Here is a 245,903-nt window from a genome sequence, read left to right as displayed (position 1 = left end):
CGAGTGCAACTGGACTTGGTATATATGCGTGAAGACGTTTCGCCTCTCAACAACACTAGCCAAGCAGATATACTTACCTGGAGACAAAAGACAGAACATCCCACACAAAACAGAACACAGAACAGATGGATCAAGACTCTGTCAGACAAGGTACTTACCCCATCAGAGAAGGAGGTCTTAGCCAAAGGACTGAACTTCGCCATGACACCCAAACAACTACCTATAGTTGACCTCATCACATCCACTGAATCAGCTATAAGGAAAAACAATCTAATGGAAACCGAGGCGGAAGAGCTTACGTTAAAGGTTTCAGCAGCTCTGTCCAATGCAAAACCCCCTCCTTCCAACCTAACCATGGAGGAAAGGAAAGCCGTGACAGCCCTGAGCAAGGATGAAAACATCACTATCCTTCCAGCAGATAAGGGGAGATGCATGGTTATCCTCAACACAACAGACTACCACGCCAAGATCACGTCATTACTCAGCGACATCGACACCTATGAACCTCTGAGACGCGATCCAACTAGTGGTTACGAGAGGAGAATAATAGAGTACCTACAGAAACTACAGAAAGGAGGAACCATTGATCGGATACAATACCACCGTCTCTACCCACAAGATAACATTCCATGCATATATGGACTCCCTAAGATCCATAAAGATGGAACCCCCCTCAAGGCCATCGTCAGCAGCATAAACTCGGTCACGTGCAACATTGCCAAACCTATAGCCAACATCTTGACCCCTTTAGTGGGCGAAACACCTCAACATATCCAAAACTCCATTGACTTTGTGAACAAGGTCCAAGGCGTAAAACTGGAACCGAATGAAACCATGGTATCCTATGACGTGACCTCGTTATTCACCTGCATCCAAACCATGGAGGCTTTGGAAACTGTGAGGCAACGTTTGCTACGGGACGACACCCTCCACGATAGGACCAACCTCAGCCCAGACTAGATTTGCCAACTACTGGACCTTTGCCTGAACACTACATATTTCCAATTCAGGGGCCAGTTTTACAGACAGAAACACGGCTGTGCAATGGGCTCACCAGTATCACCCATTGTGGCCAACTTACACTACCGTTCAAAAGTTTGGGATCACCCAAACAATTTTGTGTTTTCCATGAAAAGTCACACTTATCCACCACCATATGTTGTGAAATGAATAGAAAATAGAGTCAAGACATTGACAAGGTTAGAAATAATGATTTGTATTTGAAATAAGATTTTTTTTACATCAAACTTTGCTTTCGTCAAAGAATCCTCCATTTGCAGCAATTACAGCATTGCAGACCTTTGGCATTCTAGCTGTTAATTTGTTGAGGTAATCTGGAGAAATTGCACCCCACGCTTCCAGAAGCAGCTCCCACAAGTTGGATTGGTTGGATGGGCACTTCTTGCGTACCATACGGTCAAGCTGCTCCCACAACAGCTCAATGGGGTTCAGATCTGGTGACTGCGCTGGCCACTCCATTACCGATAGAATACCAGCTGCCTGCTTCTGCTCTAAATAGTTCTTGCACAATTTGGATGTGTGTTTAGGGTCATTGTCCTGTTGTAGGATGAAATTGGCTCCAATCAAGCGCTGTCCACTGGGTATGGCATGGCGTTGCAAAATGGAGTGATAGCCTTCCTTATTCAGAATCCCTTTTACCCTGTACAAATCTCCCACCTTACCAGCACCAAAGCAACCCCAGACCATCACATTACCTCCACCATGCTTAACAGATGGCGTCAGGCATTCTTCCAGCATCTTTTCATTTGTTCTGCGTCTCACAAACGTTCTTCTTTGTGATCCAAACACCTCAAACTTGGATTCATCCGTCCACAACACTTTTTTCCAGTCTTCCTCTGTCCAATGTCTGTGTTCTTTTGCCCATCTTAATCTTTTTCTTTTATTGGTCAGTCTCAGATATGGCTTTTTCTTTGCCACTCTGCCCTGAAGCCCAGAATCCCGCAGCCGCCTCTTCACTGTAGATGTTGACACTGGTGTTTTGCGGGTACTGTTTAATGAAGATGCCAGTTGGGGACCTGTGAGGCGTCTGTTTCTCAAACTAGGGACTCTAATGTACTTATCTTCTTGCTCAGTTGTGCAACACGGCCTTCCACTTCTTTTTCTACTCTGGTTAGAGCCTGTTTGTGCTGTCCTCTGAAGGGAGTAGTACACACCGGTGTAGGAAATCTTCAATTTCTTAGCAATTTCTCGCATGGAATAGCCTTCATTTCTAAGAACAAGAATAGACTGTCGAGTTTCAGATGAAAGTTCTCTTTTTCTGGCCATTTTGAGCATTTAATTGACCCCACAAATGTGATGCTCCAGAAACTCAATCTGCTCAAAGGAAGGTCAGTTTTGTAGCTTCTGTAACGAGCTAAACTGTTTTCAGATGTGTGAACATGATTGCACAAGGGTTTTCTAATCATCAATTAGCCTTCTGAGCCAATGAGCAAACACATTGTACCATTAGAACACTGGAGTGATAGTTGCTTGAAATGGGCCTCTATACACCTATGTAGATATTGCACCAAAAACCAGACATTTGCAGCTAGAATAGTCATTTACCACATTAGCAATGTATAGAGTGTATTTCTTTAAAGTTAAGACTAGTTTAAAGTTATCTTCATTGAAAAGTACAGTGCTTTTCCTTCAAAAATATGGACATTTCAATGTGATCCCAAACTTTTGAACGGTAGTGTATATATGGAAGAGGTAGAACACAGGGCCCTGAACTCCTTCAGAGGAACACCTCCGAGCCACTGGTTCAGATATGTGGACGACACATGGGTCAAAATCCAAACATAAGAGGTGCAAGCGTTTACCAAACACATCAACTCAGTGGACAAGGACATTAAATTCACAAGGGAAGACATAAAGAACAACAGTTTGCCCTTCTTGGACTGTGACGTCCACTAGGGGAAGACAGGAGCCTCTACATTGAGGTTTACAGGAAACCTACACACACAGACCAACATCTACTTTTCGACGCACACCACCCTCTGGAACACAAACTGGGTGTCATCAGAACTCTGCAACACAGAGCTGACAATGTGCCCAGCAGCACTCAGGCCCAACGAGAAGAACACAAACACCTGAGGGGAGCTTTAAAAACCTGCGGCTACCCCAGTTGGACCTTTGTGAAAACTGCATCACGTTTCAAAAAGACCAATCAGGTGAGCGACGAGGAGAAAAGGAACAGAAGGAATAGCACAGTCATCCCGTATGTTTCTGGGGTCTCCAAGAAACTCAGGAGAATTTTCAACAAACACCGCATCCCAGTATACTTCAAACCCAGCAACACACTCCGACAAAGACTGGTTCATCCCAAAGACCGTGTACCAAACACCCAAAAAAGCAATCTGGTGTATGCTGTACAATGCAATGAGGATTGCACTGACCTATACATAGGAGAAACCAAACAACCACTACACAAACGGATGGCCCAACACAGAAGGCCAAACTCCTCAGGACAAGACTCGGCAGTCTATCTACACCTAAAGCAGAAGACACACTCCTTCGAGGACAGCAACGTACACATCTTGGACAGGGAAGATAGATGGTTTGAAAGACGGGTGAAGGAAGCCATCTATGCGAAACTGGAAAAACCATCCCTCAACAGAGGAGGAGGTCTGCGACACCACCTATCTCCCACTTACAATGCCTTCCTTTCATCTCTACCCAGGAGACTCAAGAAGCTTAGCCTCCAAGAACAACAGTCGGTCACTAATGGCTCCAACGACTCATGACCACTGAATGGAGCACTAACGAAGTCGAAACTAACACCCCCAACGACCGTTGCTGCTTAACATCAGAACACAAAAGAGCCACGCATATCAATACCTCTGATAACGACGGGCATTGCTAAACATCGGAACACAAAGAGCCATGGACATCAATAGCTCTGATAACGACTCCTAGAGGATAAATTCTGAGTCTCATCACCAGCCAGTCAGACTAGCTTGGTCTAGTCAAAAAGGCACGAACTGATGAAGCCTCTTGGATGAGAGGCGAAACGTCTTCACGGATATGTACCAAGTCCAGTTGCACTTGATTCAATTCCTTCAATTGTTTGCAAGTTTTTGTATAGCTATTCATTTACTGAAGTTACGTGTCATTTTTTCTTTACATATCTATTTATCATCAACGTCCAGAGAAGGACATCACTGTCACAACTGCTTTTTACTTTTCTTTTAGAATGGGAGTGGGATGGGGTCGGGGTTGGTGTGGGGTACTGATTTTTGATATTGTTTGAAATGTGATAGCACTTTTTGAAGAAAAAAAACATGTCACGTGTTTTATAATTGTTTATTTGTTGTGTGTTGTGTTGGACAGATGTTGAACCAGGCCCGATTCTAAACTGCTTTGCTTGGGGGGGGGGGGCAGTAAGAGATGTTGGTTGGTCACCAACTGCTAGTGTTAATATGAGTGTTCTTTAGGACCCTAAGCTATAACGTACACTATTTTATCACTGTTTTATGGTTTTATGTTTTTATCTAAAGCTAAAGCCATAGTAATCAATACATAAACCTATAATTTCTTTAATTTTAAATCCACCTCGCCCCTGCTATAGTAGGACAACTTTATTTATGCTTAATTATATCCAATAATTATCTATTCTTACTTGAACTGGTATATTAAAGATTAGCTACCTGCCTTCACCCAGCACAAGTTTTCCAGTCTACTAACAGTGCTATTTTCCATTTACATGTGAAGCTATACTGTAATTGGTTCATCATTTTCTTATCAATTTTTTTTCTTTGTTTTGGACCCCCCCCCCTTTTTTTCTCCCCAGTTGTATTTGGCCAATTACCCCACTCTTCCAAGTTGTCCCGGTCACCGCTCCACCCCCTCTGCTGATCCGGGGAGGGTTGCAGACTACCACGTCTCCTCCGATACATGTGGAGTCACCAGTCGCTTCTTTCACCTGACAGTGAGGAGTTTCACCAGGGGGACATAGCGCATGGAAGGATCACGCTATTCCCCCCAGTTCCCTTTCCCCCCTGAACAGGCGCCCCGACCGACCAGAGGAGGCACTAGTGCAGCGACCAGGACACATACCCACATCTGGCTTCCCACCCGCAGACACGGCCAATTGTGTCTGTAGGGACGCCCGACCAAGCCGGAGAGATCACGGGGATTTGAACCAGCGATCCCCGTGTTGGTAGGCAGCGGAATAGACCACCACGCCATCCGGACGCCTTTTCTTATCAATTTTAAACCCACTTTCACCCCCCTCTTATAGGAGGACAACTTTATCAATGCCCAGTTATATGTAATTATTATCTAATCTTACACTGAATCTTACGTAGTGTTTTGCTCATGTTACAAGTTTATTTTCCTTCTGATACCTTTATCTGCCACCACCCCCTTTCTTAGGGTCTATCACAGTATTTACACTAATTATCTTACAAGTTTTCTTTAAGAGGTTTTCTGTGGGGGGGGTTTTTGTGTCTTTTTGTCTTTTTTTTTTGGTTCTGTGACTCAAAATCTTCTCATATTATACACATTTCATGGCTAAGTCTATCTAAAGCATCAGTAGCCTATTACAGCATTATTCTTCTGTTTCTGTGTGTAAAAACTCTAACAAATTCATCCATACCTAGCCCAGTTGTTATGGTGTTCTTATGAGCCAGAATGACCATGTTTCTCTTTTTTTCTCATGTAACATGGTGCGACGGAAGGGGGTTAGGACATGGGACAAAGTGGAGAAAGAGGTCTTGCATGCTGCAGATGATACTCCAATCACAAGTGCAGTTACATAGAGAAGATGGAGCTCAGGAAACACTTCCGTAAACTCTTGTAGGTGTTTACAAATGGTGGAAAGGCCTGTAACAGCAGGGTGAACTTCTTTTCCAACATGACTTTTGCCTACATTACATTAAAACATTAAAAAGGCTGTCACTGCAGGCAGTACCTGCCAGGTTCTGCAGGGGGCTCAACAAGGCAAAATCTAGAAAAGAGGGACTTTGAGGATGAAGGCAATTTACGGCCTTCGTGAGCTCAAGATTGCCTCTGGAGAACATGGTCTTCATTTTCACAATGGCTCTGTCCAGAATATTGAGAAGAGCTCTCTTCAGAGACTGGCTAGGAGTCTTGGAGGTTTTAGGGTGGCCTACAGTGGATACGACGATGCTAACTGTGATCTGTGAGCTCATTGTCCTCTTTCTTTTAGCTTTTGGAGCAGGGTTGTCTATCTCAAAATTAGTCAGAGTCATCATCTCTCATCTCCCTCAGAACCTGCAGAGCTCCACTGACTACTTACTTCCCTACCATGGCACAGGTCAACAGAATGAGCCCATAGAATGGCGTTTTGCTTCAAAGCACCAAGCACTTTGAGGAGGAATCTCCCCATTTCAAAGAAATTATGCTTCCTCAGTATCACCAACAGCCCTGATGCCTCTGAGCACATATCCACTGCTGCTGCGCTGTCCTCCGAAACCTCTGAAAGGATACTGAGGATAGCATCCTGATTTTCCACAAGATAGTGACCTGTCCACCGTATCTCCGGCAGGTGTTTAAGGAAGGGAACATCATAGTTTTGTGACACATAATGATGAAAAGACATGCATGTTAGGGTTAATACTAATTACATTTTACATTTACATTACAGTCATTTAGCCGACGCTTTTATGCAAAGCGATTTACAATAAGTGCATTTAACATAGGAAATCAGGAGAACTACTTGTCATCAGAGGTCATAAGTGCATCTAAACAAGCATCTAAGAGTAAAACCAGTGCTAAAGTAAAAGTGCAAGAAAGAGATTTTTTTCTTTAATGAGTGAATACAATGAGTACTAAGAACAAATAACAGGGTAGTAGTTCTTGAAGAGGTGAGTTTTCAACCTGCGCCGAAAGATGGGCAGCGACTCCACTGTTCTGACATCAGTGGGGAGTTCATTCCACCACTGTGAGGCCAGGACAGAAAAGAGCCGTGATCAGGTCGATCGGCAGCAAGGGCCTCTGAGCGATGGGGCAACCAGGCGTCCCGAGGCAGCAGAGCGAAGTGGTCGGGCGGGGGTGTAGGGCTTGACCATGGCCGGGAGATAGGAAGGGGCTGGTCCTTTCACTGCCCTGTAGGCTAGCACCAGAGTCTTAAACTGGATGCGAGCAGCTACTGGGAGCCAGTGTAGGGACATGAGAAGGGGAGTTGTGTGGGAAAACTTAGGGTGGTTGAACACCAGATGAGCTGCAGCTTTCTGAACAAGCTCCAGAGGTCTGATGGCCGAAGCCGGGGCGCCAAGCAAGGAGGGAGTTGCCGTAGTCCAGCCGGGAGATGACCAGAGCCTGGATGAGCACCTGTGTCATCTCGTCGGTGAGGAATGGGCGAATCCTCCTGATGTTATAGAGGAGAAATCTGCAGGAGTAAGCAACTGATACAACGCTTTCAGCAAATGACAGTTGGTCGTCCAGGATCACACCCAGATTCCTCACAGTCCAAATTTGGCGTCACGACAGTGTTGTCAATGGTGATGGCAAGGGCTCAGTATGGGCAACCTTTCCCCGGGAGGAACATCAGCTCTGTCTTGTCTAGATTGAGCTTCAGGTGGTGTGTCGCCATCCACTCCGAGATGTCAGTCAAGCACGCAGCAATGCGTGTCTCTACTTGTGTGTCAGAGGGAGGAAAAGACAAGATCAGCTGGGTGTCATCGGCATAACAATGGTAAGAGAAGTCATGCAAGCGAATAACAGAACCCAGGGATGTTGTGTACAGGGAGAAAAGGAGAGGACCCAGAACCGAACCCTGTGAAACACCTGTAGTCAGTCTGCGAGGCTCCGACAAAGATCCCCTCCATGTCACCTGGTAGGAGCGACCCGTCAGGTAAGTTGCAAACATTGAGAGTGAAGAGACTGTGACAACCAGCCCCTCGAGGGTAGAGAGGAGGATCTGGTGGTTCACTGTGTCGAACGCAGCTGACAGGTCCAGGAGTATCAGGACAGAGGAGAGAGAGCTTGCTCTCGCAGAGTGCAGTGATTCTGTCACTGCAAGGAGGGCCGTCTCTGTCGAGTGACCCACCCTGAACCCAGACTGGTTGGGGTCCAGGAGGTTGTTCTGGTAGAGGTACAAAGAAAGTTGGTTTGGATAAAAAGGTTAGAAGGGAAACTGGTCTGTAGTTTTTGACATCAGAAGGGTTAAGTGATGGTTTCTTGAGAAGGGGGGTGACTCTAGCAGTCTTGAAGGCAGATGGAAAGCATCCTGCCTGGAGGGAGGTGTTGATGAGGTGGGTTTGATAGGGAAGGAGTTCAGGTACTATAGACTGAAGAAGTGGGGAGGGGGCCGGGTCAAGGGAGCATGTGGTGGGGCGACTGGATGTGATGAGGTTTAGAACCTCGTCGGGGGAGAGGGGAGCAAGGTTTGATAGGGTGGGACATGGAGAGGTGAAGGAGGGTGCAGAGGGTGGGATAGTGCAAGCAGCACTAACCGGGTGGTGAGAAAAGGAGGATCTGATGTCATTTACCTTCTTGTCAAAGAAGTTAGCGAAGTCATCAGGGAGAAGGGAGGAAGTAGGAGGAGGAGGTTGAAGAAGTGCAGAGAAGGTTTCAAAGAGTTTCTTAAGATTAGAGGCAGAGGATAGGATTTTAGAGCAATAGAAGGCAGCCTTAGCAGCAGAAAGGGAGGAGGAGAAAGTGGAAAGAAGAGACTGGAAGTTGAGAAGGTCCTCTGGGAGTCTGCCTTTTCTCCATTTGCGCTCTGCCACTCTCAGGCGCCGTTTGTCAGTACGTACTGAGTCGGTCAGCCAAGGGGCAGGTGGAGTTGGGCGTGCAGGCCTGGAGGTGAGGGGACAGAGATTGTTCAGAGAAGAGGAGAGGGTAGAGAGAAGAAGATCAGTAGCAGTGTCAGGGGGTAGGAGAGAGAAAGATTCAGGTGTAGGGAGGATAGAGGTAACAGAGGAAGAAAGATCAGTGGTGGAGAGAGAGCGGAGGTGTCTACAGGTGGAAACCATGTGGGTAGGGGAAGGGGCTGATGGTGGTGACGAGAGGGAGAGAGGGTAGGACATGAAATAGTGGTCAGAGAACTGGAGGGGAGTAACAGAGAGATTGGAAATAGGACAGTGTCTAGTAAAGATAAGGTCCAGCTGGTTGCTGGTCTTGTGGGTAGGAGGAGAGGGTGAGAGGTGAAGGTCAAAGGAGGAGAGGAAAGCGAGAAGAGGATCTAGCTTGTTAGTGTTGATGTTGAAGTCACGAGAAGGATAAGTGCAGAGTCATCAACAGGGAAGTGCGAGACAAGTGTGTCAAGCTCCTCCAGAAACTCACCAAGGGGGCCTGGTGGGCGGTACACAACCACGATGGTGAGTTTGACTGGATAAGAGACAGTAACAGCATGAAATTCAAAAGAGGGCGAAGAAAATTGTGGAATGGAAACAAGAGAGTATTTCCATTTCAGGGAGATCAGCAGGCCAGTGCCACCACCCTGCCTCCCAGCTCTGGGAGTGTAAGAAAAAGAGTACACATCAGACAGAGCTGCGGGTGTGGTAGTGTTTTCTGGCATGATCCAGGTCTCAGTTAGAGCAAGAACGTTGAGGGAGAGCAAGGATGTGTAGCCTGAGATAAACTCAGCTTTCGGCACCACAGACTGGCAATTCCAGAGCCCTCCCATCACCACTTGCTCAACGTGAGTGGAGAGAGTGGGATAGATTAGATTGGTAGGGTCACAGCACTTAGGAGTGACCCAACGTCTATGCCAGCCCCGGGAAGAGGAAAGGACAGGAATGTGAAGGAAACACATAGTCTATACTAGGTACACAAAATACAGATGACTGACCGGATCTAAAAAGAGCAGTCCGTGCTTGACAAAGTCTTGGCTTGAAAAAGTCGAGCTTGCGTTTGTTTACTCTAGCCTTCGTTCAATCTAGGCTTGTTTGCCTGAATTAGCAGCAGCGATTTAAAGAACACTGATTGCTAATTGTCTGCCACGAGTGCGGGCCACACCCTGGCCACTTAACACCCAATTGGCCAAAGAGGTACACTGAAAAGAGGCTTCCCAGAAACTGGTCACTTATGTAAAACTCTATCAAACCTCACACAATACTATTAAAACTGCAAACAGCAAGTTACCAAGGAATTTATTTATAAGCTAAAAGGATAACTAAGTCAAAACAGCTAGGCAACAAGAAATATTTTAGGGCGCACTAGGTGAAAAACAGCTACAGCTAGAATAAGTAAATAAGACAAGTAAGTAAATAGAATAAGACAGCTACAGCTAGAATAAGATCCCACTAGGAACCAGCAGCAGATGTATAGACAAAAGGAATAATACTCAAGCAGCTGGAATAAGACTAGTAGCAAATTGTTAAGTAAGAAAGATGATACTTACTCTATTCTAGATGAACCAGCAATTCAGAATCACTCCAGAAGTTAAAATGCACACTACTCCTGTCTGTTCCCTTGATAGAGGCATGGCAAGACAAACTGGAGTTGGTCCCCGGGTGCTGCACGGCGACTGTTCACTGCTCCTAGCTACACAGCCAAGATGGGTTAAATACAGAATGTAATTCCCCTACGGAGATCATTAAAGTATATCAAAATCAAAAAAATCAAAATGAAAAAAGATGAAAAAAGGAGTGCAGAGATCCTGGTAGATCAAAAACTGTTTTCACACATGGCTCTGCCTTGCATGCATCAGTGCAGCTGGTGTTTGTAGCCATGGATATATGGGCTATCCTTCTTTATCTTCTTTTGCAACACGACTTGGACCCCACCCCTGATCTCATTCATAACTGAAGCTCCACTGATGATTTGGTCTGCACTGTAGCCTAAGTCAAAAAGATGTAAGAAGATAGAATTTAACTTGGATGGTCATAAATTCTGCATTCAACTGACTAAAAAGCCCTTCACATATAGTTCCCGGTAGATTACTGGGATAACCTTTCAGACACCGCTAGTGATTTTCACTATTCACACATGCAGCTACATTCGGGAAAAGTTCTGTCTTGTGCCTTGTCTTTTTCACCTATGTCATGGCAATGCCAGCATAGATGGGGCAAGGGTGTCCAGCAGAAAGCGGTAATGCAACACTTATGGATGCCAACTGCCATTAAACCCAACAGAAGAAGAAGAGAATGGGAGAAGGCTGGCGTAACTAACAGATGTGGTGGAAGACGTCTCTTATTATTTTCAGCAACATGGCGGGCGAGGAGCCGCTGCCTATTAAGCTCATCCCCTGCGCGCAACGAGAGGAGCTCCCTAACTTCTGAATCTGTCCATTTTCCAGTCATTCTTGGAAAAAAAATAACTTGTATTGCAGTTATTAAATCACCCGCGAGGTAAGGCAACCGTTATGGATTCAAATACGCTATCAGCGGAGCCTTGCGATTGGTTCGCTCGCTCCACGTGAAAGCGTCTTTCATCAGATGGACATTGTAACAAATAGGATTGTTATTCCTAGTTTGTGGTTCCGGGGAGCAATTAGAGTGCGACACAGACCGCGAGTGACGGTGGCTAGAGAGGAACGTAACTGAACTGTATGATTTAAGGATTTCTGTTAATAAAATGATAAGTAAGCAAGTAAAGCTTTAACCGTCCATTCTGTAGCGTTAAGTAAAGAACGGAACAGAATGAAACATGTTGGCAGCGGTGTCAACCGTTTTAGTTGCCGTTTGATGTGGACGAGTGTAGCAGTGCAGCTAGCTAGCTAATTAGCTTTGAGGAGTCGACTGGCTAACCACCCGACGCAACACCGGAACGAAAAAAAGCAGGGGGGGGGCAGCTGACGTCGCGATGGAAGGACTGGAACCTCCAGCAATGCTTGCTTTGGACTCCAACAACTTGCAAAGGCATGGAAAAGTTGGAAGGAGGAGTCTACATTGTACACGGACCTTACCATGCCCGATGCAGAGGAAAGTACAAGAGTCAAGCTATTCTACTATCTCATAGGAGAGAGCGGGAGAGAGCTGTTGAACACTCAGGCAGGTGACAGGACGTCAGCGAGGAGAACAGTGAGCTCAATGTTGGCACTGTTTGACGGACACTGTAATCCAAAGGTAAACGAGACTGTTGAGAGATACAGGGTTTTTTTTAATGAGAAATCAAGGATTAACAGAAAGCGTTGACAAATACGCCACGGACTTGAGAATGCTAGCCAGTAGTTGTAATTTTGGAGACATTAAAGACTCGCTAATAAGAGACCGGATTGTGTGTGGCACAAATAACTCTGCAATGAGGGAGAGATTACTCAGGGAAGAGAATCTGACACTTGAAAAATGTCTGCAAATATGTAGAGCTACAGAGCTGTCAAAAGAGAACAGCAAAACACTACAAGGACATATAGTAGAGGAAGTGCATGCCCTGGAACAGACAGCCATGAAAAGCAAAGAAAACGAGATCTGCTGTAAGTTTTGAGGTAAAACACGTGAGAGAAGCAAAAACAAATGCCCAGCTTTTGGAAAAACGTGTAAGAAGTATGGGAAAGAAAATCACTTTGCTTTACAATGCAAATCAAGAGCAGAGAACATGAGGAAATATAAGCCAGTGCATGTTGTCTCAGAGCAGGACAGTGACACATATGAGGACATTATGACCATAACAGAGGAGACTTTAAACCAAGTAGAACGAAGTCACAGCAAAGGCCAACAACTCTATGCAGGAATGATGATAGGCAAGAAACTAGTTAACTTCCAGATAGACTGTGGTGCTACCTGCAATGTGATTCCAGTTCATCTCCTAAACACGGACAAACAGCTGGAGCACACAGAGAAAGTGCTTGTGATGTATAATAAAACCAGGCTTAGTCCATTGCGTAAATGTAAGATCAAGGTCAGAAACCCTAGAAACAATAAAATGTACAAACTGGAGTTTCAAGTGGTGGACCAGAAAGGCAGAATTCCTTTACTGGGCAGGAAGTCCAGCGAAGCCATGAAGTTAATAAAGAAAGGTACAGTACGAAAATATTCTCGCCATTGACAGCATAGTGAAAAAAGAACTGAGTCATGTAACATGTGAGGAGAGATGTGGCAGACACATGACGATGGAGAAAATCAAAACAGAATTCGAAGATGTGTTCACTGGGGATGGCTCTTTGGAGGGGGAATATCGCATTGAAATAGACAACAGTGTACCACCAGTGAAACTGCCAAAATGCAGAGTGCCAGTTGCTATGATGGCACCTCTTAAAGAGGAACTCAAGGATCTGGAGAAAAGAGGGATCATCACACCAGTAGAGCGCAGCACAGACTGGATAAGTAGTATGGCTGAGAATGCCGATGGGTATAAGTCTAGCACCAGAAGTCTTCCAAAGGAAGCTCATGCAGGTGCTTGAGTGCTTACCTGGAGTATACATCATAGCGGATGATGTGTTGATCACAGATGAAGGGGCGGCACAGGAGGTTGCAAACCAGGGCCACAACGAGAAACTCAGACGCTTTCCGACCCAGGAAAAGTACGAGCAGTTAGGGAGATGCCGAGGCCGACAGATGTAAAGGGGGTACAGAGACTGGTGGATATGGTAAACTACCTGTCAAAGTTCTATGATCACCTGTCAAATGACTGTGAGATTTTGAGACAACTCTCACACAAAGAGAACATGTGGGAATGGACAGATGTACAGAAAGAAAGATTTCAGAGGCTAAAAGACAAAATAGCCAGTGCACCAGTTCTGAAATACTACAACCAGGACGTCGAGTTGACACTACAGTGTGATGCACCAGAAACAGGACTGGGAGCAGCCCTGACACAGAGGGGTAAACCAGTAGCATACGGTAGTAGGGCACTCACACCTCCTGAGAGGGGATATGCCAAAATCGAGAAAGAATGCTTGGCAATAGTGTTTGGGATGGAAAACTTTCACCAATATACCTATGGCAGACAGGTGACTGTACAGAGCGACCATAAGCCGCTGGAGAATATTCACAGTAAGCCACTTCTCAGTGCACCAAAGAGACTGCAGCGGATGCTACTGAGGCTGCAAAAGTATGACAACAGAGTGATCTACGTACCAGGCCAAGATATGTTGCTGGCAGATATGCTGAGTGGGGAATACTTACCAGAGAGCACTAAGGGAAAAATTGAGACAGCGTTAGAGACTGTGAACATGGTTAACTACCTTCCAATCTCTACAGAGAGACTGAGCTCAATTAGATCTGCTACGAAAGAGGACACAAAGTTACAGAGGGTGACAAACATGATTCTGACAGGGTGGCCACAGAACAAAAATGACATCCCAGCAGACATCCAGCACTACCACTCATTCCAGGATGAACTGAGTTTTCAGGATGGCATAGTATTCAGGGGAGAGAGAGCAGTGATACCTGATGCACTCAGGGACGATATTACTCATCGTATCCACTCCTCCCATCTTGGAGTAGAAGGATGTCTCAGGAGAGCGAGGGAAAGTGTATACTGGCAAGGAATGAATGAGCACATAAAGACTTTCATCTCTAAATGTGACATATGCAGGTCAGTAGACCCTAAGCAACAAAGAGAGACACTACACCCAAATGATATGGCATATAGACCTTGGGCCAAGGTAGGGACAGACCTGTTTTCCTTTAATAACAAAGACTACTTGATAACTGTAGACTACTACTCCAGCTTTTGGGAGATAGATTATCTACCAGACACTAAGAGTAGCACAGTGATCAGAAAGCTAAAGGCCCACTTTGCACGACAGGGGATACCAGATGTTGTCATTTCGGACAACGGACCGCAATATGTGTCTCAGGAGTTTCAGCAATTCAGTCAAATGTGAGAGTTTGAACACAGGACATCCTCACCTGGATACGCCCAGAGCAATGGTAAAGCTGAGTCAGCTGTAAAAACAGCCAAGCGTCTCATGCTGAAAGCTATGGCTGCAAGGCAGGATCCATACTTGGCTATACTGGACCATCGCAACACACTGAGCCAAGGTCTTAACATGAGCCCAGTGCAGAGACTACTGAATAGGAGGACGAGGACCCTTCTTCCCACCACAGATACTCTGTTGGAGCCGGTGATAATGGACAACATACAAGGACTGATGCACAACAGACAGAGACAGGAGAAGTACTACAACTGCACAGCAAAAGACTTGGACCCTCTTAAAAAAGGCGACAGTGTGAGAGTTCAACCTTTTGAACCACATAAGGTCTGGAGAGTAGCAAAGGTGATAAAAGCAGTGGGTCACAGATGGTATGAGGTGGAGCTGGAGTCAGGAGGTGTTCTGAGAAGGAATCATCGTCATCTCTGACGCAACCACTGCACATCTCCCATGTCTACACAGATAGGGACTGAGAGGCACACACCAAGAGTGGAAGAGGTAGATCGAAGTCAAGCAGGGGACCAACACACTATCCCTACATGGTTGGGTCGTCAGATTATCAGTCCTCGTTACCTGAAAGACTTTACTCAGTGATAAGAATATGGATTTGTGACTCTTGCAAAGACTGTAAGGTTTGGATGGAAAAAAAAAGGAAAAGAAAAGAAAAGAAAAGAAGGAAAGAAGTGGAATGTTTATACCGTTTAAAATGTTTGGTTATGGATATTTGAATAGATACGTTGTTAATAATTATAAGAATACAGAGTATAATGTTAGAGTATAAATTTAGTTATTTACAAGTGATATGTTGATTGATTTATTCACTGATGTGTTGATAACATAATTCTTTTGTTTATTGATAATATGGACCACTTAGAGTAAACGATGTGTTGACTAAGGGACTTTACTTCAAAGAAAAAAAAGAAAAGATGTAACAAATAGGATTGTTATTCCTAGTTTGTGGTTCCGGGGAGCAATTAGAGTGTGACACAGACTGCGAGTGACGCTGGCTAGAGATGAAAGTAACTGAACTGTATGACTTAAGGATTTCTGTTAATAAAATGATAAGCAAGCAAGTAAAGCTTTAACCGTCCATTCTGTAAGGTTAAGTAAAGAACGGAACAGAATGAAACAGACATAACCCTTTACATGCGCTTCCCTGCAATGTTGCTGCTTTCATTCACAACACAGCTCTACTGTGATTTTCCTTGAAATGTTACAAGGTCATGAGGTGGGAAATTGGTGGTACATATTTCCTTGAATATCAATCCTTGCTCCCATTCACACCAGCCCAGGCATTTAGGAAGCGTTCCTGGACATTTCAGGGAAAGACTGCATGTGTGAAAACACTTTAATAAGATCAAGCAGACCGATCAGGTGTTCCTCTGGAATACCATTGCACCCAAACCTAATCATAACTGAGTGATTTTCCATATTGTTTCTGTCTCTACTAGTTCAATCTTTTTTTGCAATTGTACTTGGCTAATTACCCCACTCTTATGAGCCGTCCCGGTCGCTGCTCCATCCTCTCTGCCGATCCGGGGAGGGCTGCAGACAGCCACATGCCTCCTCCAATACATATGGAGTCGCTAGCCGCTTCTTTTCACCTGACAGTGAGGAGTTTGGCCAGGGGGACGTAGCGCATAGGAGGATCACGCTATTCCCCCCCAGTTCCCCCTCCCCCCTGAACAGGCGTCCCAACTGACCAGAGGAGGCGCTAGTGCAGCGACCAGGACATATACCCACATCCGGCTTCCCGCCCGTAGTCACGGCCAATTGTGTCTGTAGGGACGATCGACCAAGCCGGAGGTAACACGGGCATTCGAATCCCTGTGTTGGTAGGTAGCTGAATAGACCACTACGCAACCCGGACGCCCTAGTTCAATCATTTTTAATCATGTCTATGGTGCCTCTGTTAGGACGAAAACCGCACTGAGATTGTGGCAGAATTTCCTCGGATATTGGAAGGAGTCGTTTGGCCAACACCCTAGCCAGGGCTTTCCCTGTGGTGGAAAGCAGGGAAATGCCATGGTAGTTTCGCACTCAGCTTTGCCCCTTTCTTAAAGATAGAAACAATGAGAGCATCCCTAATTTGTGCAGGGATTTCCTCTTTCTACCATATTTTAAGTAGCAGGACATGGATATGTCTTAGGAATGTAGGTCCACCTGCCCTCAGTACTTCCGCTGGTATGTCTCCAGCACCAGCAACCTTGTTGATTTTCATCTTTCTGATGGCACACGCGCACGCGCGCACACACACACACACACACACACACGCGCACACCACATTGTGCAGATAGCTAACCAATGCCAGCAGGCAATTGCAAGTGATTCGAAATCATAATAAACCTAACAACCACTACCGGATGTAACTTGCAAGTAGCCTAATAAATCAAGCTGGCACCAGTATTTAAAAAGCAAATCTGGCCAACTGACTAAGACTTCCACCACTCGAAATTGTTATCCTTTAATGTCCACAAAAAGATTCTTTAAATGTTTTACTATACTTTTATTGAAAGTGGTTTGGCCTTCTGCTGTACAGAATAAGAGAGTAGTAAAAAACCTGGGTGTCATCATTGACTCTGAGTTGGATTTTAATTCACATATCAACAATGTTACAAAGGGTGCCTTTTTTCACCTAAAAAATATTGCTAGAGTTGGATCCTACCTCTCCCTGGAAGACGCCAAAAAGGTGACGCATGCTTTTATCTCTTCGCGTCTAGACTATACAACACAATGCCAGCACTGTCTGTTACTCTTGACCCATGCACTCCACTGCTCAGTGGTAAGCTGGCTGAAATTAGTGCACTGCTTCAGGTAGTGCTGGTCATTGGCGTAGTATGGGCATGACAAGACGACTTTACTTTGTGGACTGGCCCTGGTGAATGAGGACTCTGGAATGGCAGGGCCATCTGAAGTCTGTTCAGCCCCATGGAGGACTGTGGTTGGCCTGAGTCCTTCCATCTCGCCTTCGCCTCTGTGCTCTCTTCGCCCCCTCTGTGCTGAGCCTCGTAACCGTATTCTTGACACTTCATCTCAAACTCCAGCCAGTCAGCAAAGTCGAGCAGAGTAGGGATACGGACGCGGAGGAGTACAAGCCCGCATGTCTTGTGGGAGCTTGGACATCGGCCTAGTGATGTGGGAACCACACTGAAGCTCAATACGGCCTTTCTCTCCCAGCTGGTTGAGCGTGACCACCAAGGCTTACTCTGAGGGCAAATCTTTTAAAGGCAGCTGTGTTGTGGTAACAGATGTTAGATGCTTCCATTAGGTCTGTGATGTGCCTTAACGCCAGCTGGTGGGGTTGCCCATAATGCTCTGTTAAAGAGGCCATGGTGTCTGTATAGGGCTGGGTGGAGTTTGTATACGAGTCTGCAATGAGCAGTGCGTCTGCAAATTTCAGTTGGTCTACCAGGATCTGATATTTAAACCTTGTGGAGTTAGAAAACAACGAGACAGGAGACGTGAGAGTAGACGTAGTCGAGGTAGTTTACTAGCTCCAACTTTGCATGTCATACGTTCGACAACGACACTGAACTGTGTACCGGAAGCGGAAGTGCATTATCTGACCCCTCGCCTCTTCCCTTAAAGGTACACTGTCCTCTTAGGTGAATGTCTCTAGTTATATAGATGTGGGTCACCACACAGGCCCCCCCAGAATTCACCTACACAAAACAATGCAAAACAGCAAAAGCGCAAGTCATGAACATAAAAATAGACTCTACAACAGAACAGTCAATGACATAGTGCAAAGTCACGGGGAAAACAAGTGACGAGTCGGGGGGTGGACCCTGCGGCCATAACGGCTGCGCTTCACAGGAGGGGAAACAGATGGGGCCGAAACCCGGGCCATAGGCGGGGCCGAAGCAGGAACAGAGGCAGGTGCCGGGGCCGACCTAGGAGGGCGTCCCCGCCGCGGGGGTAGGGCCAATTGCATTGGCTCCCCAATGTCCAAGTGAGTGGGCTTGAGACGGTCTATAGCGACCCGCTCCGGCCTGCCCCCCATGTCCACCACAAAGTTCTTATCCCCCGCCTCCAGGACGCGGAAGGGCCCGTCGTATGGCGGTTGCAGCGGGGACCGATGGCTGTCGTGCTTAATGAAGACGTACCTCGCCGATGGCAGATCCTTGGGGACATAGGACCAGGGGAGGCAGTGTTGAGACATCGGAACGGGAGCGAAGGCACCGGCAGCGCTCCGTGACGCACTGAGGTGAGAGGCGGCCGACCAGGGAGCCGTAGCATCCGGAAGAAACTCCCCCGGAACTCGCAGGGGCTGGCCATACACCAGCTCAGCGGAGGAGGTCTGGAGGTCTTCCCTCGGGGCCGAACACAGGCCGAGCATGACCCATGGGAGCCGGTCCATCCAGTCGCAGCCAGTGAGGCTTGCCCGCAGAGCGGCTTTCATGTCCCGATGGAACCGCTCACAAAGTCCGTTGCTCTGCGGGTTGTACGCCGTAGTGCGGTGGATCTTCATCCCCAGGTGCTCAGCGACCGCCGTCCAGAGCTCCGAGGTAAACTGGGAGCCCCGTTCGCTCGTGATGTCACCCGGCGTGCCGAAACGGGCCACCCAGCAGCCGATGAACGCCCGTGCTACCTCTGCTGCCGTCGTGGAGGACAAGGGAATAGCCTCTGGCCACCTGGTGGCCCTGTCCACAATAGTGAGGAGGAACGTATAACCACGGGAGGGGGGCAGGGGACCCACCAGGTCAACATTGACGTGGTCAAACCGCCTCTCTGGAACCACAAACGGCGCCAAAGGGGCCTTGGTATGGCGGTGCACCTTGGCGCGTTGGCACGCCACACACGAGCCGGCCCAGGCTCTAACATCCTTACGGAGCCCAGGCCAAACAAACTTGACGCTCACCAGCTTGGTCGAGGCCTTCGCTCCTGGGTGGGAAAGGCCGTGGACGGTGTCGAAAACTCGGCGCCGCCAGGAAGTAGGCACCAGGGGGCGCGGTTGACCGGTGGAGATGTCACAGAGGAGGGTGGTGTTGGCCGCGTCGAACGTCACGTCCTCCAGCCGTAGCGTCGTAGGGGTCGACCAGTAGTCTTGAACGGTCGCGTCCTTGGCTTGGTCCGCTGCCATAGCGGCATAGTCGAGTCCCAAGTGAACGGCGTTAACAACCGCCCGTGAAAGGCAGTCGGCGACGAAGTTATCCTTGCCCGACACGTGTTGCATGTCCGTGGTAAACTCGGAAACCGCCGCGAGATGGCGCTGCTGATGCCCAGACCACGGTTCTGAGGTTTTGGCCATACAGAACGTCAGCGGTTTGTGGTCCACGAAAGCGGTGAACTGTCGGCCCTCCAATAGGAACCTAAAGTGTCTGGTTGCGAGGAAGAGACCCAGTAGTTCCCTATCAAAGGTGCTGTATTTGCGCTCGCTCTCACGGAGTTGTTTACTGAAGAACGCCAACGGCTGCCAGCCCCCCCCCCCACCCACTGCTCACACACGGCCCCCACGGCGTAGTCGGAGGCATCCGTTGTAAGGGCTATGGGGGCGGCAGGCGACGGGTGAGCTAGCAGCGCAGCGTTGGCCAGCGCGGTCTTGGCGGCCACAAAAGCCTCGTCCATCCCCGAAGACCAGTCCAGCTCGTCCTTAGACTTCTTACCCCGTAGGGCCTCATACAGGGGACGCATGATGTGGGCGGCACGGGACAGGAAACGGTTATAAAAGTTCACCATGCCCAGGAATTCCTGCAGCGACCGTACAGTGCGGGGGCGGGGGAACATGGTGACAGCCTCAACCCTGGCAGGGAGGGGAACGGCCCCCTGTGGAGTGATGTGGTGCCCGAGGAAGGTGATGGACGACTCCCCGAACTGACACTTAGCTGGGTTGATGATGAGGCCGTGTTCGCTGAGCCTGTCAAACAGCTGTCTGAGGTGCGTCATGTGTTCCTCCGCCGACGCGCTGGCCACAAGGATGTCGTCTAAGTACACAAACAAAAATGGCATGTCGCGGAGCACCGAATCCATAAGGCGCTGAAACGTCTGCGCCGCCCCTTTAAGGCCGAAAGGCATACGTAAAAACTCAAAGAGCCCAAAGGGTGTGATGACAGCCGTTTTTGGGACATCCAGTGGGTGGACCGGCACTTGGTGATACCCCCGCATTAAGTCGATTTTGGAATAGATGGCAGCGCCCGCCAGGTGGGTAGAGAAATCTTGTATGTGCGGTATGGGGTACCGGTCGGGGGTCGTGGCATTGTTTAGGCGACGGTAGTCCCCGCACGGGCGCCAACCCCCGTTGGCCTTAGTAACCATGTGAAGAGGGGAAGCCCACGGGCTGTCAGAACGGCGGACAATGCCGAGGCGCTCCATAGTCGAAAACTCCTCCCTGGCTATTGCGAGCTTGGCCGAGTCGAGGCGTCGGGCCCGGGCGTAAACTGGGGGGCCCACTGTGGTGATATGATGTTCCACGCCGTGCTTGGCCACCGCCGAGGAGAAGGTGGGTGTGGTGAGCTCGGGGAAATTTGCGAGCAGGCGTTGGTATGGATCCCCGGTGGAGAGTGTGTTAGCGAGGCACAGCGCTCCAGCGCCCCCAAGCGTGCAGGGGTATGACGCAAAAGAGACGGCATCAATCACGCGAGTTTTTAACATCCACCAGCAGGTTGAAAGCACAGAGGAAATCCGCACCTAGGAGCGGCGTGGATACAGCAGCCATCACAAAGTCCCAGCCGAAACGTCGGCCGCCAAAACACACGTCCACATGTCTGATACCGTACGTCCGAATGGACGTGCCGTTGGCGGCGTCCATCTGGGGGCCGTGACTGTCGGTCATCGTGTCCACAGCTTGTGCTGGTAGTATGCTGCGTTGAGCGCCAGAGTCAACCAGCAGCCGCCGGCCCGACAAGGAGTCTCTGATGAACAACAGCTTGCAGTCACGGCCCATAGCCGTTAACGAGCGCCGGCCGTGGCGTTTCCCTGAACCCTGTAACTGCAGGGTTTCCGACACCGTTTTGCTTTTGCCCCAAACCTGGCATGGTAATAACAGAGCCCGTCGTCAGGTTGGCGGCGGGCTGTCACCGCAGCCGGGGTGTCCATATAGTCGTACACAGGTGGTGGTGGGGCGGTCTGGTGGGGTAGCAGGGCATGCACAAACTGTTGCCGGTTGGCCAGGAAAACCCTGTCTGCTTCAGCAGCCAGAGAACGGTAGTCCTTGGAGGCGGCGAGAGGAGAACTGGCCAGTGCTGTGCGTACAGGTGCGGGGAGCTGCCTCAGAAAAATGTGTGTGAAAAGAAAGGCCGGATCAGCCGATCCCAGCACAGACAGCATTTTTTCCATTAACTCAGACGGTTTGCCGTCGCCGAGGCCATTCGGGGACAGTAAACGGTCTGCCTTCTCCAGCTCCGACAGTTCAAATAGTTTCAGGAGGAATGTCTTTATAGCATCGTACTTGCCAGCAGCTGGTGGAGCTTCCAACAGTGTCATTGCTCGCGCCGTTGTCGATGCATTTAACGCCGCCACTACGTGGAAGTACTGCGTTGCATCCTGCGTTATCCCTCTCAGCTGGAACTGGGCTTCCACATGTTGAAACCACGGCCGTGGATTATGCTGCCAAAAGTCGGGTAGCTTCACAGTAGCGGTGTAAATGCTAGCGTTAGCAATAGCCATATTGTTAGCACCGGCGTCGTCGTTGTCAGACATACTCGTATTAGTAGTTCGATCACGTCGGGGTCACCAATGTGGAGTTAGAAAACAACGAGACAGGAGACGTGAGAGTAGACGTAGTCGAGGTAGTTTACTAGCTCCAACTTTGCATGTCATACGTTCGACAACGACACTGAACTGTGTACCGGAAGCGGAAGTGCATTATCTGACCCCTCGCCTCTTCCCTTAAAGGTACACTGTCCTCTTAGGTGAATGTCTCTAGTTATATAGATGTGGGTCACCACAACCTCTCCATTGTGTCCCTAGAGAGAAGGTTCTACAGGGAGATCTTTAGCCTGGCAAACTCACGCGGGTCCCCCCTACTGAAGTCTGGGATGGTGGGTTGAGGGCCCCGATATACACTCTCTGTCTGTTGGCTGGAGTGGAAGTCCTCATGTCTGTGGTCATCAAGGGGGCCTACCAGTGGGGTTAATGGAGAAGGTGATTTATGTGAGCAGACTGGTGGCTCTGTCAGATGGTGTGACCTCTCCACAAGACCTGATACAACTGACTCAGCATAAGGCTTGCAGCATTCAGACATTGCTTGGCTGAGCAGCTGTTCTGGAGTCATCCCCATCCTCCTGAGGCATGCAGTCAGCTCCGCCACTAGATCTGTGGGCAGTGTGATAGTGGAGGGCTGAGGTTTCATGTCCTCCTCTGCCACTTGGGGGTGTGGGGTGGTCAGTCTCCATTCTCCTCTTCTTCTTTGCTGACAGCATGCACAGGCACTGATGAAGAGTGGGTGATGGGCTGTGGCGCTGGGCCTGGAGGACTGAGAGCAGCGGTGTGCACTGCTGGCTGAGCAAATGGGCTGTGCACCATGGAGGGGGGTGGAGGAAGAAGTGCTAGATCTGGCCCTCGACTCGCATTAAGCTGCCTTTGCATCTCAATCACGGTGAGTTGGAACCTCTGGTTGTCCTCCCTGATCTGTCGCAGCGCTTCCAGTATTGCAGGTGAAGCCTCTGGCACCTGTCGGGGAGACTGGGTCTGGGGTGCTTTTGTGCTGAGGTCCCGAGTACACCGACTCCTTGGGATACTTCGGACGGGTACCACCCACTGGACTCCACTGATCAAAGGGCAGGGGGGTGAGAGGTAGCATCTTGGCGGTCCTCTCTGTACTGGTAGGACTCCTGCCTCTGTTGGGGGCGCTGGACTGAGAGCGCTGCAGCAGCAACAAGGGGAGGTCTCTTGACGGCAGGTGGGAGATGTCATAGTCAGCGACCCAGGCTGGTGGCCGGCTGCGTTGCTTCACTTCTGTTATATGGAAACATCTTCACTCTCCACAGCGGTCACTCTATCCGGCTCGAAGGACCAAATGTAATGAAGGTTTGCTAACTCAGACTGTAATTGTATCTGGTTGGGAATACGTGACCACCATGGTGCATTGTCAAGAATGCAAGGATGTTATCTTCAAAGTTGTTTATTGATAACAACTGGTGGGTGTGTATGGTTGATTTGCTGCATGCACACATACTTTAGAATGGGAAGAGCTCCATAACCAGCTTGAAAGAATATTTGTAAATTCTTTCTCGAATTCTCCAACTCCTCGCGGCAACCTGATAGCCCGTGGTATCGCACCCCCACAAGTTTCCTTTGTCATCGATCCAACAACAAGGGCGCTGATGGGCTGATCCCCACCACCCCATCAAGTGACCAAACTACAATACACAATGAACAAGTCCTTCATCACAGAATATATTGGTAAAACATTATATTTCACTGTGGCATTTTTATGATTGGCTGAATCGACGAGGACAAAATAAAATACTTTTTGTTTTTGCAGTTTGAGATGAGGGGGGGGGCACTCGGCGGCATTTGGTGGGGCGCCCCCCCCCCATACCCATGCCTAGACTCGGCCCCGTGTTGAAAAACTATTTGAAACGACATTTTTGTGATAAAGCTGGAAAACACATCACTTTTTCAAATAAATAAGGCACAATGACCCGAAACAGCTTTGCTTTCTAAACTTTTGTATTATTTCGGGAAGATGAACCCCATCATAAATCACTTCAAACCTGAGCTGAATCATTAGCCTATATTTGAATGCCATCCGTGATTTACACTACTCAGAAGGAGTAAAAACGGTTAAATACTGCGACTCACTGAATGTTTTGCTTTGGTTAAGTCTATAAAATATCCCCTTGTATTATATAATTTTCATTCTTTTTTCCCCCCTCCTGTGCCATATAGCCTACTGTGTCGTACAACGAATGCAAACTGTGTATTGTTGTGTCATATTACTAATGAAGTTCTTATTGTGACATATTGGATTAAAGATCTTATAAAAAGACAAAAAAGAAAAAAGAAAAAGAGGATGGATGACCTCACCATCCTGGTGGTGGAGCTCAACACGGATACGTCAGCGCTGCCGACGTGGAAAGCACACAGCAAAAGCAGGAAGTGGAGCGCAATCTGAAAACACAGGAACAAGCGGTCAACAACCGACTGTCAAGAGTCGACCGTCTCCCGCCATTCTCCGAGACCGTCCGGGGGTGAAGACGCGCACTTCCATATTTCATCGATCTCGTGTCTTGACACATCTCACGGTAACGCATTTACTCATTTGCAGATGACGTGTGTGACGAGACGTCAGCGGTTAAGAGTCAGGTGCAGGGGGATGCCAGTGGTGTTACCACAGGAGCTGGTCAACGGCAGCGTCGTCGTTGTCTTGTCGGTGGACGGATCAAATTATTCACTCCCTTCAGTCGTCAGATGACTTATCGCTGTATCTGTCCGGAAGACACACACAACCCCCCCCCAAACTAAACAATAAATCGTTGTTTAAATCGGCATAAGATGGTGCAGTCGAGCCGCTGTACCTGGATCAGCGTCTTATGTCGACGTTCATATTACCGTCATGGTCACTACATGCAAACGAGACAGGCCAAGACACCAGGTTAGGTTAGCTTAGGTCAGGTTGGGTTAGGTTAGGTCAGGTCAGATGGTTGACTGTGTGAATATCGTATTCGTGTTGTTGGTGTTATTCTAGAGCAGTGCACATTGTTGGTGTTATTATAGAGCAGTGCACATTCAGTTGACTCGCAGACTCCTTTGCTTCCTCCATTGGAGCCTAAGTGTAAATAATCAGTCCGACTCGTGGAGAACAATTTCTGCTTAATCATGTTGCTGGAGCTGGATTACACCCAACACAGCTGTTTTATAAGCTGTCATTACTCTATGATAGAAAAAAGGATAACATATTGGTTTGTGTCAAGTTTTAGTAAGGTAGAAATGCTGTTAAGTAGGTAGCAATATTTAACTCATTCAGATACATCAAGTCAAGTCAAGTAGGTTTTATTTGTCACCAGAGGGGCAATTGTTGTGTAGCAGCAGCATTTAAACCCACAGACACTCCACAGAACACATAAGGCAAATAAATACAACATGTAATGAGGAGAACAAAGCCAACAAAAAGCAATGCAGCAGTAAACAGTGCTAACAGTGTTTATCCAGGTGGAGCTGGTATTACCTCTTACTATTGGAGGTTAGCAGTGAAATGGCTGAGGGAATGAAGGAGTGTTTGTATCTGTTGGTTTTGAATACTGGGTATTTGAAGCGGGAACCAGAAGGCAAGGTGTGAAACTCTAGGTGCAGGGGGTGGTGCTGTCAGACAGGATGGATTCTGCTTTCCTTAACATCCGCTTGTTTATAAATCAGACAGGCTTTTCTGGTGGGTACCTGTGATACTACTGCACACCTTAATCACCTTTATTAGTGCATTTTTCTGTTTAAGATTGAGAGAGGCGTACCAACTGATAAAAGAAAAAGTAATAACCACCTCGATAAAAGATCATGTTTGTTATATTCGAAATATGAAACAAATATATTTACTAAATTCACTTACCGTATTTCTTTCTTACTAAAATACAGCTTTGACTAAACGATTAAGAAATTGTCCAGATTGATAACTGCATTTTTATCGGTTAAGTGTTAATGTGTAATGTGGCCAGGTTGGCAGGTCTGAGTTCATAAGAGGTCATGGGGGGGGGGGCAACAACGATTCGTCATCATTCTGTGAGATCGTCTGGAGTGAATATTCAGTTTCCTGAGAGGGGGGAAAAAAGGTTGAACAGAATGAATCATTCATTCAAAGTCATTTTAACACCAAAAAGCGCAACAAAAGCAAAGGCCGCCCTTTGTCTTCTTGGCTGAACTTTTTGTTATGAAATATAGACAGTTTTTCCGTTCTTTTCTAGACTTGAAAAGAGCAGTAACTACAATCTGTGAGTTAATGGCATTTGAAATGCCTTATGTCAACTGTGCAAGTGTGCAGCTGTTAAAATAGGTGTGATGTAAGACGATGATGCATCTCAATAAAGATGATAATACAGAGGAGCCTGGCATTTTCAGCTGGGACAGATGAGAAAGAATTGAATGCCCTAAGTATAAAGCACAAGCAGCTCATGTATGTTGATATTAATGTTTTATAATGCTCCTATTTAGTGTCCTTAAATCTGAGTTTTTAGTAAATACCATTGTCTTCTCTTGAGTTGCTCACAAGCATAATACTCCCAAAAGGGCTATGTATTATTATCAAGTACAATCAGGTTTGTTGTAAAGATGTGTGCTAATTTTTCAGGCGGGAGTATCACCACTCTGTCATTCTGTCATTTCAGCCAATTCAGACAGATAAACTCTGGGTTATGCTGGTAAAATTTAACTAAGGCAGGCCACGCATTTCTTTTCTACTCATCTCAAGCTGCCAGTTTGACATGCGGCTGCACTTCCATGTAAACAGTAGTTGTTTAAATCACAAGTTTCATCACTATACGATATCAAAGCGATTCTTTGGACAACGATACGATATTTGCTGATATCATAAAGTCTGCCACAATATGATTTCGACTCGATTCAGTTCAGGGGCCTGCGATCAGTATGAGATGATATCATATGTCCATTTAACCCAATCAGTTACATTAATATCAACATATATAAAGCAACTAAAATATGATTTTACAGTTTTATTACTGAGCTCTTCCAGACATTTAAATGAAAAACAATCTATTCTTTTGAATAAAAAGAATATAAAGAGACCTGTTATTCACTTAAGTGCCACATTTGTGATGTTTAAGTGCAAATGCGTCATATCAGTTAGCTTAAAGAGATCTGAGTGGCTGTTGCAGCTAGAAAAGCGCTATATAAAATGCAACTTGATTGATTGATTGATGACCTTTCAACTCTGATCAGAAACCATGCACATCTACACTCACTGGCCACTTTATTAGGTACACCTTGCTAGTACCGGGCTGGACCCCCTTTTGCCTTCAGAACTGCCTTAATCCTTCGTGGCATAGATTCAACAAGATACTGGAAACATTCCTCAGAGAGTTTGGTCCATATTGACATGATAGCATCACGCAGTTGCTGCAGATTTGTCGGCTGCACATCCATGATACGAATCTCCCGGTCCACCACATCCCAAAGGTGCTCTATTGGATTGAGATCTGGTGACTGTGGAGGCCATTTGAGTACAGTGAACTCATTGTCATGTTCAAGAAACCAGTCTGAGATGATTCGAGCTTTATGACACGGCGCGTTATCCTGCTGGAAGTAGCCATCAGAAGATGGGAACGCTGTGGTCATAAAGGGATGGACATGGTCAGCAACAATACTCCGGTAGGCTGTGGCGTTGACACGATGCTCAATTGGTACTAAGGGGCGCAAAGTGTGCCAAGAAAATATCCCCCACACCATTACACCACCACCACCAGCCTGAACCGTTGATACAAGGCAGGATGGATCCATGCTTTCATGTTGTTGACGCCAAATTCTGACCCTACCATCCGAATGTCGCAGCAGAAATCGAGACTCATCAGACCAGGCAACGTTTTTCCAATCTTCTATTGTCCAATTTTGGTGAGCCTGTGCGAACTGTAGCCTCAGTTTCCTGTTCTTAGCTGACAGGATTGGCACCCGGTGTGGTCTTCTGCTGCTGTAGCCCATCTGCCTCAAGGTTCGACGTGTTGTGCGTTCAGAGATGCTCTTCTGCATATCTCGGTTGTAATGAGTGGTTATTTGAGTTACTGTTGCCTTTCTATCAGCTCGAACCAGTCTGGCCATTCTCCTCTGACCTCTGGCATCAACAAGGCATTTTCGCCCACAGAACTGCCGCTCACTGGATATTTTCTCTTTTTCGGACCATTCTCTGTAAACCCTAGAGATGGTTGTGCGTGAAAATCCCAGTAGATCAGCAGTTTCTGAAATACTCAGACCAGCCCGTCTGGCACCAACAACCATGCCACGTTCAAAGTCACTTAAATCACCTTTCTTCCCCATTCTGATGCTCGGTTTGAACTGCAGCAGATCGTCTTGACCATGTCTACATGCCTAAATGCATTGAGTTGCTGCCATGTGATTGGCTGATTAAAAATTTGCGTTAACGAGCAGTTGGACGGGTGTGCCTAATAAAGTGGCCAGTGAGTGTATGCTTCATCACCTTGGCTTTACAAGGCTCTATCTAGATATTGAGCGGCGCGGTGGTTAGCGCTGTCACCTCACAGCAAGAAGGTCCTGGGTTTGAACCCCGGAGTTGTCCAACCTTGGGCGTCATCCCAGGTTGTCCTCTGTATGGAGTTTGCATGTTCTCCCTGTGTCTGCGTTGGGTTTTCTGCAGGTTCTCCAGTTTCCCCCACCATCAAAAAGACATGCATGTTAGGGTTAATACTCCTGTCTGTGCCCCTGACTGAGGCATGGCAAGATGAACTTGAGTTGGTCCCCGCGTGCTGTATAGCAGCTTCCCACTGCTCCTAGCTACACAGCTAGGATGAGTTAAATGCAGGGTAGAATTTCCCTATGGGGATCAATAAAGTATCTCAAAATCAAAAAATATAGAGCTTTAACATGTTCACATCCTAGGTGTATCTTAAAGATGTTGATATGGATCGATGTTTTCACTTTGCATCAATGATATTGGATCGTTGATCAATCAATACATCGATCCAGATCAATGGATGGTTACACCCCAAGTAAATGGCTGTCAGCCTGCTTGTTAATGTGCAAACCTGGGAATTTAGATTTTCTAGGATTTTGTTAAAGTCTACATTGATTGTGTTTTTGCATGTGTGTGCATGGTCATTAATAAAAGTATCCTCTACTATTGTGTTCAGATATGTTCGGAAAGATGCTTGCTCCATCCAATGCAACCTTATGTCTGCACATATGTTAGCCATGACTAAGAAGTTATGGCTCCATTTAAGCAAGACCTTTTACTGTGTCCCCCCCCCCATCACTCCCCCATACAGAAACACACTCACAAATCAACATCAATCCCCCACTTACACACACACACACACACACACACACACACACACACACACACACACACACACACACACACACACACACACACACACACACACACACACACATCAGTATCGATCTCTCATCCTCACAAGCCCACACACAGATGATGGTGGACTCTACACTGGAGGAAATGGGCAGGCATCTCAGCGAGGCCATTCGGACCCTTGGAGATGGACAGAGGTGAGCTCATCAGTCTATATATTTGTTACGATGACATTGCATGAAAATGGTGGAAATGGCTTAAAGGTAAAAGTAGACTCAATGTCTGCCTTTTTTCTCTGTCATCACAGACAGATAGACCAATCAAACCTCTCACCTGTTTTTTTTGCCCTTTAGATGCATACACCTTTGTCTTTTCCTTCTCGCTTCTCTTCAAACACTAATTCGCTCATATAACGTACTGAGCTTGAGTATCATTTGGTTTCTCTTTATTTTGTGCTGTGTCTAGGGAGCTGAAAGGGACGGAGACATGGCACAACAGCAGATCCAGCATCCCCAGACCCCTGCAGGGAGAGTAAGACCCATATACACTTGAACTTATTCTGTAAAGCTTGCTGTTTGGATGTGGCTATAAAATGAGAATCACTCATACGCAATCAAACTTTGTTGTTCTCTACCCACATTTGGCTTTTCTACGATACTGATCTACCATAAATAAACAGTATATTTATTTATATACTAATCTCTCTCTCTCTCTCTCTCTCTCTCTCTCTCTCTCTCTCTCTCTCTATATATATATATATACTAATTTATATATTATATAAATAATCAGTAGATAAATCTACTGATCATTGTAATGATCAGTAGGTTTGCATTTTTATTTTTAGTCTCCACAGTAATCTCTGGTATAGGTGTATGTGTCTTATATTTCTAAATTCATAAATACGAGCAAGGCATAGTGCAGGAGAATTCAAGTAAAATTTGATAAGGTCTTTTCACACAAATGTCTTAGATAGCAGAGGTCCAAATTATTGTATAAACTTAAACATATAGTAGGTAGAGTAAAAATATAAACTTTAAATCATTCACACTGTATTAGTATTATCGAGTTGTTATCTGACTATTAGCATTTGATACAACAAAAAGTACTCATTGTTTCTCCTTTTAACAAAAATATAAGTGGACATTTTTGACAGTAATTGCCCCTTTAAAAAGCAAAAATGGTTCTCAAATTTGAGTCTAGCATTGCTTGATAAAAACATGATAGCAAGTAATAAAAACTAAAGAGAAAATGTTCTTGAGAACAACTGAGTGTTCAATAATGATGAAAACAGGAGTGAACACATGTTTTCTAAAAACTGTAAAAGTTACTCTGACCTCCAACTCCTGATGTTGGCACACCAGTCCAAAAATGGAGTGATTCCAAATTCAGCCGGAATTTGTAGCCCAAGTGGTGAACATCTGAATTGCAGGTGTGTGAGCCAATACACTCATGCACAGCCGCATTAACAATGACGATGGAGGTCCCAGTCCCTCTGATGCCAGGCTGTGAGGATGAATAGCTGTTCAGTCATGATTCTTTCCGATTAATTCTGCCAATCTAGAGTTGTGGCATGGTCGTCTGTATTTTCTGTATCTGAAGGTGGTCACAAATATCCTTTATGACCTGGGACTTGTGGGGTCTTGAGAATGCTCATCAAGAGTGTGGAGGTCCATTTTTGTCAAATCAATTAATTGAATTGATATTAAAAAAAAAGCACAAATAGACAGGAGCACAAATAAATCAGTAAGTGAATCAATTGATTAAAAACGTAAATGTGAATGAAATGGGGGGGCATTAAATAAATTAGTTACCAAGGAAAAAAAATACCGTGCAGATGACTTTTTGTATTCCTTTGTTGAGTCATTCATTCATTCATTCATTCATTCATTCATTCATTTAGCCCATCCATCCATCCATCCATCCACCTTAGTTTACATTTCTTTCAGAATATACTGTGAAGGTTTGTCCCAGGGCTTGCAGTATTTTTGGGTTGGTTTTAGATGGCTGACCTTATTTTGCACAGCACATTTACGTGGCATGTAACCTTGAATTTTGGCAACCAGTGTTGAAGTCTGGTGAACCAATGTTTGGATAAGGGTCAAGTATGTCTGTCTTACTGTATCTCTGTGTGTGTGGTTTTTTTTCTTAATCGTTATTTCATCGAACACTTTAAACTTTAGCAGCTTAATAAACATAGGAAAACTCAGGTTCTTGACCATAATGTTGTGTACCACTGCAGTTAAGCCTTTGAAGTTTATTATATAATTCATTCTGAACAGAAGAGTAAGTTATCATATATCCCGAGGGAGGCTGGGGACATGAAGTCTGAGTGGGCCATGTTCAAAGACTCTATTTCAGACGCGGCAGGCAGGAGCTGTGGTCATAAGGTCATCAGTGCCCGTCGAGGCGGCAACCTAAGAACTCGCTGGTGGACACCAGCGTTGAGGGAAGCCGTCAGGCTGAAGAAGGAGGCCTTTTGGGCTTGGTTGGCCCAGGGGTCTCCTGAAGGAGCAGACGGGTAGCGGGAGGCCAGAAGGGCTGCAGCTCCGTCGGTCGTGGAAGCAAAAACTTGGATGTGGGAGGAATTCAGCGAGGCTATGGATGAGGACTTTCGGTTGTGCTCAAGGAAGTTCGGGCAAACCATCCAGTGACTCAGGAAGAGGAAGCAAGGCTTGACTCAGGCTGTGTTCAGCCAGGGAGAGAAACTGCTGACCCGGACTGGGGATGTTGTCGAGCGGTGGACAGAACACTTTGAGGAGCTCCTGAACCCGGCTAACATGTCCTCAGTGGAGGAAGTAGAGTCTGAAGACTCAGGGGAGGCCCCACCCATATCCCTGGCAGAGGTCTCTGAGGTAGTTAAAAAGCTGCTCGGTGGCAAGGCACCAGGTGTGGATGAGATTCGCCCTGAGATGCTGAAGGCTCTGGACATTGTTGGGCTGTCTTGGTTGACATGCCTCTTCAGTGTCGTATGGAGGTCATGGACAGTACCTGTGGAGTGGCAGACTGGGGTGGTGGTTCTCATATTTAAAAAGGGGGACCGAAGGGTGTGCTCCAATTATCGGGGCATCACATTGCTCAGCCTCCCAGGGAAAGTCTACTCTAGGGTGCTGGAAAGGAGGCTCCGACTGAGTGTTGAACCTCGGATCCAGGAGGAATAACGCGGATTCCGTCCTGGCCGTGGAACAACAGACCAACTCTTTACCCTTGTGGAAGTGCTGAGGGGGACATGGGAGTTTGACCAGCCAGTCTACATGTGTTTTGTGGACTTGGAGAAGGCTTACGACCGTGTGCTCCGGGACACTCTGTGGGGGGTACTGTGGGAGTATGGTGTACCGGGGCAGTTGGTTCAAGCCATCCGGTCCTTGTATAACCAAAGTGAGAGCTGTGTTCACATTCTCAGCACAGTCAAACACGTTTTCGATGGGTGTCGGACTCTGTCAAGGTTGTCCCTTGTCTCCGATTCTGTTTGTGATATTCGAGGACAGGATCTCAAGGCGCAGCCAAGGTGAGGAGTGTGTCCGTTTTGGGAACCTCAGAATTGCATTTCTGCTCTTCACAGATGATGTGGTTTTGTCGACTTCATCAGAATGTGACCATCAGCACGCACTGGGGCAGTTTGCAGCTGAGTATGAAATGGCTGGGATGAGAGTCAGCACCTCCAAGTCTGAGGCCATGGTTCTCTACCGAAAAATGGTGGATTTTTCTCTCCGGGTTGGGGATGAGTTGTTGCCTCAAGTGAAGGAGTTCAAGTATCTCGGGGTCTTGTTCACGAGTGAAGGTAGGATGGAGCAGGAGATTGACAGGCGGATTGGTGCATCATCAGCAGTAGTCCGGACGTTGTACCGGACCATTGTGGTGAAGAGGGAGCTGAGCCGGAAGGCAAAGCTCTCAATTTACCAGTCAATTTTCATTCCAACCCTTACCTATGGTCATGAGCTTTGGGTAGTGACCGAAAGGGTGAGATCGCGGATAAAGCGGCTGAAAGGAGTTTCCTTTGTAGGGTGTCTGGGCTGAGCCGTAAAGATAGGGTGAGGAGCTCGCATGTCCGGAGGGAGCTCGGAGTAGAGCCACTGCTCCTTCGTGTTGAAAGAAGCCAGTTGAGGTGGTTCAGGCATCTGATCAAGATGCCTCCTGGGCCACCTTCCTTTGAAGGTTTTCCGGGCACGGCCAACTGGGAGGAGACCCCAGGGTAGACCTAGAACTCGCTGGAGGGACTACATGTCCAATCTGCCTGGGAATGCCTTGGGATCCCCCAGGAGAAGCTGGAGGGTGTTGCTAGGCAGAGGGACGTCTGGAGTGCCCTACTTAGCTTGCTGTCACTGCGGCCCTACCCTGGAGAAGTGGCTGAAGATGAATTAATGAATGAACTTTAAACTTCAACAGCTTAATAAACATAGGAAAACTCATGTTATTGACCATAATGTTGTGTACCACTGCAGTTAAGCCTCTGAAGTTTTTTATATAATTCATATGAGCAAAAGGGTACACATTGAATGCAGTACTTACTTCCAGAGGTCTTGATAGTACAAGATGTGAAGAATTTTGCAAGAATAAAGTAATTTTCTGTAGTTAAAAAAACAGTACTTACAATTTGGAACCTATATTTCAAAGGATTGAAATATTGATTTTAAACGAATGCAAAATATTTTTTGAAAAGGACTTGACTTTCTTATTGTCTGTTTCCTACCTTTACAGTGGCCAAGATGTTGCCAGTATATTACAACTGGTCCAGAATCTCATGTATTTGGAGGAGGGGGAAGGGGAGGACAAGCCAATCCACAGGTAAGACTGAAATATTTTTTGCATGGATAATATCGATAACACACTTTTATTAAGAATTCCTAACAATCATTTACCTTTATAATGAATCACACACTTATGCTTAAGCCATCAACTTCCTGCTCCCTCTTTATTATTTGAAATGGTTAAAAAAAAGACATGTAATGGTAATGAAATGGCTATGCAGGTGTAAATGGACAGTTTTCACAAGTGTGTTTGTTGGTATGTTTTTGTGTCTTCAGTATGATACAGAATCTAGACAAGCAGGGTCATATGGCATTGCTGGGTCATAGCCTAGCAGCATACATCTCAGTCTTGGACAGTGAAAGGCTTCGAAAGCTGACCAGACGAATCCTGTCGGACACCACACTTTGGCTCTGCAGACTATTCAGGTAGCCGTGCGTGCTGTGTTAGTGCATTTTATCGGCAACTCTACAGCAGACCTGTGCAGCAGTGAGTGTGTCACTGTAATGAATTATAGCTGAGTTCAATAAATTATGGCTGAGTTTAGTGATCTCATTAATTAATAAACACATGAATTTGAAAAATCTTCCGAGCCGTCCCGGTCACTGTTCCACCCCCTCTGCTGATCCAGGGAGGGCTGCAGACTACCACATGCCTCCTCTGATACATGTGGAGTCGCCAGCTGCTTCTTTTCACCTGACAGTGAGGAGTTCCAACAGGGGGACGTAGCGCGTGGGAGGATCACACTATTTCCCCCAGTTCCCTCTCCCCCCCGAACAGGTGCCCCGACTGACCAGAGGAGGCACTAGTGCAGCGCCCAGGACACATACCCATATCTGGCTTCCCACCCACAGAAACGGCCAATTGTGTCTTTACCGCCCGACCAAGCCGGCGGTAACACGGGGATTCGAACCAGAGATCCCCGTGTTGGTAGGCAACAGAATAGACCGCTAAGCTACCTGGACGCCTGAATTTGAAAAAATTTCATGTGATTATTTATTGAAATGTGTATTGAAATCTGTAAATGTTAAACGATTCTTGCAATAGTGAAATGAGTCAGTATTTCTGTTTCATCTTTTATTGATTACTAAAATACCGAATTTATAAAAAAATTTTTAAAAAACAGCTTCTCAGGTGAATTTGTGTTTTTGCAGTTGACTTGACATGGCTAGTTTGTGTTACAAAAAGCACATACAAATACAGCTCTGCTCATGTTAAGTGACGGTTTTTTTTTTAACATATGTCTGTATAGTTTCCAAATGAACAATACAAGTATATTTTGTTTATGACATGCACTGCTCAGTTTAACCAAAGACCTTCATTGCTCTACACCATTTAAATGTATTTGATGGCATTTGTCCTTTTTGGTGCTTGTGTGCCTTGGTGTTATTCTCCACCTAATATGCCATTCCTTGCTCACACCTTATGGACATTCACCCCCAAGTTATCTTTCAGGTACGAGAGTGGTTCAGCCTACTTCCATGAAGATGATAGGGAGGGCCTGGTGAAAGTGTGTCGGTTGGTGATCAATGCCCGCTATGAGGAGTATGTCTCAGAGGGGTATGTTGTCCTTAGCTCCGCACAGCCCGTCATTTACCTGAGCGCATCCTGCAGGCCTGGTCTGGGACAACACCTCTGCAGCCAGGTAAGAGTTTTGGAACATGTGGACTTAGCCTTACAAACATACGCAAGCTACGTGGATATTACACAAGGACATTGTACATTGTACAATATAGGTTTATGTATGCGTGCAGGTATTTGTTTTATCATGTACAGTCAAACATTATCATTTTATTTGTATTTTGTATTGTATTCTTTTATATCACTAACATTGTATTAGTTATAGAACAGTCTTTTTGTCTCTCTAGCTTGGTTTGCCTCTTTCCAGTCTGTGTACAGTCCCATGTAACACGGTTTTTGGATCCCAGCACCAAATGGTAGGCTATTCCATAACAGTGGTTTTGTCTTCATATTAGTTCATATTCATATTTCAGTGGATTTATTTTTAAAAATTCTTTTTTTTGACTGGTTTTGCTTCTTTTCTTTTCTTTTTTTGCATCTACAGGATGTTGCCCTATTAGACAAACTTATCAAAGAAGACAAGGAGGCTGGGAAAGTTCCTTTGCTGTTGATAGCAAACGCAGGTCACTAAGAAATATAGGGAAATTCATAGTTTGAAAACTAAAATTTTACTGTATGATCCCATAACAAAATACTAGTAAGGCAGTTATAACACTGTTTTATTCTGTTGGAAGGAGTTAAGACACAAGTGAAAGTGCCTTTTTGTGACTGCATGCATTTGATCCTGCAGGTACTCCAGATGCAGGTCATACAGACAAGCTTGGTCGTCTGAAGGAGCTGTGTGATCAATACACCATGTGGCTCCATGTGGAAGGGTGGGTCATTTGTAGTACAATCCCGCTCCTTGTCTAAATTGGTCATGGTGATATTTAATACAGTTTAGTTTTTGGCATGAACCCATTGTAACTAACATGTCTCTGTTCTTATCAGTAATATAATAAGGCCTTTTATTGAGCTCAAATGTTTTTTTCTTTCAGGGTCAACCTGGCAACCCTGGTACTAGATCAAGTCTCCTCCACTGTAATGGTAGGTGAACATAAGGTTGTCTTGCATGAAAGGTTTCCTTTTTATTTTTTAAAATTATTCATTTTAAATTGGCAACACCAAAAGTGCATGACAGGATACAGGAATGAAAACAGAAAGCATGTGTATTACAACTGATGATTATACAAGACTACAGAAACACTAACAAACACAAAAAAGTGAAGGGAGTGCATGGGCAAAGAGTGGTGGTGGAGGAATAAGGGGGTGGAGTTGCAGTCAGATTGAAACATCAATGATGAGTAGCACAAGCAGCCCACATATCCATGCCCTTCACTCCAACAGTGCAGAGGGGTATGAGAAGCAGCAGGCATTCGTCCGGTGCCACAACCCACAGACTGATCCCTGGACAAAACAGACTCTATACAAATATATGTATTTTTGTCACCAATTTTTCTCCCTCCCCTCTTTCTCACAGACATTAAGGGCATGAGGATGTATTTTTCTTCCCAGTCTTCTGTTTCTGCTCACTGTGCCTGCTCACAGTGGCAAGAGAGTCAAATAATCATGACTGCTGCCTGCCTTAGGATATCCCCAGAATAGCAGGAGGGGTCATGTCTCACTTGGGGAGCAGCCTTTCCTTACGTGACCTTTTTTGTTTATTCTTAGGAGAAGGGTTAGATAAGACACTTTCAAGGTTGGCACTTTTTTTTTAAGGGGGGGTAGTTCTGGCCTGGGGGTGCCTAGAGGAGCTCAGCCAAGCACACATACCTCCACTCTGTCCCGAATAGCCAAAGACATAGCGCTAATCCCGTCATTGCTGCTCTCAAAAGATAGCTCCTCAACCAAAATTAACACCACATTATTATTGCAAAACACAAAGACACGTTTAAGACAAATGTTAAAGCAACTAAAGAAACTGACGGTACAGCTTTAGAAAATCAAAACACAAATCCTTGGTGGCACGGTGGCCCAGTGGTTAGCGCTGTCGCCTCACAGCAAGAAGGTCCTGGGTTAAAAACCTTGGGTTGTCTGACCTTGGGGGTCATGCCAGGTTGTCCTCTGTGTGGAGTTTGCATGTTCTCCCCATGTCTGTGGTGGGTTTTCTCCGGGTGCTCCAGTTTCCGTCACCATCAAAAATACATGCATGTTAGGGTTAATACTCCAGTCTGTGCCCCTGACTGAGGCATGGCAAGACAAACTGGAGTTGGTCCCCGGGTGCTGCATTGAGGCTCCCTTCTGCTCCTAGCTACACAGCTAGGATGAGTTAAATGCAGAGAAGGATTTCCCAAAGGGGAAAAAAATATAAATATTTTGATATAAAGTACATCAAAATTTAAAAAATTAACAAATTGAAGAAAACGATTGAAAATAATGATAGATTTAAAAAAATGCACGTGAAAAAAGGAAAAGGAAAAAAAATGAATGGGGGATTGTTGCTGTGGGGGCTTGGGTTTGTTTCTATAAGTTTGTATGTTCTTATGTAGTTCAAAAGTTTTTGTATTTATGTGGGTGCAAGCATGTGTTATGGCATTTGCTCACCAGCAGTGGAATAAGTTGTATAAATGTTGAATCTATTTTATCCACGTGGTCCAGTTAGTTTTCTCAGGCTGGGTTTTTTTTTTTGTTTTTTTTTTTCCCCCATTGGAATCTGTTGTATTAAGGGGCGGCACGGTGGCGCAGTGGTTAGCGCAGTCGCCCCACTGTAAGAAGGTCCTGGGTTCGAGCCCCGGGGTAGTCCAACCTTGGGGGTCGTCCTGTGCGGAGTTTGCATGTTCTCCTCGTGTCTGCGTGGGTTTCCTCCGGGGGCTCCGGTTTCTTCCCACAGTCCAAATGAATTGGCTGTGCTAAATTGTCCCTAGGTATGTGTGTGTGTGTATGTGTGTGTGTGTGTTGGTCCTGCGTGATGGCCTGGCGGCCTGTCCAGGGTGTCTCCCTGCCTGCTGTCCAATGACTGCTGGGATAGGCTCCAGCATCCCCGCGACCCTGAGAGCAGGATAAGCGGTTTGGAAAATGGATGGATCTGTTGTATTAAAAGGTCTAGCCATTGTGAGATGCTGAGTTGTTTTCTATTTTTCCAATTTAGCAGTATTGTTTTCTTGCCAATAGTAAGGGCTAGGGCAACCAGCAAAGGTTAAGTAATTTATGTTGAACATGTGTGTGGCAGCACGGTGGCGCAGTGGTTAGCACGGTCGCCTCACCGCAAGAAGGTCCTGGGTTCGGCCCTGGGGTAGTCCAACATTGGGGGTCATCCTCTGTGTGGAGTTTGCATGTTCTCCCTGTGTCTGTGTGGGTTTCCTCTAGGTGCTCCGGTTTCTTCCCACAGTCCAAAGACATGTAGGTTAGGTGAATCAGCCATACTAAATTGTCGCTGGGTGTGGATGTGTTGGCCCTCTGATGGACTGGCGGCCTCTCCAGGGTGTGTCCCTGCCTGCTCCTCAATGACTGCTGGGATAGGCTCCAGCTTCCCATGATCCTGTGTAGGATAAGCGGTTTGGCTAATGGAATGTATGTAAGCATGTATCCAGGTCACTACTACACGTGCAGCTAGGAAATGGTGATAGTTTGGTAGTTACTTCTTCCCAAAATGTTGAACTGATGGGCAAAGCCAAAGTGCATGGAAGAAGTGATCAGTCATATTGAGTGGACAATGAGTGCGTGTCCAATCCACTGAATCCCATTATGTGCATCTTGTGTTGTGTGATACACTGGACAATCTTGTATTGGGTTAGTCTAATGTTAGTATTTTTTGACATGCTGAAGATGTTGCAGATTTTACTTCTGAAGTCGTTATCATTGTGGACTTGGAGGTATTTTTCCCATTTATTTTCTGGAATATAAACTGCCTTAGTGGAGTCAATGGAACATATGAGTTAATAATCGAAAATTGTTTTTTCGATTTTACAGTTTTATTAATATTATCCAGTAGTGGTAGCTGTTTTTCAGTAGCATTTTTTTCAGTTAGTTATTCAAAAATAGCCGAGTATTATTTTCAAAGATTTAATGTAGATGAGTATTCCCTTTTCTTTCCATGTAGTGCCTCCTCAAGGTGCCAGATGAGTGTTTGTGCATTTTATGACACTATGAAATATTTTACTTTGTTGACTTTCCACCAAAATGTTCTATGTTAAGCCATGGAATCTTATGTTGGGTTGTATTAATCTACTACTACTACTACTACTACTACTTTCGGCTGCTCCCGTTAGGGGTCGCCACAGTGGATCATCCGTTTCCGTTTCTTCCTGTCTTCTGCGTCTTCCTCTGTCACACCAGCCACCTGCATGTCTTCCCTCACGACATCCATAAACCTCCTCTTTGGCCTTCCTCTTCTCCTCTTCCCTGGCAGCTCCATATTCAGCATCCTTCTCCCAATATACTCACCATCTCTCCTCCACACATGTCCAAGCCATCTCAATCTTGCCTCTCTTGCTTTGTCTCCAAACCGTCCAACCTGAGCGGTCCCTCTAATATAATCGTTCCTAATCCTGTCCTCCTTTGTTACTCCCAGTGAAAATCTTAGCATCTTCAACTCTGCCAGCTCCGCCTCCTGTCTTTTCGTCAGTGCCACTGTCTCCAAACCATATAACATAGCTGGTCTCACAACCATCTTGTAAACTTTCCCTTTAACTCTTGCTGGTACCCTTCTGTCGCAAATCACTCCTGACACACTTCTCCACCCACTCCACCCTGCCTGCACTCTCTTTTTCACCTCTCTACTGCACTCCCCGTTACTTTGGACAGTTGACCCCAAGTATTTAAACTCAAATGCCTTTGTCACCTCCACTCCTTGCATCCTGACCATTCCACTGTCCTCTCTCTCATTCACGCATAGGTATTCCGTCTTGCTTCTACCTGTCCATCACCATTGCAAACAAGAAAGGGCTCCGAGCCGATCCTTGATGTAATCTGACCTCCACCTTGAACCCATCTGTCATTCCAACCGCACACCTCACCATTGTCACACTTCCCTCATACGTATCCTGCACCACTCCTACATATTTCTCTGCAACTCCTGACTTCCTCATACAATACCACACCTCCTCTCTCGGCACTCTTTCATAAGCTTTCTCTAAATCTACAAAGACACAATGCAACTCTTTCTGGCCTTCTCTATACTTCTCAATCAACATTCTCAAAGCAAACATCGCATCTGTGGTGCTCTTTCGTGGCATGAAACCATACTGCTGCTCGCTAATCATCACCTCTCCTCTTAACCTAGCTTCTATCACTCTTTCCCAAATCTTCATGCTGTGGCTGATCAACTTTATACCTCTGTAGTTGTTACAGTTCTGCACATCGCCCTTGTTCTTGAAAATCGGTACCAGTATGCTTCTTCTCCACTCCTCAGGCATCCTCTCACTTTCCAGGATTGTGTTAAACAATCTAGTTAAAAACTCCACTGCCATCTCTCCTAAACATCTCCATGCCTCCACAGGTATGTCATCAGGACCAACTGCCTTTCCACTCTTCATCCTCTTCATAGCTGCCCTCACTTCCTCCTTGTTAATCCACTGAACTTCCTGATTCACTATCCCTACATCATCCAACCTTCTCTCTCTCTCATTTTCTTCATTCATCAGCCCCTCAAAGTATTACTTCCACCTTCTTAGCACACTCTCCTCGCTTGTCAGCACATTTCCATCTCTATCCTTGATCGCCCTAACTTGCTGCACATCCTTTGCAGCTTGGTCCCTCTGTCTAGCCAATCGGTACAAGTCCTTTTCTGCTTCCTTAGTGTCTAACCTGTCATACAACTCACCATACGCCTTTTCCTTTGCCTTTGCCACCTCTCTCTTTGCTTTACGCTGCATCTCCTTGTACTCCTGTCTACTTTCTTCATCTCTCTTACTATCCCACTTCTTCTTTGCCAACCTTTTCCTCGGTATAATTTGCTGTACTTCCTCATTCCACCACCAAGTCTCCTTGTCTTCCTTCCTCTGTCCTGATGACACACCAAGTACCTTCCTAGCTGTCTCCCTCACTATTTCTGCAGTGGTTGTCCAGCCATCTGGCAACTCTTCACTACCACCCAGTGCCTGTCTTAACTCCTGCCTGAACTCCACACAACATTCTTCCTTCTTCAACTTCCACCATTTGATCTTCGGCTGTGTCTTCACTCGCTTTCTCTTCTTGGTCTCCAAAGTCATCCTACAGACCACCATCTGATGCTGCCTAGCTACGTTCTCCCCTGTCACCACCTTGCAGTCTCCAATCCCTTTTAGATGGCGCCTTCTACATAAGATATAGTCCACCTGTGTGCACTTTCCTCCACTCTTGTACGTCACCCTGTGTTCCTCCCTCTTCTTGAAATATGTATTCACCACAGCCATTTCCATCCTTTTCGCAAAATCGACCACCATCTGTCCTTCCACATTTCTCTTCTTGACTCCATACCTTCCCATCACCTCCTCACCTTCCCATCACCTCCTCATCACCTCTGTTCCCTTCACCAACATGTCCATTGAAGTCCGCTCCAATCACCACTCTTCTCCTTGGGTACCCTCTCCACTATGTCGTCCAACTCACTCCAGAATTCTTCTTTTTCATCCATCTCACACCCAACTTGCGGGGCATATGCGCTGATAACATTCAGCAATAAACCTTCAATTTCCAGCTTCATACTCATCACTCTGTCTGACACTCTCTTCACCTCCAGCACGCTCTTGACATATTCTTCCTTCAGAATTACCCCTACCCCATTTCTCCTCCCATTCACACCATGGTAGAAGAGTTTGAACCCACCTCCGATACTCCTGGCCTTACTCCCCTTTCACCTGGTCTCTTGCACACACAGTATGCCTACCTTTCTTCTTTCCATCATGTCAGCCAGCTCTCTCCCTTTACCAGTCATAGTGCCAACATTCAAAGTTCCAACTCTCACCTCCACATGCCTACCCTTCCTCCTCTCTAGCTGCCTCTGGACATGCTTTCCCCCTCTCCTTCTCCTTCGCCCAACAGTAGCATAGTTTCCACCGACACCCTGCTGGTTAACAGTACCGGCGGCGGTCGTTGGTAACCCGGGCCTCGACCGATCCAGTATGTAAGTCTTATTTATGATCCGCATATTTGATTTGGCAAAGATTTTACACCGGATGCCCTTCCTGACGCAACCCTCCCCATTTGTCCGGGCTTGGGACCGGCACTAAAGATGCACTGGCTTGTGCATCCTCAGTGGCTGGGTTGATGGGTTGTATTAATCCATTTGGTAAAATATTGCAAATGGTTGGCTAAGTAGTGATGTTGAAAGTTGGATGCTTCTAAACCTTCTTGATCTTTTGCTCTTTGTAGTGTGGATTGTTTTATTCAGGTGCGTTTTATGAAATCTAGAGGTTGGGCTGTAATACATTAACTGCATGTCGTCTCTATAAACCATAAAGTAAATGCAAATATGGCTTAAAGCATTTTCAGCTCCATATAAGTAATTTATCTCAGTGTTTTTGTGGACTCCATAGTCCACATAGTTAATATGAGGACTATATGTTATGTGGAATATGTGGACTCATAAATTGATAGTGAATCAGGAAGTGCGGTGGATTAGCAAGGAGGAAGTGAGGGCAGCTATGAAGAGGATGAAGAGTGGAAAGGCAGTTGGTCCTGATGACATACCTGTGGAGGCATGGAGATGTTTAGGAGAGATGGCAGTGGAGTTTTTAACTAGATTGTTTAACACAATCTTGGAAAGTGAGAGGATGCCTGAGGAGTGAAGAAGAAGCCTACTGGTACCAATTTTCGAGAACAAGGGCGATGTGTAGAATTGTTGCAACTACAGAGGTATAAAGTTGATCAGCCCCAGCATGAAGATATGGGAAACAGTAATAGAAGCTAGGTTAAGAGGAGAGGTGAGGATAAGCAAGCAGCAGTATGGTTTCATGCCACGAAAGAGCACTGCAGATGCGATGTTTGCTTTGAGAATGTTGATGGAGAAGTATAGAGAAGGCCAGAAGGAGTTACATTGTGTCTTTGTGGATTTAGAGAAAACACATGACAGGATGCTGAGAGAGGAGGTGTGGTATCATATTAGTAAGTTGGGAGTTGCAGAGAAGTATGTAGGAGTGGTGCAGGATATGTATGAGGGAATTGTGACAATGGTGAGGTGTGTGGTTGGAATGACAGATGGGTTCAAGTTGGAGGTGGAATTACATCAAGGATCGGCTCTGAGCCCTTTCTTGTTTGCAATGGTGATGGACAGGTTGACGGACGAGATCAGGCAGGAGTCTCCATGGACTATGATGTTTGCGGATGACATTGTGATCTGTAGCGAGAGTAGGGTGCAGTTTGAGGAGAGCCCGGAGAGGTGGAGGTATGCACTGGAGAGAAGAGGAATGAAAGTCAGTAGGAACAAGATGTAATACATATGCTTGAATGAGAGGGAGGACAGTGGAATGGTGAGGATGCAAGGAGTGGAGGTGACAAAGGCAAATGAGTTTAAATACTTGGGGTCAACGTTCCAAAGTAATGGGGAGTGCAGAAGAGAGGTGAAAAAGAGAGTGCAGGCAGTGTGGAGTGGGTGGAGAAGAGTGTCAGGAGTGATTTGCGACAGAAGGGTACCAACAAGCGTAAAGAGAAGGTTTATAAGAGGGTTGTGAGACCAGCTATGTTATATGGTTTGGAGACAATGGCACTGATGAAAAGACAGGAGACGGAGCTGGAGGTGGCAGAATTGAAGATGCTAAGATTTTCATTGGGAGTGATGAAGAAGGGGACAGGATTAGAAATGAGTATATTAAAGGGACAGCTTAGGTTGGATGGTTTGGAGACAAAGCAAGAGAGGCAAGATTGAGATGGCTTTGACATGTGTGGAGGAGAGATGCTGGGTATATTGGGAGAAGGATGCTGAATATGGAGCTGCCAGGGAAGAGGAAAAGAGGAAGGCTAAAGAGGAGGTTTATGGATGTGGTGAGAGAGGACATGCAGGTGGCTGGTGTGACAGGAAGATGCAGAGGACAGGAAGAAATGGAAATGGATGGTCTGCTGTGGCGACCCCTAACGGGAGCAGCTGAAAGTAGTAGTAGTTTTTGTGGACTCCAATTGTTAATTGTGTGTACGTGCACCCTTTATTTGTTTACTCAGGCAGCCACCACAAGTGACAGTATGACACTGACACCGGGTCTGTGGCTTGGACTGCCTGCTGTGCCTGCTGTCACACTCTACAGACATGAAGACCCAGCACTGGTAGGATCACACACGTCATCTTCCTTCCTCCTTTACCCTGTTCACCTTGTCACTCTTGTCTGTCTTAATTAGTGAATCACATTTAAATAAATTCTTTCTTCAGTCACATCTGCTTTCTTTCTGTTCTATTAAAGGGAAACAATCATGATTTTCATCATTATCGCTCGTTTGCCAATTGTGTTGCTAGCTGACACTTTACTGCACAATTTCAGCTTTTCAGCAACGTATGCAGAATACAACTATTAATTGAGTGTTAGCCCAACAGCAAATATAGGGATAATGTTGAAAATCACGAGTTTGACTTGAAGGTTAGATGTATTACATTTGTTCTTCACGGTCATTCTGTTTTTTCTTAACTGATCATATCTTTTTCCCTTCAATTATTTCATGCAATTGCTTTTACTCCTTTTTTCTCCCAGTCTCTTGCAGCAGGTCTGACCTCCAGTCAGCCACTGGAGAAGCTTCGTGCCCTCCCACTCTGGTTCTCTCTCCAGTATCTTGGACATAATGGCATTGTCCACAAGATTGAACATGCCACCACTCTAGTGAGTTGTTTCAAATATTGATATACTTCAATACCAATGTTTGCTGAGAAATTATCCAACATGGATATAGTATGAAAGGGCATCAAATTCCTTGAAAAAATAAATTTACACACTGTAAATTGTGTATATTCTTAGTTTTAGGCTTTGATTTAAAATATAATTAGAAGTTGGAGTTAATGTCTTGTAAGATACCTGGATTGATCTTTTCAATATGCCAAAATGTTTTCGTAGAGTCAACAGCTGTTGCAGAAGCTAGAAAGTCTGGCCTCAATCAAAACACTGGTAGGTGATCTCCTAACAATTTACCTCAGATATGAGTTTTCAACATTACATGTTGGACAGGCTGGTTGGGCAAGCTTTAGAACTCAACTCTCGACTTGACTTGAAGTGGACTTGAGTCACACATTTGATGACATTGAGCTTGCTTGATTTGAATTTTAAAGGCTTTGCTTTGTGTTGATTATACATGACTAGAGACATCTCTTGGCTTTGACATATCTTGGCTAAAACTTGAATAAGTGTTTTGAGAATTATATGCAGGCTTTTCCTGTATTTTTGTGTTAAATTTTGGCAGGAACAAAATAAAACCCCAAAACCAATACAAAACACCCACTGGTCACAACTAAAATCGAATAAAATAAAGGAGTCTGCCGAAGGCTATTTTGGTAACCTCTGTAACTTATTTTTTTAATTAACCTAATGATTGTGCAAACTATGGCATGCTATACAGACATATTTTCCTAATTCAATGAGTCAGATTCTTAACAGATTAATTGATTGCCTTCTGCTCTGCTGCAGTTTCTTACATAAGATAAATGGCTGTATGTGCACTATGGCAAGAAATACATACTCACTGTTAGCCTTGAATTAGTCAGATGCTTTCATCAAATAATTATGAACGCTAGTTTTACTATCAAACTGCCATAATGTGTTTGCTAGCTTGCTCAGTCACTCTGACTTTGTAGTGAACTTTGTGTGCTTGTCTCACTCTCCCCACATACCTTTTTCTGGCTAGCACTTTTTATTGGATACCAGATCAATGACTATTAATTTTTTCAACTGAACTTTTGTTCTCTGCTCTGAAATGCCCCAGAGAGATTTTTAAACTGATTGTAAGATGCATCATGGCAATTTAGGTGATTTCTCTGTTATTGGACAAAACTGATCATGGCAGAACCTAAAGCCAATATGCTCATTAGACTGGTAATCTCGAAATTTTCTCTATAAATGAATATCTGTTTCGCTACTATCTACCACTGACTGTGGTACAACAGTAATGATTCAGCTCACTCTCAATTCATGATAGTCTTTGCTTCTAAAAGCCTTTGCATTTTAAAAAATGGTGTCAGTCAGACCCTTTCTATGAAAAAAATCTATGAACCGTGATGGGAACTGACATGTTTTACCTCAGCAGTGTTTGGTCCACCAGAGAGGATAGGTGGAACTTTCTCTCAAAAATCATATAATAACACAAGATAGTAATGGAAATTTATTTAGCTAGCTAGCAGTGATTGGTCCACCAGAGAGGATAAAGCAGAAATTCTTCTCTATTGGACCAACCAGAGAGAAGCATCAAATATAGTCAACTAGTGAAAGATACTAATCTAATGGACAGTGGACATCTTTAAGTTTGCCTCATTCAGTACAATAAACCTAACATTATATTTCCGAAGCACTTATGAGGAGTCTCAGCAGCCTTCAATACCATACAGCCTCACCTGCTAGTGCAGAAGCTTTTGGAACGTTATGGGTTGAACACCAACATTGTTGGGTGGATTTTGGACTTCCTCACCAACAGATCTCAGAGAGTGAATGGGCACTTTTTTGGCTTGACTTCCACCTCAACCGGCTCCCTTCAGGGCTGTGTCCTCTATCCTCCCCTATACATACTGTACACTAATGACTGCTGCAGTGAGTTAAAAAATCATCACATTGTGAAATTTGCAGATGACACGGTGATAGTGAGCCTGCCGAGGGAGAATGAAATGTCCCATGATCCTGTCATAGACTATTTCTCCAAATGGTGTCAGGAAGCTTTTTTGGAATTAAATGTGACTAAAACCAAAGACGTGTATTGCTTTTCGACATAATCCCTCCAACCCAGTCAACACTAAGATTAATGTTATGAGGTGGAAATTGTTGAGTCATACAAGTACTTGGGCACTATAATTGATAATAAGCTGATTATGATACCAATTTGAAATGCAAAACAAGCCAGCAGTGCCTTTTTTGTATGAGGAAGCTGGCTAAGATCGGTGCTGACAGGTCCCTGTTGACTTTGTTCTACAGATCTCTTATTGAATGAGTTATTACTTTTTCTTTTTTTGGTTGGTATGCATCCCTCATTCTTAAACAGAAAAATGCACTAACAAAGATGATCAAGGTGTGCAGTAGTATTACAGGTACCCAGCAGAAAAGTCTGTCTGATTTATAAAACAAGCAGATGTTAAGGAAAGCAGAATCCATCCTGTCTGACAGCACCACCCCCTGCACCTAGAGTTTCACACCTTGCCTTCTGGTTCCCGCTTCAAATACCCAGTAATCAAAACCAATAGATACAAACACTCCTTCATTCCCTCAGCCATTTCACTGCTAAACTCCAATAGTAAGAGGTAATATGCCCATTTCACGCCGTGGCCATCTTGGATTTTTAAAAAATGCCCCCGTCTTACTCAATCGGAAATCAATGCAGCCGGGGCCAGCAGCAAACATGGTTTGGACTACCAACCTGGAGCACCTACTGTCATTTACCACAATATGAAAACTAAGCTGGATCTTTTCTTTTTTGAGTACTTTCTGCCTCTCCTGTGCCAGTGAGGAGAGACACACACACAGGGCTGTATTCAAAGAAGCTGTTTAATCACAATAAAATAAAAAATAAGATACATTTCATTTTTATACTGTACATTCAATATTTATACATTAGATTGTCCCATCCACAATATTTTAATTATTTGTCCTTTAACTTTAACAAAACTGTTGGTTCATTTTAAACTAAAATATGTTCAGTCAACTGTCATTCTGTTGTAGCAATAAACTGGAACTCGCTACCAACTCAAATCATCAATTGTTTACTAAACTAAGATAGTGATTGCTCATCTCAAGGTGTAGGCTACAAAATGGGACTGTACTGAAATGGAAGTTAAATATGTTTCAATCTATCTAAGGTTTGTGTGCACTATTTTCTTGTCAGCTGAATTTAACAAAGGTTTAAAACAGTGGTCCCTGAAAATTTGTTAGGAGAGCACACACAGTCCACAGTTGGTTGACTGTTCCACTTAGTGAAAGGGGTATGACTCCATCAAAAATGTGGTACTCCTTTATGCGTCTTATTGACCGTTTGACGTGTATTCTCAAGCCAGCAATACTCTGTGTGTCTGTGAGCTCATCACAGCTAAACTGTCCACTTGGGCCTAAAAATGCAGGGATGACAAGTTTTACATCTATTTCATCGAGCAGGTCTTTGATAAGGAAGCCCTTATCGGCCATGACCTCATCACCTGACTCTTAAGAGGTCCAGAACACCTGACCTCTTAGTTATCTCCTTATCAGAAATACGTCCTGCGTATAGATTACTTACCAGGCTAACTGACCCTGAGGGAGTCATCCCAATTAGGGATTTTAGTGCAGTGTTACTTTTATAATGGGAGTATGTCATGGTGTTCAAAACCTTCGAACTAGCTGTCTCGATGCGGATCTCTGTGCAGTCTAGTATCACTCTTGTGTTTGGGTAGAATTCCCTGAATACTGGTGGCATTAGCTCGTCTACTGCTGCTCTACTAGGCCATATTGGGAGGGTTCCTAACATAAAGAGCAAATAGTTGGCCCATGTCGTACAGTTCCTGCTGACTGTGGCCGGCAACACATTGAATCGTACAGATAAATCCAAAGCAAAAAAGCCCTGCCTCACACGGCACAAGAACAGGAAAAACTGATCAATCAGCGATAAATGCTCTGCATGGAAGCCAGACACAGAAATGTGTTCTAGGTTATGGCTGTTCCTTTGCATTTGAGTCCATCGCCCCATGGACTCTGCAGTAGGCTGTAAAGCTAGGAAGAGTGCTTTGAGGGTGTGATAATCCTTAAAACCAGTGTAAAACCTGATCAGATTGGGTGCACACTTGAAGCGTTCTAGACCAAAACACTCACTTTTCAGCCTTTTATTTTCGTCCTCCAGGAAAGCGATGCGTTTCTTTACTGCGTCAAGCTGGTCTTCCACAGAAAGGGGCTTCACTTCGTAGTCATGATCAGATAGAGTCGCCCAAACCTCACTGGACACATGAGGATATGTCATACATGTGGGAAGCAATATAAATCCACACATTTTCCTGTTAATCAAGATGATGTGTCAGAACAGAGCTATCCACTATTGAAAGATTAGTGAATATATATATATATATATATATATATATATATATATATATACATATATATATACAGATTTATCTCTTTCCCTTCTTTGATAGGAGTTGCAGGATGGTACACAGCAGTATGACATGTTGCTTCCAGCAGTGCTTTCAATTAAGTAAGAAGGGGGCGTGGCTAAGTTCCCACCGCTTGGTTTTTTAAAAATCCAAGATGGCCGTGGTGTGAAATGGGCGTATACCAGCTCCACCTTGATAAACACTGTTTACGGTTGCATTGCTTTTTGTTGGCTTTGTTCTCCTCACTAGATTTGTATTTATTTGCCTTATGTGTTCTGTGGAGTGTTTGTGTGATTAAATGTTGCTGCTGCTACACAACAGTTGCCCCTCTGGGGACAAATAAAACCTACTTGATTTGACTTGATGTTCAGCAGTCATTTATCTATGCCAATCAAATCCCTCAAATCAACCAAGCGTGTGTGGTGAAGAGGCCAGGTTTTGGGTTTGGAATTTGATTGCTTCACTTGATTGCATTAAGATATAAGAATTTAGGGCCACCACTCCTGCTCCGTATGTCATTCAGTCAGACCTACCATCAATAACTTCTGAGTGCAAAAGATCTCTTATCTGTATTTGTATGTGTCCAACAGGTGGCAGATGACCTCAGCTCTCCGGTGGTGGTGTTCAGATTTGCTGAGGAAGTTAATACTAGTGAGAGTTGCCGTTCTTGCACCAATACACTATTGATCTGTCTAGCTAGCAGTGATTTAAATTTTTTTTGGATTCTATACTTGATTTGGCTTCCTGAGATGGGTGTTTGAAAAATGCAACTTGAGCACAAATGTCATAATAAAACACATGTTCAGCTTGTTTAGTTTATTCTTTTGGAAACTGAAGTCTGCGAGATTATGCTAGAAGCACGTCTTATGGAAGGGAACAGAGAAAGTTACGATTAATTTAGTGGTCATGCTAAGTTAAAATGTAGTCATTGTTTATTAAACAAATGCATTTCCATTGGTATTTATCAAGTGATTTGTTTGTTTTTGACAAAACAAAAAAAAACAACTTTTCCGCCGTTGCAAACAGAATGATTTGCAGTATTGTTGTTCTCATTCAGCCATTCCAATTGCATCCTTTGTAACTGGAGTAAAAACGATTAGATGGAAACCTGAAGTAGCAAGAAACGTTGCTGTCACATGGTGAAAACTGTCATGGTTTCCTTTGCGAGATATACATATTTTTTCATATCACAAACACCTGACTCATTACCACTAATTATGATTAACTAGAGATTTGATGCTTTGAAGTTGAGCTTAGATTAGCCAGCTGTTCTATGTATTTACAAAAACATGCTTAAAGATGCTGAAACTTTGCTCGTCTTATTTGCATTTCCCTCCCTGCTACTCATCAGTATCCACTGGGGAAAGAGAACTACTGGACACCTTCAACAGATGGGTGAGTTTATTCTACTTATCTAATATCTCACCGTATTTGTGACCCTGCTAGTTAAGAGCCACCAGTGTTATAGTCTCATACTGTTATTAGGTGGATTGTTGAAAGGTCTTATGCAGTATTTTATCTGTACATTCAGATATTTCAATCTCTCCATGTAACCATTGATCAAGAGTGGACCAACAAAAAATATTTGTAGTTGCCCTCTGGGCAACTAACGACCCAAATCTGTTTGCCCAGGTGCACATTTTGGTTGCCCCGAACCTATTTTTTTGGTCTTGCAGAACAGCAGAATGTATCAAGACATAAGAACCCCAACAACCCAACTCTGAGGTTCACAGTTTTAGCCTTGGTTATGCCTCAAGCTCGGCTGCCTGTGGCAGGAAGCATAATTCATAGTGCTCCTAGATGGGGAGTCAGCGGAGTTAATTTGTTCAATTATCGCAATTAGTGATTCCTACATGGGATGAGACACCTGTATTGCTGTAGGTAGATGTAAGGGAAATAGGGCGTGCTTTTGCATGCATTACGTTCCTCCGGAAAAACCTTCAGCTGGCAGAGGGAAAAAAAGCAGTTGGCTGGCTGCATGTGTATCACATGGAAGTCTGCACCCCCCTCAACCACTGAAGGAGTCATAGAAGAAGAGGGAATTTGATGTGGCAAATTGGAATGAAAGGGGGAGAACCCCCCCCCCCAACACACACACTAAAAAAGACAAGGTGCTAACAGTAGTCATATTCATGATTTGGTCAACTAATAATGAATATATTCTGGTTGTTACAAGTTGTACAGTGTTTTCATGAACCAGTTCTTGAATAGATTACTGAAACATCCTCAGTAATTCCTCAGTATTAATGGAAGTACAAGCATGCCAATTAAGTATCTCTGTTTGACAAGGACTTGTCAACATTTATCAGGTTTTTGACAGATGAAGGCCACCAAAAGCACCAGTCCTAATTGTTTCTGTGTACAAAGTAAACCTGGATAAATATTCAATGGGGTAAAACTGACTGATATTCCTGTGTATAGCTGGGTAAACAACTAGCCCAGCTGGTGCCTGCCAGTGGAGTAGACGTGGTGGAAATGGAGAACGAGGGAACTTGTGTGCGCTTTAACCCTCTAATGGCTGCAGGAGGTACAACACACTCGCACAGCGTCCCTCCTTACACTGAATACCAAAGCAACAACAATGATTTAAGATTTGTCATCGGGAGGGCATTCTTATTTCTTACTGTAAACCCCCAATGCCCCCTCACCCACCCATGACTCGGCCTAATTGTTCCCTCAGTCCAGGAGACCCAGTATGGGGATGTGGAGGCACTGATGGAGAGGCTATCTGAACTGGTTCCTGTCTTGAGCTCCACATTGCGCCTCAGACAGGACTTCAAGGTGGAGGCCAATCGACACTTCCCGTTCCTCAGCTACATAGAAGACCTCAGCTGGCCCGGCCTGGGTGCTTTTCGGTAAGGCTGGGTAGTTTTAAATAAGAGTAACTGAAAGGGAGGGCGTCCGGCTGGCGTAGCGTCTATTCCGTTAAATACCAACACAGGGATTGCCGGTTAAAATCTCTTGTGTTACCTCCGGCTTGGTTGGGCGTCCCTACAGACACAATTGGCTGTGTCTGCGGGTGGGAAGCCGTATGTGGGTATGTGTCCTGGTCACTGCACTAGCGCCTCCTCTGGTTGGTCGAGGAGCCTGTTCGGGAGAGAGGGGGAACTGGGGGGAATAGCGTGATCCACGCGCTATGTCCCCCTGGTGAAACTCCTGACTGTCAGGTGAAAAGAAGCGGCTGGCGACTCCACATGTATCGGAGGAGGCATGTGGTAGTCTGCAGCCCTCCCCGGATTGGCAGAGGGGGGGAGCAGAGATTGGGACAGCTCGGAAGAGTGGGGTAATTGGCCGGATACAATTGGGGAGAAAAAGGGGGGGGATCCCAAAAAAAGGAACTGAAAGGGGCTTCCGGGTAGGGTAGCGGTCTGTTCTGTTGCCTATCAAGACGGTTCGAATCCCCGTGTTACCTCCGGCTTGGTCGGGTGTCCCTACAGACACAATTGGCCATGTCTGCGGGTGGGAAGCCGGATGTGGGTATGTGTCCTGGTTGCTGCACTAGTGCCTCCTCTGGTCGGTCAGGGCGCCTGTTCAGGGGGGAGGGGGAACTGAGGGGAATAGTGTCCCCCCTGGTAAAACTCCTCACTGTCAGGTGAAAAGAAGCAGCTGGCGACTCCACATGTATCAGAGGAGGCATGTGGTAGTCTGCAGCCCTCCCTGGATTGGCAGAGGGGGTGGAGCAGCGACCGGGACGGCTTGGAAGAGTGGGGTAATTGGCCGCATAAAATTGGGGAGAAGGGGGGGGTATGAATACTGACAATTAAAGTTTTTTTTTTTTTACGTAAAAGAACTTAAAGATATTACATTTCACACAGAGCTGTGTACGTTTGAGTAACATCAAGTTTGCTTCCAGATTTTGCAATTGTACAAAAATCTCAGGCAATTGTAAATGGTTGGCATCTTTCAACCTCTGACAAAATCTTAGATCTTACTTGACTCCAGGCATGGGCTCTGGTTTTCTCATCCCGGGCAAGATTCTTGGGGAGGTCTTGAGAACTGCTGTTGTCTGGCCCCTCACCCAAGACCAATTAAATGGGTGGGAGCCAGCAAAGAGAACAAGGCTCTCAACAACGCAGCTGTTGTGCACTCACCTCCCTGCGATGATAAGGAAGCAATTCAAGGGTGTGTGTGTGTGTGTGTGTGTGTGGGTGGGTGGGTGGGTGGGTGTGTGTGTGTGTGTGTGTGTGTGTGTGGCAGAACAAGTTTGTGTGTGAAGAAAACTCAAGATATACATGCACAATTTCGACAACACTTGATAGATTATTTCAGTTTGTGCCTCAGGCTATTTGTGGACAACAGGCTATTGAACAAACCCGAGAAGACAATGTGTGGTCGCTGTCTCTTAATTATACACAGCTGCCCAGGAAACAACACGGTCTGGTTAACAGCAAATAACTTGACACTAAAATTGTTGCATAACATGTAGTATATTAACAGTAGCATTGATTACCAACCTTAGCGGTCACAATGTTAGGAGGACAGAGCCAAATACAACCGTTACATTATTATTGTGATGAAGTTTATTATACAGATTTATTACACAGACACAGATAAGAGAATTATTAGTTGAAATGCTACCGTGGGAGTTTTGACCTTTCTAGAAATGAGCGAGGAGATGGAAGCTAGTGAGACGAGGTGATTGTGAGGCATGTTCCTGAACTTAACCATGTAAAAATGGTTAAATTAATTGTTGTAATGGTAAATGCATTGAGCTCTGAAACGACTTTTAATCAGGTTCAGACTGTTCGTCAATTTTTGTGTTGAATTAAAATAATTCCTCATGCATGTATTAAAGCAGTTCTTTTGAAGTTTTTATTTGCTGCAGACATGGCGTGTTTACCTGTTACTAAACCGATGGCACTGTGTGCTGCAGCGGTGCTTGCTGAAGGTGCTGTACGTTCATTCAGCAGGGCTGGTTTATCAGGTTTCCTCATGAATAACCCCTTTGTTTGCTCCAGTTTTCCTTGCGAATAACTACATCAGTCTTTCTTTTCTCTAGTTTTACAAGACTTTTTGTAAATGTACATATTGTCTGTTATGAGTATGAAGTGAATGAAATCAGTTGCACAAGAGAAATCTGAAAAAAGTTGTTTGCTCACAACTTGTTAGCGGTGTCATTAACGGTTCGCACCTGATTGCTGGCATTGGTAACTCATGCTAACTGAAAATTTTGATGAATTGGTTTAGTTAATTTTTTAATCTGTGTATACATTATTCAAAGCTAAAGTTTTTCATATTGTTCAGTCTCAGTTCAATGTTGTTGCCTCTATATGATCGACATAAGCAAAATGAGACCATTGGCAACAAGATTAGATGTCATTCTATAAATGCTTCTCTCCGGGTCACATTGTCCACAAGATCTGATGAAATGATTTATGACACACAGACGAGACTCGCACAGTGGTTAGCGCGGTCGCCTCACAGCAAGAAAGTCTGGGGTTCGAACCGCGGGGTTGTCCAACCTTGGGGGTCATCCTCTGTGTGGAGTTTGCATGTTCTCCCCATGTCTGCATGGGTTTCCTCTGGGTGCTCCGGTTTCCTCCCACAGTCCAAAGGCATGTAGGTCAGGTGAATGGGCCGTACTAAATTGTCCCTAGGTGTGAATGTGTTGGCCCTGTGATGGACTGGCGACCTGTCCAGGGGGTCTCCCCCCTGCCGCCCAATGACTGCTGGGATAGACTCCCGCATCCCCGTGACCCGAATTCAGATAAGCGGTTTGGATAATGGATGAATGTATATCTTGCAAACAGCTGTTTTTCCAAAACGCCACTACATCTCTCACACTCCCCTTCCAAAAAAAAAAGAAAAGAAATGGATGAGCTACCAGAGGGTGAATGTCGATCTTTGCGACAAGAGGCAATGCTAATTTGAAATGAAGTCGTTCTTCTGTAAAACCCTACCGCTTTTGTCCACAGAGGTGCACAAAGTTAACAACAATCCAAAACTCCTGATAGCAGCTTTAACTGCTTTCATGTGTAGGGTTTTGTGTCCTTTTTTCAGACCACTATTACAGGCATCTTGCTAATTGTCTTCTTTAATCCAATGCAATGTTAACAATTCGACAGTTTTCTCATTAAGATAATTTTGTTAAAATCAAGACTTGTAAGAATTAAATAGGATATTTTTTTCTTTTTTTTTTAAAGCGAACCATCTAAATGTGTTACATGTATTTATCTTCAGGTATGAGCTGCAGTCTGAAATAATGATCGAGAGCCAGAGAGAGCAGGAGCTGGAGAAGATTAATTGTGAGCTTCTCAAAAAACTGCAAGATCTGGACACTGACCTTAGCTTCTCCCTCGGTTAGTGTCTGCCCAGTCCAGCTTCTTACAGGAAACATATTTCAGCCTCACACCTGCAATCAACTGGTTTGACCTTTAAAAGATTTCAAAAGCTCCGTTTGGGCTTCTTTCTCATTTATTTTTCTCTATTGCTGTCTCCCAATCCCTCGACCCACCCCACCCCTTTGCCTCAGGTCCAGAGTTTACGACAGTGAAGGACTGTGTATTTGTGGGAATGGCAACAGATGACCTTAATGTCTTGGAGTTAGTGGACACAGTGGCTACCCTGGCAAGGGAGATTGAGGACAGTGGAAGGGTAACAGCATTATTCATTTTGTTATTTTATATCCAAATTTTGAAAATACTTTGCATCTACTCTTAGTATGACCCCCGGTAGGGGTCACCACAGCGGCTCACCCATTTCCATTTCTTCCTGGCCTCTGCATCTTCCTCTGTCACACCAGCCACCTGCATGTCCTCCCTCACCACATCCATAAACCTCCTCTTTGGCCTTCCTCCTTTCCGCTTCCCTGGCAGCTCCATATTCAGCATCCTTCTCCCAATATACCCAGCATCTCTGCTCCACACATGTCCAAGCCGTCTCAATCTTGCCTCTCTTGCTTTGTCTCCAAACCGTCCAACCTGAGCTGTCCCTCTAATATAGTCATTCCTAATCCTGTCCTTCTTTGTCACTCCCAATGCAAATCTTAGCATCTTCAACTCTGCCATCTCCAGCTCCACCTCCTGTCTTTTCGTCAGTGCCACTGTCTCCAAACCATATAACATAGCTGGTCTCACAACCATCTTGTAAACCTTCCCTTTAACTCTTGTTGGTACCCTTCTGTCGCAACTCACTCCTGATACTCTTCTCCACCCACTCCACCCTGCCTGCACTCTCTTCTTCACCTCTCTTCTGCACTCCCCGTTACTTTGGACAGTTGACCCCAAGTATTTAAACTCATATGCCTTTGTCACCTCCACTCCTTGCATCCTCACCAGTCCACTGTCCTCCCTCCCATTCACGCATGTGTATTCCGTCTTGCTCCTACTGACTTTCATTCCTCTTTTCTCCAGTGCATACCTCCACTTCTCCAGGCTCTCCTCAATCTGCACCCTACTCTCGCTACAGATCACAATGTCATCTGCAAACATCATAGTCCACGGAAACTCCTGCCTGATCTCGTCCGTCAACGTGTCCATCACCAGACAAGAAAGGGCTCAGAGCCTATCCTTGATGTAATCGCACCTCCACCTTGAACCCATCTGTCATTCTAACTGCACACCTCACTAATGTCACACTTCCCTCATACATAACCTGCACCACTCTGCATATTTCTCTGCAACTCCTGACTTCCTCATACAATACCACACCTCCTCTCTTGGCACCCTGTCATATGCTTTCTCTAAATCCACAAAGACACAATGTAACTCCTTCTGGCCTTCTCTATACTTCTCAATCAACATTCTTAAAGCAAACATTACATCGGTGGTGCTCTTTCGTGGCATGAAACCATACTGCTGCTCGCTAATCATCACCTCTCCTCTTAACCTAGCTTTTATACTCTTTCCCATATCTTCATGCTGGGGCTGACCAACTTTATATCTCTGTAGTTGCTGCAGTTCTGTACATCGCCCTTGTTCTCGAAAATCGGTACCAGTATGCTTCTTCTCTACTCCTCAGGCATCCTCTCACTTTCCAAGATTGTGTTAAACAATCTAGTTAAAAACTCCACTGCCATCTCTCCTAAACATCTCCATGCCTCCACAGGTATGTCATCAGGACCAACTGCCTTTCCACTCTTCATCCTCTTCATAGCTGCCCTCATGTCAGCCTTGCTGATCCACTGCACTTCCTGATTCACTATCCCTACATCATCCAACCTTCTCTCTTTCTCATTTTCTTCGTTCATCAGCCCCTCAAAGTACTCCTTCCACCTTCTCGGCACACTCTCCTCGCTTGTCAGCACATTTCCATCTCTATCCCTGATCGCCCTAACTTGCTGCACATCCTTCCCAGCTTGGTCCCTCTGTTTAGCCAATCGGTACAAGTCCTTTTCTGCTTCCTTAGTGTCTAACCTGTCATACAACTCACCATACGCCTTTTCCTTTGCCACCTCTCTCTTCACTTTACGCTGCATCTCCAAGTACTTGTGTCTACTTTCTTCATCTCTGGCTATCCCACTTCTTCTTTGCCAACCTTTTCCTCTGTATAATTTGCTGTACTTCCTCATTCCACCACCAAGTCTCCTTGTCTTCCTTCCTCTGTCCTGATGACACACCAAGTACCTTCCTAGCTGTCTCCCTCACTATTTCCGCAGTGCTTGCCCAGCCATCCGGCAACTCTTCACTACTACCCAGTGCCTGTCTTAACTCCTGCCTGAACTCCACACAACATTCTTCCTTCTTCAACTTCCACCGTTTGATCTTCGGCTTTGCCTTCACTCGCTTCCTCTTGGTCTCCAAAGTCATCCTACAGGCCACCATCTGATGCTGCCTAGCTACGTTCTCCCCTGTCACCACCTTGCAGTCTCCAATCCCTTTCAGATCGCACCTTCTATATCTACGTACCTGTTTCCTTGCTCTCCACAAAGTACAAAGAACGGTGTCTTTTCCGACGTGTCCACCATGGGCCATCTCCGTGGTGGCCTACCTCAGAGCAATCGACGATAAGGGAAATATTCATGTTAGATTCTGCATGGTGAAATCCAAATTAGCACCATGTCACTCCCATACTGTGCCCCATCTGGAGCTTTGTGAAGCCGTGCTGGCAGTTGAGCTAGCCGACATATTAGTGGATGAGCTAGATATCAAAATCCACTCTGAAGTTTTACACTGACAGTAGAGTTGTTTTGGGCTATATCTACAACACCAGCCAGAGGTTCTATGTGTACGTCACCAACAGAGTCACATGCATCCGGAATTCAACACATCCTGAACAGTGGCACTTTATCAGCACGGAACCCAATCCGGCAGACCATGGTACACGGCCTGTCCCAGCTACACTTTTGGGAGATACAATTTGGTTTTCAGGACCCTTCTTTCTGAAAAAGGATGATGGGCTACACCTCCTCAGCTAAAATCCTTTGAGCTCGTTGAACCAGACATGAATGCAGACATGCGCCTGCTGATTGCAACCTTTGCCACAAACGTTTCTGAAACCCTGCTTGGTTCACACAGATTCAAATGCTTTTCCAGCTGCAAGCTACTTACCCATGGAATGGCCAGACTCATTCAGAAAGTCAGATTCCGTTCTAGAGCCAAGAAGGAAATGGCAAGCAGACCAATCCAACCTGCAAATTGGAGGTGCTGTGCTCTTGAAGGACAGCCAGGTCAAAAAGAATGACTCACGGGACTTGTGGTAAATACCTTTCCTGGTCAAGACAACAGGGTCCGTAAAGTGGAAGTAAGGGTGGTTAAAGGGGGCTCCCCCAGGGTGTATCTCAGACCTGCCTCAGAAGTTGTGTTACTTCTCAAAGGGACGTAGTGGTATAATGCAGTCAGGGAGTGTGCTGCTCCTGTAAGACGGTTGCCTGAATGTTGACTGTGCAGCGCTGTTTGTCCATGTAGACTTGCCGTAGTTTCCTTTGCACTGAAAAAGCCTTGAAGAAAAGCTGTTGTTTTTTTCTCTCTTCTCGTTCACTTTTTTCTCAGCTGAACTCTAAAGAACCTATGTCTATGAGTAATACTTACCTTTATGTGAAACTCACCTGTAATGGTTATTTTAAACAGTTGTTATTTTGTGTGGAAAACGTAAAAACTGTAGCGATGCTAACCGCGTTAGTTTATCTATGGCATTTCCAATGTTAGGTTAGCATCAATGCTAATCGTATGTTAGCTGTGCATTCACTAATGATACATTTCACCGTTTTTTTATTTTATTTTTTGCTGTCAGTCATATGTAAATTCATTCAATTCGGATGATTTGACAAGGATGTGGTATCACATGTTAAATAATATCCTACTGATCCCTGATTCATAACTGATGCCAGAACCTCTTGTCTTACAGAAATGCTGACACATCAAAAAAAAAAAACCCTTGAATAAATGTCTCCACATCATTTTCTAAGATTTTGCTGCAAGCTTGGCTCTTATCAGCAAACTTTGCCCTTGGACTAAGTTTCCATACATCACCCAGATTATTCTGCACCAGTGTAGATTCTTAAGATAGTCTGTAAAAACCTCATGCAAAGTTTCAATGCTTTCTGACATGCATGTATTCCTTTACACATTGTATGTTGCTTTACATTTGTGATAACCGTGATAACCTTCTGCGTAGTTGCTGGAGAACATGACGGAGGTGGTGCGGAAAGGTATCCTGGAAGCAGAACAACAGCTGCAGAAAGCCAGTGAGGAGAAAATAATGGAGGAGGTAGGTGTGTGTGTGTGTGTGTGTGTGTGTGTGTGTGTGTGTGTGTGTGTGTGTGTGTGTGTGTGTGTGTGTGTGTGTGTGTGTGTTGCTGGTAGCTTGTATGTGCATGTGAAAATCAATAAAATATCCCACAATATTGGGGCGCCGTGGAGCAAGCTATGGAGTAGGACGTGTATCGTTTAGCTCTGCAAACCAAACAAACAAATAACGAATTCAAAGGCACGTTATTCACATTTTACCAGGTGACACAGGATTATTAAGGTGTCAGATTAACATCCACGCTGTATCATGGCGCACAGGACCGCTAAAGGACATAAGACCGCCACGTGCACTCCGAGGCCTATTTCGCCCGCGTCATCCTCAATCTCAAGTGAGAAAGGAGGCCGCGATGCTGAAGACCCCGCCAGGGCTCACGCGGAAGACTTCAGACATAAGCTACTTTCCTCCTTGCGTGCGGACTTTGTTGCCATGATGAAAACGGAGGTAAGAGCGGTCTTAGAGTGTGAAATGGCAATAATTAGAGCAGATGTTCATGCGCTTAGAAAGGGCTTCGAGGACTTTAAAACAGCCATGAACACGGAATGAACCACACTGTGCAACACCATGGGAGATGCAGAATGGAGCCCGACTGCCTGCTCTGGCGACGTTGAGGCTCTGAAACTTGAGGTAAAGCGACAGGGAACCCTGACTGAGTCCCTACAAAATAAATGTGAAGATCTAGAGTCTAGATCCAGGAGGAACAATATTAGGATTGTGCGGGTACCAGAGGGCCCTAATAGTTGTTCCACAAGTTTGGTTGCAGACCTGCTGCAGAAAGCATTCAACCTTGGTGACGCCCCATGGATAGACATGTCTCACAGGTCACTACAACCGGTCCCAAAGCAAGGACAGCGACCCAGGACCATTGTAGCTTGCCTGCATTACTACAGTGACTGCTGATATATTGCGTCTTGCCAGGGAGAAGTAGAGGATTAAGGTGAGGGACATGACAATATCAGTCTTCCCTGACTACACCACACAGGTGGCCACGGCCCGCGCAGCCTTCGGTTGCATCAGGCAGCAGCTCGGAGGTCTAGAGGGAGTCCGGTTTGGTATCTCTCATCCAGCCCGACTTCGTATCACATATAATGGCATGGAGAAGATTTTCCTGGACCCAGAAGAGGCCCAATCTTATGTAACGCAAGCCATTATTCCTCATGCTGCTTGAGTGGACAGAGACACCATCCAAGCTACTTCATGAGGTCCAGACCAAAGTGAAGGAGCATAAACTTACAATGATACCTTGATTCCACATCTTTTGACACTTGGAAATATAACTGTGCTCTCTGATGCTAACAGTGGGCACAACAGTTAAATTAGTATTTACTCTGGACTGTTTTGTTTCGATATTTCAGAGGTTTGGTGCTCTTTTTAAGGGCTATATTTTGATATGAATGTTTCCACCTCAGGTTTGGGCTGTTTTTGCCTGATTTCATAATTAATATTTTTACTGTTGCTGTTATGTATGTTACTGATGATATTGTTTTTGTTTGCTGTTATATGGTTTTTACTATTCTATTATTACCTTTTGTGCCTTAAAAGTCTGAGAAGGCATGTTCTGCAGGCCCTAGTTAGCTTAGTGTTTTTTTCAGACAACAAGCACTTTTCATGTGCTTTTACTTCCTTAGTTTAAAGGAGGTTGGTGCGATCTTCCATTTGGGGGGAGATCTGCATAGGGATTTAGGAATTTTTTCCCCCATTTCTTTCTAATTTGTTTTCTTTTTTTCTATTTTTATACATTTTTTTTTCATTTGTTAAAGACTAAACATTGGGACTATAAGCTATTCTGACCTGTACCACTTGATCCCATTGCACAGTTTGTAATAAATTATGGCATCACCTAGTTCCAGTACTTCAGGCTCTATTCGACTCACCAGCTGGAATATTAAAGGAATCCACCATCCAATTAAACGGAGCCGTGTGTTTGCACACCTAAAATTCCTGGGCTCAGAAATGATTTTTCTTCAAGAGACTCACCTTCGCACTAATGAATGCACCAAACTTGAGAGAGGCTGGATTGGGCAGGTATCTTGTTCCAAATACGAGGATAGGTCCAGAGGCACAGCCATACTGATCAAAAAGGGAATCCTTTTTGTTCCAACTTCAGTAATTGCTGACAAGAATGGCAGATACATAATTGTTGCTGGTAAACATTTTGGTTCACAGATTGTTTTAGCTAATGTCTACGGTCCGAACTGGGACAACCCACAGTTTTTCTCCCGCTTTATAGCTAAAATACCAGATCTCCACACACACCATCTAGTTTTGGGAGGTGACTACAACTGCGTGCTGCACCCAGGCCTGTACAAGTCCAGACCTAGACCTGATAGTGCGATTTCCAAATCCGGTAAGGTTCTGCTGTCATTTATGGACTCATACAAACTTACAGACCCGTGGAGAAACACAAACCCTACAGCTAAACAATACTAATTTTTCTCGCCAGTTCACCACTCATATTCACAAATTGATTTTTTCTTGCTCGATAGCAGTTCTCTCCCATTAGTCACAAATTGCCAGTACCACAGCATTGTTATCTCTGACCACAGTTCAGTTATATATGCATTTCCCCAATAGTGTAGCACCGCAGCGTACTTGGCGACTAGATCCATTGTGGCTGTCTAGTGATAAATTCATCAAGTTTATAAATGCGCAAATTGATATCTATCTAGACATTAACTCGACCCCAGGTATGTCATACACTATAATTTGGGAATCCCTTAAAGCCTACCTTAGAGGTCATATTATCTCTTATTCAGCTTTTGAGAAGCAAAAACGCACAAAACGTTTTTCAGAACTGTCTACTCAAATAACAAATATGACATGAGATTTTCTACTGACCCCAAATCTGAATTATACAAGGAACGGCTGCTGCTACGGACTGAATTTGACATCTTGTCAATCAGACATACTGAACAGCTTTTATTTAAATCAAGACAAACATTTTATTAACATGGCGACAAAACAGGTAGACTGCTATCCCATCAACATAAACAAGCGGTGGCTAACAGAGCTATTCCAGACATACTACGTGTGGCACCTGGCGTGACTTCCATACATCCCAAAACTATTAATGACAGTTCCAAAGAATTTTATTGTAATCTCTATGCAACAGAGGTCCAGAGGTTAATGCTTTCCTTGACAAAATAAACATTCCAATGGTTGACCCAGAAGCCCAAAGCAGCTTCGAAGCTACTATAACATATCAAGAAATCACTCAAGCTATTAATTCGATGCAAAGCAGCAAAGCAGCAGGGCCAGATGGGTTCCCCATAGAATTTTATAAAACTTTTTCTTCAAAAGTATCTCCCGTCTTATGCACTGTATACCAAGAAACACTACTGGAACAAAAGCTACCTGAAACGATGACACAGGCAATCACTTCGGTTCTACCAAAAAAAAGGCAGAGATCCATTAGATTATGGTGCCTATCGGCCAATAAGCATTTTGTGTCCTTACTATAAATTCTCACCAAGATCCTCTCTCAACCCGTTGAAACTGGGATTTCTACCATCATTGCACCAGACCAAACAGGTTTTATATCGGGTAGGCAATGCTTCTACAACATGCGTAGACTGTTTAATGTGCTCTATTCTTCTCATTCAACCCAGCAAGCAGAAGTTGTACTCACCCTGTATGCCAAGAAAGCGTTCGATTGGATCGAATGGAAGTATCTTCTGGCTGTTCTGGCAAGATTTGGATTGGCCCAGTATTCATTACATGGATCAGACTACTTTATGCAACCCCAAAGGCGTCAGTGCAAACCAATTCCATATGCTCAGACTATTTTATCCTCCATCGCAGCGTTAGACAGGGTTGAAGCCTATCTCCATATTTATTTAATATTGCTACTGAGCCCACGACTATAGCCCTCAGAGCAGAAGAAAAGATAGCTGGCATCATGAGAGGGGGCTCTACCCATAAAGTTTCACTTTATGCGGACAACCTCCTTCTCTACATATCTGATCCAGTAGAATCCCTACCTCGGCTTATAGATATGTTTCACCACTTTGGAAGACTCTTGAGCTATAAATTAAACTTCTCCAAAAGTCTGTTTTTTCCTATTAACCAAATAGCGTTAGAGCTTAAGTACAATAACTTTCCATTTAAGCTGGAACACCATTAATTTACCTATCTAGGAATCACTGTTACGTGATCTTATAACGATCTATATGGCCATAACTTTAAAGACCGTACAAAACTAGATCTTGTGAAATGGGCCTCACTACCAGTTTCCTTGGCAGGCAGGGTTAATACAATTAAAATGACAGCACTGCCTCATTTCCTGTATCTGTTCCAAATGATTCATTTCTTCTTACCTAAATTGATGTTTCGTGACCTTGACAGTCACATCTCTTCATTTATTTGGAATAGATCCAGGCCAGGGATCAAAAATATCCATTTTGGAGATGCCTAGGTTAATGGGAGGTCTGGGACTGCCTAATTTTATGTTTTATTACTGGTCAGCCAACATAGTTAAATTAACGTACTGGATTGCAGTATTTGAAAATAAAAGTGGCCCCATCTGGGCCCTTATGGAGACCCGTTCTAATCCCAAAGTCTCTCCAATATCCATTCGGAGTTCTCCACTACCCGGGGGAACTATTAAACATGTCAATAATCCTGTGATAAAAAGCTCTCTTAGAATTTGGCGTCAATTCAGAAAACACTTTAATTTCAATAGTACATGCGGCCATATGCCCTTGATACATAACCATGTTTTTCCTCCTTCCCAGACTGATGCAGCATTTCAAATGTGGCATAACAACGGTTTGATCTTTTTTAGCGACCTATTTGTAGATGGCATTTTTGCTTCATTTGAAATTCTCCAAAAGGACCATAATATACCGAAGACACACTTTTTTAGATATCTCCAGGCCTGCAGCTTTGCCAAAGAACATACAATATGCTGAGCATATTAGACATCATATTGGACTGGGACCCGCATACCAAGGGAAACGTTTCAAAAATATATAAGATTATCCAAGCTATTGGATCACCTTGGACAAAACAAAATCAGCCTGGGGACAGGATTTAAACATCGAGCTCACTGAAGAGATCTGGAAACATTCCTTACAGCGCATTCACACCACCTCTCTCTGCCTTAGGCATCGCCTTATTCAATTCAAAGTGTTACATTACATGAGAGAGAAACTGTCCAAATTCTATCCCAATATCGATCCTACTTGCATTAGGTGCCACCTGAACCCAGCCACAGTTGGGCACATGTTTTGGGAATGCCCATCTTTGACTACATTTTGGGGTCATATCTTCGAAGCTTTCTCATTTATTTGTTGTAAAACAATTGAACCCAGCCCAATCACAGCCATTTTTGGAGTTCCCAGTGAGGGCGTAGACATCACTACACCCCAAGCTAACTCAATAGCATTTGGCTCACTTCAAGCCCGGAGACCAATTCTTCTCAATTGGAAGTCTGATAAGACCCCATCATTCACAAGTTGGATCAAAGAAGTGCTATCTTTAATTCCATTAGAAAAACTCAGCTACAACAGATGTAAGTCCCGTCAGACATTTATGGATGTCTGGTCTCCCTTTATAGAATTTACTCTTGTGCTGTCTTTTTCTGAAACACCAGAATAGATCTCTTTCTCCCCAGTTGCAGCAACTATACCCTGTAGAGACTTAAGCCCACACTTAAAGCCCCTGAATGGTTGCTAGACAGGCACCTAATTGACGCACTTGTAGCCACTTTGTGTTACGTGTGTCTATCAAATAATGTTCAGACTTGTTTAAGTTGAAACGCTATATTTATTACTCACCACGATGAATCCATAAAACGTCATACATCATAAACAGTCCAATATTCCAAATTTACACTTGTATTGCTTGCCAGCCTAGCGTGGCCTGCAGCAGCGAAGCGGTCAAAAAAACAATGTGTGCTCCCCTCCGTCAAGCAACACCTATCAGCTGATTGAATGTTCCCGCCTATATTGCTGTGAGCCCATAGCAATTAGAGGGACACCTGTGGACCAATTAAGTGCTTACGAGATGAGACCAAATTGCTCCTACACACCGGCCCCTAATTGTAATGGCTAACAGACATAACAGTTTTAATACATAAAACAATTAGGGAGCCATAAAAAATGACACAATAGTAAGCACAGCTTACCACACATATACACATACCCCACATATTAAAAAACTGACATGGTTCTTTAGATGATGACCTTTAATAACCTGCTAACCTGTAGGTTCATGCAGTAAGCAAAGTTTAGTCACAGGCCTTTCGATGACACCTGTCTTTGTCTGCAGATGCACTGCGCGCACAAGTCCTTTCTTATCATGGAATGCCTCCAAGACTCTTCCGAGTGGCCAGGAGCCACGTGGGGTGGTAGGATCCATAATGATTACAATATCTCTAGGCTTGAGATTGTTAGGCCTTTGGTTCCATTTCTGCCTCTCCTGCAGTAAAGTTAGGTATTCACGTATCCATCGTTTCCAAAAGAGATCGGAGATGTACTGGACTTGCCTTCACCTCTTCCTGATGTACAAGTTGTGTTGCTCAAACATTCCTGGTGGAAAAGATTGTTTTCCTTTCATAAGCAGGATGTGATTAGGAGTAAGGGGTTCGAGGTCATTCGGCTCATCAGACAGTTTGTTGATAGGCCAGTCATTTAAAATGGCCTCAGCCTCAAACATGACTGTATGGAACCCATCATCATCCAGTCTCTGCTGCTGAAGAACTGCATTGAGAATCCTCCTCACCATGCGGATTACACGCTCCCAGACACCACCGTAATGCGACCCTGCTGGAGGATTGAAGCTCCACTTGATTCCCTTTTGCTGTAACACTCCTTCAATCTGTGCCTGACTCAGATGAGAGCGCCTCCCTGGATTCTCTCTCTGCTCCTATGAAATTAGTCCCATTGTCTGACTGAATATGAGCGACTTGGCCTCTTCTACAGTTGAACCGACGTAACGCATTCATGCATGCGTCTGTATCCAATAAGTTGGCTATTTCTAAGTGGACTGCTCTACTGGACAAACACGTGAATATCACGCCAAAGCGCTTGACAGTGCCTCGTCCCCTTTTCACCTCTATCGGTCCGAAGTAGTCGATGCCCACGTTGGTAAATGGTGGATGGTCAGGAAGGATCCTTTCCTTTGGCAAGTCTGCCATCTTCTGCACCATCATTCTACCATTATGTCTTCTACAGAAACAGCATTCAGTTATGATTCTCCTCACAGCTGAATTAGCACCTGTAATCCAATATTTCCTCCTCAGTGTGGACAGCGTGTGATTATGACCACTATGGCCAAGATGCTGGTGAATATCCTTTAGAATAAGCGTGGCTACATGTTGATCCTTGGATAGAATCAATAGATGTTTGGTTTCCTCTGGCAAAGAGTCATTGGTCAGTCACCCTCCAACTCTCAGGAACCCATCATCCAAACACGGATCCAACTTGTAGAGAACGCTCTATCTGCTCACAGCACCTTTCCCAGATGACAAGGTAGCAATCTCTTCGCCAAACTTTTGCTGCTGACAGTACTGAATTATAGCAAGTTCAGCATCACACAGATCCTCTGTCGACAAAGTTCGACTTCCTGGCACCGTTACACTTTGCTTGCCAACATTAGAAGCCTCGGACTCCCTCCTCCTGCGAGTCATGTTCAGAAGCTTCCTTTTCAACTTAACGAACTCGGCTACTGTTACCTCCAGTCTCCTCCAGTCTGAGAAGTAGATGATAAGACAATTGGTAACATCAGGGGAGTCTTTCACATTGACTGCATTCACTACAGCTTCCTTCTTGACTTCCAGGTCATTTGATTCAATCACAGTGTCCACCGTATTGGCTGGCCAGTCCTCTTCTGGCTTACGCAGGAACCTTGGACCCACTATCCACCTGTTATCAAGAAAATCTCCGACCCTCACACCTCTGGATGCATCAAACGCTGGGTTTTCCTTGGAGCTGACGTATCGCCACTGTGAAGTTGTGGTCGCTCCTCTTATGGTTGAGACCCTATTCACCACAAAGGTATGGAATTGCTTGTCCTCGTTCTTTATATACTGCAGCACAAATGTGCTATCCGTCCAGAAGACTGTTTCTTGCAACGGAATCCGCAGCTCTGCCTTCAGCATCAGGTCGACGCGAACAGCAAGAACAGCAGCGGTCAGCTCAAAGCGAGGAATGGTAACAGTCTTTAGAGGTGTAACTCTGGCTTTGCCCATCATGGATGTCTTTTCTGTTGTTTTACATCCTGAGGTAAGTGACTGCCCCATATCCTGACTCGCTAGCGTCTGAAAAGTGATGAAGTTGATCATGTTTGATGTTTCCAAACTCTTTAGGTTTAATGCACCTTTCAATCTTGAACTCAGATAGCATATTCAGCTCGTCTAACCACTTTGTCCAATGATGCAAGATGTTCGGGGGTACAGTCTCATCCCATCCAAAGTTTCTTATGCAAAGCTCTTGCCGCATGATCTTGGCAGGCATCAGAACTGGTGCAAGAAAGCCGAGCGGCTCATACACTGAACTAAACACCGATAACATTCCACGTCTTGTGCAAGATTTTTGATGGACTCCCATCTTGAATTTGAATAAATCGGTCTCAACACATCATTGTAAGCCAAGAGCTCTCTCAACAGGAAGTTGGTCCCTATCCAAGTTGAGCTCCTTCAGATCTTTAGCTCTATGCTCCTCAGGCAGAGTTTGCAATACGGTGCGATTGTTGCTAATCCATTTTGTCAGTGTAAACCCTCCTCTCTGACAGAGAACAGTCAGATGCTTGACCATTAGGACAGCTTCCACCTCAGACGCCATACTCTTCAGATAGTCGTCCACATAAAAGTTTTCCTTGACTATTTGGACCACCTCTGCCGGAAAGTCAGCCTGATTGTCATCAGCCATTTTCCTCAGAGCAAAGATGGCACAGCTCGGAGACGACACAGCACCGAACAGATGGACAGTCATTCGGAACTCAGTCACACCCTTGGTCAGATCTCCCCCTGGCCACCACAGAAACTGCAGGAAGTCTCTGTCCTCTTCTGGGACCTTGACCTGATGGAACATTGCTTGTACATCGCCCATGACTGCCACAGGTTCCTGCCTAAACCTCAGGAGGCCTCCAAACAACGTACTGTTATGGACCTTGCAAGAGCCTTTGGTTCAGTGATATTCCCTTGAATACCACAGCACAGTCAAACACCACTCGCAGAGTTTTCTTCTTTGGATGATATACACCGTGGTGAGGGATATACCACACCTTGCCGCTGCCACCACTCAGTTTCTGGGTAGGTACTTCCTCTGCGTAGCCCTTCCTAATCATTTCATTGATGTATGTACTGTACTCTTCGAAGAAGTGTTCATTTTTCAGGAACTTCCTTTTCAGGCCAAGTATCCTGTGTTTCGCCACAGAAAAGTTATTAGGCAGAGACAAGTCATTCTTAAAGGGCAATTTCAGGCTGTAGTGATTGTCTTCAAGTGTTGCAGACCTTTCCACAATTTTCATAAACTTGATGTCTTCTCTTGATAACCCTTTCTCTTCTGTAGCGCTCTCATTGAAGTCATGGTTATACTGATTACTCAGTATTTCCTCCAACCTGCACACATAAATCCTATTAACCATGGCTGACATGCACTCAGCGCCAAAGCTGCTGTCATTTCCTTGCAACGGCCCATTAATGACCCACTCTAGTGCTGTTCTTATAGCATATGGGCCATCCCCACGACTATTGATGACCTCCCAAGGCTCCAACATCTTGGGTGCGTTACTTCCGATCAACAGATCTACGGTAGCCTTTATAATGGGAATTTTTACCTTTGCCAGGTATGGCCACCTTGTCAAATCTCCTTCCGTTACAATGTTGTCAGCATTTACAGGCATTTTCTTCTGTGTGAGGGTTTCTAGAAGCTTATAGAAGAGATTGTCATCAATACCAGACACTTCCAAGCCTGAGAATGAGTATGCTTACACCACCTTTTCCTTCCCCATGGTGTGTAAGAGGAACTGAGTTTGTCTCTCAGTAAGGGTGAGCCTTCGCATAAGCTGCTCTGAGCAAAATGTGGCTGAGCTGCCAGGATCTAAGAATGCGTATGTCTGTATTACTGGTCTCCTTTAATGGACTTGACTTGGACTGGCAGGGTAGAAAATAGACAGTAATTCCTTCCGGCCCCTGTATGAGCACACGTTTTAGGAGATGTTGTAAGAACATGTGCCCCTGATTCCTCAGCAGGTTCTGTGCATGTGTTGGCTGTGTCTCTCTTATCAACATGAAGTACGGTGGGGTGTCTTTGACCACAAGTCCTACAGGTCAGACGCTTCTCGCAGTTCCAACTCCTGTGCCCAACACATAAGCACCCAAAGCAAAGCTCTTTCTCTGTTAGAACGTTCATCTTGTCTCTGTGTTTTCTTCCATTTAAACTGCTGGCACTGTTCTAATGAGTGACTTTGAGCACAACAAACACAAGCTGGCATCACTACGGAGTCATGCATTGACGAAACAGTCCTCAAGTCTCCGGCATTTTCAATTGATTCCATGAGTGCAACGGTTGTGGCGAAGCTGTTTCCTTTCATTCTGTTTCCTGTATGTGACTTTGGCTTATTAACAACCTATGGTCAGTTGTTCCAGATGGTAAGTTCCTAATGTCGCCATACAAAGGATCTGATAAGATTCTGACATGTTTTTCAATCATTTTCACCAGATCTTTGAATGTAGTTGGGTTCTGTTGTTTCCAGTATATCATATGCAATGGTTCTCCGTCGTTCTCTGAGCTTGAATGGCAGTTGAGACACAATTGCTCTCATGTTGCTTGGCATGTCCAACTCTTGCATATACTGCAGCTCCTCCAAGACATTACAGCATCCACGCAGAAAGAGAGAGTAAGCTTGCAAGGTGTTGACATCTTCAGTTTTCATTGTAGGCCAGGACAAAGCCTTTTCTATGTATGCCACAACAATCTTGCACTCTGCCAAAGTGTTCCTGCAACAGCTGCTTTGCTTTAGCATAGCCAAACTCAGGCGTCATGTGTAGGCAACTACGCACAAGTTCCCTTGGCTGTCCCCTAGTGAACTGTTCCAGATAGTACAGGCGATCACCCCTGCTGACCTTTTCCTCCACTCCTTGTTCGGATGCTCTCATGAAGGAGATATACTGTAGAGGATCTCTCCATCAAACAAGGGGATATCTCTTGCTGGCAGTGATGAGCGTTGTTGTTTAACAAGGGCTGATGTTATTTCGTTTTGCCTTTGCATCACAGTGAAGATGTCTCCAGATTGCCTTTGATCCACTGGTTGAGGATTGGGCCTGAGAGGTTCCAGAGTTTGCACTGGTGTTTCCATTTCCAGTGTACAATGATAACTCTGCCTATTAGAATCAATCCACTCCTTTGGTCTAGCTGTGAGCTGTTGACTAGCCCCTTGCTGTACACCAGTTGGTAATGGGTTATTGGCTGACAGTGACCACTCCTGGGTTTGCTGTGGTTTGCTCTGAGATGTAGGATTATAAACTCCTTTGCCATTGGGTGTAATTTGTTTGCAGGTGCTAATTTTCTAATTTATCTTTCCAAGTAGGAATTCATTGCATTAGATGCTTTTGAACAACTTTCTTTGTCAAAGGCCCATAACACTGCAAGTTTCACTGCAGATTCAGCTAACAGTTTCCAGCTCCTGTTGTTCCTTTTTTCTCTTTATCTGCTGCTCTTGTTCCTCCAATGCATGCTTTTCCTTTAAAGCTGCTATACGAGCAAGCAAGCAGCTTTGTCTGCCTCTGCTTTAATTCTTGCAGAGGAAGTAGTGCTTGATCACCCACTGCATGCACTCTTTCTACTTGAATGTCTGCCTGCTACATTTGAAATACTGTCCTCTGGATTAATATCATCAACAGTGTTTTCAGCATCATTAGTTACAGTTTGTTCAGCATGTGATACCCACAATTGCACCTAAGAAATAAATTCATTATTACCCAGCATTTTGGCTTTGAACCACACATCATGCGTTTCTTGTTCGACACCAAGCAACATACCCATCACCAAATCGTGAATACCTTTTGCTTCGTTACATACTTTAACAAGATCATCAAAAGCACGTTGAACCTGTGACTTATCTCTCCCTTGCATAAGCTCTTGCATCTTTTTTCTTAAACTACTTGCTTTATTTAGCTTAGCTTTCTTATCATTCTGCAACCATTCAAGTTTTTAAGCAAATGCTTTAGCAGTTAATTTTACAACACATTTTTCTTTGTCCTTTTCTGTATCAGTGCCATTTGCAACACTGTTCAAATCAGCTGATGGCTCAGCAGATCTGTCCACAATTTCCCAAGCCTCCACAGCTCAGAATGTTCGCAACAAGTTCGTAACAAAGTAACGACGTTAATTACCTACCCCTCTTGACACCAAATGCATTGGATTTCACCACTGCGATGTGTGCACACAAACCTGAATGGCCATTCATAATTTTAGTAGCGCTACACATACCTCGCATTGGGCGCCATGACTCCAGTGAATAATTCCTATGTCACAATGAGAAGAGTAGCAGCATTGTCCTCAGTTGTGCTGGTAGATGGCCTTTTAATCCAAAGGAATAGTGAGGTAGCATTAACTCCCAAAGAATAACAGGCACCATCTTTCCGCCATCCTCGGCCTAGTTGTAGCCTAGTCAGGCTCAACAAACAAAGCCGACGTTTAGATGTTCCGATCAGCTCCCATTCAAACGCGGTCGGCTATAATCCATTGCTGCATGTGATTAAAGTCCTTCAGCATCGGTAGCGTGGAGTGATAGTTTTTTGACTTGAATGTAGGTAGAGACTAAGCCCACACTTAAAGCCTCTGAGGGGTTGCTAGACAGGCACCTAATTGATGCGCTTGTAGCCACTTTGCGTTACGTGTGTCTATGAAATAATGTTCAGACTTTTTTAAGTTGAAACACTATATTTATTACTCACCATGATGAATCCATAAAACGTCATACATCATAAACAGTCCAATATTTCAAATTTACACTTGTATCGCTTTGCCAGCCTAGCTTGGCCTGCAGCAGCAAAGCGGTCAAAAAACTATATGTGTGCTCCCCTCCGTCAAGCAACACCTATCACCTGATTGAATGCCCATCCATCCATCCATCCATCCATCCATTATCTTAACCACTTATCCTGCCCTCAGGGTCGCAGGGATGCTGGAGCCTATTCCAGCAGTCATTGGGCGGCAGGCGGGGAGACACCCTGGGCAGGCCGCCAGGCCATCACGAGGCCGACACATACATTAAAACCTAGGGACAATTTTTTTTTTAGTACAGCCAATTCACCTGACTCACATGTCTTTGGACTGTGGGAAGAAACCGGAGCCCCTGGAGGAAACCCACGCAGAAACAGGGAGAACATGCAACCTCCACACAGAGGATGACGTGGGATGACCCACCAAGGTTGGACTACCCCGGGGCTCGAACCCAGGACCTTCTTGCTGTGAGGCGACCGCGCTAACCACTGCGCCTTCATGCCACCCTGATTGAATGTTCCCACCTATATTGCTGCGAGCCCATAGCAATTAGAGTGACACCTGTGGACCAATTAAGTGCTTACGAGATGAGACCAAATGGCTCCTACATACCCTTTTATTCCAAGTATTGGGACTAAGAATGGGTGATGCTTTAATAATTAGGGATAATTTAGCTGGAATACATGCCTTATCCATGCGTTATTGTCGATGAGCCTGTCCGCCTATACTTAAATACTATGTGTAATGAGATGTGTGAGAATGTACATCTCTTTATTTGTGTATAAGTAAGTGCATATACTGTATACATGTACTGTATATCACTGTGTCTGTATAAGTGTGCATGTTTGTGTGCATATATGTACTTAACACTAGGTGTCTGACTATTGAGTGGTTCCAATTGTAACAAACAAAGCCCCTTTGTTTTCATACATGTTTAGTTGATGATTTGGTTTTTCTTTTTCTTTTCTTTTTCTCTGACTTGCTTGTTTTTCTTGTGTCAGGGGAATTGTGTGTTTTGATTTTTGTGTGTGTATTTTTGGGAAAAATATAAAACCTATAAATAAAGTTAAAAAAAAATCCCACAATATCAATCAAATACATGTAAATGTTTCATTTCCTCTTCCTCTGTTTCTCAATGTTTGTTTGTTTGTTGTATCTTGCAGGGACTGTTGAGACAGCTTCCACTGGTCAGCTCGGTGGTAAACTGGTTTTCTCCTTTTCAGAGCTCTGTGAAGGGTAGGACCTTCAACCTGGCTGCAGGTACTATTGTGTGTTGTGTAGACAAACAGTTCAGACCATGCAACCCACAAATTCTCTGTCAATTAGTGGTACTTTCCCTTGTGATATATACAATTTCAATTAAATATCGACTGATCTTTCAGTCTGGACAGATACATTTTACATGAGCAGAACTCTTACAAATCAATCAGTCAAATCAATCAGTCGATTTATTGAAGATATTAAAAAAATAAGCAATAAGCAACAAACAAAATCATCAGCAACATGTAAGCGACATATAAGCAACTCAAATGATACCGACCATGTTCGAAAGGGCTAAGAAGAAGTTGAGAACTTTTCTAGTCCTACCCCCTTATGCTATTCATGCATTGATAATAGAAAATGAAACCTAACCCCCTAACCAATTGATGTGGTAAAGATGAAAATGAATCAATTTGCTGTTTGTGTGTGTGTTTTAATGTGTCTTAATAGGATCCCTGGACTCCACAGAGCCCACTTACCTTTCTAAATCCCAGACACACGGACCCGCCTCACCTGACACCCCCACTTCTTCAATGAAGGCACTGACAGGTAACACTGGAACACTTCTCAGCAAGGGATTGACAGTGTAGGAGCAGTTTTGTGCTTCTACAATTTAGATTACAATAATATGGAAAGCCAGTGGGACATTTTCAGTGATTATAAATCCACAAGGTGGACATGCTTCATAAATCCGACCCAAATCCAGCAGAGGGAGGATACCATTGTGCATTTCTTGTCATAGGTCCAAGGTTATTCCGGCATTCCACAGCAGGATCCGACTGCTGCGGAGAGACAGACTCCATCGCACCAGCTAAGGAAACAACAGACAAGAGTTGTGCCAGTCCTGAGAACACAACCTCCTTACCCACCTCTCTCCCTTTGCTTGAGAAGGAGTTGCCTGATGCCCCCCAGGTAGCAAAAAATAAAATTTTGCAGTCATCCGAGTCTGAAGAAATGCAGGGGGAGATCAACATTGGTCCTGAAAAGAGGAGGCCTGAAAGCCAAAAAGCTGATGACACCGGCAGATAGGACAGCCCCTACTGCAGAGGTTTCTCTAGCCAACTTCATTACAGGCACCAACCCAACAGATGTTGAACAGAATGGGTTTATAACAGTTTAAATTTCAACCGTTTCAGAGATAGACCATTTCAACAGGTCCATCTCTCTCCATACAACTGCCCCTAAAATATGCTTTTCCTCAAAATTTGAATGGAAAACTGACTGAAATGAGTTGAGAAATATTGCACTTGGCTAAGTTAGAACTATTTCTTTCCCATTCCTGTTTTTTAAAACTGCAATATATTGGCACTGAAGTGTGATTAAAACGCTAAATCACATTTTTTTTGAGCTGTTGACATGTCCAGATGTCTTCTGCCTGATGAAATCTTTCAAAACCAGACATAATTTTCACATTGGCCAAGAAACCTTTTCCAAACTTTCAGTTTGCGTGCTGCCCTATATCAGTTGAAATTTTCACCCCTGCTGCATTGCTGGCCACAACCTGATTGGTGTGGTGGATTGAAATTTCAAGGTAGTTTAATGTCAGTGGGCAGAAATGTAAAAAAAAGCTTTCCAACTGTCAGTCAGAGGTGAGTGTCCACACCCCTAATTTTAGAGATACACCCCCTCTCCCACTTCTCTCAAGACAACCTGAAATCATGAAATAGCCTTTAGAGGAAGAATGAAGGAATAGAGATTTTAAAATGGTATCCATTCCAGTTTTGTGGGATTATTTACACTGACAATCAGGCTCTCACTCAGGCTGCTAAATAATCAGATAAGCACGGGAGAAACCCTGTAAGACTGAAAACCAGAGATTTAGTAAACTGCACACTGTACTTTTGAGGTTTAAGGAGCAATATGAATGGTTCAGGATCAGATTGGGCTTTTCCAAACATCACTTTCTCCACTCACTGTAATGCTAGAGAGGCAATGAAGTAGTGAAGTGACCTAATATTCAGTAATATGACTGTTAAATCAAATGTGAATCTAGACTGTATAAATCAAATGTAAATCTAGAATGTCTATACTGTAATTAGTATATACGTGTCTCTTTTTCCACTCTATGTGTGTCATATTTGATAAACGTGAAATAATGTGGAAAAAGGGGAAGTAGCTCTATCTTTATGCTGGCCTGTGCTGGTGGCCAGAGGGGGAAAAAAGTTTTTGAGTTTGATATGGAAAAAGGTTTTGTCAGCAATGTAAAAACAAAGCAAGATGCTTACCAAAAAGTGACTTTTTGTCACATGGAACCATTTTCTTAAAGAGCGCTGAGCATTTGTTTGTTAATCTAACCTGCTCTGGACTTGATTTCAAGGGGTTTCCTTTGAACATATTTGCAGTAGATTAGAAGGCACAACAACTTGTGGAGCATGCTCTATGGGTTCAACAAATAACTACTTTGGTCATCATTAAAGAAGACCGTTATTACAATGATTAATTGAATAACCGGCCTTACATAGGTTTTTGGATTTACAGTTGAGAAGAAAAGTGAGCTGTCTCTTCTAAACCAAAGGCTAAAGGCTAAACCTTCATGTTTTATCAGTAACCCGTATTTATTATTTTGACAAACAAACGGTTTTCTATATGTAAGCAATGAGGTCCATGTAGGATTCCTCAACATCTACTCGGGAAATTTGTTTTAAAGCTGAAATCCGTGACTGTTCTTTCTCCCTTAATGAATCGTTGTTTCGTCCATCTGGACTATGAAGCCAGGTTACATAATGCTAACTGGCGTCTTACCATGGCTGCAGACGCTCTCCAGTCTCTGTATACTGCTGCTGAAGTTTTCTAGTCAGGTTGCACCAACTGGTGCAGTGGCAAACACGTGTGCGTGTTGGAAACGACTCAAGCAAGTAAACAGATTGAGACCTGATAGTGATATGGCAATACTTCTGTTGGACAAACAATGAATATTATAATAGAAGAGTGATACAATATACTTTGATTTAGTTTATAATAAATTAGATTGCCTGTATCAGCTTTGGTCCAAGGATGCCACTTTTCCAAGACTGCAGGCTGTTTACTGGTTAACTGACGGCACACGGATGCCAAAGGCTGCTATGCCATGTTTGTAGTCTGAGAGAATCCGTTTCAACAGGTCTATCTCTCTTGGCCTCCTACATTGAACTATGTTGGAGCATTGTTCTTCTGTAATGTTGATTGTCTGTCCAGTAGACTCGCTGCATCGACATCATGTTTAAAATGGATAGAGTAGTGAGAATAGTTGTGGATTGCTGCTTTAACGCACCAAGTCTAATACACTAAACATGAATTGAAAGATAGAAAGTTTAGAAAAAATACTAACCACACCACTGTTGAGGCATGTAGTCTGGAATTTATTCCGTTATGGTATTCTTGTCATTTACTGTACTTTGGCCTTTGTTTTTTGTTTATGTTTTTGAAGGCCCAGTAGCAGATTTGTCATCACACATATCAGCCATTTTTGTGAAAAATAAGGAAAAAAAAGTAGTCATGCCAAAAGCAAGTATTAACATCAATTGTTAATGTTGTGCTATAATTTTTCAAATTGTTAGCATTGTTGATAATATTAATAGATTCACCCCTAATTCAGTTGATTCTGTTGCTGCCAAGAATATTCGCTCTGAATGTGTTATGTGAACTTAAGGATAGCTTGGTATGCTGTGGTATTCAGTCGAGAACACAGGAGAAATGGAAGTGTGATGGCTACAAGCTTTCAAATGTATTAATGCTGGGTTGTTTCAAACAAACAAAACCTTATCAGCATTCAGCTGCAATGTTATTGCCTTGGCTCTGTAAGAGCAATAAAGCCTGTGCTGAAGCACTCGCTGTACAAATAATTAATCAACTACTTTTTCATTAAAGTGTAATATGGTATAAGACTTATTTAAAAACAAATGATTAATTTATTTAATTTCTATTGTGTGATCACAGTTTCAAAAAAAGGTTTCCTTACATGCACTACTTTATGACATAATTATAACTTGTTACTTGATATGATGAAACTTTTATACCGTCCTGGTTCCCTTTTTGTTTTGTAGCTAATTGGCAGGGGCTTTTATTGATTTGTGTTGATACACACACAGTGCCTCATCAGTATCATTTGTCTTCAAAAAGAATGTTTCCTATAGTCAATGTAGATTCTTTTCTACTGTGCCTCAGCATAGAAGCATTTTAGTTCAATTTGACTTTGTAGTTATTTAACCTTACACACATACACAGTGAAACAAAACTCTTTGTGTCAAAAGCAAAAATTGGTGCAGCACAAACAAGAGCAACACATTACTAAACGGTAGAAAACAATGTAATTAATTATTAGTGCCAGAGGTATAACAGTGCGGATACATAAAATGCAACTGTTGAAGGATGTAGGCATAAAATGACTGATGCATGGAACAAGTGCAAAAGGGGATGATCTTCATTTGCAATCTTTGAATGTATTTGAGATTCACGTTTAGCATTCTTGGGGTGATATTTAAGGAGTATGGGTCTTCATTTTTTTAAAGATATTTTGGACAGTTTTTTGCCTTTATTTGACAGAACTGTAGCAATGGATAGGAAACACGGGGTTAAAAGGAGAGGGGAAAAGTTCCTGCGGCCAGATTTGATGCGGGGATGCTGTGATCAGGTCTGAGTCTCCATGGTACATGCATGACTGAGCTACCAGGTTTCCTTTCTAGGATTTTATAACGTCTATACACCGGTCATAGTGGGAGTCAAATACGGTCTTTTATTGAGGGTCTTTTATGGTTTGATTACTCCTTAGTCCTAGTGTACCTGTTAGTCTGAATAGAGTACTTCCTTAACAGAGGTATTCCATTTGTCTATTAATCCCATGAATATCTGTTGAACAATGCTACTGAATTTGTTAATAAATTTAATAATAAATAACTATCGAAACAGCAGTTTTTGAGACATTATTTCATTGTGCTTGAATAATATAGGAATAAATAACAAGAATTCAAATAAACAATAAAAAAATACTAGACAATTAACAAAGGCAAAGTATAGATGCACAGCACGACTATATTATTAAGTGCAACCAAGGAAACGGTGAATTGTATTATGTGGACTTGAGGACCTGTAAAAAAAGACCTCCTGTATTGCTGCCTGTTTTAGAGCAGAAATTAATCACTAGTGTAGATAAGAGAAAAGTCATGTACGTTATGAATAAAAAAGCAGGAGGAATATTTCGTTTGTCGTGAAACATTTTTATTAGCCCTGTGATGGACTGGCGGCCTGTCGAGGGTGTCTCCCCGCCTGCCGCCCAATGACTGCTGGGATAGGCTCCAGCATCCCGCAACCCCGATTGGGATTAAGCGGTTTGGAGAATGGAATGGATGAAACATTGTATTGTTTTATTAGTTATTATTATTATCATTTTATTGATAAATTAGTGGTTGGCAAGGTGCTTCCTTGAAACCTGTGAACAGCCAGTCATTAGCAGTCTACGATGCATCATTCCCCTTGCAAGCCTGTATTCTGCCATTCGTTTCTATGGCAAAAATATACAAATTTATTGATTTAGTGGTCTCAGATTGTTGGATACATCCGCAAACCGGATAAAGTAGCCTAACGTTGGAATGGAGTTGATATGTGAAAACATGTAGAACTAATTCGATTCTAAATGTTCAGAGAATAAATAAAGAGAAGTGCAACATGTACGCAGGTATAGGTACTCCCCACACATTGTTATAATTATAACAATAGAAGTCGCCTCACGGCGTAAAATAGTGTGACGCCCCCTTGCTGTTGGGAGAACTGATTGGCGGACTCAGTCTCTCATCACCCGGCTCTCTGCCAATCATGGGAATGCATATTATTTCGGTCAGTGTGCGTGCCAGTGGTTGGTGGAGTGGGGGGGGGGGTGGCTCACTAGTTACTTATTGCTGTTCGTTGTTTTGCATGGTAGGTTGAGTTAATGGCCATCAGTATGGCATTGGCCATCTCGAGAATAAAGACGTCGTTCGGTTGTAAATTCTGCAAGTGTGATCTTTACATTGGTGAACACTACAATATTTTGAAGTCTAGTCACTTTTCAGGCAATTTTTCAAGCGCAAATCATTAAAAGCTACATCTCTGAATGAATTGAATTATTATAACGTGAAAGAAATAGTTTTACTGCAACTTGAGTCGAATCTGCGGGCGCATAAGATGTAAGTAAGTACTGACGTAAATTGTCGTCATTTACGTAAAGCGTGAAGTAGTGGTTCTTTTTTTCTGAACAGGCCGTCTAAGCGAACGTACTCGGCTCCTAGGAACAACATCACATCCCAGGGCTCACTGCGGCGTGCTGCCGTTAATCGATGAGACTCAGACTCTCACGCGGACTGAGTATAGCGCTGAGTCTGTAGCCTCTCTCACGTCCGACTACAGGAAGAAACCGGCTGTTCTGTGACCGAATCGGACTACCAAAGCTACGGTCGACTGGAAAGTTTTACTCATTTTAAGGAGTGACATCAACGATTGCTTTCAGGTGGACACAGACGTTATCAAACGAGTGCGCGGTGCAAATCTCACACAAGTGAAAACCTTTACACCCGTGATGGACCCGAGAGACACTGCACCTGATTCATGGGAACAAGAGGACGATGCGGAGGCCACGATCGACGGGCAACTTGAATCGGCGTTAACGGCGCTGAATGTGAACGCCAAACCTTTTGTCCCCAATATAAACGCCGCTGAATTTGTCCCGGCCTTCCTGATGAAAATGCCTTCGGCAAACGTGGATTCCGGCGGTTAGTTTGCTGTCACGTCGACGAGCTATGCTAGCTAAATACCAGTTAGCGGTAGTTTACAGACTAGTGTTGCTAAGCTTGCTAGCTCAGTGGCCACACGAGAGGACTTGTCCCTGTAACCGCCCAAGACCAAACAGGCGTCAGTTTGCTTCATTTAGTTATGTTAGGTGGTATGCTGTTTTGTGTGCCGTCGATTTTGGTAGTGCTTCTGTCCATGGTTTTGGAAGTTATGTACTAAGTTGATATAATCAGGCTCGCTAAAGTGTTAGCTGCCCAGATAGCCAGCAGGACAGATATACCGTCACGAGTTAATAATCTCACACAAATCAACGTTAGCTATGTCGTGTCGCCTCTCAGGTAAACAGTAAAATTGTGTGTCTTAATTAAATGGCACAGCAATTTGAATCGCAGTTTTTGGTAATCAGTTGCCAAACTCAAATGGAGAATTGGGCGAAGCTAGTTGACTGACTGAGAGAGGGATGTCTTTTTGACGGCTTTAAACTCTGAAGATATCGCTTGAGATCGTGGCTGCTAATGCACTGTTGAGATCAGCCCGGGGATGTAGTGACGTGGATGTTGTGACGTACTCCCTGTGGCTGAGTGGGGCGAAGGCTGTCAGTAAAAAGCCTGGCTAGAGTAAAGAAATGTCTTCGTTAAATGATCTGTCATGGTAAAATTGCATTCCAAGTTGCGAAACAGGTTTATTTACCCCCAGTCAGAAGCTCTAAGGGCATTAACGTGTACAAAACTTCAGTGTGTTTCCTATTTGCTAACTAGCCACAAGAGAGGACGTCAGTTGTATTCTGTGCATCCAATTCCTGGTTTGATTTTCCCGTGGCTTTTAAAAAAAAATTCCGTTGGTCAATGGAAGAGGTCTGGCTACTTTGCAAACTACTTGTATACAAAGCCTCGCAGTATATTCACATATCCTTAAAGGCTGGGGTGGTTACATTCGTGGAAGCAAGTTGTTTTATTTGCTAGTCTTGACTTAGAGCCCAGCCCCAATAGGCATATATGATCTAACAAATAGAGATGTAACGTGAGAAAAAAAACAGCCGTCATTGAAGCGTGACTGTTGACAAAGACCACGTAGGATTTCTCTTTCACGTTTGGTGTACAGTTGCAGCTTGCACTTTTGAAAAGTTTTTTTCCCCCCTCAAGTATGTATATACTGTTGAAAATAACCTTCCTAGTCCTGGAAAATTATAAGTGATGTAATTAAGAGGTGTCTCATGGGGAAAGATAGGAAATTGTTTATAGGGAAAGCAAGGTTTTGAGTTAAAACTGAAAAATATATTAAGATACAAAATCTGTCTCCCTCTCACAGTTCCCGTTGAAACAGTTGCCACCATGGAGTTGTCAGAAACTGTTGGTATGTATAGAATGTTTAAGTGAATTTCTCACTGCTATGACTTTGCTATGACAAACTGGTAGCTGAAGACTTTGAAGTTGACAAAGCCCCTTGAAACTTTCTCTTATTATATTTTGAACTGGTGACTCCCAAGTAATATGGTCAAATAATTTTTATTCTTTTTCTGATATATGGTTAGGTTTAAATTTGGATCCAACTTTCATTTTTTGATGCTAACTGTTAAGCACTTTGGTTGTTGTTTTAAATGGTATAAGGCTGCCGTTTTGAAGCTATCAATAGGTTCAGTTAATTGCTTTGCATATTTATCAAGGGGTGAATTTTTTTTTATAGAAGACTAGGACAAACACTACCCTCATGATGCTTCCATGTTCAAAGATAGTAATGTTGTATTGTCATATAAAATGCAGAACAAAGTGTGCTTTCAAAAATACAAGGCCAGTTCTAGGGATGGGATGATATGATAATTTCATGTCAGGATTGTCCTGGCCAAAATAATTGTGATTCACAATATTTCCAGGTAATCATCAAAATGTGCTTAAAACTCTTAAATTGGCAGAAAAACATACTGGAATTTGTTTTATTCTTTCATTTAGTCACATTTCCATATCTTGGGGGAGACCCTGAGAGAGCGGGGCCCCTGGCGGGTGCCGTAGCTAGGAAGATCTGTGAGGAGGGCCTGGTGCCAGATACACTTCCATTTTATTAAATGTATCAATCCACACTTACTCCGTGAGACACTGAGACCCCCCCACGTTTTTTTAATGCTTCGAATCTATTTTTGTCACGTTTAATGAAGCGTAATCTGCAGACAGCTGTTTAAATCACATAAATATCCTGCTGTATATGTGTTTTGGACTTATTAACCATATCTACACTGATTGAATTGATCAAGGCTCCCAGTTTGTCTGAGCTTGCCCGTTTCACTGCAGGCAGACTTTAATTTACTATAGTACAAAAAATTTCCGCGACGCAATGGTGGTAGTGGTCATTAGGAATACAAACAAACGTGTATATTAACAATATGTCGAATCAAAATTTTAACAGTTATAAGGGCTGCATAATATATCATTTCAGCAATGTCACTGCGATGTGCATATGCGCAATAGTCACGTCGCAGGTCGTGCGATGTGAAGTAAGGCAAATTAACTCAAAACACCTCCCTTACCTCTGGCTTTGTTCCCTCATCTCTCAAAACAGCTGCAATAACTCCAATACTCAAGAAACCTGGTGCAGACCCCAACATTTTCAATAATTTTCGCCCAATCTCAAATTTACCATTTCTTTTTAAAACACTTGAAAGAACAGTTGCATCTCAGGTACACGCTCACTTGATGCACAACAGTCTGTTTGAACAATTCCAGTCTGGTTTTCGCTCCATGCCCAGTATGGAGACAGCCTTGGTGAAAATCACTAACGATCTGTTGATGGCAGCTGACTCTGGGCTCTTAACCATACTTGTTCGTCTCAACCTGAGTGCAGCTTTTGATACCATCTCACATAACATCCTCCTAGAGAGATTAGCTTCCATTGGAATAACTGGCACCCCCCTTGACTGGTTTAGATCATATCTCTTTGGCTGCACTCAGTTTGTCCAACTTAAACTTTTGAGATCACAGTCCTTTCCTGTTACTACCAGTTTTCTCCAGGGTTCTGTATTGCGATCCCTCCTATTTTTTATTTACTTATTTATTTTTTATTTACTTATTATCTCTTGGCCACATTTTCAGGAAATTTGGCATTCAATTTCACTGCTATGCTGATGACACCCAGCTTTATCTATCCACCAAGCCTACCTCCACTCTTCCACCCACTTCCCTTTGACTGTTTACTAGAAATTAAATCCTGGTTTTCATACCACTTCCTCAAACTTAATAGTGATAAAACCGAGGTCCTGCTAGTAGGTACTAAATCTACTTTGGCTAAACCTGATAGTTTTTCTCTAACTATTGACAATTCTATAGTTCCTCCATCGTCTCAGGTTAAGAGTCTGGGTGTCATCTTGGGCAGCACATTATCTTTTGAAGTTCACTTCAACAATGTTACTCGGTCTGCATACTTCGACCTACGCAATATTAATTGTCTTCTTCCGTCGCTTACGTCTAACAGCACTGCCATGCTCATTCACATCCTGGTTACATCCCGTATTGCCTACTGCAGTTCTATCCTCTTTGGTCTTCCCCTCAAGTGTCTTCATAAACTTTAGTTGGTCCAGAATTTAGCTTCCTGTATCATTACCAGAACTCCTTCCATAAATCATATCACTCCTGTTCTTCAGCAACTCCATTGACTCCGTTAAATACCATATTGACTTCAAGATCCTGCTTCTCACCTTTTAAGGCCCTTAATAACCTATCTCCTTCAAATCTTTCTGAACTCCTTCATATCCACACGCCCTCCCGCACTCTCAGATCCTCTTCTGCTCTCCAAATCACTACACCATTGGCCCATTTGACTACCATGGGGTCTAGAGCCTTCAGTCATTCTGCCCCCACCTATGGAACTCTCTCCCACGAGACATTCGCAACATGGACTCTCTTTCAACCTTCAAATCCCATCTCAAAACATACCTTTTCAAACTGGCATATTCAGTCTGGTCCACGCTTCATTGAGTTTTGTGTTGCTGCTGCTGATTTTATACTTATCTGTTGTATTAACTTTTTGTCTACCATGCTCTGTTTTGATCTTATGCTGTCTGATACAGTGCTGCTTGTTTTTTTTTTAACCACAGTTAAAAAAAAACACTCAAGGACACCGTGCTCTGAAAGGCGCCCACAAATAAAATGTATTATTATTCTTAAAAAAAACTTGCTGCTAGATACAAAAGGAAAACTCACAAAGTTCTAATTTTCCATGGCTAATCTTCAAGTGAAGTCTCTTTGATATGACATACAGAACTTTGTCATTTCTCACTCCGTTTGGACAAATGACACAACATGTTTGTTCCCTCATTTCATTTATAATATGTGCCTGCACATTGTTTTTAATGACAATAAAATTGAATTGAATTGTCTGCTTCTCGGCTAGTGATGCACGGATCATAGTTATATCCGCGGGCACTGCGGTTAATCCACGGATCTGGCGGGCCAAGTCATAAAAATTAACATTCTGATTAATAGCGAATGGGTTGTGGGTGGGTGAAATAATACATAATGAATGAGGAAAATATTAATTATTCTCTAAAATGTGAGGCTTCATTTTTCATCATGCACAAATTAGCAGACTAGGCTCATTGCGCCAATTGTGTTGTCCATTTGCCTTAAGCAGCAATGGAGGCAAAAAAGATCTGAGAGAAAATAAAAAAAGAGAATTAAAAGCAAAAAAAAAAGGAAGGGCAGAAAAGTTCTGTGTGGGAGCGATCTAGTGAAATACTTAACCATGACGAGTCAAGTGCAGGGTGTGTCATATGCAAACAGCTGCAAAGTGCTGTATGTATATGATAGCCACAAAACTGGTTCCGTAAACATGGTGTAATATGTCACCATATCATCATGGTTACATATAGCCCACTGAGAAATAATGGTAATGTGATCGGGTGTGGGTCTCTAAATTGGAGAAAATAATTCGTTTTTGTGGGTGGCGGATAGATGATGCATACATGCAGATTCGGATGATGTCGGCGCCGAGCCACACAGCACTTTTCTCGGCTGTCTGTCCGGCTCCATCTCCTTCTCTTCCCTTATGAATGGCAAAAAAAGGCACTGCTCACTTTTCACAATTTCCCCAACAATTCCCCAATAAAATTACCCCAATCATTTTAGAATGATTAATTCATTCCAAATAGAGCTATTCAAATCATCTGGTGAAAATTCCTGTTTTCATATTGTAATATATATTGCAGAGGAAAAAAAAAATCGCACAATGTGAGTTTTCCCCCCCAATATTGTGCAGCCCTAAATGTTATATACTAAGAATAAACAAAACTTTGCCCATTTTCTGCGACGCATCAATACTAGTGGTTTGCACTTCCCAGAACAGTCGTCAACATCTGGCTGGGTTGGCATTTACAGAATACAGAGTCAGTGTGGATTAGATGACAGAACACTTACATGCCGCTTAGTCTCGCTTCCAGTGGGGATTCCCGGTTAGAGCCGATTCCTGAAGTTATGGATGTGACTTGCTGATAGCTTTTTCAAGTCACTCGTGAGAATAGTCACAATTATTCCGATAATGTAAATTCACCACGATCGATTTTTCGTGAGTATTTATCGTGACCCGCGATAAAATCCTATATCATCCCATCCCTAGTCAGTTCTTGTCCTAACTCCCTTAGTCACCAGATGTAAATATCAGTGAAACTTCATGGAAAGTTCTGAGAGCAAAGTAGTTTTTTGCCTCCTTTAACCCTAACAAGAATTGGATGTTTTTCTTGGAGATAGTCAGATGTCCTACAAGAGAGTGTAGGACAAATAATATGAATAGATGTAACGTAATTTCTGGGGGAAATGAAACTGTTCTCAAAACAAAGGACAGATATTCCTTTATTTTGTCCACCCTTTGTGCTTCTCAACCTGTTTGTATGCATGTGTGTGACTTTATTTCATCTAACTTCAGTCTTATCTCGAACCCACATTTGTTCAAACACACACCTGTTCATTACCAGGAATAGTGTCTCATGGGTTATTGTGAGTACTTAATGTTGTCATAACAGCTACTTTTGACCAGCACAGAAATTTATATACCATTCAGTGGAAACGTCAAAAACAAAAGGCACAAATGCAGACATATGGATCAAAGGTTGGGAATGCACAGCGTACTCAATCAAGCATTGTAAAGCTCCCCTTTTTAATACTGTGCAGCTCTGATGGAGAATGGTGATGCAGAAATGACCACAGAGGAGACGTGGGATGAGAAAGGGACAGAGCCAAATGAGGCAGAGCCAGGAGGCAAACCTAGCAATGACAGGGCACCTGCAATGGAGACCAGCCCAGAAATTATGGAGGAGGAGGAAGTGCCAATGCCAAAGGTGACACCTGCACAGCCAGACGCACCCAAGAAGGAACATGTCAACGTTGTGTTCATCGGCCATGTAGGTAAGTGGTCAAACACTGTCATGCCTCATTGGCACACATTTCTGTGAAGAGAAAGGAAGTTGTTCATTTATTTGACATTTCTATCTATTACATATAGAAGGATGTGTGTAAGATGCATGTTGATAGTTGAAAATTGATGTAGTTAGGCATTACAGTTACATACATTCGGAATTGGAGGGGGTGTTGCTTGAGTATAAAAAGAGAATGACTTGTTTATTGTAACGGTATGCTTGATGTCCCATTCAATAACAATTACTAATTTTACATTTGTTCTTGTACTGATGATTTCAAGACTTTTTTTTTCTTCTTTTCTTGCCTTATGTCAAGATTGACGTTATCACAAAGAGTGAAAACAAGCTTTATTAATCCTTATTTGCAAAGGTCACCCAGAAAACGGAACATTTTTCTCATAGTGGTGACAGCCGTATAAATGGGTTGTCATTCGGCTGCAGGGGCTAATTCCTAACTGATATCCACAAAGCAGATATTCTGTGCTTGCATATCATGTATTAGTCATGATTTGGTTATGGGTAAAATATTGTAAGTACATATACATGGAAACCAGTGTCCAATTGTAGAGGATAACCCTTAAAAGTCATATTTCAGTACATGGGTTTACATGTTTTGAGATAATATTGGTTTCTCTAAAACCCAGATATACATTGATTCTTTAAATAATTCGTCTTAAGGTACATGGGCCCTCCCAGTACACTCTTGTCTCTGTCTGGTAGTGGCAATGCCCAGGATTGTTTGCCTGACAGTAGTCCTCAAGCCAGCATGTCAGATAATTTCTCTGCCTGTCTTTATTTTTTGTTTTTTTCTTCATTGTTCTTTGCGTTATTGCAGGACACCATAACACTACTTGCCATCACAGAAAGTTGAATCAGTTCATCTGGACACAGTGTTTATTGAGAGAAATGTTTCATCACTCATCTAAGTGACCTCTTCAGTCTCAACTGACTGCAGGTATCCCCACCCTCATAAATGATACAGTGGCATAACAATTGGTTTCATATACAAATTGCTGTGACCATTAACTAGAGTTACAATGGCCATGTGTATTATTCACAGAGGATTGGGGAATAGATGCATTCACAGCATCGTAAGATGGTGACAGATGTAGTCTTAGGCTCCCCCCTCAGTATTGCCACTGTATTAAGGCTGGGGATACCTGCATTCAGTTGAGACTGAACAGGTCACTTAGATGAGTGATGAAACGTTTCTCAATAAACGTGTCCAGATGAACTGATTCAACTTTTTGTGATTTTCTTACCTGGATTACACTACTTACACTACTATAAAAACACTACTTGCCATCCTGTCTTAGAACTAGTTATTTGTCAGCTAACTCTGTCCATGTATATAGAGGCAGACAGCATACTATTGCAAACTGAGCAGTCAGTTGCATAAAAACTATCTAGAGAAGTCAATGCCCTTCTTGTCATGTTTTTCTTTGTTTTTATATTCTTTATTAGTGATACAAGTTGAAAGTATTTCACTTAGTCTCACTTGCTGAATACTGTCGAAGCATTCAGTGAAATTTATTGATCACATTGCTGAATATGCTCTTTGTCACTATACCATCTACCACACATACATAGACTTAACTGGTTAATAGCTGTTTCGTTATTTAAGTCTGTAAATTATAGCATTTTGTTATGTTTGTATTCTTCAGACATCATCCAGTTGATTGTGTCTGATAACCTTTATCATGCAGTTTCAAAAAGCTGAAAGAACTTAGACTAAGTTGTTTATATGCTAATGAATCGAAATGGCAAAAATCTTGCCTCAATCCTGATATTACCGATTTTGATCTTAATATATAATAAAGATAATCAGATTAGGGTGTATACATGACTGCTTTAATGCCAGAGGAGTGCCTCTACGTTACATGTTTATAATTGCTGGTGTTAGCCTTACTAGTCCTGTGTAAATCTCCATGTAAGTACTTTCAATGTCACTATGACAGTGTAGCCAGTCAGCCCACTAGGCCACTCATCCACTGACATACTCACATAGGATAAAGTATAACATATGTATGGATGTAACATCCCTCTGTTAATTCAACTCCTCTGTGTTTGTCTTTGCTTTAGATGCTGGGAAGTCGACAATTGGTGGGCAGATCATGTGAGTAAAGGCTCTGTTTCTCCTGTTTGACTACTTTTTTGCTGTTGTTTTCTCCCCCTCTAAATTGTATACATTATATTTGGTTTTTTAACATCTAAAGCGTTTCTCTCAACATGCTTACAACTCCTTACATTTACCCTTCACTGAGCTGTGTTCTCAATCTCCCACTCTTGCTTGTGCCTTCCTCCTCTGGCAGGTATCTAACGGGCATGGTAGACAAAAGAACTCTGGAGAAGTATGAGAGAGAAGCCAAAGAAAAGAACAGGGAAACCTGGTGAGTGGGTAGTCTCCTAAAAAGGAAATTAAGTCTAAATTTGAAATTTACAAAACTTTCTCCTTTGGGTTTCAGCCAGTGTCTGTACCATTCCAGTTAGTACTGAATGTAGGAGTGAGACAGAGTAGGACACAGAGTAGAGTCCAAAATCCTTTTTACAGTGGAACTTGTTTTATGTGTCTTATGTGTGCAGACACTATGGTTGATTTTTGTTTCCTGCTGTGAGCTTTTGCGATGACATGTTGGGTTTTGGTGTTATGCAAAATGAAATCGGCGATCTCCCAAACAATGTTGGGCCATCACATTTGCTGTTCCATTATTTGCCGCCAGGGGACGCTATGGTCTGTTAGATGCCATGTAGCCATCTGGTGGTTAAGTTTTGGCGGAAGTGCCAATGATTAATAAAGTTCAGTTCAGACGCATTATAGTGAATGTTGAGGTGGATTGCATAAACTGTCCACAGCCTACGACAGCATTCTTAAAAAAAAAACAGATTTAGAGTAAAGTACGTTTAACCAAAAATAGAATTTACTATTTAAAATAACCATGTCATATCAAAATACTATACATGTGGTAAATAAGAAAAATGTTTGATAGATATTAACATTAGCTATTATGTGCTATAATGGTCCATTATTTTTCAGGTAATGTAGACTCAGCGTTCCACAACAATGTGAAGCAGATATTATACAGTATGCCTTTTTTCACTATACAGCAAATCTGAATGGCATCTTTACAATACAAAGTTCAAAGCAAAGACAATTTATTGCGTGGACATTGTTACATAATGAAATGCCATTTAGTGATAACATCTGCAAGGGCAAATGCTGAGAGAAAAGAAGCACTTGGCAACTCTGCATTGATTGGAGGAAACGTATGTTAGTCTACACCCTCCCCGTTACCATAAAATCGCACCTGTGCCAGCTGAACAAGGAGTTGAACTTGCTGAATTGGGGGAAAATGGGGGGTAGATTAAACAAAAAAAGATTTTGCTCTCAATTCACAATTCTTAAAAAAAACATTTAGACTTAAACTTGTTTCCCTTTAAATCCAGTCAAAGCATTATGTCCTCATTCAAGGGTTCTCTCCTAATGAGGGTTTGAATGTTATTGGATTAAGACTGAAGCATAGCCTCTTATGTACATCCAATGCCTTACTTTTTAATAAAATGTGAACAAAAAGTGACTTAGCCTGACATCACCAGACCAATCTGTAAATGTGAAACATATCTGCCAGAGCAAATAAAACATGAGCTGACAGATTTGTCTGGTTACCAGGTTAAATGATCATTGTAGGGCTTAAAACTGTCTACATGCTTGTATGCTTGGGGATCTGTTTGAATGCCTCAGGTGGTGAATTAAGTTTGAGAACCACAGGTCTAATAATCAGATGAGCTGTTTTTCAGTTTTTGTGTTGGTCATCATTTTTCAGTGATATCGGTGGATGCGCACCATGTCATGTAACAGATAACCTATACACTTTACTATGTAAAGCCAGTTCCCCAGGGAAATGAGGTTAGATCATCCACGTGCTTGTTTTCAACATTGTTCTGTTTTAGATTTAAACTGTTACACTCTGATTATACTTTGATTCATTAGAAATGTCAGCAATTCAAATCATACGTGTGATTTTAAAAAATGTAATTTTTCTCACTCCAAGGTATCTCTCTTGGGCTCTGGACACAAACCAAGAAGAGCGGGACAAGGGAAAGACAGTGGAAGTGGGCCGAGCATATTTCGAGACAGATAAAAAGCACTTTACCATCTTGGATGCCCCAGGTCACAAAAGCTTTGTGCCCAACATGATTGGAGGGGCATCGCAAGCTGACCTAGCTGTACTGGTAAGTAAAGAAATCTGACAAAAGGGCCGGTCATGGTATATTGATGGAATGTCATTCAAAATTTGTGTGTCTATTAATATTGCCACTACTACTTATCAGTTATCCCTTGTCTGTTAAAGAACATGGTACTGTAGTTGTTCCAACAAACATGGTACTAGGGTTGGGTATCGAGCAGAAGTGGAGATGTATTTGCTTCACAACTGTACTAAACCAGCAGATTTCATTAACTAGTTTTCCCTACTGTCTTAAGAGTGGTATTGATTAGTATCAGCTGGTTTAGTACATGGTGCGTTTGGGGGGGGGGGTTGTTGGTGGTATGTGTGGACTGGGGGGAGGGCGTGATGTATGATTGAAGAAAATAATAATTATGTGGTTTTAAGTTTATTGTTATTTAACAAAAAAGGGAACTTAAGTAAACATCGTGACCAACTACAGTAAACAAATTAGTATGGTGTGAGCACCCATGCCCTCCTCACTATGCCTGGATCAGTTGAAAGCCTCCTGCTACTGAGGGTCAAAGCCACTGACTGTTATTAGAAGTTCTTAGGAAAACAATAAAAAAGGGATGTTAAGTCACCTTTTACAATTAATCTCTCAATATACTTGTTAGAATGTGTCAAGAGAGCCATAAATGATATATAACACCCGTCCCATATTTAGCTAAATAAAATCTGCAGTCTGTTACTAATATGGGCGGGTCCTGGGTTATGATCTAAATAAATGGCGCTCTTACCTTATCAACTGGTTACCAAAATGTCCTAATACTGTAAATAAACTGTAAATATTGGCGGTGCCTCCATGACTAAAAGGAAGTAACATGAATTAAGACTTTCTGTTTACCTTATGAATTATATGAATTATCTACTTTTTAAACATGTGACACAACACCTTTAACTTAAAATGTACCAAAATATAGATATTTATTTAACAAGCAATATGAAATGAAATGAGGAATTGTCTATTATAGACAATGATAATATAGATATGAAATCAAAATAGTAGGATTTGTATGTAAACACAATGTATGGCTTTAAGCCATGTAGGTTCAAAACCTAGAAAAATAATAAAGCGGAGTCTCCAATTAGACTCTGTTAGCAACTTTCAACAACACAAAATAATAAAGTGGGCCCACACACTCGCACACACACTCACACGATGCAACGACACAGTCCAACTTTTACCCAGACTGTTACGGGTACATTGCAGGCCTGAAATGTAGCTTGGGAGCGGTGGGGCCTACAAACTGTTATGGCCACTTCGCTTGGTCACTGCCAAGCATAAACAAAATGCACGTGCAGGAATGGAGGTTTGTACTTACGAGTCCCCGCGCCGGGGGAGAGGGGCAACGATGGTGGGAATCAGGGTAACCGCTCGCGCAGCGAGCACCAGAGGATGAGAGAGAACGAAGGCCACGTCGAGGAAACGGCAGGGCAGTCCAAGGTAGCACGGCAATCGGGAGCACGTTCCAATGTTGTCCACGGAGGTCTTCCCTGCTCACTGTTCACCTTGTCCGACTCCTTTTGAATAAAATAGATAGCTTAGCTACCAAGTCCCGATACTATCCCGGTTTGAGCTAGTAACAACTGGTCTCAGGCAGCCAACATACAAAAGCAACACACACAGCTAACGTTGCTATGCTAGGCTAGCTAAAACATACATTTCTTAACTATAACGAGTAGTCATAGCAAATAATACAGGATATAAACTGCATAGTTGTTGAGTAGTACCGTTAACATGAAAAGAGCAGACGGACAACGCAAGGTGTCGTTTCAACTTCCTTTACTCGGAACTCTTCCTCAGGGAAATGCACATCTCAACACGTACAGTCTGTCGTGCTAGGCGCTACTGCCACCTACTGGAATGATAAGGCATGTAAGACAATACCACATATCCCTCTCTTTAAGAATAACATTCCTGCAATAAACCATGTTTTGAATGAACACTTTAAGTAAACGACTCTGACTTGTCAACCATTTGTAACTGAAAGTAGCTTATATAGCATATCAAATATGTCAAAAATATTGCATATCAATTTTAAACTGAAAGTGCAGTCATCACTGTAACTAAAACATCTTATCAGAATGTCAGTGCATTTGCCATAGATTACTTCGTGATAACACATGAACAGTGTATTTACCAACCAACAAACGGACAAGACAGGTGTCCTTTCTTTTTTTTTTCAAATTCACCTTATACGAAACAGTATATTTGCTTACTTTCCCTTTTCAATACCAATTACTTTTTCTTCTTTTGTTGCTGATATTATAAACATATGAAAGTGCAACAGTCCTTTTTTAAGGTGAAAACATATTAAGTGTAACAGTCCATAACACAGTCCATTACACACCCAACCTGCCCCTCTGAAAAGCTTAGGGTACATAGTCCTCCAACCAAGCAGTAGGGTGAACTTGCCTGCGGCCTCGCTGGGGAACAGGAGATGCTCGAGGAGGCGGGGCAGCAGGAGGGGGCATGTAAACATCCTCTGGCTGGACAGTGGGCTGTGAGTGTGCAGCAGAGGCTGGGACAGAGGCAGGTGACAGGTGCATGGCATTCCACACCCTACCGTCAGACAATTCATAGGTTGCAGGGCCTCTCTGAGCCACCACCTGGAAGGGCTGTGTGAACATGAAGTGTCCTTTCTTTGTGATGCCAGGCTTCCTAACCCGCACATACGATCCACACTGGAATGTAGGAGACCGTGCACCCCGACGCTCATCAGTGTATTTCTTCACTTTGGCTTGCTTCAGCGCCACAGTGTGTCTCAAGGTGTCACGCCGAGTAGAGGCAGGAGGGGGTGGGAGACCTTTGATGTTCAGGATGGTGCGGAAAGGACGACCGCGCAGCAGCTCGGCAGGAGAGATTTGAGTCACTGCATGGGGAGTGGCACGGTACGTCAGAAGAAAATCAGTGACAAAGGGCTTCCAGGGCTTGCCCTCGATGTCAGCCGTCTGGAGACAGTCTTTGAATACTCTGTTCCACCTCTCCATTACTCTGAGGGGAGTAGATGGAGCTGCGGCAGTGTGTAATGCCTTGGGCTGCCAAGTAAGACTCAAACTCAGCAGACACAAAGGAGGAGCCATTGTCAGTGACTAGTTCGAGGGGGTTGCCCTCACGGCTGAAGATGGTGGACATGAAGGTTATGACAGTGGCAGACGTCACATCTGATGTGAAGGCCACTTCTGGCCATTTGCTGTAATAGTCCACTAATGTGATAGCAAACCGGCAGTCGGGAAGCAGAATGAAACGGACCCACTATATTCATAGCGAGCTTTTCCCAGGCAGCATTGGGAAAGGCAACAGGTTGCAGGGGAGCAGCTCGTGTTTTGGCTGTTTTGTCATGCTGGGAGCAGGTAGCACACGACTTGATGGCAGTTTCAACATCAGAGTCCATTCCAGGCCACCAGTAGAGTTCTCTCAGTCTCTGTTTGGTCCTGACGATGCCTTGGTGAGTATTGTGAGCCAGCTGTATGAGTTGTGACTGAAGAGCCGGGGGAATCGCCACACGGTGAGTGCCACGTATCAGGTAGCCATCCAGCTCAGCCAACTCAGTGCGTACACGATAATAGGGCAACAGGGCTGGGTCCAGGCCCTTAGAAGTGCGTGGCCACCGCTGGCGAACGTGCTTGGTGACCTGCTGCAAAACAGGGCAGTCTGTGAAGGCAGTGCGTAACTGGTCAGCTGTAAGAGAGGTAAGATCAACAGTCACTAGCACTATAGTGTCCTCCTCCAACTCCATTTGGTCAAGGGCAGGCAGGGGCAGGCGCGACAGGCAGTCCGCTACAACATTGTCACGGCCAGGTTTGTATTCCACACTGTAGTTGAACCACATGAGGGGGGCAGACCACCTCGCTATCCTCATCCCTGCTCTCCCGAAACCTTTTGTAGATAGGAGAGTTGTAAGCGGGCTGTGATCCGTGCGCAGGGTAAAGTGTCTCCCCCACAGGTATGTGCGCCACCGCTCAGCCGCCCACACACAGGCGAGAGCCTCTTTTTCGATGATGGAGTAGTTTCGTTCACTGGAAGAAAGAGCTCTGGACGCAAAGGCAACAGTCAATTCAGTGTCCCCGTGCATTTGGGTGAGCACAGCGCCTATGCCGTAGTCAAAGGCATCTGTAGTGACTATTGTTGGGAGAGTGGGGTCGAATAACGTGAGCGCTGGGCTTGTAGCAATCAGTTCCTTGAGTCGGGTGAAAGCTCGATGTGCAGCATCAGTCCACTGAAACTGTGCGTCCCCTCTCAGGAGAGCACGGAGGGGCTCCACCACAGAAGCGTAACCGGGGATGAACTTAGAATACCACCCTGTGAGGCCCAGGAAGGATTGGAGGGCAGTAGCATCCTCAGGAGCAGGGGCCTTCTTGATAGCAACAACATGCTCTGGGTTGGGGCGGATACCCGATGCAGAAACGACGTGCCCCAAGTAGAACAGTTTGGTTTGTCTGAAAAGGCACTTCTCCATATTTAGCTTCAGGCCACTGCTGTTCAGGCGGTGCAGCACGGCCTTTAGCCTTCTCTCGTGTAGCTCTGGGGTGTCTGCATACACCACAGTGTCATCTAAGTAACACTGTACGCCATCCAGGCCTGACAGGATCTGTGACATCATGCGCTGAAACGCACTTGGAGCTGAGGCGAGACCGAATGGAACCTTTGTGAAGCGGAAAAGTCCATCATGTGTAATAAAGCTGGTAAGGTCTCTGCTCTCAGGGTGGAGTGGAACCTGATGATACGCATTTTGTAGGTCGATGGATGAAAACATGTGTGCTCCTCGCAGCTCATGGAACACCTCCTCAATGTGTGGTAAGGGGTGGCTATCGATGACCTCCGCCTTGTTAGGCTCACGGAGATCTGCACATATCCTGAGCCAGCCTGACTTCCGTTTCACCACCACAATGGGTGAAACCCACGGTGAGGAGTCGATGCGCTCAATCACTCCATCCTTCTCCAATCTCTGCAGCTCTTCTGAAACTTGGTCACGCAAGGCGAAGGGCAGACAGCGTAGCTTCATCTGCACAGGCTGCATGTCAGATCTCACCTTCACTTTGTGGATGAAGCCTCTAACTGTCCCAGTACTCTCTGCATTGAGAGTTGGCTCCATGTTGACAGTAGTGTAGTGTACGGGAACAGTAGGGTTTGTAACAGGTAGGGTTTTACTAGCAGTCACTTTACCATCTGAAATTTGTAGCCGTAGCGCATTGAAAAGGTCCATGCCCAATATGGGCGTTCCCGCTGGCACCACATGAATGTGTGTAGATGCACTGTTTGTCTCGTAAGTCACTTTCAGCTCCATGCAACCAAGCACCTGTATGGGTTTCTGTGTGTAAGTGGGAAGTCTTTTTTCGGGCTTTGAAAGGGTCACATGACTGAAGTGATTTCTGTATATGTGCTCAGGAAGGATGGAAACGCCAGACCCAGTATCTACTATCAAATCAGTAGTAATTTTGGGGCCGCTGGAAGCCTCCAGGGAGACACAGCACATCAGCTTATTGCACCGTGTCACGTCATTCTCATCAATGTGTAGCACTGTCACAGTGTCAACACTCTCAGTGGAAGCAGTGGACACTTACCCCACATTTTGTGACGCAGACTTGCTTTTACAGACGTTGGCATAATGTCCATTCTTGTTACATTGTCTACAAATGGCTGATTTAGCTGGGCACTTGGGGTCATTTGCTAAGTGGTTTGTGGAGCCACACCGGTAGCAACTCTTACCAGCAGCAGCCGCGTTGGAAAGAGGGCGGGAAACGGAGGGTGAAGGCTTCTGTGGACGTCTGTGTTTCCCGCCTCGGAACCTAGACCCCCCACGCACCATGCCGACTTCTGCTGACGCTCCATGGTGTGTAGTGGTCATCGCTTTAGCCCCAGCTACTGCATGTTCTATCTGGCATGAAAGTGTAATGGCTTTCTCCAGAGTCAGATTTCCCTCAAGCAGCAGACGTTCTCTAATCCTAGCATTGTTCGTCTTTTCAACAATCTGATTTCTCATCATATCGTCAGCAAGCCCGCCAAGCCAAACTCACATGTAGCAACGAGTTCACGCAGGGCAGCAGCAAACTCTGCAGTAGACTCACCAGTCCTCTGAGATCTCTGTCGAAACTTATTTCCCTCTGCCACGACATTCAACTTCGGGACAAAATAAGTTTTCAATGCTTTCAAAGCATCTGCATAAGAGTCACTATCGACTGGCAGTGTATAAAAAATGCGTTGTGCCTCCGCACCGATTGTATGAATTAGCAGGGCGCGCTTCCTCTTGTCTTCCATCTTGTCAGCAAGAGCCATCACGTAGTTATCAAACATACGAATCCACGTATCAAAGTGGACAGTGGGCACACCCGGGCTGTGTAAAAATGCCGGAGGTGGCGAAATACCTAGCAGGGCCATAATTATCCCGTCGTCGCCAATATGTTGAGTAGTACCCTTAGCATGAAAAGAGCAGACGGACAACGCAAGGTGTAGTTTCAACTTCCTTTGCTCGGAACTCTTCTTCAGGGACATGCACATCTCAACACGTACAGTCTGTCGTGCTAGGCGCTACTGCCACCTACTGGAATGATAAGGCATGTAAGACAATACCACAGTAGTGACCTTTAGTAGAAACAATATACACAAACACACGATGAAATTAACTGGTCGTCAATCCCCAGACGGTCTGCATACAAAGTTCACAATCAATGTCAAAAATGACAGGTTCACTCTATCGTGTCCAGCTGCTGTCTCCCACTTTCACCCACGAAACCAAGTATTGGGGCCACAAGCCCCACCCCTTTTCCTCTGAATACACTATCAGATTGGTTAATAATTTAGGATACACGAATTACATTAAAGGAAAAGAATGAATGACATTTGGATTAAATCAGGTTAGGTTGTTAAACTTAACATGTGCTGTACCATGTGAAATTCAAATAAACTATGCTCAACTATGAACTTATGATGTATGAGCATAAACCTTGTAAATAGTAAAACACACATTACTATTCAATATTATGAAACTCTATGAAATGACTTTTTAAAACGATTTATATGATCTTAACCTTCTCTCTTAAATGAATTTATTTTCCCAATAATACGACATTATTTATTCTCTGCATTTTTAAAGCCTGATATATTTAACCAGGGCTACACCTATCCTCACCAAAACTCCTCCAGCAGCAGTACCCTCTTCTACTTCTCCTTCAGTTTTAGACCTGATATCCACAGCATATTTTTAGTAACATGAATTACGCATTTTAACTAATGGTAGGTTTAGTGATAATCGGATTACATGATGTCGCACTCATTTCACCTCCTGTCCTCCCATCATCCTTGCAAACTTTTTTTTAATTGAATAGTTGAAAATGTTTGACTGATGGGATGTAATTTAGAAAACTTGTGTTTAAAATTTTAGACATACTTGGGTGCAGAAGAATACAAGATGTTTGCTCACAGCCACTGGATTTCACTGTGATGTGTGGTCCGTGACACACATGAGCTCATTCTTTGGCAGCGCATTTCAGAATGCATTGTGCTGATTATGATATGGTGCTACACTGCAGTGATGTCACCATAGCAATCACAAATGACGTTACTCCACTGAGCACAACAGCAATTTTTATATAGAGTCTGTGAGCATAAAATCATGTTGTGCCATGCCAACACAGTGAGGCGGCAAACAGTCTGAGAAAGGTGGGCCACTTCTGAATTCTCTATGCAGGAAAAACCCTGGTGTTAATGTTTATACACACTCATTAGATGCTGGCAGTGCAGTTCTGAATTAGGCTCCTGCCATTGACTCTGGTGGAAGAGTGCGTTGTAGTTTCTTGCCTTGAGGAGATAAATGTATGGACCAGCTTCTCTGAATTAAACAGAGTTCAAGTAGGGCTGAGTTTGGAGAAATTCTTAAGAAAGTAGAATGAGGCTTTGCACAGTTCTTTCAAGGAATAGAAAATGTAATTTAAATACATTAAATTAATTAAGATACATTAAATAGGCGGCACGGTGGCACAGTGCTTAGCGCGGTCACCTCACAGCAAGAAGGTCCTGGGTTCGAGCCCCAGGATAGTCCAACCTTGGTGGTTGTTCTCTGTGTGGAGTTTGCATGTTCTTCCCGTGTCTGCACGGGTCTCCTCCGGGTGCTCTGGTTTCCTCCTACAGTCCAAAGACATGTACACTACCGTTCAAAAGTTTGGGGTCACCCAAACAATTTTGTGTTTTCCATGAAAAGTCACACTTATTCACCACCATATGTTGTGAAATGAATAGAAAATAGAGTCAAGACATTGACAAGGTTAGAAATAATGATTTGTATTTGAAATAAGATTTTTTTTACATCAAACTTTGCTTTCGTCAAAGAATCCTCCATTTGCAGCAATTACAGCATTGCAGACCTTTGGCATTCTAGCTGTTAATTTGTTGAGGTAATCTGGAGAAATTGCACCCCACGCTTCCAGAAGCAGCTCCCACAAGTTGGATTGGTTGGATGGGCACTTCTTGCGTACCATACGGTCAAGCTGCTCCCACAACAGCTCAATGGGGTTCAGATCTGGTGACTGCGCTGGCCACTCCATTACCGATAGAATACCAGCTGCCTGCTTCTGCTCTAAATAGTTCTTGCACAATTTGGATGTGTGTTTAGGGTCATTGTCCTGTTGTAGGATGAAATTGGCTCCAATCAAGCGCTGTCCACTGGGTATGGCATGGCGTTGCAAAATGGAGTGATAGCCTTCCTTATTCAGAATCCCTTTTACCCTGTACAAATCTCCCACCTTACCAGCACCAAAGCAACCCCAGACCATCACATTACCTCCACCATGCTTAACAGATGGCGTCAGGCATTCTTCCAGCATCTTTTCATTTGTTCTGCGTCTCACAAACGTTCTTCTTTGTGATCCAAACACCTCAAACTTGGATTCATCCGTCCACAACACTTTTTTCCAGTCTTCCTCTGTCCAATGTCTGTGTTCTTTTGCCCATCTTAATCTTTTTCTTTTATTGGTCAGTCTCAGATATGGCTTTTTCTTTGCCACTCTGCCCTGAAGCCCAGAATCCCGCAGCCGCCTCTTCACTGTAGATGTTGACACTGGTGTTTTGCGGGTACTATTTAATGAAGATGCCAGTTGGGGACCTGTGAGGCGTCTGTTTCTCAAACTAGAGACTCTAATGTACTTATCTTCTTGCTCAGTTGTGCAACGCGGCCTCCCACTTCTTTTTCTACTCTGGTTAGAGCCTGTTTGTGCTGTCCTCTGAAGGGAGTAGTACACACCGGTGTAGGAAATCTTCAATTTCTTAGCAATTTCTCGCATGGAATAGCCTTCATTTCTAAGAACTAGAATAGACTGTCGAGTTTCAGATGAAAGTTCTCTTTTTCTGGCCATTTTGAGCGTTTAATTGACCCCACAAATGTGATGCTCCAGAAACTCAATCTGCTCAAAGGAAGGTCAGTTTTGTAGCTTCTGTAACGAGCTAAACTGTTTTCAGATGTGTGAACATGATTGCACAAGGGTTTTCTAATCATCAATTAGCCTTCTGAGCCAATGAGCAAACACATTGTACCATTAGAACACTGGAGTGACAGTTGCTTGAAATGGGCCTCTATACACCTATGTAGATATTGCACCAAAAACCAGACATTTGCAGCTAGAATAGTCATTTACCACATTAGCAATGTATAGAGTGTATTTCTTTAAAGTTAAGACTAGTTTAAAGTTATCTTCATTGAAAAGTACAGTGCTTTTCCTTCAAAAATATGGACATTTCAATGTGACCCCAAACTTTTGAACGGTAGTGTAGGTCAGGTGAATCGGCCGTACTAAATTGTCCCTAGGGGGCGGGTGCGTGTGTGTGTGTGTGTGTGTGTGTGTGTGTGTGAGAGAGTGAGTGAGTGAGTGATGGCCTGGCGGCCTGTCCAGGGTGTGTCCCTGCCTGCCACCCAATGACTATGACTGCTGGGATAGGCTCCAGCATCCCTGTGACCCTGACAGCAAGATAAGCGGTTTGGATAATGGATGGCTGTAAATACATGCATGGATTGACACCTTCTAATATTGAGGGCTTATAAGAAAAGTTTGAGACATGTCAGACCAATTATGAGAAACTTGAGCATTTTTGTTTCACTGATCTGTCACGAGAAGAGGCGCCATGCTGTTTGATGGGAAACGATGTTGAGAAACTCCACTAGTGTCGCTCTTCAGTACAGAAGGGGCAAAGCATGTAAGCTAAAATCAACTTTTGCAGACAAAATACCAGAAATTAACTTCGAAAGCAGTGAGTTCAAATTACACTAACAATGTCCTTTAGAGCAGGAAAGTCATGTAAAAAAAGAGGGGGGAATGATAGCATTGGTTACAATCCCAATTGCAACCTATTATATCAGTTATACTCTACATGACGTCAAAACATTTATGCACACAAGCCAGGGTATTTAAAATTTGGATAAACTAGTTTGTGTCAGCACTCATGAAAATGTATTGTGAGGTAGTTCTGCCAAAAAAAGAAAAAGAAAAGAAAAACCCTCCGGAGATGGATATCTTGGTTGCTTGAGCTCTTTATTGTCATTTGTTCACCGGAATCATTAGATTTCTTTACATCATAAACTATTTTCTTAATTGTATTTTTGCCATGTGTTTCCTCATCCTTTTAATGTGACTTTCCAAGTTTGGGTGAAACTCATCTAATGCCAACATTGGAGACTGTAGTGAAGAGAAAATCAGTGGTTGGGCTCCTTTCCTTTCAAAAGTACAAATACACAAATTCAAATACTACATAAATTAAGTCAATAGATTAAGAACTGCAGTAAATAAATGTACATGAAAAATGTAGTTAAGTGTAAGACGTGGACAGCCACTGAACCACCACAAAAAAAACCCCCAAAAAAACAACCTATTAGTTTAAAGCTAGTTGATAAAATGAATTCTCTGTTGAGTCTCATGGGAGGACAGTTCACAAACAACAAATATGTACACCTCTAGGTCATCTCGGCCAGAAAAGGAGAGTTTGAAACTGGCTTTGAGAAGGGTGGACAAACACGAGAACATGCCATGCTGGCTAAAACAGCGGGGGTAAAGCACCTGATAGTCCTGGTAAACAAAATGGATGACCCCACAGTCAACTGGAGCCTGGAGAGGTGAGTAAAAAAATGACAGCAACATGACTGCTACCAAGATATCTTGCTTCAGCCAGTTATTATTGATACTGGCATATCCTCACATCGCCATAACACATACACACTTGTTTCACTTGATTTTTTTCCCCCCGTGTTATCAAAGTATGAGCTAACTAATGCAACGTTCACAAGCTTCTTAGACTTCTTTAGAACTTGCATAAATTAAAATGGCTCATCTTTTCCTTCTCAACCCCCCAGGTATGAAGAATGTAAGGAGAAACTTGTGCCATTTTTAAAGAAGGTGGGCTTCAACCCTAAAAAAGACATTCACTTCATGCCCTGCTCTGGCTTGACGGGAGCCAACCTCAAGGAACCTGCCGAATTATGCACCTGGTACACGTAAGTCCTGTCAGCCTCCCATGAAGGCAACCCGACCTTTTGTGTTTAATTTATCTGTTGGATCAGTTTTTTTCAGTTGAATTGGGAGTCTTAGTATATCATCCTAGGGCCAGAAAGGCCCTAAGGTGAGTCAACTCTTTAATATCTGTCTTTCTTGTTAAACATGGTTCTAGGTATCCTAATGTTGGGGAAAACCTCTGAAATCCTATTCATCTTGGTATTAGGGCCAATATTTGATAACATTATTTATGCATCTCTTTTAATCGTGTCAAATTAATGTAATTGCAGTGGGTTACCATTCATTCCACACCTGGACAGTTTGCCAAATTTCAACAGATCGAGTGATGGCCCTGTCAGATTACCGATTGTCGACAAATACAAGGTGAGAGGGTAGCTATTTGAATTGCTCTTAGTAAACTGAAATTTAGGAATAGCTTTTATCAGATTATTCTGTCATTAGTTGATTAGGAAGAATTTCACCTAGGTGTATCTAGCAAATGCACTGTGGTGAACATAGTGTGTATACGGTTGTCTTTGAGATGCTGGTATCCTAGCGTGTACAAGACAGTTTTTCGAAGTGTTTGCATGAACTGCTGCCAGCAAAATGTATTATTGATGAATAACAGGTGTCATGATGAATACCAGCTTGTTACCATGAAAATGTAGCAAACGTTATGGTGCTCAAGAACCAAGTCAGCCAGATCACACTAACAGCTGCCAATGTATACATGAACTTAGACTAGTTGGCAAACTCTGCATATCCCCCCTTCACCAGAGAAGTCAAACTTGCCACTCAGTTACTTTTGCTATAAGGCCTCTACATCATTATTAGTCTGGTTTAACAAGCTTCTTTTGGGGGGGGGGTAGTTAAAACTGATGGATTTTTCCAGCACTGCAACTGTCTAGTTCTGTACTGCGTACAATCTCATCAACTGAATAACTTCAGCCCTGTCAATTTATGTGAAATTTTCATTATCAAGTAGATTTGAACTAGACCTACACCATGCCATAGTCAAATGAAATGTACATATTTACGTTTAAACAAATCAAAATGCAAGCTGGACTTAAAATAGGAAAAAACTGAATTGAAAAAAATGTATTTGAACTAACAATATATTTACTTGAATTAACAATATACCCATAGTTTTTAGCATGATATAGAATTACATTTTTATACCAAGTTTTTAAAGATTTAACACCTCTGCTCTCTACATCAGGACATGGGCACCGTAGTTCTAGGCAAGCTGGAGTCGGGCTCTATCAGCAAAGCACAACAGCTGGTCATGATGCCAAACAGGGTAAGAAATTTCATTGAACGTTGTTATTGAGCTAGCGTGCAAGCGAGACATTTCTCATGACTTGATTAGCTTTTGTCACGCTGAATAATGGACCTGGCCTCCTCCTCTGATAGAATCAGAGGAATAAGGCTGTTATTACCAATGATATGCACTGTCTCATAACGATGGGGACTTCATAACTCTGTAGAGATTTTAGATTGTTTTCAAAAGCTTGAAATTTTAAGGAACAGACACCATTACATCTATATGGGCTTGCATCCCGGTTTCATCTGGAAATGTGGAAGCAAAACAAACCTGAGCATCATCATTGGAAACACGAGACTTGACGGCAAGGCAAAAATGTGGAGTGGATTTTACTGCATTACAGACTCTGCAGAGACAGCCCCACACCATTCTATTCTCCATTGCCACTGAATTTTTTGAATACAGTGTATTTGGTTATCATGTCCCTGTCAAAACTGGGATGTTGTCTTTCTCATGCTTAGTCCCATGCTTTAATCGTGAACTACAAAAAAATCTCCCAAATGTGTGCTAAAGGGTCGCCACAGAAAATCTTGTCTCACCATTCATAAACTGGCTTTCCATGAACAACAGAGGCCTTGCCCTGGTCCTTTTTAAAGAAGTATAGTCACATACCGTTTCTCTAGTCCCATAAACTGCAATCCTGGTAACTCCCAAGTGGCTGTTTTTTTTTTTTTTTTTTCCCCACCACCAACCATTTCCTAAAACATCAATGTCCATCATAAGTTGAAACTTCGGAGGAGCAGTGTAACTAGTACATTGACTTTTTCAGAACAAAAGTCAACATCTGCTCCTTGATCTCCTGCTACTCTTCTCCATCTCCTCCTACTGTTGGCCCATCCCCTGTAAGTCTACAGCCTCTTCTCAGCTTTGCTAATGTCACACAGTGAGATGTTTAAGAAACCATCAGTAAAACAAAAACCTCCATAAGTTCAAAAGACCTCATTACCACTGCTTTGCTCAAGGGATGGGACACGCTGCAAAGCAATTCATATTGTTGTAGACAAGGAAAAGACATGGCATTAACAAACTAGAGGAGTGCGCTCAGTAGAGTGCAGATCTGCTAGTGTATGTATCGCCCCTTCTCCATACACGCACACACAGACAGAAAAAAACAAGTGTTTTTCCTGCCATTATAAGATTTTTGTGCAGCGCCCAAGTCAATTGAATGGGAAATATGGGGAAAAAAAATACAAGTTTTTAATATGCAGTGCTCAAGCTGAAAAATCCGCCTAATAAAAATGTTTTGCCTGTCAGTCTGTGGATGCACAGCCTCTTTGGCGGACCCTTGCACAAAAGCGACCAAGTCTAATATGAAATGACAGAGATCAGGCTATCATAATTTCAAAGCCCTTATTAAAAGACGTCAAATTTGTTTAACCATCGTGTTTTCATGATATAAAATTAATGGAGAATGGCTGCTCTGCAGGTCGACATTCATTCATTCTAAAGCAATAAAACGACGGTAAGAAAATACTTCAAATGTGTTTAACCATCGCGGTTTTTCATGATATAAAATGAATCAAGGCCAACGGTTGCTCTGCTGATTGACTTGCATAAAACAACAATAAGAAAACCTAGCTCAGACATGGGAAATGTTTTATTGTAGCAACTGAGATGATTTCCAGCTGTGACTGATTAATCCTACTCTTGAAATTGTATTGTGACATTGAACCTGCCTGCTGTGTTCTTAGCTTAAAGCCACCATTTATACTTTGCCCCATGGATAATTGCTATCAGACACAAAACAAGGACAAATTGCACTCAGCTACAAAACTTAATGGGTGGGTTTGTGCTGTAATATCATTCACTCAATGTCTTTATGCATGCTCAGTAATCCAGGTAAGAAAGTCACAGAAAGTTGAATCAGTTCCTCTGGACACAACATTTATTGAGAGAAACATTTCATCACTCATCTAGGTGACCTCTTCAGTCTCAACTGACTGCAGGTATACCCACCTTTATAAACAATACAGTGGCATAATGACTGAAAACAACAATCGGTTTCATATGCAAATTGCCGTGACAATTAACTAGAGTTACAATGGCCATGTGTACTATTCATAGAGGATTGCGAAATAGTTGCAATCACAGAATTGTAAGATGGCGACAGGTGTACTCTGTTCACAGATGATGGTTCCCTCTTCACATAGATGGTTTCTTTGACTCTGTTTAAACCAGTGTTTCTCCCCATCAAGGATGTGTACATCTTCATCCTTGAAAGAATGGCCACTGGCCTGTAGATGGGTGTAGACTGAGTCATGGCCTGACAGTGTAGCTCCTCTGTGTTGTGCCATCCTTTTTGCCAGCGTGTTTGGGATTTGGGTTGCCTGATGTATAAGCGTACACTGTATTGCTTTATTTGTGCCGGGGGACCTGACCTTTGAGGTGGGTCAATTTCTGGCACAACATGTTTTGGGGTTTGAAAGCAACTGAAATGCGGTGTTTGGAAAATCCACGTCGCAACTGTTCCGACACTCCTGCCACATACAGTCACCACTGGTTTACGCTTAGGCAGCTGTTGTCCTTCTCCTCTCTTAGATCAGCTGGTGCACTGTTTGGATGTCTTCCTGGCTTTGACAAATGACCAGTTATGATAATCACACTTAATCAAGGCCTATTTAATGTGGGATTTCACCCCTTCCCCAGCCACTGTGTCAGTGGGGATGTTGTCAGCTTGGTGGTACAGCGTCGTCGTTTTCGGTCGTTATGCCACTGTATTGTTTATAAGGGTGGGGATACCTGCATTCAGTTGAGACTGAAGAGGTCACTTAGATGAGTGATGAAACATTGCTCTCAATAAACATTGTGTCCAGATGAACTGATTCAACTTTCTGTGATTCGCTCAATATCTTATATGACTCAGACCTTGAGAGGGGGCAAGCAAGCACGTTTATTTATATAGCACATTTCGTACACAGGGCAATTCAGTGTGCTTTACACAAATAAAGATAGAAAAGGAACAACCATATAAAATATAATTGAAAGAGAGTAAATCGAAACAAATAGGAACAATCGTATATAAAATGTAATCAAGTGTACAAAGTACATTTTAAAATGTACTTTGAAATAGTAATTAAAAAGAGTAATATGATTAAAAAACAGGTGCTATAAAAAAAGAATACAAAGTACAAAAAAAAAATAGAATAAATACATAGTCACTTCCCTGCCGGGAGTGACTAGTGATCTACTTCCAGAAAGTGCAATAGGAATAAGGTGCAAGTTTTAATGCTCAATCGTAGGCAAAAAAAAACAACAAAAAAAACAAACAAAAAAAACCTAGATTTAAAAATTGCTATATTTGGGGCACATTGAAGATCTTCTGGTAGTTTGTTTTGGACTCTGGGCTGAACTAACTGACCTGAGTCCATGGATCCTGGAGCCCCACCCAGTTTATACTCTTCAAGCATGTCAGTGATTTATTCTGGGCCTACACCATTTAGTGATTTGTAGACAAGTAGCAGCACTTTAAGATCTATTCTGTAACTAACTGGAAGCCAGGGTAAAGATTTCAGGGCTGGAGTAATGTGCTCTGTTCTCTTGGTCCTGGTTAAAACTCTAGCAGCAGCATTCTGAATAGGCTGCAGCTGTTTAATGGTCTTTTTGGGAAGACCAGTTGAGACCGTTACAGTAATCAGTTCTACTGTAAATAAAAGCATGGATGAGCTTCTCTTGGTTATTTTGGGATACCAAACCCTTGATTCCGGCTATATTTTTAAGATGATAGAAGGCTGTTTTAGTGATTACTTTGATATGGCTGGTGAATATGAGATCTGAGTCTATTAAAACGCCAAGATTTCAGACTTGGTCTTAGGTTTTTAGAGCTCTAGACTTGAGTTGTTCATTTATAATAGTTCTCTTTGTTGCCAAACACAATAATCTGTTTTTTCCTTATTTGATTGAAGAAAGTTTTGGCTCATCCAATTATTTATCTGCTCCAAACAGTGACACAGTGAGTCTATTGGGCTGAGATCATCAGGTGAGAGAGCCAGTATATTTGATTATCATCTGCATAACAATGGTAATCCATGCTCTGAAGAATTTGGCCTAAAGGCAATATGTACAGATTAAACAGGGGAGGTCCGAGAACTGATCCCTGGGGGATTCCACATGTCATAGCTGCTGTATCATATTCATAACTGTCAATGGTGACAAAATAACTCCGGTCTGCTAAATAAGACCTGAACCAATTAAGGACTACTCCGGAAAGTCCTACCCAATGTTCCAGCCTGTCCAATGGTGTTCTGTGATCTACAGTGTCAAATGCCACACTGAGATCAATTAAAACCAGAACTGATATTTTCCCTGAGTCAATATTCAGCCGTATCTAATTTAACACTTTTATAAGAGCTGTTTCAGTACTGTGGTTAGGTCGGTAACCTGATTGATATGAGTTGATTAGAAACAACTTTCTCAATGACCTTAACTATAAAGGGATATAAAAGGGGCAGATAGTGGTTACAAGTGATGTGCAACTTGTGGTGCTATCAGCGGCCCCAATTCATTCTTTGAATTCGCCTGTCAACACAGAGTGAGACAGGCAGAACAAGAGACAGCCGCAGACAGAAACCGATGAAAGAGGAGGGGGCGTTAACAGATCATTAGAATAGGTATTATTACAGTTAAATTAAGTTATTTCAAATCAAACATCCCAAGATATGAGTGGAAAGTATTGTTCTCGAATGTAGCTTAACCATGTCATTTGCTATGCTACTTAAATACATTTTAACAACAAATATTACTGGGACCCCTAAAGAAAATTGCAGATGGAACATTTAATATCCAGGCATCCACATTATAGACACTATCCCTGTAATAAATATTTTTTTTCAGATTTTCAACACATATAACAACATAACATAGCATAATATAAAACACATATACAGTTTTTAAAAGAAAGCAAAAAAAAAAACTTTCAAGGCAAAACAAGGGAATTTGGTGACAGTAAACATACTATACATACTGTGTGCTTTTCATATGAGGAAAACAGGACTCAGCCAGGAAGTGCAAGATATTGGTACAGTGCAGGGGGGGTACCTAGTCAATGGGGACCGAATCCAGTTGGAGGGACCTGACATGTCCCAGGAAGGATTGCCAGATTTTATAAAATTGTCCATTAGAGCCATGAAGGGAGTGTTTAATTTTCTCCAACTTCACAAAGGATAGGGCATCTTGGTTTTTACCTAGTCTTGGTTTTAGTTAGAGCCGCTCTTCTTGCCCTCGTCCTACAAACCGATTCGCCCAACTTTATTCTACAGTTCATCTGTTTTGATAGCTCTGCGATCCTTGTGACATGCCTTCTCCCAGTTGGTGTATTTTTTTCCTTTTCCCGCTTGTACTCAGTTTTCTTTGGCTGTTAATGATCTCTTTTCTGACTTGTGCCCTTGAATGACAAGAGTCATTTAGATTTGCAACATAAATATCAAACATGTTGGATTTTTTTCAACGTAAATCTTGACCAATAAGGAGGCTAAAGATGAATCTTTAACCTTCTCACACCATAAGGTAATCATGTGTGACTGTGAACCCTGACCACTCTAGAGCAGCAGACTCAGCCTGATCTTGAAATTGTTGTGATGACCAAATTGCTGCTAAATCCATCTTGAATGTTTTTTAGTGTGTGAATCATCACAGACAACCAATCCCCCAAAGCTGGTAATGTGCCACCTGCTCTCAAAACAGTTGTTCTCTGTCCCTTTCTCAAGAAGGCTAAATCCAGACACCTTTGCCAGCTTTAGGCCCATCTCCAATCTCATAATTCTGTCCAAGGTGTTGGAAAAAGTAGTAACTGCCCACCTCAATGACAAGCTCAAATTAAGCTGCCTTTTTGAGAAGTTTCATTCAAGATTTTGTCCAACCCACAGTTATAAAACTACTCTGGTTAACTTCACAAAGAACTTGCTAATGGGACCTGACGCGGGGTCCCTTTCTCTCCTAGTTCTCCTTGTTCTAGTGCTTTGACACATTGACCATAAGAGCCTCCATGATCATCTCTAGGCTTGGGCATTGGACAAATATATCAGCGATTGGCTGAGTCCAGTCGGCGGTTGTTTATTTTTGTTGTGTTTTTTGTATGGCGTTTTTGTCCTTTTATTTTGCTGATTTGATGGTCTGCGTCCTCAAGAATTCAACTCGGTAAATGATCAACCTGTAAAGCGCAATTCAAAGTGTGCGCAAATAGGAACTGGCAGTTGGAGTTGGGCCATATGCATGTTCTTGTTGCACTAATTTCCGACGAGACTTTCACAAACCAGGGCAGTAACTAAATAATAATAAACTTTATTTATATAGCACTTTTCTTAACAATGTTACATGACAATTAAGCCATCTTTAGTGGCTGCTGTCTGATTGATTGGTGCTGAAAAACGTTAGTTCATAAATCACATTTGACAACTAGACCAAAAACTGTATGTGCAGTTGTGTACCCTGATCATCATAGTTCTGATGCCATTGGACTTTTCTCAAAGTGATTTGTTTTGTTTAATTGAAGAAGAGTAGCCTATAGGCTGTAATGTTTTAGTAAAATTAGAGTTTCACATTAATGCTCATGCAAATTGATAGTGTTAGAATCTATTTTCAGCACTACTCGTTTGCGAGGACAGCAAATTACTTCATTTAGGTCCTTCAGCTTGCTACTGGTTCCATCCAGTTTAAAACCAAAATAATCCCAAATAAGGGATTTTGTATTCTTTTTCGCAATGAGCTCTTCCATGATTGCATTCACTGATAATGGCCGACATGCACCGGGGGTGTATTGGCAATTGCTGATTGTTGGGCTGACAATGGCTGGTAGGAAAATTTTTACATATCGCCCAACCCTGTCATCTCCACAGCAACATTGGATTCTCTGGCACTGCCCTGAATTGGTTTCACTCCTACCTCTCAGATTGGACTAAATTTGTCTCTATGAGGAGTCACTAGTAATAGACACATCTCATTATAGTGTCCACCAAGGATCAGTCTGGGGCCTCATCCCATTCACCCTCTTCATGCTCCATTACCTAGTCATCAATCGGCATGAGAGATCATTTCACTGTTATGATAACACTCCACTCCACATAAAAACAGCCTCAAACTCGACTGCAGCTGCATCTTGTCTCAACATTTACCTTGAGAAGATAAAAGCATGAATGATGCAAAACTTCCTCCAGCTGAACAGCACCAAGACCGATATTCTCCTTGTTGGCACCTCTAACCAGGTCCGGTTCTCTCCTCTCTCTCATATTTCATGTCCCTGTCAGAAAAATCTCTGCCAGTCTCCAACCCTTGCATTAGGTTTGACCCTCCTCTCACCTTTGATCATCACCTTAAAGACCTATGCAAAGTGTCCCTCTATCAGCCTAACGCTCTTTCAGTGTTTGCTGTTTTTGACAAATGTCTCTTAGCCCCGCTTTAACTTATTTGTAAATCACTTTGGATTGAGTGTCTTCTATATATATTAAAAAAAGTAAAAAAAAGTAAATGGGAATTGGCTGGCTTTGTTCTTGTTTATCCCTACCTTTCTGCCTCACTCCCTCTGCCTTTTCATGCAGCACGTTGTGGAGGTGTTGAGCCTGTTGTCAGATGATGTGGAAACGGATGATGCTGGTCCAGGGGAGAATCTCAAGCTGCGGCTGAAGGGTATTGAAGAAGAGGAAATCCTGCCCGGTTTTATTCTGTGTAATGCTGAGAACCTTTGCCACTCGGGCCGCACCTTTGATGCCCAGGTCAGTATACATACCTATTCCTAGATGTTCCTAGGTCTCATACGTAACAAGTGCTCACAAGCATAATTTTCAGTTTCCACCCATCCACCCATCCATCCATCTATCCATTATCCGAACCGCTTATCCTGCTCTGAGGGTCGCGGGGATGCTGGAGCCTATCCCAGCAGTCATTGGGCGGCAGGTGGGGAGACACCCTGGACAGGCCACCAGGCTAATTTAAGCATGTTGTATATGGCCTCAAAATGCATAGATACATTGACTTGCTAGAGCCACAAGGTAAAATGCAACAGCCACAGAGATTTCAATCAAAGTTTTGGATTTCATTTCAAAATGACATGCAGTAAGTAATATCGCCATGTTTGTATTTAAATGTGTGTAAAAGTTTTGGATTTAATTTCAAAATGACGTGCAGTAAGTAATATCGCCATGTTTGTATTTAAATGTGTGTGAAATTTTGCAAGTAAAACAATTGCATCTGGCTCATTGTTGGGAGTTCCGGTAGGGCAGCGTGCTAGACAGACGTGTTTCTCTCTCCTCCGCAAAACCTTTGGTAAATCCTATTTCAAACCAAACTAATCACTATTGGAAAGTGAGCAATAACACTGCTAAACAAACTCTGATGTCATCTACATTAGGAAGATCGAGCAGAAGTCGTGGAAAAACTTCACAATCAAAACTAGAATTCAGCTCGACCAAGCAAAGTAGGGAAGATGAAGCTAATGTTAGCATAATGGCGGATGTGAATGTTGAAAACGCCAAAGATGAAGGAACAAAAAATGTGCCAATGGACCTATCGCTAAGCCCCGCCCCCTTAGTTACTGTTGCTAACTTGGACAAGCTACCCAGGCTGATTAGAGAGTTACAATGGCAGCTATCGATGTCAAAACTATATCCCAAGAGGCTATACATAACTTTTGGAGACAGAAGGACCTGATTTCATCTAGAAGCCATCAAAAAGGACTTCACTATGCTATGGAGGGATATGTACAAAATTTAAAACTTGATATGGTGGGTGACAAGCTTAAATTGGAGGCGAGAGTTTATAGATCACAATGCAACAGGGAAAAGCTTCATCTCACGTTCATCACAATTGCAGATAACATCATCCAGGACCAGCATTGTTTGTGCACTGCAGGGTAATTTATCTTCTATCTTTAATTTATCTTCAATTAACTAACGTTAATCCTGGAGAGGCACTGAGATGTACGTGTATTAGTATATTAAAATAGTTTATTATTTAAAGCAGACTTTTAATGATTTCATCATTAAAAGTTTGCTTCAAAGTGAAAAGTATATTACACACAATCTTGCCTTACCTTAGAACAAATGTAGACATCCTCGTTTATATTTGTTACGCTGAGTTGACTGTGTGGTCTGCCACATAGCTTAATCCACCAGAGACATTTGGCTTTGTCTTGTTTTGGTTTGGGAAATGAGATAAAATATACCCCATTCTATCCTCTCAGGATACCTCTTATCAGTGTTGCACATCGTTTGGCCATATTTGTTTAACTTGTATCCATAAAACATCACAAAAACCACGACTTCTGATGCAACTCTGATGCTACTTAATGGAGTCGTTAGCTCTAGATGTCCGAGTGAGCTCCCGGGTGCATTTGGTACACTGCCATTGGCTCGTCTGCGTTTGAGGGGCGGGACTGAGCGATAGGTCAGTTCTCAAAGCTAAGCCCTGAAGGCCGACTTCTCCAACAGATTTGACGGAATACTGGCTGCAATAGAAGGAGTGAGGAAGGAGGTTGGGGATTGTATGGAACATGTTAAAAGTGCAGAGATCTGCATTTCTGCGTTTTATCCAGCCAATTACCCCACTCTTCCGAGCCATCCCAGTCGCTGCTCTACCCCCTCTGCTGATCCGGGGAGGGCTGCAGACTACCACATGCCTCCTCTGATACATGTGGAGTCGCCAGCCGCTTATTTTCACCTGACAGTCAGGAGTATCACCAGGGGGACGTAGTGCATGGGAGGATCACACTATTCCCCCCAGTTCCCCCTCCCCCCCGAACAGGTGCCGCAACCGCCAGAGGCGGTGCTAGTGCAGCAACCAGGACACATACCCACATCTGGCTTACCACCTGCAGACATGGCCAATTGTGTCTGTAGGGATGCCCGACCAAGCCATAGGCAACACGGGGATCGAACCAGCAATCGCCGTGTTGGTAGGCAACGGAATAGACTGCTATGCTACCCGTACGCGAGAGCCACATTTATAGCACTGAGGATGATGTTGCTACCCTTGAAGCCAAGGTCCAGGGCCTTGAAAGTAAAAACGGAGAACTGGAGGACAAAGTTATTGACTTGGAGGCGAGGTCCAGTTCAAGGCTCGTGAACCTGCTGGAGAAGGTGGAGGGTGATGACCCCTGCTCCTTCCTTGAAGCTTGGATACCCGAGGCACTAGGAATCACTTCATTAAACTCGAAACTTATCTTAGAGAGAGCCCTCAGAGTTGGCCAGAGAAGAGACCCAAATGCCCCTCTGAGAACAATGGTTATGAAGTTCCTGAATGACAGAGACAAGATGACAGTAATGAAAGCGGTCAGAGCCAAAAAGCAAATTCTCTACAAGGACCAGCCGGTGCGATTCTACCCAGACCTGGTAGGAGGAATACATAAGAAACGGAAGGAATTCGACTCCGTTAGACAGCAGCTCTGCAGCATGATAAGATACGGCATGCGTTTCCGTGCCAAATTGATTTATTTTACAACCACAAACGACTGGTGGGGAAGGGCAGATGCGAATTGATCATGTATACATGTAGCTATAATTGTAGAACAGCCAATAGGAAAGCCCGCTCTCTGAAATAACCTGTGATTGGCTAAAATCTTCCATCCGGGCTAGATTTTCTAAAGCCCAAATACAGAGCCAAGAGGAGGTGCACAAGTCTAGTTTTTTCTCATACCACTTGAATTACAAAATGCTGAAAGGTTATTATGGAATTTTTGCCCAATGACATTAAAAAAACTGCATACCCCACCTTTAACGAATATAAATGTAATCGGCCTTTACATAAATACTGCATAGTCATATTTGGATTAGTTTAGGATTTCATGTATTTTGAAATCACCTACATTAAAATTTTTCACATTGCTGTATCCTCACTGTTTGGTATAATTTATTAATTGTACAATTTTTACTCCATATGCAAATTTGCCCTGCAGTTGCACAAATAAAGAAACACATTTTTTCAATTTTAATTTTTAGTGCTAAAATGTTAACACTAGAACGACCAGGATTTCACTCCTACCTAAAACGACCATGGGCAGTCAAAATGGCCGCTGGTTTTTAAACTATAATCTGTCAAGATACATACCCATATGCATTGCATATGTTAGTATGTCTGTTAGGAAACGACTGACAGCAAAATAACACTTTAACAACTAACTAACTAACTAATAATACTATTTTTAAACAATTTAAACTTCAAAGAGACATGGTCGAACTTGAATAGCAAAATTGAAAAAGTGAAAATATTACCTGAAAAACAAAATGGAAAACACATATTGCTAATCTAACAAACGTAATAAGACCTATAAAACATGAAATGTAAAAAAAGAACTGAAAATAAATGTTGAAACAGTCCCAAAACAACGACCGGAACTTAAAAACTACTAGAACGACTATATTCTGTCAAGATAAATACCCAATTTAGATATTAATGCATTACATATGTTAGTATGTCTGTTATGAAACGACTGACACCAAAATTAACATTTTAATAACAATAATACTATTTTTCAAACAATTTAAAATGGCCACTGGCCAACGCCTGTACATACTGCAATGCGTCAGTGGTAGTTATGGTGCGTCTGAAATGGCGTCTGTACCCAGACATATTGGAAATAATAATAAATAAAATTTAGACTATTACTTTGCACTGGAGAATAATAGTTTTTTTCTAGGATAGAGCAATGAACTTCGCGAAGGAACTGATGCGACCAAAACACGTCATAAATAGTGACATGACGTGCACCGTCATGCGCAAATTACGAGCAGTCATTTTGACCGGTGATGGTCGTTTCCGGTAGATCTTATTGTAACTTTTTTTTTGTGTGCAATTGGTCTAAAACTCGTTTTAATGCAAATATATGCAATTTTAGGAGAATTCAGGGAGCGGCAAGTCTGTATCCCCCCCCCCCCCACACACACACACACTCACACACAGTTATTAAACTGAAAATGAATGTCTTGGTCGTTCTAGTGTTAAAGGAAGAAGCAGAATGCTTGTTTTCTATGGTTTTCTCAATAATGTATGGCTTTGTTTTTTTCCTCTCACAGATCGTCATCATCGAACACAGGTCCATCATCTGCCCAGGTTACAATGCAGTACTTCACATCCACACCTGCATTGAAGAAGTGCAAATTACAGTAAGACCACCCCTAATACACATCTTGTAAATGCATTAACAATATATGGTTTACTTCAAAGCTACACAAACGGTTGATATTTGATTAAGAAATGCAGGATTTGCATGGGTTGAACTTTTAATTCTTTTTGCAATTTATTTAAAATGGGAATATACAGCTTTGTGGGTAATACGCTGCCTGTTGTTTGAAGACACAAATGTGCATACACATTTAGGTAGCTCGTTTAGAAGGGTTTAGAAGAGTTATGTAAGGATGGATACTCAGTACAGAATAATTGCGCAAATTCGTCCCTTTAGTAGCCAATCTCAACATCAGAGAGGAAACCCTGATGGCTACACTTAGTCAGAATTTGGCAAAGACTCTGATAGTGTCTGGGGTTCACAGATCCAGCCGTGAAATCTCAATCAACTCACCAACTGATTCAGACCAATTGCATATTTTTAAACGCATCTGCTTGTGTCCTAAGCAAGCCCTATAGTGTTTTGAGAATTAGTAATTCATTCTCAAAGGGGAGTCTGAGAGTCTTGGCTGATTGTATTTAAAAAAAAAATGTAAAAAAATCACATAGCAATGATTTATACTCAGTGTTCACTTGAAGTTCCAATAATATGCAGTTAATTTGTTTAATTTGTAAGTGCAAAGGTTTATAGGGCGAGTGTGCCATATGGCCTCTCTAAGTAACTGCTTTTCCCCCTCAGCTGGACAAAAGTTAACAGGCACTTCTGTCCTTGTAAATCCAGTGAAAACTCATCCCCTTGCTACCTAACCCTCAGCTTGGGTACTTAATAACCTTGGGAACACCCCAAATGGAAACCTCCCAATATCATGAAAATGTAGACTGTGAAATCCCTGATAAGGTTTCCCTTTTAACCTTTTATTTTATATCACAATATTATCTTTTCACAAGAAATAATCACACAAATGACTTATATTTAATCTAGATTAAGCCTGTGTTGTATGGGATCAAGTGGCACATGTAAACTAATGTTGTGTCAATATAGTGCAGCCCTAACTCTTTCCTTGTCTTGGTGATCATCTTAAATAAACTAATTAGGCACTATAAAACACGGTTGTAGACTTCAAATAGTAAAATTTTAATACATAGTTTATTTTCCATTGTGTTGTAAATATATATTTACTGAGGATCTAACAATCACACATTTCTCTTGAAGGCCTTAATTTGTCTGGTAGACAAAAAGACGGGGGAGAAGAGTAAGACACGACCACGCTTTGTTAAACAGGACCAGGTGTGCATTGCCCGCCTTCGCACCGCTGGAACCATCTGCCTTGAAACCTTTAAAGAATTCCCCCAAATGGGTCGGTTCACCTTACGGGACGAAGGTAAGGGACCACAGTCACCCTTGATGTGCAGAGAAAGAGGTTTGCTATATTGTATAGAAGACCAAAGTGTAGAGAAAACAGGGTTTTGCTCAGCTTGGGTAGTGGCATTTTGGGCACACTATTTTGTTTTTATGGTTGTCAGTGTCTTGACATGTTGAAGTAGGGTTAAAATTTTCATCACAGTATTTGGGAAAAAAATCTTAGACGATATCAAAGGTTATAACCCATAATCTTTCACATATTGTGACGTTGGAAATTCCCATGCCGGACTTTGGTTGAATTGATAGTTTTTTGGGTGTGCAAAAGTAATAAATTCATGAAAACACATTTGCACATCAGTCAGAGATTCTAAAACAAATTAATATATTATTCCAGCAACTCTATAATAAGGGGTGAAGTGTCTAGATGCCAGAAGTATATAAGGAACCTTTCCATCATTGGCCTGTGCCAGTGTCCCTCACTGATAAACTGCGAGCACTGGTTCACAAAGTGTTTCCATTATTAGTAATGCAGAATCCAGGCATTTGAATTTAGCAATACCTCAGGATTTACAACCAAATGCATGTTCTTGGTCCCATGAGGTGGAGCTACTTGTAGTGAACGTTACATTGGTTGAAGACAAGACTCAAGAGAAGCATCACAAATAAGTCATTATCTTTAAATAACTTGGATTATTCTACTTGAATCTACTCATCTATTAAACATTAATACTTGCAGATTCAGTAGAGACTGACAACAGCACGCTTTTAAATTGACATCTGAACAAGCAATTGAAGCAGTGACCTTATTGTGGAAGACTGACAAGAAAGTACTTGTCTTTATTTGGGTGGAAGAAGAAATTCTGTGGGGTTGAATCCACAGTGTGCAGTGGGAAGGTCAATGAAACTTGCTTAGTGTTTTAGGGGAGCAGGGTATGCAGCAAACACTGAAACAATGTTACAATAACGAGGCAAATTAAGCTGGACAACAAGCTTTGATGTCCGTAACAATTTTAGCAACGCTTTTAGAAGCGCAAGCAAGTGGTTCAATGCTCTGGACACTGTTCTTGGCCAGCAAACTGCAGCATAGCCAACCATCTTAGCTCAGCCACAGCTTTGTTTTAGGCCGTATTTGAGGACAAGGAATATTTTCTGGGACACAGAAGATTCTTGTAGCAAATTTGATTTCATACAATTGGGTTGAGTTTGTTTTACAGTTGCTTCTACAAGTTGTGGTATGCTACATAACTTGTTCCATACCTGCTAATGTTTGAGTTTAATTTACTCTGACCGTTATGTAACGGCTCAGTTTAGACCTTACCTATGCTCAGATGTATTTATTCATTTAATTATTTATACAATAAATTATTTCACCCTATGGTAATATTCTGCTTTTGAAAAAACTTTCAAATTTTTTGTATTTAATTTGGCTCCAGTTTTTACATCTAAAATAAATAATTTTAATTACCTACTTTTTGTTTAAAAGTGAACAACAAGAGGCATCAGTGACAAATGGAGCTAAATCTAAATAATAACACGACTATTCAAGTGCATCAAATCTTATCACATTTTTGTATCTCAAATGGACAAAATGACACTTTAATTCTTAATTTTTGCAGTGTTTATACACACACACACATACACACATATATATACGTATATACTATATATATCCAAACCATCTCAACCTTGCCTCTCTTGCTTTGTCTCCAAACCGTCCAACCTGAGCTGTCCCTCTAATATAATCATTCCTAATGCTGTCCTTTGTCACTGCCAATGAATATCTTAGCATCTTCAACTCTGCCACTTCCAGTGCCGCCTCCTGTCTTTTAACTCCTTCCCTTTAACTCTTGCTGATAACCCTCTGTTGCAAATCACTTCCTGACATTCTTCTCCACCCACTCCACCCTGCCTGCACTCTCCTTCACCTCTCTTCTGCACTACCCATTACTTTGGACAGTTGACCCCAAGGATTTAAATTCATACACCTTCTTCACCTCTACTCCTTGCATCCTCACCATTCCACTGTCCTAATTCACGAATAGGTATTCCATCTTGCTGCTACTGACTTTCATTCCTCTTCTCTCCGGTGCATACCTTCACGTCTCCAGGCTCTCCTCAACCTGCGCCGTACTCTCGCTACAGTTTATCCTTAATATATGAAGTAATAAAATAGCAAAAAGAACCACATTGAAATTATATGTACCAAGGTTTAACAAGCAAATAGAGGAAAACTTTACATAAAACTCCTTAATATGTAATTGTCTTCATTCTAATTTTATTTTTTAATTGTCCCTCTTTTTCATCCCAATATTGCATGTCCAATTCCCTGTTATCCCTACCATTGCATAACCTCTTCAGTGGTTGGCAAGGTTGTAGACCAGATGTGTTCCCTTATGCCTGTGCCATCGCTAATGGTTTCTTTCCACCTGCCAGCTACAGATTTCTCTGGGGAAACTTGCCTCAGCATTGGGACGCTAGCACATTTGTCTGCTGCACCACCCAAGTCCCCTACTGTATGGGTTCAATGCATGGTGTGAGGCATTTTAACATTCACAAGCTGTAAAAGCTCAGGTGTCCTTTTATTGACCTCTAGAGATGGTTATGAGTAGAGATGATTTACGATACAATTTTCTTTTCTTTGTTTTTAACAAAAGATTGAAGACAAATTATTACTGAAAATTTTCATTCCTTTATTTCGGACATATCTACAAAAGATATTCTTTCATCTTGTCTATCAAATTAAAGAATCTTTATTTCTGAAGTAGGGTATAAATTATGCAAAACAATTCACATTTAATTTTCTTTGTAAAAGTGAAACTGAAGGGGTGTAGCGTAGTGGTCTATTCCATTGCCTAACAACATGGGGATCACCGGTTACCTCTGGCTTTGTTGGGTGTCCCTACAGACACAATTGGCTGTGTCTGCGGGTGGGAAGCCAGATGTGGGTATGTGCCCTGGCCGCTGCACTAGTGCCTCCTCTGGTCATTCGGGGTGTCTGTTCTGGGGGGAGGGGGAACTGGGGGGAATAGCGTGATCCTCTCATGCGCTATGTCCCCCTGGCGAAACTCCTCACTGTCAGGTAAAAAAAAGCAGCTGGTGACTCCACATGTATCAGAGGAGACGTGGTAGTCTGCAGTCCTCCCCGGATCGGCACAGGAGGTGGAGCAGTGACTGGGACTGCTCGGAAGAGTGGGGTTATTGGCTGAGTACAATTGGGGAGAAAAAAGGGGGGAAATCCTCGTTTAAAAAAAAAGAGAGAGAAAAAAAGTGAAACTAAAAATAACTTTAAATAAAAAGTAAATTTGAACTTTAAAACAAATCCCATCCATCCATTATCCAAACCGCTTATCCTGCTCTCAGGGTCGCAGGATGCTGGAGCCTCTCCCAGCAGTCATTGGGTGGCAGGCCAATTTTATTTTAAAATTTTAATTTTGAAACAAATCTCAAATAAACTTAAGGCTTGGCCTGTGTTCATATCAGCATTCTACATTTTCAGGCAGGAGCTGAGATCTCTGGAAATTCACGTCCCACCTGCGGCCATAGACATAGTATATACAAACCCCAATTCCAATGAAGTTGGGACATTGTGTGAAACGTGAATAAAAACGGAATACAATGATTTGCAAATCCTTTTCGACCTATATTCCATAAATTTATTTCTGATTTTTCCCTTTTTAGTGGCCAATTGATCCCTATTTTAATTCAAACACCCACCCTCGTACTGCATGTGTTCGCCAACTGCATCTCTCCGGCCGGCAGTCTCGAAGGACACGCCTCCCCACTTTCGTGACAAGGCGACTCCAGGCCTCCCCACTGCTTTTTCCGACACACACAGAGACGCATTCATGTGACGAACACAAGCCGACTCCGCCCCCTTCCCGAAGACAGCGTTGCCAATTGTCGCTGCTTCACTGAGTCCGGCCATAGTCGGATCTGACGAGACCGAGGCGCGAGCCCCGGTCCCCAGTGGGCAACAGCATCGACACAAAGCCGATGCTTAGACCGCTACACCACCGCGAACGTTTTCGACCTATATTCAATTGAATACACTACAAAGACAAGATATGTTCAAACTGATAAACTTTATTGTTTTTTGCAAATATTCACTAATTTTGATTTTGATGCCTGCAACACGTTCCAAAGAAGCTGGGGCAGGGGCAACAAAAGACTGGGAAAGTTGAGGAATACTCAAGAACCACCTGTTTGGAACATTCCACAGGTGAACAGGTTAATTGGAAACCGGTGAGTGTCATGATTGGATATAAAAGGAGCATCCCCGAAAGGCTCAGTCGCTCACAAGCAAGGATGGGGCGAGGTTCACCACTTTGTGAACAATTGCGTGAGCAAATAGTCCAACAGTTTAAGAACAACATTTCTCAACGTACAATTGCAAGGAATTTAGGGATTTCATCACCTACAGTCCATAATATCATCAAAAGATTCAAAGAATCCGGAGAAATCTCTGCATGGAAGCGGCAAGGCCGAAAACCAACATTGAATGCCTGTGACCTTTGATCCCTCAGGCGACACTGCATTAAAAACCGACACCATTCTGTAAAGGATATTACCATGTGGGCTCAGGAACATTTCGGAAAACCATCGTCAGTTAACACAGTTCGTCGCTACATCTACAAGTGCAAGTTAAAACTCTACCATGCAAGAGCGAAAGCCATATATCAACAACACCCAGAAACGCCGCCGGCTTCTCTGGGCCCGAGCTCATCTGAGATGGACTGACGCAATGTGGAAAACTGTGCTGTGGTCTGACGAGTCCACATTTCAAATTGTTTTTGGAAATCATGGACGTCGTGTCCTACGGGCTAAAGAGGAAAAGGACCATCCAGATTGTTATCAGCACAAAGTTCAAAAGCCAGCGTCTGTGATGGTATGGGGGTGTGTTAGTGCCCATGGCATGGGTAACTTGCACATCTGTGAAGGCACCATTAATGCTGAAAGGTACATACAGGTTTTGGAGCAACATATGCTGCCATCCAAGCGACGTCTTTTTCAGGGACGTCCCTGCTTATTTCAGCAAGACAATGCCAAGCCACATTCTGCACGTGTTACAACAGCGTGGCTTCGTAGTAAAAGACTGCGGGTACTAGACTGGCCTGCCTGCAGTCCAGACCTGTCTCCCATTGAAAATGTGTGGTGCATTATGAAGCGCAAAATACGACAACGGAGACCCCGGACTGTTGAGCAACTGAAGTCGTACATCAAGCAAGAATGGGAAAGAATTCCACCTACAAAGCTTCAACAATTAGTGTCCTCAGTTCTCAAATGCTTACTGAGTGTTGTTAAAAGGAAAGCTGATGTAACACAGTGGTGAACATGCCCCTGGCCCAGCTTTTTTGGAACGTGTTGCAGGCATCAAATTCAAAATGAGTGAATATTTGCAAAAAAACAATAAAGTTTATCAGTTTGAACATTAGATAGCTTGTCTTTGTAGTGTATTCAATTGAATATAGGTCGAAAAGGATTTGCAAATCATTGTATTCTGTTTTTATTTATGTTTTACACCACATCCCAACTTCATTGGAATTGGGGTTTGTACATAAACGCCGCATTGGCCACTGGATCGTATATCAAAACAGTCTCATTGAAATCAGTTGAGAAATGTAAACATTATCGTGCTTTTTAATTTGAAAACTGCAGCTCCCTTGTTTACTCGTATTTGTGTACAGCCCAGTCTTGCCCAGTCCAATATGGTGAAAACGTTGACATATGCAGCAACTTGTCGAAGTGGCATCAGTTTGTGGCCGCCATGTCTTTGCACCTTGATACAGCTACTGATGCATGTGATGATGTAGAATGTCGAACAAGCGACCTCAAAAGTAGATAGCGCCCGCTGCTGTTAAGAGTATCGCAATTCATTTTTCATCTCATTGATTTGAATTGTCACATATTTATATGGGAAATTTAGTCTTGTGAAGTACTGTTACATTCCTGGTGATGGGTAATTGCAGGTCTTTTGGGTAATTTTTGTGCATGATTCCATTACTTTCCCATTTCTCTAGTGCATTGTATTTTAATTGATATTCTGCATATCTGACTTGCCTGCAAGCAGTCGTTCTTCTAAATCTTACCATAAAGTTTACTGCTGTGCTGCTGAGGAAAGAGCAGAAAGTTGCAAAGTTTAATTGATAAATGTACATTTTCAAGAAAGATCTAAAGGTATTTTCTGTTTGCCTTCTTGGAAATGGACTTAGAAATGATTACTCAGAAAATAGTACTCAAGTAGACGTGCAGGCAGGGAAGTCCTGTGGATTGATCTTAGCTTTGCAAATTTGTAGAGGAACTTTTTTTTTTTTTTTTTTTTGGGAGGGGGGTTGTTGAAAAGTTTACAGAAGTTTAACACAATGTAAATGTTTGCTGTTCACTGACTTTGTATCCATCTCGCCTAGGTAAGACCATTGCCATTGGCAAAGTGTTAAAGCTTGTCGCTGAACGGGACTGAAGATGAAACAGTTGCATGGGAGTCCTGGTGAGGAGGCAAGGGCAGAGCTTCGTCGTAACCTGCCAAACACGGCTGTCAGCCGCGACGACTTCTCCCTCTAACAAACCCGTCTCCTCTCACCCTTCTGCCTGCTGCAGATCAGCTTCAGAAACGTTCTGTGAAAAAGAAACCTGTTAAGTCCACATGAGTCGGCTTTCTCATATTGAGAGCTCAGCTATGCCATTTTGGGTTAGCCCTCCCTCACCCTCCTTTTCCCCCCATTTACCTACCTGGTCTACTCATAATTATACAGATTATTTTTCTTTTATCGTTTTTCTGCATTCATGAATATAATGGCAGTAGTGATATCTGTAAAACAGATGTGGACCAGGATATGCTTGGGATACAAAAAACAATTTTCAAAACATTTGCTACAGAAAATGTTTGAAAACATATAACCAGTTGAGACCAAAATTACTTGGTTCTTCATGTCTCCCTTTGCCCTTTTTTTTTCTCTCCCCCCCCCCCCATTTTGGTTTCTCATATGGCGTTCTGGCAGCGTGCTTGAGCGTATTCCCATGTTACTAAAACAAACAAATATGAAAATAAAATGTTAAATTGGAGAAAAACAGCATGTTGGCTTGCTTGAATGTTTTTAATGTTGATTTATTGCTCTGATTTCCCTTGTTTAATTTGTGTGCGAAATACATAGCCACAGACATGTCAGAATGAAGCAGTTTTCCATTCAGTCTGTTTTTTGTTTTTTTTTAAATTTACAGTTTGAAATACCTACCACTTAAGAGAAGAGACATTTTTTTCATACTGTATGATAACCGTATCACCTGGATTTATTACTGGCTTCCAATTTGGGTGTTTGAAAAGCCTTGGCACAAATAACTTTTTGGTGTTCAAAATGAATGATAAAGCAGTGAGGCAGGAAGATTTACACTATGCAATCTAATACAAGTGTTTCATAAGTGAGTGTGCTCAATGGGGCATGTTTAATTTCTAGAAAATTAAAAACATCAGTGTCTACCTCGTTTTTTTTTTAATTGTAGATCAAACTTGTCTTTCGGTTGAAATACCTGTTATACCAACTTCTGGTCAGAAATCACATCAAAGCGGCACGGTGGCGCAGTGGCTAGCGCTGTCGCCTCACAGCGAGAAGGTCACAGGTACGAACCCCGGGGTTGTCCAACCTTGGGGGGTCATCCCAGGTCCTTTTTGTGTGGAGTTCGCATGTTCTCCCCATGTCTGCGTGGGTTTTCTCCGGGTGTTCCGGTTTCCCCCACCATCAAAAAGACATACGTGTTAGGGTTAATACTCCTCTGTGCCCCTGACTGGCGTTGGTCCCCGGGCACTGCACGGTGGCTGCCAACTGCTCCTAGCTACACAGCTAAGATGGGTTAAATGCAGAGGAGGAATTTCCCCAGGGGATAAATAAAGTAATAAAATTAAATAAATAAATCAAAAATACATTGAGAGTACAAAATATCAGGGGCACCTTCATAGTTAGCATCTTACAAATAGCCTCAGTTCACTGGAGCATGGACTTAAAGAGAATTTTACAGGGGTGACGGCTTATGTCGACTTTACGGGTATCCTAATCCTTTATTAGCCAAATATCCCATGGCTTTAAATACGCTAACTACATGACGAGCTCTATGGTCTACCTTTTGAAAAGGGTCGAACTCTTTTTCAACCTAATAAGTCTGGTTCTAGCACCAGTCCTCTTCTCAGTCTATATCAACAATATAAGTCAGTTCACCGGAAACTCCATGATACACCTCTACGCTGATGATACAGTCCTGTACACCTCTGGTCCCTCCCCTGATGCTGTCCTGAAAACTCTCCAGGAGAGTTTTCTAAAAATCCAAGCTGGCTTCTCTGCCCTTGGCCTGGTCTTAAACACCAGCAAGACCAAAATGATGTGGTTCGGCCGCAAAGGTGCCTCCCAATCTGACACCATCGTAGCCGCAGATGGCAAAAAGCTGGAAGTGGTCACCTCCTATAAATACCTAGGAGTGTGGATCGACAGCACCCTGTCATTCTCGGAACATCTGTCCAAACTGCAGGCCAAGGTCAAAGCAAGGCTTGGCTCTCTACAGAAACCACTCCTCTTTCACTACCTCAGCGAAACGTACCCTGGTCCAGATGACTGTCCTGCCGCTACTCGACTTCGGCGATGTAATCTACTGTTCAGCCTGCAAGGGATCTCTCGAGCATTTAGATGTTTTATATCACTCCGCCATACGTTTTGCCACCAATGCTCCCTATTGGACCCATCACTGCGAGCTGTACTCCCTCATAAACTGGCCCTCCCTCGAAACCAGACGCAACATCCACTGGTTGACGTTTATCTACAAAACACTTCTAGGCCACACTCCCTCATACCTCACACACCACCTCCACCTACGCCCACCCCCGAAGCACTCCACCCTTTCAGCTACGCACATCCTGGTAAGTATTCGCAGTACCAAATCCTCATTAGGCCGCTCCTCGTTTCAGTATGCAGCAGCTGACAGCTGGAACAGGCTACAAAAAAACTCTGAATATGGAGAAATTCATCTCCGTCCGTTCCTTTAGGGAAACCATAACAAATACGCTAGTGCACTCTTGCAGCTGTTTTACCTGAGCCAACTCCTTGCCACCATTACTGTTTGTCTGTCCTCCTGCTCCCATGATTGTTTTATACTCTGCCTGTATGTCATAGCCCAACCTGCTGCCCCCCCCCCGCCCCGTCTGTTTTTAAACCTTGCTAAACGTGTGGTGTCATAACCTGTTGCTACACCCCTGCTGTCTGCTTTATCGCCGCTAAATGTACTGTATATTCTAACTGCCTGAGTTGTATGTCTGCTTGCCTCCTAACTGCCTGCTATACTGTCCCGTTAATTGTGCTGTCTGCTGTAATTAACTGTCCACTGTCTAACCCTGCTGATACTGTATGCTGCCAATACCATTAATGCTTATGTGTGTGTTGTATGTTGCCACCACTGCTTACGTGTATTAACCTACTCCTGGGTTATTCCATATTTGCTGCTACTGCTCGACTGTGTGTGAACGTATGTGCTGTGTCTTACCTGTTGCTATATGTCAGCCTTGTTCCTCTGCACACGTGAGTATGACCACTATGAATGTTTTGTTGTACTGATTGTGATATCTATATCTGTGTACTTGGCCTGTCATGTCACTGCTGTTCCTTGTTTTTACCTCTTTTTTATTTTACTCCCCATCCCCTTACCCCCAACATAGGCCGTTATTGTAAATAAGAGTTTGCTCTTAATTAACTTGCCTATTAAAATAAAGGTTGATGATGATGATGATGATGATGATGATGATGGTTGTGCTTCTCCACAGTTAATGCATTAATCAATTAAAACGCAGTGTCATGGGCATCCGGGTGGCGTGGTGGTCTATTCCGTTGCCTACCAACACGTGGATCGCGGTTCGAATCCCCGTGTTACCTCCGGCTTGGTCGAGCGTCTCTACAGACACAATTGGCCGTGTCTGTGGGTTAAACCACGTTGTGTTCAATTAAACCAAGGAGCATTTAGGCCAAACTACAAACAAAATGACCTCGTAATCAAACTATATCGCCGGATGTGGGTATGTGTCCTGGTCGCTGCACTAGCGCCTCCTCTGGTCGGTCGGGGCGCCTGTTCGGGGGGAGGGAGAACTGGGGGGAATAGCGTGATCCTCCCACGCGCTACGTCCCCCTGGCAAAACTCCTCACTGTCAGGTGAGAAGAGGCGGCTGGCGACTCCACATGTATCGGAGGAGGCGTGTGGTAGTCTGCAGCCCTCCCTGGATCGACGGAGGGGGTGGAGCAGCAGCGACCGGGATGGCTCAGAGAGTGGGGTAATTGGCAAAGCGAAATTTGGGGGGGGGGGCAAAAAAAACCCCATCATATGGTATTGAATACGAATTGGTATTGATATGATTACTATCAAATCCGCTGTTGCGACCCCTGGGAAACGGCAAACAAGCCGAAAGAAGACGATGGCGAGCTTATTTTGTTCGTAGATTGGCCTAATGCTCCTTGGTTTAATTGAACACACTGGTTTAATTTTTTGGAATACTTCCTATCACTCCCTCCTGGAAATATACGACACCGTGGTTCTTCTGTTACTGATGGATTTATTCATCTTCCTTGTACTTCAATATCACCGTCATCAAATCCACCGTCGAACTCGCTGGCTGCACAGAACCAAGAGTGAGTGAGTCCACCCAAACAAAAACAAAACATTCAAACGGCAATGCAATACCACTTTTGTCACTCAAACTTTTAGGCGGAGTATAAAAACTTTTCCCGCTTCACGTTTCTTCTTGGAGGAAATAGCAACAACTAAATGTGACCCTGTCCAGCATAGAACGTAAACATACTTCCTGCATAGTTTCAATACAAAAAAAATCAACATTCATGAAAATAAACTATATAAACAATATATGCAAACAAAACATATCAAATAATGACATAAAAATATTTGTGGCAGTTAAACTCCCACCAAATCAAAACTATTGTGATTTCACGTCACAATTTCACTTTCAATTTCACACAATGAACTTAATATTTATGAAAAGAACAACCATAACACTTATTCTGCCTCAAGCAGTAGAATTGTCTTTTTTTATATAAATTTATTTCTGATTTTTCCCTTTTTCTCCCAATTTAGTGGCCAGTCGATCCCTATTTCAATTCGAACACCCACCCTCGTACTGCGTGCGTTCGCCAACTGTATCTCTCCGGCCGGCAGTCTCAAAGGAGACGCCTTCCCACTTTCGTGACAAGGCGACTCCAGGCCGAACCACTGTTTTTTCCGACACACACAGAGACGCATTCATGTGACAAACACAAGCCGACTTCGCCTCCCTCTCGAAGACAGCGTTGCCAATGATTGCCACTTCATTGAGTCCGGCCATAGTCGGATCTGACGAGACCGGGGCGCGAACCCCAGTCCCCAGTGGGCAACTGCATCAACCCAAAGCCGACGCTTAGACCGCTACACCACCGCGGACTACTGTAGAATGGTCTTTTGTACAGGTCTATCAAGATAGACTGGCTTAGTGGTGCATTTGCCCTAGTTGTCTCATGTCGAGTCACTAATTAACAGTTTTACCTTTCTGACTCTTCCGTCAGTGCTGGGATACACTTCTGTTACTCTTGCCAATCTCCACTGTCAACATAAAAATGATTTTGGATGAATTTAACAGTATTTTGGTTAAACTGATCCTGACCTTCAGTGGCTAGATGTTTAAGACCAAAAATTGGCACACCTGGGTGAGGAGGCTGCCCCAAACAGATGGACTTTCATCCGAAAAATGTATGGCGGAGACACTAGATCACCATTCTCCCACCCTAAGAACCTCAGGTAGTCTTGGTCTTCAGGCCTTACATGGAACTGATGGAACATTCGTTCCACATCCCACATAATAGCAATCGGCCCTTGCGAAACCTACAAAGAACTCCCCCCAAGGTGTTTGTGAGCTCTGGCCCAGTAAGAAGGGGGTCATTCAATGATGTGTCTTAGAACCTTGCTGAGCAATTGAAGACAACACGTATCTTCCCGGGCTTTTGAGCATAGTATACTACGTGGTGGGGAATATACCAGACTGGTTGATTGTTCAGTTCTTCTTCTGGGACCCTCTCTGCATCGCCACAAGTGATAATGTCTTTCATAAAGTTCACGTGGTCTGAGTAGTATTTCTGGTCTCTCTTGAGCTTCCGTTCCAAGCACATAAGACGCTGACGCACATGACTTATTATTGGGTAGCTCTGGTCTGTCTTGTTTGAAAGGTAAGGGCATTTCATAATTACCATCTTGTTTGTGTTTGACTCCATCTTTCAGCTTAGTCAAGAAGTGGAGAGCTTCCTGAGAGACAGTTACCTCCTCTCCAACTCTTTCACTGAAATCGGATTATAGCACCTTAATTATATCACCTGGAGTGATCATTTCTTTGATCAGTCTTGCAAACATAGTGGACTTCACTTTTGAGCTTGACTGTTGGTTTGGGTTCAGGTGTCACTTGCCTTACAATGACGCGATGACTTATTCCAACTGCATCACCATAGTGCTCGCATGGATCACCATAACTCACTATGCTCCAAGCTAGATCAGTTTTCTGCACAAAGGGTTGGTTCTCCTCCGCACAATTTCTTAGAGCTTGTGGGCAATTGTACCTGATCAGCAGACCAATTTCACATTCCTTTTGCAGAGCAATGTGTTCTGCAAGATGCTCCAAAATGAGGCCATGCCTTGGCGGTCTCCAGAATCGGGATGTGTGTCCGATTAGCAGGGATGAATTCACGAGTGTAAGCTGTTGGCACTGTGATCTTAAAGGAAAATAGCCCTCTTATTTGTAGGCCTTTGAGTCTTTTACAGGTTACAATTGTCGTTTTTGATGACATTGTAGATAGTGTCAGCTTCACTTGTTCTGTGTTCGTATCAAGAACATCTGCCACTTCCTCAAGAATGAAGTGTCACTTTGTGTAACTAGCAGAGCGTAGACGAGAACTTCCTTGCTTGAATCACTTGGTGTTAATACATAGACAGGTATTATTGCTGAAGTCTGGGTACGATTGCCATCTTGCACAACTCTGTTGGATGTGGTTTCCTTGGTGACATCTTGTAGTTGTGTTGACTGTAGCTTTCTTTCCTTACTGTTACTTATTTCCTTAGATTGTTCTCTCTTTGGTTCTTGTTTTTGTTTGGAGTGATTTTTGTGTAGGAATGTGGGGTGACGGTTTGAGCAGGTGTCGCAGACCATCCGGTTACTGCAGCTCTTGGATTGATGGCCAGGACTCAAATAGCCAAAGCACAGTCTCTCACTCTGAATAAATTTGACTCGGTCAGCGACCAGCATTTCAACGAATTTGCAACACTTATGTAAGCCGTGTCCTATTTTCTTACAAACCACACATGTGACTGTTCCTTTCACTGGTGTTGGTTGTGAAGATCTTGGCACATACAGTTTGGTTCTTGGAGGCCACTGTGTTTTGGTTCTTGATCTTTGCTTTATCAGGTTCACTTTGTTGTACTGCATGGTAAGATGTTACTGGGTTGCAAGCGATGGCTTCCATTGTTAGGAAGGTTACAAAATAATTGAAGCTTGGGAACTTTCTGTGTTCCAGTTGGTGTTGTGTGGCCTTTCGGTTCCATCTGGTACTTAACCGGTTGGGTAGTTTGGCAGTAAGTTTTTGATTTTCAATTCCATCATTAAGAACATTTTATACTCTCATTGTGAGCAATGGCAGATTCACAACTGTGTAAAAAGTCCATGAATTTTCTTAACTCCACACTCTCCATTGAGGCTATTTTTGGCCAGGCATGTGATTTATCTTGGAAGGCTTTGGCAATTACAAAAGGCTCGCCATATTGTTCACTGAGCAGGTCCAATGCTGCGTAATATGAATCTTCTGAATCAATCAGAAAACAACCTTCTAAGGCCTCTTTAACTGCTCCTCCAACATATTTCTGAAGGAAGAAGATTTTCTCTGTAGTTGGAATATTTTTCCTCTCAATTAGTGTCTGAAAGGATGATTTCCAGTGATTAAACTTGAGTGGACCTCCACTAAAAATTGTAGGCTCTAGAATGGGTAGCCTATTTGCTGATAGAGCCTCAGCCAAAACTTTCACAAGCTCTCCTGTGTTATCTTGAAGCACACTTCTTGGAGCCACATCTCTTGGTGGTTGTGTGTGCTGATACACAGGGTTCACCTGATTAATTGCTTGCACTACCGTAGGCAGTTCAGAGTTCTGTGGTGCAAGTCTTTGGTCCTGATAGAACTCATTTTCGTCATAGACTTGAAGCCTCACTCTGGCTGCATTTAGCCTTTTCAGCTCTCCCGAATACTCAAGCTCTCTTTTCAAGTCTTCTACACTTTTTTTTTCTTGCAGCATTCACTTCTTGCTGTTTCTTTAAGAGAGCAGCCTCTTGTCTCTCCTTTTCTATCCTACGTTCAGTCTCTTCCTTTTCTCCTTGAAGACGGCGAGTTAATGCAGTTGCTTCTTGGTCTGCAATTATCAGCTTATCTTCAGTTTTGAGTCTTTGCAGTTTATCTTGGTGGCACTCTTGCTCAGCCATAATCTTCAATACAGCTCATGTAGCTGCATACTTAGCAGCAGCCTCTTGTCTTTTGATCGAGGATACATTAGAGCGAATGGAATTAGCCTTAGAGCAATTAGAGGCCAGAGGTGAAACACTGGAAACTGAAGATGCAAATACAGAGCTAACATCAGGCCAAATCAGCTCCTCCTTTATTCCTTGAATTTGAGACTGAGCATTCTGTACAAAAATCCTAGTGACTGATATACAGTTGTCCAGCTTGCGGCGCACGTCGTGAGCTGGGCTGTTAATCCTTCGGTATTCATCATAAACAATATTCAGTTCAGATAATTCCTTTTGAATAGTGGTGATGTGTTCATGTAGGATGTTAGTGGGATCCCGATTTATTGCAGATTTTTTAGCCACCTTAGTTATAGCTTTCCAGCGTTCATAAATACTGTCAAAGCGAAGTAGTACCCCTATCATTTTTTTTCCTTTCTGAAATTCCTTTCCCTTTTCTGTTAATGTGCGGGCTCTTTCACCTCTACGAGGCTCTTCAGACTGTATTGCTTGTTGTACAACGCCATACTCATCTGTCTGCTCTGGCTCTACTGCTTTTCTATAGCAGCTACTACACACTGAGTCTCAACTTATTTGTGACATTTTAAATTAGTTGGAAATTACCTGTACACATTTAACTTGTGGCAGCACGGTGGTGAAGTGGTTAGCGCGATCGTCTCACAGCGAGAAGGTTCGGGGTTCGAGCCCTGGGGTATTCCGACCTCGGTGGGTCGTCCCGGGTGAATTAAATTAGGTCACTGTCTTTCAAAATCAATCTTTTAAAGTAAAGTAAGCATTGTAAAGGCTAGAAAATATTACGAAGTCAGTCACAGTTGACAAAGGTCCTTAAGACAATACTTCAATGAACTTGCATAGAAATATTGAACCACGAATAGAAAACTTCCTTCCAAATGTCAGCTTACTTAAATGTACACAAAATATTTCCTTCTTTTCCAAAATAAATCAATACATCAATGCTCTTTCATATCTTGTGAAACACTGTTATTGTTATTAGGCTACACCCAGTCCCTTTTAGTTCTTCAACCCTTGTGTCACCTTTCAGAACACAATCTTTAGTGTCTGGCTTATGGACATCTTTATGAAAAAACTGATGTGTGACACTCACAATTGTGTTGTCACAATTTAAGTTATTGTATTTGATATATTGTTATTAGGAGCCAGATTTATTTCATTGTTATGTAGACTAAGTATTTCTAATGTATTGCAGCTGCAATATGTCTCCACGCCACAAGGGGGCGCGCTGGTCTGGCAGAGTATTGTGTTTCTATAAGTGTGTTGCAGTGGACTCGTGCCTTCAGACGTCACCAGCCTGCTCAACAAGTCAACCACGTCTCCTGTTTTATGCTTTCTTTCTGTTTAAAACAGGTATGTACTGTCACTTAGCATGATTGGATGATATAGGAACCAAATGTATACATGTTTGACTTACAAACTACGAGGTTCTGGGTCTTTATGTCCAGTAAAAAGTTTATTTTGTCGAACTAGAAAAGTTCGCTAGCTACTTAGTTAGCCAGTTAGCTAACTTGCCTCGTCATGCCCGTAGCTGCGTGCTGGTTTGTGTTGAGGAATAGGATGGTGATTCTTGCCATTATTGAGTGTTGTTTTGTTTAGTTTTTGGCTCCTGGGCTCATTTGGTTTTTTGGGGGTTTAACTGAATGTAGAAACATGTACAAACGTTATGATATTGTCTTTAATGAACGGTTTTATGAGCTACGGTGAAAACAAGAGTAGCCAAGGTTACCATGGTAACATGTGTATTGTATTTAGAAATCACGTCAGGACACAGCGCTGTCGCTCGACACAACCTCTCCGTGGCATTCTTTATTTAGACTGACACAGCATCAAAGGCAGACCCGATCAAACAACCCAGAGCCCGCAGGCATCACCAATCGATCCCAGCACAATAGAACAGCACCAAATCAAATGCAGCACTGTCGATGTGTGCATACATAACATTCCCCCCCCCCCCCCCGGCAGGATTTCAAACATGAAAGGTTGACACAAAGTCCTCTAGGTGGCCAGGGCGTAAACGTGTGCGAACAGGTCGCGGGGCGGCCTGAGGCTGGTCAGGCCGAGGTGGGGAGGGAGATGGCAGGGGAAGCTGAGGCCCAGAAATGTCTGGGGCCCGTGTAGGAGCTGCATGAAGCCCCGGGGCGTCTCGCCATGCTGAGGGAATGGCTATGGTTGTGTCACCAGCTGTGTGTGGCGGAGCAAAGGCATCCTGGTGTAGCGAAACACTCCTGCATGTGTCACAAAGGCTGTGAGGTTTCGGCTGCTGGGGTGGAGGGGCACCTGTAAGTACCCCTGTCTGAGGTCGAGCTTGGAGAACACCTCAGAGCCATAGAACTGAGCAGTGAGTTCTTCTGAGGTGGGCAGTGGATACTTATCAGGGACCACTGCCTTATTTACTGCACGTAGATCGACGCAGACACGCAGGCCCCCCGACTTCTTCTTAGCCACCACGAGGTTTGAGACCCAAGGTGACGCGTCCACCGGTTCAATGATGCCAGCTTCCAGCAGTTGTTGCAGCTCGGCGGAGACCCCATCACGGAGAGCCAACGGGATGCGGCGCAGTGGTTGGATGACAGATTTCACAGCAGGGTTGAGGAGAGGTTGATGGGTGAAGGCGGAGAGGCAGCCCAGCCCCATAAACAGCGATGGCCACTTCTGCTGCCAAGGTGTGGCGACAGTCAGGATTGCTGCCCCCCTTGTGTCTAAGAGGGAAAACCCCAGAGCGGAGAACAGGTCCAGGCCCATCAGGTTGGCCCCACGGCGTGCCACATGAAAAACTGCATTGGGCACCAGCTTGGTTCCATAGCGGACAGTCAGTTGGAGAGAGCCAACCAGATCGATTTTGGAGTCACCATACCCACAGAGGACAGCTGAGGGTGCGGACAGTGGCAGTGAACCGAAAAATTGACTGTAGGTATCAACATTCAGGAGAGACACACTTGCACCGGTGTCCAACAGCAGGGGGATGCACACATCATTAATGTTGACTGTGCATGATTTGAATGACACTGGCCCAGAGCTCACCTTGTGAATGACGGAGGTTGAAGACTGGGGGGTGTGGCCCTCTGACCCAGCCGGGGAAGATCGACAGACGTTGGCAAAGTGATTGTGCTTACCGCAGCTACGGCATGTCTGGCCACGGGCAGGGCAGTTCTGAGCCCTTGAAACATGAGACCGAGACCCACAGTTACCACAGGACTGTTGAGGGCGGGGCCGAGAACGCCGTCGTTGCAGTTGCAAGACGTCCCCAGTGGAGTCGGCGCCCGCCTCGCTCTGGCTGGGTTGCGTCCCGAGGGGCAGCCGTGAGTAGAGGGAGGAGTCGTTGGCAGCTTGACTGGAGGTGGCCACTTGCTGTGTATTTAGCATAGCAGCATACTCAGCTGCTCCCTCAACCTGTAGTGCGATGGTAATTGCTCTGGACAGCAGCAGATCATCTTTTTCCAGCAGGAGAGTCTCACGCACCTTTGCGTTGTTGGTGTGTTCGATTAGCTGGTCGCGAACCATCTCGTCCTGAAGCGCGCCAAACTTGCATGAGCTAGCTAGCCCTCGCAAATTAGCTACGTACTGCCGCACAGACTCACCAGGCAGTTGGTGTCGCTGACGGAATATAAATCGCCGAAGGAGGGCACTCTGTGGAGCAGCGAAATGGGTGCTCATAAGTCCCACAGCTTCGGCAAAGCTTGTGACGTTCCCCAGAGTCCCGAGCACACGATGACCCTCTGCTCCCAAGCAGTGAAGCAACAGAGCCGTCTTCCTAGCCTGGCTCACGTCGTCGAGCCCTGAGGCGATGATGTAATTTTCAAAACTATGTAGCCAGCGAGTCCATGGTACCGGAGGCTCGCCAGGTAATGCCAGGAAGGGGGCAGGTGGTGGGGGAGAGATATCAGCCATCCTCGTCGCCAATATTGTATTTAGAAATCACGTCAGGACACAGCGCTGTCGCTCGACACAACCTCTCCGTGGCATTCTTTATTTAGACTGACACAGCATCAAAGGCAGACCCGATCAAACAACCCAGAGCCCGCAGGCATCACCAATCGATCCCAGCACAATAGAACAGCACCAAATCAAATGCAGCACTGTCGATGTGTGCATACATAACAATGTGGTCAGTTCATGAGCCAGTTACGGTGGCTTCTGTGTAACGTTAGTTGTACACAGATTATTCTAAGTCTTATTTGTGTTTTTTGTATAAAGATTTAATTTGTTTGTTGACATATAGGCTGATCTATCTTTTTGGAATATATGTAGAATACAGATAATATGTAAAGCAGCAATGAAACTATTGAACTATATCAGAAACAATATTATTGTAACATCTAGTGTTATTAGGGGACCTATAGCATACTGTAGCTATTGTAACTTCTGTTGGTCAATTCAGTTAGTTGATTTATTGCATTAGTGCAAGTGGAATGTTTGTGTCACAATGTGTGCATGTCAGATAATTGAGATATTGATGTAAGAGATTATTGTTGATATGAAAAAAAGAAAAGATTAGTTTATGATTTTATGAGTAAATAAAGACGTCACCAGCCTGCTCAACAAATCAACCACGTCTCCTTTTTTATGCTTTCTTTCTGTTTAAAACAGACCCACTTTCCTGTTACTGGCCCCGCCCCTTACCTGGGACCTGTAACAGATGCTTGTGTGTCCTTAACGCTTAACAGTGGGTTATCTGCGTTTCCCGTCTTGATGAGCTGTCGGGCACGAGCAGGTTCTGGAAAATTCATGCAGGTCCGAGTTCGACTACCACTCCCTCGAGGACACCGTGGTTCTTCTGTTACTGATGGATTTATTCATCTTACATGTACTTCAACATCACCGTCCTCAAATCCAGCATCGAACTCGCTGGCTGCACACAGCCAGGAGGGAATGAATCCACCCGAACAAAAACAAAACATTCACATGCCAATGCAATATCACTTTTGTAACTCGAACTTTCAGGCGGAGTATAAAAACTCCCGCTTCACGTTTCTTCTTGGGAGGAAATTGCAACAACTAAACGTGTCCCTGTCCAACATAGAAGGTATGCGAGTGACGTCACAGATGCGGAACTCACAGCGGTAACGCGGCACTGATGGCCCTTTTCGACCAAAGTAGCTCTGGTTCAGGCACCGGTTCCGTTTAAGACTCTGAGAACCTTGGTGTTGCATGGCGAACGGGCCCGCGTTTCGACCAGTTTTTAGTGGAACCGTTGTACGTCATCAACGGGGGACTTTGTGCGTTGCACACCGGATGTAAACATTAGCTACATCCCACTGAAATCCACTAGCTAGCAATAATATGGCATCATATTATTACGTCGTCCAGCTCCACTTTTGGACAACTCTTTTTTATCGTCTCGGTAGTCCTTACTTCTTTTTTTTAACTTGTTGATAATTTGTTCTTGCGTTCGAGTTAACCCATTCTTGGCCATCTCTTCTACTACTTCGCCATACAGCTTACTCTTGCTCGTGCTACTCTAGTTTTTCCTGAAACTTGGGAGATGCCCAGATAACAACTGTTATATCTTGGTTGATGAACCGAGCACGCATTTATCAATGTTTACATTCTTTAAATGAACGTCTTGCAGCATGGAACATTATTACATGTGCGTCACTGTCTGGCTAGTCTGAACTGGTCTAGCGCTCTGCAATTATATTGTATCATCTAGCTAATGCTAAGGTATGAGCGCCCTCTAGCGGCCTAGTCGTATAACACGTATATCTAGATCAAGATACCCCCCCCCTTTTAAGCTGAAACTAGTAATGCAATTCTATTCAGCTAACTAAACATACTGTTCTCTCTAACACAGTTGTTTCAACATCACATTGCAATATCACAGGTTAAACATCACATTGCAATATCACAATGAACTGGAACTCTTTTTTTCTTCTAACTAGGAAGGTACGTCCTTCCAGTGAGATCAGAGCGCATTGTTGCTCTATTCCTGGGAAAGATCTCACTACTTTCTAACAAAGTCTTTGAGGTGTGAGGGTGAATGTCTCTCTCTTCCTGAATGCCTCACCTCAGTCCCCACATGTAAGTCCGGTCTCTTCTGCACTTCAGAAGCAGGCGGAGGCTCCGGTAACTCACTTGTAGGTGGTTCTTCACTCATCCGATGCTGTAGGACCTACGGGCCTTCCACCTACACTGTAGGTGAAAGGCCCGTAGAACCTCCCTCAGTGCTCACCACTGGCACCGGGTCTCGTCCAGTCACCTCACTAGGCGCGGTGTGTGTCAGTCGGGTTCGAACTTGATCCACATGCATCTTCATGGCTTGACCACTTCCAACAGTGACAGTATAGGACACTGGACCTGATGAGCTCTCGATGACGGCGGGGATCCATTTGGGACCGTAGGAGTAGTTCCGAATGAATACTTCATTTCCAGGTGCAAAACTCCTCAGTTTGGTGTGTCCGTCGTGGGCTTGTTTCTGTTTCATTTGCTTTTGCTGCACTTTTGTTTTCACGTCTGGTGTGAGCAGGTCGAGAGTGGATCTGAGTCGGCGTGACATCATCAGCTCTGCAGGTGACAAGCCTGTAGTCCCATGAGGTGTGACGCGATAACCGAACAGGAATCTTGACAGTCGGGTCTGCAGTGCATATCCTTTCATCTTCTTCATCCCCCCCTTGAAAGTTTGCACTGCCCTCTCTGCTAGCCCATTCGAGGAAGGGTGGAATGGTGCTGACTTCACATGATGTATTCCATTCAGTTTCATGAAAGACTCAAACTCTGCGCTCGTGAAATAGGTTCCATTATCTGAAACTAGCATTTTTGGTAGTCCAAAGACACTGAAGCTCTGACGTAGTTTCTCGATTGTCGCTTGTGATGTGGCTGATATCTCGGGGTAGATGTCCATCCACTTTGAATCTGCGTCCACGATCAGTAGGAACATTTCTCCCATGAAAGGTCCTGCATAGTCCACATGAATCCTGGACCAAGGCTCCTCCGGCCACTCCCAGGGGTGTAACGGTGCGGCGGGTGGTGCCTTCTGGTGTGTTTGACACTCCTCACATGACTGAACCTTCTCCACATCCTGATCCATACCAGGCCACCACACATACGATCTGGCGAGCCCCTTCAGTCTCGTCATCCCTGCGTGTGTCTGGTGTAGTATCTTCAGTATGGTGTCTCTGCCTTTGGTCGGTATGATTACTCTAGCTCCCCAGAGCACACAACCATCTCTCACACTCAACTCCCTTCTCCTCTGATGATACGGCTTGAGGTGAGTCTCTGTCTCGGCAGGCCATCCTTTCAGGACGTACTCGTGAACTCGGGATAGTGTGACATCCTTAGCTGTCCAGCGCTTGATCTGGTTAGTGTCCAGGAGTGTGTCATCCAGTAGATCCATCATTAAGACTTGTTCCGTGGTGTCACCCTCCTGTCCTGTCTCTGGCACTGGCAGTCTGCTGAACGCGTCCGCATTGGCGTGTTGTTTTCCTGGCTTGTAGAGCATTTTGTATTCATACGCACTCAGGTACACAGCCCATCTTTGTACTCTCAGTGAACCCATTTGTGGAATAGGTTTCTTCTCGTTGAACAGGTAGATCGCTAAAGCTCTTCCATGCAAGTACTTACGGAACTTCTGGATGCCGAAGATGACAGCTAAGCCTTCTTTGTCGAGTTGCGAGTATCCTTTTTCCGCTGGGGAAAGTGTGCGAGACATGAATCCCACGGGTCGCTCACTTCCATCCTCCATCCGCTGGGATAGCACAGCGCTCACGCCGTAAGGCGAGGCATCACAGGACAGGATCACGTCTCGGTCTGCACTGTAATGCACCAGCACTGCTGCTGAGTTGAGCAAGTCCTTTAATTTTTGAAAAGCTTCCTCTTGCTGCTTTTTCCACGTCCAGCGCACATCTTGTCTCAAAAGTTCGTGGAGAGGGGTGAGCAGGGTTGCCAGGTTTGGAAGGAATTTGTTGTAGTAATTTAGTAAACCTAAATAAGACTTGAGTTCTGTGACGTTTGTGGGGGTCGGAGCTTCCATGATGGCTTTTACTTTTTTCTTGACCGGGTGGAGCCCCTGCGCGTCCACTCTGTGCCCCAGATACTCAACCTCCTCTTGCATGAAGGTGCATTTGCTTCTCTACAAACGCAACCCAGCCTCTCTCAACCTAGTCAGCGCAGCGTCCAGATTTCTCAGGTGATCAGCTTCGTCGACGCCACTGACTAAGATGTCATCTAGATATACTGCTACGAGAGGGATCCCACGTAACAAACTCTCCATTGTCCTTTGGAAAATGGCGGGTGCGGACGCCACCCCAAAAGGAAGTCTATTGTACGTGAACAACCCTCGGTGAGTATTCACTGTCAAGTATTTCTTGGATTCCTTGTCCATGAGTATTTGTTGATATGCATGACTCATATCTAATTTAGAGAACTGTTTACCCCCGGATAGTGCTGTGAAGAGATCTTCCACTCTAGGAATTGGATACTGTTCGAGTGAAGAGACAGTGTTTACGGTAAGCTTGTAGTCTCCACACAGTCTGACGGTTCCCCCTGGTTTGAGAATAGGGACCACTGGCGCAGCTCTGCTACATAGTCCACCACTGCTTCATCAGACTTGCGGTTGCGCGAGTCAAACTTGTACCTCTGCACTATTTCGTTTGGCTTTGGATCAAAGTGATTCTTCATCAGAATTACAAGTTGCTGGTAGGTCTTGTCTTTCGGCTTCACTGGGCTCAGGAGGCTACGCATCAGACTGTATGTCGATGCCCCGACGACACTTATGAGTATAGCTCTCTGTCTATCTCCATCGTCAATTGCATTGGCCGCAAAAAAACTGATCTAGTATTTCACAATACTCTTCCCACGTCTGATTTTGCGCATCAAACGCCCCCAGCGTGCCAGTCGTCGCGGTAGCCATGCTTTCTCTTTAGCTAGCTACTTTCCCCCTCTTCTAGCCGACAAACCTCTGTTCACGTTAGCTGCTAGCCGTCTCCTCCTTCGTTTCACTTCTGGCCACAAAACCATCTGCAAACGTCTTCATATGTTCCCAAATTGACCTCGTCGCCAGTAAATATTATATCTTGGTTGATGAACCGAGCACGCATTTATCAATGTTTACTTTCTTTTAATGAACGTCTTGCAGCATAGAACATTATTACATGTGCATTACTGTCTGGCTAGTCTGAACTGGTCTAGCACTCTGCAGTTATACTGTATCATCTAACTAATGGTAAGGTAGGAGCGCCCTCTAGCGGCCTGGTGGTATAACATGTATGTCTAGTTCAAGATACCACAACAACCAAACACTGAGTTTCCTCAGCTGATCACTGTGCACCCTTGTTATCTGCCGATTTCGCCATTATCCACCGTTAGGCTGTCTCCTTTCTTCTTCCTCTGGAATGTCACGCGCCCATTGATGTCGTCACGGTTCGCGCTGAAAAACCTGCTATTTTTTGGTGCCGGTTCGGAACTAACTTTTAGGGTTCTCAACCAATTAATTTTTGGTCGAAATGTTCTGAACCGTTCAAAAAAGGGTTTGCGATCGGCACCGAACCCGTTCCCTATTGGTGGAAAAGGGCTTTGAGTGGCAAAAAGAGTGGCAGCGTTAAAGCCCAGCTTGAATACAGCGAAAACACATCTAAAATGGGAAAGAGCTGTTGTGCGATAGACCGCACTAATAGATTTCACAAGAAATGGGAGTTATCTTTTTACAGACTACCGGAAGATAAGGTAAGGAGAAACAAATGGATCGCTGCAATTCGCAGAAACAACTGGAATTCAGGCACCGAATTGTTGATCTGCTGCTCCCATTTTGTGTCAGGTAGGCTAACATTAGGCTATGTTGGATTTTTGGGTAACGTTAAATGGTAAAATCATAAAGTTGTAGAGGAGCTCAATCAGGAGTCGTGACAACTTTCTCTTTCGGGCTACACAACGTGCACCATTTATTCCTTCCACCATTACAACAACAAAAACCCGCGCAGCGGAAGTGTATCACTGCAAACCCGAACTGAGAAAACAGCAGCTGTAAACCAACGTTCCTACTAGCTCAATAAGGGGAATTATGTATCCCCATAACCACTACAAAGTCATATACTGTATTGACTACTCATCAGTTATTTAGCATCTTTCATAAGTTTTTGTCAGCATATTTAAAAAAAAACGTCCTTGTGTTGTGTTCTACAAACAAAGGGCAGAATGGTTGGCTTAACGTTAGTTTTCAGTTGTAACTTAATAAAATAAAATAAAATAAATATTTGTACAAACCTGTCCACATACAACCAGAATGTCCATCGGTGTCCTCGTCACTTTAATTTCGCCAACAAATCCCGCCTTGAAGTAGGACCAAGCGTCAAGACTTTTATATACCTTCAGGCTTTGCTTTGTGCATTTCTCTGGCGTAGAAATCAAGTACATATAAATATCAGGATCAGGAAACTCGATTTGTGGCTAATTGTTAATGTACATGGCCCACTGGTTATTTGGTAAATTGTACGGGTCACTGTCAAGTCCAACTTCCTTTAATTTAAGCAGATAATCTTGCGTTATAATCCCGGTTTCACTGTTTCCCCTACTAGAAGCGGCCATGTTGTGGGATGTTTTGCCACTCACTGCGACTGAGGGGGCGTGTCCCAGTGGGAAAATGACGTCAATGCATACCCTCTATAGAACGTAAACGTACTTCTTGCGTAGTTTTAATACAAAACAAATCAATATTCATTAAAATAAACTAAATAAACAATATAGGCAAACAAAACATAATGACATAACAATATTTGTGGCATTTAAACTTCGTATTTTGAGAAAGCCCCCTTCCCCCGGCGTTGCACGTAGGAAGTTAATGTTGCCCCCCACGGGTGTGCTAGCTTCTATCTTTTCTCTCTTGCATACGCGTGCGAACACACGCACCATCATAGGCGGTCACTCGGGTTCAAGTATGACTAGGGTTACCAACCGTTCCTTTAAATAAGGAATCTTTCCTTATTATATATATATATATATATATGTGTGTGTGTGTGTGTGTGTGTGTGTGTGTGTGTGTGTGTGTGTGTGTGTGTGTGTATAGTGTAAGGCACATTATATTTGTTATGCCCGCGCCGCCCCGTCCATACAACCCCGTCCCTCTCCCCTGTTCCTTATTTCCATTTCAAGGAGTTGGCAACCCTAAACATGACTGTCCTAGGACGCCTCTGCGTGACATTAACGTGGGGAGACTGGTGCACAGACCGCCATCACATGGTCCTTGACAGATCTGGGTCAGGATCCAGTGGTATGGAGTCCAGACGACTGGCAGCCCATTTCTGCTGCAGCCTTCATCTGCCTTACCAGCCGTTGTGATGCTCAGCCATCATCCTCCACCTGAGGTCTTCGCACGCGTGCATGCTCGCACACACACACGAGTGGGGTGAACATATAATAATGGAGAGTGATAGGGAAGCAGAATCTACCATAGAGCTTGTATAATCATCTCTGCACCCTTGTGATGTTTGGTACCTGAGGTACACTTCTCTTAAGGCTATCCCCCTTAGCGTTGGGGTCATGACCCATCATTTACAATGTACTGCTGGGCATATATTGATATCAATATCATGATCTGAGACTTTGAGACTTGATGTTGTCTGTTACTTATCTGGTTATTGCAATATAGCTTTAAGTTGCTGTAGGTAGTTTGCTGAAGGCCAAGATTTCACAGGCCTGAATCTGAGCAAACTGTCAGCATAACTCTGCAAAGTGGTAGGGGGGGGGGTATTTTTTAAATTGTTGCTCATTTTTCCAAAGTTGCCAACAGCTGCTTTCTTGAATTTTCCTGATCTTGAAAGCTGCGTTAACATTATACATTTTTGTGAACTTTTGTTGAATTAAATGAACGGTGAATAGACTTGTTTATGCTTGATCCTGTGTGATTGTTACATCCACATCATCATTATATCTCTGAATTTTATAGTGTGTATAAATATATTTAAATAAATATTGATAGTCGTCCCAAAAATATTTCGTATCGAGATATTCGTTCAAAAATATTCTTTGATTTTGTTTATATCGCCCAACTCAACACACCACTCAAATGGAAAATGCGTCAAACAAATATTAAACATGCAGCTGGTCTAAATGTCGATGATTTATGTATGATCTGACGGACAGTTTCAGTTTATTGTGACATGGTGATTCCCCGGCGCAGCAGCCAATAACGAGTTGCCACCCTCGGTGTAATATTGGCCCTTTCTGTCCTCCATAGCGCAGCGGTGACCGCCTCACCTGTCTCAGCTTACCTGTCCACACAGACGGCTCGGCAATTCAGCTCTGCGCGGCGGGGATCCTCAAACAGAGCAACCTCACGTTACATTAAGATTCAAAAAAAGAAGAAAACGGCACATTGTAACGCTGTTTAGAAAGGTGCGATATAGATCAAGTTTATTGTTTATTATTATTATCACCGGTCTATACCGACACTGTCGACGGTAACATGGAAGCGACACACGCGGGTTTGGGCCGCTGTGCTTGCGCATTCTGGCTGGCGGTGGTCTTTGACTTCGTCGGGCTGCTCGTTCTCCTCATTGGGGTCTTCTCCGGTATGTTTTTCTTTGACTTTCTCATCTACGCCGGCTCCATCATCATTTTCCTCAGTCTGATCTGGTGGGTGTTCTGGTACACGGGTAATATTGAGGTCCCCCCCGGCGAGCCGGAGGAGGACGTGGGCACCGCAAAGAAGAACAGGGCGGGCATCGCGAACACGGTCCGGCGCCTCTCCAGCCGGCTGTCCCGCAGCATCAGGAGCTCCCTCTGGCGCAAAGGAGGGCCGGACCGCTCGCAGGGACACGGTGCACACATCACCGCAGACACACAACAACGACAACAACCTGCTGACCTCAACGACAACGCGCACACTGTCGACTGTGTTTTGCCCAGTCCTCACACAACAACAGAGACCTCTCCAACCTGACGGGTCAAGAACTTGACCGCTGCACAACAAAGCCCCGTTTCCACATGACTGGTGATGACCGAATTAACGCCTTGGAACTGGTTGATTTTTTCCCCTCTTCCATTAAAATCTCCACAGTATGCTGCACCTGCCTTAAACTGCTGATGAATGTCAACACTTTCTCAAAATGTCATGCGACACAAGTTGTAACTTTGTCCTATTTCTATGCACAATAAGTCTTCTTCCCTCGATCCGTTCCCTGGATTTTATAGCTGTTCATTTGCAAAAAAAAATGTATTTAAAAATACCCCCTCATCTCAGCTGCTAAACATATTCACAATATATATTTATGGTTAATGGTTGTTATTCACAAAGGGTCAGTGTAGGATCGGGACAGAAAAGGGTTAATCTGGTGTACGGCCATGAGGAACTGAAGCGAACAATTTGTGGCTATAAAACAGGAAATAACCTTATCGCCGCTTAACCATTAACCTGCATTGCATGCAATGCAGGTTAGGTCAGCATTAAAAGACACGCCTTCCTTGTTCAAACTGTGAGAAGGCGGCCCGAGGCTTCGTCATCTCCCAACACCCTCCATAAAACAGAAACATGAGTCCTGATAATGACGCACACTTGGATGTAGAGTGAAGTTTACTTGATTTTAGACCTGCTGGCAAAGACGTGGGGCCCCACAGTGTTTACAAGCTCCCTCCGATGGCATATTCTCCTTCCCAACTCGTCAAATAAGGCAGCTTGTTCAGCGGCCTTGAGGCCTTTACACACCGGGGACGTGATGGATACACGACACGAAAACACGAAATACTCGCCTGCGAACGTTTCGCATCAACACTACGCTCACCGGCGGCGATACGAACTTTGTGACAGAAACCCAACTTTCTGCACAAATTGGCGAGACGCGAGGGTGACTCAGCCAGGCGGATTCAGGTGCGGCGGTGCAGTGCGGGGGGTCTCCTCTCCTCGTCTACTTATCCTTGCACTATCCCCCTCCTTCGGGAAGCACGTCCCCGCGTTTAAGCATATCCGCTCCTTCACGCCTACGCTTCCGATGACCTTACGGTCTCACCATCCCACTTCTGACACCAATATAGCGAATTCCGGGGGGCAACCACAGGAATTGCCGCAGCCGGGACACGAACCCGTAATCCTCGCACCGCGGGAGACATCGCTAACCGCTCGGCTAAAGGGTCCGACCCGTTAGTCAAGGGCTACCGAGCCTATACATCCGAGATAGTTACAATATATTGGCCTACTTCTCTGGAATATGAAATAACATGTTTTAACGTGTGTTTTTGTTTTATTTGTTATTTACATCTTTATGATGACTTCAGATGAGCTTAATTAAATTGATAATGTAGGTTTGAATCCTTCCCAGGATATCCAGATCTATGCAAAATTTTGGTTCGTGACAAAATAGACATATGACTTTTGCATCCTTTTTGCCAGTAGCTCTGTCCTTAAAATATGTCGAATATTGTAAGTAGAAATGACAAATAAGGCTACTAAGTTGGACTGACTTACTATATTTAAAAAAAACAACAACAGCCGTGGTGCAGAAGTTTCACCTGCGTTCTCTGACAAACAACTTCTTGTGCCCAGATACTTGTTTTACACACCTTTTAATTCCTCTTATTTCACCTTTTAAGAAGATATAGTGTCAGTGACTGATAATGACATGATAGCATGCAATGTAAATCACTAGAGGTACAACTGTATGGGACACTCAGAGAGAATGACATTTAACAAGGCCAAGTTACTTTATAACAGCATTTTCTTTAAAATTAATTTCTGATTTTTCCCTTTTTCTCCCAATTTAGTGGCCAATCGATCCCTATTTTAGTTCAAATACCCACCCTCGTACTGCATGCGTTCGCCGACTGCATCTCTGCGGCCGGCAGTCTCGAAGGAGACGCCTCGCCACTTTCGTGACAAGGCAAATCCAGGCCGAACCACTGCTTTTTCCGACACACACAGAGATGTTGCAGGTGTAGGTGCATATAAATAACAGACAGAGTCGGGCTGTGTCGCTTAGTAACATGTATTCACCGGCTGTGCCCATAACGCAACTGAGGCATGTTACACAGGGCAAGTATACATCAATCAGTGCCCCCAGGGGGAGCTGTTGGCTGCATAACATTACCCTACAACATCTCTCTTCCTTTCGTAGAATACAATACTAAATAATATAATGGATAGTATTAGCCATTAGAACATTAGTGCTCATATCCCAATATTAAAGTAGTGCAATGGAAATAGTGCATCAAGAAGGAACAGCAAGTCAATATCAACCAAAACCTTTGCAGAACAATAACGACAAAATGGTAGCATCAGAACATCCACAAGACCACTGAATAAAGAACATTAGAAGTGAACATCACAGTTTTTGTTTCGTTTTTTTTTTTTTTAATGTCCACAGTCCAGTGTGTGTGTGTGTGTCAATCTCAGTACAGTGTATGACCTAGAGGTCAAGTCTTTCTGGAGGCTTAATCTGCCTCCCGCTCCGGGAGAAGGCCCGGCCCTGTAACTCACGGCATGGTGTGGTCACAGCCTGTGGGGGAGATGGCGGCGACCTCGGGGTTGATGACCTTGGAGACATTACAGGGCTGCTGACGACTTCCTCCATGCTGCCCCTGCTCACATGGCCCCCTTCAGCTGCACACGCGCCCACAGGCTGCTCCGGTGGCCGTTCTGTGTGGGCTGACGGCTGTGGAGGGGCAACCTCCGCTGGTCGGAGATCAACCCTGTTGCGACGGTACGTGGTTCCCTCCACGTTGACGAGATAGGACCGCGGTCCCACCTGCTGCAGGCATACTCCTCTCCTCCATCGGCCTGTCCTGTCACCCGGGATTGGTTTCATCCTGACAGGCTGGCCGACATTTAGCTCTGGCAGATCCCTCGCAGTTCTGTCATATGTCAGCTTCGCTGCCTGATGCTTCACCCTCAGCTTGTCTGTGACCCCAGTGATGATCTGAGGTGCTAGTAGCTGGTCGGCCACAGGGAGAAGAGTTCTCAGCCTCCGTGACATCAGCCGTTGTGCTGGGCTGCAGCGCATGTCCTCAGTGGGTGTGTTTCTCCAGTGTAGAAAAGCCTTCCAGGGGTCTTCGTCGGCCCGGTCTGCTTTTCTGCATAGGCCTTTCACAATCTTCACTGCAGACTCTGCTTTGCCGTTAGCTTTTGGGTGTCTCGGGGAGGACATGACATGTTCGAAGCCCCACTCCCTCGCAAACGCCCGAAACTCTCCACAATCAAACTGACCTCCGCAGTCCGAAATGACCCGGTCAGGGATACCGTACCGTGCAAACTGCACCTTGCACCTTCGGATGGTCGTTTCTGCCGACAGGTCTGGGAGTAGATCAATCTCCCAGAAGTCTGAATAGTGATCCACCATGAGCAGGAAGTCCTGCCTTGCGTAGCTGAACAAGTCCATGCTCACCAGCTGCCAGGGTCGTGTGGGGAGCGGGTGTGACATCATAGTCTCTTTTTGTTGCTCGTGTGCATACTCGTTACACACTGAGCACTGCTGCACATAGTCTTTGATTTCCCCCTGCATATTTGGCCAGTAGAGAGTATCCCGGGCCTGTCTATAACAAGCCTCACCCCCCACGTGGTTGTAGTGGATCTGTTTCAGCATCTCAGGACGCATAGCTTTCGGAATGATGACACGCTGGCTCCTAAAAAGCACACCGTCCTGTGCGCTTATTTCATCTCTGATGGCCCAGTATTCTCTGACGGCTATGGGGCTCTCCTCTTTGTGTTCTGGCCATCCCTCCAGCACGACCGACTTAAGTGTTTGAAGACACACATCCTCCTCTGTGTGTTTTCGAATCTGTGCGAGGCGTTGACTGGTGACGTTTAGATAGTCTGCCTGCTGAATGGCTGCCGTTTCGTACTGCACCTGTTGCATGCTGCAGACCATTTCACGTCTGTACTGAGTGTCCGTTCTCTGTGGCGGGGTGGTGGCTCTGCTGAGCGTGTCACTGATGTACATTTCAGGGCCTGGCTTGTACATCACCGTGAGGCAGTAGTTCTGAAGTGTGAGGAGCATGCTTTGAAGGCGCTTTGGTGCACTGAGAAGGGGCTTAGTGAAGATTGACACCAGCGGGCGGTGGTCGGTCTCTGCAGTCACATCACCCCTCCCATATAGGTAGTAGTGGAAGCGTTGACAAGCGAATACGATGCTCAGGCACTCCTTCTCAATCTGTGCATAGTGTTGCTCCGTCTGGTTCAGCGCGCGGGAGGCAGCAGCCCAAACCGGTCTGACTGGAGTCGCTCTGTATGGCGACTGGCTTGCTGACATCATAGTAACGTAGTACTGGCACCGCCGTGACCAGCGTTTTGATTTCTTTCATAGCAGCATCATGTTTGGGCAACCAGTGCCACAGCACACCTTTGTCCAGCAACGTTCTCAGCGGTTCACACACCTCTGACAAGCGGGGCATAAACCTCGATAAATAGTTAACGAAGCCGACACACCGCTGAACGCCTTTTGCATCTGTGGGGTTTGGCATGTCCAGGACTGCCCTGACCTTCTCGGGATCAGCTTTGAGGCCCTCCACCGACAGTATGTGGCCGTGGAAGCGGACCTCCCTCGGACGAAACTGTAGCTTTTTTATGCTCAGCCTCAGCTTCACTTCCCTGCATCTGTCCATCAGAGCAATGAGGTTTGCGTCGTGGTTGCGAACGGCCACCTCCTCCGTGTCCCCACAGCCGACTATGAGGATGTCATCGGCTATGGGCTCGATTCCTTTCAAACCGGCCAGCAGCTCATGTTGTTTCCTCTGGTACAGCTCTGGTGCGACTGACACGCCAAAAGGGAGCTTCAGCCATCGCTTTCTACCCCACGGCGTCCAGAACGTTGTCATCAGGCTGCTCTCCTCATCAAGGCGACACTGCAAGAATGCGTCGCGCGCATCCACCAGGGTGAAGATACGTGCCTTAGGCAGCTTGTACAGCACGTCATCTAAAGTGGGCATGAGGTAATGGGACCTTTTCAGGGCTCGGTTAAGTGGCTTGGGGTCGATGCAAAGCCTCAATTTGTCTGGCTTCTTCACTATGACCAGATTGCTAATCCAGTCTGTGGGCTGAGTGACTGTGGTTAAGTGTCCATCCTTTTCATATTGGTCCAGCTGCGCCTTAACAGCCGGCAGTGACTCGACTGGGCTGGCGAACACGTCATTGTAAGTGTTAATGAGACAGCCTTTGGTTAGCTCACCTGTCTTGCAGTGCTCCACTTTATTCAGCTCTTCGGGAATGGTGAAGCGTATCAAGCCAAGTCTCTCGCATGTCTCCCCTGAAAGCAAGGGCTTCTGGCTGGTGCGCACGACCTCAAAGTCCAGTCTGTGCGTCTTGCCCCTGATGACACACTGTGTGCTGTACACGCCCATTGAGCTCATCCACTCACTGTTGTAGAGTCTCAGCCTGGTGAGACTTTTCTGAAGAGGCACTCTAGGCGCCAGTCTCATCTTGTCTTTCAAGCTCATCACGTTGCAGGTGGCTCCAGAGTCAAGCTGGCACCTCTGGACCCCTCTGTGCAGTGGCAGGTTTACAAACCACTTTTTCCTTTGAGTGTTCACAGCCCCCATGCTCTCAGCCGTGTACATATCCCTCTCATCGCGGTCGCTGTCCTCCGGGTCCCCTAGCGGCGGGTCATCCACAGCGTTCAACTGACGTGCTTGCTGGCCTCTTTTCATGCATACTTTGGCAAAGTGATTAGCAGTGCCACACAAGCGACATGACTTTCCAAATGCGGGGCACAGGTCTCGCCCCCGTCTGTGCGGTGTGCCACAGTACTTGCATTCACCTGTGCCTCTCTGTGGCTGTGCAGATGTGTTGGTGGGCTCGGATGGCCTGCTGGTAGGTCTCCGTCCTGGTCGCTGTCCATGTGCTACATTGATGCTCTCCGCAGTCACAGAACTGCTAAGTGACATGGATTTTAACTTATTGTCCAACACCTCCGCTGCACGGCAAATGTCAATAGCTCCCTCCAACTTAAGCTCTCTCCAGGCCGGCTTTTCCAACGGTCTCAGCGAATCCATAAAGGACGAATTGGTTTCCTACCCCGAGCCTGGAGGGTTGGAGGAATTGGTTACCCCGGCCATTCGTGTGGACAACCGTCTCCGGGAGCGGAGGCGAGAGAGGACGCGCCGCTTTCCTGGTCACAACCACTTACCACGGGCCACACCTCCAAACTCTGGGGGCTGAGCTCGCTCGCCAGAGGCTGACGTCCTCCGAGAAAGCCCGAGGCGTGACTCTTCCCCAGCTTCGGAGCCGATGCAACTCGGCCGCTTCCGGCTCAACCCGGAGGAGCGTCAACGCCGCATCACCGAGAACAGCTGCTTGTATTGTGGTCAGCCTGGTCACTTTCTCGCCTCCTGCCCTCACCGTCCGCCAAACTAGCAGGCTCACGAGGGAGGGGGAGGATCCTCATGAGCCCAACTGTCTGCCCTCTGTCTCCTCGTCCACGTACCCAGTTGCAAGCTACCATCAGTTTTAAAGGTCAGTCCACTAAACTTTTGGCTTTAATTGACTCTGGAGCTGATGAAAGCTTTTTGGATGCAAGTGTTGTGAAGCAGTTAGGTCTTGCCACTGTGAGTCTGGACCAGCCTCTTGAAGCTAATGCCCTGGATGGACGTCTCCTGGCCCGGATAACCTCTAAGACCGAGCCTGTGCGCCTCCAGTTGTCGGGAACCCATCAAGGGGAGTTAAGTTTTTTTGTTATCAATTCTCCATTTGCTCCCATTATACTTGGTCATCCTTGGTTGGTTAAGCATAGTCCCCATATTGATTGGTCATCGGCCAGAATTTTAAGTTGGAGTCCCGTCTGTCATGCCTTATGCCTCCAGTCTGCTCTGCCTCAGTCTGTCCCCTGTCGGGTGTCAAGCCCTGGTTCCAGGAATGCCAAGCCCGATGCTCTGTCTCATGTGCATGGGAAGGAGTCTGAGCCCAAGCTCCAACCTGACACCATCGTTCCCTCTACCTGTGTGGTTGCGGCTGCGGCTGTCACCTGGAACATTGAAAGGGAGGGCATGGCAGCACAACAGACTCAGCCCGACCCAGGTAATGGTCCCCCTGGGCGCTTGTTTGTTCCAGATGCTGTTAAATCTAGTGTGTTGCAGTGGGCTCACTCTTCCAAACTTACCTGCCATCCTGGAGTAACCCGTACCCTAGCCTTCCTCCGCAGGCGGTTCTGGTGGCCTTCCATGACGGAGGATACTGGGTCTTTTGTTTCTGCCTGTCCTGTTTGTGCCCAGAATAAGCCCTCCACTCGGGCCAGTGCCGGCCTGCTGCGCCCCCTGCCTGTTCCACACCGTCCCTGGTCGCATCCGTCCTTGGATTTCGTCTCTGGTCTGCCCGCCTCCGAAGGTAACACCGTTGTACTGACTGTTGTTGATCACTTCAGTAAATTTGTTCACTTTTTGCCCTTGTCTAAACTGCCTTCAGCCCGAGAGACTGCGGATCTGCTGGTCAGGGAGGTTTTCCGGGTCCACGGTCTTCCCCGTGATATAGTGTCTGACCGTGGCCCCCAGTTAAATTCTGCTGTCTGGAAGGCTTTCTGCTCTGCCATCGGTGCCACCATCAGCCTGTCATCGGGTTTCCATCCTCAGACCAACGGCCAGGCCGAGAGGGCCAACCAGGCATTGGAGACGGTTCTCCGCTGTCTGGTGTCTGCCAACCCATCCTCTTGGTCCTCAAAACTCCCCTGGGTAGAATATGCCCATAACACCCTGCCATCGTCTGCTACTGGGTTGTCCCCTTTTCAATGCCTTTACGGCTATCAGCCCCCCCTTTTTCCTTCTCAAGAGGTAGACATTCCGGTTCCGTCTGTCCAGGCCCATGTCCGTCGGTGCCGTCGGACCTGGCAGCGAGCCCGTGCTGCACTGCTCAGGGCCTCCGGCCGTTACCAGCGCTTGGCGGATCGTCATCGCACCCCTGCTCCGGACTACTCCCCCGGTGACCAGGTATGGCTCTCTACCAAGGATCTACCCTTGAAATCGGACGCTAAGAAACTGTCCCCCAGGTATATTGGTCCCTTTCCCATTGTCAAAGTCATTAACCCCTCTGTGGTCCGTCTGAAGCTGCCCCGCACTCTCCGGGTTCACCCTTCCTTCCATGTGTCCTGCCTCAAACTTGTCTCTACCAGCCCTCTAGTTCCTCCGGCACCCCCGCCCCCACCTCCTCGTATGATCAACGATCATCCGGCTTACACTGTTCGTCGTCTCCTGGACTCTCGTCTCGTCGCTGCGGTCGCGGCCTGCAGTATCTCGGGACTGGGAGGGATATGGCCCGGAGGAGAGGTGTTGGGTCCCTCGTCGCCTGGTCCTGGACGCAAACCTCATCCGGGACTTCCACAGGACGCACCCTGACGGGTCTGGTAGGTCGCCCGGTGGCGCCCCTCGGAGGGGGGTACTGTCACAGCCTCTCGCCCTTGACATCAAAGCGTTCGCTGTCACAGCCTCTCGCCCTTGACATCAAAGCGTTCGCCCCTGACACCTGCTGACCCCCCTGTCACAGCCTCTCTCTCCCTTGACTTGCCCTTGACATCAAAGCGTTCGCCCCTGACACCTGCTGACCCCCCCCCCCCCCGTCACAGCCTCTCTCCCTTGACTTCAAAGCAATCAGCCTCTCGCCCTTGACATCAAAGCGTTCGCCCCTGACACCAGCTGGCCATCAAAGCCGGCAGCCGCTCTCCCTCGACATCAACGCAATCATCACCCTTAAAAAGCCTCCACTGTGGTCCAGTCTTCGCTGGAACGTCGCCTTTCATGGACTTCTGCCTGCCTGCCTGCCTACCTGCCACTGAGCCGACTCCTGCTCTACCCCTGAGATCGGTTACTTAAATAAAGACTTGATTCTTCCCTTACCTGGTTGTCCCATCTGCTTTTGGGTTCTTTCCTGATACGTGACAGTTTGTTAGTTATCTTCCCTTTACTCTTAATGTCCTTTAGCAGGTTAGAGCTAAGTTAATGTTAACTGCTGTCTGCAGTTTAGTACAGTCGTTCAGTGTTTGTGTGCGTCAAGATACGCTCATTGCAACAGACAGCTGGTCTTCGTTAACTTTTTTTGCATACATATCTATATGTACCTGATGATTGCTTATGGCATGAAACAGGTTTGTACTGTCTCATAAAGAAATAATTTGACTCACTGGATTATTTTACTCCTTATTTGTTGAGCACTTTTACCGTTGAGTGTGTGTGTGTGTGTGTGTGTGTGTGTGTGGGTGTGTGCATGTGTGTGTATATATAAAACTTTGAATATATATATAAAATCCAGTGAGTCAAGTAAATTCTTTGAGCCAGTATTTTGCTTATTTGTTGAGCACTTTCCCTACTGTTGAGTGTTTCTTTAAACAAAGTGTTTTATACACACACACACACACACACACACACACACACACATATATATATATATATATATATATATATATATATATATATATATACTATATGTCTCACATCAATGGAACTCAGCACCACAATCAATTAGAGTCCCCATCCTATTATTCATTTAAGTGTAACGTCAAGAAATGGCTTATTAAGAACCAACAATATCAACATTGGTGCTATTCGCACACACCTTTAACATGTTTAAAACACTAGAACGACCTATATATATATATACACACACACACATATATATTATTCTGTCATCTAACGTACCGGTATCAGACTAGACAGATAGTTGATCCAGTAAAGACTTAAGGTTTGAATAAGTTTAGGTTCTTTACTTAGTTTCCTTGTTTATCCAGCGTTGTCGCTGAATCCTTTCTTTCCTGTAAAAAGGCATATATTCTCAAAACTTCATCAATTATGCAACAACTAAAATGGCGACTGGTGCAACGGACTTTTATGTATATTAACAATGACCACTAGAGGCGCTCAACACCATAAAATTATACCTGGCGTTGGACAACCCCCCCCCCCACACACACTTTTTATTAATCAAAATAAGTACAATTCAAGTAACACAGTGTACAATGAACAGATGTACAATAATACAATGAACAGCAGGATACAAAGAAAACAAAGCATACTCCAAAAGGAAAAAAACAAAAAGCAAGGGTTGTGTAAAATGAAATAGTATTAACAGGGGGGCTCAGTACAGTATTTTCAGGAAGACAAAATAGTTTCACAAATGTTTCTAGTTTTGATGGCTTTACTGTGTTTACTAAATTTGACAGTATCTAAATATTGGTCAAAAATGGCTTTGAAGATAAAGAAGTTGGGTTTACAGGCAGAAAATGTTGCTGGTACGGATATGTTATTTACCAAAACTTAAAAGAAGATTAATCATATGTAAAAATTGGACATTATCAAGGTCATCTTTAGTTACTCCGAATAAGACATGCTCCATTTTCACATTGAAGTTAATGATTTTCCCATGTATAAAGTTATTAACATCAGTCCAGAAGACACCGCTATCTGTACATTCCAAGAAAAAATGAGTTAAGGATTCATCCTCATTTCTACAAAAGCTACAGGTAACATAAGTATCAATCCTATATCTAGAAAAGTAGGTCTTAACAGGGTAGCAATGGTGCATTATTTTGAATGACACTTCCTTAACTTTGTTAGTTAACAAGTATTTTTTTGAGAAGCCATGACCATTTCCACTGAATGTTGTCAAATATGTTATTCCAAAAGAAAACAGCAGAGGAAGTAGTAACTGTTTCCCTAAGAATAATATTCCTTATGCGCTGGTTAGTAGCTTTGACACTCAGTAAAGGACATTCAGCATCAATATAAATGTTAACAGGGTCTAAGGAAGGAATCACACAAACATCTCCTTTGGACGCAGATGATAATAACATTTTGGCTCCAGAAGGGGTTGCATCAAACACAACAGCATAATCCTTTGGACTGACAGCAAAATTATACACGTTAAGGAATTTTTCATATGTGAGTAGATGGCCTGCTGAGTTGAATAGTTGACTAACTAAAAGTATTCCTCTGTCAAACCACCTCTTATCGAGTAGAGTCTTATTCTTAAAACGTATGTCAATATTGTTCCATATGAAATATTTATGAGGAGAAAAGTTATGCTTTTACATTAATGACCAGCTTAAGAGCATTTGTTTATGAAAAGTTGAAAGTTTCAGTGGAATCTTCGAAATATCATAGTTGCATCTTAACAAAAAGTGTAGACCACCAACAGAATTAATAATATAGGAGGGTATAAAATTCCAGATTGAGGATGGATTCTTGAGATAGGCTTTGATCCAGTTCATCTTAAAGGTCACATTTAAAGTAGAAAAATCTAATGCATTGATACCACCAGAGCATGGTTTATTCATCAACACACTCTTTTTTATTAGGTGAGGTTTCTTCTTCCAAATAAAATTAAATAAAGGTTTGTCTATTTTACTACAGTAATCCTTGGGTACATCCATTGCTTGGGCATTATAAATAAGTTGAGATAAACCCTCTACCTTTCTTAGCAAAGATCTTCCAGAAATTGATAAATCCCTCTGAAGCCAGAGATTGAATCTCTGCTCTATCGTTTTGATCAAAGGATTACATTTTTTTTGGTGCTCTGAGGTTCTGGTCTCTCTTTATGATTACTCCTAGATATTGGACAAATTATATGAATAGGTTGTTTGCATATGACGTCACGAACTACAGATGGAGGACAGGAAGTGATGTTCTACATAGGAAGCACTATCACAAACTTTCGAAATGCTTATGTTTGGCGTCATTAACTGAGAAACCACACGGCGTTTTTATTGAGTACTAAAAGTTGTTATTCATGAAGGGGAAAAATGCAAGAAATTGACCGAAAACGCCGGAAAAAAATGGCTTGCGAACCGTCGTCTGCAGTCGGGAGGCGCGGAGTCGGATAACGCCCGTGTGTGCAGTGGCCACTTCGTCAAAAAAAAAAAAATCACTCTTCATAACATAAGGATCATGTCCACCACTTTCTGTTTATACCTTTGTCTCATATTATCGTCTAAACTACCACTAGCAGCTCTGGATCAAACGACAGAGGAACCAATGGTCTATCATTCATAATCGCCATCACTTCTACCATCAGTGTTGTAGTGATATAACGCCATGTATATCCACTGGAACTACACTAGGTGTTATGTACTACCCGGACTGTTATTACGGTTACACCACTACCATGTATGGTTATTACGTCTGCCTACTGAGCCACGATTAAACCTGAGTTCTATAACCCGGTGTGGTCATTGATCCTCGACCAATACTACCCCAAGTATTACTTCATGGTGGCAGCAGGGTGGTGACTGGCCTTCCGAAGATCAGTTCTGCTGGTGATGGTAGTTTACTGTCGATGGGTGTTGCTCTGCAGGCAAGGAGGAAAACCGACTCCACCTGGAGCAGAGAACAGCAAACATGAAGGAACATCATGAACGCAGCAGCGGCGGAGAACTACCTCCACTCGGTCCCGGACAGCATGTATCTGTCCTAAACAAGGAAAAAGGGACTTGGTATCCAGCCACCGTCGTACAAAAGTGCGATGAGCCAAGGAGCTACATTGTGCAAACATCAAATGGGAACAAACTCAGACGTGGCAGGAGCCACCTGCGGGAAATTCACCACCCCCATGCACTGAGGAGCGCAAGAACCCACTTCACAGAACCTCAACAGGACACTCATGCAGCTGGAACTTCTTCCAGCCAAGCCTGTGAAACACACAAGACAGTACGCACAAGATATGGAAGAGCTGTTTCCAAACCAGCTCACTACAAGGACTATGAGTAGAGACAATCACACACAAAAGGAGGGCTCTGAATATGTTTATTGTTTTTTGAGATGGACAATTCTGAGTGTGTTGTCTAAAAAAAAAAAAGAAAAAAAAGAGAAGGCAACCTCTGTGTAATGACTGTACAATGCTGATCAATGATTGTACCACATTGGAATTGTGTGATATGTTGGTTTATATAACCGAATGTTCTAGAGTATTTCGATACTGTAAAAATTGAAAACTAAACAGGGGGGATGTAGTGATATAATGCTATGTATATCCACTGGAACTACACTAGGTGTTATGTACTACCCGGACTGTTATTATGGTTACACCACTATCATGTATGGTTATTACGTCTGCTTACTGAGCAACGATTAAACCAGAGTTCTATAACCCGGTGTGGTCATTGATCCTCGACCAATACTACCCCAAGTATTACTTCAAGTGTGGTAAGGACTTCCTGGGTAAGACAAGTAAGGCCCGCTTACATCAGCATACTGCCCAAGATGCGTCGTGCAACCTCGATCAGCCTCTACCAGCATCCACCCATATGTGATAACGGGAAGGGTTAAAGGTCCAGGAGCATCCTTCATCTAAGAGGCAGTTTCTTACTTCAGAGTCGTCTGACTTAATCTTTAGCTCCTGCCAAGCACCAATACACATTTTTTTATTGGTGCTTGGTCCTTTGAGCGTTTTTCATCATCTCCAAGATGAAAAAAGCTCAAAGCGATATGAGCTGAGTTGTTCTCCAGAAGCCTTGGTTGAGAAGGCGATGACTTGTGGCCAGATCTCCGCATCTGTCTCAGGCTCCACAAGCTCAAAGTCGCTCACTGTCTCAACTGCAGAATCTCTTGTTTCTGCTTGTTTGAGGAAAGCAGGACCATGGAACCAAGTCGTTTGTCCTATAAGACCTGCTGGAATAAGCCTAGTGGCATGGTCCGCTGGATTGTGATCAGTTGTTACATGATGCTGCTGGTCAGGGTGTGTGGACTTTCGGATCCTGGTGACTTGGTTGGCTACATAGACATAACACCACCGGGAGGTGTTATGGGTGTAACCCAGCACAATTTTGCTGTCTATATAAAACTTCATAGCTTGGATGTCAAGGTCCAGCTCATGAGAAATCAGCTCTGCCATTTCAACAGCAAGGAGAGCAGCACACAATTCCAGTCTTGGGATGGTGTGTACTGGTCGTGGTGCAAATTTGGCCTTTCCCATCACAAATCCAAGGTGACACTGTCCTGCAGAATCCACAACTCATAAATAAGCCACTGCTGCTATGGTCATGGTAGAAGCATCGGAGAAAATACAGATTTCTGCCCAGAGTTGAGGATAAGGACACAGGGACATAAGGGCCTTGGAATGCAGAGCTGCTCAAGATCCTTCAAAGACTCTTTCCAGGCTCTCAAGTATTGTTCCTTTTCAGATGGAAGAGGATCATCCCACTCACACTGCTCAGAGGTAAATTCTCGGATTAAGGCCTTTCCCTGCATGGTTATGGGAGCCACAAACCCCAGAGGGTTATAGAGACTGTTAACCATCGACAGAATGCCTCTCTTGGTAAATGGTCTCTCTTCCCAAGACACCTTGATGATGAAACTATCAGACTCCAGCTCAATCCAAGAGTCCTCTGGACAGGTAAGGGATCTGCGCCGAGATCTAAATCCTTGAGATCCTTTGCAAGATGTTCTGGAGAAAACGATTCCATGACAGCGGGGCTGTTCGAAGCTATCTTATGAAGATGTATGTTGGACTCTGCCAACATTTCTTTTGTTCTCTTCAGTAGATCAATTGCCTCTTTTTCTGTGGGAAATGAGGCCAAGCCGTCATCAACATACTAGAAGTTTCTGATGATGAATTGCTTTGCATCTGTGCCATGTTCTTTTTCCCCAGCCAGTGCAGCCCTTCTTAGCCCATATATTGCTACGGCTAGTGAGGGGCTGTTTCCGAACACATGGACGTTCATTCTGTATTTCGCTATGTCTTTTTGCAGATTATTATCCTGATACCAAAGGAACCTCAGGTAATCTCGATGATCGTGCTGGACAATGAAGGAGTAAAACATCTGCTGCATATCAGCAGTTATGGCTTTGGGTTCTTTGTGGAAGCGCATAAGCACTCTCAACAGTGTGTTCTTGAGGTCAGGCCCTCTTTGTAGGACGTCATTCAAGGAGACACCTTCATGCCTTGCACTTTAGTCAAACGCGACTCTGATTTGTCCTGGTTTTTGTGGGTGGTACACCCCAAATATTGGTAAGTACCAACATTCCTCTTCATTCTGCAAAGGTAGTGCTGGTTCTGCATGCTGGCTTTCAAAGATTTTCTACATAAAACCGATGAGGTGCTCCTTAATTTTTGGCTTTTTGTCCAGTGTGTGCCTGAGAGTACAGAGCCGTTTGAGAGTTTGCTCTCGGTTGTTTGGAAGTCGACGACGTGCCGCCTGAAAAGGTAAGGGAGCAATCCAGCTGTTCGATCAATCCCTGAAAACCTCTCCATCCATGACGTTAAGAAAAGCTTTATCTTCAACAGAGAGTGCAGGCCGATCATTATCTTTTGTCCTGTTGAAAACTGTGGAGCCGAGATATTCCATAGTCTCTTCTTGGTCTAGGCTATCTATTGTATTTAGAAATCACGTCAGGACACAGCGCTGTCGCTCGACACAACCGCTACGTTGCATTCTTTATTTAGACTGACACAGCATCACAGGCAGACCCGATCAAACAACCCAGAGCCCGCAGGCATCACCAATCGATCCCAGCACAATAGAACAGCACCAAATCAAATGCAGCACTGTCGATGTGTGCAGATATAATATTTCCCCCCCCCTCGGCAGGATTTCAAACATGAAAGGTTGACACAAAGTCCTCTAGGTGGCCAGGGCGTAAACGTGTGCGAACAGGTCGCGGGGCGGCCTGAGGCTGGGCAGGCCGAGGTGGGGAGGGAGAAGGCAGGGGAACCTGAGGCCCAGGAATGTCTGGGGCCCGTGTAAGAGCTGCATGAAGTCCCGGGGCGTCTCGCCATGCTGAGGGAATGGCTAAGGTTGTGTCAACAGCTGTGTGTGGCGGAGCTGACACCTTCCGTAGACGACTGGAGTGCCACCGAGTGCCATCGCTGAGGAGATAAGTGGCTGGGCCCAGCTGACGGGTGACTTGGAGAGGAGAGGACCAGTATGAAGCCATTTTATTGTCCCTGTGGGGCCTGCGGACCCTGACCCAGTCTGACACATTGATGTCTGGCACCCTGGTTCGTTTTGACTGGTCAAACCGTTGCTTCATCCGCGTCTGCTGACGAGTGACTGAGGCTCTGACCCCAGAGGGAGGTGCCTGGGGTGTGGAGGGGCGGAGCCTGTCAAGGGGCATGCACAGTTCCCGGCCTAGCATGAGAGAGGCTGGGGAGACGCCTGTGGTCGAGTGCTGTGTGGCCCGATAGTGCAGCAGAGTGTGACGGATGGCCTGCGTGAAAGAGCACCCTTGGGCCATGTGTGCTCTGAGGCCGTTCTTCAGTGACTGGTGAAAACGTTCAACGCCGCCATTGGCCTGGGGGTGGTAGTACGCAGTGCGTATATGACGGATGCCCTTGCTTTCGAGATAAGCAGTGAACTCAGCAGAGACCAGCTGAGGGCCGTTGTCAGTGGTGATGGTCTTTGGGAGGCCCCAGCGAGAGAAAAGAGAGTCCAGGAAGTCGATGATGATCTGTGAGGTCACAGTGCCGGAAGTGGTGAGTTCAGGCCATTTTGAGTGTAGATCGTAGGCGACCACCATGAAGCGTTGGTGGTGGGGAACTCCATGGATCTCACCACAAATGTCCAACTGCAGGTGTTCTCAGGGCTGAGAGGGCCAGGCGAGAGGTTGCAGGGGTGGGGGAGCCTGGTGGCCAGTCTTGCCACTCACAAGGCAGGCAGAACAGTCCTTCACCAGAGCCTCAATATCTCTGTCTATCCCCGGCCACCACACCAGGTCTCGGCAGCGCTGTTTCAGTTTCACAATGCCCAGGTGGCCTTCATGCGCCATATTCAAAACACGTGCACGGAGAGCAGCTGGGACCACTGTGCAAAACCCACGTGCCACGCAGGTGTCGTTCCAGCAGGAGAGCTCCTGTCTGACTCGAGCGAACGCAGCCAGCTCCTCTGGGACCTTGTGAGGCCAGCCGTTTTGGATGTAGGTGCGGAGCTGGGAGAGGACAGGGTCCTGTTCGGAGGCTGCCCTCAGCTCCTGCAGAGAGACAGTGGCCTGGAGGGGTGTGTGTAGCATTTGGACAATGTCCTTTTCCACACAGTCAGTGTCCGTCTGTGGAGCTGGGGTGGAGACAGAGCGAGAGAGCAGGTCGGCGACAACATTGTCTCTGCCTGGGGTGAACTGCAGGCTGAAGTTGTACTGGCGGAGGCGGTCAGACCAGCGGTGCAGCCTCAGGGGTTTCTGGCCTGTCCCAGATGTGGACAGCAGCGCTGTCAGGGCCTGGTGATCTGTCCTGAGGGTGAAGGAGCGGCCATAGAGGTAGAGGTGCCACCTTTCACAAACCCAGATACAGGCTAACGCATCACGCTCACCCACGGAGTACCGCTGCTCGGTCAGGTTGAGGGCACGGGAGGCGAAGGCGATGGGCTTCTCCACACCGTTCTGGGTTTGAGACAGCACAGCCCCTATCGCTGTGGCTGATGCGTCACAGGTCACAAAGGTGGAGCTGGAGATGTCGAAGTGAGCCAACACTGGTGGTGAAGACAGTTGAGTCTTGAGATCACGCACAGTGTCACTGCATGCCTTTGACCACACCCATGGCTCGTCCTTACGCAGCAGCTGGCGCAGGGGGGCTGTGGTCGCAGAGTACTGGGGAAGAAACCTCAGGTAGTAACTTGTCATACCCAGGAAGGAGGCGACCTGGGCGGCCGAGCTGGGCTCAGGGATGGCCTGAATGGCATCCACGTTGGATTGTAGTGGAGTTACACCGCTCGCTGACAGCCGGAACCCCACGAACTCGATGGCTGGCACAGAGAGGACACATTTCTCAGCATTGAGAGTTAGCTTGTGCTTGGACAGGGCTGCGAAGACCATGTTGAGGCGCTTGTCGTGGATTTCACTGGTGGGCCCGTGTACCACTATATCGTCCAGATAAATGGCCACGCCCAGTATGCCAGCCAGCACGGAGACCATGATTTTCTGGAAGCAGCTAGGGGCGGAGCTGAGACCGAAAGGCATCCTGGTGTAGCGAAACACTCCATCATGTGTCACAAAGGCTGTGAGGTTTCGGCTGCTGGGGTGGAGGGGCACTTGTAAGTACCCCTGTCTGAGTTCGAGCTTGGAGAACACCTCAGGGCCATAGAACTGAGCAGTGAGTTCTTCTGAGGTGGGCAGTGGATACTTATCAGGGACCACTGCCTTATTTACTGCACGTAGATCGACGCAGACACGCATGCCCCCCGACTTCTTCTTAGCCACCACGAGGTTTGAGACTCAAGGTGACGCGTCCACCAGGTTCAATGATGCCAGCTTCCAGCAGTTGTTGCAGCTCGGCGGAGACCCCATCACGGAGAGCCAACGGGATGCGGCGCAGTGGTTGGATGACAGATTTCACAGCAGGGTTGAGGAGAGGTTGATGGGCGAAGGCAGAGAGGCAGCCCAGCCCCATAAACAGCGATGGCCACTTCTGCTGACAAGGTGTGGCAACAGTCAGGATTGCTGCCCCCCTTGTGTCTAAGAGGGAGAACCCCAGAGCGGAGAACAGGTCCAGGCCCATCAGGTTGGCCCCACGGCGTGACACATGGAAAACTGCATTGGGCACCAGCTTGGTTCCATAGCGGACAGTCACTTGGAGAGAGCCAACCAGATCGATTTTGGAGTCACCATACCCACAGAGGACAGCTGAGGGTGCGGACAGTGGCAGTGAACCGAAAAATTGACTGTAGGTATCAACATTCAGGAAAGACACACCTGCACCGGTGTCCAACAGCAGGGGGATGCACACATCATTAATGTTGACTGTGCATGATTTGAATCACACTGGCCCAGAGCTCACCTTGTGAATGACGGCGGTTGAAGACTGGGGGGTGTGGCCCTCTGACCCAGCCGGGGAAGATCGACAGACGTTGGCAAAGTGATTTTGCTTACCGCAGCTACGGCATGTCTGGCCACGGGCAGGGCAGTTCTGAGCCCTTGAAACATGAGACCGAGATCCACAGTTACCACAGGACTGTTGAGGGTGGGGCCGAGAACGCCGTCGTTGCAGTTGCAAGACGTCCCCAGTGGAGTCGGCGCCCGCCTCGCTCTGGCTGGGTTGCGTCCCGAGGGGCAGCCGTGAGTAGAGGGAAGAGTCGTTGGCAGCTTGACTGGAGGTGGCCACTTGCTGTGTATTTAGCATAGCAGCACACTCAGCTGCTCCCTCAACCTGTAGTGCGATGGTAATTGCTCTGGACAGCAGCAGATCGTCTTTTTCCAGCAGGAGAGTCTCACGCACCTTTGCGTTGTTGGTGTGTTCGATTAGCTGGTCGCGAACCATCTCGTCCTGAAGCGCGCCAAACTTGCATGAGCTAGCTAGCCCTCGCAAATTAGCTACATACTGCTGCACAGACTCACCAGGCAGTTGGTGTCGCTGACGGAATATAAATCGCCGAAGGAGGGCACTCTGTGGAGCAGCGAAATGGGTGCTCATAAGTCCCACAGCTTCGTCAAAGTTTCTGACGTTCCCCAGAGTCCCGAGCACACAATGGCCCTCTGCTCCCAAGCAGTGTAGCAACAGAGCCGTCTTCCTAGCCTGGCTCACGTCGTCGAGCCCTGAGGCGATGATGTAATTTTCAAAACTATGTAGCCAGCGAGTCCATGGTACCGGAGGCTCGCCAGGTAATGCCAGGAAGGGGGCACGTGGTGGGAGAGAGATATCAGCCATCCTCGTCGCCAATATTGTATTTAGAAATCACGTCAGGACACAGCGCTGTCGCTCGACACAACCGCTACGTTGCATTCTTTATTTAGACTGACACAGCATCACAGGCAGACCCGATCAAACAACCCAGAGCCCGCAGGCATCACCAATCGATCCCAGCACAATAGAACAGCACCAAATCAAATGCAGCACTGTCGATGTGTGCAGACATAACACTATCATTATAGTGCTGATGAAAATGACTTGACTGATGTGTAGAGCCAGACAAGGTCTCCTTGACGTGGATGCTGTTTGAGCAAGGATTGAGGAATGATGACTTTCCGTTAAACAGCAAATTTGTCTTGTAGACTGTCACACTGGCAGGCTTGTGGGCCCATCCCAGACACACATCTCCTATCACAACCCACCCCAGGTCAAGACGTTGTGTGTATGGAGCTTCATGTGGTCCGTTATGCTGTTCCCTCACTTTATGAAGGCTCAAAATATCGCTCCCCAAGAGTAGGAGGATCTGTGCCTTGGGATCAAGTGGTGGGATTTGGTCAGCCACAGGTTTCAGGTAGGAGTAATATCATACCACATCTGGAGAAGGTATTTCTGACCTATTTTCAGGAATTAGGTCACACTCCAACAGAGTGGGAAGAGGTACCTTGGTGCACCCATTGAGAGAGTCAACCATGGAGTTGTGTGCCCTTCTCCCTGAGGTTTCCATCACACCTGAGCATGTCTTCAGGGTGTAGGTCACAGAGCTTCCTCTTTTGCCAAAAAGATCAAAGAAGTTGGACCGTGCTAAAGACCGATTGCTTTGGTTATCCATGACCACGTACATTCTGACTGCTTTCTCAGGATGTTCTGCTGGATACACTTTAGCAAGACATATCTCTGAACAAGACCTCGGACTGCTTTTTCCTCCACAGATCTCTGTACACTTTGATGTCACTGCAGTAGATGCATCTGCTCCCCACCATGCTGTTCCACCATTGTAGAGGTCCCTATTTTCACAGCAGCAGCACCAGGGTGTACAGCAGATATGTGCCTGTCACTGTCACACTCCACACACTTTGGCGTCACGCAACAGACAGTCCTTCACCATGTGCTTAGTTGAAGCACAACATTTGAAGCAGTAGTTCTTCTCCTTGAGGTACACTAAATGTTCATCGAGTGGCTTATTTCTGAAGCTATGGCACTTAATGAGGGGGTGGGGTTTTTTTGTGGAGAGGGCAATATTTATCTGGGTCTTCTTGTTTCTTCCCTGAGGAGCTGGCGTAGTTGGCGGTAGATTCACTCTCCACCCCGGTCTTTCTCACTGAAACCTGAGTTCTGTTTTTCACTGGTCTTTCCATTTTTGAGAAGTTTGTAGGACCGAATGATGAGAAAGTGACGCTTGGATGATTTCTTGTCCTGGCTTGGTTGCGAATAAATTGTGAGAAGAATGCAAAAGGTGGAAAGGCAACATTGTGGATTTCCTTGTATTGTGACCCCACAGTGATCATTTTTTCTTGCAATCCACATGACAGCTTTTCCACGATGGGGTTGATGCCACATGCAGTGTCAAGATATCCAAGTCCAGGTAAATAACCCTCTTCTTTTGCTATTTCCAGCTCCATGACAAGGTCAGCAAGTTCCTGAAGCTTCAGATGTTCTTTGTTGGAGATTTTGGGAAATTCCTCAATTCTCTGAAATAAAGCGCCTTCTAATGCCTTAGGTGCACCGTAGGTCTCTTCAACAAGTTTCCACACCATGGAGAGGCTTCCTGTCGGGTTTTTAACATGTACAGAGCTTATTCTTCTTGCCTGTTCAGATGACTTAGGTCCTAGCCACTTAATTAGAAGATCTAGCTCTTCTCTTGCTGACAGGGCCAAACCTTCGGTGATAATGGTAAAAGATGATTTCCATCCCCAGTAGTTTTGTGGGCAATCATCAAACCTTTGGAGACCTGATGTCACAATTTCTCTTTTGGCCAGATACTTGTGTGTATCTGACATGACTGGAATCTCATTGAAGGAAGCGTTCAAAACTGGTGTGCTCCGTGGTTCACAGTTCTGTTTTGGCAAGGGACCCGGGTGCTTAGGCACAAACTTAAAGTTGGAGGTGAGAGGGACGTGTCCCTGGATAGGCTGGCTGTTTCTCAGAGGTTGGAAGTTGGGAGTTTGAGTGCATTAAGTCAGTAGCAAATGGTCCAACACAAACAGTAAGATTAACTTTTGACTCTTTTGTATCATGAAATTCATCCAGATGTCCTGTACGTAGTGTGTCTTGACTACTCTGTGCATGAGAAAGGCCTTGTAGATACTCACTGGTACACTGTGGTGGACTGTAGCAGGGAACTGGAATATTGTCTTCTTTGCAAGATGGTTTTTCATCCTCTATAGCACCCTCAAAAACGGCAGCTTCAGCCAAAGCAGCCGTTGCTTTTCCCTCCAATTTTAAAACATACAACTCAGCCTGTAGCTCTGCATCTTTACAAGCTGAATCTGCTGCAAGGCCTCTGCCTTTTCTTTCAGCACACTAGCTTCTTTTGCAGCATAGGACGCTTCAGCCCGCGCAGCCTCTGCTCAAGCTCATGCTTTAATTGCTGCGGAGCTGACAGAAGACCTACTAGTAACTCTTGAAGATTTGGAGCTTGGGCAGCGGGATCTTGTTGCCACTGATTTCTGGTCTTCTGTGTCCTCTTGTTGTTGCTTCTCATGCGTATGGCAAGTGGACGAGAAAGACACGAAGCTTGCAGTTGTAGACACTTTTTTCTTGGTGGAATTGTTGCTAATATGCCTTTTTACTAGTCTGTCCTCATCTAACGTTCCAGTATCAGACTAAAGACTTAAGGCTTGAATAAGTTTAAGTTCTTTACTTGGTTTCCTTGTTTATCCAGCTTTGTCATTGAATCCTTTCTTTTCTGTAAAAAGGCATATATTCTCAAAACTTCACCGAGAGAAAAATGATGAACTGCACACTAGCTTCAGTTATACAACAACTAAAATGGCCACTGGTGCAACAGACTTTTAGGTATGTTAACAATGACCACTAGAGGTACTCAACACCATTAACACACACACATACTATATATATCCATCCATCCATTATCTTCACCGCTTATCATGCTCGCTGGAGCCTATTCCAGCAGTCATTAGGCGGGGAGACACCCTGGAGAGGCCGCCAGGCCATCTCTCTCTCTCTCTCTCTCTCTCTCTCTCTCTCTCTCTCTCTCTCTCTCTCTCTCTCTCTCTCTCTCTCTCTCTCTCTCTCTCTCTCTCTCTCTCTCTCTCTCTCTCTCTCTCTCTCTCTCTCTCTCTCTCTCTCTCTCTCTCTCTCTCTCTCTCTCTCTCTCATTTCTAGGGGTAATTTAGTACGGCCAATTCACCTGACTTACATGTCTTTGGAAGGAAACCGGAGCCCCCGGAGGGGGCCTACGTAGACACGGGGAGAACACGCAAACTCCACACAGAGGATGACCCGGGATGACCCACCACGGTTGGACTACCCCGGGGCTCGAACCCAGGACCTTCTTACTGTGAGGCGACCGCGCTATTTTTTTTTATGACTAACACCATTGTCTTCGCAAACAGGTTATAAGGTCTTAGACATAACTGATTCACTTACTATCTGCAATAGCAATATTACTTCTCAATCACAACTGAACATACAATTTAAAATTCAAATGCTACATTGTCTTAGTTCAAGTTCAATTAAACTCATTAGTGTTCTTAGTGCAAACAGTATCAAAGATATAACATCCATCCATTCCATCCATTATCTCAACCACTTATCCTGCTCTCAGGGTCGCGGGTATGCTGGACCGGTCGCCTCCTCTTTACATGTCTATGGACACGTTTCTGCAAGTCACTTATACGTGTTCATTGACACGTATCTCACAAATGCCGCTAGGGGCGCCCTGTAGCCTACTAGGTCTGTCATGACCAGACCAATATCTACTTTTCGACTCACACCACCTGCTGGAACACAAACTGAGTGTCATCAGAACTTTGCAACACAGAGCTGACAATGTGCCCACCAGCACTCAGGCCCAACGAGAAGAACACAAACACCTGAGGGGAGCTTTAAAAACCTGCGGCTATCCCAGTTGGACCTTTGTGAAAACTGCAACACGTTCCAAAAAGACCAACCAGGTGAGCGACGAGGAGAAAAGGAACAGAAGGAATAGCACAGTCATCTCGTATGTTTCCTAGAGGATAAATTCTGAGTCTCATCACCAGCCAGTCAGACTAGCTTGGTCTAGTCAGAAAGGCACAAACTGAGGAAGCCTCTTGGATGAGAGGCGAAACGTCTTCACGGATATATACCAAGTCCAGTTGCACTCGATTCAACTCCTTTGGATAATGTGATTTAAATATGATCGTAATCCAAAGCAACTACTGAAGATAGTAGCATCTAAAGGTCATGTATGTTTATTTTGTTTTGTTTATTGTTTTGGGCTAATGACCATGATATTTTGAATTGAATTGAATGAATTAGAAGAATACGACTGAAAAGGAATATGATTGTGACAAGGCAGAATAAATATGGCGCTTGAGTTGATAACACGCTAAACCCGTGTCTGTTCCTTACTGCTCCACAGCCATTTCAGGACTGTGCAGCAACTTTAGCTACTGGCTCAGTCACCCCTAGACATTTGGGGGCTCGTCCGGGATACGACCAGCTGTTTGAGGGCGCCAGAACTGCAACTGTGACCTGTTTCCAGAGCTTCAGGGAAGACTGCCCTCCAATGTGTCATCCAGAGAGCTAGGGCTTCAGGGATCCCAGTCACAATGTCTCGTCCTCAGCTGCTGATCTGGAAACTGCAGAAGAAACTACCAGAGTTGAGTTGCAGTCAGATACAGACCATGGCACGTGAAGTCGGTAATGTGGGAAAAGAAGAAACTGTAGATCCATCCAAATTGACGGAACCCGAACTGTTGGATGTGATTGTCGACTTCATAAGGAGTGACAAGCTCAAGAACATGGAAGATGGAGGCGTGTCTTGCCTGGCGTTTCTTCTTGATATGGTCGAGGAAATGTTGACCCCTACTGATCCCCCCGCGTTGGAAGGCGAAGATGCTGATGACCAGGATGACTTATTCTCACCCGCATCTATCAAGACACAGATCAACAGCGGAGAGGTTGACGAGGCACAGTCAACTCCAGAAGCAGTCATCCCAGCTAAGTCTATTGTTCCAGTTAGAGACTCTGTGAAGGGTGTGAGAGTCAGCACATCTTCATGTGCTTCTGATCAGGTAGTAAGGCTGATTGACATCGCAAGTGTGTTACCTTGTAGGGAGTTTAAGATCCATGGTGTTCAACTATCTGATTCTGGGTCTGAAATTCCTTACAACAGTATGTGCAAACAATTAGATCAGGGTTTTAAGGAGGGGTTCAGTGAGTCTGAGATTATCAGAACCGTGATAAAGGTAACCAAACCAGGTAACTTCAGAGAACTGCTAACCAATAAAGATGACCTCACAGTAGATGAGTTAAAGCGGTTTCTCAGGTCTCACATCAGAGATAAAAGTAGCACAGAACTCTTTCATGAGTTGAGTAATACTAAACAGCAGGATAAAGAGACACCACAGCAATTTTTGTATAGGATAATGGGTCTCAAACAGCGTGTTCTATCAGCCTCACAACAAATTGATACTGAATTCCGCTATGACAAAAGACTGATGCAGGGTACATTCCTCCAAACGCTTTACCAAGGTTTAACTGAGAGAAATAGTCACATAAGGAGTGATCTTAAACCTTACCTCAGAAACTTATGGGTGACTGATGATTTATTGTTGGAGCAAATCACTAAGTCATAGTGAGGAGGCAGACAGACTTAAACGCCTTGGTGCTGTTACTAAATCCAAACCAGCGACTGTTAGCTCAGCTCAGCAGGGTGACAACCGACCAGTTGACCAGGTAAAACTGACTGATGTTAACCGTGACATACAGGCAAATCAGACTGCTATCATGGAACTGACTGTGCAGGTGTCCACCTTGACAAAACACTGACTAAACTGAGCACAAAAGTAGACAGACTGCCCGAGATGCTCGGCAGCCGCAGATAAGCACCCAGACAGAAAGGACTGACACCAGAGGCCGTTGTTCTCAATGTGTGCAACAGGGAAATGCATCATGCTCTCACTGCTTCCGCTGTGGCCAGGCTGGACATCGTGCTGTGGGCTGTCTAAAAGAGACAGTGGTCAGGAAACGGAGTGCAGTCACTGGAGAAGGGAAGCCAGTGACTAAGGTAAAGGCAACGTCCCTGGTGACAGTCAACTCAATTCAAGGCAAGAAACCTGTGTCATTGACGGCTCAGCCTAAAACAAGAAAAAAAAACGTATTGCACAGCTCATTAGCAAAAGATGCATCATTACCTGTGCCATCAACAGGGTTCCAGTACAGATGCTCTTAGACTCAGGAGCTCAGGTAACCATAGTTGGGAGAGAGTGGATACAAAATGAGTTACCTAATGTCAAGATCCAACCCTTTGAGATTTTGTTCACTGACCAACCCCTAGAGGTCGCTGCAGCTAACGGAACTGATGTGCCATTTGACGGCTGGATAGATATAACCCTGGAGATTGTGAGCGTGAACCATGGAACTGTAGCAGTGCAAGTCCCCATGTTAGTAGGCCAAAGTATCAGTTTCCCCCTGTTAGGGTCAAATGTTATCACAGAGATAATCAAGGGAAACGAGCAGACAGATGGCATGGATATCAGTTCACTGCTAAAGGAAGCTTTACATGTTAATGAAGATAGAGTCAAAGCCATTGTGTATACCCTCAGTGCAACTGTGTCAGATGAAGAATCTCCTCAGTATGTCAGGGTAGGGAAGAAAGGGTTTAAAATCTTGGCAGGTCAAATAGGTGAGGTGAGGGGCAGAGTTAGAGCTTGGCCAGAAGGGAGAACAGTGTTGTATGAGCCAGCTATAGACAATGACTGTCCAGAAGGTTTAGAGCCGCACCCTGCGCTCGTGGATATCCCCAGTGGTTTGTCCAAAGTTATTAAGATCGCTATCCAGAACGTGACCAAACATGATATTTTTCTCGCAGGAAGAACAGTACTTGGCACTCTTCAGGAAGTTGCTGATGTGAAACTGTTCACCTGCCCTATGCAACATGGCGCATCAGCCAATCCGTCCACGAAGGCTGACACCTGCTGTGTTCATCTAAGCTCTGAAAAACAAAGCCAACAGGTCAATGACAAACAAAAGCCTCCAGTAATTGAGAAATGGCAGCCACCCGTTGATTTGTCAGACTTGGAGGAAAAGGAGCAGGAAACAGTAAGAAAGATTCTGTATGAGGAGTCGGATGTTTTCGCCAAAGATGACAGTGATATCGGCTGCATCCAAGATCTGAAACTCAAAATCACTTTTAAGGATGATGTACCTGTACAAAAGTGCTACAATGCCATTCCAAAGCCTTCATACAGTTGTAGCCCGTGGAATTAGATACCACACAGGACACAATTACTTCCGGGGTTCTTGTAGCTTTAATTTTATTGTTTGAACCTTCGAATGCAGATCGTTTTACTGAGTGCATAAATTCCTGTGTCTTTCGAGCAAACAGCTCATAAATGTTCACAGATGTGGCAAGTTTAACAGAAAAGATTTTAAAAGGAAAATAAATACAACATACAACATACGGTGCAAAATACGGCAGTGGACTATGTATGTTAAACAGGGTTTAACAAAGACATGTGGAACTTCCTGAAAATCGCGCAACTTCTCACTCTGTCAGTTACCTTTAAACAGAATTAAAATGCATATAAAACCTTTACATCCCAAATACAATGGCATGGTGTGGCTTTATTCACGCCAACATTACCTTGTCATGCCCGCAATGGCGAACAGTGGTCGACGGCTCGCGCCCAAAATCACCGAACATCAACTCCATTAGCGTCTAAATCAAACCATCTTGTCAAATTACCGACATACAATATTGTTTGGAATAATGTTACAGGTATATTTCACAAGATATTTACCCTTACTTACTGCGGAGTCAGAGCACCGTCACACCGCAATCTTCAGGCGCTCCACACAAGAAAAAAAGAAAGAATACCCAAGATGCACTTGGATAACTTGCACGGAGTTACAATAAAAGTCCGCAACACTGCCACTTACTGGTCCAAACATGCAATGACAACCAAAACTATAAAAATACACTCACAATCTGCTTCACAATTTAACTACATCAAATGACATTTTACATGGCTTGACAGTGTAACAATTACATATATTAACAGTTAAACTATACTAAATTTAAGTGGAAAATCATTTAACATATTTAACAGATTTACCACCTGGCTACATACTCCCCTGCAAATATAGTCAACGTCCTCGGTGACTACGAAACATGAACTGACTCAAATACTCCCTGCAAGGCCTTTTCAAAGAGAGCAGCACCCAGGCTTGTCAAAACCTTAGAGACCATGTCTGTGCTGACTGAGACTGCATTACAGGCTGACTTTGGCAGATGAAATGGGTTTGAATGAGATCCAGCCATTTCCCGCTTGCTTTTCCTAATGGCAGGTTTAGGTGCATAGGTTCTACGTCCTGCTCCACCAGCATCCTCTGTTAGTGCGGGCCTGTCCCTGTTTTCAATAATGGGCAAGTCACTGTCGCTAACGTCTGGATGCACATCATTAACACGTTCTGTTTCTGTGCCACAATTTCTCATATCTGAATAACCTTCCTCGGGTCCTTCACCGTCACTCTCATCTGTGGGTGCTGTCACAGGTAAACTAACACTTTCTGCTGCAAGAGGCAGGTTAGGCACTTGCACAAGCCGGCGAGGGATGACTTCCTCAACAATAACAAAATCAGCCTCAGGTGACTCAGGCTCATCCTCGGCTACAGGCTGTGTAGTGGTCTGTAACCTAGTTCTAGTTCTTGGTTTGGGAACTGGTTTCGCACAAGGTCGCAACTCTGACCTATGAACTCTTTTAATGGGACCTCCCTCAAAAGGTTCAACAGTGTGTGTGGTACCCTGGATGTCAACTACCTTGTAGACTGTTGAGGTCCATGTGTCCTGAATCTTATGTCTACCTGGGGGTCTGTGACGTAGGAAAACCAACTGACCAATGTCCACAGGAGGACAATACACCTTCTCATTTTGCAGTGAGATCCTCTCAGCTGCCTTCTGCTCTGAGTACTCTCTGGCTCTCTCGTGTGCCTGTCGGAGTCTCTCCTGATGAACAGACAACCAATCCTGTTTCCTGTCTGACACACACTCACACCCTAATAAAGCATCTACTGGGAGATGTGGCTGTACCCCGAAAAGCAAATAATAAGGCGAGTACCCTGTGGTGGAATGAGGAGTGACATTATAGGCATATACTACTTCAGACAGATGCTCTGGCCAACGCTTTTTTTTCTCTGGTGGGAGTGTCCTTAACAAGTCATGGAGTGTGCGATTGTATCTTTCACACTGACCGTTTCCCTGTGGCCTGTAGGGAGTTGTCCGTGTCTTTTTAACCCCATAGAGTTTGCACAGCTCTGCTATAATTTCACTCTCGAAATTTCGACCTTGGTCTGAGTGCAGTCTCTCTGGGACCCCATATTTCATGAACCACTCCCTGAGCAAAAGCTTTAGCTGTAGTGTCAGCCTTCTGGTCTTTGGTAGCATATGCTTGTGTGAACTTTGTAAACACATCGGTCACAACAAGGACTTTTTCACGGCCATCTGAAGCTGCCTCCAACACTGTAAAATCAACAGCCACCACTTCTAGAGGTCGGGAGGCCAGGAATGCCTGAACTGGAGCATGGATTTTTGGCTGAGGCATCTTGGTCAAAATGCACCGCTCGCAGTTTTTAACCCAGCTTTCAACATCCTCGCATAGCCCTACCCAAAAACACCTCCCTCTTAGCAAGTTTACAGTGCGCTCTATGCCCTGATGTCCCATGTTGTTATGTACATTTTCTAGAACTTGGTCCCTCAAACAACTAGGCACGAGTAACTGCCACACTTCTCCATGACGTGGGTCTGTGATAACCCTGTACAACAACCCTTCTCGTTGTTGCATGCATCTCCATTGTTTCAACAATCTTTTCACTTGACTAGACAGGGCTGCTCTCTCTCTGGGACATGGCCTCCTCCCCCGATCCCAAAATGCCCTAAACTCTTTTAGGGTGGGGTCACCGGCCTGAAAACCTACCAGCTCCTCTCTGGTATAACCTGGCAGTGTGGGGGTGTTGCCCTGTTTAGTACCTGTCTCACCAGACCTCGACTCCCCAGCACGGATCTGTCTCACTTTGTAACACTCCAGACCTCTAGAGACAAGACCAGGATCCAGAACTGTTCCTCACTCAATCAGGTTACACACAGTGATACAGTCGTCAAAATCCGAGTCAGGGTCTGTTTCAGGCTCCCCTGCAAACTCCTGCCTAGAGAGAGCATCTGCGGCGGCCTTACTGCAACCAGGACGGTACTTAACCTCGAAATCAAAAACAGACAGTTGCGCTACCCACCTCTGCTCTATAGCACCTAACTTGGCTGTCTTGAGGTGGCAGAGGGGATTGTTATCAGTCAGGACAACAAACTTTGAACCAAGCAAGTAACCCCTGAATTTTTCAGCAACTGCCCATTTTAAGGCAAGCAACTCCAACTTCATGCTACTATAATTTCGGTCATTCTTCTCAGCCTGGCGTAGTCTGCGGCTAGCATATGCTAGGACACGTCTGGTGTCACCTTGCTGCTGACACAATACAGCGCCTAATCCATGCGGACTAGCATCTGTCTCAACTACAAATGGTTGTGTGAAATCGGCAAAACCCAAAATGGGAGCAGAGGTAAGTTTTTCCTTTAACTGCTCAAAGGAAGAGTCACACTCTGGTGTCCACATATTACAAAACTGGTGACCTACTTTCCCTGTTTTTTTCACACCTGAACATTTGTTGACTAGGTCATGCAGGAATACCCAATACTCAATACCCAGCAATCTGTGAGAAGCCTCGAATGAATCTCCTGTAGTAACTACAGAAACCCAAGAACGACTGCAGCTCTTTGGCAGTGGTTGGGACCTTGCAGTTCTTAACAGCAGAGACCTTGGAGGGGTCAGTTCCTATACCTTCTGCTGACACCTGATGACCCAAAAACTTTACTGACTGTTGTAGAAAAGCACACTTCTGCAACTTCACCTTAAGGCCCATCTCTGCCAGTCTCTTAAACACAGTCTCAAGTCTCTCCAAATGCTGCTCAAATGTCTCTGAAAAAAACAAGATGTCATCTAGGTAGACCAGGAGTATCTGAAAAATGAGATCATTCATAGTAACTTGCATAAGTCTCTGAAATGTAGCTGGACCGTTACAAACACCAAAAGGCATTCTCACGTACTCATACAGACCAAACGGTGTAGTAAATGCAGTCTTAGTCCGATCTCTCTCATGCATAGCTACCTGGTGGTATCCGCTCGCCAGATCTATGGTCGAAAAGAACTTTGCCCCACTCCTGGTACCAAAATTATGTAGCCCGTGGAATTAGATACCACACAGGACACAATTACTTCCGGGGTTCTTGTAGCTTTAATTTTATTGTTTGAACCTTCGAATGCAGATCGTTTTACTGAGTGCATAAATTCCTGTGTCTTTCGAGCAAACAGCTCATAAATGTTCACAGATGTGGCAAGTTTAACAGAAAAGATTTTAAAAGGAAAATAAATACAACATACAACATACGGTGCAAAATACGGCAGTGGACTATGTATGTTAAACAGGGTTTAACAAAGACATGTGGAACTTCCTGAAGATCGCGCAACTTCTCACTCTGTCAGTTACCTTTAAACAGAATTAAAATGCATATAAAACCTTTACATCCCAAATACAATGGCATGGTGTGGCTTTATTCACGCCAACATTACCTTGTCATGCCTGCAATGGCGAACAGTGGTCGACGGCTCGCGCCCAAAATCACCGAACATCAACTCCAGTAGCGTCTAAATCAAACCATCTTGTCAAATTACCGACACACAATATTGTTTGGAATAATGTTACAGGTATATTTCACAAGATATTTACCCTTACTTACTGCGGAGTCAGAGCACCGTCACACCGCAATCTTCAGGCGCTCCACACAAGAAAAAAAGAAAGAATACCCAAGATGCACTTGGATAACTTGCACGGAGTTACAATAAAAGTCCGCAACACTGCCACTTACTGGTCCAAACATGCAATGACAACCAAAACTATAAAAATACACTCACAATCTGCTTCACAATTTAACTACATCAAATGACATTTTACATGGCTTGACAGTGTAACAATTACATATATTAACAGTTAAACTATACTAAATTTAAGTGGAAAATCATTTAACATATTTAACAGATTTACCACCCGGCTACATAGTGAAGTAAAAGAATATGCACAGAATCTGCTGAATCAAGGATGGATAAAGAAGTCAAAATCGCCATATGGTGTGAAAGAGAGAGAGCCCAAGACAGTGGGGGAAGTTAGAGCCTTAATAGGCTCTTAAGCTACTACTGATCTTTTATCCAAGACTTTGCTAGAATAGCCAGACCCCTTTTTGAGCTTGCACAGAGCCTAATCAAACTGTTTAGTCCAAGGTCACTAGAGGCAGAGTCCAAACTACAAACAGTGGTCAGCTGCCATCTAATACACCTGTCCAGTGGACTCCTGATCACAGTGCCATTTGTTATGTCTGCACACATCGACAGTGCTGCATTTGATTTGGTGCTGTTCTATTGTGCTGGGATCGATTGGTGATGCCTGCGGGCTCTGGGTTGTTTGATCGGGTCTGCCTGTGATGCTGTGTCAGTCTAAATAAAGAATGCGACGGAGAGGTTGTGTCGAGCGACAGCGCTGTGTCCTGAGGTGATTTCTAAATACAATATTGGCGACGAGGATGGCTGATATCTCTCTCCCACCACGTGCCCCCTTCCTGGCATTACCTGGCGAGCCTCCGGTACCATGGACTCCCTGGCTACATAGTTTTGAAAATTACATCATCGCCTCAGGGCTCGACGACATGAGCCAGGCTAGGAAGACGGCTCTGTTGCTACACTGCTTGGGAGCAGAGGGCCATCGTGTGCTCGGGACTCTGGGGAACGTCAGAAACTTTGACGAAGCTGTGGGACTTATGAGGACCCATTTCGCTGCTCCACAGAGTGCCCTCCTTCGGCGATTTATATTCCGTCAGCGACACCAACTGCCTGGTGAGTCTGTGCAGCAGTATGTAGCTAATTTGCGAGGGCTAGCTAGCTCATGCAAGTTTGGCGCGCTTCAGGACGAGATGGTTCGCGACCAGCTAATCGAACACACCAACAACGCAAAGGTGCGTGAGACTCTCCTGCTGGAAAAAGACGATCTGCTGCTGTCCAGAGCAATTAACATCGCACTACAGGTTGAGGGAGCAGCTGAGTGTGCTGCTATGCTAAATACACAGCAAGTGGCCACCTCCAGTCAAGCTGCCAACGACTCCTCCCTCTACTCACGGCTGCCCCTCGGGACGCAACCCAGCCAGAGCGAGGCGGGCGCCGACTCCACTGGGGACGTCTTGCAACTGCAACGACGGCGTTCTCGGCCCCACCCTCAACAGTCCTGTGGTAACTGTGGATCTCGGTCTCATGTTTCAAGGGCTCAGAACTGCCCTGCCCGTGGCCAGACATGCCGGCTCTGGGCCAGTGTGATTCAAATCATGCACAGTCAACATTAATGATGTGTGCATCCCCCTGCTGTTGGACACCGGTGCAGGTGTGTCTCTCCTGAATGTTGATACCTACAGTCAATTTTTCGGTTCACTGCCACTGTCCGCACCCTCAGCTGTCCTCTGTGGGTATGGTGACTCCAAAATCGATCTGGTTGGCTCTCTCCAAGTGACTGTCCGCTATGGAACCAAGCTGGTGCCCAATGCAGTTTTTCATGTGTCACGCCGTGGGGCCAACCTGATGGGCCTGGACCTGTTCTCCGCTCTGGGGTTCTCCCTCTTAGACACAAGGGGGGCAGCAATCCTGTCTGTTGCCACACCTTGTCAGCAGAAGTGGCCATCGCTGTTTATGGGGCTGGGCTGCCTCTCTGCCTTCGCCCATCAACCTCTCCTCAACCCTGCTGTGAAATCTGTCATCCAACCACTGCGCCGCATCCCGTTGGCTTTCCGTGATGGGGTCTCCGCCGAGCTGCAACAACTGCTGGAAGCTGGCATCATTGAACCGGTGGACGCGTCACCTTGGGTCTCAAACCTCGTGGTGGCTAAGAAGAAGTCGGGGGGCCTGCGTGTCTGCGTCGATCTACGTGCAGTAAATAAGGCAGTGGTCCCTGATAAGTATCCACTGCCCACCTCAGAAGAACTCACTGCTCAGTTCTATGGCTCTGAGGTGTTCTCCAAGCTCGAACTCAGACAGTGGTACTTACAGGTGCCCCTCCACCCCAGCAGCCGAAACCTCACAGCCTTTGTGACACATGCAGGAGTGTTTCGCTACACCAGGATGCCTTTCGGTCTCAGCTCCGCCCCTAGCTGCTTCCAGAAAATCATGGTCTCCGTGCTGGCTGGCATACTGGGCGTGGCCATTTATCTGGACGATATAGTGGTACACGGGCCCACCAGTGAAATCCACGACAAGCGCCTCAACATGGTCTTCACAGCCCTGTCCAAGCACAAGCTAACTCTCAATGCTGAGAAATGTGTCCTCTCTGTGCCAGCCATCGAGTTCGTGGGGTTCCGGCTGTCAGCGAGTGGTGTAACTCCACTACAATCCAACGTGGATGCCATTCAGGCCATCCCTGAGCCCAGCTCGGCCGCCCAGGTCGCCTCCTTCCTGGGTATGACAAGTTACTACCTGAGGTTTCTTCCCCAGTACTCTGCGACCACAGCCCCCCTGCGCCAGCTGCTGCGTAAGGACGAGCCATGGGTGTGGTCAAAGGCATGCAGTGACACTGTGCGTGATCTCAAGACTCAACTGTCTTCACCACCAGTGTTGGCTCACTTCGACATCTCCAGCTCCACCTTTGTGACCTGTGACGCATCAGCCACAGCGATAGGGGCTGTGCTGTCTCAAACCCAGAACGGTGTGGAGAAGCCCATCGCCTTCGCCTCCCGTGCCCTCAACCTGACCGAGCAGCGGTACTCCGTGGGTGAGCGTGATGCGTTAGCCTGTATCTGGGTTTGTGAAAGGTGGCACCTCTACCTCTATGGCCGCTCCTTCACCCTCAGGACAGATCACCAGGCCCTGACAGCGCTGCTGTCCACATCTGGGACAGGCCAGAAACCCCTGAGGCTGCACCGCTGGTCTGACCACCTCCGCCAGTACAACTTCAGCCTGCAGTTCACCCCAGGCAGAGACAATGTTGTCGCCGACCTGCTCTCTCGCTCTGTCTCCACCCCAGCTCCACAGACGGACACTGACTGTGTGGAAAAGGACATTGTCCAAATGCTACACACACCCCTCCAGGCCACTGTCTCTCTGCAGGAGCTGAGGGCAGCCTCCGAACAGGACCCTGTCCTCTCCCAGCTCCGCACCTACATCCAGAACGGCTGGCCTCACAAGGTCCCAGAGGAGCTGGCTGTGTTCGCCCGAGTCAGACAGGAGCTCTCCTGCTGGAACGACACCTGCGTGGCACGTGGGTTTTGCACAGTGGTCCCAGCTGCTCTCCGTGCACGTGTTTTGAATAAGGCACATGAAGGCCTCATAAACTGAAACAGCGCTGCCGAGACCTGGTGTGGTGGCCGGGGATAGACAGAGATATTGAGGCTCTGGTGAAGGACTGTTCTGCCTGCCTTGTGAGTGGCAAGACTGGCCACCAGGCTCCCCCACCCCTGCAACCTCTCGCCTGGCCCTCTCAGCCCTGAGAACACCTGCAGTTGGACATTTGTGGTGAGATCCATGGAGTTCCCCACCACCAACTCTTCATGGTGGTCGCCTACGATCTACACTCAAAATGGCCTGAACTCACCACTTCCGGCACTATGACCTCACAGATCATCATCGACTTCCTGGACTCTCTTTTCTCTCGCTGGGGCCTCCCAAAGACCATCACCACTGACAACGGCCCTCAGCTGGTCTCTGCTGAGTTCACTGCTTATCTCGAAAGCAAGGGCATCCGTCATATACGCACTGCGTACTACCACCCCCAGGCCAATGGCGGCGTTGAACGTTTTCACCAGTCACTGAAGAACGGCCTCAGAGCACACATGGCCCAAGGGTGCTCTTTCACGCAGGCCATCCGTCACACTCTGCTGCACTATCGGGCCACACAGCACTCGACCACAGGCGTCTCCCCAGCCTCTCTCATGCTAGGCCGGGAACTGTGCATGCCCCTTGACAGGCTCCGCCCCTGTACACCCCAGGCACCTCCCTCTGGGGTCAGAGCCTCAGTCACTCATCAGCAGACGTGGATGAAGCAACGGTTTGACCAGTCAAAACAAACCAGGGTGCCAGACATCAATGTGTCAGACTGGGTCAGGGTCCGCAGGCCCCACAGGGACAATAAAATGGCTTCATACTGGTCCTCTCCTCTCCAAGTCACCCGTCAGCTGGGCCCAGCCACTTATCTCCTCAGCGATGGCACTCGGTGGCACTCCAGTCATCTACGGAAGGTGTCAGCTCCGCCACACACAGCTGGTGACACAACCTTAGCCATTCCCTCAGCATGGCGAGACGCCCCGGGGCTTCATGCAGCTCCTACACGGGCCCCAGACATTCCTGGGCCTCAGCTTCCCCTGCCTTCTCCCTCCCCACCTCGGCCTGCCCAGCCTCAGGCCGCCCCGCGACCTGTTCGCACACGTTTACGCCCTGGCCACCTAGAGGACTTTGTGTCAACCTTTCATGTTTGAAATCCTGCCGGGGGGGGGGGATGTTATGTCTGCACACATCGACAGTGCTGCATTTGATTTGGTGCTGTTCTATTGTGCTGGGATCGATTGATGATGCCTGCGGGCTCTGGGTTGTTTGATCGGGTCTGCCTGTGATGCTGTGTCAGTCTAAATAAAGAATGCCACGGAGAGGTTGTGTCCAGCGACAGCGCTGTGTCCTGACGTGATTTCTAAATACAATACCATTGTCTCCAGGTTTGTGGACATGCTAACCTCTTCCCCTATACTAGGCTATCCCGACTGCGATTTGTCGTTTATCCTTCACACAGCTGCCTCCAATGAAGGTCTGGGGGCCGTACTTTACCAACAGCAGGGAGGTAAACTATGTGTCATAGGCTATGGCTCCAGAGCACTCACTCCGGCTGAAAAAAACTATCACTTGCACTCAGGCAAGCTGGAGTTTCTCGCTCTGAAGTGGGCGATTTGTGAAAAATTCAGAGACTATCTGTACTACCACCCTACTTTCACTGTATATACAGATAACAATCCTCTGACTTATATATATGAGTACAGCCAAGCTGAATGCAGTAGGCCACCGCTGGGTCGGCGAGTTGGCAGACTTCAATTTCAACATCAAATATAGGCTAGGGTAGATGAATGCAGACGCTGACACACTGTCACGTTATCCCATCAAGCTCCGTGAGTGCATAGGCGAGTACACCGAAATGATGCCCACAGATGTAGTGGCAGCTATCTGACAAGGAGACAAAGTGGAGAAAAATGAGGATGTGCCATGGGCCGCCGCATTGGTCCTCACCTCAACAGCTGAGGACTCCCCACCTAGTACTCTACCTGTATTTACCCCAGAGGACATCCGAACTGCACAAAGAAATGACTCTTCAATCAGTGAAGTCATAACCCTGAAAAAGAGAGGATGTATCCCAAATGACAAGGAAAAAAAACAAATGTCATGTGAGACAAGGAGACTAGTACATGAATGGACCAAACTAAAATTAGACAAGGGAATTCTGTATAGACATGCTAGTCAGAGGAAACAGTTGGTTCTCCCTACTGAACTTAAACAAATGGTGCTTAAAAGCTTGCACAATGACATGGGGCATGTTGGTGCTGACAAAGTAATTCGCCTGGCAAGAGAGAGGTTTTTTTGGCCATTTATGCAGAAGGAGATTGAGGATTACGTGATCAGAAGGTGTACTTGTATTAAACAGAAGCGGCCTTGTGTTCCAAACAAAGCACCCATGGGCTCCATAATGTCCAGCGCCCCGTTCGAGTTTGTCTCAGTTGATTACCTCCACCTTGAGCAAAGCAAGAGATGCTATGAATACATCCTCGTTCTAGTTGATCACTTTACCCGCTTCGTCCAAGCGTACCCCACTAAAAATAAGTCAGGGAAGACGACGGCAGAGAAAATATTCCAGGATTTCGTCCCTAGGTTTGGGTACCCTGAAAAATTGCACCACGATCAGGGGCGGGAATTTGAGAATGCACTGTTTCAGAGACTCCAACAGTTGACCGGCATATCTCATTCTCGAACCACTCCCTACCATCCGCAGGGGAACCCTGTTGAGAGACTGAACAGAACACTGCTCCAGATGCTTCGAACCCTGCAGGAGGAGAAAAAGTCTGATTGGAAAGAGCATCTGCCCCATATTGTGCACGCGTACAATTGCACGAAGCTACGGGATACTCACCATTCTTTCTCTTATATGGAAGAGCCCCACGCTTTCCAATCGACTTACTCTTTGACCTGAAACCTGAGCAAGAGACCCCAGACAGACAAATGTTTGCACAAAAATGGGCAAGCAGGATGCGGGAGGCGTAAAAAATTTCCTCAGAAAATAGTAAAAAATCCTCAGCAAAAGGAAAAGGGCCATATGACAAGGGTGTAAAAGGTGCCACTCTCCAACCAGGTGACAGAGTGGTTGTGCGGATCCTCTCCGAAAGAGGCGGCCCAAGCAAACTCCATGCATACTGGGAGGAGAGGGTCCACCGTGTGATCGAGAGAGTCGGTGAAGGGCCTGTGTACAAAGTACAAGCTGAGAGTCGAGGCAAAGTCATCTGGGTGCTCCATCGAAATCTCTTGCTGCCATTGAATGCCTTACCTTTAGAAGAGACGGGAACTGGATCTGTAAAAAGGCAACAAACGAAACGGAGAACTAACAACAATGGGATGTCAGAGCAGGACCTTTATGAGACGGACAAAGAAGAGGATTCATATAGCCCCCGTCTCATACCGGTGTATAGGGTGACTCCTATTAGATCTCGTGCTACTCACTCAGAGCCACAGAGGCCGCTGGATCCCTCCCCTCATGAGTTCCAACCAGTGAGAAATGTATCAGCTGACAAAGAACCAGTTACAGGACCAAAACCAGCTCACAGGCCAGAGCAGCAACAAGTACCAACAATCTCACAAAGTGCAGATGATGGAGAAACATATGAGGAAGAAAATGTTGTCCAAGAGGAACATGGTGAAGTAGAAGAGGAGCCTGAACCAGAGTCACCAGGTGAACAAACTGTAAGGAGTTCCTCACGTGCACCACGACCCAGGGGAATGTTCACTTATAACAGTTTAGGCCAACCTTCATATCAACTTTTGATGCCTGGAGTCAACTCTGTGTTCCAATGTGTACCCTACCTCATGTCAAGTACTGAAATGCCAAGCCTAGTCTTCCCGGACACTAACAATGTGCCAAGGCCAGTAGTCTAGTCTTACTAGACTGAAGACTAGAACTTGATCCATGATGGACAAGACACTTAACAGATTCTTTAGACAGCAATGACTTCTTCTGAGGTGAACTCTTGACTGTGATGACTTATTATTGTAGCTGTAGATGTCAGGAGACATCTTTAAAAGTAGGGGAGAGTGTAGAGGGTGGGAAAATAGCCTCTATTGAAAGTTAAATAAAAACTGACACCCCCCTTATTTATTTTTTTTGTAAATCTAAAACATGTAAATCGTTAGCTCCTTTATAAATAGTCTTCGTTCTATACGTCAATTCATTTAAACGTTGTTATCTTCTGGTGACAGCAGGTTTCACTGTAATACTGGGTACAGTAGGGAAACACCCAACTCAAGCCGTGTTGGTGACGTCAGGGGCAGAATAAATATGGCGCTTGAGTTGATAACACGCTAAACCCTTGTCTGTTCCTTCCTGCTCCACAGGTACGTAAAATATGGTGCAAAACAACGAAGAATTGGCTGACATAAAACCCAAGTGTCAGATAATCATTTGGCTAGCTTTGTGGACGATATAAGTGTTCCAAGACTGAGTTTGAATGTTGTTTTGATGTCGAGTGTAGTTGCTAGCGAATATTAGCATCTAGCCTATTGTTTCAATGTGTAGCTCATATCGAAATTACTATGTGAAAAGACATAAAATATGAAAGAATGCTTGTTTGTTGCTTTATCCATATTCTGAAGGTAACAAAATATAGAGGAGTATTGATCAGTTCCTCGAGTGAGGGAAAAGTATCTCGTTTTGTGCTCAGGATTTATAAATGGAATTAGTGAATGCATGGTAGTTGGAGACGGATGTGGTTCTCTGAAGAATGGAAATATATGTAGAAACGTTTGTATTGCTATTGAATAGTTTTCATTATTTTCATGCATTTGACATGAAATTTCATGTAATTTGATCATTTTTATTGCCTTTACCATTGCAGTTATGAGGTAGTATTTCACATACATGAAAGTATTATCATTGCTAAGGTTCTGGTAGTTGAAACAACTTATTTTTAGTAAGGAGAACACTAAGCCAACCATATTGAGACTTGTGAAGGTCAGGCTGAATCTTAAGTGGGATGTAGGTGATTGAAATATGATCGTAATCCAAAGCAACTACTGAAGATAGTAGCATCTAAAGGTCATGTATGTTTATTTTGTTTTGTTTTGTTTATTTTGTTGTTTTGGGCTAATGACCATGATATTTTGAATTGAATTGAACGAATTAGAAGAATACCACTGACATGGAATATAATTGTGACAAGGCAGAATAAACATGGTGCTTGAGTTGATAACACGTTAAACCCGTGTCTGTTCCTTACTGCTCCACAGCCATTTCAGGACTGTGCAGCATCTTTAGCTACTGGCTCAGGCACCTCTAGACCTGAGGCCGGTAACACATGGATAAGTAGACAGGTTAGCCCTTGGCTAACGGGTCGGACCCTTTAGTCGACTCGTTAACGTTGTCGCTTGCGGTGTGGGAGACACAGGTTCGCGTGCCGGCTGTGGCGGTTCCTATGGTCGCCCCCCGAATTCGCTACAGTATTGTGGGTTGACACGAAGCTGAGGTTCAGAGAATGAACTGCTGACTTAGTTTTGGTTGGAGGAAATAAACGACCCCACGGCTGTGTGGTCAAAAGAAGAAGTGGTCTCGTCTCCTTTCTTTCATCCTCCACATTGGTGACCCCGACGTGAGCCATGGAGAACGAAGCTACCAGTGCAGCCGCAGTGGCTAACGCCGTCTCGCTCAAACTGCCCGACTTCTGGAAACCGGCTGCGGCAGCATGGTTCGCTCACATCGAAGCCCAGTTCGCTATCAGGAACATCACCGTGGATGAGACAAAGTACTATTACGTCGTGGCGGCACTCGGAACATCTACGGCGTCACGGATATCGGGCCTGCTGCAAGCCGCGCCACCCCTGGATAAGTACGGTACGATTAAAAGACGCTTGCTGCAAGCTTTTGAGCTAGCAGAGGTGGAGCGGGCGGACTGGTTGTTTTGGCTGCAGGGCTTGGGAGACGGCAAGCCATCGGAGCTAATAGACAAGATGCTGACTATATTGGGTTCGTGCGACCCCGCCTTTCTTTTTGGCCAGCTGTTCCTCCGTCAGCTCCCCTCGCACGTCCGTGCTGCCTTGGCCAGCTCCAAGTTGTACACCACCGCGGAGGCTGACAGGATTTCTCTCGCCAGCCGACAGCAGTGTGCAGCCGCTGTGCTGCCTGCCCACGCTCTTCTACCACCACCGGTTGAGGCTGCGGGCGTCGTCACGGCAGCAGTTTCTCGTCGGCAGCAGGACTCAGGGAGACTGTGCTTCTACCATGCTAGGTTTGGAACCAAAGCCAAGCAATGCCGTGCACCATGCACTTTCAGCAGGCCGGGAAAAGCACGAGCCGGCGCTCCGTAGTAGCCCTGAGCGTTGGCCAGGAAGGCAGGCTGCTGTTTATTCAGGACACCATCTCCAGCCGGCGGTTTCTAGTTGACTCGGCCGCGCAGCGGAACATCCTGCCTGCGACACCAGTGGACGCGATGGCCGGCGGATTCGGCCCCACCATGGATGCTGCTAACGGCACCCCCATACGCACCTATGGCACGAGGTATGTGGAGGTGGTTTTTGGGGTTCGGCGGTTCGGCTGGGACTTTGTAATGTCGAAGGTGTCCATTGCCCTCCTGGATACGGATTTCTTGCGCGCTTATGGACTGTTGGTAGACGTTAAAAACCGCCGCTTGATTGACGCCGTCCCCTTCTGCTCCTACCCATGTACGCTGGGGGAGGCGGGTCCCATCGGCTTGTCCAACATGATTGCCACCGGGGATGAATTTCAACGTCTGCTCGCTGAGTTTCCGGACCTCACAACGCCCATCTTCTCATCAACAATCGCCAAGCATGGAGTGGAACACTACATCACCACCACAGGCCCCCCAGTCTACACCCGTGCACGGCGCCTCGACCCAGCCAAGCTCGCCATCGCCAAGGAGGAGTTTGCCAACATGGAGCACCCCGGTATCGTGCGCCGCTCCGACAATCCATGGGCCTCCCCCCTGCATATGGTCACAAAGGCTAACGGTGGCTGGCGCCTATGTCGTGATTACCGCCGCCTCAACAACGCCCATCCCGCACATCCAGGACTTCTCCGTGCACTTGGGGCGATCATCTTCTCCAAGGTGGACCTCGTGCGCGGATACCACCAGGTGCCTTTCCGCCCGCAGGATGTGCCGAAGACGGCAGTAATCACGCCGTTCGGCCTGTTCAAGTTCCTGAGGATGCCGTTTGGGCTCAAGGGTCCACATTGACATGGTCAATGGACATGGATTCTGTGCTGCGAGATATGCCGTTCCTGTTTGTTTACCTGGACGACATTCTCGTGGCCAGTATGTCCGCAGCGGAGCACCTGGTCCACCTCCAGCAGCTGTTCGAGTGGCTCAGCCAGCATGGACTCATCGTCAACCCGGCAAAGTGCCAGTTGGGCCTGCCAACCATTGATTTCCTCGGGCACCGGGTTACAAAGAACGGGGCAACCCCCCTCCCCGACAAGGTGGACGCCGTCGACAGGTTCCTACGCCTGAACACAGTTAAGTCCCTGCAGGAGTTCCTGGGCATGGTGAACTTTTACAACTGGTTCATTCCCCGGGCGGCTCATCTCATGCGCCCCCTGTATGAGGCTCTGAAGGGTAAGGACCCCAAGGGACCAGTGGACTGGTCGGAGGAGAGAAACCGGGCGTTTGAGGATGCTAAGGCTGCGCTGGCTGACGCCGCCTTGTTAGCGCACCCATCACCAACTGCCCCAGTAGCACTCACCACGGATGCCTCAGATTATGCTGTGGGGGCAGTGTATGAGCAGTGGGTGGGTGGAGCCTGGCAGCCGCTTGCTTTTTTCAGCCGCCAGCTGCGCAGCAGTGAGAGAAAATACAGTACCTTCGACCGGGAGTTACTTGGCCTGTTTCTCGCCATCCGCCGCTTCCGGTTCCTGCTGGAAGGCTGCCAATTCTCTATGTTTGTGGACCACAAGCAGCTGACATTCGCCATGGCCAAAGCCACTGAGCCGTAGTCTGGGCGCCAGCAGTGCCAGCTCTCTTACATCTCGGAGTTCACCACTGACATCTGGCACGTCGCTGGCAAGGACAACTTTGTCGCCGACTGCCTCTCCCGGGCGATGTTGGGTGCTGTCCACTTGGGACTGGACTATGCAGCCATGGCTGCAGATCAGGCTGCTGACACAGAAGTGCAGGCCTACCGGACTGCTGACGCCGGGCTGCAGTGGAAGGATGTGGGGTTCGATGACGCCGGGGTCACACTTGTCTATGACATCTCCACGGGTCAGCCTGGGCCATGGTGCCCACAGGCTGGTGGCGACGGCCTTTCACACCCAGGCGTAAAGGCATAAACAAAGTTGGTGGGGGCCAAGTTCGTGTGGCATGGCCTCAGGAAGGACATCAAGGACTGGGCAGGCACCTGTGTGGCGTGTCAGTGCTCCAAGGTTCACCGCCACACCAAGGCACCCCTGGCACTGGGAGGCGTTTCGATCATGTCAATGTGGACCTAGGAGGACCCCTTCCCTCCTCCCGTGGTTTCACTCATCTCCTTACCATGGTGGACAGGACCACTAGGTGGCCAGAGGCTATTCTGTTGTCAACCACCATGTCTGCTGAGTTCATCGGGTCCTGGGTAGCCCAGTTTGGCACACCATCTGACCTCACTTCTGACCAGGGCCCGCAGTTCACATCTGAGCTGTGGGCTGCAGTCGCTGAAAGCCTAGGGGTGAAGCTGCACTGCACCATGGCGTACAACCCACAGGGCAATGGTTCATGTGAGCGGTTTCATCGTTCTATGAAGGCCGCTCTTTGGGCCAGCCTCACAGACATTAGCTGGGTCAACCGGCTCCCATGGGTCATGCTTGGCCTGAGGACCGCCTCTAAGGAAGACTTCCAGTCCTCGACGGCCTAGCTGGTTTATGGCCAGCCACTGCGGGTCCTGGGGAATTTCTCCCAGATGACGTGGCACCCTGGTCTGCTGCTCGCCAACGGGCTGTGTTCCAGGACGCTGCCAACGTTTTCACTCTAGTCCCAACTTCGCGACACGGCCTCCCTCAGTCTTACATCCCCAAGGACCTGCAGTCGGCTGGGTACATCTTCATCCGGCATGACACCCACCGTACCCCCCTGCGGCCCCCCCTACGATAGCCCCATCCGTGTCCTGGCAGCAGGGGCTAAGAACTTTGTTGTGGATGTCGGTGGTAAGCAGGAGTGGGTTTCGGTGGACCGCCTCAAGCCGGCTCACCTGGACTTGGACAGGCTGGTTCAACTAGCCCAGCCCCCTCGGCGTGGACGCCCCCCTGCCCCTACACCCGCCAAGAGGAGCCGTTTTGGCTGCATTATTCTTCTTGTCATGGTGAATTCAATTCTGGGGGGGGGGCGTGTGCAGTGACCTACTTGCAGGTTACATATTCACCATGCGGGCCAGAGACCGTCCCTTTAAGACAGTGGGTGGGGGTTAACAAAGGGTATTGTGGGTAAACACGAGGCTGAGGTTTAGAGAATGAACTGCTGACTTAGTTTTGGTTGGAGGACATAAACGACCCCACGGCTGTGTGGTCAAAAGGAGAAGTGGTCTCGCCTCCTTTCTTTCATCCTCCACAGTTTTTCTTATATTTTTACTTGGGAAATTTCATATTCATAAATGTAAATTTAGAAATTCTAAACCTTCTCTCACCGCATTCAAAAACGAACTTGAACATTTTTTGGATCTATTAGGTGCTCTACCAATGTGAAAGGAGTGCGTTGGTATTTGTGGCATCTTTGTAATATGCATTGTTTTAACTGTATCTGTTTATGTATGTATCTCTGTTTATACATGTCTTTTGTAAGGTTTTGTATAGTAAGTCGACTAAGGTGGGCAGGGGTTTGGGTACTTTATTTGTACTCAACATAATATTCATGAACAACTACACTTTGCGTCATCTCTTACTGACGTTGCCGCTGCTGCATCATCTTCTCTACCCAGCGTATTCTTTCACAGACCCTCTATTCCCCACTAGTGGATAGCCCGCTTTACTACATTTTGTAATTGCAGAAAAAAACAACTTCCCGCGGACTTCCGTAAATGGGTGATCACTTCCTGTTGTGTTGAAACTAACACATGTTCACATTCAGTGCGAAGACGCTCCGTCATGTGTGGTTCCCTTGATTTTTTTGTGTTTTTTTTGTGCGTTGGCTATAACCCGACAACAGTCATTTAACGTGATTTCAAACGCTGGACTGAAATTTAAACTTACACTCCAGATCTTTTCTCACGCTTGTTAGCCCTTATAGCTAATATAGTCCCATCGTTTAGAAAAGCTGTAGGCGGCATGCCAAGGTGGCACATGGAAATTAGCTGTTTTACTTCGTCTTGGTTGAAGCATTTTAAAGTTAAACAGGTATAAAGCGACGTTTGCTTTGCAGCACACTGTAATATGGAAACCGAGGATCGGGACTTCCTCAACACCCCTCCGGTGAAAACTGTAAGGTTTGGATGCAGTGTCTTGGACACATTAGCTAAATATAAACGGGTAAGTTGCGTATACCACTGTCACGCAAGCCTTGATAAACAAATGTGGTGGAACCGGTGATCGTTTTCAAAGTTAAACTGCTCACAACACAAGTAAACAACTTTTTCGAGTTGATTGTTAATATTTGTTATGCTTGAAGCTTTGACAAGTGAATTGTAAGGGAAGAACCGGAGTTCTGACTGTAAGTCCCCATTGAAAATGCTATTGATAATTTGACCTGTCAAAATAAATTAAGGACTAAATCAAAAAACCTAAACAAAATGAGCCGGAACGATGACAGGTATCTGATATGATAATGCATTTGATCAGAATCACTTGTGCACACTTTTCAAAGAAGTCATCTCCATCCTGCCTTTTACCTGGCGTGAACTAGGAAGGTTTACATGTCCTGAAGAAAATCGGTGTGCTTTCTGAGTTTATATTAAGCAACATTTCTCTTATTGACATCATAAATATTGTAGAAATGTGCTTTATTGTTTTCAGTTGTAATGATTTCAAACAATTTAAAAGTTTTGTGAACATGTTAAAAGCATTGAAGAGTGTAAAACAATTGATTTTAAAGGCAGTGAACAGTAAAGGGGAAGATTATCTCCATTATAAAGGGTGGTTACTGGAGTATGGCTAGGAGGTCATTCTGTGTGTCCTTTCTGTGTGGACTTTGCATGTTCTCCCCATGTCTGTGTGGGTTCCCTCCGGGTGCTCCGGTTTCCTCCCACCATCAGCAAGACATGTATGTTAGGGTTAAAACTCCTGTCTGTGCCCATGATCAAGGCAATGGAAAGAAGAACGGGTTGGTCCCCGGGCGCTGCAGCTGCCCACTGCACCTATACAACAGGATGGGTTAAATGCAGAGAACAAATTCATTGTAAGAATACAATGTCAAATAAATTGGCTTTCATTCATTCGTTTTCATGTTATTGCCGGGGTGTTGAGAAATGATTGGAAACTGATGGGTCTTTACATGAGGTAGGGAAGCAGTGGCTACGGTGTTGCCTGGTGGTTGCTAGGTGAGTACATATTGTAGTTTGATGATTGCTGTTTGTGTGTGTGTGTGAGGGGGATCTGTTATTTATCATTTTATCCATCATTCAATGTCGTACAACTCGAGCAAAGCGCCAAAAACAGAGAAGGCAAAAATCTCTAGTTGTCAGCTGGGCTTTGCAGTGCCATGATTTGTTTGTCCAGGAGGGAAAATTGGTCGACTTGGGTACCTGCAAAAAAACAAAAAACAATTTGCCCATACCTGTTCGTGCTCAAGTGGGTCACTGTGGTCTAATTGCAAAGCCTAGGTCGCAAACTCCCACATGTACAAGGCTTTTGTTATAAAATGTGTTTGGTCTGCATATATAAGAAGCAACGTTGTCTCGGACTAAAGGGTTACAAAGTGTGATGTTGTTTGGCAAATGATGGACTGAAGTATGCAGTGGTCAGACTCGGGTCCATTTAACTATGAAACCAAATATTTGATAGTATAATTTTCACATATTGTGGCTTATCTGTTGCCTGATGAGAGATGTTGTCCTATTGTAACCCATCTTTGACCAGTTATGTCTTGTTTCACATTACATCATAGGCGGAGTTTGACATTCGAGCCAGGGGGGGCAAAAAAAGCAAAAACTCATTGTAACAGCTGAGACCTGACCTACCACCCTGGGAACACAGCACGAGCAGATATGGACAAAACAAACATGTTAAATAAACATATATGTTTATCTTTAAAGCAGATTTGAAATTACATCCTAACAATTTAACAATTCGCCTTTATGAAATCCAATCACGGCACGGCTGTCTTGGAACGCAATAGACACAAGGTGGCGGAATGCCCCGACACTTCAAAATTAAACTAAATGCAACAGCCCCAACGTAACTAAAGTCCTAAATCAAAGGGGCATCTCGAGGAATTAAGGAAGTGTTCGACTTAAGTGGAAAACGATCGCTTTGTACTTCCAAAACATTTTGAGGGGAATTGGGGCAGAGTAGGTTGCTTAGGACAGCCGTGTTTTTCTCCAAGATCATCTGTGTTACCTAGTTCGGCTAGTGCATCTGCGGGGTGACCGTCAGGACTGCTAGCAGTTGCTGCTAATCCAGAGCTGCTCGAAGTTTCCTCCAAGTTTACAACAGTATCGTTTTGCCTATCGTCATCATCGGTTATTGACGTTTGTGTTGTATCCTTGTTAGATCCCAATGGCTGACCATTTGTGTCATCTGGAGCTCGACGTTTTAAAAATCTCCTTATGTCCATATTTTCGTGCCGACTAGATAACTACAACGTTATTACCCATGTATGCTAGCTGAGAATCGCTGGTTCGATTTACGTTAGCATACGTGTCACTCGTCACATGACCCAGAGCCCTGAACATTTTTTTTTTACTAAAGCAGTATATGAACTCAGATGTATTACCTAGTACCATTTAGTTGTTTTGTGTTATTTAAAATATTGATAAAATATCTGGTCATGCCAAACGTAATTATTCCACGCCAGTATTGGTTGTGGTTGCTATAGTTACCAAGCCTCCCTTCCGGTCTGCCTGCGTTGCAGTCTCGGTTGTTCTTCCTGTGTTAACTAAATGGCTGCTGCCGCATGTTACCATCTGCGTTGTGTGATTCATTGATGTCGTCTCATTACTGGCGTGGTGGCAGCGCTTACCAGACTTACGTCCCGAGGACTGATATTTACGGAACTAATCGCGGTAGCCCTTCCAGGGGAATCACAGAGTAGTTACGTCTACCACCAGACGCAGCTGGGCTAGCTCAGACACAGTTGTGCTAGCTAAGTGGGCAGCATGGCGACACAAAGAGCACCGACGCAGTGGTGTTTAACAAAGACCGAGACGGTGAACTCTTTTGAGACTGGCGTCAGAACCTGCTTTATATACTGTCGCTCGACGCCGGGTTTGCCCCCTTCCTGCACGATGGCGTGGAGTGGGAGAAGAAGTCTAAAACGTCCCCTGTCCGGGGATTCACAGATGACGGTGAAGATATTCCCTCGCCCCAACGTTGCAATAAAGAACAGAAGGTAGCCATGTTAGAGCTAATGTTGGGCCAGATAGCCAATTATTGTCCTGTAATCTCTCATCACATCATAGTCAGGAACTCCACATCTATTGACGGCATATGGCAAGCTATTCGTCTACATTATGGCTTTCAGTGCACCGGGGCTGTGTCTGAACTCCCCAAGTCAAAGCAATTCATCCCTGTCTGGACAAGGAGGTCATGTCCCCTTTGTAAATGTGCCGGCAGGCCTGATAATCATTTCCTCAGCAAATGTTCCTTTCTGCCCCCCAAGATAAAATGTACATGGCAAAGTTGCGCCAGGTTTTGGGAGAGCAGGTCGAGACTGATGATGAGGTAGAGGAGTGCGTTAGTGGGGAGCCAGCGCCATCTAGTGGTGTGAAACGTGTACTTATCAAACAGTCCCCTTACCTCGATGCCTTCCATGGACACTGCCCTGTGCGTCTCACCGTTGATAGTGGGGCAACAGGCAACATGATGAGGGCCTCATGCGCGACCAGGCTGGGCGACACCGTCACAGGAAGTACACAGTCCGCATTCCAAGCAGATGGCTCGTCCCTTGTGAAAGTATTGGGAGAGACACAGACACACTTCCAGAGAGATGGCCATGACCTCTATTTTGAGGGCCTCGTCGTTGAGAACCTCGAATCTGACATCCTGGCTGGAATTCCCTTTATGGAAAAGAACGACGTCTCCATCAGACCAGCCAAACAACAAATCTGCTTGGGCGAGGATATATACCGCTACGGCACCCTCCAAACACCGATGGACAGCCATGCCGTATGTCGTGCGCACGTGCTCCGCGCTCTGGATAAATCTACTGTATGGCCAGGGGAGTACATCGAGCTCGAGCTGCCTCCTGAGCTGTGCATTGTGGACAGTGAGCTGGCTGTTGAACCACACGTCGATGTCTCATGTGACCAGTCTGACACACAGCAGTGGCCTGCCCCAACTTTGCTATAGGGTGTGTCCGGGAAGATCCGTGTCCCAAATGTCACTGGCGAGCCGCGGCTGGTCCAGAAAAGCCTCCACCTATGCCGTGTCCGCGCCACATATGTCCCGTTACTCAGTGACGCCGCCATGCCAGCTGATCCCCCCAAACCGGCCCCGACGACCATGTCAGCCTTGTCCTCTGACCTTGTCGCTCTGGACCCAGATAACATCATGCCTGCTGACATCAGAGATGAGTTCCGCGCCCTGCATAGTTTGATGTAGTGTTTGATCCCCACTTTGAAGGATATAATTGCGCTGTGGGTCCGTTCCAGGCCAGGGTGAACATGGGACCTGTCCTACCTCTGCCCTTCACCAACAGGTCGGCCTGGCTTGCCATACAGGCAGAGTGCTCTGACCTCAGACGGAGTCTCATCGACGACGAGCGCAGAGACACTCTCGGATGCTTTAACCCGCTTACGTGTGGGTCTGTGCCCTCTCGACGGCCCCTTTGCTGTGATCAGGACTGACCCTGCCCCTGGTTTTGCTGCATTGGCAGCGGATGGGGCCCTCGCTATGCACAGACTAGTTGTTGGGGTGAGCAACACCAAGAATGTCAATAAGAACCCAGTGGCGGAGAAGGCTGTTCAAGAGATTCAGGGGGAGATTCTTTGTCTCGAGCCTAACTAGGGCTGTTACTCCCCTGTTACTCTCTGTCGCTATGGCCAACCTGAACAGTCGTGTTGGGTCACGTGGATTGCCTGCCCGTGAAGTGCTGCTTCAGCGTGACCAGTTCTCCCATAGGCAGTTGCCTGTGGTCGACCAGGACCTCGTCTTGGAACAACACTCGGAGCGTGTCACCAACCATCCGTACAGCATGAAGTCAAAGGTGCCCTGTGGTCGTGTGGCCGTGCCCCCCGCCATTCGACCTGAGGAATTGGTGTACCAGTATGGTGACCGGAATAAGTCAAAGGCCCGTGACGGGTACCTCGTCACGAGCATGGCATGGTGCAATATCCAGAAGTTCGCGGGGTCTCAACTCCGTCACACCTCCTACAGGGTCAGGCTGGGTGACTGCTACAAAGTGGAAGGTCCCTCTATGGCCTCTGAACCCCTCGCGGACGATTTCGCATCTGATGAGGACTTGGACAACCCTGCCCCGCACTGCCCTGACATACCGCCAGCCATTGCCGAGCCCCCACCTGCACCTTGCCTGCCTTGTGATAACGATATGAGGCCGGGGGATGAGACTGTTCCTCCTGTCGAGGTCGAGCCTGGGGGGGGAGCTCCCCTGGCGAGTGTGTGCCTGCTCTTGCACCTCGACGCTCGGAGCGTTGCCGGCGCTTGCCGTGGCATTTAGAGGACTTTGAACTTTAGGCCAGTTGGTTGTGTGTACTGGTGATAATGTTTTGTCTTACCTTACAGGTCTAGTTCTATAGCCTGAGCTGTGATGTTGCCTGGTGTTCTGTGGTGTTATTGTTGTACTGTGTGACGGGGGGGGGGGGGGGGGTCTTTCTTTTGGAAAAAAAGGGGTGACGCCAGTATTGGTTGTGGTTGCTATAGTTACCAAGCCTCCCTTCCGGTCTGCCTGCATTGCAGTCTCGGTTGTTCTTCCTGTGTTAACTAAATGGCCGCTGCCGCACGTTACCATCTGCGTTGTGTGATTCATTGATGTCGTCTCTCATTACTGGCGCCACTCATTTTTGAAACAATGCAATTACCCGTTTCAGCCACCAGGGGGGGCAGTGGTCCCCCTGCACTCCCGCAAATTCTGCACACGCATTACATGGCCAAGATTTTGTCCATGGGGCAGAATTTTTGCTTTACAAATGAATAGCACCAAGATCTCAAGACAGTTTAATTTAATGTCTGTAATACGGTCAGCCAACTACACAATAAAGCCAAGTGCTTTTGTATTATTGAATTTGACTTCTGTGGGGAATGTGCAGTATTAGTACCTGACTTTGAATTCTTTTTGATTTCAGGGAGACTCATCTGACTACGAACTGTTGAATCATCAGCTGGCTGATCCTGACATAAAGGTGCACAAAATTCTCATATGTAATTGAATGCCCATTTGGCTCTATTCATTCTGTCTTTGTGGAATAAAGTACACTCCTTTGTCTTACAGGATGCTCAGATCATCATCTGGCTCCAAGAGTTTCGTAATTGTGTCACCCACCTCAATAAAGACCATGAAAAGCTGATCTACACAGTTCTGGTGAGTATGGAAGCCCATATAATGTACACATCTGGAAAAAGGGATTAAGTAAATGAGCCAGTCTTTTGAAACGGTTCTTGTAATTCTTGGCATTCATGAAGAAATATTACCTCTATGAAAGCAAGATTAATTTTTGCCAGAAGAACTTTTCACTCTTCTGAAATCACTAACTTAACTTTTTAACCTTTTTGGGCATGTGCGCTCACCCTGCAAAGAATGAAGGAATAAACTTTGGTATAAGGAACCAACAAGTGGGCGTTTTTTAGGCCTTTCAAAGACTTCATTGCTCTTCTGTTTGGCAGAGTTTTACGATACAACATACCAAAAGTCTTGAGTAGGCCTGTGTCTCTAAATGTTGCTTGGCCAAAGAATAAGATTGAAAAGTCTGTTTTGTGTTAATCACGCTAAAGCAGCCCAGTTAAATGTTTCACTGACCACAGCAACGACAAAGTTAAGTCAACAATATACGTATGGCTGTGTTTCTAAATTAAGCTGTTTTTTTTTTACTAATGTAAAAATTCATTTCAAATACTGACAGAAAAATCTTTAATTACTCCCACACATCTGAAACATTCTTAGTATTCCTGTACTTTCTAAAGTCTTAAGATAATTTCTGCGCTGTCCAAACAGTCATTGTATCTATCACGTAAACCCCCTATTTTTCTTCTCTTGGAAGCAGGAGTTATGTTGTACCAGGAAAAAAAAACAGTAGTTACACAAAAAGAGAATACATTATAAAATAAACATCCTTTATTTATAAATGTATGAGAGGTTTATGAATGTGTGAGAGGTTTATAAACGCCTGAGAGTCGGGAGTTTACAACGACGTGTTGTATACTCCCGCCACTAGGGGATGCAGTTGAGTCAGAGAAAGGGAATTTTAAAAAAGAAGAAATTGTTCGTCGTTAGACTTTGCAGTCGTGGAAGAAGTTAAGTTTTTTTCTTTTTTTTTTTTGAGAGTTCTTGGACGCAGCCGAGGAAGCATGCGGGTGGATGTTGAATGAGCATATTGTGCTCTTGCTGTAATTATAAATGATTTAAAATAAACTGTTAAAATAAAAACACTGCCAGTTGCAAGACAATCCTGCATCCATCTGAGTTCCTGGCTGCAAGCATAGTTTTGTTAATTTGTCTTTTTGTACCGCTTCCTCAGCTGAGTGTTGTTCAACTAGCCTGCCTGCGCTACACAGTGTCTTGTGTTCCTGCCAGTGGTGCTTCTAACATAACTTGGAACAAGAGATTGTAGTCGAACAACCTGTACATGTCTGTGACCTCCTGTCTATGCATTCTTCCTGCAGACAGTAGTGGCAATGGTGGGACACTGATGGTTGTGGCTGGGTCACAAGACCAAATCACCTTACTCATCACCCATAGTGTGTGTGTGAGAGAAAGAAATCAGATGAATTGAGACTGTATGTGGATTACCGCGAGCTGAATCAAAAGTCAGTGCCAGACAGACATCCTATTCGTAGGATACAGGACATGCTAGACAGTCTCAGTGGGAGCTCGTGGTTTTCAGTACTAGACCAAGGCAAGGCGTACCACCAAGGCTTTGTCGATGAGGAAAGTCAGCCGCTCATCACCTTCATCTCTCCATGGAACCTATACCAATGGGTGAGGATTCCTTTTGGCCAGAGTTCTGGCCTGCTGAATTTCAAAAAAGTATGGAGGAGTGTCTGTGGGGTTTGCGTGATGACATTTGCCTGCCTTACCTAGATGACAACTTAGTTAATAGTAAGTCCTTCGAGGACCATGTAGAATGCATAAGAGCAGTCCTGTGTTGATATGAGCAACATGGAGTAAAGTTAACAGCGAAGAAATGTGAATTATTTAAGTCGAGTGAGATTTTTGGGCAGGATTGTCTCAAAAGAAGGCCATAGTAATACTATGGCATAGTATTAACCCAGCAGAAGTGGCTCCTGTACAGGCTCTAAAAGAAAGACACCCCAGCACAGTAAGAGAGGTCAGGCAGATGTTGGGCTTCTTTCTTACTATAGGTCATATATTCAAGAGTTTTCTCACATAACTAATCCCTTATGTGAACTATTATCGGTCCCACCCACTGCCCAGACTCCTACGAAAAGTGCCAGAAGAAGGAAAACAAAGAACGGGAAGCAAGGACAGCTACCCTCAGCAACACCAGTTCCATGGACTGAGAATCATCACCAGGTCATGTGCCATCTGGTGGACAATGTCTCCAGCCTGCTGATCCTTGGCTACCAAGACCTGACTGAACCGTTTGTCCTGCACACAGATGCTTCCCAGGCAGGACTCGCACAATTGCCCAGTTGCAATGCAGACGGTTTTCAGCCATTCATAGACTGTAGGGATGGCTAAAATGCTCTGGGCATTTTGAACGAGGGAATGGGACCAGAAAAAAATGCAGATTTTTTTCCCAGACTCTGGATTGTGGTTGCAAGAACCTCTAATAGTTTGCGGAGTTTGATCGATTGTTTATTCATAATGTCCTTCATGCCCACATGGATAATTAGAGTATAAGGTGAGGGGTGAGCACTGTAAACAGTTCAATCATGTCTACAACTTTGCCATCAGAGAGACAGTAAGTGATAGCACCTGGGAGTTCAACAGATCTGATGGTGGAGTCATCAATAATAAAGATTTCAGATAATCTGTCCCTACAACCCCCATTGTAGACAGAAAGCTTGGGAGAAAGAGACACTTGAATGTTGTCAGCCATATTGGTTGGGGCAGTGTCAGGAGCAGCAGATTTCAATCAACAGTTTCACCTGGCAAGACGCTGCTGCAGATGACGTCACACTGGCCACAGCTGCCTCCAGTGCTCAGTTGAGCGGGTGGGTTGGAGGCTCAGGGCCAGCTGGAGGGCACTCGAGATTGGAGACCGCAGGAGGAGAGAGACATCTGTGGCATTTCCCATGAGAAGCGGAGTCGTTGGGGCGTTTCAACGCTTCCTCCTCTTGCTGGAGTGGACTGGGGCAGGCAGCTCCACAGCAGACTGTGTATGAGTAGCTGTTAGCTCTGTTAGCTGATCAAGTGGAGTAAAGAAATTTGAGAGTGGGAGAAAATCATCCACGTCTGGAGAGAACAGAGGAAGAGAAATCCTTCTCCCCTTCCTCACAATGGACACCCAGGAGCGGGGTTGATTAGTGGATGGGCTGGGAGTGGGGCCTTCTGCCGGGCTCTCAGAGCTGCAGGGAGTGTTCAGCTGCAGCAGATCCATCCGGGATAGGAGCAGAGACTGCCGCTGGAGGACATCATCCAAAAGGCTCTTGATGGAGTGGAGCTCAGATTTCAGACTGGACAGTTCACACTCCTACGCTGGGTCGAGACATGCTTCGGGGAGAGAAATATGTCTCTAGCGTTGCCGTTGCTGGGTGCAGTGCAGCCCAGTTTGGACTGGCGTAAAAAGCATGTTGAGAGCAACAGCCCTCCCTGTTCTGATCAACAATGGGAACATGGTTGTATTTCCAAAAATCAGACAAAAATCTCAGCTAGGAAGTATAAATAAATAAAACCGCTGATTACAGCCACGGCAGAGTGCCGAGTCCATACAGTTCTTGCCACATACAGCGCAAGCACTACAGAGTTGGAGACTCCAGTGCGATCAATTCCATGCAACAACCAATGATTGGATAAAATCCAGAAGATAGTACAGGCAAACCAACAAGCAATTAAATTTTTTTTAAAAAAAAGTTGTTAAAAGTAGCATAAAATTGCAGCTATTGGTCACACCATATAAGGGACAATGAGGAGTTGAGCGCGCAGAGAAAAAAAACAGCTCGTGGGCAAAAGGTTGGGAAGACTGCCATCACAACAGCAACAAAACCTTTGTCCTTCCCACCCTACCCCATCCACATCCAAGCATACAGAGTTTAACCCATACAACTCTGCCTGATGTATTAAAGCAAAGTAGTGCTGAGGGATGGATAGGGAAGCATTGGTGTGTGAAAGAGAGAAGGAGTTGGGGGGGAGGGATCTTGGGAGAGACAGGTGTGAGTGGGGGTTCGATCACTGGGAGCCCCGGGGTGGGGTTGGGGTGTTGACGGGTGTGTAGGGGTTTTCTGAGATGAGGGAGGCTAGCTGGCTAGCTTGCTGGTCACCAAGGAGGACTTTCCCCTGTGGCAGGTCCTGTGGGGTGGGAATGTGATCCCTGGTCACCAAGTTGTTTTTGGGCCCTGCCACAGGTAGCTGCTTGTTTTTCATCTCAGCCTTGGCCATGTTGTAGTCACCTGAGTCAAAGTACTTTTGCCCTTTCTGTAGCCTCTTTATAAGGAAGTCAGAGCCTCCAGGCTTTTGGCCCAGGCTGGGGTACTTGGCCTCCTCAGCTTTTACTGGGTTAGCGTCCTTCCCCTGGGCATCTTGTTTTTTATCTTCGTAGTCCATCCGAGTCTCAGAGTCCAGGTTTTCTGAAGAAGACATGCGGGTTGAGTGGACAGATGGATACCCTGTATGTCAGAACACGCCAGGGAATGAATATGCGAAGCACTGCCCCTACACCAGTGGTAAATCTCTATATTAAGCTGTTTGACATTTCTTAAATCCAACAGAAATGTCTCAGATCCATTCCTCCTCTGTTCCTTGAAAATACATATTTCTCCAGTTTAGACCATTCTTTCCCCTTTATCATCCACAATGTGTTGTGCGTCGGAAAGGAACCAGTGCAGGGGTCCGACAGGGTCAGGCCCGTAGGCACGTTTCTTTATATTCAGGGAAGGGAAATGCAGGTTGTGTATGGTGCAACTAGAGTCCTGGATGTGGGGTGTGTAAAAGACTGTGTTTGTGTGCGGGGCGAGTGTGGTGCGTGTGTGCAGGAATGTAAATGACTGGAGGGTGTTTGTGCGTGTGCGTGCTGGTGATGCGCAAGTCCAGGAGTAGGGGTTCGGCGGGAGGCAGCGTGGGAGCACAAGGGAGGGGTCCGAGGAACACAAGGGACGCGAGGAAGACGGAGCCCGAGAAGCACCGGGGGTTCTGGGAGGACGGGAGAGAGAGACACGGAATTAGACTCAGGAACCATACATAGGAATTGCAGGAGAAAAACACAGCCAAAGTGTCTAGCGATCTACTGGGTAACTACCGTACTAGATGGCACAATGTGGCACCGATTGCACGTCAGCGTTTTCTCTTATAGCTGGCTGCAGATTGGCTTCAGGTCCGCTGATCTCCGATGAGCCTCTGGTGCGTGGCTGGGCTCTCAACGAGCGCGCTGATTGAACCCTGCCGGTAGACACAGGCGGAGACGCGCCTTGCGTCTGGACCACAACACAATGTTCAGTGCATCATTGAATGACGGCCAAAATCATTGTATATCGATATAACTGGGGCTGTAACTACTGAAGAGGTAAACTCAGAATTTAAAGTCTGTTTGTGGAACCAGGAGATGATGAGGACTTCAAACACAGTTATTGAATAATGCTTTACTAGAGATGTCTGCCATGTACAAATATTGCAAAAAACAGTATTGGAAGTTGAGAAGTAGTTCAGGAAATTTGTTTTTGTGTTTTTTTCCCCCATTTCATATCTACTCATATATTTTCGTAATGTGTGTGTGTGTGTGTGTGGTGTTAGTGTGTGTGTGTGTTAGTTAGTGTAGATAGCGGGACCGAAAACTAAAGCACTTATGATCCTAATTCTTTTTGGAGGTGGTAGGTTTTGTCTCAGAGAGTAAGGGAAAATCCCAGAAAATTAAAGTTATGCATAATTATGCATAAATATGCAAAATATGAATTTTTCTAAAAATGGCTAAAAACCACTTTTCTCGGCATTTCAGATGATTCTGAGCATCTTTGATTTTTTTCACCTATAACTTTCTGGGACTGAAATGTTTTGACATTATGCAAAATATATGCATTTTTGCAAAAATGCACTTATGATCCTAATTTTTTTTGGAGGTGGTAGGTATTGTTCCAGAGAGGACCAGAAAAATAGAAGAAAATTAAAATATAATTATAATAATTATGCATAATTATGCAAAATATGCATATTCTAAAAATGGCTAAACACCACTTTTCTCGGCATTTCAGATGATTCTGAGCATTTGGGGGGAGGGAGTTGGAGTGGGGGGGGGGTTTAGGGGCAGGGGGAAGGCGGTTAGCTGGCAGGATGAAGAGGAGGGAGATTTAGACGGGTGGATAACCAAACCGCTACACTGTAGCGGTGTTCTTCTAGTCACTCATATATTTTCGGAATGTGTGTGGTGTCAGTGTGTGTGTGTGTGTTAGTTAGTGTAGATAGCGGGACCGAAAACTAAAGCACTTATGATCCTAATTCTTTTTGGAGGTGGTAGGTATTGTTCCAGAGAGTACGGGAAAAATCCCAGAAAACTAAAATTATGCATAATTATGCATAATTATGCATAAATATGCAAGTATGCATTTTTCTAAAAATGGCTAAAAATCACTTTTCTCGGCATTTCAGATGATTCTGAGCATCTTTGATTTTTTTCGCCTATATAAAATTTTTTTTCTGGGACTTAGAAATGTTTTGGCATTATGTAAAATAAATGCATTTTTGCAAAAATGCACTTATGATCCTAATTTTTTTTGGAGGTGGTAGGTATTGTTCCAGAGAGGACCAGAAAAATAGCAGAAAATTAAAATAATTATAATAATTATGCATTTTCTAAAAATGGCTAAAAACCACTTTTCTCAGCATTTCAGATGATTCTGAGCATTTGGGGGGAGGGAGTTGGAGTGAGTGGGGGTTTAGGGGCAGGAGGAAGGCGGTTAGCTGGCAGGATGAAGAGGAGGGAGATTTAGACGGGTGGATAACCAAACCGCTACATTGTAGTGGGGTTCTTCTATATATATATGTGTGTGTGTGTGTGTGTGTGTGTGTGTGTGTATTTGCGCTTGTTTTCAGGGGGAGGACCCCTTGACAGTCCCCACCCCTCAAGTGTCATGGACTATTTTGCCCATGACTGATTTTAGCTGATGTCCACTCTATTTCTAAAAGTGCAGTGAGAACTCTTAATATTGTATTATACAATGCTTTGGTAGAACTCAGGTTACTTTTGTTGAAAACATTCATGCACTTTTTACCATACATTTGAGAAGCATGTGTATTGTGTTACTGTCTATGATCAGACATGGTGGGTCTCGTGTTTCATCCAATGCAAAATGTAGAAGAAGCTCTGCCCAAGTTAATGATGTTGTGCTATCTAAAAGGAGCCATATTGGGCCTTAATATGACTGCCATCCAGTATTGTGTATTCTTTAGTGCCATCCATAACAATATGGCTTTGTGTTCTCTAGAAGCTTCAGTGGTTGGGTCGGAGCCCGGCTGTGGTAGAGGAATACCTTGTCTTCCTCGGTAACCTGGTCTCAGCCCAGACTGTCTATCTCTGCGCCTGCCTCAAGATGGTGGTCTCCCATTTTATACCATGTAGGTACCCTTGGCCATAGCTGCTGTGCTGTCTCAGCCTTCATTGACAGATAGGTTCTCTCTGACCTCATATGTCTGTTGTGATACTTAATGTTCACGTGTTTTCTTCAAGTTAAGCTTTGCTTCTTTTGGTGTAGTATGATGTGAAGTTTGATGTTGAGTCTGTTTAAGACATGTTCAAGCAGATTTCAGAAGCATGTTTCAGATTTTTCATTGAGATTACTTGTACTGCTACTGCTGTATTGGGGACTGTTTGAAGCTACACCTAAATGACATACATTCATCCCCAACTAATTTAACATCAATTTCAGCTGCCATTTCCTATATGACAACCAGGAATGCAAAAATGTTTCTCATCCCTCATCACCTTGACATCTAGTGGTAAAATGTTGGCTGCAGGGCTAATGATTCATGCCTCATAGTGGATAAGTATACAGCTGCAGCAGAGTCACTGAAGCACCAAGTCTTAAAGTGAATAGTGATGCACTGTCCATAGCCTACGATACTGCACAAACAAATGCCTTTATAAAACAAGACATTTTACACTTACTCGTGCTTTTGTGGAGTTGCACAAAAGCATGATTACAAACATTGAATTACAAGCTCTTTTCACAGGAATGTGTGATTCCCATAATTACACAAATAATTTTGCCTGAATGAAATCATGAGTTAATTTGATATGAAAATATTTAATCGAGCAAAAACAGAACCGTGAATATTTTACTGTAATAGAAGATATAAGCAAGACACCAGTCTGTCATTTATCACTCCAAACCGGACCCAGTATTTGGCTTTGGGGTTTTTTACATTAAAAAAACAAAACAAAAATTTTGTATCGAACAAGGTCTAGGAGCATAGAATAGCAGTTTGCACCATTTATTTTAATGCCACCTGAGAGGAGTTGCTGATAGTTACACTGTACATCAGGAGGTATCACCAGCTGTCATGTAAGATGCCACTGTTGTCGTTGTTCCCATAATGACAGAATTCTTACCTGATTCATGCATTTTGATTCTGAAACACTAATTGCTGTATTGATGACCCATATGTCATGATTGAGCTCACACAACACTACCAACAATTAAGTAGATCTTGGCACAAGTTAAAAACAGATCTAATAAGGCCTGGCACAGGCTGGTCTCTTGTGCAACTCCCCCATTATCCGCTGGTGGTGAAGTTTTTGTTGTCCCACTAGTGACATTGCCATGTATATCAGTCACTCATGATATCAGTCACGCATATCAGTCACGCATGATAAAAATAGAATGTCTGTGGTGTCTGTGAAGTGCATCTGAACTAAAGAGTTAATCTCTCTCAATGAAATTACTTCAAATAGCTGTTTTTTCACTTTGGAAATTCTCGTTTGCCATATGTAATAGTGGACTAAGAAATCAACTTAGTCCCGTCCGGGTAGCATAGCGGTCTATTGCGTTGCCTACCAACACGGGGATCGCTGGTTCGAATTCCCGTGTTTCCGCCAGCTTGGTCAGGCGTCCCTACAGACACAATTGCCCGTGTCTGCAGGTGGGAAGCTGAATGTGGGTATGTGTCCTGGTCGCTGCACTAGCGCCTCCTCTGGTTGGTCAGGGCGCCTGTACAGGGGGGAGGGGGAACTGGTGGGAATAGCGTGATCCTCCCACGTGCTACACCCACCCTGGTGAAACTCCCCACTGTCAGGTGAAAAGAAGCGGCTGGCAACTCCACATGTATTGGAGGAGACGTGGTAGTCTGCAGCCCTCCCTGGATCAGCAGAGAGGGTGGAGCACCAACCGGGACGGCTCGTAAGTGTGGGGTAAATGGTTGGATACATTGGGGAGAAAAAAAGGGGGAAAAAAAAGAAGTGAGATGACAAGGAATAACCTGTTTTTCTTTCCAGCGAGAGTGAAGATCTGTGAAGGAGGAGTCAATATTTCAGATTCGGAGGACGATGAGGAAAGTAGGTTAAATCAATCAATTTGAAAGGAAGCTGACACAAGTCATTAACATTTTTTTCATTCGATACCATACTGCAACCCCTATTGATATTTACTAGTTTAAAGAAAGCCAAAATATCACACATAACTCCTTTCAAGTATGCTTTCTTAAGATTAAATAAGTTTAGAGGGGAGGGGAGGCATAGTTAAGAAATGGCTGGGTGCTCTTAGATTGGGGCAGGACTCAGACTCCTGGTACTGTTTCTACTTCTTGTAGACCTGAGATTTCTACATTTAAGATGCATTTTTACAATTGAGAGAAAATGACAAACCTGTGTTTATGTTGGGTAATGTAAAATCACTTAACAACGCCCTGGACAGGGATGGTGAATGAGAAACTGTCCTCTCTCCCTAAACAGCCATTGTCAAAGTGCCCTTTGGCACTTTTCCCATTCTGCTTCAGTGGAGCTGTTTGTTGGCCAGTTGCAGACTGTGGTTGAACTAGGCAGTTTGAGGCTGTGCATGTGTGAAAATGAATGAAAGCAGGACATTGCTGAAAAGACTAACTTTAAAGAAAAACAAACTCTTTCCTTCATTTGTTAAGACCTTACCAAGAATTTTGGCCGTTGTCACCAGGCATTGCAAGTCATCACCAGATACGTCCCTTCGTAAGTCAATACTTATTCTGCAAAAAAAAAAAAAATTGTTCTGCAAACCCTACACCATTGAGTCACATATATTCAACTTCTTGTAGGGTTTGCTGGCTAAAAGTATGGATTTGGCTGCGTATTGACTGCATATTATTTGTATTGTGCTGTTGGGTTAGATGGACTGTAAACTCTTCTCTCCTTTCAGTACCAGTCACTTCCTGATGCCCATTCTAAATGATAACTTCCCTTTTGTTCAGAAATCACCCATGACCTTGGTGAGTTCCACCTAAATGATTTCAAGCAAAATACACCAAACCGTATTTTAATCTGGCAGAGATTGTAACTTCATATACAGTCTTAGTTTATTGCTCTTGACTGTAACTTTAGCATATTTAAGTGTGTCCTAATCTCTCCCACTGGCATGAAATGCAAGTTTTATATTACTGTGCAAATATACCAAACATTGTTTGTGATCAATGCCCAAAGTTGTGTTTTCTTTTCACTGACAAAATAACAGAAAATCATAGAATTTTGAAGTTTGCATGGAATATCAATATCCTTAATAGATTATGTATGTCTGGGACATGGATTCACATTGGTAATATCTTTTTAATTTGCTGTGTGCAGGAGTGTTACGTTCATAATATCCTCAGAGTGACAGTATACATCCCCTCAATTCGACGGGATACTCTGGAGATCATCATTGGAAATATTCTCAAACTGGATGTGAGTGGTTTCACTTGGAAAAATCGTGTTTCATATGTTTCACATAACCATAGGCCAGGCAGGGGTGGGCAGTCTTATCCAGAAAGGGCCAGTGTGGATGAAGGTTTTTGTTCCAACCAAGCAGTTAGACACCTGATCCCAGTAATCAACCAGTAGAGTCTTTGCTGAGGAACTTGATTAGGAGACACAGGTGTGTAACTGCTTGGTTGGAACAAAGACCTTCACCCACACCAACCCTTTCTGGATAAGATTGCCCACCCCTGCCATAGGCCCTTAGTTTTTGTTTTTGTCATATAAATAGGACTGGTATGCAAAAAGGCATACAAAATATCAGATGTGGAAATGACCTCTGGTGGATTTGAGTGTGTTAGGTATGGTGGAAACATGTCAGTGTTCTGAGGACAGATCTTTCAATGGAAATATATTATGAAATGCGTTTCTGCTCCTGCCTATAAAAATGTTTCTATTACTAGGTGAGTGCACCACGACAAGAGATTGAGAAGATGGAGGAGGATGCAATACAGAACCAGAAGGAAGAAAAATGTGGCGAGGAGGGACTCTTTACTATGGTAACAAGTAAAACTGTCTGACTTTTTATGTATGCTCAATAATCCAGGTAAGGAAATCACAGAAAGTTGAATCAGTTCATCTGGACACAACATTTATTGAAAGAAACGTTTCATCACTCAGATCTAACTGACCTCTTCAGTCTCAACTGACTGCAGGTATCCCCACCCTCATAAACCACACAGTGGCATGTCGACTGAAAACATTGATTGGTTTCATATGCAAATTGCCGTGACCGTTAACTAGAGTTACAATGGCCATGTGTACTAGTCACAGAGGATTGGGGAATAGTTGCAATCACAGCATTATAAAATGGCGACAGGTGTATTCTTGGGCCTCCTCCTTGGTTCAGTGTGGTTATCCGGTTAAGTGCGGTTATCCTAACTGGGCATTTATCAAAGCCAGGAAGACGCCCAAACAGTGCACCAGCCGATCGAAGAGAGGAGAAGGACAACAGCTGCATAAACGTAAACCAGTGGTGATTCCATATGTGGCGAGAGTTTTGGGAACAGTTGAGATGCGTATTTTCCAAACATCACATCTCAGTTGCTTTCAAACCCCAATACCCCAAGGATCGGGTCTCCCAGCACAAACAGAGCAATATAGTATATGCTGTTAAATGTCAGGAGGATTGCCACGACTTGTACATCGGGGAAACCAAACAGATGCTGGCCAAGAGGATGGCACAATACAGGACAGCTAACACGTCAGGCCAGGACTCCGCAGTCTACACAATCTACAGGCCAGTGGCCACTCTTTCAAGGATGAGGATGTGCACATCCTTTATAGGGAGGAGCGCTGGTTTGAATGGGGAGTCAAAGAGGCCATCTATGTGAAGAGGGAATGACCATCACTAAAATGGGGGGGGGCTAAGAGTACATCTGTCGCCATCTTAAAATGCTGTGATTGCAGCCATTCTCCAAGCCTCTGAATAGTACATATGCCCCTTGTAATTCTAACTAATGGTCAAGGCAATTTGCATATGAAACCGAGCGTTGTTTTCAGTCATTATGCAACTGTATTGTTTATAAGGGTGGAGATACCTGCAGTCAGTTTAGAACGAAGAGGTCACTTAGATGAGTGATGAAATGTTTCTGTCAATAAACGTGTCCAGATGAACTGATTCGATTTTCTGTGATAAAACTGCCTGAGTACTCAGGAAAAATGTTTTGGTCTTAGTAAAGGCTAAAACATTTCATCTGTGTTCACCATGTCTTTCTCCCTCTGTCACCTTTTACACCTTCCTTCTGTGCTTTGCACACTGAATCCCTCCCCCTTTTTGTCTCTATCTCAGGATGAGGATGTGCCTGCAGAGAATACATCCACAAGTGATTCAATGGCCCACCCAATGGCAGAGAGGCTGGACATTCTCATGAACATACTTCTAATTTATATGAGGGACATCTGCTATGTCAATGGTGAGTTTCAAAGACACCAACATGCACACCATGCCCCCCAATACTGCTCTTTTTCACAAACTCTCTATCTCTCTCACAGGTTCTGTGGATGTGGAGAAGACCAAGGAACTGTACAAAGATCTGATGGGTGTATTCGACAAGCTTATCCTCCCTACACATGCCTCCTGTCATGTCCAGTTCACAGTTTTCTTTCTCTGCAGCTTCAAATCGGTCAGTGCTCTCTACACTGTGTGGGTGTGGAGGGTAGGTTTTACTGATGTTTGTGTGATATCAAAAAGATTATTTTGAAAGTCCTATCAGAGCAAATTTTGCACTCACAAATGATTTAACAGTATGGAAATGGACAGAGCGTACAAAATAATCCAGCTTCCTTGTGATTCTTGACTTCTTTTTTTTTTGGATTTTCACCCCTTTTTCTCCCCAATTGTACTTGGCCAATTACTCCACTCTTCCAAGCCATCCCAGTCACTGCTCCACCCCCTCTGCCAATCCGGGGAGGGCTGCAGACTCCTCCGATACATGTGGAGTCGCCAGCCGCTTCTTTCACCTGAGAGTGAGGAGTTTCACCAGGGGGACATAGCACGTGGGAGGATCAGGCTATTCCCCCCAGTTCCCCCTCCCCCCGAACAGGTGCCCCAACCGACCAGAGGAGGTGCTATTGCAGTGACCAGATCACATACCCACATCCGGCTGCCCACCCACAGACACAGCCAATTGTGTTTATAGGGATGCCCAACCAAGCTGGAGGTAACACAAGGATTCGAACCAGCGATTCCTGTGTTGGCAGGCAACGGAATAGACCGCCACGCCAACCAGTTGCCCCATGATTCTTGACTTCTGACTGTTTGTGGCAGATAGGTTGAGCAGTTCTACACAGAAGTGATGTGGTCAGAGAGTCAGGAGGTATTGTTCTGTATCTCTTGAACCACATTTGTGCCTCACTGCCTGGGGATCAAAATCTGACAGAATTTTCTCCCTTATGTCTCAACCTACTCAATCTACCAACTCTACTTTCCACACGTCAAAATGCATCTAGTAGGAGCATCTGGGTAGCCAATAAAAGGAAAAAAAAAGTTTGTTTAGTCAGTGTCCAGGTAGTGTGATGTTGTTTTGCAAAGATCTTAGCTGAGGTGTACTCCTTTCCCTGGACACACGATGGAGTAAAAGCTCAAAAGTCACACCCTCCATGCGCTGGCCTGCACTCTGCTCCACAAGGCTCACGAGTTTGGGCTCTGGCTTGCCATCTTGTTTCAGAATCCACTTTTGCACAAGGGTATCAAAAAACCAACCTGCATACAGCAGTTATTTTTTTAAATTAACATCTTGTTTTTTTAAATTAGATTCTGTATCTCTACACTGTATAATACTTTTTTTTCTCTGTCTATGAAAATATGAATTCAATGACACAATAACACCACACATAAAGTTGTGTAGATGAATTAACACCATACATAAAGCTGTGTAGATGAATTAACTAAATAACAATAGCACAATGCACAAAACTGTGTAGATGAATTAACTCCAAGTAGCTTAGCATTTAGCTTATGGCTTTCAATACAACACAGCAACATTAGTTACTGTATTTTCAAGAATAAATCATAAAATCAAAACAGTAAATCCAACACACACATTCAGTTGGTCTCCGATTGGTTTTGAGAGTCTCTAACATACATAACAAAGATGCATAATGTTGCACATAACCACAAAATAAATATACCACAGAGTGAAGCTAGCGAGCATAATAAGATAAGCGAAGCTATTATCAACGTGACTCCGTGTTAAACTCACTGGGGCTTTGTTTGGTAAAATACAAAGAGAGAGATGACGCTTGCCGGTCAAACTTTGGTTCTCAAGAGTAGGAGTCTTCTTAGTTTAAAATCCAAAAGACTACTTGTTCATGAGCAACTTTACAGAAAGCTATAAGCTTAATAAAGATTTCACCACGGAGATATCTCTGCTCTGGTCTGCATAAATCAAGGGGAAAAAAGAGTGATGTGCAGCTAGTATGCACATTCTACTGGTGAGAACGGGGAACTACACTGGAGTTAACACCATGTAGTTACACAGACTCACTGTCTTGCGCAAATCACGGGGGTTATACTGGCTTTATGTGGAGGTTATAGAGAAGTTTGGTGCATCTACTGCATGATACTTTGACCATGACACCGTTGTTTGAACTTCTTCTTTACTCTTCCAAAGCAGAGCCTGCATACCTATCACCCTTTCCTTAGTCAGGAATAACCTTACAATAGAGTTGTTACATTCTCTGTACTACTACGACTATTACTACTTTTGGCTGCTCCTGTTAGGGGTCGCCACAGCGGATCATCCGTTTCCATCTCTTCCTGTCCTCTGCATCTTCCTCTGTCACAGCTGCCTGCACCCAGCCACCTGCATGTCCTTCCTCACCACATCCATAAACCTCCTCTTTGGCCTTCCTCTTTTCCTCTTCCCTGGCAGCTCCATATTCAGCATCTTTCTCTCAATATACCCAGCATCTCTCCTCCTCCACTCATGTCCAAACCATTTCAAGCTTACCTCTCTTGCTTTGTCTCCAAATTGTCCAGCCTGATCTGTTCCCTCATTCCTAATCTTGTCCTTCTTTGTCACTCCCAATGAAAATCTTAGCATCTTCAACTCTGCCACCTCCAGCTCCACCTCCTGTCTTTTCATCTCACTACCATCTTGTAAACCTTCCCTTTCACTCTTGCTGGTGCCCTTCTGTCGCAAATCACTCCTGAAACTCTTTTCAACCCACTCCACCCTGCCTGCACTCTCTTCTTCACCTCTCTTCTGCACTCCCCGTTACTTTGAACAGTTGACCCCAAGTATTTAAACTCATCCACCTTCATCACCTGTATTGGCATCCTCACCATTATGCTGTCCTCTCTCTCATTCATGCATGTGTTTTGTCTTGCTCCTACTCACTTTCATTCCTCTTCTCTCCAGTGCATACCTCCATCTCTTCACTCCACTCCTCAGGCATCCTCTCATTTTCCAAGATTGTGTTAAAAATCTAGTTAAAAACTCCCCTGCCATCTCTCCTAAACACCTCCATGCCTCCACAGGTGTGTCATCTGGACCAGCTGCTTTTCCACTCTTCATCCTCTTCATAGCTGCCCTCACTTCCTCCTTGCTGATCCACTGCACTTCCTGATTCACTATCCCCACATCATCCAACTTTCTCACTCTCTTTTCCTTCCTTCATTCATCAGCCACTCCAAGTACTCCTTCCACCTTCTCAGCACACTCTGCTCACTTGTCAGCACATTTCCATCTCTATCCTTGATCACCCTAACCTGCTGCACATCCTTCCCAGCTCGGTCCCTCTTTCTAGCCAATCTGTACAAGTCCTTTTCTCCTTCTTTTTTGTATAATCTCTCATACAACTCACCATACCCCTTTTCCTTTGCCTTCACCATCTCTCTCTTTGCTTTACGCTTCCTCTCATTGTACTCCTGTCTACTTTCGTCATCTCTCTGACTATCCCACGTCTTCTCTACCAACCTCTTCCTCTGTATACGTTGCTGTACTTCCTCATAAGTTGTTACATTCTCCATAAAGTACATTCTGTTGGATGTGAAGTGAACTGTCCTCTCTGTTATTTAATCTGGTTTTCCATATTTACTACTGTCAAGGTTAGTTGTTGCTAAAGTTGATAAGACTTTAATGTTTCTCTCTCCTCTCCCTTTGTTCTCCTCTCTCAGGCCCTAGCAGAGGCTTTTCTGCAACACCTATGGAAAATACTTCAGAGTCCCTCTCAACCCGCTGTCCTGCGCCAGGCTGCTGGTGGCTACATGGGTAGTTTCCTGGCACGTGCCAACTTCGTGCCTGTGGCGTGAGTTGCATTGGCATCGCCTTGCTTTTAGATTTTAATGTTGCTTGCTTTTTAGATTTAATGTGTATAAGGATTATCCCATGTCCCAGTACCAAGTCTGAAGTGTCAAGAGAGATGTTTTGACTTCACATAAATCTGCTTGTAAGCACTTCAACTCAGATTAATTTACTGCTTAATTCATCATTAAGGCCCCATTTAGACTGCAGGCAACTCCGATTTGTTTCTCAAATCTGATCTTTAGGACTGACTGTCCAGACTGTTATTTGCAAGTGATCAGATCAAATTTGGCTTTGTTCAGACTGCAGCCACGTCGTCGACTGATCTGCATTGGTTGCTGTGCTAACAACGTAGGCATGGGTACGTTGCACGTGTGTTGCGTGACATGATATGCTGGTGACTTCTGTGCAGACAGACAACAACAAAACACCATGGAGATATGTGATCTCACCCTTCAGGCACTGTCAAGTCATGGTGCAGAAATCCTCTGTTGCATCAGACAATATAAGCGACGGAGGAGGCTGGTATATACCACAATGTTCCATGCTGCAGTCACGGCAGGCTTCGCTAGGCAGCGCGAGGTGTGGTGCAACCCGAAAAGTGTTGACTGATGGAAAAATGTAGTCCTTGGGACATTTTACAATGACAAGTGGCTTGCCAACTTCATAATGCGCCGGGGAACATTTGATATGATCTGTGACCATGTACAACCCAGTCTTGTACGACAAAACACACAGCTCAGGCGGGCAATATGTGTGGAGAAGTGGGTCGCAGTTGCCCTGTGTTGGCTAGCCACCGGGTAAGGATACCGAACCATTGCACATCTGTTTGGGATGGAAAAAGCGACTGTGCATGATTGAAATCTCTCACAGTCACTTTTCCCATCTTTGGGGTAGGAAAAGTGACTGTGTGCCTCATCCTTGACTTCATCGTCGCTGTTAGCAGAGCTGTCGATGACAGCCAACGGATGAACACTTGGCCTGTCCCAGAGGATTTCATCCAGTAAATCATAAAATGGGCAACTGGTTCGCCCAGCCCTGCTTTTGTTGTTCGCATCTTTGGTCTTCTTATATTTTGACTTTAAACTTTTTACTTTCCGTTGACACTGCAGCCATGTCCTCCTGAATTCCCTTTCTAGCATGCTGCGAGATATGTCTTCAAATACGGCCTTGTTCCTGTACATGCCGTCAAGCTTTGCCTGGACTGTGGCATTCCCCCCAAAGCGCTATGAGACAGTTCGCTTCTTCATCTTTCCAGGGACTATTATTCTTAATTTTTTAGGTCATCTTCCTTCTTGCTGCATGTGGGTTTGAACTTCCGTGCTCAGAATCTGACGTTAACATGTTTTGTATTGTGTTGTGTTGCGAGTGACGGAATGGACAGTTTGAAATCCGATTTGAGTGGCTAGAGCGTCCAGACTGAGACACATCTTTAGAAATCCGATGCGAATCAGATATGAAACCACCTCCGAATGTGGCTGAAATCTGATTTGCAAAGATCAGATTCCAATGTGTTTTTTGCTGTTCAGACTACATAAGAGAAATCAGATTCAAATCTGGATTTGCCAAAAATCGGATTTGGGCTGGCAGTCTAAACAGGGTGTAAGTAGTGTGAATGCTGATTCAGCATTCTATTGTTATTCTGTTCTTATTCTTCTTCCGTACATTTTTCGGTGTCTAACTACGTCTGCATACTTTTTGCTACAGAAACCATTCAAATATCAAAACGTTCAGCTTTTTTGGGACATTTCTGCTTACATTCAACTTTTTTCTGCTATGTATACTTTTTAAAATATTATTATGACATTTTTTTCTCACTGAAATGAATGGAGAGAATGTTTAAATCCTCAAAAACCTTCTGCTCTTTGAAATGTAACTACGTTGGCATACTTTCAGCTAGAAATTTTAAACAGTTTTAAATTTAAACTTAACTTAAATTTAAACTTTAAACAAGTCACAAGACTTTCTGCTATGAAGCTTAAATTCAGATTTTTGATATCTTTTATAGTTTTTGATTCATCGCAGTTTAAGTTTTATGCTTTTTTCCTGACAGTTTTTTTTAACTTAGTTTTTATTTCAATTTCAACAACTTATACAACAAAATTCCCAAATTTTCCTGCTGTTTTTTTCCATTTTTTCAGCTGTGCCTATATGGTTTACAGATAATTTAACAAAAGGGAATTAAAAAAAAAAAGGAAAAAAAAACAAATAAATAAATTAAAAACACAAAAAAAGCACGCTTTACTTCAGCTTGAAGTGTTAGTTGTGATGGCGGTATAAGTTAAAGACATGAATAATTAAAAAAAGGAAAGGAGGGGTCAGGATCAGGGAGGGGAGGTGTGTATGAATGTGTGTAGTGGTATGGGTACGTGTACAGTGCTTCCGGAAATTATTCGCACCCCTTCACTTTCCCCACATTTTGTTATGTTACAGCCTTATTCCCAAATCGATTAAATTCCTTTTTTTTCTCATCAATCTACATACAATACCCCATAATGACAAAGTGAAAAAGGTTTTGTAGAAATTTTTGGATGATCAGGGGAAACAGGATGAACCTGAGCTCAATTTTGAGTGTCATAGCAAAGGGTGTGAATACTTATGTACATGCAATATTTCAGTTTTTTATTTTTAATAAATTTGCAAAAATTTCTACAAAACCTTTTTCACTTTGTCATTATGGGGTATTGTGTGTAGATTGATGAGAAAAAAAGGAATTTAATCCATTTTGGAATAAGGCTGTAACATAACAAAATGTGGGGATAGTGAAGGGGTGTGAATACTTTCCGGATGCACTGTATATGCATAGACAGATAAGTTGAATTGAGAAGATAGAGATGTATGTGTGATACAGAATGTATACAAGTGTCTAAAACACTTCACTGTCTCAATATAGCCATGGCCGGGCTCCACCTTTTGATAAATATATCTTTCTGAAGACTCAAACAGTGTTATTTGTTCCATCTGATATATTTCCCATACTTTCTCAATCCATAAATTGTATGTTGGGGGGGGTCAGATTTTAACCACTTAATTGTGATGCATTTAATTGCTGCTGTTAGTAATATTTGTAAAGCGTATTTTTTTAGCTCTTCCATCAATCCCTTCCAGCATTAATCCCAGTAATGCCATTTTTGGATCTTTTGTGAAGTTTTGGTGGAATACTTCTTTAAGTGCCTCAAACACCTCTTCCCAAAACGTTCTTAATTTAGGGCATGTCCAAAATATGTGGGTATGGTTGCCAGTTTGTGTTCCACAATTTCTCCAGCATTTATCTGAGTGTGTTGGGCCCATTTTAGCCACTATTTCTGGTGCCTGAAAGAATCTCACAGTTATCTTCCATTTGAATTCCCTCCATGTATTTGAATTGGTTACTAGATTTGCTTCAGTACATATTTCTTCCCACATGTCCTGTGGTATATCTGTATTCATTTCAGTTTCCCATCTTCCTTTTATCTGCAGTGTATTATTCATATTCAGGCCTAAAAATATTTGGTAAACATGACTTATGACTTTCTTATCCCCGATCCCTGTTTGTAATTTTATCAAGAACTCTTCAATTACAGTGGGCACCAATCCGCGATCCCACTCTTTATGTTTTGTTAAAAAGTCCCTTAATTGTAAATACCTGAAAAAATCTGTGTTAGGAAGCATAAATTCCTCTCTTAGCTGTTCAAATGATTTAAGGATGCCATCCTTATGAAGTTGGTGTAGATTACTGAGTCCATGTTCTGACCATTTTCTAAAAACTGCATCTATGTGAGAGGGTACAAAATCCTTGAAAATCTGATACTAGTTAGTGCAGAAATTACTTTAGGCAGTCCAAATGACAGTTTTATTTTCCTCCAGATTTTTAGTGTAACTCTAGTCCATTCACCCATTTGAGTTTCTTTTAAGGGGACATCTAGGAAAGGCAAGGTCTGTAGGGGCTTCACACACAAGCTTTTTTCTATGTTAAGCCAACGAGTACATGTAAGATTCTGAATCCATATTGTTAAAGGTTTTAACTGTGCAGCCCAAAAATAATATCTTAGATTCGGGAGTTTGAGCCCTCCATGTGGTTTTGATAGCTGTAATGATTTTAGTCTAATTCTTGGTCGTTTTCCTTGCCATATAAATTTTGAAATGAGTCTGTCTAATTTATCAAATATAGATTTAGGAATATTAATAGGTATCATCTGAAATTGATAGAGAAGCTTAGGTCGCACATTCATGCGTATACTCTCAATACGGCCTAACAGAGATTGGGAAAGTGTTGACCACCGGTCCAAATCCTTACTGATATTATGAATTATGCGTTTGTAATTTGCATCATATAGCTTTCCTAGCGATGGGGGGATTTGAATGCCGATATATTTAATGCTATCTTTAGGCCATTTAAACCCACTCTGGAGTTTGACCGCTTGGGGCATTCTACCACTATTATCCATTGCCATTGTTTTTTCCACATTTACTTTATAGCCCAAAAAGTACCCATATGTACGTAGAAATAAGATCCTTTTAAGTGTGGGATTGTTGTTGTAGGTTCGGCTATATATAAAAGCACATCATCTGCATATAAGGATAATTTGTATTCTTCATTTAATAATAATAATAAATTAAAATTATGTAGCGTGTCAGTCCCTTTATGTTATTGTCATCTCTGTTAGCTGTGCTAGTGGTTCAATACTAATATCGAACAGTAGGGGTGATAGAGAGCTGCCCTGTCTGCAGCCATGTTCTAGGGCAAATCGGTTTGATAGAGCCCCATTTACTTTAACAGCAGCTTGTGGATTAGAATATAGTGTTTGTATCCACTTTATGAAATTAGGGCCAAATTGGAATCATTTCAGTGTTTGAAGCAAGTATTGCCAGGAGACTTGATCGAATGCCTTCTGGGCATCGAAGGATAATATCATTGCTTCCTCCTCCTTGCCTTTCGGATGAGTAATTAAATTTAATAGTCTTCTGATATTGTCCCCATAGTATCTTCCTGTGATAAACCCGGTCTGATCAGGATGAATAATTTCTGTGATAATTTTATTGACGTGTCTCAATAGAAAAACTGTTAGTATACGCAGGTCTCCCTTCAGTAGGGAAATAGGCATATACAGTGCATCTGGAAAGTATACACACCCCTTCACTTTCCCCACATTTTGTTATGTTATAGCCTTATTCCTAAATGGATTAAATTCCTTTTTTTTTACCATCAATCTATATACAATACCCCATAAGGACAAAGTGAAAAAGGTTTTGCAGAATTTTTTTCAAATTTATTAAAAATAAAAAACTGAAATATTGCATGCACATAAGTATTCACACCCTTTACTCAGTACTTGGTTGAGGCGCCCTTGGCAGTGATTACAGCCTCAAGTCTTTTTGGGTATGAAGCTACAAGCTTGGCACACCTATATTTGGGGTATTTCTCCCATTCTTCTCTGCAGATCCTCTCGAGCTCTGTAAGGTTAGGTGTGGAGCGTCGCTGCACAGCTATTTTCAGGTCTTTCCAGAGATGTTCAATGGGGTTCAAGTCTGGGCTCTGGCTGGGCCACTCAAGGACATTCACAGACTTGTCCTGAAGCTACTCGTTCATTGTCTTGGCTGTGTGCTTTGGGTCGTTGTCGTGTTGAAAGGTAAACCTTCGCCCCAGTCTGAGGTCCTGAGCGCTCTGGAGCAGGTTTTCATCAAGGATCTCTCTGTACTTTGCTCCATTCATCTTTCCCTCGATCCTGACTAGTCTCCCAGTTCCTGCCGCTGAAAAACATCCCCACAGCATGATGCTGCCACCATCATGTTTCACTGTAGGGATGGTATTAGCAAGGTGATGAGAGGTGCCTGGTTTCCTCCAGACGTGACGTTTGGCATGCAGACCAAAGAGTTCAATCTTGGTTTCATCAGACCAGAGAATCTTGTTTCTCATGGTCTGAGAGTCCTTTAGGTGCTTTCTGGCAAACTCCAAGCGGGCTGTCATGTGCCTTTTACTGAGCAGAGGCTTCCGTCTGGCCACTCTACCATAAAGGCCTGATTGGTGGAGTGCTGCAGAGATGGTTGTCCTTCTGGAAGGTTCTCCCATCTCCACAGAGGAACGCTGGAGCTCTGTCAGAGTGACCATCGGGTTCTTGGTCACCTCCCTGACCAAGGCCCTTCTCCCCCGATTGCTCAGTTTGGCTGTGCGGCCAGCTTTAGGAAGAGTCCTGGTGGATCCAAACTTCTTCCATTTACGAATGATGGAGACCACTGTGCTCTTCGGGACCTTCAAAGCTGTAGAATTTTTTTTGTACCCTTCCCCAGATCTGTGCCTCGATACAATCCTGTCTCGGAGGTCCACCGACAATTCCTTTGACTTCATGGCTTGGTTTCTGCTCTGACATGCACTGTCAACAGTGGGACCTTATATAGACAGGTGTGTGCCTTTCCAAATCATGTCCAATCAATTGAATTTACTACGGGTGGACTCCAATCAAGATGTAGAAACATCTCAAGGATGATCAGTGGAAACAGGATGAACCTGAGCTCAATTTTGAGTGTCATAGCAAAGGGTGTGAATACTTACGTATGTACATGCAATATTTCATTTTTTTATTTTTAATAAATTGGCAAAATTTTCTACAAACCCTTTTTCACTTTGTCATTATGAGGTATTGTGTGTAGATTGATGAGAAAAAAAAGGAATTTAATCCATTTTGGAATAAGGCTGTAACATAAAATGTGGGGAAGGTGAAGGGGTGTGAATACTTTCCGGATACACTGTATGTTGGCATTTGATGGGGTCCTTACCTTCCTTATGTATTACAACTATTATTGCCTCCCCCCGGGAGGGGGCCATGGATCCAGATTGTAGCGCATGGTGGTAAGCTTTTAATAGTAAAGGTGATACAGTTTCTTTAATTTTTTTTTATAAAATTCATTAATATACCCATCTGGTCCGGGGCTTTTATTGTTTTTCAGTGTAGACATTACCTGTTGTATTTCCCATTCCTTAATTGGTTCATCCAACTCTTTTGCCATGGTCTCAGGTAGCTCTTTTATTTTGATGTCTTTCAAGAACTGTGCTGACTCTTTATCATCCGTGCAGGTGTCTCTGTTTTTGTATAGGGATTTATAAAATTCTGCAAAAGACTCTGAAATTTCATCTGGTTTTGTAAGTGTTGAGCTATTAGGCTTTAATTTCTGTACTTCATTGAATGATTGCTGTTATTTAAGTTTATTAATGCTAACAATCTACTTGCCCTGTTACCATTTTCATAATATTTTTGATTAGTGAACCTTAAGTTGCCCTCAATCTTTTCAGTGATTAGGCTATTTATAGATCTCTTCGTGCTTGTTTGAGCGCATTAAGTAGATTGGAGGATGGTGTTCTTTTATGTTGTTGCTCAAGCTGTCTTATTTTGTCTTCTAATTCATGTTGTTTTGCTTCCCTTCTCTTTTTTTTCGCACTTATAAATTAGGTAATGCAACCTCTAATATAAGCCTTAGCACAATCCCATAGAATGAGAAGTGATATTTCGGGCGAGATATTTGTATCTAAATAGTTGTTTAGTTCAGTTGTTACAAATGATATAAAGTCCTTATCATTTAAAAGTTATGCATTTAATCGCCATTGTTTAGTTGTTGGCCTGTAACCTATGTTCCATGAGAGTGCTAGAGGTGCATGATCAGATAGAGTAATTGGTAGAATCTCCATGTCTTCTATCTTGTGGAGTTCTGCTTTGGGGGTAAAAAAAATAATCAGTTCTAGAATAGGATGAATGTTTATGTGAGTAAAAAGTGAAATCTCTACCTTTAGGGAATTTACATCTCCGAACATCCACCAGACCTGACTCTGTTAATAAGTGTCTAAGAATTTTACTCATTCTAGAAGTGGGAGATTTTGAGGTAGGTTGTCTATCCATAAGCTGAGACATAACACAGTTGAAATCCCCTCCTGGCAGTAAGATACCATAGCTGTTCTGTAGGATTGTGAGCAAGATTGTACTAATGAAGCCAGGCTCGTCCTCATTTGGAGCATAAATGATCATTAAAAAGACTTGTATTCCATCAATAGATCCATTTGCTAGAATAAATCTCACGTCAGCATTTTTGTGGACTTCAGTTTGTGTAAAATTAGCCTGTCTATGTATCAAAATAGATATGCCTCTCTTTCTGCCTGATAGGTGTGATGAGTAAAATACTTTGTCCGCCCAAGATTTTTTTAGTTTCTCATGTTTTATTTCCGACAAGTGGGTCTCTTGCAAAAATGCTATCTGAGTGTTGGCCCTTTTTAACTGATTATTAGGGATGGGTATCGTTAGGATTTTATCGATACTACTACTCTTATCGGTACTGCTTATCGGTTCGGTACTTTATCGATACTCTTATCGGTTCTTTTTGATTATTATGCAAGAAAAAAAGACACTTAATTAAGAACAGAATCGACATTGCTTTATTATTCTATTATATAACTTTATATAAATATAAACAAATATTATTTATTCAGCAGCAACAGCAGCAGCAATGTTTTAAATGCGTCTGAATTATAGACTTTATAATCAACATTCAACAACAACAAATAAGATAAGAAAATAAAAGTAGATAAAGATAAAGAAAAAAAAATATTAAAAATAAATTTTTACAGCAAAAGGCCAACGGAAGTTCAAACAAACAAGAACCTAGAACATTATCCTAACAGTTCTTCTGCAGAAAAATCAACATATCTGCCTTCTCCGGCAGGAGTCGTGATCTCTCCTGACTTATAGTGTCCCCGGCTATTAGCCTAGCTAACTCCATATCTATGGCTTATATATTTGTAGCTAAACAATTAGCTAAGCAATTATATTTTATTTATTGGCCTATTCGTAATAATTCGTTATTAGCCTAGCTAACTCCGTATCTATGGCTCATACGGCTTACCTGCAGTGGACGTGGATGGAACACTACGAGCAAAGCAGTGGAAAACTCCGCATTTCTGCAGATTAATACCATGTTTCGACAAAAGATGTTTCGACAGATTGCTTGTATTGCCACCCTTACTGGCAAATGATTTTTTGCACTTGTGGCAACGAGCGTTGTTGTCATCGACTTTTGAAAAATATACCCAAACTTTTGAACGTTTAGTTCTCTCCGCCATGATGAGCACTTGAGCAGAGCTGTCTGTGCGTGTGTGAGCGAGTGTGTGGAGCACAGCACAGCCCCGCCCCTCGCGCAGTAAGAGAGAGAGACAGAGAGATGGAGAAAACGGCAAACAAGATTATGTTCGCGACGTTTAAATTCCTCGAAAAACACAATTGCCACAATATAAATCTCACTCCATGATTTCTCGAGTACCTACCGACTACCGATAGCAGAACCGAAAACGTCGGATCTTAAAAATGCTCCGGTTTTTACTAATTTAGAACCGGTCCCCATTTAGAACTGGGTTTCGGGGGGCATCCCTGCTGATTATGGATTTTCTTCCTCTTATAGGACTATGAAGACCTTTCACATTGTAACTTATGCCTTTAAGTGATCCCATGACTTAAAGTTAGAATTATGTAGAGTATTAGTTTTGCCCTTGAGTAATGTGATGGGAAGGGAAGTCAAGTGTGGAGGAGAGAGTTGGAAGTGGGATGTAGTATAGATGTTTGTGATTGTATGAGAGCAGGTGGGTGGGTATAAGAAAGTACCTGCTGTAGGTAAGGGTAGATAATGTGGGGAACGTGGGGTATCGTATCAAAAGAAAATATATAAAAGTAAAATACATATATAAATGGATATACACGTAAAATTATGAAATAATGTGTGAATTTTAGCAATACTAAGTACAGCAGTATGATCACCATATTGTTTTAACATTAACAAAAAGCATTTGTATTGGGATAAAGGAAAAGCCAATTTCCCTGTTGCTCTTATTCTTACGGCAGGATCCCTGGGGGACAGTGGGATCTGTGCAAATAGAACTGAACATAAAGTAAGATAAACCATGAACTCAACCAGCATTAGCGTCTGATCACTCTTTTGGGACAGGGTCCCAGGCTGCAGGTCTGAAGAGGCAGCTGTGCGAACAGTCTTTAAAAATGTTCGCATTTTCTTGGATATAAAACGAAGCATACTAACTAGTGTCATCAGTTAGCACTCAGGTTCCTGCAGAACTTACGAATACAACCTAGCAAAGATAACGACACCTTAACCTCAATGTCTCTGTTATCAAAGTAATTATATATATCATATATAGCTTATTGTGAAGCTGGGAAATAGTCACCGCCAAGGTAAATATAGAGAAAAATTGAAAAAAAAAATATAGATAAGTATATGTATCCTATGGGGATATGCCCTTTGTTCATTACAGCAGGTTTGCATCGACAAACCTACATCAAATCTATTCCTACACGCACACACACACACACACACACACACACACACACACACACACACACACACACACACAGAGTACCAAAGCGCACAGGCATATCGACATGCAAACATGCAGACAACCACAAAGGGATTTGCATATTCTGTTAACCTTGCCATTAATAAGAAATGAAAATACTCATATCGACTGTATGGACTGACATTTCGGAAGTTGTCGATATAGACATGTTCATGTGTTACTTACACTACCGTTCAAAAGTTTGGGATCACCCAAACAATTTCGTGTTTTCCATGAAAAGTCACACTTATTCACCACCATATGTTGTGAAATGAATAGAAAATAGAGTCAAGACATTGACAAGGTTAGAAATAATGATTTGTATTTGAAATAAGATTTTTTTTACATCAAACTTTGCTTTCGTCAAAGAATCCTCCATTTGCAGCAATTACAGCATTGCAGACCTTTGGCATTCTAGCTGTTAATTTGTTGAGGTAATCTGGAGAAATTGCACCCCACACTTCCAGAAGCAGCTCCCACAAGTTGGATTGGTTGGATGGGCACTTCTTTGAGCAGATTGAGTTTCTGGAGCATCACATTTGTGGGGTCAATTAAACGCTCAAAATGGCCAGAAAAAGAGAACTTTCATCTGAAACTCGACAGTCTATTCTTGTTCTTAGAAATGAAGGCTATTCCATGCGAGAAATTGCTAAGAAATTGAAGATTTCCTACACCGGTGTGTACTACTCCCTTCAGAGGACAGCACAAACAGGCTCTAACAGGTACTATTTAATGAAGATGCCAGTTGGGGACCTGTGAGGCGTCTGTTTCTCAAACTAGAGACTCTAATGTACTTATCTTCTTGCTCAGTTGTGCAACGCGGCCTCCCACTTCTTTTTCTACTCTGGTTAGAGCCTGTTTGTGCTGTCCTCTGAAGGGAGTAGTACACACCGGTGTAGGAAATCTTCAATTTCTTAGCAATTTCTCGCATGGAATAGCCTTCATTTCTAAGAACAAGAATAGACTGTCGAGTTTCAGATGAAAGTTCTCTTTTTCTGGCCATTTTGAGCGTTTAATTGACCCCACAAATGTGATGCTCCAGAAACTCAATCTGCTCAAAGAAGTGCCCATCCAACCAATCCAACTTGTGGGAGCTGCTTCTGGAAGCGTGGGGTGCAATTTCTCCAGATTACCTCAACAAATTAACAGCTAGAATGCCAAAGGTCTGCAATGCTGTAATTGCTGCAAATGGAGGATTCTTTGACGAAAGCAAAGTTTGATGTAAAAAAAATCTTATTTCAAATACAAATCATTATTTCTAACCTTGTCAATGTCTTTACTCTATTTTCTATTCATTTCACAACATATGGTGGTGAATAAGTGTGACTTTTCATGGAAAACACAAAATTGTTTGGGTGATCCCAAACTTTTGAACGGTAGTGTATATAAACCAAGGAAACTTTTATGTTCGGTCACTTGCCCGTATCAGTTGATGGAATGATCTTTTTCTTTACATAGTCCATAGCTTTGGCGGCATCCATGAGCTCTTTCTCCTCGTTGTTGTGGGAAATGCGGAATCCAGCGAGAAAGAGTATTCCATAGCGGACTCCTGGTTTTCCTTGGAGCATCTTCCTGACGTCCGTGAAAGCCACTCTGGCTTTAGCGACGTTGGCTGTGTAGTCCGGAAATATGGCAGTTGGATTGCCGTTGTAGTTGAGTTGGCCACCACGGTCACGGGCCTTCCTCAGGATGTCCATGGCATCCCTGTCATGGTGTAATTTTGCAATGATCACATGCGGCTTGTCTCCCGGTTTTCTCTGTGTCAGACTTCAGTGTGAGCGCTCGATCTGTACGTCTTTGTCCATCTGGAACACTTCCTTAAGAAGTTTGGAAACTGCCGCGGAAGAGCTTGATCCTGGTTGCTCAGGGATCCCCATGATCCGAATGTTCCTTCTCCTCATCCTCCCCTCCATGTCCTCACATTTTTCTTTTAAGTCTTCGACCTGCTTCTTGAGGTTTGTTACAGTGATTTGTATCGATACAACTTCATCTGACCATGTTGACAGTCCTTCCTCAACAGCTTTTACATTAGCTTTAGCCTGGTCTATTTCTGCATGGATTGCGGTTGTAGTGTTAGTAATTTCAGTTTTCAATCCTTCGAAATCATCCACTAAAGCCCTGATCAGCTCTTCTCTTATTATAGAGGATATACAGTGCATCCGGAAAGTATACACACCCTTTCACTTTCCCCACATTTTGTTATATTACAGCCTTATTCCAATATGGATTAAATTCCTTTTTTTTCTCATCAATCTACACACAATACCCCATAATGACAAAGCGAAAAAGGTTTTGTAGAAATTTTTGCAAATTTATTAAAAATAAAAAACTGAAATATTGCATGTACATAAGTATTCACACCCTTTACTCAGTACTTGGTTGAGGCACCCTTGGCAGCGATTACAGCCTCAAGTCTTCTTGGGTATGAAGCTACAAGCTTGGGACACTTATATTTGGGGTATTTCTCCTATTCTTCTCTGCAGATCCTCTCAAGCTCTGTAAGGTTAGATGGGGAGCGTCGCTGCACAGCTATTTTCAGGTCTTTCCAGAGATGTTCAATGGGGTTCAAATCTGGGCTCTGGCTGGGCCACTCAATGACATTCACAGACTTGTCCCGAAGCCACTCCTTCGTTGTCTTGGCTGTGTGCTTAGGGTCGTTGTCGTGTTGAAAGGTAAACCTTCGCCCCAGTCTGAGGTCCTGTGTGCTCTGGAGCAGGTTTTCATCAAGGATCTCTCTGTACTTTGCTCCATTCATCTTTCCCTCGATCCTGACTAGTCTCCCAGTTCCTGCCGCTGAAAAACATCCCCACAGCATGATGCTGCCACCACCATGCTTCACTGTAGGGATGGTATTAGCAAGGTGATGAGAGGTGCCTGGTTTCCTCCAGACGTGACGTTTGGCATTCAGGCCAAAGAGTTTAATCTTGGTTTCATCAGACCAGAGAATCTTGTTTCTCATGGTCTGAGAGTCCTTTAGGTGCTTTCTGGCAAACTCCAAGCGGGCTGTCATGTGCCTTTTACTGAGCAGAGGCTTCCGTCTGGCCACTCTACCATAAAGGCCTGATTGGTGGAGTGCTGCAGAGATGGTTGTCCTTCTGGAAGGTTCTCCCATCTCCACAGAGGAACGCTGGAGCTCTGTCAGAGTGACCATCGGGTTCTTGTTCACCTCCCTGACCAAGGCCCTTCTCCCCCGATTGCTCAGTTTGGCTGGGCGGCCAGCTTTAGGAAGAGTCCTGGTGGATCCAAACTTCTTCCATGTACGAATGATGGAGACCACTGTGCTCTTCGGGACCTTCAAAGCTGTAGAATTTTTTTTGTACCCTTCCCCAGATCTGTGCCTCGATACAATCCTGTCTCGGAGGTCCACCGACAATTCCTTTGACTTCATGGCTTGGTTTCTGCTCTGACATGCACTGTCAACAGTGGGACCTTATATAGACAGGTGTGTGCCTTTCCAAATCATGTCCACTCCATTGAATTTAATACAGGTGGACTCCAATCAAGATGTAGAAACATCTCAAGGATGATCAGTGGAAACAGGATGAACCTGAGCTCAATTTTGAGTGTCATAGCAAAGGGTGTGAATACATGCAATATTTCATTTTTTTATTTTTAATAAATTTGCAAAAATTTCTACAAAACCTTTTTCACTTTGTCATTATGGGGTATTGTGTGTAGATTGATGCGAAAAAAAAGGAATTTAATCCATTTTGGAATAAGGCTGTAACATAACAAAATGTGGGGAAAGTGAAGGGGTGTGAATACTTTCCGGATGCACTGTATCTTTTCTTAATGAGGGGAGGATATCAGCTTTGATCGATGCAATGTCTGTGCTCGGACTTACCGTGGGTGTGGGTAAGGCTTGATCGGGGTTAGCAGAACTCTTCACCGGTGGATTGTTGAGCCTTGCATTGACCGGACCGTCGTATTTATATTTTTGAAGATTAGACGCCATCCGCGTTGGTTTTTACTGATATTCAGCTAACTTTGATTCATTAATAACAGATTTAAGTGTTTTGTATAATATTTAAAATGACGATGTCGTTAAAATATGGAATTAGCAAGGATTCTGCCGGAGCCCTAAAAAGTAGCCGTTACTCCATTTGCCGCTCAACCGGAAGTCTTCCTGACAGTTTTTGAGTTTATAATGGGTGTGTATCGGAGAGGTCTAAACTTCAGCTGTTCTGCCTTTCTTAAAACTTTTGTGCTTCTGCTCTTCCTGCTCATACATCTTTCACTTCTGACACACAATTTTAAATAGAAATGTAGACAAGTTTGTGCTGTTCCACACGGTGTGACTCCTAAAGCTGTATGACTTAGGGTTTTTGAAAACTGGAGCTTTAAGCAACAACAGGCACCTCAGCTGCTCCATAGACTCTAATACAAATTGAGGAGCGGATTTTCAGAGAAAAACTGAAAACTCCCCTGTCTTTAACTTGCTCGTACAGCCGCATTTTTGACACCAGGAACACCAAACTTGACAAAGATATGTTGGAAGCTCTTGTGGTTTTGATGGTCTGGTAACTTTGGTGACCTGAGCTACGGTTTTTAATCGAGGGAAGGCTTTTTAGAGGGTCTGCTGAGCCAATTCTCACTGTTGTCTCAGTCTCACTCAGTAGAAATTAAGCACTCGCAGTTACCATGGCTGATTAAACGACTTCTCTGATGTCTATGGTTTGGATCAAACACTTGACTGAAATTTCTGTCAAAGTACTGCTACAGTGTTTCCATACTACATACAAGACACATGGATTTACACACATTTCAACAGATTTCACAGAAAATATGTCTTTGTACAGATTTAGTCAGGACACATTTGGCAGTTACTTTTAGTTGGTTCTTCTAGCTGATTCCACACACACACACACACACACACACACACACACTTACACACACAGACAGACAGACAGACACTTACACACACATACACAGACAATTGAGACATTTTAACTGTTAAAATGAAAAAAAATCAAACCATCAGTTTCATGATACACTTCACCTGTCTGATATTAATACAAAGAATTTCTTTTTACAAAGTTTCAAGGTATTTCAATTTTACTTCCAGCTTCGTCAGTATTTAAATTTTCCTTTCAGCTGTTTCAACTACATTTTTTTCCAACTCTGATTCTTCAGCTGATACACTCCAGCTTTTCGTTTAGTAATGCATTTCAGCTCCCAATTCTGCCTGTAGGCGATTATGTTCCAGCTTCCAGTTAAGATTTCAGCATTTTCAGCTTTAGGTACTGACTTCAGCTTCCGACTGCCACTATTACACTTAAGCGTGCATGATTTTCAGTTAAGCAATTAAACGCATTTCAGTTCATATCAGCTGGTTTTCAGCCATTTTCATCACTGCTTCAGCAATTTCCTTCAGCTGTCAGAATTCACACGCATTTTCTGCAGGAAATGCATTTTCTAGTTCACACTGTCCTTGAAGCCCAATTTGAGTTTTATAAATTGTTGGAAAAAGAATAAAGGGCAGTTTTCTAATTAGACCTAACAGTAATGATGATAATTGCTTCAATTAAATGGATAACTGCAGCTGGCTGCGAGCACATTATTTTTCTTACAAGTCTACCTTCTTACAAGGAGAAGTAGTAGCGAAGCATGTCGAGACTCCAAAGTACAGACTCATGGTTTCAATCTTAGAGCAGACTCACAAAAATTAAACTTTATAAGTTGTATTATGTTCAGTGATCTGTTCAATATCGGTTTTCCATCCATCCATCCATTATCCAAGCCGCTTATCTCAATTCAGGTTGCGGGATGCTGGAGCCTATCCCAGCAGTCATTGGGCAGCAAGTGGGGAGAAACCCTGGACAGGCCGCCAGTCCATCACAGGGCCCCCCACCCCCCACCCCACACACACACACACACACACACACATTCACACCTAGGAACAATTTAGTGTGACCGATTCACCTGACCCACCCGGAGGAAACCCACGCAGACACGGGGAGAACATGCAAACGCCACACAGAGGATAACCTGGGACGACCCCCAAGGTTGGACAACCCCAGGGTTCGAACCCAGGACCTTCTTGTTGTGAGGTGACCATGCTAACCACTGCGCCACTGTGCTGCAATGTCGGTTTTGTCACAAAGATATAATCACAAGAATCTGGGTTGGAAAAAAACATTCATGAATTAACCAAAAACGAAAAAAAAAAAGAAAAAAAAAGGGTAGTTTATAAGGGCAGGTAGGTTGGTATTAACTAGGCAGGTGCTTCCAAAATACACGCTTCCCAGCACCTTGAAAGAGTCAGAATATAATGGGGCTGACAAGATGGGAATACTGCTATCGTGGACCGATAGGATCAGAACAATATATTGGCCTGATTGATATTTTAATACGTAGGTAAGCTACCATTTGTATTTAAGTTTAAAGGCAAGGGAACTTACCTTGTTCCCATCATTGTGAAGCACTGACATTCTCACTCCTCGACAAATCACTTCTCTATCAACTGGTTATCCTTACACGCTGAAATGTTGTTTAAGCGAAACATTGCAAAAAAGCAAAAACAAATTTTGAATGCAAGCAGGTCACTCTGACATCCAGCTGACAATGAAAGAATAGATTGCATTTTGAGAAGTTGCTTATAGGTTTACTGCCAGTTTGTTTGTTAACAACCTGCAACAAAACCTATTTCAAATTCATTTTCAAGTAGCAGTGAAACCCATAAAAGCCCATTAATTTTCACGTTATCTTCTTGAATTCTCAGTGTCTTTAGTTTTCTCTCTTTTGTCCATTTCTGTCCTGTTTTCCTTGTCTCCCCCCTGTTTTATTCCTCTCATTATTCAGTACGGTGACTGCATGTCTGGACCTCGTCGTTCCCTGGCTCCATCGCTACATTGACAGCCAAGACAGCAGTGGTAGACAAGCCTGCGTTGACGTTGCCCTACACGGTCCTTTCTATACAGCCTGCCAGGCCATCTTCTACGCACTCATCTTCAGACACCGAGCCATTCTGGAGAGCAACATGAAGAAAGGTACAAGGCAGTGCAGTCAAATTGTCATATGAAGTCTTTTCATGCACCTGGGCAAATACTGTGTAATGCCATAATACTTACCCTTGATATAATACCAGCTGCCAGAAACGTATCCTTATTGCCAACCTTACCTTTGATTTCTGCAACTCTTGACTCCCGCCTCAATCAAAAGGCTCTCCAGTAACTTCACGTTGTACAAAGTCTTGCAGAGAGGATTTTAAGAATACTTGCACAGCTCCACTGCTTACCTGTTCCTTTTACAACTTTTGCTTTTTTTTTATTTTCCCCCCTTTTTCTCCCCAATTGTATCCGACTAATTACCTTACTCTTCTGAGCCGTCCCGGTCGCTGCTCCACCCCCTCTGCCGATCCAGGGAGGGCTGCAGACTACCACATGCCTCCTCTGATACATGTGGAGTCGCCAGCCGCTTCTTTTCACCTGACAGTGAGGAGTTTCACCACGGGGGAAATAGCGCATTGGAGGGTCAGGCTTTCCCCCCCAGCCCCCCCCCCCCGAACAAGCATCTCAAACGACCAGAGGATGTGCTATAGTCCATGGGCCAGACGATATTTCGGTACACTCAAGGTGGCAAAACTTACTTATAATTTTTGAAAGGATCCATGTCTGTAGATGATATTTTGGTATGATAACCATTCCTGAGTGGCAGCTGTATCACAGTTATCAGCTCATGAAGTTAACCACCCGCTAAACTAAATTGCATTTTAGACGCTGGTGCATATCCTGGTTTAGCCTCATGGTCAGGACATTTTTCAATGTTCTATAATATTGTCTTTGGTATCATTTTAAAGGGGACCTTCTTAGCTTTCATTCAAGCCCTGTTGTGGATATTTCTCACAAATATAGAGGTCACTTGAGCTCTTCAACCCGTCAATAACACACATCTTTCTGCAATTTTCGCCTAAACTATATACTTTCTTTTAGCCCTGTGGCATCTAGGAATATCAGGGACACAAAACACAAAAACTGGAATACTCACAGGACTGTAAAGATTCAGAAAATGTATAATATACCCATACTATTTCATTGTGTGAGGTGATTGTGAGCCTTAAATGAGAACTAGACCAAAGCCAGTTAGGTCACAAACTGGTCTCTATACATTTGTTTAAATACACAATCAAAATACATGATAAAAAGGAATACCATAGTGAGGTAATGAACTATTTTAATATTTTAAACAACATTGACATTTACATATACTTAGTCAATGATACATGTAATCCCATATCATTAGTGGGTATATGTAATGGTAATGGGTAGGGTAATGGGTATATGTGAATATGGTTACATTATTGTTATCAAGCTCTGGGTAACCAAGTCCAGAATCAACATCCTGTGCATCAATAGACTACTACCACAGTAATACCATCAGAATCATCACACTGTCATTCATCAAACTGCTCGTTTCTCTCATCATCTGACTCCCCAAGTTTAAAGTCCAGTTCTGGACCATCCTGCTGTTTTTGGTTACTGCAGGTCTGTAACCTGCACATGTCTGTGCATGGAAGTCCATTTGACAGGCACATGCAGCTTGGCATTTTGCATGAATGCACACACTTGCATGTTAGCATTTCCAAGACCACATCTGGTGCAGGTGGGGAGCGCATCCAGTAAATGGCCAGCTTGCCTTCATCGTCTGTCCATCCATACTCAGTAGGGCTTGGCACCACAGGGTTAGCCTGCAGACAGCACTTCCATATTGCTGCCTGATAGTTGGCTCGCTGAACATGCATAAAGAGACAGTCTCTACATGGTGGCAGCTGGCTGGACTCAACCTCTCCCCTTTTGGTGCAGAAGAGCTGGTAACGCAGTTTGTTCACCTCAGCAGTGCTGCTATTAGCAACATACATCCGACAGGTGAACTGCTCAATTTTCTGGAACAGCTCATCACTCACATTCCATGTCTGTCCCAGTTGACTAAAAGTCTCTTGGCAGGAAGTGTGCTTTCTCACTATCTTCAGGGCATTCAGCTTCCCTCGACCAGCGAATGCACTGACAGTGTCGCAGCCTGTGAAGGCATGTAAGCCAATTAGGCTGTCACAGATGCTGTCTCCAAGTGAACTTGCCAGTTTGGTGATGTCGACAAACCGTGTGCGGTTCTGAGTCCCACACTTCTGGTAGATGGGACAGGTGATGTCCTTCTGGAAGCCAAGACAAAGCACCATGACATCAGTGTCCTCAGCTGTGATGATAACTGACTTTGAGGTCATGTACAACACCTTGCCATGCAGCATAGCTCTGTATCGTGGGAGTTTCCACTCTTCCACCAGAAACTTGATGAGACTGGTCTTGTTGGAGGAACTGCACAGAAATTTTCTCCACTGCTGGACGTGGTGTCCCCCTGCAAGATTCTTGTACTGGAGAGTGATGTCTCCACCCCGGTTCAGTCGTTCAGCATCTTTGATCGAAGTCTGGTGATAGACATCAAAAACAACATCAATCCTCCCACTCTGTGCTCCCTCATGGAGGACCTGGGTCAAGGCTGACTCTGCCACCTGTGCAAAGGTTTTGTTGTTGCCATTCATTTTTTGGACCAGGCTCATCCCATCAATGATGGAAGTAGATGGGATTGGGATGTCTTCTGCAGGAGATACATTCTTTTCAAGCTCTCTGGCAAGTGCAGCCTTGTTTGTTTTTCGTAAGGACCCATCAGCACTTGCCAGTGCCCATGGTAGTGGGCCCAATGGGTAGGCAAGGACATCCTTCAGATTCACCTTCCTGCTTTCAGCCACCAGGATCATGTGACTGAAAAGGTTTCTATCTGCCTTCAGAACCACATCCTGTGCTTTCTTTCCATGAGCTTGTTTTGTGCTGACATTGGAGAATGTTTTCAGACTTTGCTTGGTCATCTTGTCGTGGAATTTCACAGGTGGTGGGTCTGCATCTAACCTTGTTTGCTGGAATGCTTGGTAGGCCTCTTCTCCTTTCTCAAGAGCTCTCAAGAGATCTATGGTCACATCAGGTGGAGCCATGTTGCCAGTGGAGAGGCTAACCAAATCAATCTCATCAGGGGACATAGGATTGAGCCAGTTATTCTCCATAAGGTCCATGAGAGACTGGACATCTGCTTCATCTCTCTTGATCCTTGGACTCTGTAGATCTGGATGAGACCATTTGCACCTGCCTTGACCTGTCAGGTCTCTCAGCTGTCTGAGGTACATGCTTCTATACTCAGCTGTGAGATAATATTTGGTCACAGCTCCTGGCTTCAAACTGAATCCCTTTGTCCCTCCAGCTGTTAGGGTGTCTTTGTTCACCGTTTCTTCTATAGCTTGGTCAACAGGGATTCGGCCAAAGGGATTGGTGGAGCCCAGTTGGACTGAGAAGCCTCCTTCCATGAATTCTGTGTACACATCTGGGTGTGTGATGGGCAGCTCAGACATCTGGGCGTAGTAGTAGGGGAGGTAGCGTGCATAATTCATCCTGTCATAAGCAAAGCACCATGGGATCATTTCTCGAATGCTAGCCAAGTGTAGCATCCAGTCTCCCTCTCTGGATGCTCGGATGAGCCCCAACAAGATTTCAACCATGTCCAAATAGGACATCCAGAAGTTCGAGAGGCTGCCGTTTCCACCTCTAAAGAACTCACGGTAGACTTCAAATAGATCCATGATGCGTGTACAAGAGCTGTTCTCGAGGACCTCCTTCAAAGCATGTTGTGAGACTTCTTTCCCAAGGCTGTCAATGGTCTTCAGTGTCTCATTCAGGTGAACCATGTCATTCCTGTGAGTTTCTTCCAACCAGGACAGGAAACCATTCAAGGTCAGTCGCATGAGAGCCTCATACAGGAGCTTGTGTAGTCGCACTGCCCTGTTGTACTTGCGGCCATCCATAACACCAGCAATTGAGCCTTCTGCAATCATGCCAGACTCAATGCAGAGGTCTTTGAGTCCAGCATCTTGGAAACGCTTTCCTATTATTGCCAGCAGTGTGCAGATGGTGTGGAATACCCCAAGCCTAACGATGATATCATGGAACTTGTCATGGTGTTTCCATGTGATCTCGACAGCCTTCGCATACAGGGCTTGGTCAAAGACACAGACAATCTTCCTCAGGCCTAAGCACTGCATGATGCTCAGTGACTGGTTAAGCACCTCGTTGACAGTAGACATTTGTGTCGCTGGAGCATTGATGGTAGGCAGATAGCCTATATTGTCGGGGATGACCGTCATCTCTCCTCGAGTCAGGATGTTGAAGCCTGTCCAGCTGCTGACTGACTGTTCTTCTTGTTGTGACATGTGTGCTAGGACCCAAAGAAGGTTTTTCTCTCTGGCAAGCTTAGTATTGGCTGCAGTATCGGCATCTGACTTTTTGCTTTGTGGTGGCCATACCCGTTGTCCAGCATTGTAAGTTGGTAACATTGGTGGGGGTCCATCAATGCTTCTCTTCTTTGTTTTGGGAACAGTGGGCATGGGTTGGACAGGAAGTGGGTTGACTGGCTTTGCTTGCACAGCAATCCCATTGACTCTGTGAGATGTTCCCTCACCACTGACAGTTTCTTCAAGACGGTCGATATTGTCCCAGGCTAAAGTTGTGAATATGCCAGGATGGATGTTAGCTGGAAGGGCAATGCCACTCCCTGATGATGAGAGTTTCTGGAGACACAGGGCAGTGTTGATCTCTTCCATCTGTGAATAGGACACACTGTGACCAAGTCGGTTGAGGATGTTTATCAACTCTACATTTCCTGTCAACGATTTGACACTGAATGGCAGAACAATGTGCTTGGAAGGCTTGGTATTTCCACATGTCACTGCATATACTATGTCATGGCCAAATGACTGCAGAAGGCACTGCACTCTCTGGGATGCATGATCAGGATCATTTGAGCCTGTGAGTAGAGAGTACAGGAAGATAATGAGCGACTCTGGAATGGTAGGACATTCTGCTTCTGGTTTGACTTCAGGCGGCCAGGTTTGAGGAACATCTTGACTTTTAATGTCTGCTCTCAATTTGATGGCTGCTTTGGCTATAACATCTTGTGCACTGACACTTTTCAGGGTCTGCAGCTCCCTTTTGAGAGACTGATTTTCTTTGGCAAGTTCCCTCATGGACAAGTTATCGGGATAGAGGAGGAATTTTCCTTTCTCATCGGGGAATATCTGCAAGGCTCCAGCAAACTCACTCTCCAGGTTTCGCCTTAGGTGCTTCTTGGTTGATTCCTTGACTTGGGCAATGCCTTGGGAGTTCATTGAAGCTACCAGTCTAGAAGAGAGATCAGTCATTGTCATCACTTGAGGATTGCCAAAAAGCTCCATCCTGATGAAGAGGAACAGCTCATTGTATGCCTTATTCACAGCAGCTTCATACTGGGCTGCAGCATCATCATCTTCATTGCTGGCAACCTCTCCTTTGGAAACCTCTTCTTTGGTGTAAAGTCTATAGCATGACCTGTGGTAGTGCCCTTCAGCTGCTACAAGGTCTCTACTCACAATGGCAAGGATTCTGCTGTCCCTTTTCTTTGTGGCTGCACTCCTGATCTCTGCATCAGCTCGCAGTTCTCGACACTGCACCAGTACTTCTCTCGTATTCCGTCTCTTGGAATATTTGCTGTTTTTCTGACAAAATATGCACTCTGCATCATAAGTCCTAGATGTACTTGGAGCATGTCGAGCTACTCTCTTAGATTGTTTCTCTTCAGCAGAGACACAACTTTTCTTTTCTTTTGCAAGGAGGCCATCAAGAATTTGCTTCATAGTGAAGATACTGCGACACTTTCTGTGGTAGTAGATTGCTGGAATCTGTCCCTCAGGAATGTCTTTTGCCAGTTTCAAAACTGGTGCATGATTTCGTATCTGAGCTGCCCTGAGCAGAGTTCTCCATGAGTCGACACTTTGTAGTGAAACCAGCTTGTATCATCAGAACAGTGGATAATGCACTCCACCCGTGGGCGCTTTGGTATTGGGTAAAAACTTGCTTGTTCACCAGTGGCCATATTCAGTCAGTTTTCACCTGCCACATACAAACAAATACATGTAACTTAGGTGTATGAACACTACTAAAACAAAGTTTACTTTGCTTCACCAGCGTCATATTCCCATTATTTATCTTACATAGCCACAAATAGATACATTACCTAGTTGCTATGCAACAGCTGTATTTTGTCCACATGAGGCCGCTAAAATCAACACAAGATGAAAGTTCCTCGTAGCCACTTTAACTAATCATATTAACATATACATTAAAAGAACATGCTAACATTATGGGAAATTAGCTTACAATCTTCTCCAGAGTGAGACAAGAAGATAGATACCAGTTTCCTCTATATGTGTTTAGTAGAAAGCTATCTGGCTGCACGTTAGCCTAGCTTAGCACAATGAATGGAAGTACACAGTACTGGTTATCCTTGGTTGTTGGCCAACTAAGAACTGTCCCAGAGTTTAAGCTAGGCTAATCAGTACCAGGGGTGTTGAAATGCTATATTTGTAAAAATCTGGGCAAATACACAATCGTGAGAGGCACAGAAACAGGTTTCCTGAAAGAAAAATGAAATAGCTGCTCATTTGGAAAGGTTATCATGTATTATTTTACTTCTGTTAGTGTACCAAATAAAATGGCACCAGTGAAGTTGTGTCACCTTGGGTGATATCGATATCTGGTCTGACCCATGGACTAACTGGCTTTGGTCTAGTTAGTTTCTTAGTAATAATGCCCTTCTAATTTAAGGTTCACAATCACCTCACACAATGAAATAGTATGGGTATATTATACATTTCCTGAATCTTTACAGTCCTGTGAGTATTCCAGTTTTTGTGTTTTGTGTCCCTGATATTCCTAGATGCCACAGGGCTAAAAGAAAGTATATAGTTTAGGCGAACATTGCAGAAAGATGTGTGTTATTGACGGGTTGAAGAGCTCAAGTAACCTCTATATTTGTGAGAAATATCCACAACAGGGCTTGAATGAAAGCTAAGAAGGTCCCCTTTAAAATGATACCAAAGACAATATTATAGAACATTGAAAAATGTCCTGACCATGAGGCTAAACCAGGATATGCACCAGTGTCTAAAATGCAATTTACTTTAGGGGGTGGTTAACTTCATGAGCTGATAACTGTGATACAGCTGCCATTCAGGAATGGTTATCATACCAAAATATCATCTACAGACATGGATCCTTTCAAAAATTATAAGTAAGTTTTGCCACCTTGAGTGTACCGAAATAGGAAATTTTGGGCTCTGGCCCATGGACTACTAGTGCAGCCACCAGGGCACAGACCTACATCCGGCTTCCCACCCGCAGACACGGCCAATTGTGTCTGTAGGGATGGCCAACTGAGCCAGAGGTACACGGGGAATTGAACTAGTGATCCCTGTGTTAGTAGGCAATGGAATAGACCACATGCTACCCGGATGTCCACAACGTTTACATTTTTCTACTACATTTTCTATAGAATAGGTAAAACTTCTTGTCCAATCCATGAATTTCCAGCCCAACATGAGGTGTTGGGCTGGAAATTAATGGATTTGACAAGTTGTTATGACCAAAGGCGAATGGGTCGGGGTGTTCTTCTCATCCCTATGTCGGGATTTAAGACTAAAGAGAAGCTAAACTTATAATATTTGGTAGTCTTCCTACCCTGTGCTCACACTAAAGTATTGTCTTTCTACTTTGTAACAGATGGCTGCTCATCGCTGCCAGCCCACATAGAAAATGAATGACCACAAGCTGCTTTTGTTGCTCATGAGGGTTTTGGTGTGAGTGCTGGGTTAGGAGCTCAGACTAGCAGAATCAATTTTGTCTTCTACTTCCTATGACCTATATAATGTAATTTTATTGCCATACTTGCTATTTTTCTACTGTGTGATGACTCAGTAGCATTTACTATATGCAGTGTATGCTGTATGTGCCTGTTGGATGCCTATGCCAAATTTAAGCATCTTCTCTATATTGGCTAAATAGGAGCTTGAAAATGTCATTCGAGTGTGTGCCGGACTGCATTAACTTGCTTTGTATTGTGTGTGTGTGTGTGTGTGTGTGTGTGTGTGTGTGTGTGTGTGTGTGTGTGTGTGTGTGTGTGTGTGTGTGTGTGTGTGTGTGTGTGTGTTTTGTCAGGTCTGCTATACCTGCAGGGTCTGAACCTAGAACGGTTGGTGATGTGCCAACTTAACCCCCTCAAAGTCTGCCTGCCAGCCGTGACCAGTTTATTTGCTGCCTTCACCAGGTACATACATCCAGCCATCCATTATCCAAGCCCCATTTATCTGAACTCGGGTTGTGGGGATGCTGTGGCCGCTCCTAGCAGTCATTGGGCAGCAGGCGGGGAGACACTGGACAGGCCGCCAAGCCATCACAGGGCAAAAAGAAGTGGAATCATTAAACATATAGTTTCCATTTTGCCCATTTCATATAGCTCTCAGCAACTTTTAACATCATTCTTTACAATTCTTTACGATATATTATTGCGATATATATAATAATTCTTTAATTATAGTTATAATCTAGATATGAACACATATTTACAGATGGCCCACATCACCTGAACCTTTTTAAAACCCATGACATTTTGACATTCGAAACTTTTTCATTTAAACCTTCAAATTGTCTTACCTGCCCTCTTTGTTTTTTTGGTTTTTAATCAGGGAAAAAGCCTGTTTCCCTGTTTCGGTCTCTCGTTCAAACATTGATTTTTTTTTAATCGCTCTCTAATAATATTAGAGAGTGACAGCGGGTGCTTCCATACTCTTCTTTAGCATGTGTGTGTGTGTGTGTGTGTGTGTGTGTATCACCAGGTAATACAATTTCACATGAAGCTAAACTATTACACTCTGTCAGATAACATGTTGATTTTATTGGTTTGAGTATTGAGCAGGTGGCACGGTGGCACAGTGGTTAGCACAGTCACCTCACAGCAAGAAGGTCCTGGGTTTGACTTTCAGGGTAGTCCAAACCTTTGGGGTCGTCCCGGGTTGTTCTCTGTGTGGAGTTTGCATGTTCTCCCTGTGTCTGCGTGAGTTTGCTCCGGGTGCTCTGGTTTCCTCCCACAGTCCAAAGACATGTAGGTCAAGTGAATCGGCTATGCTAAATTGTCCCTAAGTGTGTGTGTGTGTGTGTGTGTGTGTGTGTGTGTGTGTGTGTGTGTGTGTGTGTGTGTGTGTGTGTGTGTGTGTGTGTGTGTGTGTGTGTGGTGTGGTGTGAAACAAAGTACAAAGATGAGCTTAAGCCCTACACAAAGTTGCATTCAAGAACTTAATGCTGGCACCCTTCTGTTAACCTGTAAAGGATGTGGAACCATTTTGTTCACAGGAAGTATCAGCTGGTTTTCTGCTATACTGTCATCCAGAGGAATAGCCGCTGTATGTTGCCAGTGGTGCGCAGTTCCATAGGGGGAGACTCTGTTATCGTCAACACCAACCCTCTGGACAGCGTCTTCCCCTTTGACCCATACCTGCTCAAAAGGTATGGTTTGACTAGCATTAAAACCATAACCCCTAGTTGATGTTGATCATTTTCACAGGTTTTACCCCAAATAAACCGTCACTAACTCAGTATTGGTACGTTAGTGTGTTGTGTGTGCTTTTTTTCAAGAACAAGGGCGATGTGCAGAACTGTAGCAACTACAGAGGTATAAAGTTGATCAGCCACAGCATGAAGATTTGGGAAACAGTAATAGAAGCTAGGTTAAGAGGAGAGGTGAGGATCAGCGAGCAGCAGTATGGTTTCATGCCACGAAAGAGCACCACAGATGCGATGTTTGCTTTGAGAATGTTGATCAAGAAGTATAGAGAAGGCCATAAGGAGTTACATTGTGTCTTTTGGATTTGGAGAAAGCATATGACAGGGTGCCAAGAGAGGAGGTGTTGTATTGTATGAGGAAGTCGGGAGTTGCAGAGAAGTATATAGGAGTGGTGCAAGATATGTATGAGGGAAGTGTGACAGTGATCAGGTGTGCAGTTGGAATGACAGAAGGGTTCAAGGTGGAGGTGGGATTACATCATGGATTGGCTCTGAGCCCTTTCTTGTTTGCAATGGTGATGGACAGGTTGACAGATGAGATCGTGCAGGAGTCTCCGTGGACTATGAGGTTTTGGGATGACATTGTGATCTGCAGCGAGAGTAGGGTGCAGGTTGAGGAGAGCCTGGAGAGGTGGAGGTATGCACTGGAGAGAAGAGGAATGAAAGTCAGTAGGAGCAGGCAGGGTGGAGAAGTGTATCAGGAGTACCAGCAAGAGTTAAAGGGAAGGTTTACAAGATGGTTGTGAGACCAGCTATGTTATATGGTCTGGAGACAGTGGCACTGACAAAAAGCCAGGAGGCAGGCCTGGAGGTGGCAGAGTTGAAGATGCTAAGATTTTCACTGGGAGTGACGAAGAAAGACAGGATTAGGAACAATTACATTAGAGGGACAGCTCAGGTTGGACAGTTTGGAGACAAAGCAAGAGAGACAAGATTGAGATGGTTTGGACATGTGTGGAGGAGAGATTCTGGGTATATTGGGAGAGGATACTGAATATGGAGCTGCCAGGGAAGCGGAAAAGAGGAAGACCAAAGAGGAGGTTTATGGATGTGGTGAGGGAGGACATGCAGGTGGCTGGTGTGACAGAGGAAGATGCAGAGAACAGGAAGAGATGTAAATGGATGATCTGCTGTGACGACCCCTAACGGGAGCGGCTGAAAGTATTAGTAGTAGTGTGGTGTGTTTGTTCCTGATTGTTCCTCTGCTGTTTCTTATTTGAATGTTGTGGGGTTCATCAAGTGGGTGTATCTTTGCGCATCTATGTTTTGTGCTCTGTACTCAAGTCCTGTATGGTGTGTAATCATATTAAGTTTTTACCTCTATGGGCTGTTAGATGTCAAACTCTTTCTGTAGGTCAGGCAAGGTGATAAATCCTCTGTACCAGGTTTGGGAGGAGCCAGAAGATGGAGAGGAACATACTGCCAGTGGGATCCAACAGGTGAGGTGTCTAGAAGAGACTAATGTGAGAATCAGAAGCAATGATGAATCTCTTTTGAGTTCACAGGAAGTTTATTGTTGGTGTGTTTGCATACCAGATTTTTCCACTTTGAAAATATAGGCTAATTGATGTCATTTTGTCACATAGAACTTTTATGTTCACTATTTAACGGAGTGTGTTGGTTTGTATACATACATTTTATCACATGGACATCTTAGTAGATGCAATTGTAAATTGATATCATGACAAATCTTAAAAATTAAAATCTTATATGGAATGATAGAAGTCAAAGTCTTCAGAGCTGACATTTAGGTAAGTCATATTATAGAGCTGTAGAGATAGGGTGAGGAGCTAGGACAACCGGAGGGTGCTCAGAGTATAATCGCTGCTCCTTCGCGTAGAAAGGAGCTAGTTGATGTGGTTCGGGCATCTGATTAGGATGCCCCCTGTGCGCCTTCCTTTGGAGGTTTTCCGGGCATGTCCAACTGGGAGGAGACCCTGGGGTAGACCCAGAACTCGCTGGAGGGACTACATGTCCGATCTGGCCTGGGAACGCCTTGGGATCCCCCAGGAGGAGCTGGAGGGCGTTGCTGGGGCGAGGGACATCTGGTGTGCCCTACTTAGCTTCCTGCCACCGCGACCCGACCCTGGAGAAGCGGCTGATGATGAGATGAGATGAGATGATGATACTATAGAGCTCAGGGATGTGAACTACTGGTTCACATAAATCTATTTCAATCAGTTTCTGTTTGATACAAAGTGGTGACGAGGCTACCGTTGTGCAACACAATCCACATGTTAATTTCCTTGTTTGTAATAATAATTAATATAAAATTTTACATTATGATTGATATAATTTAGAGGAGCAATAAATTAATTTTAGTTATTTTTTGTCCTTTTTTTAGTTGTATTTAATTTTATTTCTTTTATCAGCAATGTTTTCTCACACCTAGTTTTCTTCTTAGTTTTAATTTGCATCGTTAAACTTGGTAGACGTGACTTTTTTTTTCCCCCACTATGGGGCACTGTACAAACAAGTCTCATCCCTTATGCCATGTCTCCATGTTGACTGTACAACGCTGCTGCTTGTTTGAATGTTGCAGGGTTTACCAGGTGGGTGTACCTGTGTGTATCCGTCCTTGTTTGCTCTGTATTTGAACGCTGTGTGGTAACTACAGTATGTTGTGTTTTTAGCTCTATTGGCTGTTTTCTGTGCGACAAGCACTGCAAGTGTGGATGTGCAAACAGATTTTCCTCACCTAAGACATAAGTCAATCTGTTTAGAGTAATTAGCTTTTCACAGGCTTAGAATTGGGATCACTTGTTTTCAGGCTCTGACCTGAATTGGTCCATTAAGGGACCCCTCTCCCACAGAGTCCCTCCCCCACCCTCTGAGAACAAGGCTAATACCTCACGTCTTAGTACAACTAATGAAGCTCTTACTGATGCAGGGCCATTCGGCAGTCCTTATTTTTGAAAGTTTTAGCTAGATTACTACAGAAGGTGTGTCCTAACTATGATTTAATTACTGCAGTGTTTTTTTTTACTGTATATCATGGTGTACTTGAGTAGGTGCAATGTACAAGTTTGTGATTAGAGTCACAATTATAAAAAAGTGTCTTGTTATTGGACTTCATTGAACTGTAGGAGATACAACAGGAGCCCTAAAATGCAAAAAAAAAAAAAATCTGTGTGATGCGTAAAAAAAGTTCCTCATACAAAGTAATAATAACAATAACAAAAATACAATACAAAGTTCCTAATAGGGCCATGTGCTGGGAGAAATTTGGCAATACGATTTGTATCAGAACACAACTGTCATGAATCAGTATATTATGATTTATTACGATATCACAAACACTGATGTGTTGCAATGTTTTGTCAAAATTTTAGAAAGATGTTTTATTATCCATATTCTCTTTTCTAGGGCTCACTGGCGGATGAAGATGACTTCCTGTGTGGGGAGACAACCAAGACAGAGGGGGTCGCGGGTATGACACCAAGCTCTTTTGACTCAAATCTCTGTAGCCCGAGTAGTGTTGGCTCGCCCCCCATCGCCTTTCGGAAACCTTTCTGATCCCTCCGCTCAGCGAGGATTACCAATATCAGTAAAACCCTGTCTGAGAGATGGACTGGTCTACAGTCAGGAATCAGGAACGCTATGCCCTTTTTGAAATATCGTTTTGTGTTTCACATTTTTTCATATGTATATACGATGTGCTGCTCTTACAGTTGAACGATAATACAATTTCCCATGCTGTCATCAATTAAAAAAAGTATTGCACATTCAGGGCTCTAGTTTTTCTTTTTTCTTTTTTTGTGGATTTTTTTCTCCCTAATTGTATTTGGCCATTCTCTGAGCCGTTCCGGTGCTGCTCCACCCCCTCTGCCGATCTGGGGAGGGCTGCAGACTACCACATGCCTCCTCCGATACATGCGGAGTCACCAGCCGCTTCTTTTCACCTGACAGTGAGGGGTTTCGCCAGGGGGACGTAGCGTGTGGGAGGATCACGCTATTCCCCCCAGTTCCCCTTCCCCCCGAAGAAGCGCCCCGACAGACCAGAGGAGGCACTAGTGCAGTGACCAGGACACATACCCACATCCGGCTTCCCACCTGCAGACACGGCCAATTGTGTCTGCAGGGATGCCCGACCAAGCCGGAGATAACATAGGGATTCAAACCGGCGAGCCCCGTCTTAGTAGGCAATGGAATAGACTGCTACGCAACCCGGACACCCTTAGTTTTTCTTAACAGGAATGTATGTATGTATTTATGTTTGTTAAAAAAAATAAAATAAATGTATTTAAAAAAAAAAGTCGGTCACAGGAGCAGTTTTTGGTTTTGCGATGGGAAAATGTACACTGAACTCCAGAGAAAGATAAATGTTTTCATGTAATTGTCTCACTTGTACATATTATCATAGTTTTATGGATAAATATGAAGGAAGAACATTGGTGTACAAGTTATATTTGATTACCATGAAATATGAATTGATGTAGTTAATTCATATTTCACGAATTAACAACATCAATCTGATGGTTCAATGTTGTTGAACCACTGGTGGTTCAGTGTTATTGATCTGGTGGTTCAATGTTGTTGAACCACCAGATCCTCCTCTCTACCCTCGAGGGGCTGGGTGTCACAGGCTCTGCACTGTCAATGTTTGCATCCTACCTGACTAGGTGACATGGAGGGGATCTGTGTCGGAGCCTCGCATTCTGACTACAGGCGTTCCACAAGGTTCGGTTCCGGGTCCTCTCCTTTTCTCCCTGTACACGACATCCCTGGGTTCTGTTATTCGTTCGCATGACTCCTCTTACCATTGTTATGCCGGTGACACCCAGATGATCTTGTCCTTTCCTCCCTCTGACACACAAGTAGAGACACGCATTGCTGTGTGCTTGAC

At 44.5% G+C, this 245,903-nt stretch overlaps 4 protein-coding genes and 1 pseudogene across 4 annotated transcripts; 4 read left to right on the top strand and 1 right to left on the bottom strand.

Moving 5' to 3' along the window:
* Positions 1 to 29,733: 29,733 nt before the first annotated feature.
* pdxdc1 (pyridoxal-dependent decarboxylase domain containing 1) lies at positions 29,734 to 79,877 on the top strand. Its single transcript, XM_056287158.1, has 22 exons — positions 29,734 to 29,851; positions 30,120 to 30,185; positions 34,350 to 34,436; positions 34,676 to 34,825; positions 35,853 to 36,042; positions 36,266 to 36,334; positions 36,463 to 36,541; positions 36,709 to 36,793; positions 36,956 to 37,004; positions 45,030 to 45,131; positions 45,551 to 45,676; positions 45,908 to 45,958; positions 50,691 to 50,751; positions 51,452 to 51,495; positions 52,522 to 52,627; positions 52,781 to 52,955; positions 56,281 to 56,399; positions 56,573 to 56,694; positions 60,655 to 60,747; positions 74,900 to 74,996; positions 75,447 to 75,545; positions 75,739 to 79,877. The coding sequence occupies exons 1-22, from the start codon at positions 29,775 to 29,777 to the stop codon at positions 76,023 to 76,025; spliced, it is 2,334 nt and encodes a 777-aa protein (XP_056143133.1). The 5' UTR covers positions 29,734 to 29,774; the 3' UTR covers positions 76,026 to 79,877.
* A 1,436-nt stretch (positions 79,878 to 81,313) lies between these two features.
* Positions 81,314 to 126,005, top strand: gspt1l (G1 to S phase transition 1, like). The gene is made up of 14 exons (XM_056287160.1): positions 81,314 to 81,715; positions 83,043 to 83,087; positions 87,884 to 88,117; positions 90,211 to 90,244; positions 90,441 to 90,518; positions 92,178 to 92,358; positions 103,296 to 103,450; positions 103,688 to 103,828; positions 104,117 to 104,210; positions 105,046 to 105,126; positions 112,680 to 112,853; positions 117,147 to 117,236; positions 118,409 to 118,577; positions 124,963 to 126,005. Exons 1-14 carry the CDS (start codon positions 81,523 to 81,525, stop codon positions 125,013 to 125,015), a joined length of 1,722 nt encoding a protein of 573 aa, XP_056143135.1. The 5' UTR covers positions 81,314 to 81,522; the 3' UTR covers positions 125,016 to 126,005.
* Positions 126,006 to 139,257: 13,252 nt separating this feature from the next.
* LOC130119826 (uncharacterized protein K02A2.6-like) lies at positions 139,258 to 141,809 on the bottom strand (annotated as a pseudogene).
* Positions 141,810 to 145,353: 3,544 nt separating this feature from the next.
* On the top strand, positions 145,354 to 146,232 carry si:dkeyp-72e1.6 (transmembrane protein 238-like). The gene has a single exon (XM_056288695.1). It carries the CDS (start codon positions 145,525 to 145,527, stop codon positions 145,999 to 146,001), a length of 477 nt encoding a protein of 158 aa, XP_056144670.1. The 5' UTR covers positions 145,354 to 145,524; the 3' UTR covers positions 146,002 to 146,232.
* Positions 146,233 to 191,187: 44,955 nt separating this feature from the next.
* On the top strand, positions 191,188 to 245,253 carry rrn3 (RRN3 homolog, RNA polymerase I transcription factor). Its single transcript, XM_056287679.1, has 17 exons — positions 191,188 to 191,604; positions 197,532 to 197,588; positions 197,678 to 197,767; positions 204,997 to 205,126; positions 207,003 to 207,062; positions 207,644 to 207,707; positions 207,895 to 207,964; positions 208,317 to 208,415; positions 208,889 to 208,984; positions 210,277 to 210,400; positions 210,480 to 210,610; positions 214,108 to 214,238; positions 231,396 to 231,583; positions 239,657 to 239,765; positions 240,848 to 241,000; positions 242,412 to 242,496; positions 244,424 to 245,253. Exons 1-17 carry the CDS (start codon positions 191,509 to 191,511, stop codon positions 244,571 to 244,573), a joined length of 1,833 nt encoding a protein of 610 aa, XP_056143654.1. The 5' UTR covers positions 191,188 to 191,508; the 3' UTR covers positions 244,574 to 245,253.
* The last annotated feature ends 650 nt before the right edge of the window (positions 245,254 to 245,903 follow it).

Source organism: Lampris incognitus, chromosome 10 (genome assembly GCF_029633865.1).
Source record: "Lampris incognitus isolate fLamInc1 chromosome 10, fLamInc1.hap2, whole genome shotgun sequence".
Classification (NCBI taxonomy): domain Eukaryota; kingdom Metazoa; phylum Chordata; class Actinopteri; order Lampriformes; family Lampridae; genus Lampris; species Lampris incognitus.
The sequence above is the reverse complement of the archived record's forward strand: the minus strand, read 5'-3'. Positions and strand labels throughout refer to the sequence as shown.

Excerpts from the sequence above, each read along its gene's own strand:
- gspt1l (XM_056287160.1), top strand. The coding sequence starts at position 81,523 with ATGGACCCGAGAGACACTGCACCTGATTCATGGGAACAAGAGGACGAT. Across the intron at positions 103,829-104,116 it reads GAATTATGCACCTGGTACAC|TGGGTTACCATTCATTCCAC; the intron begins GTAAGTCCTGTC and ends ATGTAATTGCAG. Across the intron at positions 117,237-118,408 it reads TTGAAGAAGTGCAAATTACA|GCCTTAATTTGTCTGGTAGA; the intron begins GTAAGACCACCC and ends TTTCTCTTGAAG.
- pdxdc1 (XM_056287158.1), top strand. The coding sequence starts at position 29,775 with ATGATGGTGGACTCTACACTGGAGGAAATGGGCAGGCATCTCAGCGAG. Across the intron at positions 34,437-34,675 it reads GAGGACAAGCCAATCCACAG|TATGATACAGAATCTAGACA; the intron begins GTAAGACTGAAA and ends TTGTGTCTTCAG. Across the intron at positions 45,677-45,907 it reads TTGAACATGCCACCACTCTA|AGTCAACAGCTGTTGCAGAA; the intron begins GTGAGTTGTTTC and ends ATGTTTTCGTAG.
- rrn3 (XM_056287679.1), top strand. The coding sequence starts at position 191,509 with ATGGAAACCGAGGATCGGGACTTCCTCAACACCCCTCCGGTGAAAACT. Across the intron at positions 207,708-207,894 it reads ATCACCAGATACGTCCCTTC|TACCAGTCACTTCCTGATGC; the intron begins GTAAGTCAATAC and ends CTCTCCTTTCAG. Across the intron at positions 241,001-242,411 it reads GACCCATACCTGCTCAAAAG|GTCAGGCAAGGTGATAAATC; the intron begins GTATGGTTTGAC and ends CTCTTTCTGTAG.
- si:dkeyp-72e1.6 (XM_056288695.1), top strand. The coding sequence starts at position 145,525 with ATGGAAGCGACACACGCGGGTTTGGGCCGCTGTGCTTGCGCATTCTGG.